The 288,358-nt window shown below is 38.9% G+C and overlaps 1 protein-coding gene and 1 pseudogene across 1 annotated transcript; both read right to left on the minus strand.

Annotated features, from left to right (window-relative positions):
- Nucleotides 1-1,223: 1,223 nt before the first annotated feature.
- On the minus strand, nt 1,224-233,334 carry Myo3a (myosin IIIA). Its single transcript, XM_021155802.2, has 33 exons — nt 233,167-233,334; nt 228,711-228,845; nt 209,212-209,316; nt 208,160-208,259; nt 190,596-190,672; nt 184,217-184,362; nt 181,651-181,716; nt 178,609-178,764; nt 161,079-161,178; nt 150,339-150,455; nt 149,007-149,111; nt 148,828-148,911; nt 141,529-141,731; nt 127,799-127,897; nt 127,352-127,466; nt 115,889-116,015; nt 112,233-112,443; nt 111,352-111,496; nt 95,981-96,134; nt 90,844-90,932; nt 88,895-89,024; nt 87,115-87,194; nt 86,576-86,653; nt 69,334-69,539; nt 50,845-50,956; nt 48,076-48,238; nt 44,384-44,507; nt 36,422-37,313; nt 34,793-34,937; nt 16,300-16,406; nt 15,377-15,417; nt 14,232-14,375; nt 1,224-1,344 (listed from the first exon to the last, which is right to left on the minus strand). Exons 1-33 carry the CDS (start codon nt 233,332-233,334, stop codon nt 1,224-1,226), a joined length of 4,845 nt encoding a protein of 1,614 aa, XP_021011461.2.
- Nucleotides 143,033-147,231, minus strand: LOC147005963 (52 kDa repressor of the inhibitor of the protein kinase pseudogene; annotated as a pseudogene).
- Nucleotides 233,335-288,358: the final 55,024 nt, after the last annotated feature.

The raw sequence follows: 288,358 nt of genomic DNA on the forward strand, positions 1-288,358 counted from the left end.
AGAGACTATGACCACTCCAGGACGCAGAAGTTATCAGTGCCCTCTGCTTTATTTTATTTTATTTTATCTTTTTTTTAAGTAGCAGGAGCCAAACCATGACCTGAACAGAACTTGTTTGCCCATTCAGTTCTCCGTGGAACCCTGTCTGTACCTTGTTTACCCAATCTAGGTGGTGTAGATCTGGAAAGTGTCACTTATGGAAGGTTAACTTGAAGTTTTTTTTTTTTTTTTTTTTTTTTTTTTTTTTTTTTTTTTTTTTTTTTGCAGGGTTGTTCTCCTCCTCCTCCTCTTCCTCCTCCTCCTCTTCCTGGATAGGCTACAGCTAAGTGGTAAGGAACTCCTGCCTCCCACCCACTGCCCCTCTGCTTACTTTTATGTGGCCAACTTCTAAGGAGGGGAGAGCTACTTCAAATCTGCAGAGTAGACCTTACAATCTGATGGCCCTCAGTCAGAGGACCAGTCCATCACAGATTGCCTGGGAAGGGTGTGTGTGAATGGTGAGGTTTGGAAGTTTGTTTGCAGCCCACGTTTCTAGGTAAAGTGTAAGCTAGACTGTGCTTTACCGCAGCTGAGGGATGGAAATCTGTTGATGAAGACAGAGGTCATCTTAACTCCTGCCACAGACCCAGGATGTTTGTCAGACAGAGGCCCTCAAGGCACAAGATAAACAAGTCCATGGAAAACAGGCTTTTCCAGGATGCTTACTTTATTTAGCAGTATAATAATCAAGAAAGGAGGAAACTCACGTTTGATATGAATTCACTTTCAAGGTTCATTCCATTCCCACCTTGCCTTTATTCTGGCATACCCAACCAGGAGTGACCATCATTTGGTCCTGGGAAAGCCATTTCAAGAAAGAAGAAATCTCTTCAATCATTTTCAAATGAGTGGGGTGGGGTGGGGTGGTGGTGACAGTTCTGGCACAGTAAGTACCCTGAATTGCAATCAACTGAAGAAAGGGTTTCATTAGGGGGATAGGAGTGACAGGCAGGTGGGAGAAGTCTGGGCCCAGTGTCTGGAACTATCTGAGGAGGTCGATTCTCTTAACCCCAGGTCAAGATTCTCTTGTGTCAGGGCCTCAAGGCCCTAGCATTTGAGAAGGAACAACGCTGGCAGGCTATCTGCGGGCTCAGCGCCGGTGCGGTCCTGTTTGAGAGGTTATCCTGCTGCTGCTTTGATCCTTGCTTTAAGGTCCAGCACTTTCTGAAGCTCCGTAAGGTGAGCTACAATTGCTGCACCAGGCGCTGCCGCTGGGAGGTTTTGCGCAGGAGCCTCCTGTAGTCATAAGGGTTGGCTGAAATCCTCTCTTCCTCCAGGCTCTCATTTTCTGAGGCGGTCCAACACCTGCAAGTCAAAACAGGTTCTGACCATCAGTGGCAACTGTTCTCAGGCATGCTCCATCCACCCTCCCAGAGCTAGGTAATTTGAACAATCTACCAACCACAGGCATTTAAGAAAGGTACAATCAAAATGACTAACTGACCCAAGGTAGCTGTAACAGCTTTGCAGTTTTGCAAAGTGGAGAAACTAGTGGCTTTTGTGTTCAGATGAGAGCAAACCATTGGCAGGCAGGGATCACAAGACTGGTTTTGTTTGGAATAATAATAATTCACAGTTAATAAAAAGATACTTATCTTCGTGTCTTGTTCAATTTTAAAAAGACTTTCATCAAACAGGAAGATTCAAGGTGCATAAATAAATGTTCACCTTCTGGATTTTTAAACCAGTCAAATGTTTCTTTTAAAACCTGGTTCTGACTCCAGTAGTGACATAGGTACTGCTCGGTCTTTGGCTTCTCAAGGCTTCGGTGTTTTTTTAATGAAACTGCTTTCCTGGACCACTGTAGGAACTCCAGTCAATAGAAAACTTTGGTTTCTGCAGCTTGCTTGAGGAAATGGGGATGCTCCCTAAAACACAGCTCCATGGTTCTTACAGTCATTTAGCACATACAAAGTACTGGTGTGGGTGGGTGACAGAAGAAAAAGTCCTCCATTTCATGGAGTTTTAAGTAGCAAGTGGGAGAAGACCAAGCAAACAAATAAACAACCCCAAGACCAAGACCAAAACCAAAACCAAAACCAAAACCAAAACCCAAAACCCCAAAGCCTTAAAATATCAGGTAATGAGAGAAAACTTAGAGAAAGGTCAGCAGGTCAGTGGGTCAGCAGGGTTACAGGACAATGGTGATGTGTATATAAATGATCAGGACAATGATGGTGTACATTCAAATGATCAGAAAATGGTGTGTATGGTGGTCAACATAGGCCTCTGGTAAAGTAATATTTGAGAAGAGGTTTGAGGGAAGAGGGGGCAGAGAGACACACAGAGACAGAGGCAGAGAGATACACAGAGACAGGGAGACACAGAGAGGCAGAGAGAGACAAAGACAGAGACAGAGAGAGGGAGGCAGAGAGACTAAAACAGAGAGACAGAGGCTGACACACATAGAGAGACAAAGGTAGAGACAGACAAAGAGACACAGAGAGACACAGAGACAGAGGCAGAGATATACACAAAGACAGAGGCAGGGAGAGACAGAGAGAGACACACATATGAGACAAAAACAGAGACAGAGAGGGGTCAGAGAAAGACATACAGAGAGAGATAAAGACAGAGAGGCAAAGAGACAGAGAGAAGAGGGGGAAGAGAGGCACACAGAAAAAGACGGAGAGAGAGACACACAGAGAGAGGCAGAGACACATAGAGACAGAGAGACACACAAAGAGAGGCAGAGAGAGGCAGAAAGAAAACACAAAGGGACAAAGACAGACATAGAGAGAGACAGACAGAGAGACAGAAAGACAGACAGACAGGCACACACCACACACACACACACACATACACACACACACACATCACTGCAATGCTATATTCTTGTAAAGACACAGACTCAGAGAACAATTGAGAGGTTAGGCTTTATCTAGGAGGTTGCACAGGTTATCTGTAGCCTGCTGAGGGTAGTTTGAGTGACAGGAGTGTAGACCTGCAGTGGAAGGCTATGTCTACACTGTGCTACTCCACTCTTCTTAATAAAATGGGAAAGATGATTGTCAGAAAAGCCAGGGCAGTTATATGGTTTGAGGAGAGGATGGAAGTTGAAAGGAATAGCCTTTGAAAGGAGGGTAATAGATTTTTAGGGGAGAGTACCATTGGCAAACATCTACAAGTACTACAAGTACGTGTTTAAGATGTGTGGCTTTTTTTTTTTTTTTTTTAAGTGATGTTAGGCTGAGGCTTCAGCCAAGTACAGCTATAAGGTAGAGATACAGACTGGACACTAGGGCTTGCCAGGTGAATATTACATAGAGAGAAAGGGGCAAAGTCATTGAGAACTTATTCTGATTTAATAATTTTATTTATTTATTCATTTACTTGGTGTATTTTGAAGATGCTATTCAAAGGAAACTTTGTCAAGGTCCTTGAGGGCATCTTGAACTTAGCAGATTCTTTACAGGGAAGTTTTATACAGTACTTCAGTGGGTATCAATAGAATGTTCTCTTTTGAATTACAGACTTGAACTCTCATATAAGAGTAGTTACCCTTGTCAGGCTCATCACACATATCAGTTCTAAATTTACAGACACTACTGCAAGGCTTAGATATTTATATATAACACAAATTGACACAGCTAGTATAATGGTTTGTATATGCTCAGCCCAGGAAGTGGCACTATTAGAAGGTGTGGTCCTGTTGGAGTAGGTGTGTCACTCTGGATGTGAGCTTTAAGATCCTCATCCTAGCTGCCTAAAAGTCAAAATTCTGCTAGCAGCCTTCAGATGAAGATGTAGAACTCTCAGCTCTGCCTGCACCATGCATTCCTGGATGCTGCCATATTCCCACATTGGTGATAATGGACTGAACCTCTGAACCTGTAAGCCAGCCTCAACTAAATGTTGTCCTTTATAAGACTTGCTTTGGTCACGGTGTCTGTTTGCAGAAGTAAAACACTAACTAAGACAGAAGTTGGTACTGGGAGTGGGGTATTGCTGTGATAGGCCTGACCATGCTTTTGTTTGGAGGGGTGTGGATTTTGGGACTTAGGAAAGCAGTGGAATGCTTTAAATTGGACTTACTGGTCTATCCTAGTAGGAATACGGAAGACTTTGTTGCTGAGTATGATTTGAACTGTACAGACCTGATCCAAGAGGTTTCAGTGGAGAAGAATATCGGAATGTGGCTTAGAGACTGGTTTTGTGGACTTTTCGGTGAAGAATGTACCTACATTTTGCTGTTAAAGAGTCTGCTTGAAGCTAAGGTGAAGAGACTCAGATTAATTGCATAGTCAGAAGAAGTCTCAGAAATGCCCATCATAGACTTTATTTTCTGGTTAAGTCTCATGAAGAGGATTTTGAACAAGTATAGCAAGCTTAGAAAGGAAAAATATAAAATATTTGTTTTGAGTATTAATGGGGTGCCAGGAAGTGAAATGGAGGTGAATCCTGTGTTCAAGGAGATAACAAATTAAGGAAGTGGGACTTTGGGGCAAGAGCCTATCCAGCTAAGTTTAGATCCAGGAATGGTGGTACACATCTTTAATCCCAGTAGATAAAGCCAAGCAGATCCCTGAGTTCAAAGCTAGCCTGGGACAGAGCAAGTTCTAGGAGAATAAAAGCTTAAGTCTAGGCTTGGTGGTACACACCTTTAATCCCAGAAGACAGGCATGCTGATCTTTGAGTTCAAAGTCAATCCACAGAGCAAGTTTCAAGACAGCCAAGCTTAAGCTGTGAAGGAGTTGGAAAGCAGAAAGCTGGAGATAATGTAATAGAACAAGGGTGCCATATCCAGCTCCTATAAACAGTAGACTCAGCAGCTTTGGCCATGTGGCTCTGGCTTTAGAGTGAACAATAGAAAGGACTGCTAGGACAATTGATGCTGGTTAGCTGGAACTAAGAAACTAGCAGTGATTACGAAGAGACCAGAATCTCTGAGGTGAAATCTGGGAAGTGTTTTCTGAGAGTGCAAAGAAGCTATGTTCCAGAGATAGCCAAGGTTGTATCTAATGATGTAGCTGAATATGAAATGTCTAAGGTTTTGAAAGCATGAGGGGTCATGAGGAGCAGCTGAGACTTGGCTTTTTTTAAAAATATTTTGTTTATTTACATTTCAAGTGTTATCCCCTTTCTTGGTTTCTCCTTCAAAAAACTCTCCTCCTATCCTCTCCCTCCTCCCCCTACTCACCAACCCACACACTTTAGCTTTCTAACCTTGGCATTCCCCCACACTGGGGCATAGAGCCTTCATAAGACATCATAAGATGTCTGACTAGGCCATCTTCTTCTGCTGCATATGCAGCTGAAGCCATGAGTCCTACCAAGTGTGCTCTTTGGTTGGTGGTTTAGTCCCTGGAAGCTCTGGGGGGTACTGGCTAGTTCATATTGTTGTTCCTTCTATGGGGATGCAAACCCCTTCAGCTCCTTAGGTCCTTTCTCTAACTCCTTCATTTGGGGACTCTATGCTCAGTCCAATGGATGGCTGTGAGCATCCACTTCTGTATTTGTCAGGCACTGGCAGACTCTCAGGAGAGAGCTATATCAGGCTCCTGTCAGCAAGGACTTGTTGGCATAAACAACAGTGTCTGGATTTGGTGATTGTAAATGGGATAGATCCCCAGGTGACTCAGTCTCTAGATGGTCAATTCTTCAGTCTGTACTCCACACTTTGCCTCTGTAATTCCTTCCATGGGTGCTTTGTTCCCCCCTTCTGAGATGGATAGAAGTATCCACACTATGGTCTTACTTCTTGAGTTTCATGTGGTTTGTGAATTGTTTCTTGGGTATTCATAGCTTCTGGGCTTCACTTGAGTGCATATCATGTGTGTTCTTTTGTAACTGGATTACCTCACTCAGGATGATATCCTTCAGATCCATTCATTTGCCTACGAATTTCATAAATTCATTGTTTTTAATAGCTGAGTAGTACTCCATTGTGTAAGTGTACCACATTTTCTGTATCCATTCCTCCATTGAGGGACATCTGGGTACTTTCCAACTTCTGGCTATTATAAATAAGGCTGCTATGAACATAGTGGAGCATGTGTCCTTATTACATGTTGGAGCATCTTCTGGGTATATGCCTAGGAGTGGTATTGCTGGATCTTCTGGTAGTACTATGTCCAATTTTCTGAGGAACTGCCAACGTGATTTCCAGAGTGGTTGTACCAGTGTGCAATCCCACCAGCAATGGCGGAGTGTTCCACTTTCTCCACATTCTCCCCATCATCTGCAGTCACCTGGCTTTTTTTTATCTTAGCCATTCTGACTGGTGTGAGGTAGAATCTCAGGGTTGTTTTGATTTGCATTTCCCTGATGACTAAGGATGTTGAACATTTTTTTAGGTGCTTCTCAGTCATTCAGTATTCCTCAGTTGAGAATTCTCTGTTTAGCTTTGTACCCTACTTTTTAATAGGGTTATTTGTTTCTCTGGAGTCTAATTTTTGAGTTCTTTGTTACATATTAGGCCTCTATCAGATATAGGGTTGGTGAAGATATTTTCCATAACTGTTAGTGGCCTTTTTGTCTTATTGACAGTATCTTTGCTTTACAGAAGCTTTGTCATTTTATGAGGTCCCATTTGTTGATTCCCGATCTTACATCACACTCCATTGCTGCTCTGTTCAGGAATTTTCCCCCTGTGCCCATATGTTTGAGGGTCTTCCCAACTTTCTCTTTTATAAGTTTCAGTGTCTCAGGTTTTATGTGAAGGTCCTTGATCCACTTGGACATGAGCTTTGTACAAGGAGATAAGAATGGTTCAATTTGCCTTCTACATGCTAACCGCCAGTTGAGCCAACACCTTTTTTTGAAAATGCTATCTTCTTTCCACTGGATAGTTATAGCTTCTTTGTCAAAGATCAAGTGACCATAGGTGGGTGGGTTTATTTCTGGGACTTCAATTCTATTCCATTGATCTACCTGTCTGTCATGTACCAGTACCATACAGTTTTTATCACAGTTGCTCTGTAGTCAGGGATGGCGATTCCTCCAGAGGTTCTTTTATCATTGAGAATAGTTTTTGCTTATCCTAGGTCTTTTGTTATTCCAGATGAATTTGCAAATTACCCTTCCTAACTCTGTGAAAAATTGAGTTGGAGTTTTGATGGGGATTGCATTGAATCTGTAGATTGCTTTTGGTAAAATGATCATTTTTACTTTGTTAATCCTGCCAATCCATGAGCATGGGAGATCTTTCTATCTTCTGAGATCTTCTTCAATTTCTTTCTTCAGAGACTTGAAGTTCTTATCATATAGATTTTTCACTTGCTTGGTTAGAGTCACAACAAGGTATTTTATGTTATTTGTGACTATTTTAAAGGTGTTTGTTTCCCCAATTTCTTTCTCAGCCTGTTTATCCTTTGTGTAGAGAAAGGCCACTGATTTGTTTGAGTTAATTTTATATACAGGTACTTCACTGAAGGGTTCTTTTTTTTTCCAGGTTTAGGAGTTCTCTGGTGGAATTTTTGGGGTCACTTATGTATGCTATCATATCATCTGCAAATAGTGATATTTTGACTTCTTCCTTTCCAATGTGTATCTCTTTGATCTCCTTTTGTTGTCTAAATGTTGTGGCTAGGACTTCAAGTATTATATTGAATAGGTAGGGAGAGAGTGGGCAGCCTTGTCTCATCCCTGATTTTAGTGGGATTGCTTCAAGTGTCTCTGTATTTAGTTTGATGTTGGCTACTGGATTTATGTATATTGCTTTTATTATGTTTAGGTATGGGCCTTGAATTCTTGATCTTTCTAAGACTTTGATGATGAACACACTCGGGTGTGGGATTTTGTCAAATGCTTTCTCAGCATCTAATGAGATGATCATGTGGTTTTTTTTCTTTGAGTTTGTTTATACAAGGGATTACATTGATGGATTTTCATATATTGAACAATCCCTGCATCCCTGGGATAAAGCCTTCTTGATCATGATGGTCGGTCATTTTAATGTGTTCTTGGATTCCGTTTGCGAGAATATTATTGAATATTTCTGCATCGACGATATTCAAAAGGAAAATTGGTCTGATGTTCTCTTTCTTTGCTGGGTCTTTGTGTGGTTTAGGTATCAGAGTAATTGTGGCTTCATAGAATGAATTGTGTAGTATTCCTTCTGTTTCTATTTTGTGGAATAGTTTGAGGAGAATTGGTATTAGGTCTTCTTGGAAGGTCTGGTAGAACTCAGCACTAAGCCCATCTGGTCCTGGGTTTTTTTTTTTTTTTTTGGTTGGGAGACTATTAATGACTGTTTCTATTTCTGTAGAGAATTTAGGACTGTTTAGATCATTAATCTGATCCTGATTTAAGTTTGGTACCTGGTATCGGTCTACAAAAATTTCCATTTCATCCAGGTTTTCCAGTTTTGTTGAATTAGGCTTTTGAATTAGGATCTGATGATTTTTCAGATTTCCTCAGATTCTGTTGTTATGTCTCCCTTTGCAGTTCTGATTTTGTTAATTAGGATATTGTCTCTGTGCCCTCTAGTTAGTCTGGTTAAGGGTTTATCTATGTTGTTGATTTTCTCAAAGAACCAGCTCCTTGTTTGGTTGATTCTTTGTATAGTTATTTTTGTTTCCACTTGGTTGATTTCAGCCCTGAGTTTGATTATTTCCTTCCATCTACTCGTCTTGGGTGTATTTGCTTCCATTTGTTCTAGAGCTTTTAGGTGTGCTGTCAAACTGCTAGTGTATGCTATCTCCAGTTTCTTTTTTGAGGCACTCAGAGCTATGAGCTTCCCTCTTAGAACTGCTTTCATTTTGTCCCATAAGTTTGGGTATGTTGTGGCTTCATTTTCTTTGAACTCTAAAAAAATCTTTAATTTCTTTATTTATTTTTTCCTTGACCAACACTCTATATATCATTGAGTAGAGTTTTGTTCAGCTTCTGTGTGTATATGGGCTTTCTATTATGTTGTTATTGAAGATCAGCCTTGGTCTGTGGTGATCTGATAGGATGCATGGGATAATTTCAATACATTTGTATCTGTTGAGCTCTGTTTTGTGACTGATTATATGGTCAATTTTGGAGAAGGTATCATGAGGTGCTGAAAAGAAGGTATATCCTTTTGTTTTAGAATAAAATGTTTAGATATTTGTTAAATCCATTTGTTTCATAACTTCTGTTAGTTTCAATGTGTCTCTGTTTAGTTTCTGTTTCCATGATCTCTCCATTGATGAGAGTGGGGTATTGAAGTCTCCTACTATTACTGTGTGCAGTGCAATGTGTGCTTTGAGCCCTGGGGTCAGCACACTCCCTGGAGGCAAGCTCCCCTCTGGCAAGAAAGGTGCACAGAGGGCTGAGGATCAGCCCCACCTCCTGGGTGCAGATGTAGGCCTGTAGGACCCTGTTCCAGCTGCTCTGCCTCTGGTGTGGCCTGTTGAGTGTCTTCTGTGGATGTCAACTTTTGTGATTCTCCTCTTCTTAACTGTTGTACTCTGATGTTCCCCTATGTTTTATTTCTGGCTCCACTTCCCTTACATCTTCTTGCCTTAATTAAAACCCAGATATTCCCTCAACATTCTACATTGCTCATTATTGTTCAAGAGCACCTCCCTAAATTTAATCTTGGGAGTGACTGAGACCAAACCCTCTACTGCTCTTTATTCAGTGACATTCTTTACCCACTGATTCCTTTCACCAGTTTTTATTTATTCAGAACCCATAAAGACACTAAGCTGTTCAAAATCAAAATCAAGAAAATAATTTCAATGATGATTTCAGAAAATACAAAATACTTTGCAATAAATTTAAGCAAGAAAATGCAAGTTCATAAAGGTATGACCTTTCCACTGTTAAAATGGAAAAATACAAATATATGGAAATATATATAATACTCATCAATTGTAAGAGTTAATTTTATTAAAATGTCCACATCACATAAATCATCCTACAAGATTGACACAGTCACTATCAAAATTCCAACTTTTTAAAAATGTAATAGGAAAAACAAATCCTAACTATCCATTTGGTAGTACAAAAGACCCTAAATAGCAAGTACAAAGAGTAAGACTGTTGATATTACATTATTTGATTTAAAATATTATAAAAAAGTGGTAGCATACACAATCTCTTCAAAACTGGCATAAAAACAGACACAGAGACTGAGAGAAAATGAAACAGAGGCCTTACACATAATTAGATTCATTTTTAGGCCAGTGGATTCATCTAAGATGCCAAGATCTTACAGCAGAGTAAAGATGGTGTCTTTAACAAACAATTTTGGAAAAACTGGACATTCACATACAAAAGAATGATACTCAAGACTTACTTTACAGCACAAATAGAAGTTCATTAGAGAAGATTAAAGATTTAAACTACCACCTAAAATAGCAAATGTGCTTGAAGATAACACAGAGGAAACTGTTTTCAACACTGGTTTGGACAAAGGATGTTTAGATGTCACCACCAAATCAGTGACAATAGTAAATATAGATCAGATTATAACAAAAGAAACAAGGCAAATAGGATAAGAACTTCTATACAGCAAAGAAAAAGAGTCAAAACAGTGAAGAGATGGCCCACTAAAGGGTAAGAAATGATCCTATGGTTAATGGGGACAATATCCAAAATCTAGAAGGAATTCAAACAGCTCACTAAAAACAAATGAATTGGTTTAAACTGGGCAAAGGACCTGAAGAGACGTTTCTCCAAAGAAGGCACACAAATAATCAAAATTCACACACAAAAAATCCAATTCAAGATTAAATGAATATCACATTCTAGGAACAAAAGATGTCAGAATCAGTACAGTACTACTCAGACTAGAAATAAAAAAAGTCAAGTTCCTGACTATTTAAAGTTTGCATAGACAATAAAATGATATAGTCATTAAACAGGACTAGAAAATCTTCAGGTTCAACACCTTAAAAGACTGTGTAACCATTATGTTAGGCTAGAGAGATGGCTCAGTAGGTATGCACATTTGGTATGTAGGCCTGGTGATCTGAGTTCAGATCTCTGACATTTGTTAAAAGCCATCTGTAGTGTTGGATATATGTAATCCTGGCACTCCTACAGCAAGATGGTAGAGAATTGCTCAGAAGTCTGGAGTACATAGCGTAGCAGTGAGAAACAAGAAAACTTGCCTAAAAACAAAAAGTTAGCAGGCAAAAAAATAGCTTCCAAATGTTTCATTCTGACTTCCACATGAATGCCATGGCACATCTGTGCTAATGCTCACATACATATGCTACAGACCCCAAAATAAAAAAATAAAAATAAAAACAAATATAGGCTAAAGGAAGTAGCCAGAGCAATCAGGCCACATGTATATTTCCATTTATATGAAGTGTTGTAACTAAGCAGTTTTAAAAAGGAAATTGATTAGTGGTTGCTAGGGAACAAGGGTGGTAGGGCTGTGATATTGGGAGTCAAAGACATATCTTGAAGTTAGTGGTAGATTTGAAATAATGTAATATATTTTTTCACCTCTTTTTATCCCCCAAGATAGTGTGGCCCTGGCTGTCCTAGAACTCCCTCTGTAGATCAGTCTGTATTAGAATTCACAGAGATCGGCCTTCCTCTGCCTCTTAAGTGCTGGGATTAAAGACTTGAGCCACCACCACCACCACCACCACCACCACCACCACCACCACAGCACTGTTATAATCTGAACATATTAAGCCCACTGAATTGGACATTTCAAAATGGTCAAGTAAAATGGTCAAGTTATGTGAGCTTTATTTTAAAATTAAAAAAATATGGCCAATATTATCAATCATCAAGAATATACAATTTAAAATCACAATGAGATATGACCTCACAGGCGGGCAGTGGTGGCACACGCCTTTAATCCCAGCACTTGGGAGGCAGAGGCAGGCGGATTTCTGAGTTCGAGGCCAGCCTGGTCTACAAAGTGAGTTCCAGGACAGCCAGGGCTATACAGAGAAACCCTGTCTCGAAAAAAAAAAAAAAAAAAAAAAAAAAAAAAAAAAAAAAAAAAGATATGACCTCACACTATTACCTAATGTACAGTATTGGTGAGAATGTAACCATTATAGAGGACAGCAAATACATTATGTACTGTCTGGTTTTGTGTGTCAACTTGACCCAGGTTGGAGTTACCACAGAGAAAGGAGCTTAAGTTGGGGAAGTGCCTCCATGAGACCCAGCTATGGGGCATTTTCTTAATTAGGGATCAAGTGGGGTGGGCCCCTTGTGGGTGATATCATCTCTGGGCTGGTAGCCTTGGGTTCTATAAGAAAGCAAGCTGAACAAGCCAGCGGAAGCAAGCCAGTAAGTAATATCCCTCCATGGCCTTTGCATCAGCTCCTGCTTCTTGACCTGCTTGAGTTCCAGTCCTGATTTCCTTTGGTGCTAAACAGCAATGTGGAAGTGTAAGCTGAATAAACCCTTTCCTCCCCAACTTATTTGTTGGTCATGATGTTTGTTCAGGAATAGAAACCCTAACTAACTAAGACACATTCCTCAAAAACAAAGCAACTACTATTAGTGAAACAACCAATCTCATCGCCAGGTACATAGCCAAAGGAAACAAAATGAATCTTCTGAGAGGTTCCTATAGTCTAATGTCCACTGCAGTGTCATTCACAACACCAAAGACATGCACTTAGGCCACATTTCCATCAATGGATGAATTGATGAAATGGTTGTTATTCCTCATGGGATATCATTCAGCCATAAGAAGTAAAACTTCTTGGCAATGTGGATAGAACTGGAAGACATTATGCTCAGTGAAATGTCAGAGAAGTTCTGAGGACCCCACTCATGTGTAGAACCTAAAAAGTCAAATTCACAGAAAAGTGCACATCAGGGCTTTGAGGCAGGGGTTTTGGGGATGCATTAATTAAAGGCTATAAGAGTTCAGTCAGTAGGAATACATTTAAGAGATCTACTAAATAGTGAGGATAATTCAAAGCAATACATTGATTGTTTGAAAATTTTAAGGCTATGCAATTTTAATCAGTTCTAGCTAGCTATTCATGTATTTCAAAGTACTGTATTTTATATAATAAATGTACACAATTTTAATTTATCAATTTAAAAAGTCCATGAAGAACTATGTTTGTGTGGTATACCCTTACCCAGGCATACTTAAACTTTACTGAGTAGTGTCAACAGTTGGTGTATATATAGTTGCAGCTCTGGCTGTACTCATGTACACATAAAGCTATTCTTTATGAAATAATACAATTAGGCATAAAATTTAGTCTCAAGTTTTGTTAATTGTTCCAAATTGTAATTTAGAGCTATTCTTTGTGTTTGTTTTCTGTTTTAAATCCAGGATCTTATTGATCTTACATACTACTGCTATGAATTACCATCTCTACAGTCTTCCTTAGTTTAGAAAAAGTCCTCACCTCTTGGAGTTATCTTGTTCAGCATTGATATGTGAACCTCATTTCCCTCTGACCTCAAGATTTTTTGATGTGAAGATTATCGCTTTGGTACCTGATATCTACCACTTCCTTAAGCTACCAGTATGATGCTTTGAATAACTTGGCAATATTAAACAGTGGTTAAAGTCATTGACTCTTTGTTTACAATATCCTGTGTTCAAATTTTCCTGCTCCATCAATTATTATGTAGGTGACTATTTATAGTCACTCAACTCTGGAGACATATTTTCCACACTCAAAAGAGGGCAGCCATAGTAACTGTCTCACCAGTTCAATGAGATAAAAGCATAGTGCCTAGAACAAAGCAAGCATTCAACCATTGCCAGCTCTGGCATCCTTATTCTAGTAGACACTAAATACACATCCATGGTTGCTGCAGTGTTTCTGGGATATAAAGGCTTCACAGTAGGTAGGGATCTATCAGCCTGTGGAAGAGAGGAGGGAGGAGGAGAATTGCCATGACTCAGAGGGAGAAGGATCATATTTAAGAGCTGCAAGAGAGAAAGCATCCAACAATGTAGGTAGAAAGGGAATGTGACCCTATGGGGGCGGGGCTTCTCAGAAGGTAACAGGACAGCAAAGATAAAATATAGATTTAGAAGATGTTAAGTCAGGAATACTGGAGGGAACTGTGTACTAGCTGTGTGGGGAGGTTTAGAAGTGCCCAGCCATGGAGCTAATCAAGGCATATCAAAATTAGCTGGTGTTTATGCGTCTTTCATTCACGAATCCAGAGAGCTCTTGGGCAGATGCAGAGCGAGTAAGACCCACCAGAGCTAACGTGGTTTAACTAATTCACCACTACATAAAACAAAATTGCTTAAATTAGAATTTTTGAATTCCCATTCAAATTTTATCAGTAAGTGTGATTCCGACTGTACATATTACCTCTCATTATTCTCAATGCGTTGAGCCTGCGGTTCCTTCTGTGCTTTCCATTCTCTTGCATTAGAGCTATGTGCCTTGGGTCCATAATGAGTAGGCAAAAATTCCTTATAATAGAAATCTTCCAAACCCAATAACTTTCCTTGACTGCAAATGAACACACAAACATGCTACTCAATCAGTCTGATTTCTATTCACTTGACTTACAGGCTAAATGTTTTCTTCTTTTGAAGAATTTTTGTAACTTAAGAGCATCACATACATGCTATATGGGAGAAATCTTGAAATGTAAAAACCAGCACATCCTGTTAATTAAAAGAATCCCCCATCTCTTACATTGATAAATCATTAGTTGCTGGACTGTTTTTTTTTTTTTAAATCAGATTTAAGTTAACATGAACAGGTAATTTCTAGAACTGCCAGGGATAGTGGTGTCCAGTTTGGCCAGTCTACATTCACATTCACACCAGGCTCATAGATAACTGTTGTGAGAAATGGCCTTGATGAGTTACTTCAAAGCATTTTCAAATGGTTCATCTATACCCTCAACTGACTTCTGTGATAGGTACCCCCAGGTAACAGGGAATTCTATTTATGTTAAATAAAAGCACCCTCCTCCATTTCTAACATTGTCTGAAAGTCAGCTGACATGCTTAAATGTCAAAGATTAAAATGTCAAAATATTGAAGTATTGAAAGACTGAAATAATATAGGGAAGGGGAAATCACGTGAGGATAAGTGTGTCATACCTACAAAAACCACAGCCCTTGCTGTCCTAAGAATCCTCAAAAAGTATAAAATGTGACATTTAACATGTATCAAGAGACCATAAAATAAAAAGGGAAAGAACATCTGTGGATATTGAAGTGTTCTGATCACTTATTCACCATTATTAAAAGGGCAGAGAAAAGCAGTCATTCCCAATGATGTAATGCATCCAAATCATATTTGAGTTCTAAGGGAAAGCTTTGTATAGCTCTGGCTCAGTATATTTAATTTATAGGTTCCATGTAGTCCTCACACCTAGCATATACATGTGTTGGAATCATCTATTCTCCAAATATATGTGATTTGTAATTAAATTTGAACATAAAGATTTATAGTTTTATTTGAACAAAATGGTGTTATAATTTAGAAAAGATAATTACCTGTCTTTTCCTGGTCTCCGTTTTTCTTCTTGGGTTGACTTCTAAAGGGAGTAGAAGAATTGAAAAGATATAATATATAGTAATATGAAATCATATTGTATAATATTTATTATCCTTATGGTAGGTGAGGGAGATGTGAACATAACATTAAGAACTGGTTCTAGGATCAGCTATCACAATGGTTATGAATACATCTCACTATTGGCCTGGAATTTGCAGAAGCCCAACCAACATTCACTTCTCTTTCACTGCTTTTATGACACCATACTCATTTAAATGAAGGTCTCTGTCTGGAGGGTTTTCCCACAATGGACTTCCCTTTTTAGGCTGATATTTGTATATAAACTCAGATAAGTGATAAGTTTGAATAGGAATAGCTCCCATAGACTCATGGTTTGAATGCTTGGTCCAAAGGGAGTGGCACTGTTAGGAGATGTAGCCTTGTTGGAGGAAGTATGTTACCATGGGGGCGGGCTTTGTGATCTTCTATGCTCAAGCTATTCCCAGTGTTATCACATTCTCTTTTCTGTTGCCTGCAGATCAAGATGTAGAACTCTCAGCTCCTTCTCCAGCACCATATCTACCTTCATGCTGCCATACTTCCTACCGTGATGATAATGGACTAAACCTCTGAAACTGTAAGCTAACCCCAATTAAATGTTTTCCTTTATAATTGCAGTTTCTTCACAATAATGAAACTAAGAAAAGTGACTACCAGAAAAAAGTTTCTGGGAGAACACAGTGTAGGTCCAGGATTACAAGAGAGGGCAGGACCATGAGGAAGAGGACTAGAGAAAAACAAAGGGGGTATTGAGTGGGATATCTGTGAAGTAGAATCCAAGGAGGGCCTTCATGATGCAAGGCCTTCTTTTGAGACAGCCCAATGCCGGTCTTCAGTTTAATTGTAAGGATGAGCCACTTACATGAAGTAGATAGTAGTATGTGGAGTCTTCAGGGTTATTTAATGTTTTGGGTTTCCGAGGTCGTCTTGGAGGTCTCAGTATTTTTGGTTCTTCCCCTTTAGAGACACCTATGGATAATTATAAAAAGTTCTGAACTCCAGAAACTGTACAGTGTTTTTCTTTGGATAAGTAAGACCTATGGATGTAAACTGTGCTTGTTAGGCATCCACTCACAGTCTTCTTCTTCTTCTTTTTCTTTCTTTCTTTCTTTTTTTTTTTTTTTTTTTTGGTTTTTTTTGAGACAGGTTTCTCTGTGTAGTCCTGGCTGTCCTGGAACTCACTTTGTAGACCAGGATGGCCTTGAACTCAGAAACCCGCCTGCCTCTGCCTCCCAAGTGCTGGGATTAAAGGCGTGCGCCACCACGCCCAGCACACTCACATTATTCTTCTGGTTGTATGTTTTCCTCCAGGTGTCTGGAGGTCTAGGACTTTGGGAGGAAGAGGGGAAGAAAATAAAAGCAAGAAGAGTTTGGTGATGTGAAAAAGGGACACAGATTCACAGGAGGTATGAGACCTGGACCTTTCTTAGAATATGTAGGCCAAATCTACTACATATCTCATTTTCACCTGAATGACAGAAAATATAAAAATTCAATATTAAGTTTTTACATATTTTATAGTATAATATATGTATATGTAATAAATATGTACTATATACACTTGACATTTTTAGAAACAGATAAAGTTGCCTGTCACTAAATTTTAATTTGACTCTAATACGTAAAGTCTGAATTGATGTATCAGAATAATAATGTAACAAAAATAAACTGAAGATGGCAAAGAATCCGAATAACTGCCATGTGAGTGAGGAACAAAGATTCTGAGAATAAAGACGTTCTTGACCTTGCATCTATCAAGTTATCTCTATTCAGTCTCAGTCAGTATTGTAGATTCCATTGAACATGAATACTGGGACTAGTCAGGCACAAAGGAGGAAGGAAACAGGGGAGAAGGGCAGTGGAAGAGAAACAACTAAACAAGTTTTGTTTAGAAATTGCCACAGTGAAGCCTAATGTGTATGGATGAATAGTTAATTTGCATTGAGCTCCTTGTGAGTCACAGGCATTTCTAGCCAGCTACTAGAGCTCTTTGGATTCCTGAAAAAATAATATACGCAGCATTATTTTTAATATACCTTACTAGCTCAGTGACTGTACGTTTCCTGTACCTCCCCATGGCTAGCACACACTCCCCTCTGGTATTCCTGAGTTAACATTTTGTAAATCTATATTTTATCTTTGCTGCCCTGCTTCCTTCTGGGCAGCTCTCTTATGGGACCACTCTCCCTTAGTACCTACATTTCATCTGTCTAATCGTCCTTTCCTACACAGGGTAGTCAGTCCTAAGCCCCTCTCATGGCAGACTCCATTCTTTCTCTCCCCTGTGTTTCTTGCTGGGGGAATCCAAAGAGTCCTGCCTCTTTCACCCTGCCTAGCCATTGGCCGTTGACAACTTTATTTCCCAGTCAGAGCTAACTGGGGACAGGCTTCTTTTAGCCTTTGTGTAGGACATTGTAAACAGTTTTTTTGGGTAACATAATTAGCATGAGAACACAAGTTGCTACACTAATTCTTCCATAGGATCAAGCCAATCCTATTGGAACATGGCTAGGGAGGGGCTTGTGAAGTTCCAACTCTTGACTATGAAGCTATTGACATGTGATGGCTGTTGCGGGAGGATGTTTTCTTCTGGTCGGAGGCCCCTGACATGCTACCCCTGCTCCAGTACCTCATTCCATACAATGAAAGGATTCAGAAGGTATTTAACACAGAGAGACCACATGGAGTTTTTTTTTTTTGGGGGGGGGGAGGGAAAGTGGTGAGAAAAGACGGAGAGTGAGATGATGGGAGGGTGGACTTAGCCAAAATGTATTATGTTCATGTGTGAATATTAAATAAAATATTTCATTTTTAAATTTTGTACTTGTTTATTTGTCTTAGGCATATGAGTGCTTTGTCTGCATATCACATGACTGCCTAGTGCCAGTGGAGGCTAGAAGATGCTGAATCCCCTGGCACTAGGGTTATAAAAGGTTGTGAGCTACCAGGGGGATGATAGGAATATGCTCTACAAGAGCAGGTTGTGCTCTTAACCACGGAGACATTTCTCTAGCCCCCAAAACAATTATTTAGAAAGATAACATACCTCCTGGAAGATCAAGGATGCCCTTCATAGACAGACTGTAGGCCCCTTTCTGTCCTATTATACCTGATCCCTGCATCCTTGAGCATCACCCACCATTTCATGCCTTCCAACCTGAGGACTATATTTCTAAATGTGGAATCCCTTTCTTGTTTATTCTTGAATCCCCAGAACTTCAGGAGACAGTTAAGAAAATCTAACGAAAGTTTTCTGGCTGGGGTTGGAACAACAGGTCAGCAGTTAAGGTTCTAGGCACTCACAACCGGCACCTGTCAACCCCCTTAACTCCTGATGCATAGGATTCTGACCACCTCTGCTGGCTTTCATTGTCTTCTTGATTCCATTGGCAACTACACACACACACACACACACACACACACACACACACACACACACACACACACATTCGGAATACTGCATTGACAAGATCTCAGAGAAAACCTACTGATGATACTGTGACCTCATACTTTGAGCCTCTAGAATGGAAGACAACAGTTATGCTGGTAAAGCCATATTGTCTATGACTTATTGTGGCATCCCTAGAGAATGAACACAGAACCCATGCCTATATTTGTGGTTACTCCCTGGTGTTTGTTGCTATTGTGCTCTCTCTCCCCCTCCCCCTCCCCCCTCCCCCTCCCCCCTCCCCTCCCCCTCCCCCTCTCCCTCCCCCTCCCCCCTCTCCCTCTCCCTCCCTCTGTTTATCTCTCTGTCTCTCTGTCTTTCTCTCTCTCTCTGCTTCTGTCTGTCTCTCTATCTGTCTATCTGTCTCTCTCTGTATGTTGGTAGGCCAGGAGTTCAACAGTGGATGTCTTTCTTGATTGTTCTCCACTTTAGTTATCGAGCCAGGGTTTGCCTATGAGCCAGGAGTCTGACAATTCCTGACAGTCTAGACAGCCAGCCTGCCCCTGAGGTCCCTGTCTCTGCCTCCCTAATGCTTTTCTAGTGGTCATCATGATTGTCTTAATTTTATGTGGGCTCTGAGGATCCAACCTCAGGTTTCTGTGCTTGCAAGGTAAAGCACTTTATTCCCAGAGCTGTCTCCCAACCCTTGCTGCTTCAGACCTTTGTCTATGATGCTTTTGTTCAATAGCAAAAGAGAGCTGTATGTGGTACAGATGCTTACTTAAGTTTCTAATCCTCCTGTTGGACTCCTGACCTTGCGTGGTAGGCATTGTTGGTGAGGGGTTTGCAGTTCTCTGGAAGTTTGCATCCACATTATCTGACAGACGTGGCGTTGTGTGAACAGTAGATGCTCAGTACACTTTTACTAACTAGGTCACTGGCTTGTCATCACATATAAAACAAATATCCAATGCTCCAAAGATAAATGTTAATAAAACAACCAATAAAACTCTGGGAAGAAAATCCACATGAATTCATGAAGCACGTAGGGCTATAAATACCTTAATCAGAATTCAGGAGTCAGAAAGCATACATATTTGCTCACCATAAATAGCTAAGGAACTGGGGGGTGTGAGTGGCTCAGTGTTTGAGAGCCTAGGTTCAATTCCTATCTCAATAAAAGAAAGATAAAAGCCCAACTGTACAGACCAGCAGGAACACAGATAAAAGATTCTGATGAGAAGATCAAGATGAGCAAAGAAATAAAATAAGTCAGCACCGAGGGTGCTTTGGCAAGGGTGGGGGCATGATCATTTTACCCCACATGCATGAGCAAAGCTTACAAAGAAACATAATTCTTATAGACAGGGTGTCAGAACAAGTGTATATTCACAGATCACTGAAGCCAATGCCAACTGTTACACTCCTCAAGGAAAAAGACTCACAATAAGAAAACAAACAAACAAAACATCTCTTCTCTCAGTAATCCTATTACCCCTGCAGTCTATCTCTAACAATTACAATTCTAGTAAATAAAAATAATTTCAAAGATATTTACTTCAATACTTTCCATAGTGGTAAAACTTGAGACCCAGCAAGTAAGAACATATACACATATTTATAAAACATAGGAAAGAATATGTGTTTTATAACAAGGGTTCTCAAGAGGGGAGGGAAGCAGATTGGATTCAGGGAAGGAAGCAGGATAAAAGAAGAAAAGAAAATGCATGCCAAGAACACATTTATAAAAATATTTAAAAATACACATATGGGTATGAATATTGAAATTTCAGAATTTCTAAGTATTTCTATGTTTTGTAGAATTTATATTAGCTTAGTTTTCAGCCTCTTTTCTGCACCAGGACAACCTAAAACAGAGGCTGAGTATTACTCAGGAGTGGCTTCTCACGACAGTGCCCTCTGAGGTGGATAACCAGGACATAAGTGATTGATAGGTCTGATTGTTCTGCCAAATTGCCTTGGACTGTTTTGTTTTCTGGTTTACACAAGCTTCCAACTCCACCCCCTCCTCCTCCTCCTCCTCCTCCTCCTCCTCCTCCTCCTCCTCCTCCTCCTCCTCCTCCTCCTCCTCCTCCTTCTTCTTCTTCTTCTTCTTCTTCTTCTTCTTCTTCTTCTTCTTCTTCTTCTTCTTCTTCTTCTTCTCCTCCTCCTCCTTCTTCTTCTTCTTTTGGGTTTATCAGCACAGAAGAAAGGCACAATTCTATTCTATGCCCTGATGTCCTTCCTCATTTTGCATTTTGTTCCTTTGGGGAGAACACAAACCTTGTCAACTAATCAACCTGTCCCCATAATTACAAAAATGACACAAACATTTATAATCACAGACTTTGCACAGTGTTTCAATGTTGGCACTAGCAGAATTAGGTTTGTGGCGATTTCATGTGATGTGAATGATAAATGTTAGCTTGCAAAGGTTACAGCCAGGAGGTAAAGAATTTATTCATATTGTAGTGCTGGTAATAATTTCCCCAAGTGTTTTAATTTATCAGAAATGTACCTTTTGGATAATAAATAGATGAGCATTTCAATATTTTGCACTCAGAAGAAAGGAGACAAATTTAAAACTCATTGCCTTCAGTTGCTTTAGAAAGTTAAACTCAAGTATTTTTTTTTCATTTCAGTGATAATCACACTATTTTACTTAAGTGATCACACAGACTATGATTTGCAGAAGTGTCAGGTGCCTAAATCAGGTGTCAGTAGCTGTGCATTATGCTACCTTAGCCCTTTTCTTAAGAAACCATTGTTCAGTTTTTGTAAATTTCCATTTCTTTGCAGGCTGTGACCTTCAAGAAATATAAAGACCTTCAGAATTCTTGAGAACTTCTTGGGCACCTTAGAAGCAGAGTCATCCAGGACTAGTGACTGTTTGCATTTCCCCATTCAGCTCCTCTGCCCTCCAGCTAGGCTAGAAAACCTAGAGATCTGAATCCAGGTTCTGAGTGCATAGTTCAGGTCCAAAGCACTCCTCTTTGCCTGGCCTGACCTCCTTCTGTTCCCTTTGGGAGATCTATTCAGTTTTCACTGGGCTTAGTTTAATCTTGCTTTTCTTCTGAGTATTCCTGTTCTCTTGAGCTAACCCAGGTAGCAGGGTTAAGGTAAGGGGCTTGTTTTGGCTGAGTGTCCTTAGCAGCATGGGTGGCTCATGTTGTCTGTTTTAGTGGATGGATCTGTTTCAGTCTTCCAACCTTCTCAACATGGTAGCTACTGCTCCTTTTCCATCTGAGCTACATATCCCAAGGCTTTGGACACCAGGGCTGGTTTACATCCATCACTACCATGGACTTTCAGTGTTTGTTAACTCTCTGCTTTGGGTACTTGTTACTAACACAGAGCTTTGAGATCGTTTAGGTCCCTACCTGGCTTTCTATCTTTTTTTTTTTTTTTTAAAGATATGTTTTCCCATATGTGTTGGAAGGTATTCTGCATGCTATGGGAGGAGGAAAAAGGCACTCATAAATAGAAGTCAGATACATATCCTGTGATCTCCAATAGTGACCTGCCTGAAAAATATACTGTTCTAGTAATGGCACAAATGTTATGGAGTAACCAATCACCTTTTTGATTGGATTTAGTCCCCACTCCATGTGATGGAATCCATACCTGACATTGCTAGTGGCTAGGAACCAGAGACGTCTAAGATAGGTCATGGGCCTAACCATTATTCTGCTAAATGAACACAATAATAAAATAACTCCTAGTGACATATTGGTATACCTATAGATCAGCCAGGGCCTCACTCAAACCTCATCAAAGAAACTTCTTTTTGCAGTAGATGCAAATTAACATAGAGATCTACAACTGGACTTTGGAGCACCCAGTCTTTAATGGAATGCTTTCATCAAACTCTTCCCCTCAAAGAGAAGGCAGAAAGATTGCAAGAGTCAGAGGTGATGGACAACTCCAGGGAAACAATATGCCCCAGAGACAAATAGGACTGATGCACATATGAACTCAGAGGCAGTGTGGCAGCACACACCTCTTGCCTTTTCCTTTTTAACCAACATCAAAGAAAACAAGAAAAAGGTGATCCTGCTAGTAGGAGGAATGCCATAGCTCCCCACTTGGTGAGTCTTGTCTCTTGGACATATCTCTACATATAGAGCCTGTACTTTTGTCATCTCATCTTCATTGGGCTCAAGTCAGACATTTTAGGCTTTAAAGACTAGTCTTATTCTAGCCTACAGGGTTGGCTCTGGCTTTCTTTCTCTCTTTCTCTCTTTCTTTCTTTCTTTCTTTCTTTCTTTCTTTCTTTCTTTCTTTCTTTCTTTCTTTCTTTCTTTCTTTCTTTCTTTCCTTCTCTCTCTCTCTCTCTCCCCTTCCTTCCTTCCTTCCTTCCTTCCTTCCTTCCTTCCTTCCTTCCTTCCTTCCTTCCTTCCTTCCTTCCTTCCTTTCTAGAATTATTTACTTATTTTATGTATCAGCATATACTGTAGCTGTCCTTAGACACACCAGAAGAGGGCATCAGTTCCCATTATAGATGGTTGTGAGCCACCATATGGTTGCTGGGAATTGAACTCAGGACCTCTGGAAGAGCAGCCAGTGCTCTTTAATGCCAAGTCATCTCTCCAGCCCCTAGCTCTGGCTTTTGGCCACAGACACCTTGCACATATGTGTCAGAGGAGAGTAACCCAGCAGAGGCACACAGGGGCATATAGTGGTTCAGATGGTGACAGATAGGACTGCCATTCTAGGCGTGGCATGCCTTAATTGTGAACTGAATACAACATCTTTGTCTTTGTGCTTTGCCTATTTTTCTGAGCATAGACACACATGCTGGTTTCTGTGTTCCTCCACCATAAAGAAAAAAACAGTCTGGAAAATATGTGGATGGTCAGCGAAGCGTAAAATCTATGGAACTTCTTCACCCTCAAATCAGAGATAGTTTTAAGCATCTTGTTGGCTTACAATATATCTTTTAATAAATAGCAGGTTGATTTTAGGTCCACTCTGTCTCCTTATTGTGCAACTGACTTTGTATACTACCTGTTCAGTGATTACATTATTTTATTCATTTTGTTAATCACATGCTTTTTTTCTGTCTGAAATTTATGAATAATCCTTAATGGAACAGTTTCCAATGCTTTATAGTTAATTATGATATTGGTATTAGTTTATGAAATGTACATATTGCTAAAGAATATCATTCAGTTTTTAGTTTACTGAGCTTTCCACTTTATTAATACAGGTTCTGGATTTTATTAAAAAAATGGCTTTGCGTGGTGGCGTACGCCTTTAATCCCAGCACTCGGGAGGCAGAAGCAGGAGGATTTCTGAGTTCGAGGCCAGCCTAGAACTACAAAGTGAGTTCCAGGACAGCAAGGGCTAAACAGAGAAACTCTGTCTCGAAAAACAAAAACAAAAACAAAAACAAACAAACAAACAAACAAACAAAAGGCTTTGTTATTTATCAAGACAGCTTTTTCTTCTGACCTTTTGATATAGTGTTATATCCATATGTATTATTTGGGCAGTCTTTCCTATATACAGTTGCATTCTATCAGCAAGTACTATTTTCAAGAACTTATATCTAAGTCCGTAACTGAGATCATCTGATTCAGCTTTTAAGGAAATGTTGCTTCAAGACCTTTTGTTCTAAGATGTACAGACTTTGGAACATAGATGCTTTTATTTTTCACAGTTTTCTCTCAAGCATAACACACACCATGAATATGCACTATTCTCTGAACATCTCAAGGCATTTGCCTAAATATGCTAAGTTTTTTGAAATTTTTTTGGAGTAATTCTTTGATGGAATTATCATTGTAATGTTTTTCTTGGAAAAGCGTAGTACATCAAGTAATTGCTTGTGCAAAATAAATTGCCTTTACAGAATGTAGATATTCAGTATTTTCACAGTATAATTGGTATAATACTATTCTTATTTCTATTTATTTGTGGATTAAAAACAATTAGGCCTTTATTTTTTTAGTAGCATCGCCTTAGCTTCATTTATATAATCATATTTCTGTCTTGTAGCCCAATAACAGCATCATATTCAATTCCCACAAGGGATGGATCTATCCGTTAGGTGAGTCTTCATGACTTGTGGTTTCAGAGAATGCCTCTCCGGACACATGTGCTTCACTAAATCTAGTTGAGTGGGTAATCAAATCAACTGTACTGCTTGTTTATTTTGAGTGTGGTCTTTATTGACAAGTTTATAACCAGGAATCATTTAAACTATTATTGAATGGTGATTCTTAAAAGAAATTTAGAACATTTATAGAAATAAAAAGTAACACATCATATGTTGTTTTAAAGCTATTTGCCTTATTTTCACAAGAATGGATTCCTGATATGTTGACTGAATTCATCACAATGAAATACTTTAAAACTAAACGCTTCATATGGAAACAATTAAAATTTCTGCAGCCAAAATTTTTCCTTATCACATTGATTTTTATCTCTTCAATACTACAGTGGATGTGGAATTAATACAGAAGGAGAAAGGTAATTACCAATGTGCTTGCAACTGCCCATTAAGTTTTCAGTACAGACGCACACAAAAAGACCAGCTCCTTGGGTATTTTCTCTAGCTCCTACTTTAGGGGCCCTGTATTTCATCCAATCGATGACTGTGAGCATCCACTTCTGTATTTGCCAGGCACTGGCAGAGTCTCACAAGAGACAACCATATCAGGGTCCTTTCAACAAAATCTTGCTAATGTATGCAATAGTGCCTGTGTTTGGTGGCTGATTATGGGATGGATCTCCGGGAGGGTCAGTCTCTGGATGGTCCTTCCTTTCGTCTCAGCTCCAAACATTGTCTCTGTAACTCTTTCCATGGGTGTTGTGTTCCCAAATATAAGAAGGGGCAAAGTGTCCACACTTTGGTCTTCGTTCTTCTTGAGCTTCCTGTGTTTTGCAAATTGTATCTTGGGTATTCTAAGTTTCTGGGCTAATATCAACTTACCAGTGAGTGCATATCATGTGAGTCCTTTTGTGATTGGGTTACCTCACTAAGTATCGTACCCTCCATATCCATCCATTTGCCTAAGAATTCATAAATTCATTATTTTTAATATCTGAGTAGTACTCCATTGTATAAATGCACCACATTTTCTATATCCATTCCTCTGTTGAGGGACATATGGGATCTTTTCAGCTTCTGGCTATTATAAATAAGGCTGCTATGAACAAAGTGGAGCATGTGTCCTCATTACATGTTGGAACATTTTCTGGATATATGCCCAGGTGAGGTATTGCTGGATCCTCCAGTAGTACTATGTCCAATTTTCTGAGGAACCACCAGACTGATTTCCAGAGTGCTTGTACAAGCTTGCAATCCTACCAACAATGGAGGAGTGTTCCTCTTTCTCCACATCCTCGCCAGCAATCGCTGTCACATGAATTTTTGATCTTAGCCATTCTGACTGGTGTGAGGTGGAATCTCAGGGTTGTTTTGATTTGCATTTCCCTGATGATTAAGGATGTTGAACATTTTGTCAGGTGTTTCTCGGCCATTTTGTATTGCTCAGTTGAGAATTATTGTTTAGCTCTGTGCCCCATTTTTTAATGGGGTCCACCTTCTTGAGTTCTTTATATATTGGATATTAGTCCCCTATCTGATTTAGGATTGGTAAAGATCCTTTCCCAATCTGTTGGTGGCCTTTTTGTCTTATTGACGGTGTCTTTTGCCTTGCAGAAGCTTTGCAATTATATGAGGTCACATTTGTCAATTCTTGATCTTACAACACTATCCATTGCTGTTCTGTTCAGGAATTCCCCCTCTGTGCCCATATCTTCGAGGCTTTTCCCAACTTTCTCCTCTATAATTCAGTGTCTCTGGTTTTAGGTGGAGTTCTTTGATCCACTTAGACTTGACCTTATTACAAGGAGAGAAGAAAGGATCAATTTGCATTTTTTTACATGATAACTGCCAGTTGTGCCAGCACCATTTGTTGAAAATGCTGTCTTTCTTCCACTGGATGGTTTTTAGTTCCCTTGTCAAAGATAAGGTTACCACAGGTGTGTGGGTTCATTTCTGGGTCTTCAATTCTATTCCATTGGTTTATTTGTCTGTAGTTATACCAGTATCATACAGATTTTATCACAATTGCTCTGTAGTACAGCTTGATGTCAGGCATGGTGATTCCACCAGAGATTCTTTTATCATTGAGAAGAGTTTTTGCTACCCTAGGTTTTTTGTTATTCCAGATCAATCTGCAAATTGCCCTTTCTAACTCTGTGAAGAATTGAGTTGGAATTTTGATGGGGATTGCATTGAATCTGTAGATTGCTTTCAGCAAGGTAGCCATTTTCACTCTTGATCCTGCCAATCCATGAGCATGGGAGATCTTTCCACCTTCTGAGATCTTCTTTGATTTCTTTCTTCAGAGACTTGAAGTTCTTATCATACAGATCTTTCACTTTCTTAGTTAGAGTCACACCAAGGTATTTTATACTACTTGTGACTATTGAGAAGGGTGTTTGTTCCCTAATTTCTTTCTCAGCCTGTTTATCCTTTGTGTAGAGAAAGGCCACTGATTTGTTTGAGTTAACTTTATATCCAGCTACTGCACTGAAGCTGTTTATCAGGTTAGGGGTTCTCTGGTGGAATTTTTGGGGTCACTTATGTATGCTATCATATCATCTGCAAATAGTGATATTTTGACTTCTTCCTTTCCAATTTCTATCCCTTTGGCCTCCTTTTCTTGTCTAATTGCTCTGGCTAGGACTTCAGATACTTTATTGAATAGGTAGTGAGAAAGTGGGAAACCTTGTCTAGTCCCTGATTTTAGTGGGATTGCTTCAAGTTTCTCTCCATTTAGTTTGTGTTGGCTACTGGTTTGCTGTAGATTGCTTTTATTATGTTTAGGTACGGGCCTTGAATTCCTGATCTCTCCAAGGCTTTTATCATGAATGGGTGTTGGATTTTGTCAAATGCTTTCACAGCATCTAATGAGATGATCATGTCGTTTTTGTCTTTGAGTTTGTTTATATAATGGATTACACTGATAGATTTCTGTATTTTAAACAATCCCCGCATCCCTGGAATGACGCCTACTTGGTTATGATGGATGAATGTTTAGATGTGTACTTCGATTTGGTTTGCAAGAATTTTATTGAGTATATTTGCATCGATATTCATAAGGGAAATTGGTCTCAAGTTCTCTATCTCTGTTGGGTCTTTATGTGGTTTAGGTATAAGAGTAATTGTGGCTTCATAGAATGAATTGGGTAGAGTACCTTCTGTTTCTATTTTGTGATATAGTTTGAGAAGAACTGGAATTAGGTCTCCTTTGAAGGTCTGATAGAACTCTGCACCAAACTCATCTAGTCCTGGGCTTGTTTTGGTTGGGAGACTATTAATGACTGCTTCTATTTCTTTAGGGGATATAGGACTGTTTAGGTCATTAATCTGATCCTGATTTAACTTTGGTACCTGGTATCTGTCTAGGAAGTTGTCCATTTCATCCAGGTTTTTCAGTTTTGTTGAGAATAGCCCTTTTTCGTAGGATCTGATGGTGTTTTGGATTTCCTCAGGTTCTGTTGTTATGTCTCCCCCCCCCCTTTTTTTCCTGGTGCTGGTATTTTATTTCTTTGTGTACATTAGGCCATGAATTCGTATGGAATGGGCTCCAACAGCTCAGGCTCTTTTCTGTTAGTCCTCACAAAGTGTGCTTCTCTGGGTGGCTCAGAATGATGCTTCAGCTGCACCCAGGTGCCCTTCTCTTTGGTTTATCTATCTTGTTGATTTTCTGAAAGAACCCGCTCCTGGTTTGGTTGATTCTTTGACTAATTCTTTTTGTTACTACTTAGTTGATATCAGCCCTGAGTTTGATTATTTCCTGATGTCTACTCCTCTTGGGTGAATTTGCTTCCTTTTGTTCTAGAGCTTTTAGGTGTGCTGTCAAGCTGGTAGTGTATGCTCTCTCTAGTTTCTTTTTGGATGCACTCAGGGCTATGAGTTTTCCTCTTAGGAATGCTTTCATTGTGTCCCATAAGTTTGGGTATGTTGTGGCTTCATTTTCATTAAACTACAAAAAGGCTTTTATCTCTTGCTTCAATACTTCCTTGACCAAGTCATCATTGAGTAGAGTGTTGTTCATTTTCCACATGAATGTTGACTTTCCATTATTCATGTTGTTATTGGAAATCAGCCTTAGTCCATGGTGATCTGATAGGATGTATGGAATAATTTCAATATTTTTGTATCTGTTGAGGCCTGTTTTGTGACCAATTATATGGTCAGTTTTGGAGAAGGTACCATGAGGTGCTGAGAAAAAGGTATATCCTTTTATTTTCGGATAAAATGTCCTGTAGATATCTGTTAAATCCATTTGTTTCATAACTTCTTTTAGTGTCCATGTGTCTCTGTTTACTTTCTGTTTCCATGAACTGTCCATTGGTGAGAGTGGGGTGTTGAAGTCTCCCACTATTATTGTGTGAGGTACAATGTGTGCTTTGAGCTTTACTAAAGTTTCTTGAATGAATGTAGATGCCCTTGCATTTGGAGCATAATTATTTAGAATTGAGAGTTCCTCTTGGCAGATTTTATCTTTGATAAGTATGAAATGCCCCTCCTTTTTTTTTTTATTGTTTCTACTTCCATTTTTAGAACCTGGGTGGTTTTGTTTTATTCCATCACCTGTTTGATAGTGTTTTCCTGTAACTCTCTAAGGGATTTTTGTGTTTCCTCTTTAAAGGTTTCTAGCTGTTTACCTGTGTTTTCCTGTATTTCCTTCTTTAAGTCCTCCATCATCATCATGAGAAGTGACTTTAGATTCATGTCTTGCTTTTCTGATGTGATGGGTTATCCAGGACTTGCCATGGTGGGAGAATTTGGTTCTGATGATGCCAAGTAAGCTTTGTTTCTGTTGCTTCTTTTCTTATGCGTGCCTCCTGACATCTGATTATATCAAGTGCTTGTTGCCCTCAGTATATCTGATTGGAGCCTGCCATTCACCAGTGCTGGTGCTGACCAGAAGGGACTTGTGCCCCATGGTCAGGCCGGTTTTCTGCTTCCTACTGCTGTCTCAGGTCCTGTGCGATTGGATTGGAACCGATGTTGTGTTCCACTCACCAGTGATCCTAAGATTGTGTGGAGAGTCCTCTGGGGACCGTGGGGGTGTTCACTGACTCTGCGCCCTAGGTGATCTGGTGCTGGCACAGACTGGAAGGCGTGTTTATCCTTTGAATAGAGGAAGGTTACTGATGTGGTTGAATTAATTTTATATCCAGCAACTTTGCTGAAGTTATTTATCAGGTTTAGGAGTCCTCTAGTGGAATTTTTGGGGTCACTTATTTATACTCTCATATCATCTGCAAATAGTGATATTTTGACTTCTTCCTTTCCAATTTCCATCCCTTTGACCTCCTTTTGTTGTCTAATTGCTCTGGCTAGGACTTCAAGTAGTATATTGAATAGCTAGGGAGAGAGTGGGAAGCCTTGTCTAGTCCCTGATTTTAGTGGGATTGCTTCAAGTTTCTCTCCATTTAGTTTGATGTTGGCTACTGGATTTCTGTATATTGCTTTTATTATGTTTAGGTATGGGCCTTGAATTCTTGATCTTTCCAAGACTTTTATCATGATCACACCCGGGTGTGGGATTTTGTGAAATGCTTTCTCAGCATCTAATGAGATGATCATGTGGTTTTTGTCTTTGAGTTTGTTTATATAGTGGATTACGATGATGGATTTCTGTATATTGAACCATCCCTGAATCTTTGGGATGAAGCCTACTTGATCATGATGGATGATCATTTTGATGTGTTCTTGGATTTGGTTTGTGAGAATTTTTTGAGTATTTTTGTATCGATATTCAAAAGGGAAATTGAAGTTCTCTTTCTTTGTTGGGTCTTTGTTTGGTTTAGGTATCAGAGTAATTGTGGCTTCATAGAATGAATTGAGTAGAGTAACTTCTCTTTCTATATTGTGGAATAGTTTGAGGAGTATTGGTATTAGGTCTTCTTTGAAGATATGATAGAACCCTGCATCTTTAGCTGCATATGAAACCTAGAGCAATCTACAGCTACTGTACCCTACCCTATTCAGTCCCTCTAGCACAGGACATGAGCCAACCTAATGGACTCTTGCTGAATTTTATTCTTCTCACTGTTAGACGTTCTGACCAAAGCCAGGGGGCAGAAGAATAGTAGGGCCCAAGGCCACTGTATGCATAGCTGTGTTTGTTAAGTGTCACTACAAACAGTGTGGTCTGGTAACTGACAGGAACTTGAAGATTCTGTCCCTTTCTCCCACGTCAGGCAAACAGCTACAGTCATCTTAGTTTTTTGTTTGTTTGTTTGTTTATTTTTTGTTTTTTGCTTTGTTTTTTGTTTTTGTTTTTTTAGCATTTTGATTTTTAATTTTTACTTTAAATTTTATCATTTAAATGCAAATTAGAAAACATCACACATAAAAAATAAATGAACAAAAACCCAAACCCAGACCCAAAGACTATACAACTCAACACTTAGAGTGAGCGTTCTGGTATGTAACTTCCAAATAAATTTTGAAAGCAAAAGGCTTTTTGAAAGCAAAAATGTTGAGCAAGTGTCTCCTCTTATACGTATTTAAAAAGAATTCTTTATAGCTGAGTGTGGTAGTATACATCTTTAATCCTGGCACTTGAGAGACAGAGGCAGGTGGTCTTGAGTTCAAGACTAGCCTGTTCTACAAATGAAATTCCAGGACAGTCAGGGCTTTTTCACAAAGAAATCCTGTCCCAGTAAGTAAGTAAGTAAGTAAGTAAGTAAGTAAGTAAGTAAGTAAGTAAGCAAGTAAATAAATAAATAGTAATAATAATTCTTTGTGTTTACAGGGGCTACTTCAAATAACATTTCTATTTCTGTATATTCATAATGCAATGCTGTGTGTAACAGGAAAAACAATTTACATGACAATCTGCTGTCCTGTGATAAAGTCTGTTTCAGTTAAATATTATCCTTCTTAAGACACTCTCTGTGTATGTTCACTGTGAAATTTGAAATCATTGATTCTATCAATTAGATATTTTATCTGTTTACATTTCAAATGTTATCCCCTTTCCTGGTTTCCCCTCTGCAAACCCCCTAGCCCATCCCTGCCCTGCTTCTATGAGGGTGCTCCCCCACCCACCTATGCACTCCTGCCTCCCTGCCCTAACATTTCCCTACAATGGGGCATGGAGCCTTCATAGGACCAAGGGCCTTCCCTTCCACTGATGCCAGATAAGGCCCCCTCAGCCCCTTCAGTCCTTCCCCTAACTCTTCCATTGGGGTCCTTGTGCTCAGTTTGATGGTTTGCTGCCAGCATCTGCATCTGTATTGGTCAAGATCTGGCAAAGCCTCTCCCAGGAGAAAGTTGTGTCAGGCTCCTGTCAGCAAGCACTTCTTGGCAGCAGCAATATTGTCTGGGTTTGGTTTCTGCATGTGGGATGTATCCACTTGTTTTGTTTTTTATTCAGAGGTTTTGGCAAAGAAATCAAAAGGTATTGAACAAGGTCATATGACTTTTCCTAGCTTTGCTGAGAGCTACATGTTACAGAAATGGAGTCAGGTATCTCTCAAGAGAGCAAAGGTGTTGAAATTGAAGGGAAATAAAAGATTTTTTCTTGGAAGAATCCTGAAGTTTCAGCAGGGCCAGGAGGGGTGGGTAGGGCTCCTGAGGCTTTTAGTAGCAGCACTTCTACCTCTGCCCCACCCCTACCCCACAGCTGCCTGAGGACATAATCCATAGAGAAAAGGCTTCCTGGAACATGGGTAAATGAGGTAATACTTCAGATTTCTGGTTTTCTGATCCTGCTTGGAGGATCTTATTATGGAGGTTGTAGAGGCCAATAGGAGTCATGGGTGTCCTGATAGTAACTCATGGACAAATGACTAGAGACTATGAGCTCTACCTGATCCTTCAGAGACATAGAAGACCCTAAGGACTTTGTACATCCCTAGAGAACTGGAGTCAGATAATTCTAGACATGGGGTGGACTGTGACTGAGGATGCTGCTGCTGAGGATGTGGGCTCAAGATAGCCCTTATACACCACTAATGGGAATATAAACCAGGCCAGCCTATCTGTGGAAATCACTGTGGAGGTTTCTCCTAAAACTGAAAATAGACCTATCATATGATCTAGCTAGGTCACTCCTAGCTGTTTACCCAATGGACCTCAAGTCACCATATCATGGAGATAACTTCATGTCAGTGTTTGTCTCAGTGTTATTCATAACAGCCAAGTTATGAAACCAAGTGAGGCGCCCAACTACAAAGCCGTGGACACAGAGAGTATATCATACATACACAGTGAAATTGTTTTCAGCTCTAAAAAATGAAGTTGTAGCATTTTCAGGAAAATGCATGTGGGTGGACATGGTCATGTTAAGTGAATTAAGTCAGCCCCAGAAAGACACGTTTATATGCTTTCTCTTATTTGTGGTCCTTAGAGTTTGTGCAGTATATGAAATTTTGTGTGAATATATGACATGAAAGGAGAAAAGAAACTGTCTAGGGGAACAAAGGGAGTTAGCTGGAAGGGGAAGGGGTAAGAAAGGGGAGGGCAGAGTTACAGAGGGAATGAAATTCAGCATGCAGCACGTATTTGTATGAACATACTCTTAAATAGCACAGTACCACGAATGATCAATCAACAGCATTGTCTTAGTACCACCATGCCTGGATCTAATTTAGCTGGGTAGGATCTTGCCCCAAGGTCCCACTCCCTTAATCTTTATCTCCTAGAACACAAGATTTTGCTCCATTTCACTTCCTGGTACTCCTTTAATACTCAAACCATATATTTTATATTTTTCCTTTCTAAGCTTGCTATACTTGTTCAAACTTTTCTTCATAAGACTTAACCAGAGAACAAAGTCTCTGCTGGGCTTTTTTGAAACTTCTTTTGTCGATGCAATTAATCCAAGTCTCTTCACCTTAGCCTCAGGCAAACTTTTCAGACAAGGGCAAAAAATAGCCACATTCTTCACCAAAGTACCACAAAACCAGTCTTTATGCCACATTCTGAAATTCTTCTCCTTTGAAATCTCTTGGGCCAGGTCAACACAGTTCAAATTACTCCCAGCAACTAAGTCTTCCATATTCCTACTAGGATGACCCATTAAGCCCCATTTAAAGCATTCCATTGCTTTCCAAATACAAAGTCCCAAAATCCACATTCTGTCAAATAAAAGCATGGTCAGGCCTATCACAGCAATACCCCACTCCTGGTACCAACTTCTGTCTTAGTTAGGGTTTTACTGCTGTGAACAGACACTATGACCAAGGCAAGTCTTATAAAAAAAACAACATTTAATTGGGGCTGGCTTACAGGTTCAGAGGTTCAGTCCATTATCATCAAGGTGGGAGCATGGCAGTATCCAGGCAGGCATGGCACAGGAGGAGCTGAGAGTTCTATGTCTTTATCCAAAGGCTGCTAGTGGAAGACTGACTTCCAGGCAACTAGGGTGAGGATCTTATACCCACACCCACAGTGACACACCCATTCCAACCAGGTCACACCTATTCCAACAAGGCCACACCTTCAGATGGTGCCACTCCATGGTCCAAGGATATACAAACCATCACAAGCATGAAAAATAAAAGAAAACATAATGCTTACAGTTTTATGTCTCTGAACAGAGGTTCACAGGCTCCACACTCTTCCAGATGTGATCTTGAAATAGGGATATTTCATGTTTGCTTTTCATATTAATCTGACATCATAGTTCCCTCTCTGAGCTCCCTCTTGCTCTCTGATGGTATTATAGGTCATATTAAGGTTACGTTGTATAAAAGGGAGAAAATAATGAATTAAAAATACCTAGGAGAGTGGTATTAGAGACAGCAGAAGATAGGTAAAACATTCTGGAAAATTATGTGTCTGCTTGTAAGATATAGAATGAAAGAAAGGCCTCAACTCTCCCGTGAGGCAGACCATTGCCTCAAGTCACAGAACACAAATCGAAGACACCAAGAGTTTGGCATTTCCTTCTCTTTGGGTGTCTCTACCATTATTGATCTTTACCTGAGAGGTATTGGTGAGTAGAAACATGTCTGTTGATTGGTTTATGGCGATAGATACCTAGATAAAATGGCTTCAGTTGCTGGGCCAAAATAATTTCATTCAAGTTTTTCTGCAGAATGAAATACTCTTCAGATAACTTTGATATCTAAAAAAAGGCCATATATCAGATTAAATAAAAAGAATTACAGGGCTCTATGGGCATACAAAATTCACAGTTCTTTACAGACTCCCTAGAACTCTCAAGTTCTTCTCCAGGAGGTACCTGAACCTTTGAATCCAGGTTTAATAAATCCTAACTTTACACCACCTTCCATGCTGAGCTACTTATCCACATCACATTTTTTCCCACTCAACAGTTACAAACCCTTGAATTCCTGGGGCTCCTGAGATCGGGCATTGGCACTTATTGCTGTGGTGGTCTAATTCTAAGGTCCTTATTGGCTTTTGGGTATGTTAAGCCTTCCTTCTTCTTCCATTTTCTTGGGTGACTTCAAGGCTTGGTCCTCTTCCTCTCTTGCCTTGACCCCTCATTTCCAAGATCTACCACATAGTTACTCTGCTTTCTATCCCTTATAACCTGGATGTCCTGATAGGGAGGGTGCAGGGTTCATAATTTTCTGACTCTAGGTATACACTAGTCAGTGCTTCTACATCTATTCATCTGTCTTAGTTGCTGATCAGCGACTTGATCTTTGCTGAGAAAATTTGTGCAACAAAGAAAAGGAAGATTGCATGCATGTAAAACTCCCCTTTCATGCTGCTTAAAACTAGAAGAGGAAGGACTTAGGGACACTAATCAATAGCAGATTGCCATTGATAGCTGAAGGGTAGAGATAGATACTGGGCTTGACCTCAAGGTGGAGACCCAGGGCAGGTGTAATACTCTCTCAGGATTCAGCTCTCACAGGGAACAAAACTTAGATTAGGGAGCAAGGATATTAGATATCCTCCTTTAAACCACCCCACTACAGAATTTCTTTTTTTATTTTACAGACTACTGGCTCTGCTTGTAATTTGTTCAATTGGAAGTCATCTAGTTAACATCTGTCACTTCATACAGAATGAAGTAAAAGTGCTGATACAGAAAGACATTTTCTTGAGGTCAGATACCTAGAAAGAGAGGGCAGGAATAGGCGTTCGCTGCTCCTATGATCTCTCCTAGAATATTCTTGTCAGAGCTCCAGAATTGCTTATTGTCGTGAGACTTTTATGTTCATCAAATACTGGGCCTGCTAAGCCACCTTATCAGATTTTTAACAGATCATTATGCCATACAAAGTAAAATTTGGGGGATGGAGGATACCTATGCTTTCAACCTTTTAAAATGCCTAAAAAAACCCTCACATTTTTAATGATAACAATGATCTCATGGATACATGAAACTTTCTACTATCCAGTGGCCTCTGGGATCTTACTACAGGTGTTTCTATCATAATTTTATTACTAACTCTTATCACAATGTATGGGCATAAAAGTACATGGCTACTAAAATAGCACAGCCATCAATATATGTTATTAAAAATGTCTGATAAGCATAGATACAACAATCCTCCAGTTATTGATTATTTGTTGAAACAGTTATTGGGTAGTTTGAGGAGAGTTTATCAGTGAATAAATTTATTTACATACCTGTCTTGAAAACATTGCTAAATCCCACGCTTCTTTTTTTGAAGCCATTTTTGAGTCTCTCTCATCCACCATCTTGATATGATGGACTCCGTCCTGCTTTGTTGGACAGGAATAAACATTGTGAGTGTTTTTTGCTACTTCTGTGGATGATGAAAGGATCTTTTGATTCTTAAAGGGAGGTGCGAGCCTGTCCTTTCCCAGCTGTTGCTTTTTCTTGGAACTCTGGTATTTGCTATGAAGGAACACAGCAGCCTTGTCTTCTTCCTGGGCCTGAGGCACTGGTCCAGTGTCTTCTTCTCCAAGGAACCCTAGCAAGTGGTAGTCTCTCTCCAGGTTGCCCAGTGGTGCATTCTGGGTAACCACAGATATATTTTTTTCTTTTTCTTTGCCATCTGCATTTTGATAGACTGACTTTTGGCTAAGACTAGGATCCAAAGTTTTTCTCAGGTAAATCTCCTCAGTCAGCCACAGCCCTGGGCAGCTTGTCCTTTCCCATGTCTCCCTTCCTTCTAGACATGTTGCTTTTGATTCTTCAAAGTTGCTTCCCTCTGTGTACCACTGACAGTAACTCTGGATCACAGCATCTCCTTTCTCCTCTTTCCTCATCTTTCTGCTTTCTTCCAGGTCTTGCACATACTTCTGCCTGGGGCTTACTTCTGCCCAAGTGTCCCCCACAATATATAGCTCTTGATTCTGTCCTTCTGCATACACATTGCTCATTTTCTTCTGAGTATGGTATCTTCTGTTGTTACTCTCAACATTGGTGGCTTTTGCCTCTGCTCTGAAGGGAGCTGTCTTCCCAGCAGATGGGCTCTCTTTGTTGTTTGGAGTTGAAATGTTGGATTCATTAGTAGGCACTGCGATTTCTGTTTGTTTCTTCACAAAAGATTCCCTGTGCAAAACATGGAACTGAACATAAGATAGTGCTAAACTAGAGCATATCACTTTTGTTAGTAGTTGTGTGAAATACTGCATTTAAGGAAGGCAAAAGAATGAAAGACAACTCAAAATAAGAACAAGTCAAATCTCATTAATAAAGAATCTCACCAAATGTTCTCTGTACTGATGCCTGGGATGGCTATTTGAATAAAAAAACAGTTTCAACTTAGAATGAGAAACAGGCTATCATGGGAAGAACTATATTTCTATTTGATGAGATACGAAAATTCTACACGTGATCAAGTGAGTCAAACATTCAGAGTAGGTGAAGAGAGGCTCATCAGGCTCCACTCCTGGCTGAGGGGCATCGGCATTGAAGGTGAAAAGAGTCCATTTTCTTCAGGGAAGTGACCCCCGTTAGGTTGCACATTCTCTAGTTGATTCTCCTACCATGCCCACAACAGCATAGATTGGAGTCAATGGGCTAGGAGAGGACACAAAGTTGTGAGGGGATGTGGTAGGAGGTAAAGTGTTTTGTGAAGCCCTGAGAGGAACAGGGGTTGGTATGATCAAAATACATTGTATACATCTAGGAAACCCTCAAAGAATGGAATTTAATCCTTTCAGAATATAACCTTAATGACAAAAAGTACATAATGATAAGATGCAGAAAATACACCTGGTTTTGGAGACAGTATTCAGTGTGTTCATCGGGGTCATATACTGGACTTTATCAAGTGCCACACTTACTGATCACAGGAAATATCTTGAGAAATTAAAGTTAACTCAGTGTCATCTCTCTACTCATGATTGTGTAGTACACAACGATTCTCTGCCATTTGAAGATTTGAAGACAGGGAGGCAAGATCTTCTGTATGCCGTTTTCTTCTTTCTTTTTCAGACAGTATAAATTCCATATAAGAACATCACAGACATGAAAAGGGCATTTTACCATAGAGTTAAAAACTCACCATCTGACATCATAATACTGTCTCCTGTGATTGGTAGCAGGAGGAGGGTAGCATGGGGGGAGGTGGTGTTTGTAGAGGGTAGTTGCTCACAATTTGTACTTGTCTTGTAGTCTTTAGGAGAGTTGTGATCTTTTGGAATCTATATTTGTGAGAAAAGGCTCTTATTTGAGTAAGACTTAAAAAAAATAGATGGGGATTCCACTGTTTGTGGCAGGGTCTTGCGGTGAAGCTCCACTGGTGTTGAACTCAGAGTCTTCCCCCTCAGTATCCTAAATGCAGGGACTACAGGCCACATCCAACATATTTTCCTGGTTTTACTGAATGCTTCTTAGACAGCTGGTGGCATGTTCAGGCTTATATCAGGAACATAACAGAGTACTGGAGGATCAGTCAGCAAATATGATAGAGAATGATAAATCCTCTTAATTTCACTTTAGTAGTTGCATTAGTATTCTGAATGCTTTCATAGCACCCTATTGACAATATTTATATTTGATCAAAATATGACCAAGACAAGACAGAGTTGCTATGTGGAAAGATCCATTGTAAATTTGTTTTGAAACTTTTATCTTACTGATAAGACACAGTTTGCTGTCTGTATACATGGCTAAGATTCCAAGGTTTGCCTCACCACAAAGACACATGAATTCATTCTGTACCCGAGCTAGTCCAGCGCTTGGAGGACCTCAGAGTCACATGCAGGATGCTTCTCAGGAGAACATCTCAGACTTCTCGCCTGGGAAGAACAGCTGAACTCTTCTGACATCTGCTGAGAGGCTAAGAGAGCTTAACCTTTCTAAAAATGGGGGTTTTCTAGGCCACAGATCAGGAGTGTTTGGTAAAGGAAGAAGTAAATCAAGGACTGCAGATGGAGAGGTGGGCTGTGGTGTGTGTGACTGTAAAGTAAAGACATAGTCTGTAAGAGGGCTCCAGAGCTCAGGTCTTGGGATGTGGTGTGTGTGTCAGGCCTCTCCTTTGCTGGATTTCTTTTCTCTTTCCTATTAGGCTCTCTTAGAGTCTACAAGTTGTAATTTCTAGAAGCAATAAAAATTGTATGTAGCATGTATGTGTGCGTGTGGTATATGCAAGTTTTCATGTAGGTGTGTGCATGTGTGTATATACATGAGTATGGAGACCTGAGGTCGATGTTGGCTGTCTTCCTCAATTGTTCTCCATCTTATTTTTTGAGACAAGGACACTCACTGAACCTGGAGCTAACTGATTCAGCAAGTTGACTTGTCAGTCATTTGGCTGCAGGAATCCATCTGTTTTCATTTCTAAGTGCTGGGATTATACAGCTGGGCTGCCACTCCTGGCTTGTATGGAGAGCACTTTACTTTTGCTATCATCTATCTATCTATCTATCTATCTATCTATCTATCTATCTATCTATCTATCATCTATCTATCTATCTATCTATCTATCTATCTATCTATCTATCATCTATCTATCTATCTATCTATCTATCTATCATCTATCTATCTATCTATCTATCTATCTATCTATCTATCTATCTATCATCTATCTATCTATCTATCATCTATCTATCTATCTATCTATCTATCATCTATCTATCTATCATCTATCTATCTATCTATTTATCTATCATCTATCTATCTATCTATCTATCATCTATCTATCTATCTATCTATCTATCTATCTATCATCTATCTATCATCTATCTATCTATCTATCTATCTATCTATCTATCTATCTATCATCTATCTATCTATCTATCTATCTATCTATCTATCATCTATCTATCTATCTATCTATCATCTATCTATCTATCTATCTATCTATCTATCTATCTATCTATCATCTATCTATCATCTATCTATCTATCTATCTATCTATCTATCATCTATCTATCTATCTATCATCTATCTATCTATCTATCATCTATCTATCTATCTATCTATCTATCTATCTATCTATCTATCATCTATCTATCTATCATCTATCTATCTATCTATCTATCTATCTATCTATCTATCATCTATCTATCTATCTATCTATCTATCATCTATCTATCTATCTATCTATCTATCTATCTATCATCTATCTATCTATCTATCTATCATCTATCTATCTATCTATCTATCTATCTATCTATCTATATCTATCTATCATCTATCTATCTATCTATCTATCTATCTATCTATCTATCTATCTATCTATCATCTATCTATCTATCTATCATCTATCTATCTATCTATCTATCTATCATCTATCTATCTATCTATCTATCTATCTATCTATCTATCTATCATCTATCTATCTATCTATCTATCTATCTATCTATCTATCTACCTACCTATCTATCTATCTACTATCTATCTATCATCTATCTATCTATCTATCTATCTATCTATCTATCATCTATCTATCATCTATCTATCTATCTATCTATCTATCTATCTATCTATCATCTATCTATCTATCTATCTATCTATCTATCTATCATCTATCTATCTATCTATCTATCTATCTATCTATCTATCTATCATCTATCTATCTATCATCTATCTATCTATCTATCTATCTATCTATCTATCTATCTATCATCTATCTATCTATCTATCTATCTATCATCTATCTATCTATCTATCTATCTATCTATCATCTATATATCTATCTATCTATCATCTATCTATCTATCTATCTATCTATCTATCTATATCTATCTATCATCTATCTATCTATCTATCTATCTATCTATCTATCTATCTATCTATCTATCATCTATCTATCTATCTATCATCTATCTATCTATCTATCTATCTATCTATCATCTATCTATCTATCTATCTATCATCTATCTATCTATCTATCTATCTATCTATCTATCTACCTACCTATCTATCTATCTACTATCTATCTATCATCTATCTATCTATCTATCTATCTATCTATCTATCTATCATCTATCTATCTATCTATCTATCTATCTATCTATCTATCTATCTACCTATCTATCTATCTATCTACTATCTATCTATCATCTATCTATCTATCTACTATCTATCTATCATCTATCTATCTATCATCTATCTATCTATCTTCTCTCTCTCCATGGATCTATCTAAATCTTTATGTGATTTATAAAAACACATAACTACATATTAATGGGGTACTTTGTGATCAGATTAATCCTACTATTATGGTCAAACACATAAAAGTTTTTTTTTTATGGTAGAAATATTCAATATGCTTGTATGTTTTCAGTGTCTGACTGTGTGACCAATCTGTCCAATGTCAAATATTCTACATTAGGTTGGGCTGGTTTCTTATTAGTCATTCTGTACCTTAAGGGGGACTTGTAGACAGTAAAATTTTAATCATAGCAGCTTTATTATTTGTAATGGCCAGAAACTAGAAACAACTTAGATATTCCTTCACCAAATAATGGATAGAGAAAATGTGGGTACATTTACACAATGGATTATGACTCATCTGTTAAAAAGATAGCATCATGAAATACAGACAAATGGATAGAACTAGAAAAATAAGTCATCCTGAGTGAGGTATTCCAGACCCAAAAAGACAAACATGGTATGTACTCACTTTTAAATGGATACTAGTCACTTAAAGGGTAACTGTGTTAACATCCACAGTACCAGAGAAACTAAGTAAAAAGAAGGGCTCAAGGGTGATAAATGGCTCTCTTTGGGAAGGGGAAAAGGAACAGATATTGCAGGAGGACTGGAGTTGGGTGAGAACAGGAATAGGAGGAGTCAGGTTAGGAGAAGATGGAAGGAGAGAGTACTAGAAAAGCCAACTGGAGAACAACATGATGTACTAACCAGAACCCCGGAGCTCTTGCCTCTAGCTGCATATGTATTGAAAGATGGCCTAGTCGGCCATCAATGGAAAGAGAGGCCCATTGGACTTGCAAACTTTATATGCCCCAATATAGGGGAATGCCAGGGCCAAAAGAATGGGAATGGGTGGGTAGGGAAGTGGGGGGTGCTATGGGGGACTTTTGGGATAGCATTGGAAATGTAATTGAGGAAAATATGTAATAAAAATATTAAAAATTTAAAAAAAAAAGAAAAAAAAAAGAAAAGCCAACTGGAATTGTGAGGCATCTCGGAATGAACTAGAAATCTAGTGCAATGAAAACTTCCAGAAATCGATTAGAGTGGCTCTAGCTAAGACTAGTAGCAGTGGAGTATATGGAGCCTGAACTGACCATATCCTGTAACTAGACAAGACTTCTACTGCAGGTTTAGGGACACCAACCCAGCCACAAAACCTTGGATATACAACTTGTCCTTGCTACAAGATGTGCTGGGGTAAAGGTGGCACAGAAATTGTGGGAGTGGCCAACCAATGACTGTTTCAGCTTGAGACCCATGCTACAAGAGAGTGCACTCTTGACACTACTTAGATCCAGGAACCAGATGCTAGATATCCCAGAGACCTAGGATAGAACTGAACAGAACAGGGGAAAAAGTCAATGAAATGATCCCTAATGGTACTCATAGATTGAAGCCTGCCACAATCGCCATCAGAGGGGCTTCATCCAGCAACTGATGGAAGCAGATGCAGAGACCCACAGACAAGCATTAGGCAGAGCTCAGGGAATCCTTCAGAAGGTGGGGGAGGGAGTGTAGGAACCAGAGGGGTCAAGGACATCAAAGAAAACCCACAGAGTCAAATAACCTAGGCTCTTAAGGACTCACAGAAACTGAACTGACAGTCAGGGAGACTGTGTGGGTTGGACTTAGGCCCTCTACATATGTTATGGTTTTGTAGCTTGGTTTTCTTGTGGGACTCCTGACAGTGGGAGCTGGAACTGTCTCTGGTTCTTCTGCCTGATTTTGGGACCCCTTTTCCTCTTACCAGGTTGCTCCATGAAGTGTTAATATGAGGGAAGGTGCCTGGTCTTAGTGCAACTTGATATTCCATGTTTGGTTGATATTCATGGAATACCGGCATTTTTCTGAAGAGAAAAGGGGAAGGAATGGATGGAGGAAGGAGGGAGAAAAAACTTTTCTGGATGTAATATATGAGAGAAGAATAAATAAAATAAAAATTTCTATCAGTGTTTGTAAACTGAAAATAAATCCTTGGAGTTTTGAGAAGAAAGGTGGAAGCAAATTGGTATATAACTGCAGATTTCTTTGATACATGCAATATCTACACATAGTCATTATTTCTAAAAGTAGTAAATTTATTCCAGCTTTTTTCTGTCTCTTATCTGCCACCTGTTTACATTTTTTTTTTTACATTTTTCTGACTCCTATTATATAGGTCCTACTCCTGAGGCAGACTTGGGGTCTCTCCAGAGTTAGTAGGCCAGTTTCACATCATTTGGACCATCACAGGCAACATCAAAGGTCTCTGAGCACACGGAAACCTAAAATACACGATCCTTCCACAATTCAAATTACCATTGATGTCTGTTGATTAAGGAAATGAGACGGACTTGTACAGTATGGGGAGAGTATGCATGAAGGGAGGGGTGCTAACAAGTATAATGCTGAGGATTGAACTTAGGGCTTTAATTACACCAGGAAAGTGCTTCACGATAGAGCCAGCCAGCTTTACTAGCAATTTATTGGTCACATTCTTTTTCATGATGCTGTGAGTCATTTGAGGATAAGGGCTTTATTTCTTTTATCTCTGTATCTCCACTAACAAACATAAAGCCTGCTGAGTAAATGCATTCTTGTGGCTCTTCAAATAGGGACTTTGAGTCCTGCATGGGAAGGTTTAAGGGAGGAAAGGGCAGGTAGTGATTATAACTTGGAAGCAATGGCATATTGGCTGCTGTGCCATAGGAATGAATGGGAGGGCTCAGGGTCATTTAGATGGGGTTGGAGATGCTATTATGGATACCAAGAGAATTACTGGGAAAGGGACACCCTGACCTTAAAGTAGATCACAGAGAGCTGTTCCCTAAGTGTGATCATGAGCAGAAGATATCCATGAACTCCAAGTGAACAAGGTGACTGTGCGTTTCACTGGTTTGATATATCAGTATCAGGAACCCAGAGAGGAGAAACAAAGACTGGGAACGTTATTCTATGACCACCTTGAACCACCTCGTCTTGCTCTAAGACATCTTGTTGGCAAGATAGTGTCAGAAAGAACATCATTGTACCTTTTGGTTTCAAAATTTTTCTTGTAGTCAAATTCCTGATCCTTAGCCTGAATGCTCCTTCCTGCTGCACTTTTCACATTAGATGTTTCTTTCCCATGTTTTCGCAAGAGATGTCTTCTTGCAGCTGAAACCCATATGGAACAAAAGGATGGTTGTTACAAGCAATAAAAGAACATTAAATGAATGCAAACTAGTAGTTCTAACATCATTGTCATTGAGGAAAATGACAGTAAAGATGGCAAATAGATCAGTTCTTTCTTTTTATTAAAGGATGGGTTTAAGTCTTTTTTAAAAACTTTTTTATTAGATATTTTCTTCATTTACATTTCAAATGTAAATGAAGCCCCAGCCCTGCTCCCCAACCCACCCACTTCCAGTTCCTGGCCCTGGCAATCCCCTGTAGTGGTGCATATGATATTCGCAAGATCAAGGGCCTCTCCTCCCACTGATGGTCTGGGTTTGGTGGTTGTATATGAGATGGATCCCCAGGTGGGGCAGTCTCTGGATGATCCTTTATTCCCTCTTAACTCAGAACTTTGTCTCTGCAACTCCTTCCATGGGTATTTTGCTCCCAATTCTAAGAAGGAACGGAGTATCTACACTTTGGTCTTCCTTCTTCTTTAGTTTCATGTGTTTTACAAATTGTATCTTGGGTATTCTAAGTTTTTGGGTTAATATATGCTTATCAGTGAGTGAATATCATGTGAGTTCTTTTGTGATTAGGTTACCTCACTCAGGATGATATCCTCCAGATCCATCCATTTGCCTAAGAATTTCAAAAATTCATTGCTTTTAATAGCTGAGTAGTACTCCATTGTGTAAATGTATCACATTTTCTGTATCTATTCCTCTGTTGAGGGACATCTGGGTTCTTTCCAGCTTCTGGCTATTATAAATAAAGCTTCTATGAACATAGTGGAGCATGTGTCCTCATTATATGCTGGAGCATCTTCTGGGTATATGTCCAGGAGAGGAATTGGTGGATCTTCCGGTAATACTATGTCCAATTTTCTGAGGAACCACCAGACTGATTTCCAGAGTGGTTGTCCCAGCTTGCAATCCACCAGCAATGTAGGAGTGTTTCTCTTTCTCCACATCCTTATCAGCATCTGCTGTCACCTGAATTTTTGATCTTAGACATTCTGAATGGTGTGAGGTGGAATCTCAGGGTTGTTTTGATTTGCATTTCCCTGATGATTAAGGATGCTGAACATTTTTTCAGGTGTTTCTCGGCCAGTTTGGTATTCTTCAGTTGAGAATTCTTTGTTTAGATCTGTACCCCATTTTTAAATAGGGTTATTTGATTTTCTGGGGTCCATCTTCTTGAGTTCTTTATATATATCAGATATTAGTCCCCTATCTGATTTAGAATAGGTAAAGATCCTTTCCCAATCTGTTGGTGGCCTTTTTGTCTTGACAGTGTCTTTTGCTTTACAGAAGCTTTACAATTTTATGAGGCCCCATTTGTTGATTCTCGATCTTACAGCACAAGCCATTGCTGTTCTGTTCAGCAATTTTCCCCCTGTGGCCATATCTTTGAGGCTTTTCCCCACTTTCTCCTCTATAGGTTCAGTGTCTCTGGTTTTAGGTGGAGTTCCTTGATCCTCTTAGACTTGAGCTTTTTACAAGGAGATAAGAATGCATCAATTCACATTTTTCTACATGATAACTGCCAGTTGTGCCAGCACCATTTGTTGAAAATGCCTTTTTCCCACTGGATGGTTTTAGCTCCTGTGTCAAAGATCAAGTGGCCATTGGTGTGTGGGTTCATTTCTGGGTCTTCAATTCTATTCCGTGATCTACCTGTCTGTTGCTGTCCCAGTACCATGCAGTTTTTTATCACAATTGCTCTGAAGTACAGCTTGATGTCAGGGATGGTGATGCTACCAGAGGTTCTTTTATTGTTAAAATTTTGCCATCCTAGGTTTTTGTTATTCCAGATGAATTTGTAAATTGCCCTTTCTAACTCTGTGAAGAAATGAGTTGGGACTTTGATGGGGATTGCATTGAATCTGTAGATTGCTTTGGGCAAGACTGGTTTCTTTTAGTAAGATTGTTACATTTGCCTTTCACCATCTGGTAATCTCTGGCATTAGTTGTTCCAGCTGTCTCTGGCTGGAGCTTTTTCCTTCTGTGATTCTGTTAGCCTCTGTCAGCAGTCCTGGGAGTCCAACTCTGTCCAGATTCTCATTGGTCAGAGCACTCTCTGCAGGCAAGTGCGCAGAGGTCTGGAGCTCAGCTTTGCCTCCTGGCTGAAGATGAAGGCCGGAAGAGACCCTGTCCCAGAAGCTATGTTGCTTCTGCTGCCAGCGAGTTCTCCTGTGCAGACTGGTCTCTTTGGGACTCGGGATATAAGATGGTGTCCTGACCTTTTAAGTCTTTTTTAAAAATTATTTTTTATATAAAGTATGACCATGAAATCTCCATGGAACTACAGTGGCAAACACTGAGACCATGGGAGGCAGCATGTTCCTTCACTTGATGTCATCTTCTTTTCTGCCATGTTTAGTTCTTTACAGAAAAGTCCCCACTTATCTACACGTATAGTTAGAACATTTTCACCAATTATCCCAGGAGTCATATATACTTTAGAATTCAGTTTTCTTTTTATTTTAGAAAGTTTACATGGAGTACCTATATCCAGTAACATTCCCTTGTCATGAGAGCTTCTCAGAGCAAAACTCTGGTTCATTTCTTCACAACAGTAGACTATTCTTACAACTTGGATGAAGGAATGACTAAATAGCCTCACTTCTTATCAGGATATGAATAACTGACAAGTGAGTTATGAAAATCTTTTCAATCAGAGCTCTGTGCATTTCAGAGTTCAGTAAGAGATCCCAAAGTACCTTAATGTCTTGGGCAGACATTAACAGTTTGAAATTCCAAAAAAGAAATGGTGGCCCATTACTGACTGATAGAACTGAGAAAAGAATATGGGTTGTTTGACAGTTATCTACCATGTCTACCATGTGGATGTTCTTCAGAATGTGGCTGTGTATGATAATGAGCTAAAAGTCAATTTAGTGAGCCTAGGCTAGCATCTAAAACAAAACAAAATAGGTCAGAAATAAATTTCAGAGTGAAAATAAGGTACATTTTTAATTATGGCAATTTGCTGAATTTTTTTTTTTTTAATACTGTGGCAAGTCATCCTAGGCATGACTTAAATTTATGTATACCTTTAAAGGCAAAAATAGCAAAGCTCACAATCTATGAATGTAGTTTAATAAACATTTGTTAAGTATGGTTATGGGTTAATACAGAGAAATGGATACCCTTTAACAAAATAAAGTTTAATTAAATTGTCAAAAAATGATGACAATTGTAACCTTTGGAATAGAGTAGGAAGAATTTTATTGCCTAATGAGTAATGCTATTGTAATGTGATTCTTGAGACCCACAATTAATCCAATTGTTTGCCACATCAAGCAGGATAGGTCAAGTGTGTTTCACTAATGCTTGACAGGAAACTCAAAACCTCAAATTATTTAATTTAAAACAAAATCATTTATTCAAATATTAATAGTGTCAATCAGTGATTGTAACAATCTAATTTATAGTAGCATGGAAATAAAAACAAGTCACATGAGAATTGGAGGGCTGTGCCTAAGACATACTAAATTTGATTTATGACCATACATAAAGACCCAGTTATGGTTTTTACATTGCAAGATCACCTTGGTGATTACCTGACTGTATTATTACAGCACCACTCTTCCTCTTCTGCTGTAGTTCTTGGTATCTTCTTGCACCCAAGAATGCTCTGACACTGGCTTGAATCAAAACAAGCTTGTTGGTGGCTTCCTTTCGCATTAGATTCAACTGTTCCACATGATAATATTTAAGGAACACCTTAAGAGAATTAAAATAAAGTATAGTAAGATGGTGACACACAGAAGTATAATGACTATGTATTATGCTTAAAGAACAGATTGTATGTTGAAACTCTTTGGGTTGTAGAAGACATTATTTGCTTCTTGGGCTTTGCTGTTGCTTAGCAGCAGAAGATGGCCTAGTCAGACATCCATAGGAGGTGAGGCCCTTTGTCCTATGAAGGCTCTATGCCCCAGTATGGGGGAATGCCAGGGCCAGGAATGGGTGGGTTGGTGAGCAGGGGGAGGTGGGGAGGGGAAACCAGGAAAGGGGATAACATTTGAAATGTAAATAAAGAAAATATCCAATAAAAAAAAAGAAAAAAAAAGAAAAAAAAATAGAAGAAAAAACCAAAAAACAAAAAAACCCCTTGTTTTTGAGAATAAAACAAAAGGTAGACCTGGCAAACTCTGGGGTTCTTTGGATCTGATAACAAGAATGGGGCATTCTGAGCTCTTGCTAGCAAATATTTATCATCACATATTCTGAGTGGATCTCATGTTTATACTTAAAACATTTGAAAGACAGTGCTGTTTCCCAAATTAAAAAAAAAAATCACACAAATATATTTGTAAATTAAAGAAAGGGTAGTTTATTTGCAAACTATTCATTCATCAAATGATTTGTAAAACATTAAATTTCATTGTCTGCTGGGGTTACAAAGATGAATATGGCAGGAAATGCCAAGGCATTGTCATTGGGGAAGATAATGCAGAGAGGGAGTCTTAGTGGACTCAACAACTTTTTCAACAGACTAAACATGGGTTGACTTCAGATCATTCTAAACTTGAACTTGGTCAAGGCAGAAGCCTTAAGACCAAAGGTATTTCGCACATCTAGGATTTTTAGGTTCACCTATCCCTTAAGGGAAAATCTTACTTTTTTTTAAATGGATAAATTCATCAACAAAGGTTATCACAAAGAGTTCATTGTGCCCATCAACAAAATTACTTAAAATCAAATGTTACAGCTGAGTCATAAAAGCTGGTAACCTTTAATGTAGAACTCTCTCAGCATGCCATTGAACATTGAGGCCTGGCACCACAAGCAAACAGTATGGCATTATGGATTTTGATTGAATTCAATTTTAATTTCTACAGGATTCTAGATATTAATATATTTAGTCCTTTCTGTTGTTGACAATTCATTTAAAATTCAATGTGTTTAAAAAGGTCATCATTTTTTTGCATAGCATTAGAAATGTTCTTATATTAAACACTTTTATCCATGTTAATGACTTGGAAAGGTGAAGTGGAAAAATACAAATAGCATTAAAATGCTACTTAAATATCATGCAGAATGGGCAGGCGAAGGACCTTTTACAAGTTAAAACTCCATTTGAAGTCATACATGCATTTCTGGCCATAAATGATGAGGTTTTAGCCTGACAATGTTCATCCTTGTAAGCATTTAAAAGAAAATGGACTGAATAAAATATATATCCTCCAAGCACAGTGAATTCTTCTTTATCAAATATCAAAGTGTTACTGATGATCAGAAGAGAATGGAGAATATATGGAGAATACATTCTCAGAACATCACGATATTCTCTCCCCTCTTCCTATGCCCAGGACACAGCACTCAGGTTTCTTTGCAAATGAGGGTGCATTAGTCCTGGTGGGGTGGCTGACAGCAGTTATTCTTTGTTGTTTCCGCATACTGTCTTGGGGATTATCTGATATACTTCCATGATACATTTAGAATGTACTGTCACTTACCCCACCTTAAGATGTTCTAAGTACACATGCTAGGTCCATTGTATCCTTTTTCCATATTCAAGATGATGTTTTTGTTTTTAAAACTTTGTTCTCTGAGGGGTTAGATAAGATCCTCAGGCTCCCACAGTTAATAATAAGTGGACCAGTCCTCAAACATACAGTGAATCTCATGATGATGCTAAATGTTTTACTTGAGATAAATTTCAAGTTTATAATAAATACCAAGTAAGAATTTGAAAAAGAAGAGAGAAACAGGAATCCCATTTTGATCTTTACACTAGATTTTGACTGCTTAGAACTGATAACAGATAAAATGATGGCTGAGCATGTCAGTGCATGTCTTTAATCTCAGGACTAGGGGCAGAAGCAGGTATGCCTCTGTGAGTTCAAGACCAGACAGGACTATAAATTGAGTTCCAGGCCAGTGAGGGATACAGAGTCAGACCCTAGTCCCTTCCACAGAAAAACACATCAGTTTGCCTTCAATACCATTTGAAGTTATGTTATTTACTGCCAGTGTCATTGGGATTTTTCTTTTAAACAAATCATTGAAATACCATACTGTTTGCATCAGGTTTGTCTATGGGCACGTCTGTGGAACAATTTTTTTTTTTTTTTTTGACTTTTAACTGATAGAAAAGGCCTAGCCCACTGTGGGCAGTGTCATTCCTAGGCAGCTGGGCCTGAGCTTTATAAAGATCAAAAGTGTTTTTAACTCCATTAAGGAAGGCTTTATGAATTACAAATATCATCCCCACTTTTACATAGTTTCTAACAAAACTCATAATAGTTTCAAACATAGTAAAGTGTTACAACGCCTATAAATCCAGTCATCATTTCTCTATCAAAATTATATAAAAATATTACTTTCGTTTTTCCAAGAGCCCAGTTATCAAGACCAGCCTTTTCCAAAATGGCAGCACAGGTGTCTGGGCTCACTGGGGGCTCTTCACTCGATTTGTAGCAGAGAATGTAATACCTGAAAATGATAAAAATGTCTGGTTGGTTTGTGCAGTGGTCCAACATCTCAACAGTGGTAGCCACTCAGCAACTCTGTCATGTTGAAGGGCTGAGATTAATGCTTGGCTCCCTTATATATTCCCAGAATGAGAACAAAGTGAGATAGATACAAACCAAGAGTCTTCTGTAGTTTCACTCCTGTGGTTGCTCTCCATTTTGTTCATATACTTCATATATAGGAAACCATTTAATACTCATAAGCACATGAAATGTGTTTATGATTTATGGGTGCAGATAACTAGAAAGTCACATTATAGAGGCTTACAGAACTTAAATCACATTGAGGATGAATATTTAGTAAATGACAGGATTGGGGTTCAAGCTGAGTTTGACTTTAAATCACGGGTATTCACTGTAATGGCTAAACTGGGTTGTCAACTTGACATACCTCAGAGGAGAAAACCTTCTCTTGTTGAAGGCAATTGAAGAAGTGCCTGCATCAAATTTGCATATGTGCTTGTCTGTGGGGCATCTTCTGATTGCTAGTCTATATAAGAAGGGCTAATGTGAGTGGCTAAGCAGTTGTGCCTGGGCTGAATAAGAAACCTAGCTGAATGTGAGCCTAGGGAACACACTATTAAACAGCATTCTTCTGTTGGTTCTCCCTTCAAGCTCTTGCCTTTTGTTCCTCCCTTGACTCACCTCAGTGATGGACTATAACATGTAGGCTAAAATAAGACTTTCTTTCCCAAGTTGTTTTTGTTAGTGTTTTATCACAGCAACAGAAAACAAACTAGAACCTACTAAACACTATCCTGCCATCAGTGAACTGTGCTCAGAAGATTGTGAGCAAAATGATTATGCTATTAAATGGAGCTGCTTTCACTCTTTTTGTTGTTGTTGTCTGTTTTTTGTTTTGTTTTTCTGAGACAGGATTTCTCTGTGTAGCCTTGGCTGTCCTGGAACTCACTTTGTAGACCAGGCTAGCCTTGAACTCAGAAATCTGCCTGCCTCTGCCTCTGCCTCCCAAGTACTGGGATTAAAGGCATGCGCCACCACTGCTAGGCTGAGCTGCTTTCTCTGGATCTGATGATAGGGTTCATTGAAAATAAATAAAAACAGTAAAACTGCTACAGTTTAGAGCTTACATATCTCTCATGGCCCATGTTTTAAAGGCCTGTTCTGTGGAACAGCTTTTGGATGACTATAGGAATCCCGAGATCCATCGGGAGATCGTCAGGTTTCTGGGGATGTATCCTTAAAGAGATTATTGGGACCACCATCCCCTTCCTCTTCCATTTCTCTTTGTTCTCTGACTCCCACTAGACATCTTGTTTTGTTTCAACATGTGACTGTGATTTGCAACTGTAGGCCCAAAGTTGTGGAGCCAGTGAATGGACTAGAAGCCCAAATCAACCTTTTATCTTTATCAATTGGCTATTTCAGGTGGTTCATTAAAATTGGTGGAAATCTGATAAAGATGCCTAGTGACTTGTGCAAAGTAAAATCATATTGGGCACTTCTCTTGTGGGGCAGTGGACTGTACCAGGAAACTTGGTAAGGCAGAGTGTGTCTAAGATCCTGATACTCTGGTACCCACCTGAGATGGTAGATGCCTCACTGCTTGCTCCCTGACAGATTCCTGGCACACATGTTCACACTCCCTGAGTTGGTCACACAGCTCAGAACAGAGTTCTCCATTCTAATGAGGTATCTAGAGACCCCGAGGGTTTAGCCAATAAGCTTCCTTTCCTTGACGTTCCTCCCTGCAAAAGGTATTTAATCTCTGGTCCACCCTGAGAAGTTTGTATGCATTCATTTTCCATGATGAGCAGTCAATAAATGGTATGGATAAACATGGACTGTCTGTACTGCTGAGAACTGCTATGGGGAGGATGGAGAAGGCTTTTGCCTACAGAGTCACAGCCTCTGTCTCCCATAGAAAGTGTCTGTGTTTCCAGACAACTGCCACCAAGCTAAGGACAATCTCTGATGAGCTAAGCCAGAGCTCCCATCTCCCCCGGCCACTGTTCTCAGCTCATCTGCCCACAAAGGTCTCAGCTGTGGACCTCTCTATCCTCATTCCCAACTCCTCTGTGCAGCATCTCAGCAGTGACTGGGTGTTCTTGAGTCAGGGAACTCCAACTTAGGCTGCACCACATCTTAGACTGCATTTTCCCATCCCTGGTGCGGTTGCTCAATGCTTTCCTAAAGCCCAGCACCCGAGGCTGTGCATGGGATAAGCTTAGCCATGCTCCCTGCATTTTGCTATCCTAGCAGCATACCCTACACCCCATCAGTTGAGGGGAACGTAGAACAACAATCCCTTAAGGTGGTTTTCTTGTTGTAAAGCAGAAAAGCTTATCTGTAATCACTGAGGAAAAGGTACAGAGTGTTCCCCATCTGAGGAGGATTAGTCAGTTCCAGAAGGTTATGAAGTCTTACTGTGAGCTTTGGGAGCCCTTTCTAAATTGTTCTCCCTTCTGAACTGTCTAGGCTGAATTGGGTGACAGCTTTCAAAACAGTGACAGAGAAAGGATTTAGCATTTTTTCCCCTGGTACTTCCTGCTATTTAGAACAGAGATTGATTTTTTCTCCCACTATATCCATAGCCTTTACTCTCTTATATTTATCATATAGTAATTTGCTATTCTATAGTATCATGGGGTTTGAAACATAAGTAATTCTTCGCCCCTCCCCCCCACCCCCCTACCCCCGCCCAAGACAGGGTTTCTTTGTCTAGCCTTGGCTGTCCTGGAACTCATTCCATAGACTAGGCTGCCCTGGAACTTTCAAAGATCCAAAGCCTCTGCTTCCTGAGTCCTGGGATTAAAGGCGTGTGCCACCACTGCCCAGCTAACTCTCACTTCTTAATTTCTAAATAAATAATTTACCTGCAACCAACACAAAGTATTTAGGTTTTTCTTGCAGTATATATTATAAAACCATGGATATTTTGATAGCATAAAGCTCACACTTTTTAGCCCAAATGGTTGTCTTATTTCCTCTCTTGTTCCTGCATGAATGCCCACTCTCCCAATCCACCTTAATCCAAATCCACTTAGCTTTTTGGAACACCATTTTTATTGGGATCCCAATAGGTGCCTTTCCATTTCTTTTTCACTCTCTAGTGCCATGAGGTAAGCAGTTTTGTTTGAATGCATAACCTGTTTATACAGTTGTCTTGTATAAAACCCTACTTCCTGTCTTCCCTAATAACTGCATCCTCTGGCAGATTCTGGTTTATGGTTCCTGATCTTGACATTTTAATGTAATAGTCTTTCACCCTGTAGACTCTTGCATTGTGTACACCAGTCTTTTGAACTTGTCATTTACTAAGTTGTATTGCTTGTTAACTTCCTATGTCTTTGGCTCTGGTAATCCAAACCAGATTGCCAATTACTGAAGATAAGACAGTTTTGAAACTGTCCCTACAGCTCTTAGCACAGTGGCTTAGCATACATATATTAGTGATATTACTGTATTAGTAATACTTAAGTAGAATAAGGTAGAAAAGCCCCAAATTAGTAGATACTGATTGTTATGGTTTGTATATGTTTGGCCCAGGTGGTGGGACTATTTGGAGGTATGATCTTGTTGGAGTAGGTGTGGCCTTGTTGGGATACCTGTGTCACTGTGGGCATGGGCTTTAAGACCCTACTCTTAGCTGTCTGTAAGCCAGTATTCTGCTAGTGGCCCTCAGATGAAGATGTAGAACTCTCAGCTTTTCCTGTACCATGCCTGCCCAGATGCTGCCATGTTCCTACCTTGATGATATTGGACTGAACCTCTGAACCTGTAAGCCAGCTCCAATTAAATGTTGTCCTTATAAGCTGAACGGGTTTGCAAGCCCATACGAAGAACAATAACATCAACCAACCAGAGCTCCCAGGGTCTAAACCACCAAGCAAGGAGTACACAGTGAGGGACCCATGGCTCTGGCTGTATATGTAGCAGAGGATGACCTTGTTGGGCATCAAGGGAAGAAGAGCCCTTGGTTCTGTGAAGGCTCCATGCCCCAGAGTAGGGGAATGTGAGGGCAGGAAGATGAGAGTGGGTTGGTTGGTGAGGGAACACTTTCATAGAAGCAGGAGAAGGGGATTGGGAAAGGGGATAACATTTGAAACATAAATAAATAAGATATCCAATAAAAAGTATATTGTTGGGGTTCCTTCTAGTCAGTGCCAGTGCTGGGCCACCTTGGCCCCGAACTCAGAGGACAGTCCCATGGTTCCCAGAGGTCTCTCCACCCCCCTCCCAGGTGCCCTAGTAGGCCCAGGATCTTAAGATCACTGGTGAGTTGAATATAGTATCTGTCCCAACAGAACTGGAAGTGCCTGGGGCTAGCTGGAGCATGGACACAGGAAGGCTGCCTGACCAGTAGCTCAGGTTCCTTTTGGTCAGCACTGGTCTACCTTGGTTTCCAACTTAGCAGACAGCCCATGGTCCCCAGAGAAGGTACCACTTCCAGGCTCTCTAACACAACCAAGATCTTAGGATGTCAGGAGCTTGGTCACACCAGGATCTCAGGGTCTCAGAGGAAGATTTACTCCCAGGAACTCTGACACACCCAGAATATCAGCATCAGCATCACAGGATCCCAGAATCACAGGATCACAAAGAAAGCTGGACTCAGAGAAATTCTGACCCAACTGGGGTTACAGGAAGGATAGGTCCTAATCAGATATATCCAGGGCAGGGAGCAGTTGAGATAATCAGATGGCAGGAGGGAAGCATAAGAACAGAAGCAAGAGAAACCAAGTTTATTTGATATCATCAGAACCTATCTCTCTCACCATAGCAAGTCCTGGATACACCATTACACCAGAAAAGCAAGATATAGATCTAAAGTCACTTCTCATAATGATGACAGTGGACTATAAGACGGACATAAATAACTTCCTTAAAGAAAATCAGGAAAACACATCCAAACAGGTGAAAGAATTGAACAAAACCATTTAGGATCTAAAAATGGAAGCAGAAACAATCAAGAAATCACAAAGGTCTCAACTCTGGAAATAGAAAACCTAGGAAAGAAGTCAGGAACCATAGATGCAAGCGTAACAAAAAGATTACAAGAGATAAAAGAGAGAATCTCAGGTGCAGAAGATACCATAGAAAATATTTACACAACAATCAAAGAAAATGTAAAATGCAAAACGCTGCTAACCCAAAACATTCAGGAAATACAGGGCACAATGAGAAGACCAAACCTACGGATAATAAGAGTAGATGAGAATGAAGATTTTCAACTTAAAGGGCCAGCAAATATCTTCAACAAAATTATAGAAGAAAACTTCCCCAACCTCAAGAAAGAGATGCCCATGAACATATAAGAAGCCTACAGAACTCCAAATAGTTTGGATCAAAAAAGAAATTCCTCCTGTCATGTAATAATCAAAACACCAAATGCACAAAACAAAAAGAATATTAAAAGCAGTAAGGGAAAAAGTTCAAGTAACATATAAAGGCAGACCTACCAGAATTACACCTGACTTCTCCCCAGAGACTATGAAAGCCAGAGGATCCTGGGCAGATCTGATATAGACTCTAAGAGAACACAAATGCCAGCCCAGGCTACTATACCCAGCAAAACTCTCAATTACCATAGATGGAGAAACCAAGGTATTCCATGACAGAACCAAATTCTAACAATATCTTTCCAAAAATCCAGCCCTTCAAAGGATAATAAAGGGAATTCTCCAACACAGGGAGGGAAACTATGCTCTAGAAAAACCAAGAAAGGAATCTTTCAACAAACCTAAAAGAAGATAGCCACATGAACACAATTCCAAGTCTAACAACAAAAATAACAGGAAGCAACAATTACTTTTCCTTAATATCTCTTAATATCAATGGACTCAATTCCCCAATAAAAAGACATAGACTAACAGACAGGCTACATAAAGAGGACCTAATATTTTGCTGCATACAGGAAACCCACCTCAGGGACAAAGACAGACACTACCTCACAGTGAAAGGCTGGAAAATAATTTTCCAAGCAAATGATCCCAATAAACAAGCTGGAACGGCCATTCTAATAGTGAATAAAAACAACTTTCAACCTAAAGTTATCAAAAAAGATAAGGAGGGATACTTCATACTCATCAACATTAAAATTTACCAAGATGAACTCCCAATTCTGAACATCTATGCTCCAAATGCAAGGGCAGCCATATTCATTAAAGAAATATTGTAAAGCTCAAAGCACACATTATATCTCACACAGTAATAGTGGGAGACTTCAACACACCACCCTCATCAATGGACAGATCAGGGGAACACACACACACACACAAATAGAGACACAGTGAAACTAACAGAAATTATGAAACAAATGGATTTCACTGGTATCTATAGAACATTTCATCCTAAAACAAAAGGATATACCTTCTTCTTAGCACCTCATGGTACCTTCTCCAAAACTGACCATATAAACAGTCACAATACAGACCTCAGCAGATACAAAAATATTGAAATAATCCCATGCATCCTAACAGATCACCACGGACTAAGGCTGATTTTCAATAACAAAATAAATAATAGAAAGGCCACATACATGTGGAAGCTGAACAATACTCAATGATAACTTGGTCAAGGAAGAAATGAAGAAGGAATTTAAAGACTTTTTAGAGTTTAATGAAAATAAAGTCACAACATACCCAAACTTTTTTTTTCTTTTTAAATATTTTTTATTAGGTATTTTCCTCATTTACATTTCCAATGCTATCACAAAAGTCCCCCATACCCTAACCCCCCCACTCCCCTACCCACCCACTCCCACTTTTTGGCCCTGGTGTTACATACCCAAACTTATGGGACACAATGAAAGCATTCCTAAGAGGTAAACTCATAACTCTGAGTGCCTCCAAAAACAAACTCGAGATAGCATACAGTAGCAGTTTGACAACAGACCTAAAAGCTCTAGAAAATAAGGAAGCAAATTCACCCAAGAAGAGTAGAAGGCAGGAAATAATCAAACTCAGGGCTGAAATCAAACTAGTAGTAACAAAAAGAACTATACAAAGAATCAATCAAACCAGGAGTTGGTTCTTTGAGAAAATCAAAAAGATATATAAACCCTTAGCCAGACTAACTAGAGGGCACAAGAACAGTCTCCTAATTAACAAAATCAGAAATGCAAAGGGAGACATAACAAGAGAATCTGAGGAAATCCAAAAAAAAAAATCATTAGATGCTACTATAAAAGCCTATACTCAACAAAACTGGGAAACTTGGATGAAATGGACAATTTTCTAGAAAGATACAGGTACCAAAATTAAATCAGGATAAGATTAATGATCTTAACAGTCCCATATCCCCTGAAAAAATAGAAACAGTCATTAATAGTCTGCCAACTAAAAAAAAGCCCAGGACCACATGGGTTTATTGCAGAGTTCTATCATACCTTCAAGGAGGACCTAATTCCAATACTCCTGAAACTATTCCACAAAATAGAAACTGAAGGTACTCTACACAATTGTTTCTTTGAAACCACAATTACTCTGATGCCTAAACCACACAAAGACCTAACAAAGAAAGAGAACTTCAGACCAATTTCCCTTTTGAATATCGATGCAAAAATACTCGATAAAATTCTTGGCAACTGAATGCAAGAACATATCAAAATGATTATCCATCATGATCAAGTAGACTTCATCCCAGGGATGCAGGGATGGTTCAATATATGGGAATCAATCAATGTAACCCAGTATATAAACAAACTCAAAGACAAAAACCACATGATCACCTCATTAAATGCTGAGAAAGCATTTGACAAAGGTCCAACACCCCTTCATGATAAAAGTCTTGAAAAGATCAGGAATTCAAGGCCCATACCTAAACATGATAAAAGCAATCTACAGCAAACCAGTAGCCAACATCAAACTAAATGGAGAGAAACTTGAAGCAATCCCAATAAAATCAGGGAGTAGACAAGTCTGCCCACTCTCTCCCTACCTACTCAATATAATTCTTGAAGTCCTAGCCACAGCATTTAGACAACAAAAGGAGATCAAAGAAATACACATTGGGCTCTTCCGGTCAGAAAAGCACCGGGGCAGCTAGGGCGCAGGGTCGGCTGACACTCGCCAGCTACCCACAACACCCGCCACAGGATCTTAAGACTTCTGGTGAGTGGAACACAGCTTCTGCTCCAATCCAATTGCACGCGGGACCTGAGACTGCATTAGTTAGGGAAGCAGAAACCGGCCTGAGTAGGGCCACAGGCCTCTTCCGGCTGGACCAGCACTGGGGTACCGCCAGCTACCCACGACCCCCGCCACAGGATTTTGAGACTGCTGGTGAGTGGAACACAGCTTCTGCTCCAATCTTTAAACAGTGACAACGATAACAACTAACCCCAGAGATTACCAGATGGCGAAAGGTAAACGTAATAATCTTATTAACAGCCAAGACCACTCACCATCATCAGAACCCAGCACCCCCACTTCGCCCAGTCCAGGGCACCCCAACACACCAGAAAAGCTAGACACGGATCTAAAAGCATATCTCCTGATGATGGTAGAGGACTTCAAGAAGGACTTTAATAACACACTTAAAGAAATACAAAGGAACACTGGTAAACAGGTAGAAGACATTAAAGAGGAAGCACAAAAATCCCTTAAAGAATTGCAGGAGAACACTGCTAAAGAGTTACAAATCCTTAAAGAAAAACAGGATAACATAATCAAACAGGTAGAAGTCCTTAATGAAAAACAGGAAAACACATCCAAACAGATGATGGAAATGAACAAAACCATACTAGACCTAAAAAGGGAAGTAGACACAATAAAGAAAACCCAAAATGAGGCAACACTGGAGATAGAAACCCTAGGAAAGAAATCTGGAACCATAGATACCAGCATCAGCAACAGAATACAAGAGATGGAAGAGAGAATCTCAGGTGCAGAAGATTCCATAGAGAACATCGGCACAACAATCAAGGAAAATGTAAAATGCAAAAAGATCCTAACTCAAAACATCCAAGAAATACAGGACACAATGAGAAGACCAAACCTACGGATAATAGGAGTGGATGAGAATGAAGATTTTCAACTCAAAGGACCAGCAAACATCTTCAACAAAATTATAGAAGAAAACTTCCCAAATCTAAAGAAAGAGATGCCCATGAACATACAAGAAGCCTACAGAACTCCAAATAGACTGGACCAGAAAAGAAATACCTCCCAACACATAATAATCAGAACAACAAATGCTCTAAATAAAGATAGAATACTAAAAGCAGTAAGAGAAAAAGGCCAAGTAACATATAAAGGCAAGCCTATCAGAATTACACCAGATTTTTCACCAGAGACTATAAAAGCCAGAAGATCCTGGACGGATGTTATACAGACACTAAAAGAACACAAATTCCAGCCCAGGCTACTATACCCAGCCAAACTCAATTAACATAGATGGAGAAACCAAAGTATTCCACGACAAAACCAAATTCACACATTATCTCTCCACGAATCCAGCCCTTCAAAGGATAATAACAGAAAAAAACCAATACAAGGACAGGAACCACGCCCTAGAAACAACAAGAAGGTAATCCCTCAACAAACCTAAAAGAAGACAGCCACAAGAACAAAATACCAACTTTAACAACAAAAATAACAGGAAACAACAATTACTTTTCCTTAATATCTCTTAATATCAATGGACTCAACTCCCCGATAAAAAGACATAGACTAACAAACTGGCTACACAAACAAGACCCAACATTTTGCTGCTTACAGGAAACTCATCTCAGAGAAAAGGATAGACACTACCTCAGAATGAAAGGCTGGAAAACAATTTTCCAAGCAAATGGCATGAAGAAACAAGCTGGAGTAGCCATTCTAATATCTGATAAGATTGACTTCCAACCCAAAGTCATTAAAAAAGACAGGGAGGGACACTTCATACTCATCAAAGGTAAAATCCTCCAAGAGGAACTATCAATCCTGAATATCTATGCTCCAAATACAAAGGCAGCCACATTCATTAAAGAAACTTTAGTAAATCTCAAAGCACACATTGCACCTCATACAATAATAGTGGGAGACTTCAACACACCACTTTCACCAATGGACAGATTATGGAAACAGAAACTAAACAGGGACACAGAGAAACTAAGAGAAATTATGAATCAAATGGATCTGGCAGATATCTACAGAACATTCTATCCTAAAACAAAAGGATATACCTTCTTCTCAGCACCTCATGGCACCTTCTCCAAAATTGACCACATAATTGGTCACAAAACAGGCCTCAACAGATACAAAAATATTGAAATTGTCCCATGCATCCTATCAGATCACCATGGACTAAAGCTGATCTTCAATAACAAAATAAATAATAGAAAGCCAACCTTCACGTGGAAACTGAACAACACTCTTCTCAATGATACCTTGGTCAAGGAAGGAATAAAGAAAGAAATTAAGGACTTTTTAGAGTTCAATGAAAATGAAGCCACAACATACCCAAACTTATGGGACGCAATGAAATCATTTCTAAGAGGAAAACTCATAGCTCTGAGTGCCTCCAAAAGGAAACTAGAGAGAGCACACATTAGCAGCTTGACAACATACCTAAAAGCACTAGAACAAAAGGAAGCAAATTCACCCAAGAGGAGTAGACAGCAGGAAATAATCAAACTCAGGGGCGAAATCAACCAAGTGGAAACAAGAAAAACTATTCAAAGAATCAACCAATCAAGGAGCTGGTTCTTTGAGAAAATCAACAAGATAGATAAACCCTTAGCCAGACTCACTAGAGGGCACAGGGAAAGCATCCTAATTAACAAAATCAGAAATGAAAAAGGAGACATAACAACAGATCCTGAAGACATCCAAAACACCATCAGATCCTTCTACCAAAGGCTATACTCAACAAAACTGGAGAACCTGGATGAAATGGAGAAGTTCCTAGACAGATACCAGGTACCAAAGTTGAATCAAGATCAGGTTAATGATCTAAACAGCCCTATATCCCCCAAAGTAATAAAAGCAGTCATTAATAGTCTCCCAACTAAAAAAAGCCCAGGACCAGATGGGTTTAGTGCAGAGTTCTATCAGACCTTCAAAGAAGATCTAATCCCAGTTCTTCACAAACTATTCCACAAAATAGAAACAGAAGGTACTCTACCCAACTCATTCTATGAAGCCACTATTACTCTGATACCTAAACCATGAAAAGACCCAACAAAGATAGAAAACTTCAGACCAATATCCCTTATGAATATTGATGCAAAAATCCTCAATAAAGTTCTTGGTATCCGAATCCAAGAACACATCAAAACAATCATCCATCCTGATCAAGTAGGTTTCATCCCAGGGATGCAGGGATGGTTCAATATACGGAAATCCACCAACGTAATCCAGTATATAAACAAACTCAAAGACAAAAACCACATGGTCATCTCGTTAGATGCGGAAAAAGCATTTGACAAGATCCAACACCCATTCATGATAAAAGTCTTGGAAAGATCAGGAATTCAAGGCCCATACCTAAACATGATAAAAGCAATCTACAGCAAACCAGTAGCCAACATCAAAGTAAATGGTGAGAAGCTTGAAGCAATCCCTCTAAAATCAGGGACTAGACAAGGCTGTCCACTTTCTCCATACCTATTCAACATTGTACTTGAAGTCCTAGCCAGAGCAATTCGACAACAAAAGGAGATCAAAGGGATACAAATTGGAAAAGATGAAGTCAAAATATCACTTTTTGCAGATGATATGATAGTATATATAAGTGACCCTAAAAAATCCACCAGAGAACTCCTAAACCTGATAAACAGCTTCGGTGAAGTAGCTGGATATAAAATTAACTCAAACAAATCAATGGCCTTTCTCTACACAAAGAATAAACAGGCTGAGAAAGAAATTAGGGAAACAACACCCTTCTCAATAGTCACAAATAATATAAAATATCTAGGCGTGACTCTAACTAAGGAAGTGAAAGATCTGTATGATAAGAACTTCAAGTTTCTGAAGAAAGAAATAAAAGAAGATCTCAGAAGATGGAAAGATCTCCCATGCTCATGGATTGGCAGGATCAACATTGTAAAAATGGCTATCTTGCCAAAAGCAATCTACAGATTCAATGCAATCCCCATCAAAATTCCAAATCAATTCTTCAACAAATTAGAAAGTGCAATCTGCAAATTCATCTGGAATAACAAAAAATCTAGGATAGCAAAAACTCTTCTCAAGGATAAAAGAACCTCTGGTGGAATCACCATGCCGGACCTAAAGCTCTACTACAGAGCAATTGTGATAAAAACTGCATGGTACTGGTATAGTGACAGACAAATAGACCAATGGAATAGAATTGAAGACCCAGAAATGAACCCACACACCTACGTTCACTTGATCTTCGACAAGGGAGCTAAAAACATCCAGTGGAAGAAAGACAGCATTTTCAACAAATGGTGCTGGCACAACTGGTTGTTAACATGTAGAAGAATGCGAATCAATCCATTCCTATCTCCTTGTACTAAGGTCAAGTCTAAGTGGATCAAGGAACTTCACATAAAACCAGAGACACTGAAACTTATAGAGGAGAAAGTGGGGAAAAGCCTTGAAGATATGGGCACAGGGGAAAAATTCCTGAATAGAACAGTAATGGCTTGTGCTGTAAGATCGAGAATTGACAAGTGGGACCTCATGAAACTACAAAGCTTCTGCAAGGCTAAAGACACCATCAATAAGACAAAAAAACCACCAACAGATTGGGAAAGGATCTTCACCTATCCTAAATCAGATAAGGGACTAATATCCAATATATATAAAGAACTCAAGAAGGTGGACTCCAGAAAGTCAAATAACCCCATTAAAAAATGGGACTCAGAACTGAACAAAGAATTCTCACCTGAGGAATACCGAATGGCAGAGAAACACCTGAAAAAATGTTCAACATCCTTAATCATCAGGGAAATGCAACTCAAAACAACCCTGAGATTCCACCTCACACCAGTCAGAATGGCTAAGATCAAAAATTCAGGTGACAGCAGATGCTGGCGAGGATGTGGAGAAAGAGGAACACTCCTCCATTGTTGGTGGGATTGCAAGCTTGTACAACCACTCTGGAAATCAGTCTGGCGGTTCCTCAGAAAATTGGACATAGTACTACCGGAGGATCCAGCAATACCTCTCCTGGGCATATATCCAGAAGATGTCCCAACCGGTAAAAAGGACACATGCTCCACTATGTTCATAGCAGCCCTATTTATAATAGCCAGAAGCTGGAAAGAACCCAGATGTCCCTCAACAGAGGAATGGATATAGAAATTATGGTACATTTACACAATGGAGTACTACTCAGCTATTAAAATGAATGAATTTATGAAATTCCTAGCCAAATGGATGGACCTGGAGGGCATCATCTTGAGTGAAGTAACACAATCACAAAAGAACTCACACAATATGTATTCACTGATAAGTGGATATTAGCCCAAAACTTAGGATACCCAAGATATAAGATACAATTTGATAAACGCATGAAACTCAAGAAGAATGAAGACCAAAGTGTGGACACTGTGCACCTTCTTAGAATTGGGAACAAAACACCCAGGGAAGGAGTTACAGAGACAAAGTTCGTAGCTGTGATGAAAGGATGGACCATTTAGAGACTGCCTTATCCAGGGATCCATCCCATAATCAGCTTCTAAACGCTGACACCATTGCATACACTAGCAAGATTTTGCTGAAAGGACCCAAATATAGCTGTCTCTTGTGAGACGATGCTGGGGCCTAGCAAACACAGGAGTGGATGTTCACAGTCAGCTATTGGATGTATCACAGGGCTCCCAATGGAGAAGCTAGAGAAAGTACCCAAGGAGCTAAAGGGATCTGCAACCCTATTGTTGGAACAACATGATGTACTAACCAGAACCCCGGAGCTCTTGTCTCTAGCTGCATATGTATCGAAAGATGGCCTAGTCGGCCATCAATGGAAAGAGAGGCCCATTGGACTTGCAAACTTTATATGCCCCAATATAGGGGAATGCCAGGGCCAAAAGAATGGGAATGGGTGGGTAGGAAGTGGGGGGTGCTATGGGGGACTTGGACTGGAGCAGAAGCTGTGTTCCACTCACCAGCAGTCTCAAAATCCTGTGGCGGGGGTCGTGGGTAGCTGGCGGGTGTCAGGCGACCCTGCGCTCTAGCTACCCCTGTGCTGATCCGGCCGGATCTCCTGTATTTCTTTAAGTTAGTTATTAAATTCCTTCTTGGTGTCCTCTACCATCATTATGAGATATGCTTTTAAATCTGGGTCTAGCTTTTTGGGTGTGTTGGGGTGCCCAGGACCGGCTGAGGTGGGAGTGCTGGGTTCTGATGATGGTGAGGTGGTCTTGGTTTCTGTTAGTAAGATTCTTATGTTAGCCTTTCACCATCTGGTATTCTCTGAAATTTATTGTCATTGTTGTCTCTGGTTAGAGCTTGTTCCTCTCACGATTCTGTTAGCCTCTATCAGCAGACCTGGGAGACTACTTCTCTCCTGAGTTTCAGTGGTGAGAGCACTCTCTGTAGGCAAGCTCTCTTCTTTCAGGGAAGGTGCACAGATATCTGGTGTTCAGGCCTGCCTCCTGGCAGAAGATGAAGGCCCAAAACAGGGCCTGTCCCAGAAGCTGTTAGCTTCTGTAGTCAACACTCTCACCTGAGCAGACTAGTCTCAGAGGGATCCTCTCTTCCACTCTTGATGGTGTCAGAGTGCTTACTCCAGGGAGATCCTTGTAGCATATTAATATTAATATTTAAGAAAGGTTTACTCTTCTCATGGAACACAAAATATGTAACAACATATCAAATTTTTTTTGTATTTTCTGTGATTTTTTTTTTTAGAATTAATTTTTTTATTAGGTATTTTCCTCATTTACATTTTCCCCAATACACTCCCCCCCCCGCCACTCCCCTACCCACCCACTCCCACTTTTTGGCCCTGGCGTTCCCCTGTACTGGGGCATATAAAGTTTGCAAGTCCAATGTGCCTCTCTTTCCAGTGATGGCCGACTAGGCCATCTTTTGATACAAATGCAGCTAGAGTCAAGAGCTCTGGGGTACTGGTTAGTTCATAATGTTGTTCCACCTATAGGGTTGCGGATCCCTTTAGCTCCTTGGGTACTTTTTCTAGTTCCTCCATTGGGGGCCCTGTGATCCATCCAATAGCTGACTGTGAGAATCCACTTCTGTGTTTGCTAGGCTCCGGCATTGTCTCACAAGAGACAGCTATATCTGGGTCCTTTCAGCAACATCTTGCTAGTGTATGCAATGGTGTCAGCATTTGGAAGCTGATTATGGGATGGATTCCTGGATATGGCAGTCTTTAGATGGTCCATCCTTTCGTCACAGCTCCAAACTTTATCTCTGTAACTCTTTCCATGGGTGTTTTGTTCCCAATTCTAAGAAGGGGCACAGTGTCCACACTTTGGTCTTCGTTCTTTTTGAGTTTCATGCGTTTAACAAATTGTATCATATCTTTGGTATCCTAAGTTTTTGGGCTAATATCCACTTATCAGTGAGTACATATTGTGTGAGTTCCTTTGTGATTGTGTTACCTCACTCAGGATGATGCCCTCCAGGTCCATCCATTTGCCTAGGAATTTCATAAATTCATTCCTTTTAATAGCTGAGTAGTACTCCATTGTGTAAATGTACCACATTTTCTGTATCCATTCCTCTGTTGAGGGGCATCTGGGTTCTTTCCAGCTTCTCATATCAAATTTTAATCTTAACCTCAAAACTCCTTTACATCTAATATTTTTAGGTCATGTATGTTCATGGACAGAACTGAGTATTTATCTACTGGTTAAGTAAAATTTCAATATTTTGAAATTTCTTATTTAGATACAAATTTGATGCTGAGCTATGGAAAGTAAAGTCAATTCAATTCTATTTCTGAACTTTGAAATTGAAATCTATACAGGTGATCTTAAACTTCTATGACAACCCTTTAGTATAAAATCCAGAATATAAATGAATATTTTTCAATTTTTTATTAGATACTTTCTTCATTTACATTTCAAATGCTATCCTGAAAGTCCCCTATACCATCACTCTGCCCTGCTCCCATTCCCACCCATTCCCACTTCTTGGCCCTAGCGTTCCCCTGTACTTGGGCATATAAAATTTGCAAGACCAAGGAGCCTCTCTTCCCAATGATGGCCGACTAGGTCATCTTCTGCTACATATGCAGCTAGTGACACAGCTCTGGTTAGTCCATACTGTTGCTCTACCCATAGGACTGCAGACCCCCTCAGCTCCTTGGGTACTTTCTCTAGCTCCTCAATTGGGGGCCCTATGTTCCATCAAATAGATAACTGTGAGCATGCACTTCTGTATTTGCCAGGCACTGGCATAGCCTCACAAGAGACAGCTATATCATGGTCCTTTCAGCAAAATTTTGCTGGCATATGCAATAGTGTCTGCGTTTGGTGGCTGATTATGGGATGGATCCCCAGGTGGGGCAGTCTCTGGATTGTCCATCCTTTTGTCTCAGCTCCACACATTGTCTCTGTAACTGCTTCCATGGTGATTTTGTTCCCTATCATGAAAAAGTGGTAGTGTGTTCTTGATTTCAGGACATTCTAAAACTACTTTTATTTTCCTTTTTGTAGTTTTAAGGAAAAAAGGCTAAGACGAATGGCTGAAAAAAGAAGAGAATCATGATAAAAAATTCTCATTACACTTAATCTTAGATACTGTTATAGGTTGGGTAAGAAGTGTACCCCCAAAGGCACCGGTGTTAACAGGTATTCTGTGCCTGGTGTAGTGGTGCTCCTGAGGGGTAACTGGATCACAAGGATACTAACTTGTCCGTGTGATAGCTGATGGGCTGTTGTTGTTAGGAGTTGGGATCTTACTGGAGGAAGTATCCACTTGAAGGCATAGTGGCACATCCCTGCACCTGAAGGGTATATTATTCTTGTCCCTTTCTTTGATCTTCTTCCTCTCAGTATCCCTCTACTTCCTGGTTGTAAGAATGATAGCAGGTTTCTTCCACCACACCTTCCTAGCATGAAGTTTCTACCTTGCCACAAGTCTTAAAGCAACATAGCTAGCTGACCACAGAGCAAAACCACTGAGCCTGTCAGCCCAGGCAAATGTCTTCTTTATCAATTTGCTTCTTTCCAGTATTTGTCACAGTGATAGACTATCAACAGTTACATAGGCCATGTAAAAGAAAGCATGGTACAACTTTCTTCTTCATCTTTTCCTTTTTGTTCTTCTCCTCCTCTGTCTCCTCCCCTCTTCCTACTTTTTCTACATCTTCTTCTCATTCTCCTCCTCCTCCTCCTTATTATTATTGGTGGAGACATGTAATCAGGATTTGCTGAGCTACTAAAAACAAAGCTTTGTTTTGTTCTTAATATTCCTTTGCATACTTTAAAAAGGAAGATTGGAAAGTTTTAATATATATATATATATATATATACACATATATATATATACACATATATATATATATATATATATATAATAGTTTCTTTGAACATTAAAATGTCCTCAAAATTACAGTATGTTTAAAACTTGAGATTTCTTTAAATATAATGAACAGAAATGACAGGATTGACAAGTATTACAAACATGAGCATTTAAAATATTAAATATTTAAATCACTGAGTCTTAGCATTGACACTAATGTAGTTCTACAAAATACATTTACTATATAAAAATTTAATTTTACAATGATTTTATGTGTTAAGAAGTCTTTGTACTTAATGGATTCTTTCTTAAATTAGAAAAGATTAAATTGACATATACATTTAATTGATTTTCTATATCTGGGAAGTCTCCATAGACATGACATTATTCAATTTGATCATTATAACCATTCTATCAGATGGTCATAGCAGACTTAGGAGATGAAGAAACTGAAATACCATTGAGGCGAGGGGTTCTTAACCCCATACTGCTGGCATTTGGGTGTGGAGATCTTTGTTATGGGAGCTGCCCTCTGAGATGTAGATGACATGATTAGCTACATACATACCCTCTATGTGGGAGTACCCATGTCTAAGGCATGACATTCCAAAATGTCTCCCAATATTGGTAGGTATCTTTTGAGGGGCACCATATCTTCTACTTCAGAACTATTGGTGTGGTCCCATGGCTACACAGCAAGTGGTAGAATTGGGCTGAGAACTCAGATCTCTCAGCTCTTCAGTACAGAGCCTTAGACCCTTAACCCTCCAGCATCGTTCACATGCATCTTCTCTCACTACAGAGGCTTCCCAGAGCACAGCAGACTCTTTCAGGCTCAACTAATAATAGCTACATTGTCTTTTTACTGCACAAATAAAATGCTTCCTCCCTAAGGTGCCTAGACTACTGGCTGTTTTATGTTCTACAATCCTCATGAAGATTTTTAAAAACATAAACAGCAAAATGGAAACTTAAATAATCCACATACCTCTTTATAAAGTTAGCAAAGAGTATCCGATGTGAATAACCAAGTCTTCGAATTCTTGCTGTTTCCAAAATCCCTGTACAACGCAGCTGGAGCAGAACTTTCTCCTTGTCATACTTTCTTGCCTGTCGCTCATTATTTGGTTTGATGCAACGGACAAAATGAGGTTGGCCCACTACCATTTTAGATAATAAATCCATCAAGGAGTACTATAATATACAACAAGAATCCATTTTATGGTATGATATTTAAAATGTTTGAGCTTGTAGGTCTTCATTTTTATTACAAGGTTACAGTTTTAAAATTGAAGGTTACAAGTGGCTAGTCACAGAAAGTGAGAAAAGATCTGATATAATGAAGAACAACTCTCTAAATATTACAGATTCAATGATAAATATGTACAGGCAATATGTACAGGTTGCCTATAAAAAGTTTGCTGACAAACGCTTAAGGTTTACCACTAATTAAGTGATAAATTTATTTACTTTTTTTTTTTTTTTTTTTTTTTTTTTTTTTTGGTTTTTCGAGACAGGGTTTCTCTGTATAGCCCTGGCTGTCCTGGAACTCACTTTGTAGACCAGGCTGGCCTTGAACTCAGAAATCCGCCTGCCTCAGCCTCCCGAGTGCTGGGATTAAAGGCGTGCGCCACCACGCCCGGCCTATTTACTTATTTTTACATACTTTCTAAGTAATTATATCCTATCAAGCAAACAAAGCAAATTACAATATTGAGACACACAAATTGGTTAATTTACTTCATATACTAATTACCTTGTCCTATTCTGTCTTTGTAGAAAGTATAAGAAGCAAACACTTTAACTTCTGTTGGAATCATCTAGTTTAAAATTAGGGCAGGGAAGTTAGTTTCATATATAGGACACATATAAAAATAATCAAAGTGATATCCATTTAACAATTAAACAGTGCTATAGTTTATTATCAAATTGATTTGTGGAGAATATTTTATTAATATAGATATTAAAACTGTATTCTGTACCAATGTTTCACTAAAATAGTAACCAATTATTAGTCAGTCAAGAATAACCTAACAGGAACCTCTGGGTGGCCTGGACAGGAGCTTCCCGTTTCCCTTCTGCACCCAGAGCTGATCCTTGCCACAGAGCTACATAGACAGATACAGCCGGGAGAAAGCTGGTCTCCCAGGAGTGTCTACACACCTGTGAGCACAGGTAAGACTAACACTTCTCTTCAAATTTCTCACCCAAGAGGGACCCTCACAGAGCCATCAGGATGCAGGAACCAAGGATCAGGTGGGGACAGGATCCTTTTGATCTCTGTCTGCACCCCAGAGCTGATCCTATACCATAGCTCTCCATACCTAGATTCCTTCCAGAGAGAACTAGTCTTCCAGGAGTACTGACACACAGGCTTAGAGGACATACAAGCCACAGTCAGAGACAGCAAGACTAGCTAACATCAGAGAAAACCAGATGGCAAAAGGCAAGTGCAAGAGCATAAGCAACAGAAACCAAGGCTAATTGGCATCATCAGATCCCAGTTTTCCCACCACAGTGAACCCAACACAACAGAAAAGCAAGACTCTGATTTAAAATCACACCTCATGATGATAATGATAGAGGAATTTAAGAAGGATATAAACAACTCCCTTAAAGAAATATAAGACAATACAGGTAAATAGGTAGAAGGCCTTAAAGAGGAAACATAAAAATTCCTTAAAGAATTACAGGAAAATATAACCAAACAGGTAAAGGAACTGAATGAAACCATCCAGGATATAAAAATGGAAATAGAAACAATAAAGAAAACACAAAGGGAGTCAACACTGAAGATAGAAAACCTAGGAAAGAGATCAGGAGTTAGAGATGCAGGCATCAACAACAGAATACAATAGATAGAAGAGAGAATCCCAGGTGCAGAAGATACCATAGAAAACATTTACACAACAAACAAAGAAAAAGAAAAATGCAAAAAGCTCCTAACCCAAAACATCCAGGAAATCCAGGATACAATGAGAAGACCAAACCTAAGGATAATAGGTCTAGAAGAAAGTGAAGATTCTCAACTTGTAGGGCCAGTAAATATCTTCAATAAAATTATAAAAGAAAACTTCCCTAATCTAAAGAAAGAGATGTCCATGAACATATAAGAAGACTACAGAACTCCAAATAGACTGGACCAGAAAAGAAATTCCATTACACAATAATAAAAACATCAAATGAACTAAAAAAGAAAGAATATTAAAAGCAGTAAGGGAAAAAGTTCAAGTAACATATAAAGGCAGACCTATCAGAATTACATCTGGCTTCTCCCCAGAGACTATGAAAGTCAGAGAATGCTGGGAAGATCTGATACAGACCCTAAGAGAACACAAATGCCAGCCCAGGCTACTATGCCCAACAAAACTGTCAATTACCATAGACAGAAAACCAAGATATTCCATGGCAAAACCAAATTCACACAAGATATCTCTACAAATTCAGCCCTACAGAGGATAACAGATGGAAAACATGAACACAAGGAGGGAAACTACACTCTAGAAAAAGCAAGAAAGTAATCTTTTAATAAACCCAAAAGAAGTGGACCATACAAACAAAAAAACAAAAATAACATCAAAAATCCACGCCAGCACTGAGGTACCTTGGGCACAGAGTCTGCGGACACCCGCAAGGTCCCCACAGGACCTTCCATGGGATCTTAAGGCCTCTGGTGAGTGGAACAGAGCTTCTGCTCCAATCCAATCACTCGGGACCTGAGACTGCATTAGTTAGGGAAGCAGAAAACCCAGCATGATCAGGGTCACAAGTTCCTTCCGGTCCACGCCAGCACTGGGGTACCTTGGGCACGGAGTCTGCTGACACCCACAAGGTCCCCACAGGACTCATGGGATCTTAAGACCTCTGGTGAGTGGATCACAACTTCAGCTAGGAGGCAGATTCGAACACCAGATATCTGGGCACCTTTCCTGCAAGAAGAGAGCTTGCCTGCAGAGAGTACTCTGAAAACTGAAACTCAGCAGAGAGCTAGTCTCCCAGGTCTGCTGATAGAGGCTAACATAATCACCTGAGGAACAAGCTCTAACCAGAGACAACTATAACAACTAACTCTAGAGATTACCAGATGGCGAAAGGCAAACTTAAGAATCTTACTAACAGAAACCAAGACCACTCACCATCATCAGAACACAGCACTCCCACCCCACCCAGTCCTGGGCACCCCAAAACACCTGGAAGATAGTCCCTGATTTAAAAGCATATCTCATGATGATGGTAGAGGACACCAAGAAGGACTTTAATAACTCACTTAAAGAAATACAGGAGAAAACTGCTAAACTGGTAGAACACTTTAAAGAGGAAGCACAAAATCTCTTAAAGAATTGCAGGAAAACACGACCAAACAGGTGATGGAATTGAATAAAACCATCCAAGACCTAAAAAGGGAAGTAGACACAAAAAAGAAAACCAAAGTGAGGCAACACTGGAGATAGAAAACCAAGGAAAGAAATCTGGAACCATAGATGCAAGTATCAACAACAGAATACAAGAGATGGAAGAGAGAATCTCAGGTGCAGAAGATTCCAAAGAGAACATCGGCACAACAATCAAAGAAAATACAAAATGCAAAAAGATCCTAACTCAAAACATTCAGGAAATACAGGACACAATGAGAAGACCAAACCTACAAATAATAGGAGTAGATGAGAATGACGATTTTCAACTTAAAGGGCCAGCATATATCTTCAACAAAATTATAGAAGAAAACTTCCCAAACCTAAAGAAAGAGATGCCCATGAACATACAAGAAGCCTATAGAACTCCAAATAGACTGGACCAAAAAAGAAATTCTTCCCGAAGCATAATAATCAGAAAAACAAATGCACTAAATAAAGATAGAATATTAAAAGCAGTAAGGGAGAAAGGTCAAGTAACATATAAAGGCAGGCCTATCAGAATTACACCAGACTTTTCACCAGAAACTATGAAAGTCAGCAGATCCTGGACAGATGTTATACAGACACTAAGAGAACACAAATGCCATACCAGGCTTCTATACCCAGCCAAACTCTCAATTACCATAGATGGAGAAACCAAAGTATTCCATGACAAAACCAAATTCACATGTTACCTTTCCACGAATCCAGCCCTTCAAAGGATAATAACAGAAAAAAGCAAACAAACAAACAAACAAACAAAAAAAAACAATACAAGGACGGAAACCACACCCTAGAAAAAGCAAGAAAGTAATCCCTCAACAAACCAAAAAGAAGACAGCCACAAGAACAGAATGACAACTCTAACAACAAAAATAATAGGAAGCAACAGTTACTTTTCCTTAATATATCTTAATATCAATGGACTCAATTCCCCAATAAAAAGACATAGACTAATAGACTGGCTACATAAACAGGACCCAACATTCTGCTGCTTACAGGAAACCAATCTCAGGGGAAAAGACAGACACTATGTCAGAATGAAAGGCTGGAAAACAATTTTCCAAGCAAATGGTATGAAGAAACAAGCTGGAGTAGCCATTCTAATATCGAATAAAATTGCCTTCCAACCCAAAGTTATAAAAAAAGACAAGGAGGGACACTTCATACTCATCAAAGGTAAAATCCGCCAAGAGGAACTCTCAATTCTGAATATCTATGCTCCAAATGCAAGGGCAGCCACATTCATTAAAGAAACTTTAGTAAAGCTGAAAGCACACACTGCACCTCACACAATAATAGCGGGAGACTTCAACACACCACTTTCATCAATGGACATATCATGGAAACAGAAACTAAACAGGGACACAGCGAAACTAACAGAAGTAATGAAACAAATGGACTTAACAGATATCTACAGAACATTTTATCCTAAAACAAAAGGATATACCTTCTTCTCAGCATATCATGGTATCTTCTCCAAAATTTACAATATAATTATTGGTCACAAAACAGGACTCAACAGATACAAAAATATTGAAATTGTCCCATGCATCCTATCAGACCACCATGGAATAAGGCTGATCTTCAATAACAACATAAATAATGGAAAGCCAACATTCAAGTGGAAACTGAACAAAACTGTTCTCAATGATACCTTGGTGAAGGAAGGAATAAAGAAAGAAATTAAAGACTTTTTAGAGTTTATGAAAATGAAGCCACAACATACCCAAACTTATGGGACACAATGAAAGCATTTCTAAGAGGGAAAGTCATAGCCCTGAGTGCCTCCAAAAAGAAACTAGAGAGAGCACACTCTAGCAACTTGACAATACACCTAAAATCTCTAGAACAAAAGGAAGCAAATTCACCCAAGAGGAGTAGACAGCAGGAAATAATCAAACTCAGGGGTGAAATCAACCAAGTAGAAACAAGAAGAACTATTCAATGAATCAACCAAATGAGGAGCTTGTTCTTTGAAAAAATCAACAAGATAGATAAACCCTTAGCCAGACTCACTATAGGGCACAGGGAAAGCATACTAATTAACAAAATCAGAAATGAAAAGGGAGTCATAAACAGCTGATCCTGAAGAAATCCAAAATACCATCAGATCCTTCTACAAAAGGCTATACTCAACAAAACTGGAAAACCTGGATGAAATTGACAAATTTCTATACATATAACAGGTACCAAAATTAAATAAGGATCAAGTTAATGATCTAAACAGTCCCATATCCCCTAAACAAATAGAAGCAGTCATTAATAGTCTCCCAACCAAAAAAAAGCCCAGGACCAGGTGGGTTTAGTGCAGCGTTCTATCAGACCTTCAAAGAAGATCTAACTACAGTTCTGCACAAACTATTCCACAAATTGAAGTAGAAGGTACTCTACCCAACTCATTCTATGAAGCCACAATTACTCTGATACCTAAACTACAGAAAGATCCAACAAAGATAGAGAACTTCAGTCCAAATTCCCTTATGAATATCGGTGCAAAAATACTCAATAAAATTTTTGCTAACCGAATCCAAGAACACATTAAAACTATCATCCATCCTGACCAAGTAGGTTTTATTCTAGCGACGCAGGGATTGTTCAATATACCATCAACGTAATCCATTATATAAACAAACTCAAAGACAAAAACCACATGATCATCTCCTTAGATGCTGAGAAAGCATTTGACAAAATCCAACATTCATTCATGATAAAAGTCTTGGAAAGATCAGGAATTCAAGGCCCATACCTAAACATGATAAAAGCAATCTACAGCAAACCAGTAGCCAACATCACAGTAAATGATGATTACCTGGAAGCAATCCCACTAATATCAGGGACTAGACAATGCTGCCCACTTTCTCCCTACCTATTCAAGATAGTACTTGAAGTCCTAGCCAGAGCAATTAGAAAACAAAAGGAGATCAAGGGGATACAAATTGGAAAGGAAGAAGTCAAAATATCACTTTTTGCAGATGATATGATAGTATACATAAGTGACCCTAAAAATTCCACCAGAGAACTCCTAAACCTGATAAACAGCTTCAGTGAAGTAGCTGGATATAAAATTAAGTCAAACAAGTCAACGGTCTTTCTCTACACAAAGATTAAACAGGCTGAGAAAGAAATAAGGAAACAACACCCTTCACAATAGTCACAAATAATATAAAATATCTTGGCATCACTTTAACTAAGTAAGTGAAAGATCTGTATGATAAGAACTTCAAGTCTCTGAAGAAAGAAATTAAAGAAGATCTCAGAAGATGGAAAGATCTCCCAAGCTCATGGATTGGCAGGATCAACATTGTAAAAATGGCTATCTTGCCAAAAGCAATCTACAGATTCATTGCAATCCCCATCAAATTCCAACTCAATTTTTCAATGAATTAGAAAGGGCAATCTGCAAATTCATATGGAATAACAAAAAACCTAGGATAGCAAAAACTCTCCTCAAGGATAAAAGAACCTCTGGTGGAATCTCCATGCCTGACCTAAAGCTTTACAACAGAGCAATGGTGATTAAAAACTGCATGGCACTGGTATAGTGACAGACAAGTAGACCAATAGAATAGAATAGAATTGAAGACCCAGAAATGAATCCACACACCTATGGTCACTTGATCTTTGACAAGGGAGCTAAAACCATCTATTGGAAAAAAAATAGCATTTTCAACAAATGGTGCTGGCACAACTGGTGGTTATCATGTAGAAGAATGAGAATTGATCCATTCCTATCTCCTTGTACTAAGGTCAAATCTAAGTGGATCAAGGAACTCCACATAAAACCAGAGACACTGAAACTTATAGAGGAGAAAGTGGGGAAAAGCCTCGAAGATATGGGCACATGGGAAAAATTCCTGAATAGAAGAGCAATGGCTTGTGCTGTAAGATCGAGAATTGACAAATGGGACCTCATTAAACTGCAAAGCTTCTGTAAGGCAAAAGACACCGTCAATAAGACAAAAAGGCCACCAACAGATTGGGAAAGGATCTTCACCTATCCTAAATCAGATAGGGGACTAATATCTAATATATATAAAGAAGTCAAGAAGGTGGACTCCTGGAATTCAAATAACCCCATTAAAAAAATGGGGCTCAGAGCTAAACAAAGAATTCTTACCTGAGGAATACCGAATGGCTGAGAAATACCTGAACAAAATGTTCAGCATTCTTAATCATCAGGGAAATGCAAATCAAAACAACCCTGAGATTCTACCTCACACTAGTCAGAATGGCTAAGATCAAAAATTCAGGTGACAGCAGATGCTGGCGAGGATGTGGAGAAAGAGGACCACTCCTCCATTGTTGGTGGGATTGCAAGCTTGTACAACCACTCTGGAAATCAGTCTGGTGGTTCCTCAGAAAACTGGACATTATACTCCTGGGCAATCCCACAATACCTCTCCTGGGCATATATCCAGAAGATGTTTCAACTGGTAAGAAGGACACATGCTCAACTGTATTCATAGAAGCCTTATTTATAATAGCCAGAAGCTGAAAAGAACCCAGATGACCCTCAACAGATGAATGGATACAGAAAATATGGTACATTTACACAATGGAGTCCTACTCAGCTATTAAAAAGAATGAATTTATGAAATTCCTAGCCAAATGGATGGACCTGGAGGGCATCATCTTGAGTGAGGTAACACAATCACAAAGGAACTCACACAATATGTACTCACTGATAAGTGAATATTAGCCCAGAAACTTAGAATACCCAACATAGAAGATACAATTTGCAAAACACATGAAACTCAAGAAGAACGAAGACCAAAGTGTGGACCTTTTGCCCCTTCTTAGAATTGGGAACAAAATACCCATGGAAGGAGTTACAGAGACAAATTATGGAGCTGAGACAAAAGGATGGACCATCTAGAGACTGCCATATCCAGGGATCCATCCCATAATCAGCCTCCAAAAGCTGACACCATTGCATACACTAGCAAGATTTTGCTGAAAGGACCCTTATATAGCTGTCTCTTATGAGACTATGCCAGGGCCTAGCAAACACATAAGTGGTTGCTCACAGTCAGGTATTGGATGGATCACAGGGCCCCTAATGGAGGAGCTAGAGAAAGTACCCAAGGAGCTAAAGGGATCTGTAACCCTATAGGTTAAACAACTAACCAGTACCGCGGAGCTCTTGACTCTAGCTGCATATGTATCAAAATATGGCCTAGTCGGCCATCACTGGAAAGACTGGCCCATTGGACATTCAAACTTTATATGCCCCAGTACAGGGGAATGCTAGGGCCAAAAAGTGGGAGTGGGTGGGTAGGGGAGGGGTGGGGGAGGGTATGGGGGACTTTTGGGATAGCATTGGAAATGTAAATGAGGAAAATACCTAATAAAAATATATATTAAAAAAAAAGAAAAAAAATAACAGGGAGCAACAATCAGTATTCCTTAATATCTCTTAACATCCATGGATTCAATTCCCCAATAAAAAGACACTAACTGACTGGATATGTAAATAGGACCCATCAGTATGCTGTATATAGGAAATGCAACTCATTGTCAAAGACAAACACAACCTCAGAGTAAAGGGCTTGAAAACAATTTTCCAAGCAAGTGGTCCCAAGAAACAAGTGGGAGTAGCAGAACATTCTAATATCGGATAATATCGACTTTCAACCAACAATCATCCAAAAATTTAAGGAAGGACACTTAGTACTCATTATAAGAAAAATCTGACAAGAAGATTTCTCAATTCTGAACGTCTATGTTCTCAATACAAGGGCACCCACATTCATTTAAGAAATTTTACTAAAGCTAAAAGCAACATTGCACCTCACATAATAATTGTGGGGGACTTCAAAATGCCACTCTCATCAATTGACAGAGCAGGGAAACACAAAATCAACAGAGATACAGTGACATAACTAACAGAAGTTATGGACCAAAGGGATTTAACAGATATCTATAGAACATTTCATCCTAAATCAAAGGAATATACCTTCTTCTCTGCACCTCATGATACCTTCTCCTAAACTGACCATATAATCGGTCACAAATCAGACCTCAACAGATATAAGAAGATTGAAATAATCCCATGCCTTCTATCAGATCGCTACAGAATAAGGCTGGTCTCTAATAGCAACAAAAACAACATAATGCCCACATACACATGAAAGGTGAACAACACTCTAATCAATGATAATTTGGTGAAGGAAGAAATATAGAAAGAAATGAAAGACTTTTTAGAATTTAATGAAAATGAAGATATAACATACCCAAACTTATGGGACAAAATGAAAGCATTCCTAAGAGGAAAATTCATAGCTCTGAGTGCCTCAAAAAAGAAACCGGAAAGAGCATACACTAGCAGCTTGACAGCACACCTAAAAGCTCTAGAACAAAAGGAATCAAATACACCCAAGAGGAGTAGATGGCAAGTAATAACAAACTCAGGGCAGAAATCAACCAAGTGGAAACAAAAACAACTATTCAAAGAATCAACCAAACCAGGATCTGGTTCTTTGAGAAAATCAACAAGATAGATAAACTCTTAGCCAGACTCACTAGAGGGCACAGGGACAGCATCCTAATTAACAAAATTAGAAATGAAAAGGGAGATAAAACAACAGAATCCAAAAAATAATCAGATCCTACTACAAAAGCCTATACTCAACACAACTGGAAAATTTTTTAAATGGACAATTTTCTATATTAGATACAAAATCAAAGTTAAATTGGGACCAGATAAATTGTCTAAACAGTCCCATAACCCCTAAAGAAATAGAAGCAGTCATTAAAAGTCTCCCAACCAAAAAAAAAAAAGCCCAGGACCAGATGGTTTGCATGTAGAAATCTATCAGACATTCCAAGAAGGTCTAAAACAAATGCTCTTCAAACTATTCCACAAAATAGAATCAGAAGGAACACTACCCAATTCTTTCTATGAAGCCACAGTTATGTTTATACCTAAACCATACAAAGACCCAACAAAGAAAGAGAACTTCAGACCAATTCGCTTATGACTATTGATTCAAAAATACTCGATAATCCACTTCTGTATTTGCAGGCTCTGGCATAGCCTCACTTGAGACAGCTATATCAGGGTCCTTTCAGCAAAATCTTGCTGGAATATACAATAGTATCTGGGTTTGGTGACTAATTATGGGATGGATTCCCAGTGGGGTAGTCTCTGGATTGTCCATTCTTTCGTCTTAGCTCCAAACTTTGTAACTCCTTCCACGTGTGTTTTGTTCTGTAGTCTAAGGAAGAATGAAGTATCCACACTTTGATCTTTGTTCTTCTTGATTTTCTTGTGTTTTGCAAATTGCATCTTGGGTATTCTAAGTTTCTGGGCTAATATCCACTTATCAGTGAGTGCATATCAAGTGACTTGTGATTGGGTTACCTCACTAAGGATGATATCCTCCAGATACATCTATTTGCTCAAGAATTTCATAAATTCATTGTTTTTTGTCTATTTTATTTTTTAATTAAGTATTTTCTTATTTTACATTTCAAATGCTATCCCAAAAGTCCCCCATACCTCCCCCTCCCACTCTCCTACCCACCCACTCCCACTTCTTGGCCCTGGTGTTCCCTGTGCTGAGGCATATAAAGTTTGCAAGACTAAGGGGCCTCTCTTCCCAATGATGGCCCACTAGGCCATCTTCTGCTACATATGCAGCTAGAGACATGAGCTCTGGGGGTACTGGTTAGTTCATATTGTTGTTCCACCAATAGGGTTGCATACCCCCTCAGCTCCTTGGGTACTTTCTCTAGTTCCTCCATTGGGGGCCCTGTGTTCCATCCAATAGCTGACTGTGAGCATCCACTTCTGTGTTTGCCAGGCACCGGCATAGCCTCACAAGAGACAGCTATATCAGGGACCTTTCAGCAAAATCTTGCTGGTGTATGCAATGGTGTCTGTGTTTGGAGGCTGATTATGGGATGGATTCCCTGGTGCAGCAGTCTCTAGATGGTCCATCCTTTCGTCTCAGCCCCAAACTTTGTCTCTGTCACTCCTTCTATGGGTGTTTTGTACCCAATTCTAAGAAGGGGCAAAGTGACCACACTTTGGTTTTTGTTCTTCTTGAGTTTCATGTATTTTGCAACTTGTATCTTGGGTATTCTAAGTTTCTGGGATAATATCCACTTATCAGTGAGTACATATTGTGTGAGTTCTTTTGTGATTGGGTTACCTCACTCAGGATGATGTCCTCCAGGTCCATCCATTTGCCTAGGAATTTCATAAATTCATTGTTTTTAATAGCTGAGTAGTACTCCATTATGTAAATGTACCACATTTTCTGTATCCATTCCTCTGTTGAGGGTCATCTGGGTTCTTTTCAGCTTCTGGCTATTATAAATAAGGCTGCCACAGTCATCTATAGGATGGAACACAGGGCTCCCAATGGAGGAGCTAGAGAAAATACCCAAGCAGCTGAATGGGTCTACAGCCATATAGGTGGAACCACAATATGAACTAACCAGTACTCCCAGAGCTCGTGTCTCTAGCTGCATATGTAGCAGAAGATGGCCTAGTCTGCCATCATTGGGACGAGAGGCCCCTTTGTCTTGCAAACTTCATATGCCCCAGTAGAGGGGAATGCCAGGGCCAAGAAGTGGGAATGGGTGGGTAGGAGAGCAGGGCCAGGGGAGGGTATAGGGAACTTCTGGGATAGCATTTGCAATGTAAATAAAGAAAATATCTAAAAGAAAAAAAAAGAAAAAAATTACTCAACAAAATTCTTGCCAACCGAATCCAAGAACACATCAAAAAGATTATTCACCACAATCAAGTAGGCTTCATCCTAGGGATGCAGTGATGGCTCAATATTTGGAAATCCATCAATGTAATCCACTACATAAACAACCTCAAAGAAAATAAACCACACACACGATCATTTCCTAAGATGCTGAAAAAGCTTTTGACAAAATTAAACATTCCTTCATGTTAAAAGTCTTGGAAAGATCAGAAACTCAAGGCCCATACCTAAACATAGTGAAAGCAATATACAGAAAATCAGTAGCTAACATCAAACTAAATGGAGAGAAACTTGAAGCAATCCCTCTAAAATCAGAAACTAGACAAGGCTGCCTTCTCTCTTAATATCTATTCAGTATAGTACTTGAAGTTCTCCCTAGAGCAATTAGATAACAAAAGGAGGTTAAATTGATACAAATTGGAAAGGAAGAAGTCAAATTATCAATTCTTGCAGATGATATGGCAGTATACTTAAGTGACCCCAAAATTTCCACCAGAGATCTCTTAAACCTGATAAAAAAACTTCAGCAAATTCTCTGAATATAAAATTAACTCATACAAATCAGTAGCATTTCTCTACTCAAAGGATAAACAGGCTGAGAAAGAAATTAGGGAAATGACACCCTTCACAATAGTCACAAATAATATAAAATACCTGTGTGTGACTCTAACCAAGCAAGTGAAAGATATGTATGACAAGAACTTCAAGGCTCTGGAGAAAGAAATTGAAGAAGACCTTAGAAGATGGAAAGATCTCTTATGCTAATGGATTGGCAGAATTCATATATTAAAAATGGCCATCTTGCCGAAAGCAATCTACAGATTCAATGCAATCCTCATCAAAATTCCAACTCAATTCTTCACAGAGTTAGAAAGGGCGATTTGCAGATTCATCTGGAATAACAAACAAACAAAAAAACTAGTATAGCAAAAACTATTCTCAACAATAGAAGAACCTTTGGTGGAATCACCATCCCTGACTTTAAGCTGTAGTACAGAGCAATAGTGATAAAAATTGCATGGTATTGGTACAAAGACAAGCAGGAAGATCAGTGGAATAGAATTGAAGATCCAGAAATGAACCCACACACATATGGTCACTTTGACAACGGAGTTAAAACCATCCAGTGGAAAGAAGACATCATTTTCAACAAATGGTGCTGGTTCAACTGGTGGTCAGCATGTAGAAAAATGTAAATCAAACTATTCTTATCTCCTTGTACAAAGCTCAAGTCCAAGTAGATCAAGGACCTCCACCTAAACACAGATACACTGAAACTGTAGAAAAGAAACTGGAGAAGAGCCTTGAGCACATGGGTACAGGGGAAAATTTCCTGAACAGAAAACCTTAGCTTATGCTCTAAGATAAAGAATTGACAAATGAGACCTCATAAAACTGCAAAACTTCTGTAAGGCAAAAGACACTGTCAATAAGACAAAAAGACCACCAACAGATTGGGAAAGGATCTTTACCAATCCTAAAACAAATAGTGGACTAATATCCAATATATATAAAGAACTCAAGAAGATGAACTATAGAAAATCAAATAACGCTATTAAAAAGTGGGGTACAGAGCCAAATAAAGAATTCTCATCTGAGGAATACCGAAAGGCTGAGAAGCACCTGAAAAAATGTTCAACATCCTTAATCATCAGGAAAATGCAAATCAAAACAACCCTGAGATTCTACCTCACACCAGCCAGAATTGCTAAGATTCAAAATTCAGGTGACAGGAGATGCTTGTGAGGATTTGAAGAAAGAGGAACACTCCTCCATTGTTGGTGTGATTGCAGGTTGGTTCAAACTTTCTGGAAATCAGTCTGGCTGTTTCTCAGAAAATTGGACATAGTACTACCTGAGAGCCCAGCAATATCACTCCTGGGCATATACCCAGAAGATGCTCCATCATGTGATGAGGACACATGCTCCACTATGTTCATTGCAACCTTATTTATAAAAGGCAGAAGCTGGAAAGACCCCAGATGTCCCTCAACAGAGGAATGGATACAGAAAATGTGGTACATTTACACAATGGAGTACTATTCAGCTATTAAAAACAATGAATTCATGAAATTCTTAGGCAAATGGATGGAACTAGAAAATATCATCCTGACTGAGGTAACCCAATCACAAAAGAATACACATTGTATACACTCACTGATAAGTGGGTATTAGCCCAGAAGCTCAGAATACCCAAGATTCAATTCACTGACCACATGAAACTCAAGAAGAAGGAAGATCAAAGTGTGGATACTTCAGTCTTTCTTAGAAGGGGGAACAAAATGTCCATGAGAGGAGATACAGAGACAAAGTGTGGAGCAGAGACTGAAGGAAAGGCCATCCATTGTCTGACCCATCTGGGGATCCATCCCATATACAGTCTCCAAATCCGATACTATGGTGGATGGCAACAAGTGCTAGCTGACAGGAGCCTGATACAGCTGTCTCTTGAGAGGTTCTGCCAGTTTTTGACAGAAGTGGATACAGAGGTGGATGCTTTCAGCCAACCATTGGACTGAGCACAATGTACCCAATGGAGGAGCTAGAGAAAGGACAGTAGGAGCTGAAGGAGCTTGCAGCCCCATAGGAGGAACAACAGTATGAACCAACCAGTACCTCCAGAGCTCCCTGGGACTAACCCACCAACTAAAGAGTGCACATGGAGGGGCCCATGGCTCTAGCTGCCTATGTTGCAGAGAATGACCTTGTTGGACATCAATGGGAGGAGAGGCCCTTGGTCCTGAGAAGACTTGATGCCTCAGTGTAGAGGAATGCCAGGACAGGGAAGCAGGAGTGGGTGTGTTGGTAAGCAAGGGGAGCGGGGGACTGAATAGGGGGTTTTTGGAGGTAAAACCAAGAAAGGGAATAACATTTGAAATGTAAATAAAGAAAATATCTAATAAAAACTATGGAGACAATGGGAAAAAGAAGAATAACCCATTAGGATTAACAGAGCCCATTAAAAGTAGAACCTCAGCAAAGTAGTCATCTCTAAGACCAGGATCAGGACCAGAACTTCCTGGCAATGCAGAGAATAGATACAGCAGGGAGGACTGGTTTTTAGTGTTAGAAATGCAAACATCTAGAGTTTCAGGGCCAGTGCAACCCAAATACTGAAGTTAGACAACTGAGAAATCTGCTGCATTTAAGTGCTCTGCTATGGACCAGCTCAGATGTCATCCTCCCAAACAGTTTCATCTGCTACTCTGAAGTTCTCTCATTACATTAACTGTGAGTCATCCTTCCTTTAGCCACGCAAACATCGGCCTGGCACTGGGATCCAAATGTGACAATGGCTGCTGGCTTTCTGAGCAATTTAGGCACTTGCATTTTCTTAGGACTAGGCATAGTCACCCTTGTTCCATTCTAGTTGGCAGAATAAAAAAATAGCTCGAGAACATATTACATACTACATGAAATTATCCTCTGTCAGTTTTTACTTCACCCTGATGATTAAAATGATCTCATGACCTGATCTGATTTAACATTCATACAGTGTGTGATGCTAACAACAGTGGTATGATAATGGTGTGGACAACTCACTCAAAAAAATAAACTGGTCTGGCTGTATGTATGTTTAGTGGTTCACATCTGCTGCTTGATGACATAACAGGACGTTTTAGCGGCGGACACAGGCTGTAAGCATGTAAACGTGCCAGGGAATACTCAAGGAGTATTTGAGCCGGCTACAGACTTAGGGTTGTGAGAATACACGTAGTATCATATACACAAGTATTCAGACAGTTCAAAAAGTGCTTCATGACTTCATTATAGGAATTCATTAATTCACTGGACACCAATAGTATGTTTAATCTGATTGCATCCACGACTTTCATATTGAGTGACATTACTAGTGATTTCCTGGTTTTAGGTGGCATTTTCTCTGTCATTCTGGTTGGCTGGTTCAAAAGAGATAAATGAAGCTGGAACTATACTGAGAATGGTTATTTCAGGTGTTTGACCACAGGGAGGAGAGCACTTCCTTCCTCTTCTTTCTCCCTTAAAGTCCAAGAAAGGTCACCTTGCTCATAAGTCATGGTGTGCTACTGTGTCTGGTGATCGCTTCCTTGCCCCAATCCTATAATGGGCTCTCTCCTCCTGCTGAAGGTGTTGGGTTGTGTATGTTAAAGGAAATATTGGCTGGAGAGCCACACTTATACCTGCTTCATCTGTCCATTTCAAAACCATTCAAAGGCATTGAATTAAAAAAAATCCTCCTTTTAAATTTGTTTTTAATTTTTATTCTAGTGGAAATGCATTTGGATGCATAGACATATCTGTCTGTCTGTCTATCTATCTATCTATCTATCTATCTATCTATCTATTTTTTTATTGTTTTTTTTTTTTTTTTTTTTTTTGAGACAGGGTTTCTCTGTGTAGCCCTGGCTGTCCTGGCACTCACTTTGTAGACCAGGCTGGCCTCGAACTCAGAAATCCACCTGCCTCTACCTCCCAAGTGCTGGGATTAAAGGCATACGCCACCACGCCCGGCCTCTGTTTTTTTAAGACACGTATCACTATGTAGCCCTGGCTATCCTAGAGCTCACTATGTAGACCAGGCTGTCTTTGACCTCACAGAGATCTGCCAGCCTCTGTCTTCTTAGTGCTGGTATTAATGACATTCCTGTCTCTGTCTCTGTCTCTGTCTCTGTCTCTGTCTCTGTCTCTGTCTCTGTCTCTCTGTCTCTGTCTCTCTGTCTCTCTGTCTCTCTCTCTCTCTCCCCATCTCTCTCGATTTCTTTGACAGGGTTTTCCTTATGTGGTCATGGCAGTCCTGGACTTGCTGTGTAGACCACGCTGGCTTTGAACTTAACAGACATCTTCCAGCCACTTCTGGGATTAAAGGAGAGTGCCACCATATCCATTTCATAAGGATAAACTTTAATAAAGTTATAAATTCTATTACAATTTTCATGGAGTTCATTACTTCACAGGAGAAATACTGAAATAAACTGATCCACAAATGAAACTATGTGCTAACATATCCTGTATCCATTGCAGCTGATGGGTATAATAAACACTGTCTTTTGCCAGTTACACTTTTTTATGCCTAATTCATTTTGAATGAGCAGTAACCGTAAATATAATGTATCGTAGTTAAACATCTTACTCTAAAATAGGATGAGACCGTTTGCGTTTTCACATTGGTGGTTTCACAGGCATGGCATGTGACATCTCTAGTTTCACCCTAAGGAGACCAAAGAAGACAGTCAGGCCTTACCATCTTCTGCACATTGTGATCTACAAGAACTATGTGGTATTTTCCATCAGTTTTTCTTAGTCTAGGTATTAAATGCACAAATCCACACATGTTATTGCTATTTGTACTTTAAGAATTTCTGGGTTAGCCTCATTTGTGTGTGGACTGTTCTTGTGCAGAACATGAAGGTTTCTGACCTTGGCCACATGCACATTTTTATTTGGCAACTGTATAACATTTGAAGATTTACAAAAAATTAGGAATATACCAGAAAGGCCTGGTATTTTAGCAGTAGTCAGTAAAGCAATCATAATAAACACATCTGCTAATTGAGAAGAAAAAGCAAAGGGACAGAGAGAACAACTTGCTCTCACCAAAGGGCGCAGAAGGGAGCACCAAAGGGCACCAAGGAGGTTCAGATGAGCAGGCTTGGAGGTGCGTCGTCTTACCTTGGTCAGGTTTGTGGATTTTTCTGAATTCCACATCTGATAGTTTATTATATTTTTAGTTTTAGAAAGTGGCAGATTACCTATGGGAATGCAGATATCATTTATTTGTCTTTTTGTATCCTTGGAGGCTGGACAATTGTTTTTACTTATTTAAAGTATTCTGAGCATATTAAGACTCAGAAACTTGGTTACTTATTTATTCAAATAAGGATAAAGGATAGTATGTGAACAATAATAATTTTGTTTGTTTGTTTTTCCAGACAGGCTTTCTTTGTGTAGCTCTGGCTGGCCCGGACCTCACTGTGTAGACAAGGTTGGCTTCAACTTCACAGAGATCTGCCTGCATCTAACTCCAAACACTAAAGGCATGTGCCACCACTGACAGGCTATAATAAATCTTTCCCTGTTTTGGGTTTTGTTTCCTCCTCCTCTCCCTCTTCCTCTTCTCCCTCCTCCCCTTCCTGTTCCTTTTCTTCTTGCTCTTCATCTTTCTTGAAAGAATCCTGCTATATAGTCCAGAATGACCTCATACTCCTGCTTCAGCCTCCTGACTTCTAGCAGCACAAACATGGATCATCACGCTCAGTTACCACAAATACCAAATTCATAAAAAGAAAGAAAACCCCACCTTCCTCACTTGACACCATGGGAAAGGCAGAGGTGACTGACTGCTTTCCTCTCATTTGTGAGACGAGATGGGCAGACTATGGTGAAGAATGATCTCAAGCTGCATGTGAGGTATATGTGTCTGTTTTAAAGAGTTTCTGAGTTTTGTGTTTTTTTTTTTTTTTCCTAATTCAAGCTGAGCTTCACAGTGAGCTGTAAAGTCACATGAAGTGTTTTTTTCAAATCAAATGTGATTAAAGTCAATATGAACTTTCAGTCTTAACATTCAGGTGTGTGCTCTGTACCATTCGAGGTAGTGAAGCAGTGAAAATTGTAGAAACCAGTAAGCCTTGGCCTTGAATTACAGCTATCGTTCTTAGTTGGGGGTGCTATTCTATCATATTCTGCAATTTTAATACTTAAATAAGGCTTACTTATTTAAGCATTTAAATAAAATGTGACCATATGAATGACAAGCACAGGGTCTGGAACAAGACTTTTACATATATATTTGAGGATATGGAAGCAATTCAAAGGAGGGAGAATAATGTTTTCAACAAATGGTGTTTGCACAATCAGAGAAGGGTTATGGGGAGGGGAGGAGAGATCACAGGGGCTGTGTGGGAGATCATTTGTATGATTAATTTGCTCTATTGGTTATGGGGATGTATATATGGAGTCTTTATGTGAAAAAATCCAATTTTATTGGCTAAATATTTCAGTTACACATCATTAAAACCACTAAAACATTTATATTTACATATCACATTTAAACTACAATGTGAAGAACTCAAATCATATATTTTCCCACAACAAATAAAAGTGAGGATGAGTAACGAGAGGAGTAAGAAACAGGATGATATAAACTTAATACATAGAGAGCCCATGAACACCAGGGGCCATCTCGGGCTGCCCATTCCTGAAAACGGCAGACTTTCTTTTGAGTAGAGTGAACTCTTCCATATTTTCTGGTGAGGTTGTCAAACGCTTTTCTTTATAGAAGCCTTGCATCTTTGTATTGCTTTTTATGTCTCTCTTAGATTAGGAATAAGTGAATATTTAGTGAATTGAAAATAAACACAAAATATTGTGGACTATGGTCACAAATAAATCAGGTCAATAGAAACTACTTGATGGGGCTTAGGGAAAGTTTTCCAAACATCAACTGCCTTACCTGTTTTGGTCAGAGGGTGGTTGACAAGTTGCCGAATTACACTGTTTTCTGATGACCTCAAAAGCAGCACAATATCAGTTGGGAAAGTGTCTCTGTTTTTAGCCAAGAACCCACTAGCACTATAGAGGACCTGTTGATACACAGTGTTATGGTGGTTATTATAAACAGTCACTGTCATCCTCAGTGCTTAAATGAAAGGTCAGTCCTTACTGAGCAACAAACACACAAGATGTGTACAATTCCTTACCATTTGGTTAGAGATGTTGTGAATCTGGTATGCTCCTTTTCTTTAATTGGAGGGACGGGAAGCATAGACCCTTCCCCACTTCCCTAAGTCCCCACTTCCCTAAGGACTGGTCCAGATCTACTGACTTCAACATGATAGGTCTTACATAACTTGGAGACTGAATGCTGTAGGGGTATGTTTTTGTCACTTCTAAATAATTTTAAGACTTTAAAAATATGAACACATTCCAAAAATTTCTGATGGATAATAAACATGTGTAGTCATAGATTGAATCATGCTAATCCAGAACTTGTGTTAAAGATATCTTCAGTAGTCTAAACAGAGAACAGGCCATATGAAGCCTGGGTGAGATGACATATGTCTACAAGTCAGGATAAGAGGCTTCCTTAGACAACAATCTGTTCAGTGTACCTTGGACTCACACTTTCAGCATCTAGAACAGCAATAATATGTTTCTCCTTTTGGGGCATTCAGCCAGTACTCTTGTTATAAACCAAATAATACACTTAGTAAAAATGACTGGATAAAATGATCATAGGCAGCTCTTCATTGACAGTCAAAGCAGCCTTTAGTTGGTCAGGCAAACACTAAGAATCAGGGAAGGTTATAATGAGAATGCCTTAAGGGTATGTACAGTTGTTAAAAAATTAAAAAGATAGGTATATGTGTGTTTTGCCTGCATGCAAGTTCATGCACCATTTTGAACAGTGCCCACCAATGCCAGAAGAGGCCATCACATCTTCTGAAACTGGAGTTACAAACAGTTCTCAGTTGCCCTGTAGGTGCTGGAAACCAAACCCTCTGGCCTTCTGGAAAAGCAGCCACTCTTCTTAACCTTTGAGCCATCTCTCCAGCTCCTCAACTTGAGTGATATATTGTTAATGACAAAGGTCATTGGGACATTCCCTGGCCCATGGAAGTGGCCAAATGAACAAAAATATAGGCCTTCTCAATTAGTTTAGTTGTCAGTGATTTCTTCTATCATACATTCTTCCTTGATTTTAGTCTTCATACCTCAACAATTATGGCACAGTTCTGAGTGGATGGCCCATTATTCTCCATGGAGGAGAAACTGTCCCTTGGGTGTAAGACAACATCTCTGAGGTTTGACAGGTGCATGGCTGTATTTCAATAAATGTATGAATGCTTATCTAAACTCCTGACCATCCATTAGTCACCTGCACACATCTGAGGCAACACTACTATCTGACTGTTTCTCTCTCTCTCTCTCTCTCTCTCTCTCTCTCTCTCTCTCTCTCTCTCTCTCCTAGAGCATTGGTTGAAAGAGTGTGGATAAGGAGAGAGAGGGGGAGAGAAAAAGATGAAGAGGGAGGAAGAGGGGGAGGGAGAGTAAAGAAAAAAAAGTAAGAAAGAGAGCAAGAGTGACAGAGAGAAAGAGAGAGAGAGAAGAGGAACAGAGAGGGAGTGACTGTTCTCAGCCCCATTCTTGGGCAAAAGGTAAGAGCCAAGCCTGGAAAATGCCCCAAACTATTGTTTAAAAGAGTAAAATACAGTTAACCACTGCTAGCTAGTCATTGTCATCAGACTGAATGATCAGGAAGACACAGGCCGACAGGAGAACTAGGACCAGATAGAGACAAGATATTTTCACCTCATTAGAACCATCTTTCAATATTTTGGGGCCAGCTCTTCTGATACCATTGGTAGAAAGGCAGAGAGACACAGTTCTTGAAATTCTTACTTTTCCTGCATAGTGGTGAATGCCAAAACTGAGTTCCATTCTTTTGGGTCTCCAGAAGTACTGTGACTTCAGGTTGTCTTCAAATTTTTCTGTGGAAGGAAATTGAACTCCAATGTTAGGCACACAGATTCTCAAGTAAAATTGACGGTCAGAAGTTATTTTTTCCTATACAATGCATGATGAACAGAGACATTTTAATATAGGAAATTAATGAAGTTTTAGAATATTAACGACAAAGCAGAATTCTCAAACAAATGTTTATTACTATATCATGGTTTAGAGCAGGTCTCAAATGTCAGCATGGGCCAGAGTCACCTGGAACATCAGTATAGGTGCAGGGTATTTGGCCTTACTCTGTGAGTGCAACACTTGGTAGGTCTCAGGAGGGAGCCATGAATTCACTAGCTCCAGGTACTGCTGATGTTCTCTCAGTGTGAAGCCACACTGTGATGCCAGGCTCTAACCCTGAAGCCCTAATGGCTTGGCTTTCCTATATATTTGATTTGGTTCATAAATGTAGAGGGTGGTTCTGATGCTTTGAGCAGGAACCTGTTTACTGACTCTGAAGGTCCTTACTCTCAATTGGTTTTTGATCTATCAATAAAGTTGCCAGTAGGCAATAACTGAGCATGGGGCAGGACATGCAGAGTTGTGCAGGCATGAGTTTGAGTATAAGGAGAGACTGGGAGAGAGAGGACAAGGGGGCGCAGTAGTGGAGGAAATAAAGCCAACAAGGCAGGGGTAGCAGGGGAAGATTTAGGAGTGCCCAGTCATTGAGTTAGCCAAGGCATATTGAGAATAACAAGTGTATGTGTGTGTGTGTGTGTGTATGTGTGTGTGTGTGTATGTGTGTGTATATGTATGTGTGTGTATGTGTGTATATGTATGTGTGTGTATGTGTGTGTATGTGTGTATGTGTGTGTGTGTGTATGTGTGTGTGTGTGTGTGTGTTTCTATTCAAGAATCTGAGGCATTTCCTGGGTCGGTGCACTTGTTACCAGCCGTGAATTCAAATCGGTGGAGACAAAACTACATACAATACATAAAGGCACAATAGGTTCATAAAGATAGCCAAATTTCTATGACAATTTTCACACATCCGAGCACTTGCTGTGAAATTATTTTCCCTATGATGCTGAGATTTTTTTCCTTTCTGTCTGGTGTCCAAGGGACAAAACAACCATCATATCAGGAGAAAGCAATTTACCAAAAGTCAGTGAGGGAGAAGTGAATCTACACTTTCTTTAAGTACTCACATATATGTTCTGAATATCCCCACAAGCAGGGAATAGGGCGTTCCACATTAGAATGACCTCCTTTCTTTTCTATTTTAAGTTGGACAGTTTTATTTTAAGTACTTTCTTTCTGAGAGAGTCTCATGTATCCCTTGCTATATAGGCAAGGATAATCTTGAACGTTGGATCCTTTAGCCTTCACCTCCTGACTGCTGGGATTAGAAGCAAGCACCACCAAACCCAGTTTACAAACCATGGGCCACCAAACCTAGAGCTTTGTCGATGCTGGTGTGATATTTAATCTAGATCACCACTTCGATTGGATCTTGAATCAACTATGAGGCCTGTGGGTAAGAATATATCCTAGAAGGATAAATTTAGGCAAGAAAACCCTCCCCTAGTGTGTGCAGGGCTATCTGGCTCTGCCCGGATATAAAAAAGTCTGAAAGAGAAGCAAGCTGTTTGCTCCTTTTCTTTCACCTCTTGCTCTTGAGCCTATCTCTCCATTCCGTGTTGCTGACAACCTCCTCTGGGATATCGGAGCAGCTTCTTTGGCCTTCTCACATGAGCAGGAGGACAGTGGCTCTCTGGAAAACCTCCACGGGCTTTAGTGCTAGATTAGGGCTGCTGAGGTTTTCATCCTTGTGGACTGAGCAGCTACCAGTCCTCAGCTTCTCCAGCATCCAGACAGCCACTGTTCAACTACTCTTGCTATATCATGCCAGCCAATCAAACACTCCTCTTTTGCGATGGACGTTCACCCATAGTTTGTCTTCCTCTAGAGAACTCTTCTGTATACTAAGCAAGTGTACTTTTAACCAGCTGATCTATGTCCCCAGCCCTGGGACAATTTTTCTTTGATTGTGATAGTCTTGCTTTATCGTTAACATCCCAAAATGCATAAGTTAGATATATTGATATAAAATTTTATTTTTTGTGGGAGCTGAGGAAATGGTTCAGTGGATAAAGTACAGAGGAGCTGAGCTCTGCTTCCTAGAGCTCTCTTGTGGGGATGAATACCTGTAACCCCAGCACTGGGAATTGTTGCAGGATTTTCCCTGTCCAATTACAGTAGGGCAGCAGGAGGCCTATGATTGGACAGGGAAAAGGGAGGCAGAGCTAAGAGTCTCAGAGACAGAGCTTCTCAGAGGAAGGAGGATAAAGGAAGATGGAAGCAGATGTGAACCAGCTGGCATTAACCAGTCACAGGTAGTTGTGATATCATAGGGTTAGAATAATTGGGATAAAGCTTTTATCATTATCAATTGGTTCTGAAATTATTGTAGTGGCATCTTGAAAATTGAGAATTTATTGATACATAAATCTGATTGGTTAATTGTAAGGTTCAAGATTTTTGCTTTACTTGGTTACTGGAATGTGGGACTGCTGATGGCAGAGAGGGAACTGGTGATTCTAGGACAATTGAGACAGATGCCTGGGGTGAGGGGGCTAGCTGGAGAGAGTTGCTGGTGGCAGGAGTAGCAGTCTGACCATTTTGAGGACTTGGCAGGTTGAGAAAAGCAGGAGAGTTGGCGGGTTCATTATTTAATATTTCCTGCAACAGGTGGTGACCCAATGTGTTGGGCATGAATCCACTAGAAATTTAAGATTAGTAGCCTGAAAGTTAGAGTTTTATTATTATTTTTTAAGCGAGTAGCTGGGTAGTGCTAGGAGTCACTTGGACTCAGGCGAGGAACCTTGAAACAAAGAAACTGTTGGCAGACTCTGAGGTCCCCTGTTGTGGGAGTGCAGGCTGTTCTGAGTCAGAGAGCTGTAGAATGGAAGTTGCCTACTTCTTGGGACAGAGATTGGGTGAACTGTGAATTTATAAAATTGGGATTATTTGCTTTAGGATAGATTTATAAACAGATTTTGTCCAAATCATATTGGGGAAATTCACCTGCAGTTCGGAACTAGCATAGGGAAAATTAGTCACTGGCTTCAAGTAGAGAGGACTGTGAACAGGTATTAATTAATAATGTCTGTGGCTTCAGACAGAGATCAGAGCAGATAGATGGCATAAAGATATATTGCTCTCATATGTCTTACAGGATACTCAAAGTCTGTCTAATGTGGGCTACACGGGAATTCTGGGTTTAAATCCTGCTGTGACTAGCTGCCTGCTTATAAGCAGGTACAGATAGAAGTGTGAATCAATTGTTTTAAAGATGGTATAAAGATATATTGCTCTAATATGCCTCACAGGACACTCAAATTCTAACGCAGGCTCTACAGGAATTCTGTGTTATTATCCTGCATGACGAAAAAGAAAAGGCCTAAGAATTGGCACATACAGTATTTTAGTTTACTTCATTTGTTTTGAATTGTTTTAATTTTCGAAATGGGTGTGATGTTAAGTTTTGTGGTTATAGTATTCCTCTGGGAGAGAGGTCAAAATAAAGGTTTTTCTGGTTACCAGATCAAGGGTATGCTGATTTGGGAGAAAGATTTTGTCTTTGCATTTTATTACAAAGTGGTAATAGTTGTGCTCTACATTTGAGAGCAAGGTTTTGTTTTTATTAGAACAGAAAGGGGGAAGTGTTGTGGATAGCCCTGGGGTTGCTTGTATTTTGATGCTAATTCCGCTCTTCTGGGAGGGGCTACAAAGGAGGAAATGAGTCACTTACTCAGGTGACTTCTTGTGAACCAATTCTGTAATGAACAAAGGAGCCAATCACTGGGCAAGTAGGCAGAATTTCCATGTTGGACTGCAGAAGAGAGGAAACAGGAGAGAGAGAGGGTCCTTTTGAACGGGAATAGCGTGAGGACAAGATGTAAAAACCAGTGTCTCCAGGTTTCAATGGCAGAGTCATCAGGATTTGCCACCGGAGGATTTAGATTTAATAATGCTTACAAGAATAAGTTTCAGTTGTGACTCCCAGCGATTGAGTTACCATTGTTTCTGAGCTAAGTTTGTGTGGTGTTTTTCTTCTCACAGAGACTTGACTGGGTTCCAGAGAGGTGGTAAGTCGGCAAAGCATGGATTTGTCTGATGTGCACCACAAAGGTCATGGGGGCTCTGAAGCATGGGCTGGCAATAGCAACAACCCACCCGTGGGAACCTAGTGAGCTGTAGCAAGCTGGGGGGGGGGGGAGACTGTGGAATTCTGAGTCAGAGTCTCCACAAGATTAAAAATAGGTTGGCCATTGCTCGCCAGTGCATGGACAGCCAGGTCACTGGGGAAGATGCACAAGCACGGGAATGTGCCTGTTCAATTTAATATTTCCTGCAACAGGGAACAAAGGTGGAAACAGGCAGAACCAGAAGCTTGCTAGTCAGCCAGTATATCTACAACAGTGGGGTCAGGTTCAGTGAAAGATCCTGGCCCCCAAAATGAGGCAGATAGTGGTAGAGAAATTCATCTGAAGTTGACCTCTGGTTTCATTCCCATATTCGCGTGTATACACACACACACACACACACACACACACCCCTACACCTACACATACCTATAAACACACACATATGCACACACTTTCTCTCTCACACACACACAAAAGTAAAATTTTTGTTCATGGCACTGATTTTTATCTTTCTGCTTACTATTTCTCTTAACAGTCCAGAGCTAGCTCCCTATTCTTCCCACCAACTTCTAACTTGGGGTGGGATAATTTTTATGGTTTGTAATGATTTATAATCCAAGATCCAGCATTTGGGTTTCTACCATAAAGGAAGCAGACATCCAATCTCCAATGGTGTTTAATTCATCACTAAGAATTTTACCCTATTATAAACACTGGTCAAGGTATTTGTCCCAAAATCACTTCTTGAAAACCAGTTACCTCAGGCTTTGTGACAGCTGTTTCCTCCCAAATCATTTAAGACAATTAAAAATCATTGCAACTTTTCTGGTTCCTCCAAAGGCCATGCGGCATGCAGTCATTTCAGGCCTAACCCTCACCTATGAGAGTCTGGTCAGTGGCCTTGGGAAATCTGCTTTCCTCATCAAGAAGGGACAATAAGCCCATGGGCTTCTGAAGAAACATGTCCAGGAGGGGCCGGTTGTCTTCGTACTCAATAACTCTAGCATCTACATCTTCATTTAGGTATTCATTCTGTAACAGGTCCAAACAGAAAAAAAAAATCACTTAAAACTGTGGAAAATGTATAGGTGGATAGTAATTACCCAGGTTTCTATTTTATATATATTATAACAAATTGCTATCTGTGTCATTGCCTTACACAGAGTGTATCATTTTGTTTCTCTCTTTGCACAACTTCCAGTTTATGAAAATCAGCACCAATCATAATCAGGAGACTAGTCAAAGGATTGCCAGTCTCTCAAAATTACAGAGGACTATGTTGTTAATGCAACATGGAATGGCTGTGTCCCAGAATTTGCAGAGCATAACTGAAACAGATACTAGGGTTAAGCTTTTCCCATTATATCTGTCAAGAACACTCACATAATGTTCAACTGTGATTTCAGATTATGACATTTCTAGTAGGGTAGATAGCAGTAGGTAATGGGAACAATCTATAGGTTCAGAATCAAGGACACCTAGGTCCACATCTGGGCTCAGTTACAAAATTCATTAGAATTTTCTAACTCTCTAAGTGTTCCCTTCTCATCTATTTAACCAACTCACAAGATAAAAATATATGGTATACTGATAACAATTTGTTTGTGAGTATATAATAATATGTGTGAAATATAATCACATATAATCAGGAGCCATTGACAATGAGCACAGGGCATGTTGTGGTGGCTTGAATATTCTCAGTACAACATATATGTTTAAATTAAGACAGAACTTAAGTCTTAAAAAAGGCAAAACAAAAAACCACTCAAAATAGTTTGCCCAGCATTAACTGAAAACAATTTCTTGAAGTTTTACAGCTCTTATTTTTGAAGGTAACCTTGGGGAAGTCTGTAAACCTGGAATTATTTTACTGGTAGATACACTATGCTGACAGCATACAATTGCTTAAATCACAGTTGCAAAGTTTAAAAGAGTTTCCTTTGCTTTATATAGAAAGTGCATAATGCTATGTTCTTAACTGATGCAATTGTCATTTCTATTTGATGGTGTCAAAATCCATTGCACACTGTTGTGTCAGATCAGATAGTGCAGAAAAGAGTAAGCAGGAAGACAATGGTTTCCTTTAAGTACTTTTGTTATTATATACTCCAGATAATCCACAGAGAAAAAAGATACTATTATTTTAATCAGGGCTTATAAAGCATTAATAGTAAGACAAACACACATAAACTAACACACTATAGGAAAGATTATTGGAAAATGCTCAACTACTTTTAGTTTATATAGACACACAAAACTCATCATTCTTACTTAGTTCTTACTTCTGTCCAGCACATCAAAAACATATTTAAAGAAGATGGTGAGAACAGTGTGAACTGAATTCAGCTGAAGTGCTGAGAATATTGACTCTCCCTACCCCACGCCCCGTACCCCTGCCTGCACTGTTCCTACTGTCTAGATTCCCTTTATAAAGTTGGGAGCTGCTCTGTAAGCTCAGGAACCATAGTGGGAGAGAGGGAAGAAAGACTGTAAAAGTAAGACATCAGGGAGGATGGGAGGGAGACAGTGTCTTCTGGACATGACAGGGTTACTGCACATAAGAATTCTGTGTTTTTCCGAATAAGACTTGCAGGAGATCAAGCCAATTAACATTTTAGCATGGGACAAGTGGGGGCTTATGAGTCTCAACCACCGACTGAAGAGCTATCAACAGCTGATTGCTTCTGAGAGAGAGAGCAAGTCAGTTTTCATAAGGGAGTAGCTCCTGGTAGATCAACTAAGATCCACACTCTCCTATAAGACAGCACAAATTAGAGTTCTTTGGAAACACACACATACACACCCCACAAAGTTGGGAGGAGGTAGAGATATAAGGGTGGAGGAGTTAAGAGGAGGAACAGGGCTTTGAAATAAGAACAAAACTCATAGTATGACATTCTCTAAGAAATAAAAATATTAAAACAGGTGAATATGAAAAGTCATTTCACTACATATTAAAAGACAAGGAAAATCAGAAGGTTTGAAGGTTATTCAAGTCTGTTTCTCACTACATTTTGAGTGTTAGTGGGTGAGAAAGTCCATTTGAGATGCATCTGGGAAGCATGGCCCAAAGGAACCTGAAAACTTAGTGCTTAAGTCATCATCTCCTCCCCAGGGGAGATCCAGGATAATTCCACTGAGACCTCAGATTCACACAGTAGCATGAGAGGATGGCTCCATGTTCTGATAGAGGCATCCTCATGGCTTCTCAGTGCAAATTTAAGCATATCTTCCTTAGCATAGGTTAGTAACATGGTAAAGGTTACTCATTTTCTTTTTGGTCTCACCTCTTCTGACCGAAGATCTCTCAAACTAACTTGGCAAATTCCTTTCCCCAACTGGTCATTCTTTGTGCACTCTACCATACTTTTTTTTTGTTATAGTACTTATAGTGCTGGTATTTATTACTTTCCATGTCTTTCATGTCATGAAAATTCCATGAAAAGGGAAACTTTCTATTATTTTCCTCTGTATCTAGAAGGAGCCTGACATATTACACATCACATGCATGTGCACTCCCATATGAGCTGCACTCATATGTTCTGGTATTAGCATGCAGTGTGACTACATTTAGACAAAGGATTTTAAGGGGGCACTTTGTAAATTAGGTTCCTAAGGGTGGGGCCCTAGACCAGTATGACTGCTGTACTTTTAAGCAAAGTAACAGATATCTTGAGTCACATGCACAGAAGAGACCCCTGTGAGGACACATGGGCATGATATGTATCATGACTCTAGAGATGCCTTGGGAGAAACCAATCCCATCAATTCTTTCACCTCATACCTTCAGCCTCTAGGGCAATGAGAGAATTGACTTCTGCTGGTTCAACAAACTTTCTTAAGGTCCATAGTATTTCATTACAGCAGCCTCAGCAAACTACCATAACGACCTTTCTGGATTCTTCTATCTAGAAGAATTGTTTTTGAAAAAAAAAAAAGTTTTCCACAAGTGACAGCTCATACTGGGGAGGAGGTGGAGTAAGGGGAACACTTACTTATTCATTGCTGGTAGAAGTGTAAGCTCATATAACCACTATGGATATCAGTGTGATGGTTCCTCAGGAAGATGGGAATCAATCTGCCTCAAGATCCAGCTATATAATGCTTGAGCATATACCCAAATGATGCTTCACTCTACTACGAAGATATTCAACCATATTCATTGTTGCTCTATTCATAACATCCACAAATTAGAAAAAAATTTTAGATGTTCCTCAATAGAAGAATTGATAAAGAAAATGTGATACATTTATAAAATGGAGTATATTACTTAGCCATTAAAAATGACATCATAATATTTGCAGGCAAATGGATGGAACCAGAAAAAAAATCATATTGAATGAGGTATTCAAAACCCAGAAAAACAAATATGGTGTGTATCATGTATATGTGTATATTGCCTGTTAAGTCAATGAATGATAACCAAGCTACAATCCATAGAACCACAGATGGTAGATGGAGCATAAGGAACTAGAGAGAACAGATAGCTATCATTTGAAAAGTGAAATAGAATAGATATTTATGGATGTATGGAAGATTGGAATAGGAGGATCAGGTGCACAGAGAGGATACTGGGTGGGAATATGGGGAGTGACAGATAAAATTATGGACCATTGGAATGGTTGTACGGAAATCTCCTGAAATATATGCATATATGAGGATGATTTAAGTAAGATCACCAAATAATGGGGGAAACAGACACAACTGGCTATCTCTTCTCAGTAAATGAAGTGTTCAGAGTTTGGATTATATCTAATTGAGTTGTTGGCCAAAGAAGCCCCATGAAAGTCTCCAAACAAACCAAGCTGTTGCCAAGAGTTGGTCTCCCCAAACAATCAGGAAGGTCCTATTTTTTCATTTTTTTATTAGATATCTTCTTCATTTACATTTCAAATGCTATCCCGGAAGTCCCCTATACCCTCCCCCCACCCTGCTCCCCAACCTACCCACTCCCAGTTCCGGGACTGGCATTTCCCTGTACTGGGGCATATGATCTTCGCAAGACCAAGGGCCTCTCCTCCCATTGATGGCCGAGTAGGCCATCCTCTGCTACATATGCAACTAGAGACACAGTTCTGTGAGGTACTGGTTAGTTCATATTGTTGATCCTCTTATAGGGTTGCTGACCCCTTTAGCTCCTTGGGTACTTTCTCTAGCTTCTTCTTTAGGGGCCCCATGTTCCATCCCAGAGATGACTGTGAGCATCTACTTCTGTATTTGCCAGGCACTGGCGTAGCTTCACAAGAAATAGCTATATCTGGGTCCTGTCAGCAAAATCTTGCTGGCATATACAATAGTATCTAGGTTTAGTGGTTGTATATGGGATGGATCCTCGGGTGGGGCAGTCTCTGGATGGTCCTTTCTTCCCTCTCAGCTCCAAATTTTGTCTCTGTAACTCCTTCCATGGGTATTTTGTTCCCCATTCTAAGAAGGAACAGATTATCCACATTTTGGTACTCCTTCTTCTGGAGTTTCATGTGTTTTACAAATTGTATCTTAGGTAGTCTAAGTTTCTGGGCTAATATCCAGTTATCAGTGAGTGAATATTATGTGTGTTCTTTTGTGATTGGGTTATCTCACTCAGGATGATATCCTCCAGATCCATCCATTTGCCTAAGAATTTCATAAATTCATTGTTTTTAATTGCTGAGGAGTACTCCATTGTGTTAATGTCCCACATTTTCTGTATCCATTCCTCTGTTGAGGGACATCTGGCTTCTTTCCAGCTTCTGGCTATTATAAATAAGGCTGCTATGAACATAGTGGAGCATGTGTCTTTATTACCAGTTGGAACATCTTCTGGGTATATGCCCAGAAGAGGTATTGCTGGATCTTCTGGTAGTACAATGTCCAATTTTCTGAGGAACTGCCAGACTGATTTCCAGAGTGGTTGTACAAGCTTGCAATCCCACCAACAATAGAGGAGTGTTCCTCTTTCTTCACATCCTTACCAGCATCTGCTGTCACCTGAATTTTTGATCTTAGCCAATTTGATTGGTGTGAGGTGGAATCTCAGGGTTGCTTTGGTTTGCATTTCCCTGATTATTACGGATGTTGAACATTTTTTCAGGTGCTTCTCAGCCATTTCGTATTCCTCAGTTGAGAATTCTTTGTTTAGCTCTGTACCCCATTTTTAATAGGGTTATTTGATTTTTTGGAGTCTATCTTCTTGAGTTCTTTATATATATTGGATATTAGTTCCCTATCTGATTTAGGATTGGTAAAGGTCCTTTCCCAATCTGTTGGTGGCCTTTTTGTCTTATTGACGTTGTCTTTTGCCTTACAGAAGCTTTGCAATTTTGTGAGGTCTTATTTGTTGATTGTCGATCTTGCAGCATAAGCCATTGCTGTTCTATTCAGGAATTTTTCCCCTGTGCCCACATCTTTGAGGCTTTCCTCCACTTTCTCCTCTATAAGTTTTAGTGTCTCTGGCTTTATGTGGAGTTCCTTGATCCTCTTAAACTTGAGCTTTGCACATAGAGATAAGAATGGATCAATTCGCATTCTTCTACATGATAACAGCCAGTTGTGCCAGCACCATCTGTTGAAAATGCTTTTTTCCACTGAATGGTTTTAGCTTTGTCAAAGATCAAGTGACCATAGATGTGTGGGTTCATTTCTAGGTCTTCAATTCTATTCTATTGATATAGCTGTCTGTGGCTGTACCAGTACCATGCAGGTTTTTTTTTTTTTTTTTTTTTTTTTTTTTTTTTTTTATCACAATTGCTCTGTAGTGCATCTTGAGGTCAGGCATGGTGATTCCACCAGAGGTTCTTTTATTGTTGAGAATAGTTTTGCTATCCTAGGTTTTTGTTATTCCAGATGAATTTGAAAATTGCCCTTTATAACTCGGTGAAGAATTGAGTTGGAATTTTGATGGGGATTGCATTGAATTTGTAGATTGCTTTTGGTAAGATAACTATTTTGACTATGTTAATCCTACCAATATATGAGCATGGGAGATCTTTCCATCTTCTGAGATCTTCTTCAATTTCTCTCTTCAGAGACCTGAAGTTCTTATCATACAGATCTTTCACTTCCTTAGTTAGAGTCACACACAGGTATTTTATATTACTTGTGATAATTGTGAAGGGTGTTGTTTCCCTAATTTCTTTCTCAGCCTGTTTATCCTTTGTGTAAAGAAAGACCACTGATTTGTTTGAGTTAATATCCAGCTACTTCATACTTTTATATCCAGCTACTTCACTGAAGCTGTTTATCAGGTTTAGGAGTTCATTGGTAGAATTTTTAGGGTCACTTATATATACTGTTATATCATCTGCAAATAGTGATATTTTGACTTCAGGAAGGTCCTATTTCTAAAGACAACACCTACATTACTCCTCTAAAATGGTGATGTCAAGCTGCTGTTTACATAGAGCCTTCACCCTAGTTTCAGGATCTTTGCTACAGTTGCTCTGCATGCTATCAAAAGAAACATGTAAACACTAAGACAACCACAACCCCTTTACCTACAATGGTGTACCGCCTGCAAGATATGCTAGGGCAAGGGTGGCACAAAGTTTGTGGGAGTAACCAACCAAAATCTGATCTGACTATAGGCCAACTTCCCAAGATAGAATCCATACTGGACACTGCTTGGGTGATCAAGAATCTGTAACTCGATAACTCAGGGACCTAAGGCAGATTCAAACAATACTAGGTTAAAAAAAAATCTATAGCAAAGAAATGACTAATGATATTCTGCCACACTCATAGATCAGTGCCTTGTTCACTGGAGAAGCTTCCTCACGCAGCAGATGGGAACAAATATAGAGACCTTCAACCAGACATTGCACAGAGAGTGAGAGACCTTGGAACACTCAGACCTTACTGGAATTTTTCTATCAAATCCTTCCCTTCTGAGCTTAGGTAACTTGTGGATGACATAGCAGCAAGAAAGGATGGAGGACACCAAGGAAACAAGGTCCTCCAAATCAACATTAGCAAGGCTTGTATGAACTCACAGGGACCGATGTGACATGCACAAGGCTTGCAACAGTCTGTACCAGGTCCTCTGTGCTTGTATTATGGCTTCCAGCTTAGTGTTTATATAGGATTCCTGAGTGTGGTAATGACTGGGTCTGTGGCTCTATGTCCTCTCTTGGGCTCTATTCTTTCTGTTGATCTGTCTTGTCCAACCTCAATGTGATAGACTTTTTCTTTATAATTTTCCTATATTTTATTTTGTAATATTTTAAAAAATGAATGAATGAATGGGGGTAAATGTTAACAATGGAACTGTTCATTCTTGCTGGGATAGGGAAAACCAGTGCTTCCCAATGGAATGACACTGGGGTCAATTAGTTTTAGTTTGATAGTATTTTTTTTTTGAGGGGTGTGATTTGTATTTTATGTCTAGGTTTTATAGGTTTTGTTGTATTTGTTTTTTGTTTGCTTTTTTTGAGAAAGAATTTAAAGATGATTAGGAAGAAATTCCAGCAAGTAGGCCCAGCTGGCATGCTGCCACAATGTCTTGACAAGCATTGGCTGAAGCTGCCATGAATTGCTCATAGGAGCATCCCTGAGAGGTAAAAGGGGAAGGTCTGAGATACAGATAGGATAGGAAGCAAAGCTGGATGAGGCTTGAAGGGAGAGTGGACTATAGCAAATAATGGATGGGCCAGCATGCCTGATTTATGCAGTGGTGAGTCTTGATCTTGGATCATGGCTCATGGAAGACCATGATGGAAGACCATGAATGCTGGAATTCTACCAGCATTCTCATGTCCTACTAGAAAACTTACAGCTCTGATGAACTTTTAAGTAAAGTTGCAGTTTACAAAATCAATATTTAAAAATTAATAGCTTTTCTATATAGCAACAACAAACTTGCCAAGAAAGCAATTCCCACTGACAATAGCTTCAAAGAAGTTAAAATATGTAGGAACAAACCCAAAGAATGAGGTAGAGGACTCCTGAAATGAAATCTTTAAGACACTGGGAAAAAACAAGCAGAAGACATTAGACAAAGGAAAACTTCCAATGTTTATGGACTGGGCAAAATCAATAATTCAGAAATGACTGTATAACCAAAAGTAATTTGGATAGCCAGTGAAATACTCATCAAAATTTCAGTGACATTCTTCATAGAGCAGAAAACATATTTTAAAAAATTCATATAAAATGAGAAAAGATTGTAAAACAATTCAAGGCAGGAAAAAGAAAAATATATGCCACAACAAAACAAATAAATACAAACCAAACCAAACCAAAACAAAAACTCTGCTGGAAAAATAACATCTGACCTTAAATTATACTACAAAGCCCCAGGAGCTGAAGACAACACAATACTGACTCAAAACAGATATATCTGTCAACAGAAAGTAATAATGGACCCAGAAAGAAGCATACATAGCCATGTCCTCACAGCCCCTGAGAAAGGTTTCAAATTACACACTAGAAATAAGGTGATTTATGCAATAGGTGGTGCTGTCCCACAGTGGATACCCATCTACAGAGAAATGAAAGTAAATCCATATCTCTTACCCTATACAAAGACGAATTAAAAATGAATTTAAAAAAAGGCTTTAATTTAAAACTTGGAATGTTGAAACCGTTAAAGGGAATCATAGGAAAAATACTTTAACATGCAGGATTTAGCAAAATCCCCTGCAAAGGATTCCAGTAGCTCAGGAAATAATTCCAAGAGTTGACAAATGAGATCACATGAAATTAAAAAATCTTCTCCAAAATGAGCTATGGATGAGCAAGTAAGCAGGAGCTTCCCCAGCTTCAGCTCAGAAAGGAAGGTAATATCCAGATTGTAGAAACAATGGTAAATTTCAAAAGCTCAACCTGCCAATCAGTTAGAGGGTTAACAAACCAGAATGTTTTCAAAACAAGAAACACAATTGTGCAATCAATATTTTTAGAAGTTTTTTTTAAAACACCCATAGCCATTGAAGAAATGCAAATTAAAAGCTACTTTGAGATTCCTTCTGATGCTAGTCAAAATGGCTGTCATCAGGAAAACATAAGACAACAAATGCTGCTAAGGATGTCAGAAAAGAGGAACCTATAGCCACTGTCGGTGGGACGGTAAACTGTTCTGCCTAACTTGGAAATCACTATGGAGGTTTCTGATAAAAGAAAAAGGAAATTATGACTTAGTTATAGCACTCAGTATCAGACTACAGAGATGCTTGCATACACATTTATTGTGAACTGTTCACAATAGCTAGGGAATGAAACTAGCCTAGATGCCCATCAATGAATAATGGACAAAATTATGTTACATGCACACAATAGACTTTTATGTAGCCATAAAAAATGAAGTCATGGAATTTGAAGAAATTGGATAAATTAGGTATGTTAAGCAAAATAATCCTGACTCATAGATACATGTTAAGTACATGAGTTTTAATGTTTACTTTTTATATATACATATGGTTAATTTGAACAAGAAGTATAAGAGGGAAAAAGACGTTTTAAAGAAGGCAGGAGAGGGTTGGAGAAATGGTTCAGTGGTTAAAGGCTCTCACTGCTTTTCCAAAGGTCCTGAGTTCGATTACCAGCACCCACATGGTGCTCACAACTATTTGATACTGCCTTCTGGTGTATAGATGTAAATGTAGGAAAAGTACACATGTACTTAAAGCACACAAATAAGTATATGTTTTAAAAAAGTCAGGAGAACAGATTAGATAATTTGACATGAAAGTGGATAGGGGACTACTTGGAGTGTAAGGTATAAGAGGAAAGAGACAGGGAAGGGGAGATAAAAGTGAGGATGGGGCATTACATGAAAACAATCAAAATTGCAGCAATTGTATGGATCTATGCTAACAGTGCACTTTGTTGTAATTATCTTTATTAAGAACTTTAGAAACTTAAAAGAGATCAAATGACCAAAATAGGTACTAAAAATCCTCATATCACATTGTCTTCTCAGCTTCATCCAGGAAGGAAAACAGATTGGGTATGTGATAAGGATTCTGAGATGAAGGACTGTCTTCCCTCATTGCCCCTGTATACACTTGAGCCTCAGATGCATTGTGTGAGCCAGAGGGAGGCATCAACAGACTTCCATCATGAACTGTTCAGGGACTTCAGAAAGTGATTTGGATATAAGCGTCTATATTACCTAGGTCAGAAGCTAAATGTCTATTTGGATGAGCTATCAAACAATTACTGAACCTTGTTGGAGTATTAAAAAACAAAAATCTATCAAAGGTTTTGGTTTTTTTTTTTTTTTTTTTTTTTTTGGTTTTTTCGAGACAGGGTTTCTCTGTATAGCCCTGGCTGTCCTGGAACTCACTCTGTAGACCAGGCTGGCCTCGAACTCAGAAATCCGCCTGCCTCTGCCTCCCAAGTGCTGGGATTAAAGGCGTGCGCCACCACGCCCGGCTTATCTATCAAAGGTTTTTAAATGTATTTGTCTGTCTTAAAATTTTAATAGAATGACTATGTGGGTGTGGTAGTGAATGCCTTTAATCCCAACACTCAGGAGATAGAAATAGACATGCAGATCGGCATTAGAGACCATCCTGCTCTAAAAAGTAAGTTCCAGTGTTGTGCATGGGCCTGGTGCTGTTCTTGTGAACCAATTGCCTAATGAATAAAGGAGCCAATCACTGGATAAGTAGGAGGGACTTCCGGGTTGGACAGAGGAAGAGAGGAAGCAGGAGAGAGTTGGGTCCCTTTTTTGGATGGGGATAATGTGAGGACAAGATGTAGCTATAAGTGTCTCCCAGTTTCAATGGCAGATCTGTCAGGATTTTCTGTGCCCAACAATTGAGTTACCACTGTTTCTGAACTAAGTTTGTGTGGTGTTTTCCTTCACACGGCAGATCATCTGGGTTCAAGCGAGAATGGTTCGTCTGCAAAGCGTGGGTTTGATGGGGCAAAGAGTTGCTGACACTAGAGTGGGAATGTGCTGGGTCTTCCTTTTTTAGTATTTCCCCGCAGTATTCTGGGACAGCTGTAATACACTGAGAAACCCTGTCTCACAAAACAACAAAAACAATCAACCAACCAGACAAACCCTAAACAAAACAAATAAACCTATAAAATCTTTTTATTAATTGGAAAGCTAAAATGAGAAAAAGTTATTGCCAGTATGCATATAGTTTATAAGGGAAGAAATTAAGGCATTAAAAAAAATCATTCTTCCACAAAACAACCTGGAGTCGTTTATAAAAGGTCTGTTTTGAATTGCCTATATGTTTTTTAAACATTAGATGACTACTGATTTCTTTTATTTATAATATTAAAAATTGAAATGTAGGCATTACATATTACATAACTCTTTGCAAGGGCAACAAATTATGTGTCGATGGCTACATTAGAAATGTACAACACTCCAGGCATTGAACAATGTGAGATAAAATTATCTACATCTCTTTCTGCAGGAATGGCCAGAGCAGACATTTTTCATTTATTGTTTCAATATGTACTTTAGTTTCCTGCCTGTAAAACAACTTGACTTTCAGCTCTCACCCATAGGCGATTATTAAATGATACATTCAATGGCCTATCTCTGTATAGAAACAAATATGAACACATAACCTTAAGATCCAACTTTGGTCCAGTTAATTGCTAGTCAGATGTGTTACTTTAATGCATGAAGAAGGTTTATCCAAAGTATTAAGAGGAATTTATGTATACAGGGTGGGTTTTTAGTGTTCAAAACAATGTCTTGCTAGTACCATACAGCTAAATAGAGTGGCCAGTGGTTCTTAGGAAGAGTGGCATTTATTCCAACTCAAACTATGATTGATGTGTTTTCTCTCAGCTCGAAATGGTAATCTGTATGGAGTCTTCAGACATTGTGTATGTGTTTTATACCACAATAAGCACACAACAGTATAAAATTAAATCAGAGGACAAAACCTACTACAGAGCCAACATGGAGAACCTTTGAAAATGTACATACATTTCTAACACAGCAAATGTGACTACAAATAACTCAAACTTTCTAACACACTTGGATTCCTGTTGGGTTCTTTCTCACATGAAAGAAAACCAACACATACACACACACACACACACACACACACACACACACACACATACACACACACACACCTCAAATACAACCAAAACCTATGAAATTCAGATTATGGGTTCTTGAAGGTCAGTGCCTTCTCACTGAAAATAGATAACCTTTTTGCTGCCCTAGGCTCTCTCAACCAAGAGCCTTTTGGAAAATATGAAAGTCAACAGTGTATCTGTTATACAAATATAACAGGGAAGGCAAGCATGAGTGTTACATCTGTATAACTAATACAACTGAGAAGACCATGTACTTTCAGCTACAGCTCATTAGATGATTTCAGCAATATATTTTAAAAAGACTCTACAACTACACTCTTTGGCTGATGGTCCTGTTTTCAGGGAGAGGATCTAGGTAACTATTGAACTGTTTCACATTGTTGTTTTTAGAGAGTATTGATTTAAACGTTCTTAAAATCAGTGTGTGTGTGTGTGTGTGTGTGTGTGCATGTATGTATATAAATTTGTTCTATAGCCAGGTCTATAGCCAGGGAAGGATAAAGCATTAAATATCATATGAAATACTACATGCTAAAAATTGTCCAGGACAAATTAGAAAAACAGTGTTATCATAGGATATTTTAGATAAGAAAGAGATATGAGTTATGGATACTTGAGATTGACTATTAAGAGATCTGAAGATACTTAATCAACAGAGGCAGGTGGATTTCTGAGTTTGAGGCCAGCCTGATCTACAGAATGAGATCTTAGACAGCCAGGGCTATATAGAGAAACCCTTTCTCAAAAAACCAAAAAAAAAAAAAAAAAAAAAACAAAAAAACTTAATCATTGTTCATAGAAAAGCAGAAACAGGTTATGAAGAGAAAAGAGGCACAGCTACCAGAGAATGGTATGTGTTTTGAAAGTAAGCCAAATAGCTCATTATTTGGGTATCAACTTTCCATTGTGCAATACTCTACTTGAGAGACTATTAATTTAGATACCGTTAGAAATTGGTCACTAAACATGTTTTATTACATTCTATGGTTTGGGAATGTCTACAAATTCCCCCCCCCCCAAAAAAAAGTGCTATTTTGAGAGGTGATGGGAGGTTTGGGAGGTTGGCACCAGCTGGAGACAGTGGGTCAGTAAGGGACATTTCTCTGAAGGTTACAGCAAGTCTGTGGTCCCTCCAGTTTTTTTTTTTTTTTTTTGTCAACCGCAAGCTAAGATACTCCTCTGCTACACACCAGCTGACTAAATACACAGGCAACGAACTAGGCATGGAACTTTGAGCAATCTTAAATAAAACGACTTTCCTTTTAAGTTGTTCTCTTGGGTATTTTGGTCACAGTAATGAATTGTAACTAATACACTATAGCCTATTGATTCTGTATTTATAACAAAAGGATGTTTTACTCCTTAAACAGAGTAGTAGAAATAAAACCCGAGAGTGATACTCAAAGTATCTTTGTAACCAAATTTTCTAAAGTGTTCTATGAAACACTGCAACAAAATTTAAATTGAGTTAACTGATAAAAACTTCCATAGTAAACCATTGTTTAGAGTTCACAGTTATAGAACTGTCCATGGGGGTGGTAGTAATTTAGAGGTAATTCTTTTAAACTTCTGAAAGATATTTAAAGGTTGCTATGGGACAGTTTTCTGTAGCAAGCCCACAGATGTAAGAAGAACATTAGGATAAGGGAGGACACGAATGTTTACCAGTCCACCTGCTCTGCAAACATCAACATTCTATAGGATGTAAATATCAGTAACAGCTGACCCATTTGTACATGGGTCTAGGGCTAGCCACAGTGAAAGCCAGTTTTAACTCTGTGAGCAAGCAAAGACAGTCATCTGAAAGCGCAAGTCAGTAACGTATCAGGTGGGTGATGCCTAAGCATACACTGTTCCCTTACAGTAAAGTCCATAGACAATCAAATCTACTTAATTTCAGTCTCTTGTTTGAATGAGTTCTCTATTGATGCATTAGGGCAAAATGACACTGATTTAATTAATATGCATTAAAAACATGTGATACATCAGCTTTTGAAAGCACCAGAATAAGATTATGAGATGATCTTGATCTTGGACGTAGGAGTTTGTGGTCTAGTGAAGAAGGCCATACTAATAATAAGACTGGGGCCATTTCAGTGTAGTAGGCAAGATAGAAACAGATGCTGTGTACTAAGTATATTGAGGTGGGGAAAGAAGTCAGTGCAATGAAAGGGATGTTAACCATGCTTTCTTGGAGGTTGGCTTCGAGGATGATAGAATGAAGGTCTTTGCCATAGAGACATGCAGAGTAAAGAAAAAACTGAAGGTTTCTATTTGCTCTTACTGTTAAGGTAGTTTAATGATATATCTGAGCATTTGGGGATGCTAATGGAGAGAGGTGGCAAGGGGACCAGAAAAGGGTTAGGAAGAACAGGACACTGAATATACACTAGAACCTGCCATGAGAAGAGAGAACTGAACCAATGGCTTCTCTTAAATGTGTGCCCTTTGCTTTGACTAAGGCATGTCAAGATTGACAAGTTTTCCTTTGTGACGAGTATTTTCAAACTGTAGTTTTGAAATGAAGTCTGAACCTTCTAAATAATAATAATAATAAACTTCATGCATCTCCAATTTACATAATTTAAATTAAAACATCAGTTCTAATCAGCAAACACCAAACAATGTAACATAATTTGAAGGTGACAAATGGCATACGGACTTAGATTTAATAAAACAATTTAAATAGTCTTAATATGACAGTGTGCCAAGTGCAATTCAAGTAACTCTTTGCTTTTTCTAAAGAGAAATATTGTTGAAGCTGAGTCATAAATTATACATTGTACCTGACAAAATTACTGCTTCATGGCATTTGCATCAAGCTCATTATCTTGAATTCTGTTGCAGGATACTAGGATTTGAAAGTTTAATGCACTATAGATGAATATTGACATTTCAAATGGAATGTCAGCAGTGAATTCTAAAAAATACTAGATACTAGTAGGCACAGAAGAAAAGTCTTTGTTTTGAGGGACTCACAGTGGTTAAGTTTTAAAGAGAAGTGCACGGGTTGTGAGTGAAGAACTTAGAACATCACATGTCTAGTCAAATCAAATTCACACTGTATTTTCTGTTTGCATTTTTATTACAAACATGGAGAAAAGTAAACATTTTCCTTGTCTTTGACTGTTAAGGCATGAAGTGTATGACCGAGGTACTGTTTATTCCATGTAATCATGCACTAACACACACACACACACACACACACACACACACACACACACACACCCCTTTAGTCCTTATTTCAACATACCTGCTCCCATGCAAACACGTGCTGATTAAAATAATACTGGATCTGTTCATTTGCAATGTTAATGCACAGCTGCTCAAAGGAATTTTTTTTGAAGTTTTCAAAGCCGAATATATCAAGAATGCCGATGTTTAGCTCCTCATCCCCACTGGAAGAATTAAAGAAGTGTTCCTTGAGCTATTGCTCATTTCTTTAAAAGGCATTAAAAAGCAGAGTGTCTCAGAATCCCCATTGGTGACTGAATTAATTACACATCTTTTTACGAAGAAAACAAAGATGACAGAGTAAACTAATGTTACTATGCACATAGAACAGCATTTTCCTTACTGTAGAACCCACTCCCATCTTTGCATACACCTTAGTAGAAGTGGGGATTCCCTGCAATGAGCTGGAAGCACAAAGCCACAAGCCTATGCCAGTCAACTATCATAGGGCCACCTGGCCAATACCCAAAGCTTTGTGAACACACAGACAATCAAAACTGTATCAGAAAAGCAAACATTCTTTTAAAATTGAAAATGTCTTTCTACCAATGTCTGAATTATTCTCAAAGAACTGTTATCTATTTGCTTATTCATATTTAAATACAGATCAAGTGATGATGTAGAGAAAGATACAAATATGTAGGGATTCATCTTCTTGTTAACTACTGTAAGCCAGCTGAGATGCACACACATGTAGTCTCAGGACTTAGAAGGCTGAAGCAGGAGACAGTCCAAGTCTGGGATGCACTGTGAGATCCTGCTTCAACAAACAAACAAACAAACAAACACTAACACAAGGGGGTAAAATCAAACAAACAAACTTTAAAATACAAAGGGACTCATACAAATCCAAAACAGATACATCACCTAACATTTGTAGAATTTGTGTAAAGCATTTACCTTGGTGATGTGTCATGCTTCAGCAAGCTGTTAATACAATTGACTATCCAGCTAAAGAGACGGCCATATAAAGTTTTGGCCATGGCATCTCGGACATCAGCAGCCTTTTCCACTGTGTTGGGTCGTATAATTGTTTCTCCTCTAGTGACCACACAGTGTGAGGTGAGAGCTTCCTGCAGCTCATCTGCTTGAATGCAAAGCAAAGAAGCGGCTGCAAAATCAGTAGATTATTGTTAGAAGACAGTGAAAACAACTCTATTTTCAGAAAAGAGAAATATCTAAATGGAACGGCAGCACTTGACATTACATAAATATATGACTGTTTCATGGTATACAAAGAAGCCACTGTTGAGTGTCAGCTCTCTCTGCCTCTTCTTGATTGTTCTGTTCTTGCCTCCACTGAGCAAACTGTGGCTGCTGTATGCTACAGCCCAACACAAACCAAACTGTCTGAAAGGAAGAAACAGCTGCACAGGAGTGCCGTTGCTTAGGGGATGTCATCACCAATTTCACCAAATTATGCTAAATATTTTAAAAGCACAGGGGATAAGTTTGGAGTGACTTGGATATGATTATTATGTGATTATTTCTAGAATGTAAACTGTTTAATTGTCCTTTAAATACTTGCCACTTCTGTCCTTGTCAGCCAACGAAAGTCCAAGGAGATAAATGTAATTTCATGGATGCCAGGAGTTTTACATTTTAAAGTAGTCAGTTTGATACAGAGCTCTTTATGCTTAGAGAGAGTGATATTTTGATGCATACATTGCAAATATTTTCTCCCATTTTCATTTTCACAAAATGTTCATTGAGTTTTTAAGTTTTACAGTTAAAAGCAGCCTTTAAAGACCATTCCTCTTTGGTCTTCTGAATATAGTCATTTCACACCTTAGGATTTTGTGTGTTTCACTCTGTACTTTCATGAACGTTCTTGCAGTGAACTTTGTAGCATTTAGAATTCTTTAGAGGGCCAGTTAGAAAGCTTTGTGGGCAAAGGTGTTTAATGTCAAGACTGATGACCTGGGTTTAACCCTGGGATCTGGATGGGAGGAGAGAACCAAGTTGCCCTCTCACCTTTACACATGTCATATAATGCATACATAAATCAATAAATGCAAAACAGATTTTTAAGGATCCATTTTGGTATATGATGTCTGGAGTGGATTTACATCCCCTAGCTGTCTCACTGTTATCCGTTGGTTTTCTCTACAATGCTGTCTCAATTGAATTGTAATGTCATTGTGGTCATTTTAGTTCCATACATTGCTGAATGTTATCTCCTATGGACATGTATGTTTGTTTCCATTCAGATATTGTTCATTTATCTAACATATATTGAGTGTCTGCTACAATCCCAGCATTTTACTTGAGGATATATTGTTATGTATAATGCTTTGGAAACAAAGTTTCAGTCTTAATGGTCTTTATTCAGAAGAAAGGGAAGCCAACCAAGAAATTTAGGTGGGAGGAAAGAAGAAAGAGAAAGAGAAATGGATGGGGAAATACAGAGAAGGAGAAGAAAGAGGATAGAGGGCAATGAAAGAGGACAAGGAGGAGACTGAGAGCCTACAGATGCATTGCCTAGGTGGTTTCTGAATGAGCCAAGTAAAGATAAATTCTTGCTGTGGAGTAAGTGGTGGGAGGTAACTCACTTCAAGCAAGAGGTGACTGGGTTGTGGGTGTAATGGTCACCACAAACATTACAAACAGAAATATATGGCCTAAATTTGGAGATAATTCTTTTAAAATCAAGTTGTAAGCAATTTTAATGCAAATTAATAAACAAGGTTTTTTTCTACAAGTGGCTATTCTGGGAAGTGGTTTGAATAATTTTAATTATATACATATTAATAGTACTCATTGTGAACTATTTGGTTTTCCAAATAATATAAAAATAGGTTTCAATGATCAAAATAATTCTTTAGTTTGTTTCTAAGTATATTCTCTATAGAGCCATTATGTTTGGGGTCTTAAGTGTCTCCCAATGGCCCATATGCTCAAGGCTTGTTCCAGAAAGTGGTACTTTTGAAAGGTGCTGGAACCTTCAGGATGTAAAGGTCCAGTGGGAGAAATTAGCTTATAGCGTTGTGTTCTTGAAGGCATGTTGGATTCCTGCTCTCTTCTTTCCTTATGCTTTCCTGTCACCATGAGGTGAACACTTTGCAACATCCCTGCCCTGATATTTTACATGATATAGGCTTAAAACAACAGGCTAAGTGACTATAAATGAGAAACTCTGAAACCATGAACCAACATATATGTATTCTCTCCCTTTAAAGTGATTTATCTCGGGCCGGGCGTGGTGGCGCACGCCTTTAATCCCAGCACTTGGGAGGCAGAGGCAGGCGGATTTCTGAGTTCGAGGCCAGCCTGGTCTACAAAGTGAGTTCCAGGACAGCCAGAGCTATACAGGGAAACCCTGTCTCGAAAAACCAAAAAAAAAAAAAAAAAAAAAAAAAAAAAAAAAAAAAAAGTGATTTATCTCAAGTATGTGTCTAGTTAATGCAAAAATAACATAAACCAACAGTATGTCTCTCATTCTGCTGGCTACAGATAATACTTCAATTATGACTTGGGTGGTGGTGTTTACAACTGTATTTTATCAATGGCATTACATGGCTATTAATTTATGTCTAGTTAGTTAGTATCTTGTGTGTTAATCAATTATTTTACACATGGAGAATCGGAGGTGTCCACAAGGGTTCCAGGTACATGGCAATCACTATGTTAACCTTAAACATCTGCTCCCTTTATTACAAACCACCTCCAAAGCCACAAAGGATGCAAAAAATAGGGATCTTAGAGACAGGAGATAGGACCGGACCAATTAAATAAGTAAAATGGAAAAAAGTGCCTAAAAAATAGTATCATGATTTTCTAGGATGTAAATGAAATTCACAACAAATAAAGAACTGTGGGAGTGTATGCCAGTATTAAAAAGAAAAGAACAGGATACACTCTAAAGAGGAAAAAGCTATGTCACTGGAGAAAAGTCAGTGGGATGTCTTAAAGTATTAGAAGCACTTTGTCAAACTCTATTGTTGAGAGAACATTTGCTTTGGAGCAGTAATGATGTGCTTCTTCTGTAAGGAAAATGAAAAAATAATTAACCTAGGATAAATGGAATTCACACAGCAAAAACAAAACAAAACACATGTTATTACTTTTTAATTGATACAGGTTCTAAACACTAGAAGACAATTTTAATTTTTATAGGTCAACTATATCTTATCAATATTTTCTGCATTTTCATATTAAAGCCCAATCTATGAAATAGTTATAAAAACTTAATCTCTAGAAATACTGTCCATAGTAATCATTTCACCTGTGTAAAGATTTGTTTTTGTTAGCCTACTTTTTGTTTGTTTGCTTTTGGTTTGTTAGACTGGATTTCTCTGTGTCGTTCTGCCTATCTTATATGCTACATTGGCCTAAAACTCAGAAATCTACCTGTCTCTGCTTCCCAAGAGCCGAGCCTGGGAGTGTGACCCACTACACCTCAGTTGATAGCTGATTTTTACAATTTAGTCTTATACAACTGAAGCTGAGCATGCTTTGTAGACTCTTTATGAGTGTCAGTATTTGAAGTTATCCACATGTAACCCAGCCTAAGATATGAAAGAGTTCAGTTTTAAATGGGAGACAAAACAACTCACAGTTTTCCAGAGCAGTGTGATTGCAGATGTAGCTCTTGTCCATCTGGTATTCAGTTGCCACCGAGGAGAATTCGATGTTTCCAACGTTCAAGATTGCGGCGAGTACACTATATACACTTCCAAGTTGCTAAAATACATCACAGAAATAGTAACATCACATCTTGACTACAACAATGTAGGGACTATGGCTGTGGACAGATGGAGGAAAAGCCTTGGGTTCCAGCCTAAGAAGGTCACTCTGAGCACTCCAATGCCAGACTAAGACCCACGCAGGAAAGGATTTATGTAGGCACAGCCTCATTCATTAGTATAACTTTGGAGATCAGCACTTAAAAATATTTTATAAACATTTATATGAATCAAAGTAGAAATGAACACTCCTCAGAGGAAGTAGAACTATTCATTAGGTTATAGATAATCTACTAATGTGAAGCTTTAGAACTTAGTGTTGTTTTATTACATGTACTTTCCTCATCTAGAAGTAAGGCTGTGTGTGTCGACAGAGGAAAGTACAGAAATGAGGATGAAGAGATCCCAGCACCCAAGTCCAAGGATACATGAAGGTTAAGACTAAGCATGAAAACTATATCCTACAGTTCAGAGTTTATAGTATTTATTACTATTTAACCTAGATATTTAATGTTCAGAAATATGCACATACCCAAGCACACATACACACATGTGTTTTTCTCCAAAGACACTAGGGAAATTTGTCAAAGAGTCTCTGCAAGTTGTGATGATATTCCAGATGCCTTCATGGCACAGGAGACTCAGATGACAGAAAAACATGATCCCAACTTGGCATGCCTTACAGCCGTACTGATGGATCTTGGAGGAGCCTAGCCTTAGGTCCAGGCATGGTTGTGACTGAGAAAGAAGTTGGGTTGTTCACAACTGTCTATCAACTGTCTATCTACCTCTCCATCTCCAGGACTTCCATCAACAAAGTGCCTAAAGTAATTCAAGTTTGGTAGTCAGTGAAATGTTTCTTCTTACATATAAAGTCAAGGAAACTCTTATTGATCTAAAGACTTTCCATGGACTTTGAATGAACCAGGAGTTGTATCCTGTCTCCCAGCTCACAGGATGTACTGTCCTTTTCCACTGAGGAAGGAGAGCATTTTGGAAGAATGGAGAACACCCACAGTTCTATACACCTATGCCAATTCCAGCTCTAGTCTCTCTTTACCTGAGGGATGAACAGCATGCTGTGATATATACACAACATGAAATTCCAGAGTCACAGTCACTTTCCAGCATGCTTCAGCACTAGCCTGAAGACAATATCAAAATAAGAATAAACTCATCAGGCTTAAATTCTGACCCTTCGGGGAAAAGTTTTTTGTTTTGTTTTTAACAAAGAACAAAGAAATGAGATAAAAAGGAGAGTGTATGGATAAAGAGATTTTATGAACATTCAAGAGTGTTAGTGGTTCATGGCTCAATATATTTTATATCCAATTTCATTTCAACTTATTTACTTTTTTTTCTGATACAGTTGATATTAATACTGTGAACATAAAATTATTGCTTGGGACTGGTGAGATGATTTAGTAGGAAAGATGTTTGCTGCCAAGCCTGACAGCTGGAGTTCAATCTCTGAACCCACATGAAGACAACCAGGTCCCAGCTCCCACAAGCAGTCTTCTGACATCCACAAGCATGCTGTGGTGTGCATTCACTCACACATGTGCACGCATATGTGCAAACACACACAAATCTTAAGTGTATTAACAAGCTCAATAAACCCCAAAGTGAAGAAAGCACTTTGATATTTTGTCATAAAGCTTATGGGATAGTTAAACCCAGTAAAATAGTGAAGAGATTTTATTGTACAGATGTCAAATCTTGCCCACCCAAATCTATACAGAATTGTCCATAGAAGTTCTGTTGGAAAGACTGAAGTTAGTAGGAGTAACACCTGAAAGATGTTCAAGTTGTTTTCTTCCAAAAGTGAGTTAGCTCTTCAAAATAGCAGAGCTTCCTGGATGGAGAAGCCATGATACTCATTGCTCTGACTTTTTTTGTGAGAATAAAGGTCCTTTGGGGTTGGTGACACTGGTCCTTTTGGTGACATTCCTTTCTTGTAACTGAAATCTACACTTGACATTTCTTGAAACCCATGCAAAGGAGTGGAAGGAAAGGAAGCCACTGCCTGCACAGTCACTAGGTCACTAGGAACATAGTATCTCAGGAAAAGGGGATCCCCTCCCTGTGGAATGTGACATTACACACTCTAGTCCGGGGAAGAGCAAGGTGGTGATGTTCCCATTGACAAAGGACAGAGGAAATAGGTTGAGAACCTGATATTATGGAAACTTATATTCAGAGCTTGCTTCAGAATGCTGTGAAGATGGGATGCTGTGCTCAGAGTGGGTGGGAATTGTGCTGCTGGGCCCTGTATTGAAACACTTCTTTCAGCTACTGACAAAGAACAGATCCAAGAAAGACAGAAGGAGGAGTGTAGTCAATTCAGGACTGGGATACAGCAAAAACAAACATCCACTAGGTTCATGTATAGTGACTCTGAACCAGGCCAGATGCCCCCATTTAACTCTTGGGGTCAGCCTGAGATGGAGAACTCCAGAGAGGGTCACCTTGAGCCAGAGGAACAACTTTCATAAAACGATCAGCACAGATGATGTTTTGTGACCAGAAATAGATGTACTAGACTCTTCTAACCTAAAGTTCATATTTAGATGTTCAATATACTCTGAATATTTTTAAGTTGGAAAAACACAGTTTGACATGCATAAACAATAATTCACAGGTTGATCTAAGCACAAGGTTGCTTTTATTTCATTGTTACTCAACGTTGTCTGCCATCAAAAGAGATGTAAGTGAACACTGCCTCTTATGAGTACATCTTAGATTAAACAAACCATTTTAAACTTGCTCCTTATTTCTAAGACAGAAACCTTTGGACCTCTGAGGGACTGGTAAGACGTTCGAGAGAGAAGTGATAAAGAAAGGGGTGGTGCCAGACTTGAACTTGAACTTTGTCAGAAGCATCGTAAGTGACTATGTCCAAAAAAGAATTGGCAGAGGGATGGAGTTAGGGTTACACTAGTTGTATTACAGAAGGCAGGGGCAGGGAAGAAGATCTTTGTCTTTTGAGTAAGAATAAGAGCAAACATTTCAAGCCAGTCCTGGTGATGCAGGCTGTAATCCCACCAGTCTGAAGCAGGAGAATCACAAGTTTAAGACCTGTTTGGGCTACAGAGTGACTTTAAGGAGTTCAAGGCCAGCCTGAGTGGCAAGGGTCGGGCATGTATCTCAGTGGCACAGTATCTATAGCGTGAGACTAGAAATTAAATCCTCAGTATAAAGAAAATGGTGAAAAAGATTCAAGTGGCCATTTCTGATAATCTGGACACTGATTAAAGCATTTCTCTTCCTCGGTAGAACAATGTTGAATAACATTGAAATGACTCTAGGTTTGCATTCACTTATTTCAAACCATGCATTCCAAATTTAAACATACTTAGGATTTATTGAACAGGTGAGTATGAAGCTGTATTTGGAAAAGAATGGAATCTCCATGAGGTATCTCTACAGCTTTTCTTCCATATCTTCATATCACCCACATACGGCTGAGCACATAAACTCAAAGGCAGAGTTGCTTTCTCAGACTGAAAGCCATTATGGACATAGTTATTCACTAGTAATAAAAATATCCATTTCCTGAGAGCTCTCAGTTACCTACAGATGTTGATGCTATAGTTTAGACCTTCTTCCCTAAAATTAAGACCAAAAGCAATGATTTCAACATGACTGGACATCTACCATTTAGACTACATGTCATCTATAGGCATAGACCCTTCCACCCTTCACATGGGGTCCACAATGGGTTTATTCATATCATAGCACATAGCATGCAAAGGGTGTTATTAGTCAAGCAAATTCTCCGGTCTCCACACAACAATGCAGTCACTCTGCCCTGTCTACTGCCATCACTACTATTTCTTCTTTCTCCGCCTCCTCCTCTTCCTCCTTTATTTTGAGTGCAAACAGACGAATGAGTTTCATACAGTAGTATTCAAGAATCAGATGCTGTCTCACTGGAAGAAAATTTTTGATGTCTATGACTCAGCTAATAGCAAAGTCTGTAAGTTTCTCCAAAAGTCTCTAAAGAGATATGTAGGTGTAGCCAGGTGAGTAGGAATCTCTTTATCAAAGGTAAATTCCTTCAGGCTCTGCAGATTTTTGTTCCATTTTATAGGCTAGAGGCTATTTTGTGAATTAACAGAGAAAATGGAACTAGCAATCTCCTTTCTGTCATGGAAACCACAGCACCATCAGGCTTCCAAGTAATAGATATAGCTTGCTAGTTACAGAATGGATAGTCTAAGCTGCCAAATGAAAGATCCATGTATAGTCCATTCATCAATGTGGGGAGAGAGAGAGAGAGAGGAAGAAGAAGAAGAAGAAGAAGAGGAGGAGGAGGAGGAGGAGGAAGAGGGGTATGGGTAGGGGTAGGGGTAGGGGTAGGGGAGGGGGAGGGGGTGAGAGGGAGATGAGAGGAGAGGAGAGGAGAGGAGAGGAGAGGAGAGGAGAGGAGAGGAGAGGAGAGGAGAGGAGAGGAGAGGAGAGGAGAGGAGAGGAGAGGAGAGGAGAGAGAGAATGTGTGTCATTAAAAAAATAAGGACAGTGAAGTTGGGGGGTTTCTTTATCTAAAGCAGTTACTCAGCTTTAACTGGCGGCTGTGAGTGAAGTAATTGCCTGATGATAACCTTAGCTTACCACTGAATTTCGACCACAGCTCTCTTGTCCTTATAATTTACTACCTTGTTGCAAAAATAGAGAACTCCTATGGGAGAAGTCATTGTAGTAATGTTACTGCTGGTTCCAAAAGGAGTTAATTCTCCTTGATGGGCTCCTGAAACAAATTTCCAGGTCTCTTCTGGCTCCTCAAATTGTCTTTCACTTAGTTGTCCCTTACAATCAGTCAAAACATTTAGAAAAAAGAGCCACGTATATTCAGAACTTGGACCCCAACCTTATGTTCTAAGGCTATAAGAGTAGCCAGGTGAGTAGGAATCTCTTTATCAAAGGTAAATTCCTTCAGGCTCTGCAGAAAACCCCATTAGAACAGTCTACCTGAAAAACTGAGATGTCTCACAACAATTCATTCATTCATTAGGCAATGACAAATGAGATTGTAATACTTTTCATTGTGTCGGATACTGAATGATTTCTAACTAATGATATTCTATAGTAGTTTTGATTTCTGATGTCTTAAGTCAGAGTGGCTAACATCATATCACTTCCAATTCTTTTAATGATTGCACACAACCCAAAAATTTATTTTGAAGTTGTCTCTCATAAGGTAGTTCTTAATGGAAACTGAATAATACCACTTGAATCGATGTATGCTGTTTTTAACAAACAGGCTTGGGAATCTACCTGTCGCCAGTGTCACAGCAGAAGAAATTCACATTTGGAGGTTGTTCTGAGAAAGGAGGACTTCAGTCTGCCATGCTAGACCTTATTCCCCTGAGTCAGGATCTCTGTCAACCTGGAGCTAGGTTGGTGGCCAGCAAGCCCTCGGCATTGTCCTATTTTGCTACTCACAGTGCTAGAATTGCACACGGCCACACCTAGCATTGTATGTGGGTTCTGGAGACTTGAACTCAGCTCCTCATGCTTGTTCACTTAGTGCTTTTACCTCTTGAGCAATCTCCTCAGCCCTGTTTGATTTCTGAGAGAGGATCTAAGTATGTAGCCTAGGCTGGCCTCAAACTCATGATTCCCCTGCCTCTGCTTCTACTTCTTTAGTGCTAGCTAAGCAACAGTGGATAACATGAGAGATACTCTGTCTCAAACAAGTTAGAAGGGCTAGGACAAACAACATCCAAGATGTGTTCTGTGACTTCTGTGGATGCACTGTGACATGTTCACACCCACACTTATATATACAGGTACAACATCACACAGGCACAGACACACAAGTACACACTCACACACACACACACACCAAAACAAGACCTAAAACCATGTATAAACAAAATTAAAGACACTTGACAAAAAAAGACAAAAGGAAACAATGATAGAACCTATACATGTGGAGAATTTAAAGGAAAATAGACTCTAAATAATGTTAGAGACCAGAAGCTGTCTCCAACAGATATAGTAAGGACGGGTCAGAATAAAGGGGAAAATAGGATAGATTATATCCCCAAAAGAGAAAACACTTTGAAAACCACAGGCATCAAACACCAAAAAGAAGCAAGACAAACTAGAGGGCTTCAAAAGTTCCCTGGTAGGGGACAGAGAATCAGAAGCCACATCCCACAGGAAACATAGATAAAGCAGAAGACAGTAAGAGACCAGCAAGGAAGGCAGTGGGTGGAGAGGGCAATCATGGATTTGGAACAAAGAATAATGCCACATACATAGGAGAAAGACTCAATGAAACCTTTTACTGTCTATGCTAAATTTAAAAATTAAATAAAAAGAAGCAAAAAGCCACACGATCCTGGTGAAAAAGAGACTGGCAGTTCTACATATAGGACAAACTCATAGCTGTCACAAGCCTCAAATCCAATTCTAAGTTTTGATGAGACGGAGAACCTTGGGTCTTGACTCTCTTGTGGGGGCTCACATATCATCATCAGATATTCTGCATATCATATATTTACATACTGATTCGCAGCAGTAGGAAAATGAAGTAGTCATGAGAACGACTTTATCACTGGGGGTGGGGGTGGGGTCATCCTAACATGAGGAACTGTAATAAAGTGTCTCAGAATTAGGAAGGTTGAGAGGGAACAACTGCTCCATCAGAATGTCAGCAGTAAAAGGGATTCCCTGTTGTCATTCTGTAAGACTCAGAGGCCATAGGTGGTGTCCCAGGTCTGACACTGTCTCAAGAGGGAACTATTGCTTAAAGTGGAGCTATCTGGGTGCCTGAGAACAGAAGATAACCACAAGTCAGGAAGACTGAGTTTTAACCAGCTCTGGTCACATGGCAGAGGGCAGTCCTGTGAGCCAGCTGTGGAGAGGAGGGCTGGATGACAAGTCAGAAAGCAGAAAGCAGTTTGGCCCAGGCAGCAACATGCACAGAGAAAGATGCCCTTCCACTTGTGACCAGGAACACAGCTATTCTACAGAGTAACCCTGAAGCCTGATCCCTGAGTCTTGGGTCAGCTGGTGATCTCTCAGAGTCTACAGTCTCTAAAGCTCAGAGCAGAATATCTGATACCTACAGCACTAACTTTAGCACTAAGTTATACTACAGATGGAACGATTAAGAAATAAGTTCAGAATACTTAATCCAACTGATAGTTTCTCCTCAGTAGTCCACTGAATTCTGTCTAAAATAGATGGCATCTTAGGTCGTAAATCAAGTCTTAACAAATATAAAGTTATCAATTAATTCTTTATGCCTTATCACATTACAATGGAAATAAAATTAGGGATAAATAGGAAGAAAAACTATATAAAGGCATAAAAACTGAACAACATATTCTTGAATGACCAGTGAATCACTAAGAATACACCAGGAAAAGAAACTAAAAAAATAGAGTTAAATAAAAATAAAAGTAAAAATTACCAGCACATGTAGGATATGGCTAAGGCAATTCTAAGAGGAAAGCTATAAAAATTAGATAGATCTCAAATAAAAAGCTTAATAGTACATATCATAGTGCTATAAAACAAGAACAAGAGAAAATCCAAAGATGTTAAGAGATAATAGTGATCAAGACAGAAATTTATCCATGGAGATTAAAAGAACAACATATAGAATATATTGAACATATAGAATTTTTTTTTGAAAAAAAGAAAGTACATTTCTAGATAAATTAACCAAAAGAAAGAGATGTTCCAAAGTTAGACAATTAGAAATGAAAAGGGGCAGATTACAATAGATTCCAATGAAATTCAGATAATCAGTAAGTAATACCTTGAAAACTTTTATTAGAAACCATTAGGAAATTCTAAAAGAAATAGATAAAACTCCTAGGCACAATGTGACATACACAAAATTAAATCAAGAAGATATAAACAAAACAAGCAGATCCACAGCAAGTAATGAGATTGAAGAAATATTAAAAACTCTCCCAAAGGAAAACTCTAAGAACACACTGGAAGAATTCATTGCAGAATGTTATCAAACATTTAAAGAAGAGTTAACCCCATTGCTCTTCAAACCATTCCATAACAGAAACACAGGGAACACTGCCAAAGTCATGACACGGAAACAGCATTACATCATCAAAACCAAACTGGAAATGGACATAATATAAACAAATCAAGAAGTGCAATTCAGCACACAAACTTAAGAACTGAAATCACATTATATAGCAACAGATGCAGAAAGGCCCTTGACATAGTCCAACACATAGGCTCCTCCTGAAATAAACAAAACCTCAATGAAACTAGAAGTAGAAGATACATACCTGAGCATCATAAACAATATACATAATAAACCTATAACTAACAAATGAGGAAAATCGAAAGTTTTTTTTTCCTCTAAAATCAGAAATTAAACAAAGATGTCCAGTCTAGTGCTCAAAGTCATAGATAAAGTAACAAAAAGGAAAAGAGATGTAAGTGGGAAAGGAAGAAGTAAAATTACCTCTATTGACTTGATGATTGCATCCTTAAATAGCCTAAAGATCCCACAAAAAGGAAAACAAAAAGCTTAGATCTGATAAGCATGGTCAGTGAAGTAGCAAGATATAAAACTAATACCAAAACTACCACCGTTTCTGTATCCCAAGAACAAATCTTCCCCAAAAGGAAATCAGCAAGTCATTTATAATGACTTCAGTAAAACCAACATAAAATACTTGAGAGTAAGTGCAATAATAAAGGGCCTCTATAATGTAGACTTGAAGACACTGGAGGAATTAAGCAAGATGCTAAAAGATGAACAGTCATCCATGATCATGGATGTGCAGTTTACTGTGAAATGGCCTACTACTAAAAACAATCTACAAATTTAACACAATTCCCATCAAAGTCTCATTGACATTCTTTACAATAATATGAAATATTAATTCTAAAATTCATGTGAAAACACAAATGGTCCCCAACAACAGACACAATAAAAGCACAAAACCCAAGATGGTAAAACCTCAAATTTTAGTATAGAGCCATAGTAACATAACTTGCATGGTAATGTCATAAAAACAAGCAAGTAGGCTAATGGAGAAGATTAAGGTCTCAGAAATAGCCTAGATAGCTTCATACACTTAAAAAAAAAGTTGTTAAAATGCATTCGACAAGAGATGGCTTCTTAAAATGGTGCTGGGAGAACTGTATCCACACATCAATTAATCAAGCCAGACACATGTGTCTTACCAGGTTACAATTGATCAAAGATGTAAGGCCTGCAATTCAGAAACAGCTAGAGGAAAATCATGTCAACTCACAGGCACAGCCAAGCCAGGCACAAAGAAGCCTCTATGAAAATCCACACAGGTTAAAAAAAAAAAAAACATAAATTGACAGGTGGGGTTGTATGACATTGAAAAGTTCTGTACAGGAAAGAAAATGAGGCAGCTTACAAAATGGCAAAACACTGCCAGCTCTATATACAATAGACTAAGGTTAATATCTAAACTCCATAGAACTGTAAAACTTCAACCCCAAACATAAATCAATCAATAAATGGAGTAACAAATTGAATATACAATTTTCAAAAGAAGAAATTAAAATGTATTTGAAAACTATGGGATGGTCATTATGCTGAACAGAATAGACTAGACTCAGAAAGATAAAAACAGTACCTGGTTTCCCTCCAAAATGCTTAGATTAAAATTTATAAAAATGTGAAAAGGCTATATGTGTGCTTATGTGAAACATGAATGTAAAAAGAGAGGTATAATAGGAGAGAGAAGAGATGTAAATGAAAGTAGGGGCGGACTCAAGGAGAGTAAAGGAACAGAAGCCACTGGAAAGGAAGAGGGCGGAAGTGGAGGGATAAAGGAACCAACCCGAGGCAGCAGGAACAGGAGATCAACGAGTGGGCAAGTAAGATGTAATAATACACATGATAGAAATGGTACAATGAAACCCAGTAATCTGTATGACCCCTATAGACATATTTAAAAACTGAAATTAGAAAAATAAAGCTAGAAATACAGGAAAAAATTAGATAGTACAAGAACCAGTAATCAAATCTATGGCTTAAATGCGAGAGTTTATTTCCTAGCAAAATTCAAGTAACTAAAAAAGGACACAAAAATACGAATAGGTACATATTAAAGAAGAATCAGAAACATGATAAAAGACTGATGCTGAGGAGATGATCCAGTTATCTGCTAGAAACATAAGAATCCCAAGTTAAGATCCCCAGAACTCAAAACCCTGGCCACAATTGGGAGTTGGAGGTAGGACTGTAGGCATGCTTTTGTGCACTGTGTAAAGAATTGTCCTTGTGTTATTTAAATGTTGATTTCTCTGTCCTCATGTCTTGTTTCAATCCAGATGCAATAATGTAATGTTTATATCTAGAATCTCCTGTCTCAAGTTTGTGTAAACAATTCTTACCATTTATTCTCTGTCTTGTCAATAAATGCTGATCACCCAGTGACTGGGTAGAAGAGAGATTAGGGTGGAAACTTCCACCAAGTAGCGGGTAGTTCATGTTGTTTTGAGGAAAAGAGAATCTGAGAAGACACCATGAGAAAAAACATCTGAAGCTCAAAGAACCAGGTCAATAATAATATGTAAGTATCATGGAATGGGGATAACAGGAAGCAAGATTAACATGGGGATTATTATTGATTATTTAACTGCCCAATATTGAGGTGTGGTTTGAAATAAATCTTGGTTTCTCTGTGTGGTTATTGGGGACTAGCAAAGGTAAAGAAACACAGCACCTGGATTAAATCACTGGTTACTACTTACATTTATATTAAAATAATTTTATATAGGAGGGTCCTTGAATTTCATCTGCCAGTCAGGCTAGAAAAATTAATAAGCTTCAAGTTCAGTGAGAGACCCTGTCTCAAAGCATAGGTGGAGAGCCACCAAGTAATGACACCTGATCTTGACCCCAGGGCTCTAAATGCATATATACATATACATATACATATACACATACACATACACATACACATACACATACACATACACATACACATACACATACACATACACATACACATACACATACACATACACACACATACATACACATGCATATACACATACATACACATACACATATACACATACACATATACACATACACACACACATATATATATATGTATATATGTATATACATACACACACACACACACACACATATATATATGTATATAATATCTCCATTCCACACATATAGAGAAAAACTCACCCACACCCATCATGGGAGTTACTGCTATTTAAAACTTGAGCAAATTTCCTGACAATATTAACCAGCAAATGTGTTAGGTAATTCTCTTCATTAGTGAAGACTTTTAAAAAGATATTTACAATACAATTTCAAATGTCTTTGGTACTTACCTCCATTGTAAAACCTATGACTTTGAAACATTGTTCAATTAATTCATACTGGGATTTATAGAAACTATTGTTCATCATGTCCTGTACTGTTCTGAGGTTGTCATTTTGTAAGTACCTGAAGAAAGTATGAGAAGAAGGATAAAAATATAATATTACACTGAAAGAGAAACATTATCATCTCAGAACTTGGAAGGCAGAGGCAGGAAGATCTTCATGAGTTCAAGACCAGCCTGATCTAAAGAGCAAGTTCCAGGACAGCCATGGCTACACAGAGAAACCCTGTCTGGAAAATGAAACGAAACGAAACGAAACGAAACGAAACGAAACGAAACGAAACGAAACGAAACGAAACGAAACGAAACCAAACCAAACCAAACCAAACCAAACCAAACCAAACCAAACCAAACCAAACCAAACCAACCCACCAAGTACAGCCAGGTAGCTTACCTGGGTGGCTTGTTTTCAGGCAATTTGTAAAGAGCTAGTTTTTTCTTTTCTGCTAACCCAGCATAAATGTAGTAAAAAATATGGAAATTTTTTTCTCCACTGGAAAAAAAGACATTTTTAGGAAGATAGTTAATAAGAACATTTATCAACTGTTGAAGTGATTCACTCATACTGTTATTAGATCTGTGGTTGCCCACCCGGGCTTCCTTGAGCATCAAGTTCTGGCTTTCTGTTGCTTGTGCCAGTATTTTCAATTATGAGCTCTAAACATCATGACATTCATTAGCGACTTTCCAGGAATTTTTCTAGACACCAGAAATATAAAAGGAATGAAATAGTCAGGAATTTTAAGTTTCTAAGACTCCATATGTCAGTGGAAATGGAAGAGAAAAGAAGAGAAGAAAAGAGAAAAGAAAAGAAAAGAAAGGAAAGGAAAGAAAAAGAGAAGAAAAAAGGAGTAAGATGTATAGAATGCCAGTTATCTCAATGATTCTCTCCAAGTCCTTGGGGAAGGTTTGGTCTTTTCACTTTGCATATTCAGGAAACTGGAACTTAGCACATCCCATCTGAACACAGTCAGTCACAAAGCTGACTTCAGATAAGGTCTATCTGACTGTAATGGCCACATCTTCTTCATCCATCTTTTTATATTATCTTTTCCATATATGTGAGGCATCTCCTAATAATTAAAGTTCCATATCCCCTTGGTTTTTAGTATGAAGACTATTCCCCAGGTGTTGGAGAAAATCAATTAAGGCAACAGGGATGAGTCTCTGGCTTAGAATGTTCTATAGCATACTGTCGAGGAGTTAGGGTCCTATGTCCGCCAACTTCTTCCCTCAGATTCCCCCTTTACAAAATAGAGGAGGAGGCATTTGGCTTCCTATTGTTCTCTTTCCAGTGTCTCCTTTTAGCCATGCTTTAATTTCACTCCTGATAACTCAGGTGACCATCTGGGATTTGCCTCTCTGTGGCATTCTTGTTCCTGTTTTTCCTGCTCAGTCATCCTATTTTAGGATGTTTCTAAATCCCGATTGCACCTCCCATTATCACCAGACCCAACGTGGAAGTCCAGGTAGGGGTGGGAATCTCTTCCAAGAGTTAAATTCATTATAATGATACGGACCCCTGGCAAGCCACACCCATGTCTTCCTATTTTTCTTCTTCCAGTTAGCAAAAAACCCTAACATCTCACAAAGGTCTAGGTGTTCCCACAGACATTGAGTAATTAGATGCTACATCACTGCCTTGGATTCTCGCCTCCATGATGCCATTGACAGTGGCCTGACCTGGTTTTGGGTCCCTTTCTGTCATTGCTCCCCACACAAAAATGCCAAGTCAAATTGTCATGCCTCTTGCTCCCTGCTCATTTCTTTCACCACTACACAGCTTGGGACAATGGGCTTTAGGGGCCACTGAAAGATTTAGAAAATGAATAATTATCAAGTTGATATTTTTACTTGAACAAGAAGTTTTTTTAAAAAAGTTTTTTCACATTAAGTCCATGAGTCCATAAAATGGCATACTTTTTAATGTATAATTCTACAGAAACTATTTTATTAAAAGATCAGAAAGGATGTCAAATCTCTTCTACTTCCTTCTCTAATTATGTAGTATACCTTTTTTTTTGTTTTGTTTTGTTTTGTTTTTCGAGACAGGGTTTCTCTGTATAGCTCTGGCTGTCCTGGAACTCACTTTGTAGACCAGGCTGGCCTCGAACTCAGAAATCCACCTGCCTCTGCCTCCCGAGTGCTGGGATTAAAGGCGTGTGCCACCACTGCCCGACTATGTAGTATACTCTTAATGGAGACAGATTTTTGGATTATATTATTATTGTTGTTATTTATTTATTTACTACTACTACTACTACAATTACTACTATTATTGTCATTTTGAGAAGTCTCCCTATACCACCTAATCTAGCCTTGGATTCATAAGATATCTATGTTAGCCTTTGCAATGATTGAGATTAAAGCATGTACCACTATACCTAGCCTTTTAAATAATTTATTTTTCCATTACATAGCACAGTTCCTCAGAATAAATGTTAATGGAAATGTATCTGTACAGATATGTCAAGGTTTCAAAGGAGTTAGATTTTCCATAGGTACAGGGATTAGCTCAAACAGAGAGAGACTACTGGAAGAGCACAGTTTTGGGATGGGTTTGGTTGAATTGTATGAAAGATATGTGGGTGGTGCGAATTGGAAAAGTTGAGCTTGGGAGCAAGTAAGAAGTGCTGATTTCACAGAATTACATGAAGTCTTGAAGTCAAAGAGAGTGTGAATTGACAGTAGAGAGGAAAGAGAAATGCCTTAAGGATAAATCACAGTAAACATACACATTTTAGGAATAGATGAATGAATTTATAAGAAGAAAATGTATCACACAGGAAGGAGAGGAATCTGGAAGAGTCAGGGAGGGAGATTGTCTTAGTTAGGGTTTTACTGATATGAACAGACACCATGACCAAGATAATGCTTATAAAGAACAATATTTAATTGGGGCTGGCTTACAGGTTCAGAGGTATCCATTATCATCAAGATGGGAACATGGCAGTATCCAGGCAGGAATGGTGCAGGAGAAGCTGAGAGTTCTATATCTTGATCTAAAGGTCTCTAGAAGACTACTGTCTTCCAGGCAGCTAAGAGGAGGGTCTCTAAGCCCACCCCTACAGTGACATACTTTCTTCAACAAGGCCATACCTACTCTAACAAGGTTATACCACCTAATAGTGCCACTCCCTGGGCCAAGCATATTCAAACCACCACAGAGATCAAAGAAGACAGGGTTTCATGGCTGGCTGATGGCCTGAGAGCAGATCATCCTTTATCTTTTTTATTTTTATTTTATTTTTTGGTTTTTTGAGACAGGGTTTCTCTGTATAGCCCTGGCTGTTGTGGAACTCACTTTGTAGACCAGGCTGGCCTCGAACTCAGAAATCCGCCTGCCTCTGCCTCCCTAGTGCTGGGATTAAAGGCGTGCACCACCATGCCCGGCTCTTCTTTACACTTTTAACTTAATTTAAATTTGAATAACAGAATGGAATCTAGGGCCTCATACATGCTTGGTAAGCACTATACTGTGGAGATACAGCTAGCCTCCAGGTCCTTCCTAAAATGCTATGCTGATTTTCATCTTCAGTGCCACCATCTGTTGCTTGTTGCAGGTACCACTGAGACAGAAAAAGTCTATTACAGACAACATCCTGTTGTGTGCATACTGCATGGTATACAGTATACAGTTTGTATACTGTAAAAGGAACCATAAAGACATGAAAGTGGCTTGGGAACCTGGTGGAAGGAGGGACACTGTAGGGATAAGAGAGGATGCAGCTTGTGCATGACCAGAACACATTATACACTGGTATGACATCGTCAAAGAATCAATTTCTTAAAAGTTAGAATAAAACTAACAGCTTAGTTTAGTTCTCATCTATTTAGCACCACCAAATAATAAAAGTGCCTCTAGGATTAGCACGGTATATAATTTATTTGCTTTGTTTTCTAGGCATCACACTGATTGCCCTGCATGTCACCTCTTAAAGCATGCCAACAATGCAATGTATAATTAGTGAAGTGACTCATAAATGTAGACACAGAAACCTAGCAGATTTCTCTACCATTATCAGTTTGCATCAACCAAGATGGTAATTTTATAAGGCCTGGAGTTACTATGGGAAATACACTGACTTTCTGTTGATAAACAACCAGAGAGTTAAAGGAAGAGAGAGAGAGAGAGAGAGAGAGAGAGAGAGAGAGAGAGAGAGAGAGAGAGAGAGAGAGAGAGAGAGAGAGAGAGAGAGAGAGAGAGAGATCCAAAGGATTTTCATCTCAGGTCAGCCACAAACATCGAATAGGCACTGAAAATTGAGTGCCACAAGGCAGGTGTACTGTTGCTAGGTTAGTGCTCCCAGGACCAATGCAGGGTTTCAGTGAGGTACAAAACATGTTTGTCTGACAATGCTTCCACTATTTTTATAAATTCTCTGCTACTTCTTTGGAATTCTACTTTGCCACTTGTATGAAGGCCTTTAGGATGATCTTATATGAGTTCAATGGCCTTGGGTGATGAGGATTTATCACACAGGAAAGGTCCCCAAAACTGAGGCAAAATCCTCGGTAATGTGGTTCAACTATTTTCTGATGCCTCTGAATCTTTGCAGGAGCTACCCTAAGGCAGAAAAGAAAGCTTTGCATATCCAAAGTTTCACAGCATGTCTTCAGAACAGTAGTATTTTCAGTTTTATTTTGTCCACTTAGAACTTCTTCCCCATAGACACCTAGTCTCTTCCATCTTTCTCCATGTGATTTACCCTCTCATTCTCAGGAGCTGAACTCATCTCCTATTCTCCTAAGAGACTAGACTAAGTGGCCAGTGAGTTTGAGCACACAGAATTCTTAGGAAATTATGAACTAGTTTGTTGAATTATATATTAATGAATAAATCCAGGCAGTGGGTTTGCTACCCTCCTTAATGGTTTGTGTTCCTGAATGAAAGAGACACACAGTTGTTATATTTTAATATGCCTTAGTCAGCACAATAACTGGGCCAGTACCTAATCTCCATGTAGTTAATCTACCGCTGGAAATAATCTCAAGTTATTACTTACTAAACTCTATATTCTGTCTTGGCTGCTCTGGACCCAGAGGGCTGCCCAAATGGACTGCACTCTGGGCCCTCTTCTGGCTTATTAACATGGTGGCCATGCCTCTCTGTCTGGTACTCACTCTTCTCAGGCATGGCATCTCTCCTCTCCTCCACACTCTGCCATCATGGTGGAGCTCCTTCCTTCTTCCTCTCTTCCAGTCCCAAGTCCGGGAAATTCCAACTCTCCCCCAACCCCATCTGTCTGTAGGGAAATGGCATGAGAAGACTGCTCCCAGCTTGCTAGCTTCGAGGCAACCTAGAGTCTTTGTCATTTTCAGCAGACTGAGACTGAGGAGGCATACTTTCTCAAGCAGAGAATCCTGGAGTTCTGCCAAGTGAGGTGCAAACCTGAGGAAGTGACCTTCCCGTCCATATTCTCATGAGAAAGTAACTTTGTTTTTAATTATAAGAAGCAGCACGTCTAAGAGTTGTACTGTAGACAGATTCCTCAGTCTGTAAGGAGGTTTGGGTCACTTTGAAGCAAGAAAAACTATGGCTAGGGAAATAGCACCAGGTGTAAACTGGAAACTGGGAAAAATCTTTATACTGCTTTTCATATAAAAGATACTGAAACTTTCAATAAACTATTCATTGGCCGACTTGACTATGTACCTCCTGTGTCCTAGTTAAGGTGGCTCTATTCTTGGGACCCCAACACACCAGATGTTGACAAGTGGTGCCCAAACAAGGGCCCCACTGACGCACTATACATTGACATCTGTCTTCCCAGCTATTGACTATTGGCATTTTATTTACCAATCAGAACCAATTGGGGACAGGTTTCCAGAAGCTACATGCAGACATTCTGTATAATCAGTTTTGGGGACCCAAATTAATATTAGAATACAAGTAGCATTAAGCCAAACCCACTACTCTATTTCTTCCCCCAAATCTAAGTTGGTTTTAAATCTCCGGTGTCCATCACATAGTAGAAATTCAATAAACAATTGTCAAATAGATGACTGACTGACTGAATGAATGGATATGGGGTTTTGAACACACAATGTTCAAATTTCAGCTTTTTGCATTAATTGGTATGTTGTTTCAGTCTGTATCCTTCTGTGTGAAAGAGACAATGCAGCAAGACACAAAGACCATGGGATGCTTAGCACAGTGCCATACTGGTTCATAACAGCAGAGAAAGTGCCTGACAGTTTTTTTTTTTTATGACTCTTAGGGAGCCTTTAAAAGGGCTGAGTGGGGAGAGTAATGCAATCAATGCTTGCTGAACTCCAGTCATTGCAGGAGAAAACTAGCAGATACGGCCATAATTTATATTTATGAGAATTATCTAGCATTGTCTTCAATGTGCTCATTTTCTCTCAAGCAGCCTTATTTTATTTTTTCCCCTTAAAAATTCACTATATTTAACAAAGGGTTTAAGTCACAAGCTATTAGTTCGCTATTGTGACAAAGATGCTCTAAAGATGAATGCAGTCAGACACTGATGTGTTCAGGACAGGGCAGAAGAAAGAGAGAAGGAAAGAATCACTTCTCTTAAAAGAAGAGGGTGAATTTCTTGAATTAAGATACATGTCTGCTCTGGTTCCCTTCTGCTTCTCAGATTAGCTCTCAATCGTTTTTTATGATCCCCCCTTTCTGATTGGCTTTCCAATCTTCTGTTTTATGACCCCCATTCCTCAATGCTCAGCTCTGTAGACGGCATGGCCTGAGCCCCTTGTCCTCTGGCTTGTAGAGAGAGGAGACAAGTGAAGGATTTATGGACTCACATTCTACTTGGTAGAGGGTGCAGTTCTGTGGGGGCTCTGTTCTCAGCTGTGGCTGTCCTTGAGCTCTGACGGATTTTTCCCTTAGCCCAGAAGCCTTGGAGTATGCATGGTATTTTTGCCCTTGCTAATCTGGACTAAAATATTCAGTTTGGGTTAAGCACTCTTTCTTGGTTCTTTGACGAACATTCTGTCTTGTGAATAGGGTTTTCAGTTAAACCCTTTGAACGTGTTCTTTCTTCTTTGTAATCATGATTGATATAATCCACTGAAATTTATAATTTAAAAACAGTACCCATGGAGAGGAAAAATCGGATCAGTGGGTAAGAATGCTTGCTGTGTGAACATGAGAATTTAAATTTGAATCCTCAGAACCCACATATATGAATAATCTTCCCCATGTATGAATGTATGCTCATTCTTATTATAATTCCAACATTTGTGGGACAGGGGCAAAGTGGTTCCCGAAAGCTACCTGACCAGAATCTGATATAATGATTTCCAAAGTGACTGTACAAGTTCTCACTTCTCTCAGCAATGGAGGAATAGTCTCCTTGTTTCATATACTTGCCAGCATGAGCTGTCATTTGTGGTTTTGGTCGTAGCCATTCTGACAGATGTATGGTGGAATCTCTGCATTATTTTGATTTGAATTAACCTGATGGCTAAGGATGCCAAGTATTTCTTTAAGTGCCATTTGAGATTCATCTGTTGAGAATTCTATGTTGAGATCTGTATTCCATATTAAAAATTGGACTATTTGGATTGTTTCTCTCTAGTTTCTTTAGTTCTTTATATATTTTGGAAATTAGCCCTCTGTTAAATGTGGAATCGATAAAGATATTTTCCCATTCTGTAGACTGCTATCACAACACATTTGTTTAGAATATAAAATGTAATTCAAATGAACTAAAATAGAAACAAATATAGGTTTTAACCAGCTTTTGATTCCTGTGCATAAGGTCCTCCTATGGAGTGGGACTCTTTTTGAGGTACTTCTGTAGTGCAGGCCTCGGGTTCAATCAGATAACACTTGGATGGCTCCAGTGGTGCAGTTGTTTTCTGCAGGTACTTAGACAGGAAGCAGTTGGCTACCCCCTTAACAGTCATTCCATTAAGTGCATCTCATTGGGAAAGTTGGTATTGTAGCTCGAAGGTTTGACTGCTGGGCAAAGCTGTTGATGGGTTTTCCTTACTAGAGACTTGCTAGAACCTTTTGGCACAATGAAAGGTAGCCACTGAGGAGGAAGCTAACAGCTCAGTTTCAGTTTGATTTCAAATAAAGTGTATAGTGTATGGAGCAGTATAATCTTATCATTAGTTTTGGTAGACAATTAAGTGGATTGGCAATAGTCTGTATTATTCTGGGGCTTCTGGGGTATTAAGAGTTTTGTTTAATAACGCATCACTTCTGGGAACAACGTATGCAGCCATACAGGTTGTCTCTTTTCAAATTCTAATTCTTAACTTATATCTTTTAAATCAGCTTACAAAGTATTAGTTTTTGATGTAGTTTTTTCATACACAGTTCATTTGGGTTTAGCCTCTCTTCAATAATATACCCCATCTTTCTCCCCGACTTCCATGGAAACCTTTCCATCTCCAGTAATCCTTTTCTCTACTATATATATATATATATATATATATATATATATATATATATATTCCCTGCCTTACTACAGTTTTCTCTTCTAAATGGTGTCAGCCTAACTTCCTGGCCTCTGTAGGCATTCCCCATTTAAATACATAAACCTAAGAATTCTAAGCTAGGATTGATACATGAGAAAGAAGATCTAAGGTTTGTCTCGTGGGGTGTGGGTACCTCCCATTTCTGCCATTTATCGATACATTTCATAATTCTTTTTAATAATTTTATTTTTAGCTGAGTGAAATTCCAGTGTATTTGTCCAAAGATGCTAAGAGGGCTGTAGACCCCGGAGGAAGAGCACTTACTACTATTATGTTGCCCTATAAACACTTGTTTATACCTATGGACCACTCTCACCCTTGATCAGATAAGCTTGCTTCTATTTGCAGTGATGGATTGTTAGTCCAGAGTTTTGCAACTGGTGAATGTGTATAGAACAAATGACTGTTGGATTCTTATACTGCCCATGCTCAGGCAACATACAGAAGCAAAGACACAATGAATGTAAGGATGGGAAGGAATGCTATAAAATGTTTTTGTTCTGGCCATGACCTGACTCCTGTATCCATAAACTCACAGCAGCAGTGGCTACCTGCACAAGATCTTCCCATCAACATCCCATCATGGATAAGAGAGGGGCTCATAAGGCTATAAACAGAGTATGCAGGGGAGGGGCAGTCATACCACTAATTGGTATAGACACTAGTACATTGCCCCCACTTAAGCAAATTGCTCTCATCCATGCTTATACAGACAACTCTAGACACAGTAGTTATCACACATATACACATAAGATGTGAGAATGGGAAGGAGATTGGATAGAAGAAAGACATTAGTGAGAAGAAATGGGATAAGAGAATAATGGGAGGCTTTGATCAAAGAATATACATGTATAAAATTGTAATCAAATTCTTACAAGAGTAAAAGTGACAAATAGGACCATAAAAGTGTATATAAAACTGAAAAAAAACCATTTTATAGAAATTACAAAGTAATTGGTGTCTAATTTTATCTGAGCTATAGTTCAACTCAGTGGCAAATTGGGGCCCTAAAGTTTTTTTTTCTTTTCCTTCTAAGTAATATAGTGAAACTAAAACAGTTTCTTAGAATATTTATAAGACTAAAAAGCTTATTTAACACACTACATGCCTCAAATATATTACCCTAATCATACTGTTTTTTGAACATGTTATACTATTTGAATAATCATTAAGGGATTGTTTTTATGACTACAAACCCAGGATTTCATTGTGTTACTCCAGAAGGTATTGCTCTCATGGTATTCAGTATGAGTGATGCTCTGGCCCATAATTCCATATAAGATGCTGGAAATATGTGCCTTGACATTGTGTAACATGGTGGTCCACTTTGAAATAGCAACAGGTTTCTCTCACATAGTTCTTCACCTAGTTGAAGGAAAGGCTAAAACCATTATGAGTACAGAATAAAGAGTTTCAGGATGTGGTTGTTTCTATACATGAACAAGACTATAGGTTCCTCTGTGGGTAGGTGGCAAACATATGGTGTGCCTACATGATTCTGGGACTTGGGCACTCATCAATAATGTGATATGACATTCATTAAGTATCTTTAATTCACTAGATGCCATTTCTAATCTCTGCAACCACCATAGCCATTACAACTATTATTGGTGTTCAGGCATGCTCAACCTCTTGACATTATGACACAGAATGTCATTTACAAAGCTCATGTCACAAATCAAGTTACAAAATGAAAACTGTAAATCATTTCATAATGTTTTAAATGTATTTATAATTCAGTGATGGGTGACACTTACAGCTGTCCTTGGCTGCACTGACAACATTCTTATTATGTGTGGTCATTATTTTAAATCTACTACAGGAAATATCTTAATGGAGAGGGATGAATTAATGTTTTTTCATGTTAATGATGAAAACATGCAGAGAGGTTAAATAAACTGCTTTGAATCACATACACAGTATATTACAGAGTCAAGATCTTATGAGGCTCTTAAGCTTTAAATATTATACTCTGGGTAGACTAACCCATTCCTAGCCCACCCTTTAAAACCACATTTATCAGGTTTTTGTTAACAAAATCACCTAGAATATACATGGGATCCTTAGCATTGTAAAAGATGTACCAACAAGAGCTTGTGTTCCTACAAAATTAGCTGACATATTACTGTAATGAAGAAGTATATTTAACATGAAATCAACATGAGAGATTCTAACTTTATATTCTCTGTAAAAATAATATCCCTTATCATAGGGGGAGGGGAAGAAGAGATGTGGAATGGGCTGCAATTGGGATATAAAATGAATGAATAATAAAAATGATGAAAATAAGGAGGAAACACAAATGAAAAATATCAGTAATGTATAATCCAATCCTCAGACAATCATCTTGCTAGATGCCAAAAAAAAAAAAAAAAGCCTTTGAGAAAATCCAACACCCCTTCATGGTAAAAAGTCTTGGAGAGATCAGGGATACAAGGTACACACCTAACCATGATAAACACTATATACAGTAAACCTATAGGCAACATCAAATTAAATTGAGAGAAACTTAAAGTAATTCCATTAAAATCAGGGACACAGCAAAACTGTCCACTCTTTCTGTGTCTCATCAATATGATACTTAAAAAAATAGGAAGAGCAATTAAACAACTAAAGGAGATCTAGGGGATTCAAATTGGACAAAAAAAGAAGTCAAAGTATCATTATTAGCAGATGATATGATGGTATATGTAAGTGACCCCCAAAATTCTACCAGAGAATGCCTACAGCTGATAAATGCCTTCAACAAAGTGGCTGAACACAAAGTTAATTCAAAGAAATCAGTACTCTCCTTTATACAAATGATAAACAGGCTGAGCAAGAAATCAGGGAAACAACATCCTTCACAACAGTCACAAATAATATAAAATATCTTCCTGTAATTCTAAGCAAGCAAATGAAAGACCTGTATGTCAAGAAATTCAAGTCTTTAAAGAAAGAAATTGAAGAAGATATCCAAAGATGGAAAGGTCTCCCATGCTCATGGATTAGTAGGATTAACTAATGGCCATTAAAAAAACAAATGGCCATGCAGTCTATATATGCAATACAATTACCATCAAGCTTTCAACTCATTTTTTTTTTTTTACAGATCTTGAGAAAACAATTCTCAATTTCAAATTGAAACAACAACCAGAAAAGAAAAACCCCAGGCTATCTAAAACAATCCTGTACAATAACCATGTGAACTGGAGGTATCACCATAACTGATTTCAAGTTGTACTAGAAAGCAATAGTATAAAAACAACATGGTATACACATAAGAAACAGAGAGATTCATCATTGGAATCAAATTGAAGACCCAGAAATAAATGCACACAACTATGGACACTTGATTTGTGATAAAGACGCCAAAACCATACAATGGAAAAAAGAAAGCATCTCCAACGAACGGTGCTAGTCTAACTGGATGCCTGCATACAGAAGAATGCAAATGGATCCATATTTATCACTGAATAAAACTCAAGTCCAACTGGATCAAAGATCTCAACATAAAATTGATCACACTAAATCTAACAGAAGAGAGAGTGGGGCATTCCCTTGAACATATTGGCATATGAGACAACTTCCTGAAGAGACCACCAATGGCTCAGGCACTAAGATCAACAATTAATAAACATGACCTCATGAAACTGAGAAGCTTCTGTAGGCAAAGGGCACTGTCAATAGGCCATGTTGGCAAGGATGTATAGAATGGGAAGCACTCCTTCATTTCTGGTGGAAGTATAAATAATTAAAAACTCTGGAAATCAATTTGATGGTTTCTTAGGATTTGGGAATAGTTCTACCCCAAGACCCAGCTGTGCCACTCCTAGGCAAATACCCACTATACCACAGGGATACTTTCTCAACTATGTTCATAAATGCTTTATTCATAATAGCCAGGAACTAGAAACAACCTAGATGTCCCTCAACTGAAAAATAGGTAAAGAAAATGTGGTCCATTTATACAATGGAATACTATTCAGGTATTAAAAAAAAATCATGAAATTTTTAGGTGAATTGATGGAATGAGAAAATATCATCCTAAGTGAGGCAACCCAGACCCAGAAAGACAAGCATGGAAGGTTGTCATAAGTGGTTGTTAGCCATAAAGTACAGGTTAACCATGCTATAATCCACAGACCCAAAGAAACTAAGTAATAAAGAGGGCCCAAGTAAGGATTCTTGGATTGTACTCAGAAGGGGAAATAAAATAGACATCAGAGGTGGATGGAGGGAGGGAAGAGGGGGTGAGGAGGGGAACAGGGATGGGGATCAGGTATGGGATGTGGGGAGGGCAGGAGAGGGCTGGGATGAGACCTGGGAGTCCTGGGAGTCTGGGGAGCAGGGGGGGTCTCCTAGGAGTCTATGGGGGTGACCCTATCTGAGACTCCTAGCAGCTGGGTTGTGGAGACTGAAGTGACCACCTCCTGTAGTCAAGTGGTACTTCCAGTGGAGGGAGGGGGGCACCAACCACAAAACCTTTGACCTAAAATTTGTCCTGTCTACCAGATGTGTAGGGATAAACATGGAGGGAATGGCAAACCAATGACTGGCCCAACTTGAAACCCATTCCATAGGCAAGAGTTAGACCCTGACATGATTAATGATACTCTGTTATGCTTGTACACAGGAGCCTAGCATAACAGTCCTCTGAGATCCTTTATTCAGTAACTGATAGAAATGCAGAGACCCACAGCCAAATATTAAGCAGAGCACAGGAGCCCAAGGAGTCAAACACCACAAGAAAGCATACAGAGTTAACTAACCTGGGCCCATGGCAGCTCATAGGGACTGAACTACCAACCAAAGAACCTGCACTGGCTAGACCTAGAACCCCTACATATTGAGCAGATATGCAGCTGTATCTTCATGTGGAGTCCCTAACAATTGGAGCAGGGGCTGTCCTTTCTGACTCTGTTGTCCTCCTTTGGATTCCCCTCCCTTAACTGGCCTCCCTGGTTGGGCCTCAGTGGGAGAGCAGGTACTTAGTTCACCTGAGACTTGATGTCACAGGGTAGGGTGGTACCCTTGGGGCCTTCCCCTTCTCTAATGAGACTGGGGAGGGGAGTTGGGGGAAGGATTTGTGAGGGAGAGAGTGGGAGAAGAGGAGGGAGGAGACTGCAATTGGGATGTAAAGTGAATTAATTAATTAATTAATGAAAATGCAATTAGAATTGAAAAGCAACAACAACAAGCAAATATGAGTGGTATTGATGATCTAAAATCAACTAGTAATAAAAACAGTCACACAGCAGAACATTCCTGAATATTTTATTAAGTCTGTTGTGTATAAATACAGGAAGAAGAAAATAAAAATATCTATGTTTACTCAGAAAAAGAATAATAGCTATATTTAAAGAAGAAGTGGAGTTTTTTTTTAATTAAATTCCTCATCGATTTTTGCCTGGAGAAATGAGGTTTTTCTACTTGCTCTTCCCCACTCTGTTTGTATCTCCTATGTCATAGCATAATTATTATGGCATTTATTAATTTCTCCCTCAAATGCTAATATATGTGATAATAAAGCACAGGTGAGGGAGTCTCTTTACTTCCAAAAATAAATAACTTACATATAATGGGCTACCAATAGAATGAGTAATTTGGTAGAGCTTTTAACTCTATAAGCCTTGCTCTTACATAAATTACTCAGAAACTAAGGTATATCTGACACGCACTTACATGGCTTGGTGAATGACACGGGATTTTTCCAGAAGATATTCAGAAATCTGTGCCCCAACTACAGCTCCAGAAGGGGTAAATTTCATTTCTAAGTATTTTCCAAATCTGCTGGAGTTGTCATTTATAATAGTGCAGGCATTGCCAAAGGCTTCAACCAAATTGTTCATTTGTAAAATCTTCTCTTGCAGGGTTCTGTTATTAGCCTACATAAAGATGTCAAGATACAAAAAGCAGAATAAAATCAATTAGTTGCTAATAAAATGTCTTTTTTGATAGGTACTTTATTTTTTAAACAAAATCCACATTTTATTTAGATTGAAATAAAGTGTACCAAGTTGATTTTATTCACCAAAAATAACAGCAACCTTTTCTGTATTATTTTTAGATAAACCACAAAACATTTATTTCTGTAGGTTTTGCTTATAAATCCAGCCAAGGCAGTAGACATAGTCATGTAAGAAGGAGAAGACAACAGACAAGTCAGCTGCCTATAGGGATAGATGGCCTCTGGGTCTGTCTTCTCCAAGATGCAGAAGTGAATAGCAAACAAGCCTATGAAAATGTGGGCTCACCAAAGGGATGCAAACAGCAACAATCAAATGAGGAGCAACAGGGCCTGGCTATGCTGTTCTTACTTTAAGTTGTTCCTTTGAGGTTCTTTGGCCCCAATCTACACAGAAGGCTGCTCATTGCTTCCTGTGACTGCCCATTACAAGCTAATCTGTTGTTTTTGCTTTTGCAGTACTGAGGCAAGAGCTTAGGGCTTGCACATGCTAGGCAAGAGCGCCACACTAAGCTCCACCCAGTCCTCACTTGTTCTTTGAAACAGGCTCTCACTATGTGGTCCAGGCTGGCCTAAGGCTTGTCATCCCCATTCCTCTGCCTCCCAAGTGCTGCTACCACAGATCTGAAACACCTATAACTCCAAGTCAAAGTCAATGGTGTATTTCATCATGACACATTATAAAATGTATTTCTCTCACAAAATTTATTTTCCAAAGACCTGATAACTTAATAACTGACAACTGGATCGAAAGTGATAATGTCATATCTAAAATGACTTTTTTTTAAAAAAAGATTTATTTATTTTACGTATATGAGTACACTGTTGCTCTTTTCAGACACACCAGAAGAGGGCATTGGATCCAATTAGAGATGGCTGTGAGCCATGGTTGCTGGGAATTGAACTCAGGATCTCTGGAAGAACAGTCAGTGCTCTTAACCACTAAGCCATCTCTCCAGCCCCTAAAATGACTTTTAACTAAACATTTCCAGAGTGCCACCAGCAGAGAGACATTTTGGCACTCCCAATGCCAACGTCTGGAAGAACAGACAGGTATTGAAAGCACGGGAGTTCAAAGAGAGGCCATTTAAATACATGGATTACCAATAGCTAATGGTATGTGAAACTGGAGGTCTATCAGCAAGTCATTAACTGGCCTATTATACCTTACAGCTTTTCTTCCAAACAGTAAAATAAGACAAAAGCCATTTAAAAAATCTTTTAGGTATTTTCAATGGTTTCTGAATTATTTGTAGGAAGCTCTGATTTCTTTGTATAGAGTTTGATGTATGTGTCCACCATTAAATCTAAATCACGTTTTATATCAAAATTTATGTTAAGCAAAGCCAAATTGCTTGACCTCTGGTCTGTCAGAGTGTTCCGCAGGTATGCTTTGAGATGCTTCCGTCCATTTTCATAGCGCTCATTCTCAACTTTCATCACAGGGAGAATACTCAGGACAAATGTGCAAATGCAAAGCATATACATTAGGGAAAAACTTGATCTCAGGAAGATGGAGGGCTTCATAAATGGTGGACGGGAGCTCAATATCTTTCCCTCTGCGTTTCCACTTGATACTCCAACAGTGAAGCTCGGCCTAGAGCATGTCAGGATTGGGTAGGTCACTTCTGTATATAGTGCACTTCAGCATAGTGCTCTTCCGATTTGTTAAATTTGAGCTGCCCCATCACTGATAGGCATTACAGAGCTTTGAGGTGCTGTTCAGAGAAAATATCTTTAAGTTCCTGAATAATGTGCTCGACTGTTGAAACACTGAGAGTGTCTTTCTAGTAACTCATAGAGGTTAGCTGAGATTCCAGGCTACCTTGCTGAGTTCTCTGGACCGTCCCTGGGAGCTTCATTTGAATGTCAAGTTTGGTTGCTAAATTTGTGGCTTCCTCAAACCAAAACTCATGATAAACTTCAATATTTTCCATCACTTCATTAAGTGAATACAGCACTGCAGTCAAGCTGCTGGATGAGTGTCTCCTCCCAAGTGCGGCTCTCACAGATCTCCAGCATCTGCCTCTGCTGAGTTTTAGAGCAGAATAAATTGCTGACCGCCTTGGTCTCAAAGCGCGTCCTTAGGACCTCCTCGCCAGAACTGATGCAGCACTACAGGAGCCCCTGGAAGTTACCTGGAGCAGAGACCCTCAGGGATCCCTTCAGCCTCGTGCCCATCCAAGGGAATGTTCTGCTTTCCCATGAGAATCAGAATCTCAAATAAAGATTTGAGGTACTCTTTGTTCTACTTCTCTTCAAGGGTTAAAGGCAACACATTTTCCATCCTGCTGGTTCCCTGTGTGTGCTTTGGGGTTTTGAGCATTGCTGTTAAGTTTCCTGTTCTTGGTCAGAAGTTTCCTCATTTTTTTTTTTTTTTTCTGTTTCAGAGTCCTGATTTCATCTTCACTCAATTCTTTTATTCGTTTTCTGTGTCTGCTATGTGGATTGTTCAAATGACTGGTAAGATCAAATATTGTTGGTATTGCATTATCTCGAAGAACTGTCTGATAAGGACGGGTTCTACAGATTGTAGAGGTCTCAAAGTGTTTGGCACATAGTCGATAGTTTATTTAGTTTATCAGGTGTTTTATCTTCTAAATCTGCTCTCCTACAACTCTCAACCCACTTCTGGCAGCTGGCTGGGTCCCGCGGAACCTGAAAGGCCAGGTCAGACTGGCTGCTCTTCTTCATGCAGTTGGGGACAGCGCAGAAGTTAGGCAAGGCCGCCTAGCCGCCATCTGGTCCAGTTCTTCCCTCCCAGCCTCGTCAGGGCAGCGTGGCCGCCCCGCAGGGCCGCGGAGGGGAGCTGGGCGGGCCCGCTGGCTCCGGAAGGTCGCGCGGAGGAGGGGCTGGCGCGCGAAGCCCCGGTGGCTGGGGGCAGGAGTGGCCCGCGGCTCCACAGTGCTGTGTGCGGCCCTGAGGATTTAAAGCCACCTCCACTGCTGCTGTTGCACCTCCAGCCCGCCCGGGATGCTGCTGCCTCCTTTCCACAATGCACCTTGGTGCTGGAGGGTGACCTCTCTTCCCTCAGCCCTCCGCCACCCCCCCCCCCCCCGCCCTCTTCGCAGGCGACCTTTCCTGCAGGCGAGCATGCGCCTAATAAGTACTTTATATGCAAACAAAATCATAGGAGCACAAATTTTGCTTCACTGCCAGAGGCTACAGTGGGGTCCATATGCCCCTCCCATACACGTTTCACACACTTTCTCAGGAATACAGGAAAAGACATTTTTCTCTTTTCTTATTCACATACAGTTCTGTGTTTGACATGACTTGAAAACATAATCTACAGACAGTGTGCACAGAGTGTACCGTCTCAGTTTAAACCTAAATATTGACCTGGGACTACATCTGAATCTTTCTTAAAGTCTATTCGACTTTCCTTGTGTTTACAGAAATTTCTAAGCATCAAAGTAAGAGGATAAAGATATTTTGTGAATGCAGATTTGGAGAGAAAAAAAAATCACAGTCAGAGCAGCTCAACAGAGTGTACAGAAAGAATGGAATCCTAGCCAGGACACAACCTCCCCGGCTGCCTATCTACTATGTCACACCATCTCTTAGGGATACATGTTCACATCCTGTCCCCTTCGAGCAGTGATTCTCAACCTTCCTTATGCTGAGATCCTTTAATACAGTTCCTCATGTTGTGGTGACCCACAAATAAAAAACAAAACTATTTTTGTTGCTACTTCATAACTATAATCTTGCTACTGTTATGAATCATTATGTAAATATCTGATATGCAGAATATCTAATATGCAACCCCCAAAGGGGCCACACAACTGATGCTGTATTTGTCTTGATGAATGAAAGAAGCTATCACAGTGAGGCTTAGAAGCTGCACAGAGATTTTCAAGTATAAAGAAACAATATGGATCCTGGGACAAACTTGGCCCTGTGAAACATTTTTTGAGCGACCTCTACCTATGACAGAGCAAGAGAGCATCTTTACTACTCATATTAAATAGCGTTAACCTGCTAAGTGAAGACCGAAGGATTGCAAAGGAAAATTCCATTCACCAGACAATCGATTTTGCATCTGTTAAATCTTTATCAAGGACAAAAGTAAAAAAACAAAACAAGACCAGACAAGGGCAGAATTGACTCTGGACACACACACACACACACACACACACACACACACACACACACACACCATCAGATCACATGTCAAGATCTAGAACAAGGTAAAGATTAGATTAAGCAATTTGCTCCCATCTACAGAGCAGCATCTACAGATTTTCAATCCATTATTGAAAACCTCTATCAGCTTAGAAATCAAGACAGACTAGCAAGGCCTTTGTAGACAACACTGTGTCACCTAATTCCCATTTTATATCTTAGGAGTCTACATCTCACTGCTTCTCTGTTATATTTCATTTCAATGTCCTCCAAGACCTTTAAAATGTTCTTTACTGTAGCAGGAAGTTAATAGGCATGGGGACAGGAAAAGACGACATCAGACCCTTGTGACAGCACAACTCTGAAGGTCCACATGAAGGCAAAGGTCAGAAGAAAGAATACTTATATTCTATACCAGCACATATGGAAGGACGTTCACTTAATGTAACAGGAACAGAATTCTTTCTATGCATAATTTTGAAAATAAGTTGAGCTCAGGTGAGCAGCTGTTTTTGGCTATGCAGCTTCAGTCTATTATAATAGGTTGTTAGCTATGTACCGAACAACAAGTTTTTAGTTTTCTTATGTTACCAGGAATAGAATCCAGAGTTTAAAATATGGCAGGGAAGTACTTTACCACTGAGGGGCAGTCATAGCCCTATACCTTATGTACTTTTTTGAGTTTATTAATAAAGTCACTGTAAATACTTGTATTTAAATACCTGGGTTTTTATTTCCTTGCTAGGCAGCAGCAAGATTCCTGAGTTGCATGGAAAGTGCATCTTCACTGTTGAAGAAGCCAGTCAGCCACTTTTCAAGGTGACTGTGCTGTCTTACCACTGTTGATCTCAGCCACCACTAACTGGTATTATCACTAATAACAGATGAGAGTCCAGCTGTTTCAGATCCTTGTCAACACTTCCTCTTTTCAAAACCTTAGTAAACAATTTCTAGCCACTTTAGTAGGCACACGAAGGGATCTAATTAAAGTCCTAATATGCATTTTCCAGTGATGAATGGTGCAGAGCAGCTTTAGGAATGATGATAGACATTTACACAGCATGTTTTGGAATTGTCCATTCAGTTATTTTCCATTTCTTGTCATTTAATTTCTTAATATAGGGTTTAAGACATTTTCATATTTCTATATTTTTATTAGTTATGTAATTTGTTAACATTTTCTCTTGAACAAGGCTTACATAGGTGTTTGTTTTAACTCTTAACAATACCAAAAGAATAGACACAAAGTCTTCCTTTTCTGAGTTGTGCATTTTGTGTTGTATCGAAGGCATCTTTCATCAGTGTAATACCACCATAACTTTACCTGCTTTGGTTTATACTTTGTGGTTTTCTACTGATACTTAATATCGATTTTGTGTTAGCTTTCTATAATGTGAGATCTAGACTGAGGTTCCCTTGTTTGTGAGGGAACACAAAATTCTTCAACACTATATTTTGAAAATTCATTATATTAATCGACTAACCCTCTTTGACAAAAAAAGGTAGGTGCAGGCTCTAATCTGTTCCACGAGTTTGTCAGTCACCATTCCTTAAAGATATACTTCACTGCTGGATCCTTGTAGTAAGTCAGAAAGAACACAGCCCTCTGAATTTGTACTTTAAAAAACTGTTTGAAAGTATAGTTCTTTTTGCCTTTTCCTGCAGCTTCCCCTTTTCCCCCCAACTCAGCACACTGCTCCTGGAGAAGCAGGGGATGGGGGATGACAGGATACAAATGATCTCACAGGGAAGATGGAAAGGAGGGCCTTTTTTAGAGAGGGGGAAGGTGCTAAACACAGAAGACAGAGGGAGGCTAAGACAACATTAAGAAAGCCTGAAAAAGCCACAAGGAATCAAACTATTGACTACGTGCTTTTAGAAAATTATAATACATATAACTATACAAATATAATTTAAATGAGTTTTACTTTAATAAGTAAGTTATACTTTTCACTTCTGGGATGACGGTGCTTCTTCCATGATCCAAAACCAATGACCAAAAACTCCAGTGCAAGACAGGGGAAGCTCTTTTTTGAGTTGTTCACCAGGGCTGTCCAGGAGATCCCCAAAGCATCCAGCCTCTGGCTGTTACCCTGTCTTCCCCCCAGAGATGGATGGTCTCTATTGCTGAAGACATCATGCACTTGAGAAACAGAGCCCTGAGACCTCTTAACTGAAACTGATTTAAGCACGCCTTCTCTGAGGACTAGCTTTCATGGTATGAGAGGGAACTATGTGAGCTTCCAAAGGAAGGAAACAGCCAACAGTCCTACACAGCCACAATGCCTGTGAATCACAACAATGATCAGCACAGAATGATAGCCGAAGGGTCCAGTAGTGGCATGCATACCTTTAGGCAACCAAAGTCTTCTAATTGGACTTTAGACCCACTCAACAGAAGAGAGAACTATGCCTGCTACTGGAAACCTACTCAGTGCTACTCAGTGCCAATGAAGGCGTTGTAATCGGAAGAGAATCTATAATTGCTAAGTTACTAAACCAGCATAATCTCTAAAATATTATGAAAACTTTTGTCCTTGTACCCACAGATAAGTGTGGTACTCAGGTACTCACCTCTCACCAAGGAAACCCCTCTTTGCACCAGACAGAGATCATGAAAGAAAATCACAGTCAATCAAAACACAGAGTTGTCGAACACAGTCCCAGGGGATAGCTCTACAAAACACTCCCACACTGGAGGCTTAGGGGCTATGCTCTTAACCACTGAGATCACTCCCACTGCTCTTTGATATACTTTAAAACTCAAATGGTAACAGTCATGTTTAATCATTTACATGTACTATAAAGTATGGGAGTTGGTGAATACTAATTAAATAGTTATTTGAAACACACAAATATTTCAATTATGACAGGAAAAAAAATTCTACCTTTCCAAGCACAGTGAGCTGTTGAACCAGAAGATGAGCACTCTCTGTCTTGCCAGCACCACTTTCTCCAGAAATAACGATGCACTGCATGGGAGGGAAAGGAAGCCATGAGAAGACTGCTTCTCTAGGAAACTCAGTGGCTCTCAATGAAGTAAGGGATGTGAGAAAGTCTGCCTTACCTGGTCTGCATTATATGTGACCATAGACTGGTATCCCAAATCAGCCATTGCAAAAATGTGAGGTGGGTTGGCAGTTCTCTTTGCTCCGATATATAACTTAGAAAGCTGCAGTTAAAGTGAATAAATCTTATAGAGCTTTTTTGACTTGGTTCTGTTTTTATAGATTATTTATATAGAGAGATCTAGTATTGAAAGCCAAAGATATAATAAAATCTACCAGAGCAAAACATTATTTGCATATTTTCTTCAGGTATGTATATAATATATGTGCATGCATGTATGTATGTATGTGTGTATGTATATGAATAAAGTATATACAGTTTATATATATATATATGTATATATATATATGTATGTGTGTGTGTGTGTGAACTAGTTCATATGTAGGATATAACATGAAGGTACAGAGTGACAGGGTAGTAGCATTTAAATGACTCTGTATACTATTTCCAATGTAGAGCTTAAGGCTTCAAAATGTGATTATTTGTTTACATGAAAAAAACTTTACAAATAATAAATCAGAAATTATTTTTTGACAACTTCTTGAATATGATAATGTCTGACATGTGACATCTTTTCCCTACCTTTTGATTTAACTTACATAATCTCACTTGATTTGTATGAAGTCGTACCATTAATTGATAGCAGAATTTTACTGAGCCCAACTTTTTTTATAGGCCAGGCCAATTCTTGTAAGCATATTATTTTCCTGTACATTTTAGACTGGCATTTAAATGAGCTATTAGGCATAATATTAAATAATGTTTTAATATTAAAATCAATAAATAGCTAAAAGACAATGGGTCTAATTAAAAATAAAAAACAGTCTTATTTAATTCTATATGTAAAGCTTTAGTGGCTGAGTAATTGCTAATTAAATACTTTTACTCATAAAGCATACATTGTGTGATAGCAATGAACCCAATTAACATGTTAAGAGAAATTTAAGATATCACAATGACAAATTTTACAGCCATTATGTATCCACTATACAGATGGTGTAGTTATATTTTGACTCTCCAATGCTCAGTTCAGAGACAGACATTAAGTATACTTGTTTTTAGGCATCATTTAGGAATAGGCTGTTCTAAGAAAATTGCATGTAATTCACAATATTACATGTATTTTTTTTGGAAAAAGACCACAAATACTATTCACATTGATTTCATATATTTTTCCTACATATCTGTTTGAATGACCTACATGTTTGAATGACCAATTTGTAAGAGTTTTCTCCAAGGGCTGGTATATATTTTTTTGCTGTCTTCATTTAAATTAAAAGTCTGACTACTAGAGTTATTTGTACAAAGGGAATGTAAGCCACACACATACCTTTGTGGAATAAATGCCCAGACTCTGAAAAGGGTTCAGTGCAATGAGAATATCTCCCACATAAATATAGATCTGATCTCTGGAATAACATTTTTCAAGATGTTCAGACACTGTGTTCTGCAGCAAGATAAAAACAATTTCCTTCTCTTAAACAGCATTCATAGCTCAAGTATGGCGGCAAAGGCCTGCAGTTCTAGCATATAGGATGGTGAGACAAGAGGCTCCATGGAAAGGGAGAGAAGAAACAAAGTCATCTGTGTCCAACTACACTGAAGAGAAATTAATATAAACACCTGGAATCTTGACTGAAATTTAGAAAGAGATACTCATAGCAAACAAAATACCATCATGCTTTTAAACCAGTTAACTTCACGGGGTGGGGGTTACATGATTTTGAAGGATAAAGTAGAATATAATTTTTAAATTAATTTTTTTTGAGATAGGGTCTCACAGTACAGTCCTGGTTGGCTTGGAATTTATGATACAAAAAGGCCAGCTTGGAACTCACAGAAATCCTACAACCTCTGGCTCTGGAATGCTAGAATTAAGGATGTGTTACTGCCATGCCCAATGGGAATGCTGATCTTAAGTGTATATTTTGCCCATTATATGTTGTATATTATATCTACATACAGTATGTTAAATTAAGTGTTATATAACCTTCAAGGGAATAGGTCAGTGTAGTAAATGAGATAAAGAGAAATGTAGAAAGGAAAGAGAAGAGTGTGCATGATTTATTCCAATTCAAGGTGATTTAATGGCAGTGTGCCTTCTGTTAGACAGATAGGTATGTGAAATAAAAATTCAGAAAGTAAACTTTCTGGTTGATCACATGACAATATGAATTGATTTTAATAGTGTTGCAATCAGCATGGGATGTCCACAACACAAAATAAAATCAAAAGATATTAAGTAATAAAAGAACAAAAATGGATCCCTTCCAGTCATCGCCAGCACCTGGTCACCTTGGGTGTGGAGTTGGCGGATACCACCAAGGTCCCTAGAGGAATCTGCACACGATCTTAGGAGCACTGGTGAGTGGAACACAACTTCTGTTCCATTCCAATTACGCAGGACCTGAGACAGCATTAAGGAAGCAGAAAACCCGACCTGACCAGAGTCACAAGACCCTTCAGGTCAGCACCAGCACCTGGTTACCTTGGGTGCGGAGTCAGCAGACACCCCCAAGGTCCATAGAGGACAGCTTCTGAGGCAGACCCTGTTTCAGGCTCCAGATATCTGGGCATCTTCCCTGCCAGAGGAGAGGTGTCAGCCCCACCCGGAAGGGCTTTGCTGGAGCACCTGGGGGAGCCATCTTGGTTCCTGGATCCCTCTAAGACTAGTCTGCTCATGTGAGAGTGTGGACTACAAAAGCTAACAGCTTCTGGGACAGGCCCTGTTTCAGGCCTTCATCTTCTGCCAGGAGGCAGATCCGAACACCAGATATCTGTACAACTTCCCTGCAAGAAGAGAGCTTGATTTCAGAGAGTGCTCTGACCACTGAAACTTAGGAGAGAGCAAGTCTCCCAGGTCTGGTGATAGAGGCTAACAGAATCATGAGAGGAACAAGCTCTAACCAGAGACAACTATAACAACTAACTCCAGAGATTACCAGATGGAGAAAGGCAAACATAAGAATCATACTAACAGAAACCAAGAACAATCACCATCACCAGAATGCAGCACTCCCACCTCACTCAGTCTTGGGCACCCCAACACACCCGAAAAGCTAGACCCGGATTTAAAAGCATGTCTCATGATGATGGTAGAGGACATCAGGAAGGACTTTAATAACTCACTTAAAGAAATACAGAAGAACACTGCAAAAGAGTTACAAGTCCTTAAAGAAAAACAAGAAAACACAATCAAACAGGTAGAAGTCCTTAAAGAAAAAGAGGAAAACACATCCAAATGGGTGATGGAAATGAAGAAAACCATACTAGACCCAAAAAGGGAAGTAGACACAATGAAGAAAACCCAAAGTGAGGCAACGCTGGAGATAAAAACCCTAGGAAAGAAATCTGGAACCATAGAAGTGAGCATCAGCAACAGAATACAGGAGATGGAAGAGAGAATCTCAGGTGCAGAAGATTCCATAGAGAACATCAGCACAACAATCAAAGAAAATGAAAAATGCAAAAAAGATCCTGAGTCAAAACATCCAGGAAATCCAGGACACAATGAGAAGACCAAACCTACAGATAATAGGAGTAGATGAGAATGAAGATTTTTAACTCAAAGGACTGGCAAACATCTTCAACAAAATTATAGAAGAAAACTTCTCAAACCTAAAGAAAGAGATGTCCATGAACATACAAGAAGCCTACAGAACTTCAAATAGAATGGATAAAAAAAGAAATTCCTCCTGACACATAATAATCAGAACAACAAATGCACTAAATAAAGGTAGAATATTAAAAGCAGTAAAGGAAAAAGGTCAAGGAACATATAAAGACAGGCCTATCAGAATTACACCAGACTTTTCACCAGAGACTATGAAAGCGAGAAGATCCTGAACAGATGTTATACAGACACTAAGAGTACACAAATGCCAAACCAGGATACTATACCCAGCCAAACTTTCAATTACCATAGATGGAGAAACCAAAGTATTCCACGACAAAACCAAATTCACACATTATCTTTCCACGAATCACACCCTTCAAAGGATAAAAACAGAAAAAAAGCAATACAAGGATGCAAACCACCCCCTAGAAAAAGCGAGAAAGTAATCTTTCAACAAACCTAAAAGAAGACAGCCAGAAGAACAGAATGCCAACTCTAACAACAAAAATAATAGGAAGCAACAATTATTAATCCTTAATATCTCTTAATAACAATGGACTCAATTGCCAAATAAAAAGACATAGACTACAAGCCCCTTCCGGTCTACTCGAGTATCTGGGTGCCTTGCTAGAGGAGTCTCCGGACAACTGCAAGGACCCGCACAGGATTCCGCACGGGATTCTAAGACCTTTGGTGAGTGGAACACATCTTCTGCTCCAATCCAATTGAGCGGGACCTGAGACTGCATTAACTAGGGAAGCAGGCAACCCAGCCTCTGCTGGGGCACAAGTCCCTTCCGGTCCACTCGAGCACTGGGGTGCCTTGCCAGTGGAGTCTGTGGACACCCGCAGGGACCGATGCAGGATTCCCTACGGGATCCTAAGGCTTCTGGTGAGTGGAACACAACTTCTGCCAGGAGGCAGGTTTGAACACCAGATATCTGGGCACCTTCCCTGCAAGAATAGAGCTTGCCTGCAGAGAATACTCTGACCACTGAAACTAAGGAGAGAGCCAGCCTCCCAGGTCTGCTGATAGAGGCTAACAGAGTCACCTGAGGAATAAGCTCTAACCAGAGACAACTACAACACCTGGCTTCAGAGATTACCAGATGGCGAAAGGCAAAGGTAAGAATCCTACTAACAGAAATCAAGACCACTCACCATCATCAGAACGCAGCACTCCCACGCAACCTAGTCCTGGGCACCCCAACACAACCGAAAATCTAGACCCAGATTTAAAAGCATATCTCATGATAATGGTAGAGGACATCAAGAAGGTCTTTCATAACTCCCTTAAAGAAATACAGGAGAGCACTGCTAAAGAGTTACATGTCCTTAAAGACAAAAAGGAAAACACAAGCAAACTGGTAGAAGTCCTTAAAGAAAAACAGGAAAACACAACCAAACTGGTAGAAGTCCTTAAAGAAAAACAGGAAAACACATCCAAACAGGTGATGGAAATGAACAAAACCATACTAGACCTAAAAAGGGAAGTAGACACAATAAAGAAAACCCAAAGTGAGGTAACACTGGAGATAGAAACCCTAGGAAAGAAATCTGGAAGCATAGATGCAAGCATCAGCAACAGAATACAAGAGATGGAAGAGAGAATCTCAGGTGCAGAAGATTTCATAGAGAACATCAGCACAAAAATCAAAGAAAATACAAAATGCAAAAGGATCCTAACTCAAAACATCCAGGAAATACAGGACACAATGAGAAGACCAAACCTAAGGATAATAGGAGTTGATGAGAATGAAGATTTTCAACTTAAAGGGCCAGCAAATATCTTCAACAAAATAATAGAAGAAAACTTCCCAATCCTAAAGAAAGAGATGCCCATGATCATACAAGAAGCCTACAGAACTCCAAATAGACTGGACCAGAAAAGAAATTCCTCCCGACACATAATAATCAGAACAACAAATGCTCTAAATAAAGATAGAATATTAAAAGCAGTAAGGGAGAAAGGTTAAGTAACATATAAAGGCAGGCCTATCAGAATTACACCAGACTTTTCACCGGAGACTATGAAAGCTAGAAGAGCCTGGATAGATGTTATACAGACACTAAGAGAACACAAATGCCAGCCCAGGTTACTATACCCAGCAAAACTCTCAAATACCATATGGAGAAACCAAAGTATTCCATGACAAAACCAAATTCACACATTATCTTTCCACAAATCCAGCCCTTCATCAGATAATAACAGAAAAAAAACAATACATGGACGGAAATCACGCCCTAGAAAAAGCAAGAAAGTAATCCCTCAACGAACCTAAAAGAAGACTGCCACAAGAACAGAATGCCAACTCTAACAACAAAAATAAAAGGAAGCAACAATTACTTTTCCTTAATATCAATGGACTCAACTCCCCAATAAAAAGACATAGACTAACAGACTGGCTACACAAACAGGACCCAACATTCTGCTGCTTACAGGAAACCCATCTAAGGGAAAAAGACAGACTCTACCTCAGAGTGAAAGGCTGGAAAACAATTTTCCAAGAAAATGGTCTGAAGAAACAAGCTGGAGTAGCAATTCTGATATCGAATAAAATCGACTTCCAACCCAAAGTTATTAAAAAAGATAAGGAGGGACACTTCATACTCATCAAAGGTAAAATCCTCCAAGAGGAACTCTCAATTCTGAATATCTATGCCCCAAATGCAAGGGCAGCCACATTCATTAAAGACACGTTAGTAAAGCTCAAAGCACACATTGCACCTCACACAATAATAGTGGGAGACTTCAACACAGCACTTTCATCAATGTACAGATCCTGGAAACAGAAACTAAACAGGGACACAGTGAAACTAACAGAAGTTATGAAACAAATGGACTTAACAGATATCTACAGAACATTTTATCCTAAAACAAAAGGATATACCTTCTTCTCAGCACCTCAAGGGACCTTCTCCAAATTTGACCATATAATTGGTCACAAAACAGGCCTCAACAGATACAAAAATATTGAAATTGTCCCATGCATCCTATCAGACCACCATGGACTAAGGCTGTTCTTCAATAACAACATAAATAATGGAAAGCCAACATTCACGTGGAAACTGAATAACACTCTTCTCAATGATACCTTGGTCAAGGATGGAATAAAGAAAGAAATTTAAGACTTTTTACAGTTTAATGAAAATGAAGCCACAACTTACCCAAACCTATGGGACACAATGAAAGCATTTCTAAGAGGGAAACTCATAGCTCTGAGTGCCTCCAAAAAGAAACTAGAGAGAGAACACACTAGCAGCTTGACAACACATCTAAAAGCTCTAGAAAAAAAAGGAAGCAAATTCACCCAAGAGGAGTAGACGGCAGGAAATAATCAAACTCATGGGTGAAATCAACCAAGTGGAAACAAGAAGAACTATTCAAAGAATTAGCCAAACGAGGAGTTGGTTCTTTGAGAAAAACAACAAGATAGATAAACCCTTAGCTAGAGTCACTAGAGGGCACAGGGACAACATACTAATTAACAAAATCAGAAATGAAAAGGGAGACATAACAACAGATCCTGAAGACATCCAAAACACCATCAGATCCTTCTACAAAAGGCTATACTCAACAAAACTTGAAAACCTGGATGAATTGGACAAATTTCTGGACAGATACCAGGTACCAAAATTAAATATGGATCAAGTAAAGAGCTATACAGTCCCATATCCCCTAAAGAAATAGAAGCAGTCATTAATAGTTTCCCAGCCAAAAAAAAGCCCAGGACCAGATGGGTTTAGTGCAGAGTTCTACCAGACCTTCAAAGAAGATCTAATTCCAGTTCTGCACAAACTATTCCACAAAATAGAAGTAGAAGGAACTCTACCCAACTCATTCTATGAAGCCACAATTACTCTGATACCTAAACCACAGAAAGATCCAACAAAGATAGAGAATTTCAGACCAATTTCCCTTATGAATATTGATGCAAAAATACTCAATAAAATTCTTGCTAATTGAATCCAAGAACACATTAAAGCAATCATCCATCCTGACCAAGTAGGTTTTATTCCAGGGATGCAGGGATGGTTTAATATACGGAAATCCATCAACATAATCCATTATATAAACAAACTCAAAGACAAAAACCACATGATCATCTCGTTAGATGCAGAAAAAACATTCGACAAGATCCAACACCCATTCATGATAACAGTCTTGGAAATGTCAAGAATTCAAAGCCCATACCTAAACATGATTAACGCAATCTACAGCAAACCAGTAGCCAACATCAAAATAAATGGTGAGAAGCTTGAAGCAATCCCACTAAAATCAGGGACTAGACAAGGCTGTCCACTCTCCCCATACCTATTCAACATTATACTTGAAGTCCTAGCCAGAGTAATTAAAAAACAAAAGGATATCAAGGGGGTACAGATTGGAAAAGATGAAGTCAAAATATCACTTTTTGCAGATGATATGATAGTATATATAAGTGACCCTAAAAATTCCACCAGAGAACTCCTAAACCTGATAAACAGCTTCAGTGAAGTAGCTGGATATAAAATTAACTCAAACAAGTCAATGGCCTTTCTCTACACAAAGAATAAACAGGCTGAGAAAGAAATTAGGGAAACAGGAATAGTCACAAACAACATAAAATACCTTGGCGTGACTCTAACTAAGGAAGTGAAAGATCTGTATGATAAGAACTTCAAGTCTTTGAAGAAAGAAATTAAAGATCTCAGAAGATGGAAAGATCTCCCATGCTCATGGATTGGCAAGGTCAACATAGTAAAAATGGCTATCTTGTCAAAAGCAATCTACAGATTCAATGCAATCCCCATCAAAATTCCAACTCAGTTCTTTAACAAATTAGAAAGGGCAATCTGCAAATTCATCTGGAATAAGGAAAAACCTAGGATAGCAAAAACTCTTCTCAATGATTAAAAAAAAAAAAAAAAAAAAAACCTCTGGTAGAATCACCATGCCTGACCTAAAGCTGTACTGCAGAGCAACTGTGATAAAAACTGCATGGTACTGGTATAGTGAGAGACAAGTAGACCAATGGAATAGAATTGAAGACCCAGAAATGAACTCACACACCGATGGTCACTTGATCTTTGAGAAGGGAGCTAAAACCATCCAATGGAAAAAAAGACATTATTTTCAACAAATGGTGCTGGCACAACTGGCAGTTATCATGTAGAAGAATGAGAATTGATTCATTCCTATCTCCTTGTATTAAGGTCAAATCTAAGTGGATCAAGAAACTCCACATAAAACCAGAGAGTGAAACTTATATAGGAGAAAGTGGGAAAAAGCCTCGAAGATGAATATATGGGCACATGGGAAATATTCCTGAATAGAATAGCAATGGCTTGTGCTTTAAGATCAAGAATCGACAAATGGGACCTCATAAAATTGCAAAGCTTCTGTAAGGCAAAAGACACTTTCAATAAGAAAAAAAGTTCACCAAGAGATTGGGAAAGGATCTCTACCTACCCTAAATCAGATAGGGGACTATTATCCAATATATATAAAGAACTCAAGAAGGTAGAGTCCAGAAAATCAAATAACCCTATTAAAAAATGGGGCTCAGAGCTAAACAAAGAATACTTACCTGAGGAATTCTGAATGGCTGAGAAGTACCTGAAAAAATGTTCAACATCCTTAATCATCAGGGAAATGCAAATCAAAACAACCCTGAGATTCCACCTCACACCAGTCAGAATGGCTAAGATCAAAAATTCAGGTGACAGCAGATGCTGGCGAGGATGTGGAGAAAGAGGAACACTCCTCCATTGTTGGTGGGATTGCAAGCTTGTACAACCACTCTGGAAATCAGTCTGGCGGTTCCTCAGAAAATTGGACATAGTACTACCGGAGAATCCAGCAATACCTCTCCTGGGCATATATCCAGAAGATGTCCCAACCGGTAAGAAGGACACATGCTCCACTATGTTCATAGCAGCCCTATTTATAATAGCCAGAAGCTGGAAAGAACCCAGATGCCCCTCAACAGAGGAATGGATACAGAAAATGTTGTACATTTACACCATGGAGTACTACTCAGCTATTAAAAAGAATGAATTTATGAAATTCCTAGGCAAATGGAAGGACCTGTAGGGCATCATCCTCAGTGAGGTAACCTAATCACAAAAGAACTCACATTATATGTACTCACTGATAAGTGGATATTAGCCCAGAAACTTAGAATACTCAAGATAGAAGATACAATTTGCAAAACACATGAAACTCAAGAAGAATGAAGACCAAAGTGTGGACACTTTTCCCCTTCTTAGAATTGGGAACAAAACACCCATGGAAGCAGTTACAGAGACAAAGTTTGGAGCTGTGACGAAAGGATGGACCATCTAGAGACTGCCGTACCCCGGGATCCATCCCATAATCAGCCTCCAAACGCTGACACCATTGCATACTCTAGCAACATTTTGCTGCAAGGACCCTTATATAGCTGTCTCTTGTGAGACTATGCTGGAGCATAGCAAACACAGAAGTGGATGCTCACAGTCAGCTATTGGATGATTCACAGGACCCCCAAATGGAGGAGTTAGAAAAAGTACCCAAGGAGCTAAAGGGGTCTGCAACCCTATAGGTGGAATAATAATATGAACTAACCAGTACCCCCCCAGTGCTCGTGTCTCTAGCTGCATATGTATCAGAAGATGGTCTATTTGGCCATCATTGGAAAGAGAGGCCCATTGGTCTTGCAAACTTTATATGCCTCAGTACAGGAGAATGCCAGGGCCAAAAAGTGGGAGTGCGTGGGTAGGGGAGTGGGGGGAGGGTATGGGGGACTTTTGGGATTTCATTGGAAATGTAAATGAAGAAAATACCTAATTAAAGAAAATAAAAATAAAATTAATAAAAGAACAAAAATCTAAAACCCAGACAACAGATGTGCCATATTAATATGCAAGCCGGTTACAGGATTGGCAAAATATTTCCAGTTCTCAATCTACATCTTCACCACACTAGGAGATTTGATAGGAAATGTCAGAAAGAACAATCTCTGCCTTAACAGATACTATTGGATTTCAAGATCAGTAATGATCGGGGGGCGGGGGGGGAATATTTTAAGAAAGCTGTTTTTATACCCCGAATTTACCTGAATGACTGTGTTAGTCATCTTTGAACAAATGCTTGAGATAAATCAACTTATAAAGAAAAATGAATTGTTTTCTAGGCTTAAAATGATATTTCTTCCCTTGCTTTTGGTTCTAGATGGAGCTGTACATTACAGTGGGAACATGTGCCTCATATCACAGAGAGAAATGGAGGTTGGGGTCAGGGACCTACCTACATTCTCTTTTAAGGACATGCCTCAGATTGAACTAAGACTTCCCACCAGGTTCCATCTCTTAATGCTTCCACTCTCGCCCAACAGTGGCACAGGTTGGACCTCAAAGGGACAGTCCAGATGCAAAGGAAACAGATTGCTTCTGTTCAGAATGTCTTGGGTTTTGTGAAATTTTTGAGTAAAATATTCAGGCATTAATCAGAAGGATTAACAACTAAATTACTGTTGACCAGACCAGACAGAGATCTCTCCTTTACTCAGCGGAGCCATTTATTTCTCTAATGACTAGATTAATCTGGAATACAGACGGAGGAGACGAGAGCCTGTGGTTTACTGGTTTGGACCTGTATCATCTGAGGCAACAATAATGAGAAGTTTCAAGCACAATGACATGTCCTCAGAGTGTGAGCAGGAGCTCTGTGATTTGTGAGGAGAACCATGGATAACAGCCTCATTATGGCATCTCAGAAGCTTCTGTGTCCTGCCACCAAGAGCCAGCAGAGGAAGGAGACGGAGGATATATGTAACATGTAAGAAATAGACTGTCTAATGAGTAAGCCATACCTTTGAGACTCCCAGAAATTACTGAGAAGAAACATTTGTGACCTAACAACTCACATTTTAGAGATCTCACTTCTTTGTCATTTGAGTATTAAAAAATGACAGCAAGCCAGAAAGATGTGGAAATGTGATATTTTAAAGATAGGAGAAATAAGAAGAGATGAATTATGAACTGAACTGACCAAGGTAATCCTACTTTGCTTTAGTTGACTCCATTTGTGTCCTTCACCAAACCTCCTCCAGACCATATGCATGTATGCACACATACACATGTACACAGATATCATGTATGACATTACAAATGATATTTAAAAAACCCCTTTGTATGCATCATTTCTTTAAATAAAAAGAATGCAGAGATGGAATGGAGAGATGGCTCAGAGTTTAGAGCAATTGTTTCTCTTTCAGTGGACCCAGGTTCCATTGCCAGCACCCACATGGTAACTCACAACTATCTATAACTGCAGTTGTAGCTTATCTCATGCCTTCTTCTCTCCTCTGTGGGCACCAGCCATGCACATGGTGCACAGACATAAAGCAGACAAAATACTCACACATATAAAATAAACAATTATAAATCTCTAAAATTACAATGTTTAAATTTAATTAAACTCAAATCTTACCTCATCCAGAACATCTAGGGTTGCCAAATCGTCTACATCCTTCAGACTGGAAATGAGAGATCTATTTAAGTTACCTTTCTTGGTATGAATTCGTTCATGCCTGTGAAGAAAATCCATTTCTGACTTAGAAACTTATTGCTGATCTGTGTGGAAGGTTTAGGTTTTAGGGGACTGGAAAGCTCTTCTGTTCTGTTTATAGTGAATGAAATTTGCTAGAACATAATCATCACATTTTGGATCTTTAGTTTTCTCTTCGGCATTAGGAAAACACCACATAGTAAACTTACAGTGACTCACAAATGATCAAAGGGTTATCATTTCTATATGAACCCTCCTTGAGTAATTTGAAATGGAAAAGGAAGGATTATCACCAAACTCATTAAAAATATGAAGTATCATTGTCATTTCTATATGTGGTTGAAACTATTACAGGATATTGAATTTGGAACTCTGAATTCACTTGGGATCTGATTTTTTTTCCTGAGGTAATGTTAGGCCACTGGCAGTAGAAATACAGTCATTTTCAAATTTTTGCCAGAATACACATTACAAACTTTTAAAATATCAAATGAGTACATAGAAAACTGATTTCAGTTTTGGTTCCAAGTCTCCCAACCCCTAACAAGGAAGCTATCTGAATCTGTTATCTGCTAGCAAAGAAAGAAATAGTTTTCTCCAATGGAATCTCACAGGGTATATTAACCACACATAGGGGTAGGTTCTGTGGTCAGCCATAGATGGCCAACACAAAACAAACTCAATGATATATTTATAGATTCACAAGGTTCTATGCAAGTTGCTAGAGGAAGAAAGGAATCAATAGCTCTACCCATTGGTAATTTACATAGTCCACGACAATGGCCAGCATGTACAACAGTCACTTATATTTCTGTGATAACCAACAGTTATCTAATTGGATGTAAGGAGAAAAATTGTGCATAGTTTTTCTACACATTTTCTGTATTAAGCAGGCATCATCTTTTTATATTCTGTTACACATGAAGAGATTAATTTGTTTTGATATATTTAAAAAATAGAAAAAGAAATCCAATTATCCATTCAACTGAGGACAGTCTCTAGATTTGTCATCTCTTTCTCTAAGTCCATTAACATAAAAACTTGCTGAAGAATGACAAGGAGCAGCTGATAAAGAGCTGCTGAGGCCCAGTTTGCTTTTCTGTGAAGTCATCCTCTGTGATGGTTTTGGTTCTGGCTGTCAAACACCTAGACAAAATGTGGTTATATGATGCTTAATAATCCCAGATGGTACCTCATTTTTCTCTGGAAAAACTTAACATTTTTCTAGCACAAAACTCATGGTCTTCACAATACTGTAGCACTTTTAGTATCATTGCCTATCTCTGGGCACAACATCCTCCAACAGACCAGGTATTTTAAACAATCTGTACTAGCCCCTCTTTGATTTCCTGCTTGGAGTTGTTTCCCATTTATGTGAGGAAATTTCCACTTATCCTTCACACATAAGTGTAGATACACCCACTCCAGGAGTCATTAGAAAACTGGACAGAACACACTAGTCAAGTTCTCCAGTTGGTTAAGTGAATATATGCTCATAGTTTCTACCAGAGACTGAAAACACAGGTTTATTCATATTCCTATCTGTGGATACAAAGATGTGGAAGATAACAGCTTACCTGAATTTTATCATTTCCTTTAACATGATAGTATGCCTGCTGAAATAAACTGAATGTTCTTGTGTTTCAGTAGACAAAAATCCTCTAAATAATAAGGTGTAATGTTGAGTATTTTCTTTTTTTTTTTTAACATTTTTTATTACGTATTTTCCTCAATTACATTTCCAATGCTATCCCAAAAGTCCCCCATACCCCCCCCCTTCCCTACCCACCCATTCCCATTTTTTTGGCCCTGGTGTTCCCCTGTACTGGGGCATATAAAGTTTGCATGTCCAATGGGCCTCTCTTTCCAGTGATGGCCGACTAGGCCATCTTTTGATACATATGCAGCTAGAGTCAAGAGCTCCGGGGTACTGGTTAGTTCATAATGTTGTTCCACCTATAGGGTTGCAGATCCCTTTAGCTCCTTGGGTACTTTCTCTAGCTCCTCCATTGGGAGCCCTGTGATCCATCCAAAAGCTGACTGTGAGCATCCACTTCTGAATTTTCAAAAGTAAATACCTAGTTTTTCATAAGATAGTCCAAATGTCTCAGTTTTCCCACACTATTGAATATCTCCTCAATCATGACTATTTATAGTTCTGGTCAGCTTCATGTCTCTAGTGTCAAGTCATTTTAAATATATATACATTGATCTTTCAGATTTTGCTACATGCCAAGTGCAATATACCAGAACTATGTGAAAAATAAATTATGTATTTTCTAAATGTACATGAGAAATTTTGATCTACAGATTTTGTAACATCACTTTCTTTTGAACTTCCTCTTATCTGTGCTGTTGAACACAAACCCAAGGGTGTAGTTAAAGCTAGTCTACATTTATTGATACCTTGTTATGTTGAAGACACTTCTTCTAAATCCAGGCAAATGAGAATTGTGTGCACTGTCATTACTCTTATTTAATATGGTGTTCAAAGCCTTAACTAAAACAGTAAGACAAAAGTAAGAAAAGCAAGAATAAAAGCGATACATACAAATAAAAGTTCCACTAGACAAAATCAACACATGAAAATCAGTAGCTGTTCTCCATATCAGTAGTAAACTTGGCAAGATAGAAATCAAGAATAAATTCCCATTCATGATAATTCAAAATAGAAAACAACTCATTTTTTAAAAAAATTCATTTTTAGAAACAATTGAAATGCCCAAAGAGAGTTCTAAATGCATATTTCAGGATGGTTTTATATTTTTAATATCTTTTTTTCCTGGTCTTTATTTCATAGAACTGGTTGACATTTTTGTTACTTTGTTGAATGTTTGCTTACTTTTAAGTCTCAGAGGAAGCAAAGTCAAATTCGTTCTATAAGACTTCATCTTCTTGTGAAAAGTACAGCTTGTGAACCAGACCGTATCTCCTATTTACTCAGTAATACAGGAGAGACATAGCTTCACACTATAAATAATTTCTTTTTGTTATCAAAGGTCACCAATACCCTTGGGGCTAGTTATTATAGCTTCAGTTTTATACACTGAAGAAAGCAACAACCCCTGCTGCCCTGAAGTTAAAATTTCATCTTTACTATGTAGTTGTATGCCTGTAAAGGAACAGCTTTGTTTGCTTTGCTTTAGTTAAAAATACTCTTGTAAATAGCAACCCCTATCATCTAAGGTGATCCAGAAGCTGCTGGGATTGAAGAGCAATCCTTGTCAAACAGAAATCTCATCAATGCTTTTGTGTTGATTTCCTATCCATCTTTACATTTCAGTAACAAAGACACCTATTAGAACCAATGGGGATTCAGACTTTCACTGCTGTGCACTGGAAAGCTAGTATTTATTTCCTTGCTTCTTAGCTCCTTTGCCTTATGTGTGCCATCTAGAACTGATGGTGAAAAAGAAGACAGCACCAGCCTAGACAGCTCTCTGGACCATCCTGTCAGCTACAGTAATTGATGCTGCAATTGCCTGGTCACTACTCAAGTTTGAACTGCCCTTTCCATTCACAGAGACCCAATACTTCCTTAAAGATGTATTTTCATCTGGCATGAAGAGATGTGTATATGTTCATTAAACTTGTGGCTATGCCAGAAGGGAGGTGAGGTTGGAAAGCTACATAGGAAAGTCTGAAAACTGGAAACTTAAGCTGATACTTAAAGCTCATACTTCATTGAACAATCACAAACAAGTAGAAATAATTTCATCTTTTTGGTCTAGTTACTGTTTACCTCTTTGCTTCTAATGGAGGAACTTCCTAGACATTGAGCAAAAAGGTCAAGTCTTTTGCTATGTTTGCTTTCTCAGTTCACTGCTGTGACCATCTCCTCTCCTGTGGCATCCATCAGCATCCAGTAATTTAGGACCTCTCATTTGCAAACACTCTCTTCTTGATCCCTCTCCCCTTAGCCCCTCTTCTCATCCCCTCACAGCTATACCTCTAAGCAAGTTCACAGTCCAGTCTCTTCATTTTGCTATTTTCCTTCATTTCTCTCCATTCTGCTAAGGCGACACTTGCCAAAATCATCAGAGAACATGTTGTTTATTTGTCATTCTATGGTACAGGCAACTCTACTCTTCTTGATACACCTATTTACCTGGCTTGTGAGAGACCACATTCCCCTTTGTTTCTCCTCTGAGAGCCACATTTCCCCACTTTCTAGCTCTGGTTCATCTGTCTGTCTCTAAGCATGATCTTCTTCATGAATACCATGGACAGCCTTCACCTTTTATTGTTGGCACCCACTCAGTAAGCTCACTGCATGCCATGTCATTGAACACTTCAACAAACAAATGACTATCAAGCTGTGTCCGACATGAATCTCTCCTGTAGACTCTTATACCAGACTATCTACTCAATGAACACTACCTTGATAATTACCCAGTCTGTTAAATTCAGCACAATTACAGCAGAATATATCACTAATTTCACCTTGTATGAATAAATACAAGGGATATGCTGTCACCCATGTTCTGAGATCACAAACACTAAAGTTTGGGGTGCCTGATGGATATAGGAGAAATATATAAACATTACAAATATAACTTTTTGATATGTAATACAATCGTGTATATGTAACACATTCAGATGGCTCTCTATTGATACAGGTTTTGAATTAATGGATTCAATCAATGTAGATAGAAAATATTTGGAAAAAAAATCTTCCTTCACATAACTTGTATGAATATTTTTCATGTCATCATTTTTTAAAGAATGCATTATAATCTAAAGGTCACTTAAAGTATACAGAAGATTATACTTAAATTATTTACATAAGGGATTTGAGTGTCTGAGGATTTTGTCACCTGTGGGAGCCCTGTAAATATTCCTTGTGAATATAACGTGATACCACATGTATGTGTGCAAATACACACTTGTGCAAACATAAACAGAAATATACACACTTTGTATATATACACATACATACACACATATATCACATGATTTTAACAGATCATGATATTGTCAAATTTATATAAGAATCAACTACAAGTAATGATAACACATTCAAATTTGTTTCTATTACCAGAATTGCCATAGTTAGATATTTATGGATTTCCTTTTCTTTCTTTTTGGTAAGATATTATGAATCTGACTTCAGAGTTTTCACTCAAAAACAAAGCCCACCAGAGTGTGTATGAGTAAGTGTGTGTGTGTATGATCTCTGACTTCAAAATGAGTCAGATTTTTTCCAAACTTGCTAAGTGTAGCACTTTTATTTTCCCTTTTCTTCTATTATTTATTTTCCTCCAATTCCTCTTTCTCCTGTCCTCCTCTGTGTCCTTCCCCTGCTCTTCCATCTCCTCTCCCCTCTTCCTCTCTTTTTCTGCCATTTTGCAGGGATTATGAAAACAAACTAGGAAGCAAATGAGATCAGGACAGCTGAACAGCCAGCAATACAGTTTTACCTTGCTGGCAGAGAGGAAGGAGGGAAATATCATGTTGAATTCTACTCACAATATTCTGCTTTAAACTTGACTGCTGTCCCTAAGAAACATTCCTATCTATGGCTGGTGAGATGGTTCAGAGGATAGAGCCCTTGCTGCACAAGTGTCTCAGGTTTCTTTGGCTCTCAGCCATAGACATTACAACACACCTGGTGCTGCCCTGGGGTAGGACACCTTAATCAGGATCAGGAACCAGAACTTGGATGGGCCAGAGATGTGGGATAGAACCAAACAGGACCAGCAAAAAATAAACATCAGTGAAATGATTCCTAATGATATTACTCTACAATACTCATAGACCAGAGCCCAGCATAATCATCATCAGAGAGGTTTCATCCAGGCAACTGATATAGGAACAGATGCAGAAACCCACAACCAAACATTTGTTTGAGCTAATTAAGGGAAGAGGGGGAAGAAGGATTGAAGGAGCCAGAGAGGTAAAAGGACATCACAAGAATATGGCCCACAGAATCAACTAACCAAGTCTCATAGGGACTTACAGAGACTAAACAGACAGCCATGTATGCGTCTGACCTAGGTTCTCTGCATATATGCTATGGTTGTGTAGCTTGGTATTCTTGTGGGACTCCTTACAGTGGGAGTTGCACTGTCTCTGACTCTTTCTTGCTTTTGGGACTCCTTTTCTCCTACTGGGTTGGCTTGTCCAGTCTTAATAGGAAGGGAGGCACCTAATCTTACTGCAACTTGATATGCCATGTTTGGTTGATATCCATGGGAGGCCTGCCCTTTTCTGAATGGAAAAGGAGGAGGAAGAGATCTGGAGGAGAGGAGAGGTGGTGGTGGGAGACTGGAGGAGAAGAGGGAGGGAAAACTGCAGTCAGGATGTAATATATCAGAGAAGAATAAAAAAAACAAAACTTTTTTTAAAAAGAACATATAAACCTTATGAAGAAATTATACAGAGAAAGAAACAAAATTGAACTAGTTACAGTCTAAAAAGAAATGGAGAAAATCAAATCATGGCAGAAAAGCACTGAAACACTGCATCAAATGTGATTGAGTCTGCACAGAGATAAGGAGAAAACAAACAAAGAAACAAACAAATGTTCAATCAGTTCCAGGAGGCAGAGGAAGACAGATGAGGAGGCCATACCAGATAGCAAGTAAGACTGGTGAGGTAGAATCCACATTGAGGAGCTTGATAAAACTCCTTCATATCTCAAGAATTACTTATAGAATGATAGTTTGGAAACCAGGGGACTCACCATCTCCAGAATAGTGCATGGCATCACGGAGTAGGAGAGAAACAGTTATAATATCCAAGGAAGAGAAATAGTCCCTTGGGAATCTTCCAACTAACTAAACTGAGCTTCATGTTCAAACATTCCGGCCATTTAAAGAGTAAATACAACAGGACACATATAGCTACCCAAGAGAAGGAATAAGGAATTCAGAAAAGGTAAGGGTATATATTTCAAAACAAACAAAACAAGCAACGAAGTGTGGTGACCACTGAATTGATATAAACATAAGAAGGACTATAAACCACTAGGAATTATGGTTACAAAAGAATGCTAAACAGAGACAATGTCCACGGACAGTGTGATGATACAGAGATGAGGATGAATCAGCATAACTAGGCTAACTCGTCCTTTGTAGATAATGAAGAAAAGAATAAATATAACCTAGAGTTGAACCAAATTATGTCATCCACTTAAACTTTGGTAAAACAAAACAAAACAAAACAAAACAAAACAAAACAAAACAAAACAAAACAAAAGAGAAAGGACAGACTCATATAGATTCAAGTCATTACAGTTCCAACCTTATCACAGAAGTAAAAATAGTTACCATGTTATCAATTAACACCTGGGTTGGCATGTTATTCAAATTAACTTTCTAAACAATGACATCCCAATTGGTTCAACTACACTGTGAATAGGTTGCCCACTTTAACTTTAGCTGTCACCACAGTGTTTGTATTTAATAAAATTCTTTCAAAAGTCATAGGAAATGCATGAACATAGATTATTTGATCAGTTACTACCTTACTAAGCAATATAAAACCTAATTACAGTATATCAAAGACAGATTAAAGTTAAGAATACTTTCCAATTCAGAATAAATAATGCAAGGCAGGCCAAAGAAGCTAAAAACCAAACAAAAATATTATATACACCGTGCCATGATTGGCAAGCTCTGCAATGATAAAGAGTACAGAAACTCATTAAAAAAAATCACTCTGAGAGGTCAGACCTAAAGGATGACTTGAGCAAGATTCAGTTTCTCTACTTTCCGAAAGAAGGAGCCACTTGCAAAGCTCATTTCCAGAAATTACAATCTAGGCTTGTATTCTATTCTTTGGCAATTCAAAAGGTACGGTAGACTCAGACAGAGATCTTTAAGGCCATGTAGAATCGGGATCCAGCACCTCTGCTTTGTAGTGTTGTGTGACCGTTCTGCCCCCTGTACTCTCAATTCCCTCCAGCAGTGATTCAACACTTCCCTCCATTTGGAGGCATCAACCTAAGTTACTCTTGGAATTACAGTATTAAAAGGTTTTTATGTTAATACTGATATTTCCTCACCTTGCCTATTCCAAATTGCTTCATAAAGCATTGCTTAGAAGTAGAGATACTCATAGGACATCCCCAAGAGCTTACTCATCTAGCTGCTTAACTCCAAACAACTTTAAGAGAACCCACAACCATACCATACGTTTATATACAAATTGAGAGATTTATAATCCCCAAGTACACAAACACTAGCTGTTGACTCTTCATCTCAGCTTAGTAACTGTCTGCCAGATCCAAAGGCAATCATCCTTTCAACACTCATTATTTACCACCAGCCTTTGTTAATATTATAATTGTCTTTCTCTAAACCTTTTTTCTTTTCTATTTTTGTTCTAAACTAGTTGCCACCTCTAGTCATTATAACAGAGTTGACAGATTCCTATGCCTTTATAAATTCTTATTTATAAAAGCAAATGCTGTAGTGTCTCATTCTTAAACTTGTATTCTATTAAATCTTTGTTCATTTGAGATACTCATAGCTCTAGCCTCATTTTCAAAGCTGTAGAGTTAAAACACACTCTGACTGAAGAGAAATATGTCTCCCTGAGTTCCTTGTTTGATTGTTGTGAGTCTTGCAAGAGGATGGAGATGCCACCCTTGTGACTGAAGATAAGCGTGTCTGTAATGAGAACTGGGCATCTGAAAAGGCCTCACCTACCATGATTTGCAGGGATGCTAGGAGGTCAAGTCTCAGCCAAAGACATTTAAATATAGATGTTAGATGCACATAATAGGGATTGAGTTAGCCTGTTAGAAAAATTGTAATAACTTAAATTCAGGAAGAAACACAAGGAGAAGATGTCATATGGTTAACATGAAAGATGGAAATTACAGCACTGTATGTCTTGGGATAGTCATTATTCACTTTTAGAACCAAAGAAATACTTTCGCCTGGCAGGACACACGATTTGTAAGCTAGAACAGGCCACCACTGCCTTCTGCTGCAAAGGATGCAGGTTCAGCCTTTCTGGCCTTCAGTACTGTCTGCTCTCCAAAGTTCTCAAATCCTATTCCTGAGTTTAAAAGCATACATATATGACTTCCTTTGAGCATATCTTACCCTCATGATTTTGCTCAATCCATATAACATTTATTTTGTGGCAACTCCATTTCATAAGACCAAGCCAGTTTATTTCTTCTATTCAAAGATTTCTTATTCCTTCTAGAAAGGGAAAATTTTGCTTCTTTTGGGCTTCCATAAGACCTAGTTTGTATCTCGTTTATGGAGCTGAAACTTTGCATAATGGTTATTTACATGAATGTCCTATCTTATCTATCTACTAGAGAATACTAACCCCTCCCCCCAAGCAGACTATAAAAAGGTTTATCCAGTCAGATCTTCTCATAAAATCATCCACCACTTCAGTAAATACAGAGACCACAGGATGCCATCACCACCTGTGACTTAAAGAGTACCAAAGGTAATAAATAATGAGTTTGCCTTTTGTTTGAGTGGCAGTCCTTGCCCCCTACACTCAGTCTTGCTTTTAACTGAAAATGTAAACCAGAAGAAAATAACAAGAGGTAACCAAGATAATTCCTGGATTTTCAGTTGTTACAATAGACGTGGAAATGTGACATTGTGAAGAAAAGGGACAAGAAAGTAATCTGGGACAAGGTACAAAGAATCAAGTTTGGAGATCTTGGGCGCAAACTCAGCTGAAGATCTAACACTCCCCAGAGGACTCTCCACACCACAGGCACCCTAATATACCCAGGATCTTAGGATCACTGGTGAGTAGAACACAACATCTGTTCCAAAACAACAAGGAGGGGCCTGTGACAGCAGGAACACAGGAAACCCACCTGACCAGTGACTATGGTTCATTCCAGTCTGCGCCAGCCCCAGGCCACCTTGGGTATGAACTCACTGGATAGTTCCGCAGGACCCAGAGGCCTCTCCACACTGCAGGTACCCTAGCAAACCCAGGATCATAGAAACACTGAGGAAAGTCAGCCTCCAGAGAGGGCTCTGACCCCAGGACACAGGTGAGAGTGCTATCTTGTATCCTGGGTCTCTCAGTGACCATCCAAGCAGGAGAGCCCTTGGGACACAGAAGCAACAGAGCTTCTCCATCAGGGTCTCTTCTGGCCTTCATCTTCAGCCAGGAGGCAGAGCTGAGTGCAAGACCTCTGTGCACCTTCCCTGCAAGAGGAGAGCTTGGCTGCAGAGAGTGCTCTGACCACTGGGACTCAGGAGAGAGTTGAACTCTCAGGAGTGTTGACAGAGGCTAAAAGAATCACAGGAGGAACAAGCTCCAGCCAGAGACAGCTAGAACATCTAACACCAGAGATTACCAAATGGCAAAAGGCAAAGGTAAGAATCTTACTAACAGAAAGCCAGACCACTCGGTATCATCAGAACCCAGTACTCCCACCACAGCAAGTCCTGGATACCCCAACACACCTAAAAAGCAAGATTTAGATTTAAAATCATATCTCATGATGCTGGTAGAGGATTTTAAGAAGGGCATTAAAACTCACTTAAAAAAATATGAGAGAACACTGCTAAACTCATAGAAGTCCCTAAAGAGGAAGCACAACAATCACTTAAAGAATTACAGGAAAACACAACCAAACAGGTGATGGAATTGAACAAAACCATCTAAGAACTAAAAATGGAAGTAGAAACAATGAAGAAAATCCAAAGGGAGACAACTCTGGAGATAGAAATCCTAGGAAAGAAATCAGGAACCATAGATGTGAGCATCAGCAACAGAATACAAAAGATGGAAGAGAGAATCTCAGGTGCAGAAGATTCCATAGAAAACATGGACAAAACAATCAAAGAAAATGCAAAATGCAATACGATCCTAACTCAAAACATTCAGGAAATCCAGGACACAATGAGAAGACCAAACCTAAGGATAATAGGTAAAGATGAGAATGAACATTTTCAACTTAAAGGGCCAGTAAATATCTTCAACGAAATTATAGAAGAAAACTTCCCTAACCTAAAGAAAGAGATGCCCATGAACATACAAGAAGGCTACAGAACTCCAAATAGACCAGAAAAGAAATAATCAGAACAACAAATGCACTAAATCAAGATAGAATATTAAAAGCAGTAAGGCAAAAGGGCCAAGGAACATATAAAGGCAGACCTATTAGAATTATACCAGACTTCGTACCAGGGACTATGAAAGCCAGAAGATTCTGGACAGATGTTATACAGACCCTAAGAGAACACAAATGCCAGCCCAGGCTACTATAAGCAGCAAAAATCACAATTACCATAGATGGAGAAAACAAAGTACTCCATGACAAAACAATATCTTTCCATGAATCCAGCCCTTCAAAGGATAATAAAGAGAAAACTCAAACACAAGGAGGGAAATTATGCCACAGAAAAAGCAAGAAAGTAATCCTTCAACAAACCTAAAAGAAAATAGCCACAAGAACAGAATCCTAACTCTAACAACAAAAATAACAGGAAGCAACAATTACTTTTCCTTAAAATCGCTTAATAGCAATAGATTCAATTCCCCATTTAAAAGACATAGACTAACAGACTGGCTACATAAACAGGACCCAACATTTTGCTGCATACAGGAAACCTACCACAGTTACAAAGACAGAAACTACCTCAGGGTAAAAGGATTGAAAACAATTTCCAAGAAAATGGTCCAAAGAAACTAGCTGGAGTAGCCATTCTAATATCAAATAAAATCAAATTACAACCCAAAGTTATCAAAAAAGAGAAGGGGCACTTCAAAATCATCAAAGGTAAAATCTTACAGGATGAACTCTCAATTCTGAATATCTATGCTTCAAATGGAAGAGCATCTACATTCATTAAGGAAACTATAGTAAAACTCAAAGCACACATTGCACCTCACACAATAATAGTAGGAGACTTAAACACCCGACTCTGATCAATGGACAGATCCTGGAAACAGAAACTAAACAGGGACACAGTGAAACTAACAGAAGTTATGAAACAAATGGATTTAACAGATATCTACAGAACATTTTATCCTAAAACAAAAGGATATACCTTCTTCTCAGAACCTCATGGTACCTTCTGCAAAACTGACCATATAATTGGTCACAAAACAGGCCTCAACAGATACAAAAATACTGAAATTATCACATGCATCCTATCAGATAACCACGGATTAAGGCTAATCTTCAATAACAACATAAATAATAGAAAGTCAACATTCATGTGGAAGCTGAACAACACTCTACTCAATGATACCTTGGTCAAGGAAGAAATAAAGAAAGAAATTAAAGACTTTTTAGACTTTAATGAAAATGAAGCCACAACATACCCAAACTTATGGGACACAATGAAAACATTCCTAAGAGGAAAACTCATAGCTCTGAGTGCCCCCCAAAAGAAACTTGAGAGAACATACACTGGCAGCTTGACAGCACACCTAAAAGCTCTAGAACAAAAGGAAGCAAATTCACCCAAGAGGACTAGAGGGCAGGAAATAATCAAACTCAGGGCTGAAATCAACCAAGTGGAAACAAAAAGAACTATACAAAAAAAAAAAAAAATCGACCAAACCAGGAGCTGTATTTTTGATAAAATCAGCAAGATAGATAAACCCTTAACCAGACTAACTAGAGGGCACAGGGACAGCATCCTAATTAACAAAATGGGAAATGAAATGGATACATAACAACAGAATCTGAGGAAATCCAAAACATCATCAGGTCCCACTACATAAGCTATACTCAACAAAACTGGAAAACCTGGATGAAATGGACAATTTTCTAGACAGATACAGGTACCAAAGTTATATCAGGATCAGATTAATGATATAAACAGTCCTATATCTCCTAAAGAAATAGAAGCAGTCATTAATAGTCTCCCAACCAAAAAAATCCCAGGACCAGATGGGCTCAACACAGAGTTCTATCACACCTTCAAAGAAGACCTAATTCCAATTCTCCTCAAACTATTCCGAAAAACAGAAAGAAAAGGTACTCTACCCAAATCATTCTATGTAGCCACATTTACTCTGATACCTAAACCACATAAAGACCCAACAAAGAAATAGAACTTCAGACCAATATCCCGCATGAATATTGATGCAAAAATACTCAATAAAATTCTCAAACACCAAATCCAAGAACACATCAAAATCATCATCCATCATGATCAAGCAGGCTTTATTGCAGGGATGCAGGAATGGATGGCTTAATATACAGAAATCCATCAAAGTAATCCACTATATAAACATACTGAAAGACAAAAACCAAGTGATTATCTCATCAGATGCTGAGAAGGCATTTGACAATATCCAATACCCATTCATGATAAAAGTCTTAGAAAGATCAGGAATTCAGGCCCATATCTAAACATAATAAAAGCAATATACAGCAAACCAGTAGCCAACATCAAACTAAATGGAGAGAAACTTGAAGCAATCCCACTAAAATCAGGGACTAGACAGAGCTGCCCACTTTTTCACTACCTATTCACTACCTAGTACTTGAAGTCCTAGCCAGAGCAATTAGACAACAAAAGGAGATCAAGGGAATACACATTGGAAAGGAAGAAGTCAAAATATCACTATTTGCAGATCATATGATAGTATATGCAAGTGACTCCAAAATTTTACCAGAGAACTCCTAAACCTGATAAACAGCTTCAGTGTAGTAGCTGGATATGAAATTAACTCAAACAAATCAGTGGCCTTTCCCTACACAAAGGATAAACAGGCTGAGAAAGAAATTAGGGGAACTACACCCTTCTCAATAGTCACAAATAATATAAAATACCTTGGCGTGACTCTAACTAAGGAAGTGAAAGATCTGTATGATAAGAACTTCAAGTCACTAAAGAAAGAAATTAAAGAAGATCTCAGAAGTTGGAAAGATCTCCCATGCTCATGGATTGGTAAGGATTAATATAGTAAAAAATGAGTATCTTGCTGAAAGCAATCTACAGATTCAATGCAATCCCCATCAAAATTCCAACTCAATTCTTCACCGAGTTAGAAAGGGCAATTTTCAGATTCATCTGGAAGAACAAGAAATGTAGGATAGCAAAAACTATTCTCACAATAAAAGAATCTGTGGTGGAATCACCATGCCTCACCTCAATCTGTACTACAGAACAATTGTGATAAAAACTACATGGTACAACCACAGACAGGTAGGTCAATGGAATAAAACTGAAGATCCAGAAATGAACCCACACATCTATGGTCACTTGATCTTTGACAAAGGAGCTAAAAGCATCCAGTGGAAAAAAGACAGCATTTTCAACAATTGGTGCTCGCTCAACTGTTGGTCAGCATGTAGAAGAATTCTAATTCATCCATTCTTATCTCCTTGTACAAAGCTCAAGTCTAAGGAGATCAAAAAAACACCAACAGATTGGGAAAGGATCTTCACCTATCCTAAATCAGATAAGGGACTAATATCCAATATATATAACGAACTCAAGAAGGTGGACTCCAGAAAGTCAAATAACCCCATTAAAAAATGGGGCTCAGAACTGAACAAAGAATTCTCACCTGAGGAATACCGAATGGCAGAGAAGCACCTGAAAAAATGTTCAACATCCTTAATCATCAGGGAAATGCAAATCAAAACAACCCTGAGATTCCACCTCACACCAGTCAGAATGGCTAAGATCAAAAATTCAGGTGACAGCAGATGCTGGCGAGGATGTGGAGAAAGAGGAACACTCCTCCATTGTTGGTGGGATTGCAAGCTTGTACAACCACTCTGGAAATCAGTCTGGCGGTTCCTCAGAAAATTGGACATAGTACTACCGGAGGATCCAGCAATACCTCTCCTGGGCATATATCCAGAAGATGTCCCAACCGGTAAAAAGGACACATGCTCCACTATGTTCATAGCAGCCCTATTTATAATAGCCAGAAGCTGGAAAGAACCCAGATGTCCCTCAACAGAGGAATGGATACAGAAATTATGGTACATTTACACAATGGAGTACTACTCAGCTATTAAAAAGAATGAATTTATGAAATTCCTAGCCAAATGGATGGACCTGGAGGGCATCATCTTGAGTGAAGTAACACAATCACAAAAGAACTCACACAATATGTATTCATTGATAAGTGGATATTAGCCCAAAACTTAGGATACCCAAGATATAAGATACAATTTGATAAATGCATGAAACTCAAGAAGAATGAAGACCAAAGTGTGGACACTGTGCACCTTCTTAGAATTGGGAACAAAACACCCAGGGAAGGAGTTACAGAGACAAAGTTCGTAGCTGTGATGAAAGGATGGACCATTTAGAGACTGCTGTATCCAGGGATCCGTCCCATAATCAGCTTCTAAACGCTGACACCATTGCATACACTAGCAAGATTTTGCTGAAAGGACCCAAATATAGCTGTCTCTTGTGAGACGATGCCGGGGCCTAGCAAACACAGGAGTGGATGTTCACAGTCAGCTATTGGATGTATCACAGGGCTCCCAATGGAGAAGCTAGAGAAAGTACCCAGGGAGCTAAAGGGATCTGCAACCCTATTGTTGGAACAACATGATGTACTAACCAGAACCCTGGAGCTCTTGTCTCTAGCTGCATATGTATCGAAAGATGGCCTAGTCGGCCATCAATGGAAAGAGAGGCCCATTGGACTTGCAAACATTATATGCCCCAATATAGGGGAATGCCAGGGCCAAAAGAATGGGAATGGGTGGGTAGGGAAGTGGGGAGCGCTATGGGGGACTTTTGGGATAGTATTGGAAATGTAATTGAGGAAAATATGTAATAAAAAAAAATAAATAAAAAAAAAAAAAGAAAGTAAATTGGAGTCATCTGTTGTGTCTCCTTAAAGAAGCACTTTATTACTTTCTAGTGATTTTCCTGCTTTCTTAGCTCACTGATGTGTTTTGTAAAATTACAATCCCATTTGTGTTACTTTTTACTCCTTAAAGCCCCAGACCTAATAAAGAGTTGAAAGCTCACACCAGGCACTGTAGCACTAAATTGTAGAACAAGGTTTGAGTTCATCTTTCATTTGTGAATCCTCTGCCTTCAACTGCATCTATGTGTCAAGAGCGACAATTAACATTGTGCCACAAAGACAGGTAATATTTGTGGACTAAACAACTCTAAGTAACTAAACCTTGTACATATTCTTGTTTGCTTCTGTGAAACTTTATATAGAATAATAATTTATACACATCAACATAAATCATCATGAGAATATGGAGGCTACCAAGTAAAATACTGAATTAATTTTGATTATTATATAAATATGAAAAGATATGATAATTATTAATACTACCAAAGGACATATTAACTTAAAAACTGTTATCATTTAAGTGGATGCTGAACTATATCTCCCAAGGATTGTAAACCATACTATAAATAGTATTTTCGGTAGAAGTTCAAGTTTTGTACAATACTTTTGGGACCTAATTAAATATTCTATAGAATAGTCCATAATATATTATACATGTAATATTATATATAATGGCCACCCATCCACTGTTTTCTCTTCTCAGGATATCTTTCTGAGAATGAGAATTTTTAAAATGGCTCAGGGTAGGCCTTGGCCTCTCCTTGGGCACAAGTAAGATGATACCAGGGATTTCTCCCATGCACTTTAATTAGAGCATGGGGTAGAAGGCAAGGCACGAAGAATCAGATGGTCATCTGAGGTTCCAAACCTCAGAGGAGTGATGACAAGCTCCAAGTCAGTTTATGAGTGTTGAGAGGTTGTCAGGTACCCAGTCCACAGGCAACGGAGGAGGCAAGTGAGTGGGCCCCAGTAGGCAAGCAGTTCTTGAGGCATATGTTGGGCTTCAGATTCCTTTGCTACCTTTGCCTTCATCTCAGTTCTTATGAGATACTAAGTTGCTCTCCCATATTAACTGACATGCATTGTTTTGAAGAGCATGTGTTACTCACAACTGATTTTTATCTATGTCCACTAGCTGAGGTGACTGGATATTTATAAACGTTATATTCAGAAGCAAAACTCGAAACTATGCTTCGGATTTTAACTGATTTAGTATGCATGCTAACCCTGTCAAGTTTAACTGTTGGGAAACTGTTTCCCAGGGCTTGGGGAGTCTGTCTCAGAAGGGGCCATGTGCACATGTTCCTTCATTCCTCAGAACAGCTGGATGAGCTCGAGATGATTTGTTGAGTAGAAGTCTTTGCTTATGACAGAAACATCCCATATCCATCCCCATCCCATCAAAGATGCCTAATTTTTCAGGGAACAGTAAATATTAATATCAATAACAACCAACATATATACCAATGTTGTTATAAATTATAATTTCTGTTCTGATAAAGTCATTTTTAAAATGCTGCCAACATTTTCAATAACATAGGGGATGGGACCTGGACTCAAAAAGTGACAGTTTCCCTCCAAGCAAATATCCCATTCAAGTCACACCAAGAATGTGTGAGTTCCTTTCTTCTCAACAACTATTGCATAGTAGAACTTTATGGAATTTTGAGATACTTTGTTTTGGAAACCTGAGATACTGTTTAATTACCTGGCCTTCTCTGTGCTTCCCAGGCATTGATGGATATCAATGAATTCCATTAGTTGTTTTTGTAGTATCACTTCTTTGCCCTCGATCTGAGTAATAAATTTATGCTTCAAAAGATCTGACACTGTTGGACGCTTTTCATAATCTTTGGTCAAGCATCTGCACTGGCAAAAAAAGGAACATGTAATTATTAAATAACTTAGGGTTTTGCAATTATCATTCAGATTCTTTTTTAAAAAATCTACTGTGGCTGGGCATGGTGGCACACGCCTTTAATCCCAGCAGTTGGGAGGCAGAGGCAGGCGGATTTCTGAGTTCGAGGCCAGCCTGGTCTACAGAGTGAGTTCCAGGACAGCCAGGGTGATACAGAGAAACCCTGTCTCGAAAAAACCACCGCCCCCCCAAAAAAACCAACAAAAAACCAAAAAAAAAAAAAAAACTACTGTGACTTGATGTTTCTCACAAATGAATTCAAAGCACATTCCAAAATTATGAAATGGCAACATGGTAAATGATCATGAAAATACCCATATCTGTAAGGGATCATACTGTAGTGATATTACATTTCACCCAATATTACTGTTGGTTATCTCCCAACAAGCACTGTTGCATAGTGATAATTAAACTCTGTCTCTACTTCAAAGTCTCCTTTCCAAGTCACTCAAGACTGGAAGTCTTAATGCTTATTTAAAATTAAAACAAACTCTTTAGTTTCAGTTCACCATGCTCTTAAGACTTTTTAATCAATATTCTTCTTTCTATGCGTTTAATCAATATATTTCCATACATTTCTGTTAGTCTAATAAAAGGTTAATCTGCTGAGGCAGCTTAGATTCTATGCTGGCAGGAATTTCATGAGGCCATGTGACAGATATTCTAATGAATATCACAGCTGTCTAGGGAGAGGATCAGCCATGGCATATTCCATAGGAAGGTTAGGCTAGTGAGTACACTTACCTGGGCTGGTACCACAGCAAAGCATTTGAATAAACATGGGATGTTTATTCAGCTATAGCAGTTGTCTTCAAATATTTGTAAGAAGGATCTGACCATGAGTGCTAGAAGAGCCTTCAGATCTGTGTGAGTTTAATGCTTATCAAGGTAGAATGTACTGCACTGGAAACATACTTCTTATGAGGGTTATGAGCACCCATTGAATGGCTGCACAGGTTCCTAAATCCATTTGACCCTGAGATATAGTGTCTCCATTATGAAAAATTATGTTATTATTTGGAGATAACATAAAAAAAACAAACAGACAGAAACAGGGCCTCATAGCATAGGCCCCAGATCAGTCTAGCTGGCTATAGAGTAAATTTAAGACTAAACTGGGTAATTTAGACAGTCTTAAAAATATATATATAAAGGGCTAGGGAATGTAGTTCAGTAGTGGAATACTTTCTGAAGATATGTGAAGCCCTAAATTCAACCCTAGTGCCTCAAAACAAGAAGAGGAAGAGGAGGAGAAAGAGAAGCAAGAAGAGGAGGAGGAGGAGGAGGAGGAGGAGGAGGAGGAGGAGGAGGAGGAAAAGAACAGCAGCAGCACCTGCCACCTAGTCAGTGCCATTAGTAATCATCATCATTGGACCTCCTGGGATGATAATTTGGCAGTTTCCTTCATTGGGCTTAACCAAAATGTTTTCCTGTGATGCTAAAATATGCTATGGAATGAGATTGGTGCTGTCTAGAAACCAGAACAGGTCCCCTCCAGTTTCATTCAGTTTAACAGAAAGAAGCAATTTCTACATCTAAAGTACACTTGTATCTGCATTAAGAAGCGTGACAAATTACTTTATTCAAGTTAAACTTTGCCCAACAGCCAATGACTATCCTGGCCTTGCTAGGCATGGGAGTGACAGTAACAAGGCAGGTGACAGTGTTCTAGAGTTGCTTATTGTTTAATTAGACAAAAGGACCTCAGAAAAGGTAAGCTCAGTAAGGTTGAAAATGTTGCCAGTGGGAGAGGAACAGAAGAACAGCACACAGGACATGAATATTAACTGCCTAGGGGAAGGTGGGAAGTGAGTCTCAGGAGGAAATTGAGAAATGACTCAGACAAACCAAGATCCACGGAGAACCTGCAAAAAAGGCTCTTGTAAATCCAAGACAGACATTTGGAAAATCCCTGTCATATCGATGATTTCCTCAAGAGACTTGAGAAATGATAGGATGGCATGCACAATAAATGCTTACGGTACCTTGACCATACATAAAACTTCCACGAAGTTATCAATCCCGATTGAGTCCCTACAAACCCTTAAATCTAAGTCTCTGTCTTTAGAAGAACACGTGGGTATCTTGGTAGGAACCTCAGTGAGAGCAATGTGCCCTGTCTGCATTTGCAGAGTGATTTGGCACATCATTACATCCTTCCTTTCTATTTACAACCAGGAGCCTCCCCTTTTCTTCTTTGATTTAGGTAAAGACAGTAAAAATTGTGAAAAAGATTGGAGGACCTGATTTTTCTAAATGGCTGACCCACTTCTAATTAATTGTGGAGAGGCCAGTCACTTCTGTTAAACTGCTGGCAAGTGAAATCATTCTCTGGATTTCAAATGCAAAAGCCTTTGATAAATATGATCCTTAAAGCCACTGACTGTGATGAAATCCCTGTGGCTGTAATGAGAGTCAGTGATGTAGACAAATGAAGGGTTAAATCACTGACTGCATAGGTAATAGATGGGAGCAGGTGGGAGATGCTCTTGGCAACGATGCAAAGGCAGATGGGCAGGTGAGCATGTTCCTGGGTGGATGCTAAAAAGTCCTTGAAAACATGACTACAGACAGGTGAATAAACTTGACTCAGTGGTTATTATTTAAGTAATTTCACTGAACCCTTAGAAGATAATACAGATTTTCTGTTCTTTCCTTTTCTTTTTTTTTTGGGGGGGGGTGAGGTGTGGGTGGGAATGATGGAGACCTCTGGAGTTGCTTACCAGATAGGAAAGAAGAGAAGGATTCAGAAGCCAGTGGTTTCTGTAAACCATTCAAAGTCACAGCAGGCTGGTATTGTTTTTACTTGTATTTCTGACTATTGTTACTCACTTGCTAATGAAGTCATTGAACTCTGCTGACCAAAGCTCAGGCTGCCGGAGTTTAGGGGGTGGATTCCTGGAAAATAAGAATTAAGGTTGGGATGGGAGCTGTGCATTGGTTAGATGGTGAAATAGGAGAAGCAGAGCAAAGCCTTACTGCAGTCCCAGGTTCTGCCTGTATCATCAAGGACTGTCATTTCCCAATTCCAAGAAAGGTAATTAGCTACTCATCACTCTTTATATAAAATGACAGCTTCCTAGTTTCTCTGAAAGCAGTTAAAATGTATAACCCAATTTTGCTGTTATTATTTTTTTCCTCCCTAAGAATCATCTCGGGTTTTATGTGAAATCACTTAGTAGGAAATACCAATGTTTATCAGAAAAGAAATATTGAATATTGGGAAAAAGTACTACAGAATTCCCCCAGGAAGGTACAGGTGCACAGAGGTGCCCTGGAACAGGTAGCAACCCGCAGCAGGAAGGGACAAAAGCTTCCAGAGCTGTTCTTTTGTTCCTAGAAACATGGCAGGAAGCATGCACGCTTATATGTGACAAAAGCAAAGAACCAGAAAATGCCATTAGCTATAGTGCTCTGAATGCCACTTAAAAGATCTTGTTATTAATTCTTTTCGGTTTTTAAGCTGAGCAATTTTTTTTTGTTTTGTTTTTAGAGCATCTGTGCACACAAAAGGGCTGTCACTTGACAGTGAGGCTGATGTGACCGTAATCAAGCACCATTGATCAACCATGATGGCTAAATTTGCTGAAGTGTCACTTTATGTTAATTCTAACAGCTCTTTGTTTTCATTAGGGGGATGGAAATGCTTTGTCCTCAGTCCTGTACTGCTCCTTAAACAGCTTATAATGAAATTAATGTATAGTTGGTACAGACTCATTAAAGCTAAGTGCGGCTATGCATCTAACCGGATCACACCAAAGAGCACCAAAGCACCTTTCAGTCCAGTGAACTAGTCGAAGATTGCTGATTTGAGCATTTGAAAAACTACTGTTATTCAGCCAATAATTTTATTTTGTTTCTTGTCCACTGAAAATGTCCTTTTATGGATTGGACTGCCTTGGGTATAACATAGTTTGCCAATTTCATAATACCCAGAACTGTAGCTATTCAGATCCCCTTTCCACATATTTCTACAACCATTATTTTCAGTGTTTAATTTTAAGGACACACTAGCAGCAGAAACAGTAAAATACAATTAGTATGATGCACTTTGTAGAACTAAGTGTTACCGAGGCACAATAAATCAGGGCTTTCCATCTTTCCTGTTTACCACCTTCATCTTTACCACCAAGTATGAAAACACAGGGTAAATATGATGATTTATACTATGACTAAGGTGACTTAGGCATATATAGTTTTACCTTATATAATAAATGACAATAGTAGTTAGAAAAAATATTTTTTTCTTGAAATGCTTTTGGTATATAGAGGATTTCCTCTTTCCTACACATCTTGTTTCCCCCATAGAAGTGACATGTTTTATAAGACCAAAGATAACACTGGACATTGAAATATAAAGAATGATGTATTATAATTCAGAGATAGCACAGGAAGTTCCAAAGTAATAAACAATGTTTAATGTTTTGTTACTGGAAAAACTTAATTACACATAAAAAGGGATCCCCTTTCAGGAATAAGTATAACATGGTGGTATCATTTCGTCAGGACTACAACACAAAAGTGTCCAACCTCCCCATCCCCAACTCCAGGTATATTTCACATGTTGAAATCACAACCTTTAATTAATAGCGTGTGTAATTATTGACTATCCATGTACTACTATCTCTGGATCCCTGGCAATACAAGCTATGTGTTTTGGTATCAGGACCTTCGAAATCCATGACATCACATAGGCAGTAGAGAGACCTATACATCTGTTGCCAAGACAATGGCCACCATATTCCCAGAATTCATTGGGCTCACCTCCCACCTTTACCTGTGACCATGTCACCATCCATATATATAAGAGGAATGCTCTCTCTCTTCCCCACTTTCTTTTTGCTGCCACCTTGACCCTCCCCCCTCTTTCAATAAACCTTGTAGGGAACTGTTTGAACTGGTGTATCCCTTCTGAAGCTGCACAGTGTTCATGATCATAACAATGTGTGTATCTTCCTTAGAATCCATGGGTCAGGAAAAATTCTTATGGTCTCTAAAAATATCTTATAATTAACATGGATTTTTTTCACATTCGGAGACACCTAGAACTTAGCAATACATATTTAAAAGAGAAATACATATTTAGAAGAGAAATTATCCAGCTGAAGTAGTACAGTTGGCAGGTAAATATTATAGGTAACATGGTCAGATGGCCAGTTGAAGGGTTGGTAAGGCTATACACATCCTTAAGGTGAGTGTAGTAGGGTACATCTATGAGCCCACAAAGGACATGAAGCAGGCAGATCATCTTCAAGGTCATCTTCAGGTACTTAATGATTTCAAGGATAACTTAAGTTACATGGGACTTTAGTCTTAAAACTTTCCAGAACACTTCTGCCTATGATAAGAAGTCAGTCCCTAGAAGGGAAAAATAGGCTGCTGATCTTGGTTGCCTGACCTTGGTATTTTGAAGAGTGCTCTCATGGGATGCAGCTCAGCTAGTGGAGGATCTCCATCACCAAGCTCAATAGCCGTGATACCCAGGGACCACGTGTCACATCTAGCATCGTAAGTGGTATCTAATTGCTGTTCACAAGCAATCACCTAGAAGACAAAAGCAGCAAAATGCTCAGAGAGAAATCTAAGTGTTTAACTTGGTAAAGTTGAGAGCTAAGTAAAGATAAAAGCAGGAATTAGAAGAAAAAAGAATGATACATGTAGTATTATTCTAAGAACAGACAATACCACAGCAGGATTGCAGATAGCTATGAAAACAAATAGTTTAGAAACTATATTGCGAAGAGGGGAAAAAAATGTTGCCCTACTTGGAATGGGATCAAATGCCATTAGGCCATGGTGTGTTCTCTCAGCAGTCATCTAAGCAGAGGTTATACTCAGGAGCTGAGAGCGTATCTCTGAGGACAGATAGTGAAGGAGTCAAGGGAAATAAACTGGAGGGCAGTCTAGTTAAATAGCTTGCAACTTTACTTGCAATTAGAACACAAAAGCACCCTGGGATAAATGAGGAAAACTGGGAAGAGTGCAAATGGCTTAAACCATTAATAATAAAAAAAGTCAACTCAATAAAAATAAGCACCGATGGAAGAAGACAATGACTTCTTTGAGCCACACTAAAATTTAAAACTGCAATCAACTGCCACTAACCAAATATGACAGAGTCAAAGGGACAAGGGGAGGGAAATAGTTTTGTAATATTGTAATATAGTATTATACAGAAAAATCATTGTATTGATTTCCTTTATAGCATTTCTAAATGTGTGAGTGCAAATACAGAAGCCCACAAATGATCACTGATAACAGTGATCACAAAAAGGAAATTCAACTTTACATTGTGAAAACCACTATTATCATTTTTTAATTTGAGATTATAATATAACTAAGCCATTTCCCCTCCCCTTTATTCTCTCCAAAACCACCTCTCATATAATTCACTTTGTTCTTTTTTAAAATTCATGGCCCCCTTTTCCATTAACTATTGTTACAAGCACGTATGTATATACATATGTATATAAAAACAAACTTCTCTGTCTGTAAAATGTTCATTGTATGTTTTCTGGGATCACTGTTTTGTATTGTATAACCAATTGGTGTGTTCTTCATTGAGGAAGACTGTCTCTCCTGCTCTCAGCATTCCTTAGTTGCCTGTAGCTCTTTGTGTAGTTCTCTGTGTGGGCTTACCACCCACTTTGGCATTTCTACTGTTGTTAACCTTGGTCAGCTCATGTTTGGGCAGTCATGCTGGTGAGACTCTATGGGTATAGCTTCTGCAATTACTAGAGACAAAATCTCACAGCAAACTTCCTGATCCTCTATTTCTTACATCTTTCTACCTCTCAATAATCCCGAGCCTTAGGTGAAGAAATGTTTTGTAGATGTATGCAATAGGGCTAGGCTCCAGAACTATGTATTTTGATTGGTTGTGGTTTTCTGTAATGGTCTTTCCTCCAACTGCTGTAAGAAAAATTTTCCTTGATAAGGATTAAGAGCTACACTTATCTATGGGGATAAGTATATATTCAAAATGTAGTTATGGATTATGCTGCTTTAACAAAGTTATGATATCCAATTTTTAGCATTATGCATGTGTGTATGTGTGCACCTATGTGTGTCCATATGCATATGGAATTCAGAAGATAGCTTGCAGGAGTTCTTCCACCGTGTGGGTTCCAGTGTTTGAATGCAGATCATCAGACTTGGTAACAAACACTTTTACCTGCTGAGGCATTTTACTGGCCCCTGACAACCATTATTTACATTTATTTTTTCCACTTTGTGAATGTCAACTCACTAGATGAAAATTAATTATGAGAGTGATGGCAGCTTTAAGTTGTACCATTTAACTACAGTATGGTAGTAGCCTCTGAAGGAAAATTTCATATCTGGTGACTCCAACATACATCAAAAAACCCTGTGTGGACTCACAAGAGTTGAGCTGGCAACTTTCACACAAGCTTTTTAAGCAAAGTTACTTCTTCATGATGAATGAGTCCCTTCAGACCTGTTACTGAAAGCTATAACAGGAAATATCTAAATGTAAACATATCAGTGTATTTAAAAAAGAATAGGCAGATAGATGATAGATGATAATATAGTAATAGATGATATATAGCTATATAAGATGATATATATATATGTGTATATATAATAACAGATGGTACAAAGAAGATAATAGATGATAAATCATAGAAAGGTGGATAAATGGTAGGTACATGATAGATAGACCAAGAGATAGATAGACATAGACAGACAGATAGATGACAGATGAGTGGTAGATGATTGACAGATGAAAGATAAATGACAGATATACTATCCACTATCTATACACACACGAATAATATATCTGTATATTTATTATTGACCTTTAAACATTAATCTGCTTATGCCTTTCTGTTTACTTCTTGTGAACTTGCCCATAAGAGCAAAGACTTATCAGCAGTATTTGTCTGCCTCTGGCTTCCTAGTCCTTGCTCTAAATCCTTTGATGTCTCATAGCTCTGTGGCCTTTTCTTTCTCACTCCTTGTATCTTTATGGCTTTATCCTCTAAGGTTCTAGAAGCAAGCATGAGAGTCCTAGGTTCTACTTAAAAATTTCATATGGAAATTATTAAGGCAGTATTGCTCACAAGCAGAAAAAAGAAAGGTAGAAAAACAAGTATCTCTTGACTGAAGAACAGATACACATAATGTAATATATACACAGAGAGAAATTTTATTTATATGTAGAAGGAGTACTGAACTCTGAAAATAAACCAGGTGAAAAAGGCAGACACAAGGGGAACATGCTCAGATTTTCTTGATTCAAGCTGTTCAGAATAGGCCAACTCATATGTTGAAAACTAGATTAATGCTAGACTAGGGTCAGGGGAGGAAAAAAAAATAGTCACACAGTGAAACATTCTTTTAGGAACATAAGAATGTTTTCACTTAAATTGTGGAGATCATGGTGCAACTCTATTCACTAGCTATCACAGAACTGCATGTCAAATTCTAAGGCCTGTTACCTATATCACTCTAAAGCCATGAGAGCACATTTGTGGAGTGCTTTGGGGGATGCCTTCTAGGAATTTGGCAGAAATTTGGCATTGGGCTAGGACAGGGAAGTAGGCTCAGATAATAATATTTACATTTGGGCTAATACAAAGCTCAAGCTAGACTCAATGGAGTAATGTGTGGCATTCCTTTTATCTTGGTCATCCTGATAAGCCCCTAAAAACAGTGATCATGAGATTTTGTTTATTGACTTGTTTATTCCTTGAACTTTCTACAGACTGCCTGCTGAGCTTGCTTTGCAACACAGTCCAGCTGAAACAGAGGATGGGTTTTGTGGATTTTCCTTTATAAACTGGAGCTGCAGAATTAAACTTTGAGCCTTGATCAGAATCTTGTCTTGGCTTCATCCTTCTCTTGCACTCAGTCCTTTTCATTTCCAGCCCCCCTTTCAAGTAGACCCAGTTCATCCTTGACCACTGGATGGCTACATCTAATTGTCTTTTTCTTTTTAGTCCTGCTCTTTCCCTTGAGACCCTGTTGACTGATTAAGCTGGCTTAGTCACACATTCACATGAACTTCCTGTTTCTGCTGTCTAATGCATCATGGCCTTTATGCAATTTGCATTTGTGTGTGCTAGAAATGGGAAGTCATGGCTTGAATTTTTTCTCTCATTCCTGTCTGATGAACAATTGGTTTTAGATCATAGGGTCTCCCCTCCCCCTTCTCTTATTCCCTAAATGTCTTGCTATATAGCTCAGACCTCAGTCTTTAGCATGAGCATTATAGGCTTTCCAGCATGCTTGGGTAAAGGTGTGTTTCATATCCCTCATTTTTTTCCCTAGTAACATTGTTCCATTGGGTAATGCACATCTTTCTGGATAACACAGTTATCTGGCATCACAACTTGGGACACTTCCCAAGTTTGGGTGAACTTACATACCAATTTGCTCAGAACATTCCTGGTTTGTATGTCCTTGGATCTCTACACACATCTTGTGCATTCTCTAGATTAATATAGTTAAATTGTATGGTTACTTGCTATGGTCACTTGGCCCTTCAATACTGGCCCACTTATTCTAGACTGGAAAGAATGGCTCTATGTAACCAAAGTATACTGTCTTTAAAGTAGAATTAAAATTTAAAATCCTAACCTAAAATTTCATTTTCTAAATGATTAGTTTTAAAGCACTGAAATATTTCTTAATGATGAACATATTATATGTGTTTGCCTATTTCCTTCTAATTCTTAGAAATGTCTCATTAAGTGCTTTGATAGTTGTAGTGCCAAGGCTTGAAATCAGGGCCTCATGCATACTGGGCAAGTCCTCTATATAGAGCAGCATCTCCACCCAACAGAAATGTTATTAGTAGCAACATAGAAGTAGTGGATGTGGAATACCTTTCAGCTAGAAAGCTGGTTATTCAGAGAATATTCGTCAAGATCAGAGAGTACGCAGTGCAGAGAAAAGAGACTAGGTACAAAACAACGACATCAAAAGAGTGACTACCCGTCACATGTAAAGGAGAGCTTCTACTGCAGGCAAACAAATATGTAATAGTGATTTTCTTACTATAAATTAACATCAAACACAAAGCCTCACTATTTCTTATATAACATCTTAATCACCTTATACTGTAATTATAAATATATCAAATAAAGTATAATATTTAGCATAGGATTACATTTTAAACACTTTATTTACATTCATCTGAATATTTTATTACATTTAGAATGTAATAAAAAGGACTTCTAATTTTTGTAAATCTAAAAAAGACCATTGATAGGTCTGAACAAATTCTGAAGAGGCTCTTACCTCAGATTCTCTCAATCAATTTTGTACTGGCTTACATGACTATAATTTCTTTTCTTCTCATATGTCCCTGCTAAAAGCTTTCTAATTCATTGGAGCTTCAAAAACACTTATTAAAATTGTGTCTTTTTCCTACATGTTACATTTTAACTTTTCAAAAGTAAGTAATAACTGAATTACTAGTTAAACAGAAACAGCATACCGGAATTTCATTTAATTGGAAGATTTTGCAATATTAATGTAGCATTTAAACTACTTCTCCTTTGTTCCCCAGAACATCATATATAAATAACAGAGCTTTTCCCAAAGGACCCAGCGTTTTCAAAAATACGTGTTCTTTATTGATCAGCATAATTAAAAAGATTAAAGGAATTAAACAGGGACTTTTGGGAGAAGATTTGATTCTTGAACTTTCAACCATATTGGCAGTTTATCTACAAGTCTCTCAAGATAATAATCAGAAAAAAAAAAAAAACCCTACTAAAGTTACACTTAGGTCCCAGGCTGGAGATTTAACATAAGAACTCAACACAAGGGTGGATGAACTTGAATGTTACCTAACAAGATCAAGGGTTCTTATTAAAATATTTATTATTATTTAAAACAAAATATAGTCAGATGGTGGATATAAGTGGGGGCACAGTGAAACCACTGAACTAGACTCCTCTGTGGATAAAAAGAAAGGTTTATTAGGGATCAAACTGCCAAGGCCATTTCTTGGTATGTGTGTGGGGGGATGGAGGGCAGAGAGAAGAAGAGAGAGAGAAAAGGTAAAGAGAGCAACAGACTGGGAACTGCCAGGGCTATCTCCCAGGACCACAGATAATAGTAGAAATGGTCTGTTTAGGAGGTGGGGCATCTTAATAGTTTTAAGGGGCTATGTTGCAGTGGGAGGTACACCAGTTACCTAGAACTGTCTGGGAACTAGTATGGAGCTTTGATCCAGTAAGAAAATAATGGCTTTTTCTGGGAAACAGAAACCCACTTTACAAGGGAGTCATCTGAAGATGCTGAATGTTTACTGCCTCAGAGTCCTGCTTGAGCTGAGCCCAGACTGCTACTTTTCAGGTTTGGAAACTGACAATAACTACACCTGTAATCTCAGCATTCAGAAGAATTGAAAGAGGAGGAAGCCTTGTATCAAAAAGCCAAACAATAATGGAAATTCAGTAATAATAATAAAACATAAAAATAAAACATGCAAACATCCAGACTACAGATACATGCATGACAACTAAAATAAGTAAATTAAAAAAAATATGAGACTTCAAGTAGCCTCTTTATCTGACTGAATGAGCACATTCATGTTTCATTTCTTTACACATTCCTTCACAGCTAATTTACCCTGAATCCCCCATTATCCTCACTGCCCACATAAAAACCCTACATTAAAACAACACAGGGGACATTTTTCTTATGGTATAGTCCAACACATTTAGGGAGAAAAGTATATGTGAAAAGGAAAGACAGAAAGGGCCTAAAACATTAAACATGCTCCCTCAAAACTCTCTGACCTCAGGAGCCATCCAAAATGGTGTTCCTACGGAGGTGTTCAGGCGGTGCCGGGTGCTGCTGAGCTGTGCAGACACACCTAGAGAGAAGAGACAATATGGTTTCTTGTATTAACTACTCATGTACAGAGATTCTAACTGCTATGCACTTTCTTACACATTCACATGAGCAGTCTTTTCCCTCAGAGCTGCCACTGGGCTGAAACGTCACCTTTAAGGAACCTAAATCAGAATGTCCATATAGCTGAAATACAGACTGACCCTGCTTCTATTTTTCTGTCCAAATTCTATACAACTGTAAGCCCTGTGTGAAGTCTTAAGTTTCTCACAGTGGCTTCTGGTCTGCCCAGTCACACTGGTCCCCCTCTCTTCTCACAGTTTCCATAATAAATGACTCATATAACATCTTTGGAAAGTATTTACTATTTGAATGATGTTTGTTACCCTCTTTCTTTTCCCTGAATAGATTTAGTGAACCAAAGAAAATTTCATATAGTGTTATACAAACAACAGTTGAATTGAAAATATATATGCCTCTGACCCGGGACGCAAATGAGAGCGCCATCTTGTAACCCCGGTCTCTCAGAGACCAGTCCAAGCAGGAGAGTGCTTGGGCCACAGAAGCTACAAAGTTTTTTGGACAGGGTCCCTTCGGGTCTTCATCTTCAACCAGGAGGCAGAGTTGAGTGCAAGAGCTCTGTGCACCTTCTCTGCAAGAGTAGAGGTTGTCTGCAGAGAGTGCTCTGACCACTGGGACCCAGGAGAGAGTTGGACTCCCAAGAATGCTGACAGAGGCTAACAGAATCACAGGAGGAAAAAGCTCCAGCCAGGGACAGCTAGAACATCTAACACCAGAGATTACCAGATGGCGAAAGGCAAGAATCTTACTAACAGAAACCAAGACCACTCGGTATCATCAGAACCCAATACTCCCAAAAGAGCAAGTCCTGGATACTGCAACAAACCTGAAAAGCAAGACTTAGATTTAAAATCATATCTCATGATGCTGGTACAGGATTTTAAGAAAGGCATTAATAACTCACTTAAAGAAGTACAGGAGAACATTGCTAAACACACAGAAGTCCTTAAAGAGGAAGCACAAAAATCCCTTAAAGAATTACAGAAAAACACAACCAAACAGGTGGTGGAATTGAACAAAACCATCTAATAACTAAAAATGGAAGTAGAAACAATGAAGAAAACCCAAAGGGAGACACATCTGGAGATAGAAACCCTAGGAAAGAAACCAGGAACAACAGATGCCAGCATCAGCAACAGAATACAAAAGAAAAACTCAGGTGAAGAAAATTCCATAGAAAACATGGACAAAACAATCAAAGAAAATGCAAAATGCAATAAGATCCTAACTGAAAACATACAGGAAATCCAGGACACAATGAGAAGACCAAACCAAAGGATAATAGGTAAGATGAGAATGAAGATTTTCAACTTAAAGGACCAGTAAATATCTTCAACCAAATTATAGAAGAAAACTTCCCTAACCTAAAGAAAGAGATGCCCATGAACATACAAGAAGCCTACAGAACTCCAAATAGGACGGGGGGAGCTTGCTTGAGGAGTCTGCGGACACCCACAAGGTACCCACAGTACCCTCCACTGGATCTTAAGACCTCTATGAGTGGATCACAACTTCTGCGAGGAGGCAGGTTTGAACACCAGATATCTAGGCACCTTCCCTGGAAGAGGAGAGCTTGCCTGCAGAGAGTAGTCTGAACACTGAAACTCAGGAGAGAGCTAGTCTCCCAGGTCTGCTATAGAGGCTAACAGAGTCACCTGAGGAACAAGCTCTCACCAGGGACAACTACAACAACTAACTCCGGAGATTACCAGATGGCGAAAGGCAAACATAAGAATCTTACTAACAGAAACCAGGACCGCTCACCATCATCAGAAAGCAGCACTCCCACCCAACCCAGTCCTGGGCACCCCAAAACACCCGAAGAGATAGTCCCTGATTTAAAAGCATATCTCATGATGATGGTAGAGGACATCAAGAAGGACTTTAATAACTCACTTAAAGAAATAAAGGAGAACACGCTAAACAGGTAGAAGACCTTAAAGAGGAAGCACAAAAATCCCTTAAAGAATTGCAGAAAAACACAACCAAACAGGTGATAGAATTGAATAAAACCACCCAAGACCTAAAAAGGGAAGTAGACACAATAAAGAAAACCCAAAGTGAGGCAACACTGGAGATAGAAAACCTAAAAAAGAAATCTGGAACCATAGATGCAAGCATCAGCAACAGAATACAAGAGATGGAAGAGAGAATCGCAGGGGCAGAAGATTCCATAGAGAACATCGGCACAACAATCAAAGAAAATACAAAATGCAAAAAGATCCTAACTCAAAACATCAAGGAAATCCAGGACACAATGAGAAGACCAAACCTAAGGATAATAGGAGTAGATGAGAATGAAGATTTTCAACTTAAAGGGCCAGCAAATATCTTCAGCCAAATTATAGAAGAAAACTTCCCAAACCTAAAGAAAGAGATGCCCATGAACATACAAGAAGCCTACAGAACTCCAAATAGACTGGACCAGAAAAGAAATTCCTCCCGACACATAATAATCAGAACAACAAATGCACTAAATAAAGATAGAATATTAAAAGCAGTAAGGGAGAAAGGTCAAGTAACATATAAAGGCAGGCCTATCAGAATTACACCAGGCTTTTCAACAGAGACTATGAAAGCCAGAAGATCCTGGACAGATGTTATACAGACACTAAGGAAACACAAATGCCAGCCCAGGCTATTATACCCGGCCAAACTCTCAATTACCATAGATGGAGAAACCAAAGTATTCCACGACAAAATCAAATTCACACATTATCTTTCCACGAATCCAGCCCTTCAAAGGATAATAACAGAAAAAATGCAATACAAGGACTGAAACTACACCCTAAAAAAAGCAAGAAAGTAATCCCTCAACAAACCAAAAAGAAGACAGCCAAAAGAACAGAATGCCAACTCTAAAAACAAAAATAATAGGAAGCAACAATTACTTTTCCTTAATAACTCTTAATATCAATGGACTCAATTCCCAATATAAAAAGACATAGACTAACAAACTGGCTACACAAACAGGACCCAACATTCTGCTGCTTACAGGAAACCCATCTCAGGGAAAAAGACAGACACTACCTCAGAGTGAAAGACTGGAAAACAATTTTCCAAGCAAATGGTCTGAAGAAACAAGTTGGAGTAGCCATTCTAATATCGAATAAAATCGACTTCCAACCCAAAGTTATCAAAAAAGACAAGGAGGGACACTTTATAATCTTCGAAGGTAAAATCCTCCAAGAGGAACTCTCAATTTTGAATATCTATGCTCCAAATGCAAGAGCAGCCACATTCATTAAAGAAACTTTAGTAAAGCTCAAAGCATATATTGTACCTCACACAATAATAGTGGGAGACTTCAACATACCACTTTCATCAATGGACAGATTGTGGGAACAGAAACTAAAGAGGGACACAGTGAAACCAACAGAAGTGATGAAACAAATGGACTTAACAGATATCTACAGAACATTTTATCCTAAAACAAAAATATATACCCTCTTTTCATCACCTCATGGTACCTTCTCCAAAATTGACCATATAACTGGTCACAAAACAGGCATTAACAGATACAAAAATATTGAAATTGTCCCATGCATCCTATCAGACCACCATGGACTAAGACTGATCTTCAATAACAACATAAATAATGGAAAGCCAACATTCATGTGGAAAATGAACAAAACTCTTCTCAATAATAGCTTGGTCAAGGAAGGAATAAAGAAAGAAATTAAAGACTTTATAGAGTTTAATGAAAATGAAGCCACAACATACCCAAACTTATGGGACATGATGAAAGCATTTCTAAGAGGGAAACTCATAGCTCTGAGTGCCTCCAAAAAGAAACTAGAGAGAGCACACATTAGCAGCTTGACAACACACCTAAAAGCTCTAGAAAAAAGGAAGCAAATTCACCCAAGAGGAGTAGACAGCTGGAAATAATCAAACTCAGGGGGAAATCAACCAAGTGGAAACAAGAAGAACTATTCAAAGAATCAACCAAATGAGGAGCTGGTTCTTTGAGAAAATCAACAAGATAGATAAACCCTTAGTCAGACTCACTAGAGGGCACAGGGAGAGCATTCTAATTAACAAAATCAGAAATGAAAAGGGAGACATAACAACAGATCCTGAGGAAATCCAAAACACCATCAGATCCTTTTACAAAAGGCTATTCTCAACAAAACTGGAGAACCTGGATGGAATGGACAAGTTTCTAGACAGGTACCAGGTACCAAAGTTAAACCAGGAACAAGTTAACGAGCTGAACAGTCCCATATCCCCTAAAGAAATAGAAGCAGTCATTAATAGTCTCCCAACCAAAAAAAAAAGCCCAGGACCAGATGGGTTTAGTGCAGAGTTCTATCAGACCTTCAAAGAAGACCTAATTCCAGTTCTCCACAAAACTATTCCACAAAATAGAAATAGAAGAAACTCTACCCATTTCATTCTATGAAGCCACAATTACTCTGATACCTAAACCGCAGAAAGACCCAACAAAGATAGAGAACTTCAGACCAATTTCCCTTATGAATATCGATGCAAAAATACTCAATAAAATTCTCGCTAACCGAATCCAAGAACACATTAAAACAATCATCCATCCTGACCAAGTAGGTTTTATTCCAGGGATGCCGGGATGTTTTAATATACAGAAATCCATCAACATAATCCATTATATAAATAAACTCAGACAAAAACCACATGATCATCTCGTTAGATGCAGAGAAAGCATTTGACAAAATCCAACACCCATTCATTATAAAAGGCTTGGAAAGATCAGGAATTCAAGGCCCATACCTAAATATGATCAAAGCAATCTACAGCAAACCAGTATCCAACACCACAGTAAATAGTGAGAAGCTTGAAGAAATCCCACTAAAATCAGGGACTAGACAATGCTACCCACTTTCTCCCTACCTATTCAACATTGTACTTGATGTCCTAGCCAGAGCAATGCGACAACAAAAGGAGATCAAGGGGATACAAATTGGAAAGGAAGAAGTCAAAATATCAGTTTTTGCAGATGATATGATAGTATATATAAGTGACCCTAAAAATTCCACCAGAGAACTCCTAATCCTGATAAACAGCTTCAGTGAAGTAGCTGGATATAAAATTAACTCAAACAAGTCAATGACCTTTCTCTACACAAAGAATAAACAGGCTGAGAAAGAAATTAGGGAAAAAACACCCTTCTCAATAGTCACAAATATTATAAAATACCTTGGCGTGACTCTTACTAAGGAAGTGAAAGATCTGTATCATAAGAACTTCAAGTCTCTGAAGAAAGAAATTGAAGAAGATCTCAGAAGATGGAAAGATCTCCCATGCTCATGGATTGGCAGGATCAACATTGTAAAAATGGCTATCTTGCCAAAAGCAATCTACAGATTCAATGCAATTCCCATCAAAATTCCAACTCAAATCTTCAACGAATTAGAAATAGTAATCTGTAAATTCATCTGGAATAACAAAAAACCTAGGATAGCAAAAACTCTTCTCAAGGATAAAAGAACCTCTGGTGGAATCACCATGCCTGACCTAAAGCTTTACTACAGAGCAATTGTGATAAAAACGGCATGGTACTGGTATAGTGACAGACAAGTAGACCAATGGAATAGAATTGAAGACACAGAAATGAACCCACACACCTATGGTCACTTGATCTTCGACAAGGGAGCTAAAACCATCCAGTGGAAAAGAAACAGCATTTTCAACAAATGGTGCTGGCACAACTGGTGGTTATCATGTAGAGGATTGCGAATTGATCCATTCCTATCTCCTTGTACTAAGGTCAAATTTAAGTGGATCAAGGAGCTCCACATATAACTAGAGACACTGAAACTTATAGATGAGAAAGTGGGGAAAAGCCTCAAAGATATTGGCATGGGAGAAAAATTTCTGAATAGAACAGCAATGGCTTGTGCAGTAAGATCGAGAATTGACAAATGGGATCTCATGAAACTGCAAAGCTTCTGTAAGGCAAAAGACACCGTCAATAAGACAAAAAAGCCATCAACAGATTGGGAAAGGATCTTTACCTATCCTAAATCAGATAGGGGACTAATATCCAATATATATATATATATATATAAAGAACTCAAGAAGGTGGACTCCAGAAAATCAAATAACCCCATTAAAAAATGGGGCTCAGAGCTTAACAAAGAATTCTCACCTGAGGAATACCGAATGGCTAAGAAACACCTGAAAAAATGTTCAACATCCTTAATCATCAGAGAAATGCAAATCAAAACAACCCTGAGATTCCATCTCACACCAGTCAGAATGGCTAAGATCAAAAATTCAGGTGACAGCAGATGCTGGCGAGGATGTGGAGAAAGAGGAATACTCCTTCATTTTTGGTGGGATTGCTTGTGCATCACTCTGGAAATCAGTCTGGCGGTTCCTCATAAAATTGGACATAGTAATACTGGAGGATCCCGCAATATCTCTCCTGGGCATATATCCAGAAGATCTTCCAACTGGTCAGGAAGACACATGCTCCACTTTGTTTATAGCAGCCTTATTTATAATAGCCAGAAGCTAGAACGAACCCTGATATCCATCAACAGAGGAATGGATACAGAAAATGTGGTCCATTTACACAATGGAGTACTACTCAGCTATTAAAAAGAATGAGTTTATGAAATTTCTAGGCAAATGGATTGACCTGGAGGGCATTATCCTGAGTGAGGTAACCCAATCACAAAAGAATTCACATAATATGTACTCACTGATAAGTGGATAGTAGCCCAGAAACTTAGAATTCCCCAGATGTAAGATACAATTTGCTAAACACATGAAACTGAAGAAGAACGAAGACCAAAGTATGGACACTTTGCCCCTTCTTAGAACTGGGAACAAAACACCCATGGAAGGAGTTACAGAGACAAAGTTTGGAGCTGAGACAAAAAGGATGGACCATCAAGAGATTGCCATATTTGGGGATCCATCCCATAATCAGCATCCAAACGCAGACACCATTGCATACACTAGCAAGATTTTGCTGCAAGGACCCAGATAGAGCTGTCCCTTGTGAGACTATGCAGGGGCCTAGCAAACACAGAAGTGGATGCTCACAGTCAGCTATTGGATGCATCACAGGGCCCGCAATGAAGGAGCTAAAGGGATCTGCAACCCTATTGGTGGAACAACAATATGAACTAACCAGTACCCCTCAGAGCTCATGTCTCTAGCTGCATATGTATCAGAAGATGGCCTAGTTCGCCATCAGTGGAAGAGAGGCCCATTCGTATTGTAAACTTCATATGCCTCAGTATAGGGGAACACCTGGTCCACGAAGTGGGAGTGGGTGTGTAGGGGCGTATAGTGGAGCGTATGGGGGACTTTTGAGATGGCATTGGAAATATAAATGAGGAAAATACCTAAGGAAAAAAAACAATTAAAAAAAAAAAGAAAAAAAGGAGTTCAAATATTAAGAGGGGAAAAAGGGAACACATGACCAAGTAAAAATCAAGGTTTGTTTCTAGCGTGAAAGTGACATTTTACACTAGTCAGTGTTGTTTTTATCTAGGTATAAAGATTATGCTTCCAGAATTGCTCTTCTTTTCCTCTTTTCTTTTCTTTTCTTTTCTTTTCTTTTCTTTTCTTTTCTTTTCTTTTCTTTTCTTTTCTTTTCTTTTCTTTTCTTTTCTTTTCTTTTCTTTTCCTTTTTCTTTTCTTTTCTTTTCTTTTCTTTTCTTTTCTTTTCTTTTCTTTCCTTTCCTTTCCTTTCCTTTCCTTTCCTTTCCTTTCCTTTCCTTTCCTTTCCTTTCCTTTCCTTTCCTTTCCTTTCCTTTCCTTTCCTTTCCTTTCCTTTCCTTTCCTTTCCTTTCCTTTCCTTTCCTTTCCTTTCCTTTCTCCTCTCCTCTCCTCTCCTCTCCCTCTCCTCTCCTCTCCTCTCCTCTCCTCTCCTCTCCTCTCCTCTCCTCTCCTCTCCTCTCCTCTCCTCTCCTCTCCTCTCCTCTCCTCTCCTCTCCTCTCCTCTCCTCTCCTCTCCTCTCCTCTCCTCTCCTCTCCTCTCCTCTCCTCTCCTCTCCTCTCCTCTCCTCTCCTCTCCTCTCCTCTTCTCTTCTCTTCTCTTCTCTTCTCTTTTTTCTTTTTTCTTCTTTTCTTTTCTTTTTCCTTTCCTTTCCTCTTTTCTTCTTTCTCTCTTTCTCTCTCTTTCTTTCTTTTCTTTCTTTCTTTCTTCCTTTCTTTCTTTCTTTCTTCTCTTTCTTCCTTCCTTCCTTCCTTCCTTCCTTCCTTCCTTCCTTCCTTTTTTCTTTTTGTTAAGTGGTCACATCTGACCTAGTGCTGGAATTTCTAAACAAAGATTGCTTGCACAAAGTTTCCTTCTTCGTGACACAGGGAATGTAAATGAGAAGGACATTAAGGACAGAATCTAGATTGTGGCATGGGACCCTGTTGTATAATTGTTTTTCTTAAAAGAATGTGACTCATGAATAGAGACACTTAAGGTGGCAAAGTAACAAGAAGGTCTTATGACTCCATCCTCCTGAGGTCCTGGGTGTCATTACATTTCTAGTTTATGATCACTTGGATTTAAGGATTTTCTTATACAAACACTTGGCCTCTAAGAGTTTTGATCAAACAGCTTAAATGTGAAGAAAATTCTAAGGAAATTCACTACCTGTAGAAACAAAGGCAGTTCTCTATACGTTTACTTAGAAGTTAAACATATATTAAGAATCACATTTCCAAGAGGCTCTGCCAGAGCCTGACAAATACAGAGGCAGATGCTTGCAGCCAACCATAGGACTGAGCACAGGGTCCCCAGTGAAGGATTTAGAGAAAGGACTGAAAACCATACCAAAAACAAGTAAGCAAACAAACAAACAAACAAAAAACAACAAAGCACAAAACAAAACAAAAGGAATCACATTGACAGCCATTTTAGGTGATGGCATTACAATAATAACTTGACAGAGGTACAACTATTCCTGAATGCTAACAATAGTTTATATACACTCTGGTGTTGATATCCCGTATGAAGACCACTGGCTGGGCTCATGTAACAGACTACAATACCCTTAGAGTCTCATGCATCATTTGGTATGTGCTTAGATCTTTAAGGAAAAAACAAAACATGTTGCACACTACTCCCCCAGGAGCAACCTGTGGTAAAGTAGGAAAACACAAAGACACAAATTAAATGAAGGAAAAAAGAAAGGGGTAGAGAAAGGGGTTCTTGAGAATACTAAGTGATTATAACATTCAAAACAGGCACACATTCAACTCTGAGACCGCAAAACCCAGGGAAGCATTTGCTAAACTCTACATTCAATATCATTCTGCAGTGCCCATGAAACCTCAAGATTGTTTTACCCACAAAGACTCAAACCCACAGATTACTTGTCACTAAGTCTAACTTTCCTGTAAGGGAAATAAAGCTGAGAGGAACTCATCTTTTGAGGAGTAGCTGCATTTCTACTTACCATAAATTCCCATAAGGAAAACAGCTAAGAAGATTAAAACACACAAAATCATGGAAAATTGGCATAAATTACTTTAAAAGACTACAAGGATCCAAAGCAGGAGTTCAGTAGCCCCAGGAAGTAAAAAGATCAGTAAAGGCATTTTGTCCAGAGAATATCAAAAGGAACAAGTCACCAAAGTGAAGAGTTACATAACTCACTCAAAAGGGAGGATGCTGAAGGCTGGAAAATTCCAAGCAGAAGAGTTAAGATAGTGAGGTACTATGGAAAGGAACAGGAGGCCAAAGAGAAATCAGGGCTGAACAGCCAGGGCAACAATCCACTGGAGTCACAGCCACAGGGACATGGCACAGGTTTATGCTAATGATCTTCAGCTTTTTGCTTTGTTGGGGAATTTTCGGGCTATTCTAGGCCCAGCCAACAATCCTTGCTCGCTGTTACTGCTGTACAAGTCTCAAGTCCAGGAAGAGAGATGCACAGGATTGGTGCTCAGGAGTTTCTTTGGTGTTTTAGAGAGATGGTAGAGATATCTAATATGCTATTCCTAAGACAATTTTAAACAGACTTGGTTTGCTACAGCCCATACAGCAAAATTCTAAAAACAATGAACAACAAAGACAAAACTACATGAATGAGAGTCAAATTGAAAATATATATGCAAAACTTTTCACTGTAAAAGGCCATAGAACACATCATCTAATAGTATCATTCTGCATTAAGACAGTATGATGCTTAATACCATGTGTCTAATTGATGGACTTATAGTGCACAAATACTTAGACAAACATTATTGTGGATATTTCTGTGGATGTGCTTTTTTTGATAAATCAGCATTTAACCTCTTGGATTATAAGCAGATAACACTTCTGCAATGTGGGTGAGCCTTAATCAATGAGCCAAAGGTCTTAATAGAATAAAGGTTGTGCTTCCATGCAAAAGGTCACCTTTTGGACTTTGACTACAGGTGTTCCCCATAGCTTAGACTGCAAACTGGGGTCTGGCCAAGAGTTCCCTGTCTTGTGAGCCTACTCTATGAAATACGTTTTTTAGGTGATAGACATTCTAGCTTCTGCTTTAAGAGAATCAGATGCTATGTCTTTGAGAAAACCAGACCATATATCCTGAATCTCTTTCTTGATGGTTTGGAAAGAAACTCTGCTGTGGATCTGGAATTCTCCCCTACCCTCTGAAGCTTCAAGATCTGCTCCACTTATGCCCAAAGCTAAAGATAACTTTTATCTAGTATGTCCCTTTTGAAGTCTTCTGATTTTTTGAGAGGTAAGAAATTTAAGTCTAGAACATTCAGAAGCAAGTCCCCTCCCCCACCACAAACGGGGACACAGCTCAAGGGTAAGTGCTTGTCTGTTATGCATAAGGCCTGAGATCTGATCCTTAGCCCTGAAAAAGAAAATGTGAACTTAAGACAAAGGCAGGAACTTAGATGAGAGATAAATACCAGGCTTTAGAAGAGATTAAGGAGATTTTAAGTTTATATTTTAGGGTGACCCTTGGCAGAAAGAAATAAAGCAAAGCACGCATGCACATTCTCATAGCTGCAAAGCCTAGAAAAGGAGGAGAATCTATTTTTCAGAGTTGCTACATCATTAGACTTAAAGCCCTAGTTTCAATAGGAAAAACACATTTAAAGGTGAACAAAGGACATGGACAATAAATGGCAAAGAAAAAACAATAAGCCCATAAAAAGCATGCCTGAGAAAGAACTATTCAGACATGCTCAAAGAACTAAACCAAGACACGGAAGTACTTGAGTCTAAATGAAATTGTAGAACAATTAAAAACACCCGAGAAGAAACTCTCTGTGATAGCTAATTTTGAGTGTCAAATTATTTGAATGGAGAAATGGCTAGAGCAGTGGTTCTCAATGTGTGGGTTGTGACCCCTTTGGGAGTTGAGAAACCCTTTCTCAGGGGTTGACTATGACCATTGGAAAACACAGATATGTGCATGAGATTCATAACAGTAGCAAGATTACAGTTATGAAGTAGCAACTTAATAATTTTATGGTGATGGTGGGGGGTCACCACAGCATGAGGGACCATATTAAAGGGTCACAGCATTGGGAAGTTTGTGAATCACTGATCCAGAGTGAAGTCTACCCTTGGGTTGTCTGTACGAGTATTTCTGGAAAGGCTTAAATGGAGAGGGAAGTCTCACCTTAAATGTAGGTGTTGGTGAACCATGGGCTGCAGTCCTAGGCTGAGTATAAAGATGACAAGAGACAACAAGCTGAGTGCTAGTTTTATTGCTCTCTGCTTCTTGATCTAAGTTGGATGAGGGTTCCTACCCCTCTACCCTTGACACCAGTTCCTCTTCTATGCTTTTACCACCATGGCTGTACTCTCTTAAAATGTGAGCCTGTTCCTAATACTTCATCACAGCCATGAAAGAAAAGTAACGAAAAACAAAAAGTACAAGTGCACACCTTTAATGGTCTGAGCAAAACAACCAGTGAGTTTGAAGAAAGACAGGCAAAATTTCAATCACACAAACACAGTAAAAGATTGAGGTGAACAGAGCCCAAGAGTTTATGAGACACCATTGAGTAGACACATTCCTATTCATGGTGGGGAGAAAAGAGAGAAAGGGGGAAGATTATTCAAAGCATAACAGCCAAAATTTTTCTGAATTCTACAGAAGGCATTAATGAACATGTATGAAGGTAAATAAACTATAGGTAAGGTGAGATCAAGGACACTGCTTTGTGTTTGAACCTGCACCAAGACAGTCTGATACAGAATCTTGGAAAAGAATCAGACAAGTGATTTCAGATACAGGAACTTACAACAAGATTAGAGTCCATCTCTCAAAAGGAACTTTGAAGCTGGAGGTAATTACTGAAATTTTGAGAATTCTACTATTCAAGAATTCTATATCTGCTAAATTATCCTCCTTAAATAAGGGAGAGATTCAAATATTCCCAGGTCATGGAGAACTGGAAGTGCTTGATACACTAGAGTTTTCGTGGTAGGAAGCTGAAGGAGTTCTGTTTATTGTAAAGACCATGAGGATGACGAGGAGTAGCATGGTCAAATAAAGCACAGACTGAAAGGAGGGTGCTCTCAATCTGTTCTTTGTAGTTGCTGTTGTTAATTTTAGAGACAGGGTCTTACTGTCAAACCTTGGCTAGCCTGAAACTGAGAGAGAGAGAGAGAGAGAGAGAGAGAGAGAGAGAGAGAGAGAGAGAGAGAGAGAGAGAGAGAGAGAGAGAATTGATTCACTTGCCGCTGTTACCAAATGTTCCAAATGCCAGGATTAAAGATGTGAGCCACCACCACATCTGGCCTCACATTTTTATTTTGACCCAGAGTTACTTAAAATTTACCAAAAGAGATACAAAATCTTCATTTCATTTTGTTTTTTAATGTCTGCCTCATTCGGTAGTAAATGACCCCAAACAATGCCTTTTCCATCCCCAAACAGTTTGTGATTAACTACTAACAAGGATACTCTTACTTTAGAATCATCAAAATTTTAATTCATATATTTCTGTTCAAGTTTCAACAATAGTATCAAAGTTCTCCATTACAACAACCTCAAAATGCACTCAAGATAATGTTCTCTCTTTGTCTTGCTCTGTCTCTATGATCTGCAGTCTGACCAACAATGCCTCTATCATTCCTCTAAACCTAGGGATTTTTCAAATGTTAGGCCTGTTAGTTCATAGACTACTCCTTAGTTTGAAGTGGTAGGCATCATCTCATGATCTGAGCTTTGATAGGAATACAACAGGCTGGTCCTGCCAGGTCAACTGATTTTCATTATTCTTGTGACCAGCTATGGTCACTCTGACCACTTGATTGACACTTGTCTGTGGACTTCTCCCTCATGAAGCTTCTCTTTTTCCTTTGTGTCTAACAGACATTTTGTGGATAGGTATTTCAAGTCTATGAGAGAGCTCTATTTCTATTAAACATTTGACCCATTAGCATAGGCATCTATTGGATAAATAAATTATTACTATGGTGACAGATAAATGATGACTTGAAATTCCATATTCCTTCTATCTTTATTTGAGATAAAAGGCATTCTCTCTTCTCATTTATCCATGTGTACATATATGCTAGTATGGATTTATGGACTTCTGTTTTGTTCAATGAATTTCCATGAGCTCATCATAATTATCATCATAAAGTTCAAATGCTTCCAGGTGTGGTGACTGGCCTTGCTCCAGTTGGCACCTGTGCTCCTTTGACGTGTATCTTCATTTACTGAGGAAGTTTTAAATGTTTTGTATGAAGCAGGATCAGGTGAACTTATTCAGTCCTAAAATCGTTCTTCCTCTAAAAACCCTGTTTTCCACCTAGTTGGGAATTGTTATTTTAAAACCAAGATCCACATGAGTGGTGTGCTCTGCATTAGTGGAGGTGGTGAGGGAATATATAGACATACACACATTTCACAACACATTTACTATATTTTAAAGCTGTGTTTCTATTTATTCTTTGAAATCTTCATACATCATATTTTGATCTAATTCATTCCCTTCCTCCAACTATTCTAAGAACCGTTCTCTACCCTGAACACCCAATTTTGCATTCTCTCTCTTAAAAGTAAACAACAGAAAATCTATCTAGTTTGTATTGACTGACTTCTGAGAATGGAGCTTATATTATTATACTGATTTTGATACCAATTCTCTCTAATCCTTTTCTCTATTGGGCAGAAAGAAGTCTAGCTCCCATTGTCCTGACTGAAGCATCTAGTCTCCACCCTCATTCCTGTGTAGATGCTGTCTTCATCTCACTTAGGCCTGGAAACCCACTGGACATCACCACTACTACCACTCATACACACCCTTCTTGTTCCACTTGGGGACCCAACACACCATCCCATGCCACCATGACACCTTCCCAATCTGGACACCTTCCATACCTCTGTCAAGATTTAAATTGTGTGGAACTGCATTCCCTTTTCATTTCTTGACTGTCCCACCTACTAATGACTCTTGTTTTGAATTCTTATGGAGAAAAAAAAATGGTACTTCTAGTTCTATAATTCAAGTTCACCTTTCTCATTTGACCCTAACTAGTGGCTTATTAATGACTAAGTCACAACTTCTCTTTGACCCACATTATGCATTAGGGATTAAAATAAAATGGAGCATGTAGATAATGAGAGATTTAAAACCATAAACACTTCTGTCATAAGAACAATGTCTGAATAAATCACAAGATATGGATTTCATACTCCTATTCTGAAATGCTAAGTGTCCTGTTAGAAATGAAGTTCCCCAGGGAAAAACTCACAGGGAGGAGAGTTGAGGTCTGGCTTTAAGCTGAGTCTCTTTTTCATTTTCTATTCAAGATACAAATTGCTTTTTTTCAACATTAGTTGACCTGCCTAAAGAAGCTGATCTCCTGAGACCTCATTTTATTTATTGACTGACCATGTACCCGTGACTGCTTGTGCAGCTCATTAAAAATATTTACCACCTCACTAGTCTCTTAGCTCTCTAAGTGGCCTGGTGGCTTTCTGCAATAGTGTGTCTCACTTAACAAAACTGCTTTCAGACAGACTATGCTTATTGTTAGTCATCAAGCTAAGTCTTAGTTTTTATGTAATTAGATTTCTTAATATTTAAAGTAACAATGGCTTTGCTATAATAAAGGGCTATGTATTAGAAACATCAAGACACATTGGGAATATTGACTTCATAATATAACAATCATGTAAAAGATATTCTGAGTTTTAAATGGTCTTACATTTTTGTGAAATTCATGCATGATTTCCTCATGCATGATTTCTTCATGCATGATTTCTTCAATTATTATTGTAAAATACATACATACGTAAGTGTATATATGCATATGAATATACAAACACACACGTGTACACACACACTCTACTGAATCTATTTATCTTCGTCACTTGTAAAAGAATGAAAGTAGACCCATATCTATGACATATCACAGAAACCCCAACTCCAGATGGATCAAAGTCTTCAATGTGAAACATGCATGACATACTAAAATTGCTAGAAGAAAATATAGGAAGAACCCTCCAAGATACGGGGCTAGGAAAGGACTTTCTGAATTAGTATTCCATCTGCCCGGGAATTAAGACCAATGATTGACAAGTGGTACTTCTAAAATTCAAAAGCTCCTATATGGCTAAGGGAACAGTCAACCAATTGAAAAGGAAGCCTACAGAAGATTAAAATATAGAATATATAAAGAACTCAAAAGACAAAGAATCAGGAAACCAGATGACACAATTAAAACAGAGGTATGGAACTGAACAGAAAGTTCTCCAAAAAAGAAATAAATCTCCAAAAGAGAAATAAAAATGAATAAAAATGTCTAAAATATGTTCAACATCTTTAGTAATTAAGAAAATGCAAACTGGGACTGGAGAGATGGCTCAGCCATTAAAGGCTAGGCTCACAACCAAAAATATAAGAAAGTGCAAAGTAGAACTACACTGAGATTTCATCTTAGAATGTTTAAGGCCAAGAAAGCAACTTGACAACAAATGCTGTGGATAGAAGAAGATTCACAGCTTGTGAGGTTGTAAAACTAGTATAGCTACTCTGGTTACCAGTGTAGAGAATTCTCAAAAAGCTAAAAAAAACAAAAAACAAAAAACCTACAATATGATCCATCTATACCAGTTCTTGGCATATGTCCAAAGGACGAAGCATCCTATTCTACAGGAAGTTGTACAGTCATGTTGATTTCTACTGTATTTACAGAAGCCAGGAAATGCAAACAACCTAAAAGTTTTTCAATAGATGGATAATGCAAATGTGGCGTCTATACACTATAGAATAATACTCACTTGTAAAGGAAAATGAAACCCTGAAAATTTTAGGTAAATGGATGGAAGTACAACATATAATGAGTGATGTCATCCAGTCCCAGAAAAATAAACATTGCATGCTCTCTTTTCCTGGTGGTGCCTATCCCTGAATACTTAGTTGTGAGCACATGGCCTAGAGTAAGAGCCACTTGCTATCTTCAGTCTGCTCTAACGAGCTCAAAGTACATTTCATGATGCAAGAAATTAAGGGAAAATTTACTCTAAATCATCTGTTCTAAGAAGCAGTCATCACTGAAAATTTGATTTACACATAAAATGAGGGTATTGCTTTGGGGTTAGATGTTGTAGTCTTTGCTCTACTGTATCCTATTTCTTCTGCTCTCAAAGAACATTGCTGCATTCTACCATCCTTGAGTTTTAATTCATAATAAATACCCACTGATCATTTTAATGAACCAAATTCTGTATCTGCTTACCATGGACAAGAAAACTATAAGCATTATATTTCATGTAAATGGTATGAGTTGAGTATTGGACAGCAGGAAACCATTTAATAGACAACTGGCCCTATTTTCTAATGATTGATGAATGTCTGCAAACAAAATAATCTAAAACCAAAGCTCTCATTTTGTTTGTATCCATGTTTTGCAATTTATAAAGATAGCACATATAAGGTTACCTAGGGCTGGGAGGAAAGTTTGATATGGTGTTTGCTTGATATATATAACGTTTAACACTACAAAACAAAACAAACAAATGGCAAAAACAAAGCAATTATCTTACTTATAATCTAGGTATATGATTTTAATTGACATTGGAAAATATCTCTAAAAGTACATTTGTCAACGCCACTGCTTCTCAGATTTTTCTTTGATGTCTGGAGTTGTTCACTGACAGGTGCTTTTAAACACCTTTCACTATAGATGATATCTTTCAGAGCATGGGAGTTACAAGCTCTTAGGTTCAATATCAAGTTGTCCATTGGGTGTGTCTTAGAATGGACACAGCATTATTTTCTAGGTAGAATAATGGAACACAGTAGAGCAGTGGAGTAGTGTTTCATTGTTCTTACTCTTTTGAATTTCTAAGGAAAGTCCTTATTACACTTTCATCCACCTGATCATTCAGTCATATGACTCTGAACTCAATCAGCAACATAGACAGGAAGCACTCAGTTTAAGAATCAGGCATTCAGCTCCTGACCAATATAGACGTGGATGCTCTTATGCTACTCCTTGGGCACTTGCAAGAAAACTTACCAAAATCTACTAGTTTTACTCCACCTTCAGTAGTCAACAGGATGTTATTTCCTTTGACATCACGGTGGATGGTTTTGTTGCTATGCAGATGCTGAAGTCCCTGGAAGATGGAAAATGTATATTGAATCTTAAAAAAAATTACAAATCAACATTTTTTCAGGTGGTGCACTTGTGTAGAATTAATACCAAATGTGTTAAAATCAGCATTCAAAAACCAATGTTTTTAGTTGGTTAGTGAAATCCAAATTTATCATTTCCAAATCGGACTATGTAGAAAGTCACCAAACAAGATCACACTTCTCAGCTTTCTCCCAAAATATCTAAATGGTTGTGTGTGTGTGTGTGTGTGTGTGTGTGTGTGTGTGTGTGTGTTTGTTTTTGTTTTGTTTTGTTTTGGAGACAGGGTTTCTCTGTGTAGCTTTGGCTGTCCTGGAACTCACTCTGTAGACCAGGCTGGCCTCGAACTCAGAAATCTGCCTGCCTCTGCCTCCTGAGTGCTGGGATCAAAGGCGTGCGCCACCATGCCCGGCATATCTAAATGTTTTAATTACATTTATTTATATATAAGTGTGTGTGTGTGTGTGTGTGTGTGTGTGTGTGTGTGCACATGCGTGCATGTGGAAGTCAGATGACAATCCATGGAACTCAATTCTTTTTCACTGTGAGGGTCCCTGGATTGAACTTAGGTCACTGTGTCTGGCAGCAACACAATCACCTGCTGAGCCTTTGCTTGCTCTCCAAAGTCTTAGAAATGGGTTGATTCCAACAAAGGATATTATTCTAGATACATTTATTTAAGATAGTGGCAAATAAAAACATAACTATTAGAAATATTTATTTTCTATCTTTATCTATAATACTTAAAAAAAACTTAAGAGAAGAAATTAGGATCCCGTCAACAAACACCAAGCTGCCTTCTAAAAAATAACCCAAATATAACCCTGTACTAGTCAATACGAATGTAGTTATATTTTTCTAAAAATAAGAGTTCACATTTTTATTTAGACAGAACTACGTCCTAATTATTACACAAAGAGTTCAAATAGCCTTACCATTAGTGCTTCGTGTAAAATATATGCAATTACAGGCTCGCTCATTCTTTCTCCCCTCTTCAGAAATCCTTTCACAAGATCAGTCACTGATCCTCCATTGCACAGCTGGAAATGAGCACGTCAAATGAACATTTAAACAAGCACAAAACTGTGATAGTTCATTTTATGGAGCTGTAGATATTTGCTAATGTAGAAATGTTATCTTCAAAAAGGTCACAGCTGACTGAGAAGAAAGGCCATGGAAGAAGGTATGGCTGGGCATTATCCTACTACATATTTTTCACTAATACTAATACAAATCTACCCTCTTACGAATTTTACTTCACTATAAGAATTAATGATATTTTAGAATACAACATATTTTGATGTAAATTTATTCTGTTGATCTTTCTTAAACAGTAAATCATAAATGCAGCTATCCATTACTAACAGCAGAATTATAAAAACTATGGGGAACTTTTCAGAATAGAAACATCAGAAGTATATTTTGGAATAAAGCTTTAAAAATTTTATGAGAAATAGTGAATGTACGGAATGGTTTTGTTTTGAGTCCAATTTGCTAGCTTATAAGATAACTGCCAAACCACAAAGGCTGAGTTAGGTGAGAGTCCACCTAATTCAGAGAGGAGGTTTCTAAGAACAGACAAGATGGTCTAGTCATGAGTGATTTCTTGTCTTCAAGTCTAGCCATTGCTACCACAAAACAATATTTGACTCATCTCTTCACAGAAATTAATTGTGTGAAAAAAAGACATGCACATTTATGTACTCTTAAAAAGAAAGGATTTTACACACATATGTTTATATATTAATGTATAAGTATGAATATGTGTATAATATATATATATATGTTTATATATATATATACATATATTTATGTACAAGGTACTCAGGTTGTAAAATGTGATTTGTATGTATATTCTCAGGGCTGACGATTGGTATTGGATAATTGACTGGTGTGCTATTTCCTGGAGAAGAGAATTTCTCCCTTCTAAGCAGTCTTTATTTGAGAGCAAGGAGGATGGATGGTAAGACTTAGAGAAAGGAGAGAAAAGAGGGAAATGATGAAATTATAACATCAAAATTAAAAAAAAATCATTTAAAATAAAAGGAATGGATGCTTGGTATACTAAGTAACAATCTTTAAAGAAATCTCTCCACTTTCTTCAACTCTTCACTATCATCGGTGTTCCCATTCTGCCTGAAAATAAATTGAGAGTTTCTGTTTCAGCTTCTGAATAATTGATGAACCTACTCCTTGGGTTATATTTTATATATGCAAGCATATTATCAATGAGAAAAGGAACAAACATGCTTTCAAAAAATTAGGAAACTTCCCTTAATTTTAAAATGATATTTTCTTAAGCGGTAATAGGACAAATGATACATTCTTTCATTATTATTCTTTGCTTGTTTTCTAAATTATTCATAATATCATGTAAATATTTGTTTTAAAGATTTATTTATGTGAGTACACTGTTGCTGTCCTCAGAGACACCAGAAGAAGGCACTAGATCTCTTTACAGATGGTTGTGAGCCACCATTGTGGTTGCTGGGAATTGAACTCAGGACCTCTGGAAGGGCAAACGGTGCTCTTAACCACTGAGCCATCTCTCCAGCCCCTCATGTAAATATTTTATAATAAAAATCATAAATATTTTTCTTTAAAAACAAACATTTGATGTTTTAGAGTTCTTACCCTAAAAGCTTTCCTTAAAATGTTGCCAAAAAATTGTTCTAGCATCTTGTTGTAAGTGGTTTCCTAAATGGCTCTCCTTGTTTTCATGGTCTCACAAATGAAATGAGCAGAGACTTGTGCTTATAGGACTGATAACTAGAACAGGTTTCATTTCACCTAATCTGTAGAGGAGAATCTTCTACTTAAATTTAAGGTTAAGAATTGTGATTCTACAAATTTATTCCCTAATTTAGAATGTAAGACTTAAAAGCTATTCTGGATTCTGATATTCCAGTTAATATAGTTCAAGGGTGTCAATGGATACATACTGCTTTAAATGTGCACTAATGTATAAAAGAAACAAACCCTCTTTTAGGCAAAAGCATACTTGGTAAGTACACTTAAGTAAAGATGGGAGATAACACTCTAGGAAACAATTTGCAATATCATGTTGTCTCTGCTCTTCAGAAGCCGTTTTCTCTGTACACAAAGAAGGAAGAATCTGAACAAGAAAAGAAGAAAGAATATGGTGGAGAAAATTTTTATAGGAGGCACCCTATCTGCAGTGGAGATGAACATACAGCAGTGAACATGAGAAGAGAGGTCAGTGGTTGAATGGTCCTGGACCAGACATAACAAGGATGCTTGGATTCTGCAAGTCCTTGATCTCCTGATGCCACATACTATCATCTCTGCCTTCACCATTGGTGTTAGCTAGGGCTCTTATCTGTGGTCTCCCTTGTTCCAGATCTGTTCTACTGGCCCTCCTTCCTCATCTGCCTTTGTATCACAGCATCACTGCCTGAGACCCTACACTGCCACCATTCTGACCCTCTAACTCATGTATAGGCAGGGAAGAGGAGCAAAAGCAAATGTATCTTAGCATTCTAATTGGAAATATTGAATACATTTTCTCCAACATCTCATCTTTTTTTTTTGAGTTTTACTGGGATGCTGAACAAGTCTGGATTATATAGTACCATACAAGATGCATCCAGCACTTATTGGGTACGGGGCACATTCCTAACACACTGGCATGGATTATCTATAAACCTCACCATTTTTGGAATTAAGCATCACTATCTCCATATTAAAGATGAAGTAATGGAAGCACATTCACAATTGCTTTCTTTCTTCATTCAAAGCTAATATGGAACTTCACTTCCAGCTAATATGGAACTGTGTACAGCCTGGCATTTCAAAGGCTGTGTTTTCTTTTTTATCAGGAAGAAGAACATGATGAAATATGCATGCACCATACAGGGTCAGGCTGCCTCCACTATAGGTTGACAGATTGTATTACAAAATTATTCTGCAAAAAGTGAAAGGAAATGGAGTCCTTTAAAATGCAGGCTAGTCTTTTAAAATACCTAGGTGCTAGAGCTAGTTAACAGAAAGATTTTGAAAACCAAAGCTACAGACTCCATGTTTTCCTCCTTCCTTCCTTCCTTCCTTCCTTCCTTCCTTCCTTCCTTCCTTCCTTCCTTCCTTCCTTCCTTCCTTCCTTCCTTCCTTTCTTCCTTCCTTCCTTCCTTCCTTCCTTCCTTCCTTCCTTCCTTCCTTCCTTCCTCCCTCCCTCCCTCCCTTCCTCCTTCTCCTCCTCTCCTCCTCCTCCTCCTCCCATTCTACCTCTTTTTTCTCTTCTTTGTAATGTGTAGCTCTCTCTGGTTGCGTACTCTGTGGCTAACTTTTGTGAAAGAAATATGAATATTCTTCAATGAAAGTGGAGTCAACCCTACCAAAAGTAAAGAAGAAAGACTATTATGCAGTACTGTTGGAGCACACCTATGACCAAAAGCTATCAGGACCACAAACTTGGAGGCCACTATTGTACCAAGTAGCTTCTCAAGCACATCTGCCTAGAGCTGTGTGCTCAGCCTCAGATCCATGCCACCCAGCTAATGTAAATCTTTTTATCTTTAAAAGCTGCCTGAATTGTTATCAGTTTGGGGTATTAGGTAATGTATCACTATTGGCTTGTGAATGGCAACAAACACACCCCTATAATGTAAAATGTCAGGGCAGAAGCCATCTGAGTAAAGGGCTTTATCATTATGATCTGTATTTTTAGCTTAATCTTTCTGTAAATTCCAAACCACTTGAAATCTCACATTTGTTCATTAAACAAGCAAGTAAGCAAAAACCCAGCAGCTAGCACTAACACAGCGGAGGGCCATACAAACCCAACCCAAGTTCAATAAAAACTAAACCACATTTCACTGTATGCTCAGAAACAATTTACTCTTGGTTCATTTTTTCAACTGGCTCATTATTATTCTTTCGTGGTGTTATGCGTAGATATAATGAATTTTAATCATTTTCACTTCTGTTACCCTCCTTATCCCTTATCCCTCTCGTTGAAACCCTTCTTCCCAACAGATAACTTCCCTTACCTTTCCTGTCTTCTCTCTGTGTATGTCCTACTATATGTAGTTAGAATTATTTGCATGCGTGGATGGTTATTTTCTGAAGCATGAGCAATGGAAGAAAATTACCATCTTTCCCAGCAACCACTGTCAACAGACATTCAGAGTTAAAATTCATATCCAATGTGAAGTGAGGAGCTGGCCCAGGAAATATTCTTGACATGATGCATGCAGATATGAATTCATCATAATAGTAATTAAAGATAAATGTGTTTTTAAGAATCACAATTTATTTCTTCATATTCTGCAAATACTTATTAGCATGTACAAAGAATGGAGACAGGTCTTCAAATAGATGAAAAATGACAAGGACACCAGTGGTTCTCAAATCCCCTCGCATGGATACCTCACAATGCTTAGAGATACCTTTTTGCCTGGGGAATTGCTGCTGGAATCTAACAGAGAGCAATGATGCCAACCATCTAAAAGCTCAGAGAATAGCCCTCCACAATGCAGAATCATTCAGGCCAAAATGCCAGCAGTGCCAAGATTAAAATAAATGACAACAACCTAATTAGAGGAATAACAAACATCAAGTATTGTGAATTGTATGTGGATAGGAGATGCATATGAGAATACCCACGCAGCTCAGAGAGGCTGGTAACATGGGTGAAGTCTGCCATCACAGGCAAAGAGTGATTCCCTCCAGGTTATTTTGTAACATTGTTACTGTGGCTACTGTGTCTCATGAAATTCAATACTGTACTTTGGATGGTGCAGCTTAGTTTTTTTAATCAAATTTTTCTTTATGCCTCCTTTCTCATTAAGCTTTTGTCCAAACTGATAATATTTTGTGACCCTCACAAGATGGAAATTATATCATTTACCTATGATTATACTAAAGCTCACTAAACTTTTAAAGCCAAGTGTGCATATTTGAACTAAACTACGAGAATTTTTAGTGATAAATAAACAAATATGTTCTTCATACTGGTAAATATGAACACTGTCCTTGGCTGTGCCGGAGCCACTAAGCAAGCTTGCAGAGCAAGATCCAGATCCCCACCATGACAGACATGAAAATGTGGTTGTAAGCAATGCTGAAAAGTGAATTGTTCTGTTTACAAAGATAACTGAGCCACGCAAGTATATGAGAAGGAAGATATGACTGGTATTTATGGAAGAATTCCATGAAGTCACCAATGACCCCTCAAATATTTCATTATCTTCTGCTTTAAGGCTTAATGGGGCAACATAAAAATTACAATTCGTTCCAGACAATAAAATAATAGACAAGAGACCACAGTCACAGTCTTTACATATTGAAATTATTAACCACAAACACCCATCATGTCCTAAACTTCATTACCAACTTGAATAGATATAAAACCACACAGAAAACAAATATAGGTGTGTCTATGAGGGTATTTCCAGATAGATTTACCTGAGAGGAGGCTGACCTCAGTGTGGGTGATGTACTGGCTAGTTTTGTGTCAACTTGACACAGCTGGAGTTATCACAGAGGAAGGAGCTTCAGTTGAGGAAATGCCTCCATGAGACCCAACTGTAAGGCATTTTCTCAATTAGTGATCAAGGGGGAAAGGCCCCTTGTGGGTGGTGCCATCTCTGGGCTGGTAGTCTTGGGTTCTATAAGACAGCAGGCTGAGCAAGCCAGGGGAGGCAAGCCAGTAAAGAACATCCCTCCATGGCCTCTGCATCAGCTCCTGCTTTCTGACCTGCTTGAGTTCCAGTCCTGACTTCCTTTGGTGATGAACAGCAGTGTGGAAGTGTAAGCCGAATAAACCCTTTCCTCCCCAACTGCTTCTTGGTCATGATGTTTGTGCAGGAATAGAAACCCTGACTGAGACAGGTGGCATCATCCTTTCTGTAGACGATGATCCTAGACTAAATAAAGAGGGGAAAGAGGAAGCTGCTGGCACCAGCTCATTTTTGCTTCCTGACTGTGGACACAACGTGAGTGGCCACCTCACTTCGAGCCACCATGCTTTCCCATCTTGTCTCCTCAAACTGTGAGCTTAAATAAACCATTCCCTCCTTAAGCTACTTTAGTATTATATTTTGTTACAAGAAAAGTAATAGGTTACTTTCTTATCCAAAGCATAAACACACAAACTGTCTGAAAATATGAACACAGAAGTTTAAAGTGAATAAGCAATCTTTACCCTTCAAATTTACATTTTTGTTTGAATTTTATCTTTTAAATCCCATAAAAGAAAGTGTGGGTTACCTAAGAATTAAAACAGTAATATTTTATACAAGATCTATAATTATTTATTATCTAATTTTTAGGACTTAGCATCTCCTACAAACAATAAAATGCAGTTTGGGGAGTCATATTAGTTAAAACTATATGCAAGAAGCATCGGCACTTGCTTTTTTCCAGATAAAAGTTTAAAAAGATCAAAATCATTATTTGATAAGAATAGAGTTATGAAAGTCAGATTGTTAAATTTTATCTAGAGATAATAGTATGCTTGAAAATACATGAACTTTATTTCCTTCATTTTTAATTTCATTGATATTTTATACTATATTATAATATGGTATAAAAATATTCCATATTTAGAAAGTAGAGATTTGGATATAAAATTCAGTCAATCAGCCAACCACACAACCAATCATAATGAGAACTGCAGAGAGGGCAACACTGAAATCATGCAGAATCTGTCCGCTTGCACCAGATGCAGTGAGCTCATCTAGGATGTCCTGGCAGTCGGCCTCATTCTCAGTCTGGACACAGTGAAATGGTGAAGAGAGAGAAGAGGAAATGCCTGTCTTTGGCTTTAAAGACTCATTCCACATGATGGGGCCCATGCTTGGTGTTGTCAATCAAGGCCCAGAGTCTGTGACTAGACAGGCCCTAACTAAGCCTTAGGGGAGAACCTGCTATTATTCTCTTAGTCAGACAAAGTACACTGACAACTAATGATTTAATGCTACCCACAGATTGATTTATCTCAGCCTTCATCAAAGCTTCCTTCTGAAGTAGATGCTGACTAATAGAGGCCAAACTGGTTAGTGTCAGAGGTCAAGAGGCTGCAGAGTGCACCCAGGACATCTCAGCGCGCACATCATTAGTGCACGAGTTCACTGTGGTCATGTCACCATTGTGGAATCACAGGGGAACTTCTACCTAGACCTTGATGAGGAGGAATACAAGCTCTCCATAATTCCTTCCATCCAGATGTGTCTAACCTCAATGGTGTGTTTTCCATCCAAGAAATTCATTTTCCCAGTAGCTTTAAGCAATGAGGGTTTAACCTGAGGAACACAAAACTTTATTTTTGAATGAACTGTAGAGAGTTACATTAAAACGGAAAACAAATGGAAAGATGTACACACATATGGAAATGACTGTGGGAAAAAAAAATCAGTGTTTTATTGATAATTTTGTGGCTCACTCTCTTAAAGTGTCACCAAACAGAACAGTCATGGCCCAAACTCTGATTTCTCCGTGACAGTTCGTGATGACTCAAATATTGTCCTCTACTAGTCTAAATGCCAACCCTGTAGAGGACACAGGGTAAACTTTAAAGTGAAACATGACAACTCTTAATGAACAAAGAGATGGAAATATATAAAATGAACTGCAGATATTCTTTAGTTAGATGATAGATCATCAAAATAAAATGAACGGCACCCAGAAGAGTGAATGTTGCTAAATTTATCCTAAACAATTTTACATTTCCAAGATGGACTGGAAGAAATTTCATGATAGGAAATTTTAGCTCCCACCCCCAAAAGTATATAGCTTTGCAACATAATCTGAAAATAGATCCTGGAAACACTTTAATCAAACAAAATTGAGGGATAATTTTCCTAAATCATAGTTCCATGAACTGAGAGCATCCTCAGCTCTCTAACACACTGACAGGAGCCAAACCAACCAGGAAAAAAGTGACGTCATTCTGTAAGCAACATTGTAGCACCTTCAAAATGCAGCTTTTTCCAAAAACCAAAAAAAAAAAAAAAACCCAAACAACAACAACAACAACAACAAAAAACAAACAGAAAAAGCAAAGCAAAACAAAACAAAACAAAACAAAACAAAAATAAAACCCCGCAGCTTTTACAGACTCTCTGAATGTATTTCTGTCCCTATTGGGACAGAAAGTGAGACTTTAAAGACAGGATTATTAAGATCTGGAGTTAAAAATTCTTACTTCTCCTGCTTTTTCTTTGCTTTGTTCTCAGTGTCTTCTGAGGTCATCTGTTTAAATAGACCGTGTTCTGCCCTGAATCACAGAAGCACCATTGTTTTCTAGTGCTTAGTTCAGTTTTGTTCTGTTCATTTTAGAAAGGCTCTGCCAACACTCATGCGTGCGTCTTTCTTTAGTCTTGCGTCTACATCAGCGTATGTGGGGAAGAGCTCTCCAAACACGTTCATAGAGACCACAACATTTTACACTGCCATGAGCAATGAATGGGCAAGGGTTCAGTTCCCCCAAACCTCATCAGTTCCCAGCATCATCAGCCTTTGTAAGTTCAGCCATATGAATATTATATCAAATAGCACTTCTTTATGTTTTTAGCTTGACTTTTCCCAAAGCCTAAAAGTGATAAACATTTCTTCTAAATGTTGCTGCGAAGCACTCACTTATATTTAAGTTGGGTGGGTCCTTTTTATTAGGCGAGATTTCTATTATTCTCACTAGCTGAGAGAGCTTGGGACTTAGCATGGACATTGGATTTCAACGGTTTCATGGTTCCTGCTTCCCACCTCCATCCCCAGTTTTAATTTATTAAGTGCAATTATGGCCTGAGAATTTTTGTTTTAGCAAATTTATTTTAAGATTTAAATAAACTAGTATTTTAGAACAAATCCCTGTCAGACAATGCCCGTGCATACAGAATGTCAGGCTTGTTCTTTGTAATGTCTTTGTCTTTGTCAGTCGAAGGCTAGCTTCCAAAAAAGAAGTCAATAAATCCAATTATTTTTAAAATATTTCAAAAGATTCTTGTTTCAAAAAAAAAGTCAGCTTAAAGAATTCATGGATGCAGTTATCTACTAAGCGAAGCATCAATAAAAACCAGAAAAACAGAGAATTACTTAAAGTAACAGGGACATAGCAGCATGCAGACCACATGTGTTTCTCATGTACTCCCAAGTCTGTGCTATTCCTGTCCTTTGTCCCTGTTCACAGGATGGAAGCCCTAATTCTGGTGTGCAGGCTGATCATCATGCTAATTCTCTCCCAGCTTGTTCATTAAGTATAGTATACAAGGTCAGAAGAGAAAAGTTGAGAATAGAGTTTCTTTCCTTAGTCCAGAGTTCTGCTCAAGAAGCAAGAACATGTGATGCGGATCCCTGGTACCACTGGCAGCTCTGAAATAGTGAACCAGAGATTTTGCCGACAGGCTGCCATAACAACAGAGAGCTGCAAATTCCTCTTCAGTGTACCTGATATTATCTGTGAGAGAGTGCGATGTTCAAATGTAAGAAAAAAATTGAAAATAATGGAGATGCTGGTAATTGCAAGATGGTGAGCAGCTCTGTGAGAGCAGCAGGCTAACTATAGACCATGTAGTATAGGAGGCAGCAACAAAGAAACAGCTAAGAACTCTGTAGGGGTCCTTGAAGACTACTCACAGAAAGTGTGCCTGCATTTAGCTGATCAAACTGTGAAGCAATTCTCTGCCCCAGGACATTGCTGAAATCTATAGAGAAATCAGCAGACAGTAGGTGGAGTTCAATAGCTTGGTGTCATACAGAAGCAGACTGGCTTAATAGAAAATCAAAGAAAGACCTAGCCAGGGCCTGGGAGATAGCTCAGTTGGTATGTGCTTGCTTTTCAAGTACAGGGACCTGACTCTGGTTCCCAGAACTAATGTATAGGTAGCCAAGGTAACGCATGTGAGTACTCCCAAAATTGGGGAGGTGGAGCCAGCATGATCCCAGGGGCTTTCTGACCTTAGCCTAGGTGGTGAAAGTCCCTGACTCATGAGAAACCATGTTTCAATGAAAATGGCAGACAGAGCCTAAGGAATAACACCTTATGTCTCTGGCCCCCACAGATCCACACACCTACATGCATGCACCCATTCATATATGTGTACACTCTCCAACCCTAGAAGGTAGAAAGAAATCCCTGTTAGAAAGCACTGTCATTGTTAGATAACTGTGAAAATGCCAAAGCCAGGTCTCTAAAGAGTAATGTAAGGAGAAATCCATTTTAGTAAAATAGTTGTATTTACTTAACAAGTCCAAACTGTAAGTCCTCCAAGAGAACTGGCATTTAGAATTCCTACAAAAAGGACTACCTAAAATGTCCAGTTTTCAGTCACACTATGAGACAAAGGAAGAAATAAGAAAATGCTATTATATAGACATAAAAAAAAAAAGGCAACAAGCACTGTGTGTAAAAGGACACTGACGATGTGCCTGGCAAACAGAGGCAGGTATGAAAAAATGTGTTCAAATTCTAAGGGAAACTATCATTAAAGGAAGAAAGGTTTTCATGTTAATGCCAAACAGGGAATACTAAAACCGAACTAAAATTTTTTATTACAATTACATTATTTTCTTCTTCCCGTTCCTTCCTCCAATGAACCTCTGCCTGTTTGTGCTCTTTCAAATTCATAGTCTCTTAATTGGGGCTGGCTTAGAGTTCAGAGGTTTAGTCCATTATCAGCATGGCAGGAAGGATGGTAACCCATAGGCAGAGACAGTGCTGGAGAGGTAGCTGAGAATTCTACATCAGGATCACCAGGCAACAGGAAGAGAGAATGACACTGAGCCTGGCTTGAGCATCTGAAATCTCAAAACCCACCCCTATGACACACTTCCTCCAAGGTCTCACTCTGACAAGGTCACGCCTTCTAATAGCGCTAATCCCTGTGGGCCTACAGGGGTAATTTTCATTCAAACCACCACATTGCTTGTTTTTATTTTAACCATAATTTATGAATATTTTAGCTGGGTCTTGAATTACAAGATGACATAATTTTTCACTGAGGACATCACAGATGTCATTCCAGAGAATTCTAGGAAGCATCAGACTCCTTTTCTGCTCTGCTCACAATTCTCTTCAGTATCAGTTTTTGGCATTTTGGCTAGGATAAATCTCAGTATAATTCAGGGTAGACAACTGTGTATGTATATATGCATATATTTGTATATTTACACATGTATGTATAATGTATAAGTGCACATTTATAATATGTATATGTATAATGTAAATATTTATATATTTATATATAGAATTTAATACTGGAACTGGCTACTGTTAACGTTATGTTATTGAATTTCTGGGTTTTACTGTCTCACATGAATGAACAACGAATTTCATTCTGGAAGGCAGTTAATTAACTCATAGATTAATTAAAGCCTTCTAGGAAGCTCTTCTCATAGGGCTAGCTTAACCTTCCCTCTAACTTGCAACATTTCTGGGTCCCTAGTAAATGTTTCAGGTATCCTGCGCACCCTGCAGCATTGCAGCAATCCCTCCTCTGCTTTGTTCTCTGCCCAACACCTGCACATTCTGTTCTAGTCCCAAACCTTCCTCAGATGTATGTAATTACATACACACTCTCCCCCTTTCGGAGGAAACTTACTGCATGGCCTCCTCTCTTTCTTCTAACCACGGGCACCCTTCCAGTCTTCTCAGATAGGTGGAATTGCTTTGATCTCAGCATTGGCTGCTTTTCTAATCACAGTGATCAAATATGTGACAGAAACAACTTCGGGGGGGGGTTCATTTAGGCTTATGGCTCAAGAGAGCATGTTCACTCTAGAAAGAAAGGTATGGTGGGTAGCACAGCTTCTCACATGGTACCACAAGAAGTTCATCTGGAGAAGAGGTAGGGATGAGCCATAATTCTGCAGTACCCTGGTTCCCTATCACCACCTGACTTTGTAGCTTGCATCTGCCAGCAAAGATCTATGTATTACAACAGAGGTTCTCAGCCCATTGGAGGGCAAGACATCCATACATCAGATATCTTTCTTATCAGATATATGAACACTATAATTTCATAACAGTAGCAAAATTACAGTTGTGAAGTAACAACAAAAAGAATTTTATAGTTGGGGTCATTACAACATAAGGAACTACCGTAAAGAGTCTCAATACCAGAAAGGTTGAGAACCAGACTTAAAGGTTCAAAACTTCCCTAAATATCACTACCAGGTGGAGACTAGTTTCATTTGGTGAGATTATGGAGGGATATCCAAATCTCAAACATCTCCTAAGTGATGCTTATAGGCCTGCCTCTAAGAATAAAGGTGAGCTTTATAATGCTCAGCACTTTCCCGCTGTTTGAAAGATGCTGTATTTTTGTGCAGTGTTCTATCTGTGTATGTGAGGATTATGTGCTGACAAAAACATTGTTATGGCCAGAAGCAGCAGATATCAGAAGTCAGAGATTTCCACTCATGTCTCTGCCAAGTGGAGAACCTGGAAGAGTGCTTTCTAGCCTCTTATCCTTAGATAAGAGTCATCTGAGTATGCAAGAATAACTTCAACCTGGGCATGGTGGCACATACCTTTAATCCCAGCATTTGGAAGGCAGAGATGGGAAAAGGCCAGCCTGGTCAACATAGTAAGTTCCAGGTGAGCCAGGGCTACATAACAGAGAGAACATCCTGTCTCAAAATAAATAAATAAAATAGCTTCCAAATTTCATTCATGAATTTTCTCCTTCATCGGTACAAGCAGTCCACACTTATAATCAGGAAGACTGGAGGATACTACAGAAAAGAAAGCTCCTGCAACCATATCTCTTTTCTGTCAGCAAGATAAGAAGCCAGTCCCCCTTTGTCTCTCCTTGTCAAAAGCCTTCTCTTTTATTCTCTATTAATATGCCTATTTATACTCTTTGTATCACAAGCAACAATAACTAATTTAGCTTTAAATCACTACAATAATCACCTCTAATATAAGTTCATTTTGATCCCATACTGAGAGCCTGCCACTATGGCTAGTGCAAAGTAAGAGGTGAGTTCAAGAAACAAACTGACCAGATATAAATTCTATAAAGGTTTCTACACGGATGCACATGTGTGCACAGTAACAGGTCAGCTCTTCCTATGGTGTAGACAGGGTCTGCACAAAGTGTGATATATTTCAATAAAATGTATTTATATATTAAATTCTAGATGCCAAATACATGATTAAACAATTATGAAAGCAGACACCACCTAACAGGCATTCCCTAGTGTGTGCTCACGTACTGTGTGACATGTCATGTGAGCATTCTAGTATGAAACCAATGGTTTAAGGGTAACATTGACAACTGATTCATTTGGGATATATTTTGGAAACTCTAACCACTAAATCCAAATAAAAAATAATTCTCTCATTCTAAGATGTTTTAAAAGTCTTGGGGAAATACTTGATAAGTAAAAACCTATAACAAAGGAAAATAATTTAGCAGATGAAATACTTTAATGTACATAAAGAGAACCTATTAATCTATCGATTAGCAACACAGTCCCTACAGCAACATTATATCCTGGCACTCCTATATAAACAACAGTGACTTTGGCAAGCTCTGATGTATATGGTAGGCAAGAAGGACAGTGAGACTTATGTATATTATTTATGCATTTCTGGGACAAACAGCATAAAGGAGGACACTTAGACTGTATGCCCATCTACCCTTTAAACAAAACCATAAATGAAGCGACTCCAGGTAACCGCTATCTATTCTGTTGCAGACACATGAAATAACAGCCTTTTAGATGAGAGCTGGGAACGGTTTTTCTGCTCTGAGAACATGAAAGAAATCATGCTGTCAGTCTGCAGTTCCACTGCAATTGTGAGCACAGAGAAGAAGGAAAAATATTAGGCTACCAGAGAAAGGCAGGAGCCAGTGTCCACACCTGCCCTGCTTCCTGACGCAGCAGAAAGATTGCTCTGGCTTTGCAACCCCTCCTAGGTACATAATACTAATGTGTTAATACTGAACAAATAGAAAACTCTCATTCATTGTGTTGTCTTTATCTTCCTGTTTTTTCTTCTTATGGCCGACCTTATATTACTTTTAGATGTAAGTATAAGAAAATCCAGAATAACCAATAATGCCTGATGTATGATGTATGAAGACCACTTCTGTGACCTACAATGTATATTTGATAGGCTTTGTTACTATTTACTGAATTTTTTGTGCTTTCACACACTACCTGTAATTGACAGTCTTTGATCTCCTGAAAGGGATATAATTTCAAAGAGGAAAATTTCTGTACTTGGAAGGCCATGAAAGAAAGCAGTGTCATTATTACAAATGAACAAATTAGGGACGATTGAGATAAAGACCAGGACACATTTTGTAGCACCGCCATGGAGAGAGCAATTAGTACAGAGATGCATTAGGCCAGTAAGGCTCTTTTAACAGAAGGATGTGCTATTCTGAATTTTGGCTTTATTATGGCTGAAGGCACACTGAGCAAATGGCTTCAGAGTCTGGGTTTCCTCTGTAGTTAAAATGTGGTTGTTCATTCAGCCAAGGAGCAGAAATTACAGGAAAATCTCAGGTCTTTTGTGCTTAGCAGCAGCACAGGATTGGTGGCAATGTTTTAAGTCAATATAGCTCTGTTGTTTTGTTCTCCAGGTTTGGAGGATAAGAATATTCAGAAACCTAACCTGCTTGTATATGCGCATCATTACAAATAATAGACCCTACTGTGACAATACAAACCTCCACAGGTGTTCCATAGACAACAGACAAACTGACTCCCTTGTCTTTTTAAGAACTGGTTTTGTCTAAGTGGAATCAAGAAGCAATGGCTGCTTTCATTAACTTGTGGAAACTTTAGACTGCAAATGTGTTCATTTATAGATTATATTAGATTATAATATATATTACGTAATATATATTATAATATTATATATTATATAATATATATTATAATATTATAGATCAGTCCATGGAAGTGGTTCCTAAAAACAGTCTGGTTCATTGTCATTTTCAGACATTTGTGGGATAACAGAATCGATGAAAATAAAAGAAAGAATGATCAACTTGAAAAGATAATTTAAACACACACACACACACACACACACACAGAGTAAAAAATAGATTTCCCTGGTATGTTATGGGGAATTTCTATTCCAACAATCTCAGTTCTGGATTAAAACTTAAATGAAAAGAGTTAGAAGCCACTACAGGCATTTGCCTAAGCTAGCATGGCCTTCCACCTGGAAGGCTGATGGATCCTGAAGCCTGTCATTCACAGCTCAGATGAACCCCTCCAGCACATACCTTATTTGTAGGGACTCACATTAAAAGCAGAGTGTTATTAGCATGATTCTTTGAATAACATCACCCCTCTTTGCCTAGTCTTTGGATATATTCATGTAAAATAATTTATTTGGGCTTTATTATGATAAGAGGTATAATTAACAGTCATTTGGGGAGCACAAAGAATTTATGCCACAGCTAATTTTGTAAAATGTGCCTCTAGTAGCACCTGCACCATTCACACTTACAAATAAGGTAATTGTATTTCTAGTCACTTCTGAGTATGTGTAATTAGTATAATTGACATATTCAAATTATAATAATTATATCCAGTTTACCAACTTCTCACTTTCTTTATGCCCACCCCAACTTTGTTAGTTCATGTAGATCAGATTCTTGAAATCTATACTATTTTCTTTTTTCATTATTGTAGTAAAATATCCAACAAAAAGCAGCTTAAGGGGGAAGGGACTTATTTGATCTCACAAGCTAGGGGTCCATGGGGCAAGGAAGCCCTTGAGGCAGGTGATCACACTGCATCTTCAGCCAGGAAGCAGAGAGGGATGGATGCTGGTGTTACCCTGGCTGATCTTTTAATTCACTCTGTGACCCAGGACTTGGATAGTGCCAGCCACCTTGAAGGCAGGACTCTCCTTAGTTACTTGTGCCTGGACACTCTCATAGAGACCCACTGCAGTGTTTTTCAAGGGATGCCTAATCCAGTCAGTTGACAATGCAGAGTAGACATCATGCTAGTTTATAAAATGGCATTGTCATCTTCTCTCAAGCCATGTAGGGAAATGTTCAACATTTCCATATAGTGAAGCACATGGACAAAGTTCGCAGAGCACTGCCTCCCCCTGCCCCCCACCCAAGTCCCTATTAATTCATTATGCCAGAATGGCACTTTTTGTCAGTTTAATCCACTAAAACTATTTTGGTCAATCATTTCACCTTTTCTCAAAAGAAAAGAAAACAAAACAAAACCTAACAATAACCTCAACAAAAAGCAAAAAACAAAATCAAAAAAAGCCGACACTTAACTACCATTGACAGTCTACAATTAAATTCAAATAAACCCTAGTTTCAAGACTTTTTTTTAACAAACACCAGTACAATCAGAATAGAAGTTTGACAGGCTAAAAGGCAAGAACTGATCTTATTTTGAAGTCCAGGCAAAACGGCATAAATTGTTTCCTTGTCTATTCAGATCCCTATCAGCCAGAGGACCCACATCTCTATTTCACAGCCAATCTTTTTTTTAAGCTAAACACATATTGAAATTATTTGATGTGTATGCAAAATTGCATTCAAGACTCACACAGCATAACAGCTCAGGTATATAAATGCAAAACTGAAGGAAAGACTCTAAAATTCTTCACTAATGTTAAGAAAATAAGATTTAAGTTCACAATTTCCATTCTATTACTTGGATTTAAATTTACATGAATGAAAGTTTAGCTTTGTTTAGTATGTAATTTAAGATATGACGCTATCTTGTAGTAGAAAAATAAAAAGCAGCTTTGAAATAATAAATTTTCTAAAACTAAGGAGCAGTGATTTAAATTTTATAAATGTCATATAACAAAATATACATCTTCAGAATATGAACTGCTTCTCAAAATATTATTTTATATTTTGAATATAAATTTGAATTTATATTTTGAATATATTATATAATATATAATTGTATATTCTATAATACAATTAAATGTTGCAGGTGAGAGACAGGTTCATTTCCTCTTTCTCATGAATATCTATTTAAATGCTCATAGAGGAATAAAGAAGTCTAAGATAAAGAAAACAGATAATGGGATAGTTATGGCCCAGAGATTCCAAGTCTTACATATGGAATCACATCCCCACGCCAGAACTGATGTAGCTAAGCTGAGAAAGCTACAGACTGGAGAGCTCATGGAAGTTCATTTCGTGCTTGCCAGAACAGATTAACCCCACACAGTACAGAGGAAAGACCCCTGCAGAAGGGAAGAGTCAGAAAACAAAGAGTCATCTGGAAGCATCCAATCATAAGATTGAACACCCTCTCATCCACCATACAAGCTATCAGCATCCAGTAGCCTGCCCGGATGTACATCACACACAGAGGTAAGAGTGTGCCTCTCCTGTTATGTTAGAAACAAGCAGCAGAAATCAATGTCATCATTAGAGTGGTTAACAGGAGTGATGCTCATACTATTATATGATAGGCAGTGTAGGGAAGTAAAGTTGAAAAGAGGAGGCTCTGGTGGTTTGAATATACTTGGCCCATGGGAAGTGGCAGTATCTGGAGCTATGAACTTATTGGAGACGGTGTAGCCTTGTTGGAATAAGTATGTCACTGTGGAGGCAGGACTTTGAGGTCTCATATATATTATTAAGACTAGCCAGTGTGATCCTGGCTGCCTATGGAAGACAATCCTCTTTTGCTGCCTATGGATTAAGATGTAGAACTCTCAGCTCCTTTAGCACCATGTCTGCCTTCATGCTGCCATGTTTCCTGCCATGATGATAATGGACTGAACCTCTGAAACTGTAAGGCAGTCCCAAATAAATATTTTCTTTTATAAGAGTTGCCTTGATCATTGTATCTTTTCACAGCAATAAACCCTAACTAAGAGACCACGGATGCAGGAATAAGCTCCATCCAGGGAACCAGCAGAAGAATATCAGAGACCATATGCAGGCAGATCTCTAGACTTAGGCACACAAGGTCTCAAGGCTAATGGTAGATCTTAATGATATTTACACTGTACCACTAAGACTAGAGAGGCTCAACCAGTTTTCTCAGCACAGCATTACAAAACATCAAGGGTCCAGAACTATACAAGACAAAGTGGTCTCAGTAGGTGGACATTTTGATATTATTTATTACCAGCTCTTTGGATTCCCTGCTTTTGCTGTTGTGTGTTGTTCATGTGCCTGGTTTTCATTTCAGTTTTTGTATTGAAGATAGGGTCTCATTATGCTGCACTGTTTTTCTTCTTTATAAACTTCTAGTCTGTGGTACTTTTTTATTATAGAGGCAGAAAGATCAGCTACCCCAAGAAAACAAATAGATGTTCACAAGAAACAGTCGAATACTCAGCAATTGACACAGAAAAGATTATGCTGTTACTTAGTCAAATAAAGGCTGCGGTCAGAGGATGCTTTTCAGGACTTGTTTCTCTCTCCACCATGTGGGTTCCAGTTACCAAATGCAGGCATCATTAGGCTTGGTGGAAGCACCTTCATTTTCTGAGCCATTCAGCTGGCCAAAAAGCATCATTTAAAAGTCCTTAGAGTTTTTGTTTGAATTAATGATTACCTGAATAATCAAAACTTGAATTGTAGAACTGGCAGTCAGTGACCTTAGGGAGGAGTGGGCTCTCAGTAACCTGACTCAGAAGAGACTGACCTATATAGGAAACCATACTCTATATTCTAAGGAGCAATTCACTGCTGCCCATAGAAATTTATTCAGAAAACCATTTGTGACAATTTTTCTTCTCCATAAAAGTAGATATTTAGTTCTATAACTCATTAGCTTTCAATAAAGATCAAATAAGAGCACAACTATTTTTAAGAAGGTTTCCCAGCACTTGGGAGGCAGAGGCAGGCAGATTTCTGAGTTCAAGGCCAGCCTGGTTTACAAAGTGAATTTCAGGACAGGCAAGGCTACACAGAGAAACTCTGTCTCAAAAAACCAAAAAAAAAAAAAAAGAAGGTTTACTTAGGATTAATATTCTCTTATTCCCTATTCCCAGCAGAGAACTTCAGTTCATGTATTAACTAAATACTTATTTACTTATTTAGCTAGTTAGTTTTGGTTTTTTGAGACAGGGTTTCTCTGTGTAGCCCTTGGTGTTCTGGAACTTACTTTGTAGACAAGGCTGGCCTCGATCTCATAGAATTTCACCTGTCTCTGAATCCCAGGTGGTGGGATTAAAGGTGCATGTCACTCCCACCTGGCCAAATATGTTTAAAAATACATGTTATGATGTAACTTTTCTTTCTGATGACAAAATCGCCTTAATTTCTTTAGTCTTTTATCATGGACTGATTTTCTTTTAACCTTTGGTGGTCTTTGTAGACTTTAAATTTCCTGATTTGTCTAAGAAGTCAATGCCCAAACTGGTTCACTATTATACTGGGGACATCAGCAGCAAGGAATACACTAAACACAGGTTTTGCATGCTGAAGATATGACATAAACAAAAAGTCATTCCAAGATCCCAATACAAATCTCCGTTACCCAGGCAATGCTGAGCGCTCACCTCCAGGACCAGCCATAGCTTATCTCCATTTATCTTGTCCTTCTTAAAGTAAATCCCGTAGAATCTGACCACATTCGGGTGGTCAGAAAGGGTTCTTAAGATGTTATACTCTGCTTCAATCTCTTCGTCGATATCCTAGGTTAGAGCAGGTCATAACAAGACAACCATGAAAAAACAGATAGTATGCCAATAAAATAATATTAGGATATTAATATTATTCTAACTTCATTAAAACAAGGTGATAGTTGTTGCGACTGCATTTTGTAACACGGTATTGAAATCTCTTATTACATCATTTTTTGTACTAATTCAATGCATCTCAGTCTCGTATTAATTTAACCAAATTTTAAAAGGAAGACATAAAAGGCAATCCTTGCATGCAAATGGAGAACTATTCCATGTGATTTTATCTGTACTGTATTAGTGATTTAATTGCAATGCCAAAGACATTGATTTAAAAATAAGACTAAAAAATTAGTTTATTTGGTTCAGAACACGGTATATTTGGAAGTTATCAAAAATCTGTTATACAGGCTCATCAATTTCTACTTAAAACACTGAAACAGTGTTAAATTATATGATATAATACAAGGTTAAGTTTTAACAGCTATGCACCAGGAGCAGACTGAGTAGATATTTGAATAAAAAGCTGGAAAGCCCCTTGGGGATGTTTCTAGAACACCATGTGTATATGGAGCAACTTACAGACAATAAGAGAGCATCTTAGTGGTACTGTTCTAATAAGCATAATTAATGGCTTGTTGTTTCGCTCCAAAATCACAGCAGCATAAAGAAAATGTAAGTTCCAAAAAGTTAGACTCAGAGATTTTCAGGAAAAACATAGGTCTATAAGCCTACCATATTCTGGTATGGTAATACTCGTCTTTCTTTCCTTGCAGAGGATCAAAACTCAACTTTTTGATAAATACACAAAATAATAAGGTGTCTTCATCTTCAAAAATAGATTCTTATATTTATTTTAAAAGTGCATGTCTATTTCAATTTCTTTAGATGGAATTCCTTGGCTATGCTTTATTTTTATTTAACTTGTAACATGATGAATGGAGAATAAATAATTTTTAGGAAACTGCATATGTTCTATGAAAATAAATCCAGCAAAATAACAAATTAATTACTATAGTTGTTAATCTTTCATTAAAACACAGTGGAAAGCTGGAAAGATGGCTCAGTTAATAAAGTACTTTATTCACAAGCCTGGATGTCTGATTCTGATGCTGAGAACTCAGTAAAAATGAAGGGCATGGTTGTGTGCACTTGTAATCTAGCACTGGGGTGTAGAGACAGGGAGTTGGAAACTTGCTGGCCAGCCCATTTTGCCTAACTCTAGACCAATGTGGAAACAGGAAATGGAAAATATGCCTATAAGATTAGAGGTGTTCCTCTGAGCTCTATGCACTTCCTTTATTTCTCTGTCTCCCTCTCTTTGTCTCTGGCTTTGTCTCTGTCTCTCTTTCCCTTTCTTCCCAGCCCTCCTTCCTCTTCTCTCTTAAGCTTATTTAAAGGCCTTGATTTTCGAGTATTGTAAGAGCATCATACACACGTAAGGCTGTGGAAGAGGAAAGATTGTGTATCATAAGTTACTTGTTCTTGCTCATAAGGAAGGGAATGGGAAAGGCATTCATTTGGGGTGTATGTTGTGGTTGGTCTGAAGTGTTTTTCTGTTGTTGTTCCAAATCTTCAACCCTAACACCAAGATATCTGAAGGAAAAAAAAATGTTGAGCCATTGGCAGAGCAAAACTGTGTCTCTTTCCTTCACATGAATGGCAAAAGTCCCAACCAGGAACTGTGTATATGCAAATCAACAGAGCCTGCAATTTACATAGCCTATTCTACCCTTTCACTCTGTCAGATTTCCTACTTTAAAATAAAGCTTTCACAATTGTGTCTGGGTTTGGTGATTGTTTATTGGATGGATTCCCAGGTGGGGCAGTCTTTGGATGGTCATTCCTTCAGTCTCTGCTCAAATTGAGGATGCCAACAAGAGTTTGCTGACAGGAGCCTGATATAGCTGTCTCCTGAGAAGCTCTGTCAGTGCCTGACAAATAAAGAAGTGGATGCTCACAGCCATCCATTGGACAGAGCACAAGGTCCCCAATGAAGGAGCTAAAGAAAGTACCCAAGGAGCTGAAGGGGTTTGCAGCCTCATAGGAGGCACAACAATATGAACTAAGCAGTACCCCCAGAGCTCCCTAGGACTAAACCACCAATCAAAGAAAACACGTGGTGGTACTCATGGCTCTAGCTTCATATGTAGCAGAGGATGGCCTAGTTGGTCCTCAATGGGAAGAGAGACCCTTGGTCCTGTGAAGGTTCTATATCTCAGTATAGGGGAATGCCAGGGTCATGAAGCAGGAATGGGTGGGTTAGCGAACAAGGGGAGGGGGAGAGGGGATAGGGGATAGGGGATTTTTCAGAGGGAAACTAGGAAAGGGGATAACATTTGAAATGTAAATAAAGAAAATGTCTAATAAAAAAGAAAATTAATGTAAAATACCTCATTTTGAATAGTTTAACAAAGAACATAGGACTGCATTGTTCATTTATTCGCTTTGTTTTTGGGGTTTTATGTAGCTCAGGGTAACCAAGAATTCACTGTATAGATAAAAATAAACTTGAATTTCTGATTATTATGAAAAAAATTAAAGCTTCTTTCCCCCAATCATCTGCTTAAAATAGCATAGAATACTGCAGTTATAATGGTTTTAGCACAAATAAATAATTCAAGAATAATCACCCTTAAGATGAATAAAAAATCAGGTAGTTTTAGTAGCCTTTGTTAGTGGACAAGCCATGTCAAGGTCTCAGAACTGCAGTGTCCTTTATCATTTCTACCATGGTGTACTTCCACAATGCATGCAAAGGTCTCTTAACAAACGTGCCCTCAGTAGAACTTGGGGAGTATATGATTCTGACCTCATTTGGCTCACTTGCCTGTTATTTGAAACTTAGTTATTTCTAGGGGGCTGTGATAGTCACAAACTCTTGTTGGGTACAGTTCAGTGTAGAAAACCCCTGCTGGTGACTTGAGAAAACAGCAGGGTTGTACAGGAAGCTCAGTTCTTCAATGAGAAACTTCACCTTAATAAACCAACCAACACCATTTCTACTCTGGAAACATATAGACAAATGTCAAAATTCCCTTCTCTGAATAAAATTCAAAATATTTTTAAATACATATTTTTTAATATTTGGAATTTCACACATAAGTACTGTATAAATACACACATAAGATATATATGTGTATATATATATATATATATATATATATATATATATATATATATACATATATATAATTTCTACCCCTCTCCCTCCCACCTCCACCTTCACCTCATGTATCTGTCCTACTCCCTCTCAAATTAATGAGTTCACACACACACACACACACACACACACACACACACACACACACACACACACACACAGTACATTTAGTGCTATTTCTGTCAATTGCGGACTGACCACTTGGAACTGAACTAACAGGGGGCTCTGATTCCCCTCTCTCAGAGGTCAATAATGACTTGAAGCTCTTCATTCAGAGGTAGAGCCTGTGAGCTTTCCCAGATGCATGCTGGTGTATCAGCTGAGGTCATTGTTCAATTGAACACTTTTTAAAATCCTCTCCAGTTTGGCTTAAGAGGAATACTATTCAAAGCTCAAGTGACTATGGTAAAAATGGCACTCAGGTTACTATAACCAGATTTTCAGGAGAACTTCTAGACCCGAGAGTTTGTTTCAATGACATATTTAAAACAAAACAAAACAAAAAGAATAAAGTGCTATTCAATCAACTCAATTCAATAAAGTGCTTTACTGTGGAGAGCTGCATTTATGTGCTGATACATTTGTTTAGGTACTAATGGTACTTTGTTAGATGTGCAAGACGCATAATAAAGAGGAGGAACAAATAATTTACCTTCTGCTTATTTTTCTGATTGCTTCTTATTTCACAATGATGCTTTCAGACTTTTAAAGTGTTTAATACAGAGAAAAATAAAGTAGAGATTTGAAAAACAAAAGCTAGGTGCTGAGGTGATATCTCAATTGTAAAATTCTTATTTTATAAGCAGGAAATCCAAGTTCATTCCCTGCTACACCTAGTCCCAGGTAAAAAATTCTGAATGTGGTGGTACATGCTTGTAAACCCAGAACTAAGAAAGCTAGGTGGGTTGGCAGAGTCAGGCAAATCCCTGGTAAGCCAGGTGAGCCTAACTAGTGAGTTCCAGGCAGGGAGAAATTTTCCTCCCTAAAAATCAATGTAAATGTAGGTTGAGGAATAACAACTGAAGTGGCCTTCTGGCCTTCATAAGCACCATAGGCACCTACATACACATTTGCCTACACATGCACCTCGACATATGAACAGGCATAGTCATATACACAAACACACAAGTAAATGAACACACTCTTTTAAAAACCCTCAAAGTGACTCACATGGATTGGATCCAAAATTTTGACTGCTGCTTTCTGGCCACTTTTCTTATTCAGGACTTTGAAAACCTTCCCATAAGTTCCTTTGCCGATGGTTTCAGTGATCTCCCATGTATCAGAAGGATCAGGAAAGTTATCAAAGATGATTGTTTTTCCAATTAATGGAAGCATCTCAAAGGTTTCTGTCCCTGGAGAGAAAAGGCACAGTTCCACCTATATTTGATTAGAGGTCCTACATGGCATGCATACGTTGGCAGGAAATTATCCAATGTTTTCACCAATATAATAGAAAGTGTTCAACTAACCAAATATTCCCCAGAGTTAGAAGACATTTAATTTCTTCTTTATGAGCAGATTAAAATTAACAAATTCAATAATTCTTTGTATGTAGGGCTTAATTTCTATGGTTAATATTGTTTCATATTGATTAATTAATGTGGGGAATTGCAGGCTGGTCTCCAGTCGACCTGAGGTCTGAACCCCGATGATCATAATCCATCTACATGACATGGTAGGCATTCCCTCCTGCTCCTGGAACTCCAGCCCCTGCCTAAGATATCACTTCCCATAGCCCCCACAAGAGAAGCATGGTCAGTAGTCACTTAAGAAATGGCCCAAGCTTCTGACCTTCAGGCTAAACTCCTCCCCAGTTACTTAGCAACAGTGAAGACCACAAAAAGGGGTGCTCAGCCCCCACCACACTCTCACTCTTATTCTCTCTTACTCCTTTGTTCCTTTACCTCTCCCTCTCACTCTCCCTCCTCTTCCCTTTCTCTTTGTCTTCTTCTTTCTCCCTCTCCCTCTTCTCTCCCTCTCCCTCCCCCTCCCCCTCCCCTCCCCCTCCTCTCTCTCTCTCTCTCTCTCTCTCTCTCTCTCTCTCTCTCTCTCTCTCCCTACCTTCTCTCTTTTCCCCCTGCATTTCTATAATAAAGCTCTTAAACCATAGAGAGGCTCTGCTCCTTCAAGGCATGCTGCGCACTTGGGTCAGTGTTGGAAACTTCTTCCCCTATACCCTCTCTCCTGCAACCCTGGGGCTTTAGCAAGGTAGCTGGGGGGGGGAGTCCCTGGTTAGGGGTTGCCCCTTTCTCCACCCTCTGCTGCGTGGGTCAGGCATGCAGCATGCTCATGGGGGGAGGGGGGGGCTGAGTGGAAAAGCGACTGGCAGTCTCCCCCACGTCTGCCTGCCCAGAGTACAGGAACTCTGGCCAGACATGGCATATTTTTCCTCCCCACTTTTCCCCAGGGCCCCCAGGCCCCCACCCTTTATTTTGTTCTCAACAAATTAATACATTCCAGGTAAAAATAACAATTTCTCTTTGTATTGATGTTATTTTAACTAACTTCTTCCTCCATGAGAATTATAACAAAGTGAATAGCTTTAGAATAAACTCAGATAAAAATTCTATACTTTACAAATGATATTTTATGTTGATTCTTTCTATAAAACACAGTAATGGGTCCTTCTTTTCTTACTATAAGCTCCAAGGTCCTTTAACAATCAACCCACCACCTCCTTGGTCTCCTCTCTCATTTCCTCTTTCCTACACTAAATACAGCTACTCCTGACTCATCAGTCAGTTTCTTCATAATTTTAACCCTGAATTATCCTAAGGTCTCACACTTCCAAATGGGACCACTATGTATGGCAATAGCACCCTCTATGGCAACAGTACCATGTCTTGCTATCTGACATCATTACTTTCCATAATTTTGGCTCTTGGTACAGTGCCAAATTTTTCCTTTATGTATATAAAAACACATTTTCTCAATGTTAAAATTTGATTTTGAGCTTATATGTGTATACATAAACATCTGCTGATAAATATATTGACTTTCTCTTAGCTGCGATGAACTACCTGACAGAAAAAAACTTAAAGGAGAAAAGACTTATTTTGGTTCATGGTTTCAGAAGTATCAGTCACCCATAATGCCAGGAAGTACCCTGTACAGAAATGCTCATGGAGCCGGGCGTGGTGGCGCACGCCTTTAATCCCAGCACTCGGGAGGCAGAGGCAGGCGGATTTCTGAGTTCGAGGCCAGCCTGGGCTACAGAGTGAGTTCCAGGACAGCCACGACTACACAGAGAAACCCTGTCTCGAAAAGCCAAAAAAAAAAAAAAAAAAAAAAAAAAAAAGAAATGCTCATGGAGAACAGAGAGAAGTGGAATTCAGGAAGAAACTTAAATCAAGGTATATATAACTCCCAAAGATATTTTCCCAGTATCCTACTTTCTCCAAGTAAGCCCAACTCCTACTTTTCACTACCATCACACTGTGAGTCCATCAAGGTATCAGAAATCTACACAATAGGTCAGAAATCATCTCTGGAAAACCACCGTACCCATAGGTGTGCTGATTTAACAATCCTTGAAGCATCTTCATCTGATCAAACTGATGATGATATTAATATTTTGTAACTGGCACACAAAATTCACTTGTTAGACCATGCTAATGACTTTCAACTTCATCCATGTGAGCAATCTGTCTACTTCCTTTACTCTGTCAACCTTCCTTTGGCTCTACTCCCTATTGCTTTCTTCTTTCTCAGACTAGACCCTATGATTTATACGATTACAAATCCTTTCAATGTCCTTATTTTACTTCTTGTATAAACCACAATCCTATAGGGAAAACTAATCAATTTTGGGTAAGTTTGAATCGCTACATCTGTGTATTGAAATGAAAAGTCCCACACAACAATGTTGACCTCAACACACCTACGTGTAGACCACCCATAGTGCCTAACTCTCCTACTATACTGACCTCATTTGCAGAGTCTCCTCTTCCAGGAGTCACTGCTGCATACTACTCTTCCCCATGTCCTCCTCTCAAATTGTTCCATTGCTGTCCACTGCCTCCTGGATCACCTCACAACTTAAATTTATGTGACATCCTTCACATCATTAATTTAAAAATAAATTCCTTAATGTTCTCATTCAAAAATTGCAAACTAATCTACATCAAACCCAGTGCATTCCTTCAGTTTGCCAATGACTGGTTCCTTCTTACCTGTACCTTCCAAATGAACCAGGACTTCTTAGAAAGGCCTCTCAACCTTATACTGCCCCCACTTCCTGTTACTCCTCCATGGAGGACACATGAGCGTCTCTACTTCTAAGCTCTTTTCTCTTGCATCCATATTTTCCAAAACAATGGCTAACATGTGGGAAGTAGCTATCAAGCATTGGCTAACTGAGCAACTGTTTGTTAATCTGTTAATTCTGACAACAAAGACCCCACCTTTCTTATTCAATTTTAAATCAAATAATGCTTACCTCTGTGCTGATCACAAGGTTTATTTTAAAACATAAGGCTGTTGATAAGTGAATAAATAATAGTCCTTAAGAAAACCTTTCTTTTTTGAAAGTGGGAGAGAGAAATCAGAATTATAGAGAACTGAAGGAACATAGAAATCTAAATCAAAGCAAGCACCATATCCTGATTAACTACACTAAGGGAGCAGCCTCTTGTGCTTATGAATAACTGATAAAAATTATATCACTGTATAAAAAGATGATTCTGAATGGTTCTTGGAATACTTAATCTTAATGAAATTTGTGCCTTTGATCCAAGATGCAGAGAGGTGAATCAGTGATAATCATCCTCATTAATGACTTCATAATCAGTGATAAAATAACTACTTCTTACATCTCCATTCTTGAGTCATGTGAACGAGCATCTATGCCATACGTATAATATAAGCATTAGACAAAGAGAGCAATTACACCTTGTTATATGTCTAAACTGGGAGTTTTCAACCAGGAGAAATAATCATTACCTGGAATACTTGCTTCCATATAGTTGAATTATTGAGCATAGGTATCCTTTCTGAGATATTAAGTATTAGAAATTAACTACTGAGTTTTCAGTAGACATGCATAAAATTAAAAAAAAATCTGAACACAATGCATGGGCAATATACTTCAGTGCATTTTGAGATACAAAGACAAGAAACACACAGATAGGTTAAAACACATGACTATCTTATTATGATAGATATGTATAAAATGTTATAGTAGCCCAGCTGACTAAGCAATTACTTATAAAGTGATAAGGAAAGCTACTGGGAATAAACAGAGTTTGAGCTAGACACTAAAAATAAATGGAATTTTGCCCATAACATGACTTATATTTTAACAATGGTCAAACATTTAAAGTCATGTATTTTAAAATAATGACAGAAGCAGGCATTTTTGGAAAACAGAATATAATTAGTCAAATCTTATTTAAAACAAACAGCCCCCCACAAGTAGATAGAGTAAAGCCTTTGGAAATGATTTATTCAAAATCACATAGAAGGAATTTCAATAGTGAGACTAGAGAAACACTCTAGAGACTGAAACAGTGGGATATACATGATATGAAGGGAAAATGAAAAAATGGTGTGGAGCTTTCATTAGTAAGGAGGCAGAGAGAATAATTTGAAAAGAAAGGGAGGGAAGAAAGATAAATAATACTAAGGATATTTTTAAAAGTCATAAGCAATCATATTATATTTACCTAAATTTACTTATATATAATATAATTAATATATAACACATAACATATAACATGCTATGTTATATATAATGCATATAATATAAATTGTGTATCTGTGTGTGTGTGTGTGTGTGTAAGAGGGGGAAGAAGGATTATAAGAGCCAAAGGACTAGGAAGTACTGTTGCAAGATTTTTCTAGATAAGACAGGGGATCTACATCCAAGAAACCTCAACAATATGAATGCCTAATAAATCTTGAACAATGGCAACACCAGCTGACATGCTAACATGGCTGGGGGACGCTCCAGGGTTCCACCTCTAAACGAAGATCTGCATTACTTCAGGGATAAGCCCCTAATTGATTCTCCAATATCAAGTAGTCAGCCTTAAAAATATGTACATATGAGCAATAGTCAACAGACTTAGCAGGTCTTATTTATATTTATTTATATGTATGTTACAATAATAATTAAAGAATAATAGGCCATGAATTTGAAAAGGGGGAGGGTGTTGGGAGGGCCTTGCAGGACAAAGGAAGGGGAAATGAGATAAATATAGTACATATATAAAATTTAAAAACTACAATTTAATAAAAATCCTGTTTACTAACAACTTCATCCTCATTAAGTTGTATACTCCTTATGAGTAGAAGAAATTGTCACATTTAGTAATTAACTCATTACTTAGTGACTAGAGTAGACTACATTCTATATAACAGCAAATGTTTATACATTTAAAAAATTATTTAGCACTCATGGGATGAAAAATAATCTCTAACACATAGACTTAGAAGCATATAATTAAGTTCTTAATTATATGGACATGTGAGCCACAGAATTGTTTGCCCTATATATACTTAGTGTATTTTAATGTTTTTGCCATAATTCTAAAATGATACTTACAAAGTGACACTTTAACAATGAAGATTTAACTTTTTAAAACTGATTTATTATATATTGAACTTTTAGATATTTTTACCATGATAGAAGATCCCAATTCAGTGAGAAAATGTATGCTACTAACTACAGGAGGGCCTTCAATACTCACCTCAGCAACTATTCTCTTGTTTTGATAGTCCCTCAGTTGGCTATTCCCTGGAAAATAACTGAACTTTCCTGCCCAAAGCTGGCTCAGTCTCTCACATCTTTCAGATCTCCCATCAGCCACTGCTCTCCCAATAAACAAGTCCTACCTTGGTCGTTTTGCTTAAAATCTCAGACTACTGTCCTTTTCTAACCCTCCCTTCCTCCTGAACCCCATATCACATACAGCACACTTTCCTAGCCTTGTATCTTATCAGTGTATTTTCTCCCTTACTAGAGTGGAAGCCCCAGGAGCATGTCTTTTATGATTGTTCTTACCCAAGCTGCTGTCTAATTCTAGGTTGTAATTGAGGTTGACTTTAAATTCCCAATTCTCCCACCTCTCCCTCCCAAGAAAATGGATTCAGGTGTGTCACTAAGCTTGTCTATCTCGTTTCCGAATATCTCAAAGACTCTACAACTAAGACTACCATGAAGTAGATACATACTCACAAATACTAAAAGGAAATGTTAAAAAATTAAGTGGAAAATTTTCAAATTATTTCAACAATGAATTCTATCAAATACTTTAAAAAGAAATATGTCTTCTTAGCAAAAATTTCCAGCAACTAAACACATAAGAATCACTTGGAGCTATCTATAATATGATAGATTATATAAAACCTGGCAAATCTACTTAACACAGAAGCAAACATATATTCGGAATATGAAGAAAATGAAATAATTGGAATGAAGGTCTCACAAAAGGGGCTCCAGCTCAAACAGAATCAAGTTGAAGAAAGAATCACTGAATCTGAAGGGAAGACATTTGAAACTATTATCTACGAAGTAAAAATAATGAAGCCCAAGAAAGAGTAGGAGCCCACCCGTCAAACCAATACATATGTTCTAAGAGTCTGAGACATGACAGAATAAGGGAGAGAAAGCTTATCTAAAGAAATCTTGGCTAAAAAGTTCACACATTTAGGAAAGACACAGATCTATGAATCTATGGCCCCAGAGAAGTGGACTGTTACACCAAGCTCGGAGAAACCCCACAAAAACATATTGCAAATAATCTGTCAAGAGACAAACATGGAATCCGGCATGTAGTAAGAGAAAAGAAACTCAGCACATACCAAGGACTCCTTATAAGTTTATAAATAGACTTCTTGACTGAAAAACAATCTTACAAGCAACTAAAATAAAAAATGTCAACTAAGAATTATGTATTGGACAAAACCAATCTTCCAAAATGAGGTAGAAGAGCTAGCTAAATGTCTCAGAAGGTCCAGGAATTGCAGTTGAGCCTGATGACAGGAGTTTGATTCCCAAGGCCCAAGCCCCATATGGTAGAAGGAGAGAACTTCTTCAAGTTGTCCTCTGAACGTCACACACAAGCCTGCAACATGACACACACATATTTATTTGCCCAAGTATATATGTTTACACACAATAGGCAAATAAAATATAGTTAAAATTTTTGAAATGTGGAAGAAATTTGGATCTTCCCAAAACATGCAAAAATATATGGAATGCATTACAATAATACCCTCTGAACAAGATATGCTAGAAAAAGCCTTTAAAATGAAATGAAAAGGTGCCAGACAGTAAATCTGAGAAAATGTAACATTTTCCAGTAAATACAACTGTATGGACAAATATAAAACAACATTATCATTATTTTAGTTTACTACTTCATTTAAATGAAATATATCCATAAAAAGTTACAGGGCTGGCCAGACGGCTCAATGGGTAAAATACTTGCTGCCCAAGCTTGGTGACTTGTGATTGGTTCCCCAAACCACAGTAAGGGTGGAAGGAGAGAAGCCACTCCACAAAATTATCCACATGCCTCCACAAACACACTGTGCAATGGTGTGCCCATGCATGCATAACAATAAATACTACTACTATGACGATGATGACAATGATGACAATGACTACTACAACTACTACTACTACTACTAAAAACATATTTTAAAAGGTATAACTATGATAACAGGTATATAATATACAGATATTCAATTTGTGATACTAATAGCAAAGTTTGGGGGTATCTTAGTTATGGTTTCTATTGCTGATATAAACCACCATGACCAAAAAAGCAAGTTGGAGAGGGAAGGGTTTATTTGGCTGATACTTCCGTGTTACTGTTCATCATTGGAGGAACTCAGGACAGGAACTCAAACAGGATAGAGACATGGAGGCAGGAGCTGATGCAGAGTCCATGGGGAAGGTGCTGCTTATTGGCTTGCTCCTCATGGCTTGCTCATCCTGTTTTCTTATAGAGCTCGGGACCACCAGTCCAGGCATGGCACCACCCACAGTATGCTGGACCATCCCATATCAATCACTAATTAAGAAAATGCCTTACAGGTGAATCTTATAGATGCATTTTCTCAATTGAGATTTCCTCCTTTCAGACAACTCTAGCTTGTGTCAAGTTGACAGAAGACTAGCCAGCACAGTGGGGGAAGAGGTGCAAAAGGGATAGAGATAGTATGTACAGTTAAGTTATCTTTTTTAAAATATTTGAAAAGGTTTTAAAATTTTAAAAGATTTGAAAGAGAGAAAGAAAGCATATATGGAATGGTTTGGAGTGAAGAAAGCAAAGATAGACTTATTGTAATTACATTATATGAACTCAAAATTTTTAAAAAAGTAAAAGAAAATAAGTTGCTACCAATTCAAGGTGAAAACTAGTCTTCACAGGAACTACAAAGAGACCACAAAACCTATGGAAAGGAAAATGTGCAGCCAAAACCTGTCATTGCAAATAATTTTTTCTAACTGAACACAAAATTTGGCAGAAATGGAAGGATGGAGAAGACTATCATGACATACCAAAATCACTTTCTTCAAAAGCAATAGTAAATCTTTCTCCATTGTTAAGAGCAGAGAAAGACAACTTGTCTTAAGCATTGCCATTTTGATTTCAGGCTCCATTTTACTTAAGCTACTCCCCTCTCTAAGCAACAGTAGTGACCCATAACATAGTGCCTGTTCCTAACAACAGAAGACAAATAGATTTGATTAGTTGGGAGAAACACATTGACCATCAGTTAACAGTGCTGGAACACTGGGGAACGTCTCTAATCCCTGAGCTCTGATTGGTAAAAACTATAACTGTAACTTGGCCATGCCTACAATGGTCAGAATGAGTCCTCAAAACCATCACAAGATCACAGGCATAGTAAAGACTTTTTTTTTTTACCAAGAATTAAAGTGAGTTTAGCAACCTCTGAGGAAGAACTTGAAAAATACACTTGAAGAACTTAAAGAATCTCTGAAGAATATACTTGAAGAATGATAATAATCCCACCAGGAAGGTCTAAATTCCCAAAATCAGCAAAGAAATTGTTAAGTTTGTGGTATTTTTAACTCTGCTCACAGGAACCACTGTGATCTTAATGAAATCTCCAAATAAAGAGGGGAGCAGAGTCCCAATTGGCCATCTCTTGTCACCAAATGAAGCATCTGGTACCAGAACTTAGTTAGATCTAATTGAGTTGATCAAAGTGGTAACATAGAAATTCCCAGACAAGCCAGGCAGTTGCAAAGAAAATGGATTGCTCTCTACAAATGGACAGCAATTCCCATTGATGAAGACAAACCCATACAACTTCTTGAAGATGGAGTTGTTGAGCTGGTGTGTACATAGAACCTTCACCCATGTTTTCTAGCTCCTTCAGTAGAGAAGGTACTCTTCAGGCTACCAAAAGAGAAATATAAACACCAATCCAGCTACAAAACCTTTGATCCACAATCTGTCCTTCCTGCAAAATATGTTAGGGCAATAGTGGCATAAAACTTGTGGGAGTAACCTATCAGTGCCTGGTTTGATTTAAGGCCCACTCCACAAGATGGAAGTAATACCTAACACTGCTCAGTTGACCAAGAATCAGAGACCAGATAGCCAAGAGACGAAGAGTAAAATCAAATACTATCTGTTAAGACCAATAAAATGACCCCTAATGACAATCTGCTATACTCATAGATCAGTGCTTGCTCAGCCATCATTCCAGAAGTTTTCTCCTGCAGCAGATGGGAACAAATACAGAGACTCACAACCCAATAATTTGCAGAGAGTGAGAGACCTTGGAACACACATTCCTAAATTGTATGTCTCTATCAATTTTTTTCCTCCAGAGCTAAGGGAACCCTGCTAAAGAGGAGACAGAAAGAGTGTAAGAGCCAGAGGGAATAAAGGACACTAAGGGAATAAGGTCCTCTAAGTCAACATGAGCAAAGCTCACATGAACTCACTCAGACTAACATAGTATTCACAGGGCCTACATGGGTCTGCACCAGGTCCTCTGCATATATATTATAGCTTTGTGAACTCCTGAGTGTGTGAATGAGTAGTTCTTTAATTTTATTGCCTTCTGTTGAGACTCTTCCTTCTTGTTGGTTTTGCCTTGTCCAACATTGATGTGATGGTTTTTGTTTTATCTTAACTGTATTTTATTTAACAATAAAATAAAATTTTTAAAAAGACAGAGATGCAAACTGGTACATATACTATGGAAACCAGGTGGCAGGTACCACAAAATACTAAAAATAAAACTACCATATGTTTCAGCTAAAAAAAATTCTTGGGTGCTGGGCTTTTAGTTCCAACATTCAAAAGGCAGATAGTTCTCTGTGTGTTCAAGGCCAGCTTGAATTACATAGAAATTACATATTTTAGAACAGCCAGAGCTACACAGTGAGACCCTGTGCCTTAGTTAGGGTTTTACTGCTGTGAAGAGACGTCATGCCCAAGGCAACTCTTACAAAGACAGCATTTAGCTGGGGCTGGATTACAGGTTCAGAGGTTCAGTCCATTATCATCAAGGCAGGGGTATGGCAGTGACCAGGCAGGCATGGTGCAGGAGGAGCTGAGAGTCCTACATCTTCATCTGAAGGCTGCTAGGAGAAGACTGGCTTCTAGGCAGCTAGAATGAGGGTCATAAAGCTCACACCCACAGTGACACACCTACTCCAACAAGGCCACACCTCCTTATAGTGCCACTCCCTGGGCCAAGCATATTTAAACCACCACACCTTGTCTAATAAATTAATTAATTCATTAATTAAAATACAAAAACTCCTGAAGGGCATATTCCTAAGGCAAACTACCACAGATATACTTGCATGTCCATGTTTACTCTTACACTATTCACAGTAGTCAAGATAAGGAACTATCTGAGAAAATAGCCTATTAACAGATAAATGGATACACAAAATGTGGTACCTATAAGCATGATATTTTATTCATGTATAACAAAGAATGCAATTATAACATTGGCAGGAAAGTGGGTAGGACCAAAGATCACTGCATGAAGTGAAATAAGGCTGCCTTAAAAATATAAATAGTAGACTGGAGTGATGGTTAAGAGCACTGACTACTCTCTTCCAGTGGTCTTGAATTCAATTCCCAGCAACCACATGGTGGCTCACAACCATCTATAATAGGATCTTCTGCCCTCTTCTGGTGTGTCTGAAGAGAGTGACAGTGTACTCATATACATAAAATAAATCTTTTTTAAAAATATAAATAGCATTCTTTTCTCTCTCTCTTATGTGTGTGTGTGTATGTGTGAGAGCGAGAGAGAGCAAGAGCAAGAGAGAGCGAGAGAGAGCAAGAGAGAGCGAGAGCAAGAGAGAGAGAGAGAGAGAGAGGGAGAGAGAGAGAGATGAAAGTAGAAAAGGGACTAGGAGAGAAGAGAAGAGGGGAAGGGACAAAAGTAAGATACTGGAATATTGGAATATATATAACATGAAAGTTGTAGTAGGGGCTCTTGGAAGAGGAAGATCAATGGCAAGAAGAGGTGGCAGGGCAATCCAAAGGGCTAATAACATAATAAAATATATGTATGGAAAGATCATAATTCAACCCACAGTTTTATACTTTAAATAAGAATAATAAATGTGTACAAAGATAAATAAATACTGAAAACAAAGAAAGGTGATTAGTTCTTAGAAAATGTGTCTGCCTTTTAAAACTGGCAGTTGTCAGAAACCCTCCAAACCCACACAAGTTATCAGGTAACTAAGTTTTAGTATAAAAGTGTTGAGTAGATGATCACTGTAGAATAGAATAATAATGTGCATCTAAACAGCTTTATAAAGAGTGCTTGGTGCCTGGTCATTACATTTGCCTTACTCCCTGTAGGGAGTGCTGGGTCAGAGTTTGGACCACACTACTATTTATGCCAGTGGAGAGCTAGAACTCACAAACCCAAATGTCTGCAGGGATCAATGGGGCACAGTACATCAGGGGAAGCAGGTCTGGATCAATTAAGTGGGTCTTGGTTATATTGTATCTAAGCACTCAGAGTTTAACACATCCAAATTAGGATAACCCTTCCTCGATTTTCAGAAAATGTGGAACCTCTGAAAATGTATGCAAAAGCAGCTAATTTTAAAATGTTGGTAAATTATTTTAATGAACTTGAATGACACCCTCTAAAAAGCATACTCAAAACTTCTTAGATCACAAAACTTCTTAGAAAGGCATTTCATGACCTCCAATTTCAGAAAAGATTGGGGATTAAAGAGTTTCTGAAATCGTAGTGTGGAAGTGATTAAGAGTGTTGCCAAAGCTCGTGTTAGAAATTGCGCATTCCTTGACAGACACCAGTTCAGAAAAGCAATGTTCCCAACTCATGTCCCACAGTGAAAAATTGTCTTTGATGAATTGCTTGAAAGACATTAGGCTTCTGCTTAGTTCCAATGGATAACCATTTCCTATTACCAGGGGAAAGACGTATATGCTAGCTATCACCTTTCAAATTATCAGTTCATCAAGAAGACCTGTGACGAAACTAATTTGTAAAAACTTAAAAACTACATTGCAGAAATAACTAAAATATTTTAAACCAAAACCTACATAACTTATGCAAAAGAACTGTATTCTGAAGTATATTTGAACTTTCCAGTGTTTATCCATTATGACTGTTAGTGTCATCACCTCATGAACTTTCAAATGTTTTTTATGTGACAGATACAAGTTACTTTTCAAAGAATATAGGCACCAAAATATATTAGGCTGCCAAGATATATTTCAAAAAGAAAGCCTGGGTGATGCTACGCACTCGCACACACACACATACACACACCCACACACGAGAGAGAGAGAGAGAGAGAGAGAGAGAGAGAGAGAGAGAGAGAGAGAGAGAGAGAGAGAGAGAGAGAGAGAGAGAAAGAGAGGAGGGGAGGGAGAGGGAGAGGGAGAGGGAGAGGGAGAGGAGGGAGAGGGAGAGGGAGAGGGAGAGAGGGAGAGGAGGGAGAGGGAGAGGGAGAGGGAGAGGGAGAGGGAGAGGGAGAGGGAGAGGGAGAGGGAGAGGGAGAGGGAGAGGGACATCACACAGATGAGCACATTGTCTTTGAAAGCACACACATCCCTGCGTTTCCCCATTTTAAAATAATTATCTTTTAGAGTATAACGAAAGCCCAAAATATGAAAAATTAAAATGGCACAGATAGCATGCACCTTTGCTCATGGATCAAAATTTGGCACTTAGGCCTCTGCAAATCCGGAAAAACTGTCAACTTTACCACCTACCTTTAGTTAAGCTAGAAAACAACGCATAATATTTAAATTCCAAAGCATGTATGTCCCAAACGCAGCTATAGTTCTGAGACAGTAACACAACAGAAAAAAGAAAAACAAATCATAGCATTATAGGAATAAACATTCAAGATCTGAAAAAAGACATCAGAAATTGAACTTTGGAACAATTTAGACAGAAATGTTAACAGTTTCACACAGCTAACAGGGAATGCAAAGCACCTCATGTTTTGTGCTTGGTGTAAAACCCTGAAGCTAATGCATTGATGCGAATTATAAAACCTGAGAGGTTAAGAGCAAATGGAAGATCAGTTACTTCACCAAGAAACTCATGAAAATGCTTAGGATTTTCCAAAAGATAAGTGTGTGCGCACCTGTGTGACATTCACATGTACTTTTAGAGTCACTGCTAGTTAGTTCAAGACGCAGGACCAATTCCAATACTACTTTTAGCTCCCTAATGGGAAATTCAGCAAGGTGCAAAAATAGAAGTCCTGAACTGGGCAGCGGATGAAAATTGAAATGCTCTCTAGCACCTGCTTCTTCTTCTCTACAAACCCTAGTCTGCAGACCCTGCCGCTCCTCAGATCACCATCTCCCCCTCTGAAACAGGGACGCCACGGTCTGCCAGTCCCGGTCTGCCAGTCCCGCCGGGTTCAGCTCAAGTCCCGGCCCCGCTGGGCTCATCCACACTCACTCTGCATATGCGCCAGGCGTCCTAAGGTCTGCAGGCTCCTTCCCCAGGTGGGTGCACTGTGTGGCCACTCCTATTCCTCTACCGGCCCAGTGCTGGGATTTTGCACCGCCCTAGCGCAACCGCCCGGTATCCTACAGAGGGGCGGGGCGGGGCGGGGCCTCCCAGGGCGGACCCAGGTCGCCCAGAGTTGCTGTCCAGTGGTAAGCTAGATGCTCATCCGAACCCAGATGCTCCTGAGTCCTGGCCAAGCCTCCTGGCCCTGCCCAGAAACCACAGGGCTGCACCAGTGCTTGGGACACTCCTCTCCCCCTGTGGCTCACCTAATCCTCAAAAAACTGTCCCCCAACCCGACCACCTGCCCCATGCCCAATACAAGCTCGCATTCCAGGCCTCCACCCCTGGACAAACTTCTCTTTGGCCCTTGAGAAAGTTGGGGCTGGAATCATGGGGCTGGGACTTCTGCACTACAGATAGAGCCTATCATAACCAGACCTCTACCTTCACCTGCCTCCTGGGACAGTCCAGTCCGTTCCCACACTCCTCACAGACTGGGATTCCAGAATGGGTCCATGTTTGCTAAGCTCCCTGGACAGTTCTAATAGGCATTTTGGGTTATCTCTTCTTCCCCTTCATGGTCAAAATGTCCTTAGATTTTGTCACTGATCTAAACGGGCCTACTGTTCATATCAAAAGGAAAAAAAATGCAAAAGAGACCTCCAGAAGGTCATCTAACCCTTATCTCCCTTTAGAAATATAAAAATGAGTATTTGAGTAGACATTCAAAACCCTCCCCATAAGATGGCTTTCTATAGAGTAACTGAACTGTGGATTTTTATTTTGCAGAACATCAAATCAAAGATTAACATAAACAGCTCAAAAAATTTAAGCTATATAATTTTAAGGAAAAAGATCACCATGAATACTTTAACACAAATCTAGTCGTTGTTGGATGTACCGAAAAATCAATGAGGCCAGGTATGAGAGCAACACATGCATCATGGGTTCAAGGCCAGCCTGAGTTATGTAGTGAAACCTTGTTCAGAAACCATAAAAAATGAACGACTATCCAAGTTCCACATTTAGTAAAAAGCAATGATTTCACTACAGGCAAACAATATGTAAACATACATAGAAAACTTGATTTCATTCAGAACTGGGAAATAACCAAATGATAGCAAGAAAAACAGAGGAAAGATGTGGTCATGGGGATTTTAAAAACAGGTCTGTTGGGGAAATAGTTATAAAATATGTTATTGGGAGGTACAAGATCCCTAAGTGAAAAGGTAAGATTTTAAAAATTAATTTAAACAGATCCTTGAACAGTGTGGAAACTTATTAGTAGTGTTGGCAATAGTGGTATGCAGCCTCTTGCACTTTAAAAAATGTGCCTAACGCTCTTACCTTCCCACACTAGCAGCAGGAGGCAGCGGGACATTCTTACTACAGCCCGTTCTGTACCACAGTCACTGTTATGCAGTTTTGACACTATATAGCATCTTTACCTTTGTTTTCTTTTTCTTTTTATTTTTTTTTTTGGTTTTGGGTTTTTTTGTTTGTCTGTTTGGTTGGTTGGTTTTTGTTTTTGTTTTCGAGATAGGGTTTCTCTGTATAGCTCTGGCTGTCCTGGAACTCACTTTGTAGACCAGGCTGGCCTCGAACTCAGAAATCCGCCTGCCTCTGCCTCCCAAGTTCTGGGATTAAAGGCGTGCAACACATTTTCTCATTTTCAACAGGTGCCCTGAATGACCTGAGTGTTTGTATAGTGGGCTTTGATAAATTTCAGCTTTTAAGAATAAATTTGTAGATGCTTTACAGTAGTGAATGACAACACACAGCACAGTCTAAAAAAATTTAAACATCTGTGACACACCCTGTTTAATATTTTTCAATATTCTAGGTCGCACTGCACTTCTGTTAGCTTTTATCAACTTGCTACAAAACTCAAAAAGGTCGTGCATGTGAGTGATTATGGCAGCACACTTCTTACTGTGCTGGGATTGACTAATGTTTAACAGTCAGATAAGTCAGATTTCATCTGAAAATTATCTCTAGAAGATCAGTGGCTCTCATAGTGTGGCCTGGGAGTTACTAGGAAATGGCCAGATATCAAAATTACTTCCATAGAGAAACTCCATTGGCATCCTTCCTAATGATACAGCGAAGCTTTCCAGTGGCTACGTAATAAAGTATGACATCACAATGGATTGGAAGACTGTAGGGAGTGACTATACCACTGTATGAATGGGCATTTATGACATGTCAAGGCCATGTCAAGGACACCAATACTTCAGACTCATGGGAATGGCAAAGCATTCTCCAATATGTACAGATGTTGACAAACAGGTTGAGTTTTAACACTGGTGGGAAAGTGTGATGCTCTGTCGTCCCTGATGACTGCACAATCATGCCCTTGAGAGTGTTCCCTTACAGAGCCTGCTTCTCCACTGAGATTAGCCAACTCAACTTCTCATTCATTCGGTATCATATTGTCATATATATGTATGAGAAACAAGATGGCCAAGATAATATCTAAGGTATCCTGAGCTATGTGGGCAAAATCAGGAAAGAAAACATTCAGCATGTTGAGAATGTGAGAACTCCTCAGCAGTAACGATTTCAGAGATTGTATATGTGAGAGTAAAATACAAACTCTCTTGAGTTGTGAAGAGGTTGCAGTTTCAGAACTACTGTTTATAGAACCATACCCAACATACCTTAGTTGTCCAGTCCCTACTGCATCACTATACTTCAACAGAGTTTTCATTTGTTTCTTCCTTATGAAATATTTATTAATCAGCATTGTTGAGTATAGAACCAATAGGATGGATGGGTCAGGGAGGGGGCAGATAGCAGGTAGATAGATGATAATGGAGAGATGGAGAAATACACAGGCAGGGAGGCAGATGGGGGTAGGTAGATGGTGATGGACAGAGAAAGACAGATACATAGTTACATGAATAATAGATAATAGACAAACAGATAGATGATAGATATATAATTAACGAATATGCCATTACATTATAGGAGGTTCCATGTCTGCTGTTTGCTGACTGGAGGCCTGGGGGGGCAAATGGGGTTATAGTCTAACTCCAAGTTCAAAGGTCTAGGGATAAGGAGAGCCAATGGTATAAATTCTTCAGAACCAGGAGACCTGAAATTTGATGGCAAAAGAGAATGGATGTTTTAAGTCAAAAGAAGACATACAATCTACACTGCATTCTGACCACATTTTTGTTCTACAGAGGTCCTTAATATAATGATGCCTGACTATACTGGCGAGGAAGGAATTTTTTTGTACTTAGACTCTGAGTTAGAAATTAATTCCCAGAAGCCTCCATTCACACACACACACACACACACACACACACACACACACACATAATGTTATTTAAGTTTGCCAGCTATATAAGGACTCCTTCCAGTCAAGTTGTCATAGGAAAGTTCACCATGAACTTTTATTTTAAACCATCAATAGAAAGAGCAACGGTGTTAAGTATGTACACTTAGCTTTGTTTATTTTCAATTGAATATGTGCCTCCACTATGTAGTATCTACCTATGTTAGAGTGAATGAGAACATTTTTAAACTACTGCACCTCAATTTACTTCTCTAGGAAATGGAAAATAATGGGGATAAATTACAGGAATATTGTCTACATAACAGTTATTTCAAGAATTGTATAAAATTATCCCTATAGAGACTTAAAACATTTATGATGTTCAATGCATAATTAGTACATATTAGCTATAATTGTTACTTCTGTTCTGTCTTTATTATAATTATCACTCCCTCACAAAAGGATTTAGAACACATGTCACTGAATTGTTTCTCTGCTTTTCCCTCATATATATATTTATTGTTTTAATCATGAAAACTGATAGCTTTGTGGAGAGTGGATCATTATCACTGAGATTCATTGTCTACATGCTATATAAATTTTGCACATTTTTGAAATTCATTCAGTCTACACTTTTCTCATTGTTACAAGGTAATCCCTTAATCCCTTAACAGACATGACAATATTTAAATGTGGAGATATTGTATGTACTAAATAAGAACATATGGAAGCTCTCAGCCCTTCGTTGTCTTAATTTATGTTAAATATTATCTTGGCTTTTATTCCCTTTCAAAAAATATTCTTTTTCTATTAGATATTTTCTTTATTAAGATTTTAAATGTTATCCTCTTTCCTACTTTCCCCTCTGAAAAATCCCCTTTCCTCTCCCCGGTCCCCCTGTCTTCCAACACACTCACTCCCATTTCCTGGCCCAGACATTTCCCTATACTGGGCATAGAACCTTCACAGGACCAAGGGCCTCTCCTCCCATTGATGACCAACTAGGCCATCCTCTGCTACATATGCAGCTAGAGCCATGAGTCCCTCCCTGTGTTTTCTTTGCTTGGTAGTTTGCTCCCAGGGGGTTCTGGTTAGTTCATATTGTTTTTCCTCCTAGGGGGCTGCAAACCCCTTCAGCTCCTTGGGTACTTTCTCTAGCTCCTTCATTGGGGAACCTGTGCTCTGTCTAATGGAAAATTGTAAACATCCACTTCTGTATTAGTCAGGCACTGGTAGAGGGTCTCGGGAGATAGCTATATCAGAGTCCTGTCAGCAAGCTCTTGTTGGCATCTGCCATAGTGTCTGGTTTTGGTAGTTGTTTATGGGACAGATCCCCAGGTGGGGCAGTTTCTGGATGGTCATTCCTTCAGTCTTTGCTCCACACTTTGTCTCTGTAACACCTTCCATGGGTATTTTGTTCCCCCTTCTAAGAAGGGTCAAAGTGTCCACAATTTGGTCTTCCTTGTTCTGGAGTTTCATGTATTTTGCAAATTGTATCTTGGATATTCTAAGTTTCTGGGCTAATTTCCACTTATCAGTGAGTGCATATCATGTGTGTTCTTTTGTGATTGGGTTACCTCACTTAGGATGATATCCTCCAGATCCATCCATTTGTCTAAGAATTTCAAGAATTCATTGTTTTTAATGTATGAGTAGTACTCCATTGTGTAAATGTACCACATTTTCTGTATCCATTCCTCTGTTGAGGGACATCTGGGTTCTTTCCAGCTTCTTGATATTATAAATAAGGCTGCTATGAACATAATGGAGCATGTGTCCTTATTACAAGTTAGAGCATCTTATGGGTATATGCCCAGAAGTAGTATAGCTAGATCCTCTGGTAGTACAATCTACAATTTTCTGAGGAACTGCCAAACTGATTTCCAGAGTGGCTGTACCAGCTTGCAATCCCACCAACAATGAGGAGAGTTCCTCTTTCTCCACATCCTCGCCAGCATCTGCTGTCACCTGAGTTTTTGATCTTAGCCATTTTATCTGGTGTGAGGTGGGATCTCAGGGTTGTTTTGATTTGCATTTCCCCGATGTCTAAGGATGTTGAACATTTTTTTTTTTAGGTGTTGTTCAGCCATTCAGTATTTCTCAGTTGAGAATTCTTTGTTTATCTCTGTAACCCATTTTTTAAAAAATAGGGCTATTTGTTTCTCTGGAGTCTAACTTCTTAGTTCTTTGTATATTTTGGATATTAGCCCTCTATTGGATTAGGATTCCTAACATGTTTTCCCAATCTGTTAATTGCCTTTGTCTTATTGACAGTGTTCTTTGCCTTACAGAAGCTTTGCAATTTTATGAGGTCCCATTTGTCAATTCTTGATCTTACAGCACAAGCCATTGCTGTTCTGTTAAGGAATATTTCTCCTGTGCCCATATCTTCGAGGCTCTTCCTTACTTTCTCCTCTATAAGATTTAGTGTCTCTGATTTTATGTGGAGTTCTTGATCTACTTTGACTTGAGCTTTGTACAAGGAGATAAGAATGGATAAATTCACATTCTTCTACATGCAAACCTGCCAGTTGAGCCAGCACCATTTGTTGAATGAAAATGCTGTCTTTTTTTTTCACTGTGTGGTTTTAGCTCCTTTGTCAAAGATCAAGTGATCATGGGTCTATGGGTTCATTTCTGGCTCTTCGATTCTGTTCCATTGATCTACCTGTCTGTTACTGTACCAGTACCATACAGTTTTCATCACAATTGCACTGTAGTTCAGCTTGAGGTCATGGATGGTGATTCCCCCAGAGGTTCTCTTATTGTTGGGAATAGTTTTTCCTATCCTAGGTTTTTTGTTATTCCAGATGAACTTGCAAATTGCCCTTTCTAACTCTGTTGAAGAATTGAGTTGGAATTTTGATGGGGATTGCATTGAATCTGTAGATTGCTTTCTGCAGGATAGCAATTTTGACTATATTAATCCTGCCCACCCATGAGAATGGGAGATCTTTCCATCTTCTGAGATCTTCTATTTCTTTCTTCAGTGACTCATATCATATAGATCTTTCACTTCCTCAGTTAGAGTCACAACAAGATATTTTATATTATTTGTGAATATTTTGAAGGGTTTTGTTTCCCTAATTTCTTTCTCAGCTTGTCTATCCTTTGTGTAGAGAAAGGCACTGATTTGTTTGAGTTAATTTTATATTCAGCTACTTCACTGAAGTTGTTTATCAGGTTTAGGAGTTCTCTGGTGGAATTTTGGGGGTCACTTATATATACTATCATATCATCTGCAAATAGTGATATTTTGACTTCTTCCTTTTCAATTTGTATTCCTTTGATCTCCTTTTGCTGTCTAATTGCTCTGGTTAGGACTTCAAGTACTAGATGGAATAGGTAGGGAGAGAATGAGCAGCCTTGTCTAGTCCATGATTTTAGTGGAATTGCTTCAACTTTCTCTCCATTTGGTTTGATGTTGGCTACTGGTTTGCTGTATATTGCTTTTATTATGTTTAGATATGGGCCTTGACTTCCTGATCATTCCAAGACTTTTACCATGAATGGGTGTTGGATTTTGTCAAATGCTTTCTCAGCATCTAATAAGATGATCATGTGGTTTTGTCTTTGTGTTTGTTTATATGGAGGATTGTGTTGATGAATTTCTCTATGTTGAACCACCCCTGCATCCCTGGGATGAAGCCTACTTGGTCATGATAGATGACGATTTTGATGTGTTCTTGGATTTGGTGTTCGAGAATTTTATTGAGTATTTTTGCATCAATATTCAAAAGGGAAATTGAAGTTCTCTTTCTTTGTTGGGTCTTTGTGTGGTTTAGGTATCAGAATATTTGTGGCTTCATAGAGCGAATTGGGTAGAGTGCCTTCTGTTTCTATTTTGTGGATTAGTTGGAGGAATATCAGTATTAGGTCTTTGAAGGTCTGATAGAACTCTGCACTAAACCCATCTGGTCCTGGGCTTTTTTTGGTTGGGAGACTATTAATGACTGTTTCTATTTCTTTAGGTGATATGAGAGTGTTTAAATAGTTAATCTGATCCTGATTTAACTTTGGTATCTGGTATCTGTCTAGAACATTTTCCATTTCATCCAGGTCTTCCAGTTTTGTTGAGTATAGGCCTTTGTAGTAGTATCTAATGATTTTTCTGATTTCCTCAGATTCTGTTGTTATGTCTTCCTTTGCATTTCAGAATTTATTATTTAGGAAACTGTCCCTGTGCCCTCTAGTTAGTCTGGCTAAGGGTTTATCTATCTTGGTCATTTTTCTCAAAGAACCAGCTCCTGGTTTGGTTGATTCTTTGTATAGTTCTTTTTGTTTCCACTTGGTTGATTACAGCCCTGAGTTTGATTATTTCCTGCCTTCTACTCCTCTTGGGGTGAATTTGCTTCCTTTTGTTCTAGAGCTTTTAGGTGTGCTGTCAGATTGCTAGTGTATGCTCCCTCCTGTTTCTTTTTGGGGACACTCATAGCTATGAGTTTTCCTCTTAGGAATGCTTTCATTTTGTCCCATAAGTTTGGATATATTGTGGCTTCATTTTCATTAAACTACAAAAAGGCTTTTATCTCTTGCTTCAATACTTCCTTGACCAAGTCATCATTGAGTAGAGTATTGTTCAGCTTCCATATATATGTATGTTTTCTATTATTTCTATTAATATGTTGTTATTGAAGATGAGCCTTAGACTGTGGTGATCTGATATGATGCATGGGATTATTTCAATATTTTTGTATCTGTTTAGGTCTGTTTTGTGACTGATTATATGGTCAATTTTGGAGAAGGTACCATGAGGTGCTGAGATGAAGGAATATCCTTTTGTTTTAGGATAAAAATGTTCTATAGGTATATGTTAAATCCATTTGTTTCATAACTTCTGTAGTTTCACTGTGTCTCTGTTTAGTTTCTGTTTCCATGATCTGTTTATTGCTGAGAGTGGGGTGGTGAAGTCGCCCACTACTATTGTGTGCTGTGCAATGTGGGCTTTGAGCTTTAGTAAGATTTTACATTTGATGTGTATAAAGTTTCCCTCCTTGTCTTTTTTAGTAACTTTAGGTTGAAAGTTGATTTTATTTGATAGTAGAATGGTTACTCCAGCTTGCTTCTTGGGAACATTTGTTTAGAAATTTTTTTTCCAGACTTTTACTCTGAGGTAGTGTCTGTCTTTGTCCCTGAGGTGGATTTCCTGTATGCAGCAAAATGCTGCATCCTGCTTATTTAATCTGTCTGCTAGTCTATGTCTTTTTGTTGGAGAATTGAGTCCACTGGTATTAAGAGATTTTAAGTACAAGTAATTGTTATTTCCTGTTATTTTTGTTATTAGAGTTGGGATTCTGTTCAAGTGGCTATCTTCTTTTAGGTTTGTTGAAAGATTACTTTCTTGCTTTTTCTCATGTGTAGTTTCCCTCTTTTTGTTGGAGTTTTCCCTTTATTATCCTTTGAAGGTCTGGATTCATGGAAATATATTGATTAAAGTTGGATTTGTCATGAAATACTTTGGTTTTCCATCTATGGTAATTGAGAGTTTTGCTGAGTATAGTAGCCTGGGCTGTCATTTGTGCTCTTTTAGGGTCTGCATGACATCTTTCCAGGATCTTCTGGTTTTCATAGTCTCTGGTAAGAAGTCTGGTCTAATTCTTTTTTTTTTAAGATATTTTCTTCATTTACATTTCAAACGCTATCCTAAAAGTCCCCTATACACTCACCCTTCCCTGCTCCCCTTCCCACCCACTCCCACTTCTTGGCCCTGGCTTTCCCCTGTACTGGGGCATATAAAGTTTGCAAGACCAAGGGGCCTCTCTTCCCAATGAAGGCTGACTGGGCCATCTTCTGCTACATATGCAGCTAGAGACATGAGCTCTGGGGGTACTGGTTAGTTCATATTGTTGTTCTACCTATAGGGTTGCAGACCCCTTCAGCTTCTTGGGTACTTTCTCTGGCTCCTTCATTGGGGACCCTGTGTTCCATCCAATAGATGACTGTGAGCATGCACTTCTGTATTTGCCAGGCACTGGCATAGCCTCACAAGAGACAGCTATATCAGAGTCCTTTCAGCAAAATCTTTCTGGCATATGTAATAGTGTCTGTGTTTGGTGGCTGATTATGGGATGGATCCCCGGGTGGGGCAGTCTCTGGATGGTCCATCCTTTTATCTCAGCTCTGAACTTTTTCTCTGTAACTCCTTCCATGGGTATTTTGTTCCTTATTCTAAGAAGATATGAAGTAGCCACACTTTGGTCTTCCTTCTTCTTGATTTTCTTGTGTTTTGCAAATTGTATCTTGGGTATTCTGTTTCTGGGCTAATATCCACTTAACAGTGAGTGCATATCAAGTGACTTCTTTTATGATTGGGTTACCTCACTCAGGATGATATCCTCCATATACATTCATTTGTCCAAGAATTTCATAATTTTATTGTTTTTAGTAGCTGAGTAGTACTCCATTGTGTAAATATACCACATTTTCTGTATCCATTCCTCTATTGAGGAACATCTGGGTTCTTTCCAGCTTCTGACTACTATAAATAAGGCTGCTATGAACATAGTGAAGCATGTGTCCTTATTCAAGTTGGAACATCTTTTGGGTATTTGCCCAGGAGAGGTATTGCTGGATCTCCCAGTAGTACTAAGTCCAATTTTCTGAGGAACTGCCAGATTGATGTCCAGAGTGGTTGTACCAGCAATGGAGGAGTGTCCCTCTTTCTCCAGCATTTGCTGTCACCTGAGTTTTTGATCTTAGCCATTCTGACTGGTGTGAGGTGGAATCTTAGGGTTGTTTTGATTTGCATTTCCCTGATGATTAAGGATGTTGAATATTTTTTCAGGTGCTTCTCAGCCATTCGGTATTCTTCAGTTGAGAATTCTTTGTTTAGCTCTGTACCCTATTTTTAATGGGATTATTTGAATTTCTGGACTCCAGCTTCTTGAGTTCTTTGTATATATTGGATATTAGTCCCCTATCAGATTTAGGATTGGTAAAAATCCTCTCCCACTCTGTTTTTGGCCTTTTGGTCTTATTGACAGTGTCCTTTGCCCTTTTTTGAACACTATGTTCTTGTATTTTCTGCCTTATTCTATCATTTTATTTTCATTTTTATTTTAAAATTAAGGTTTCTTATGTTCTAGTAACTTATCTGGTGCAGACCCATGCAGATCCCATGCATTCTGTCACAGCCTTTAGGTATTCATATGTCTGTGTATCTTGCTGTGTTTGTAAGTCCTGTTTCCTTGGTGTCTTTCATCCCCTCTGGCTCTTATACTTATTCTGTCTCCTCTCTGCAGTGTTCCCTGATCTCTGACGAGAGGGACATCTGATTTAGGGTTCACTTCTCCAAGGTCTCTTACTCTCTGCATGTTGTATGGCTGTGAGTCTCAGTATTTACTCTTATCTTTTACAGTTTGAAGCTTCTTTGATGGTGGCTGAGCAAGACACTGATCTATGAGTATAGCAGGATGTCATTTGGGGTCATTTTATTGCTACATTCCTTTAGCAGAACAATTTCCCCCTAGGTCCCTGCCCATCTACTCTCAGGTTCATGGCCATCCAAGCAGCTTTGGATGGAAGTGGAGACATACCTCATGCCTAACCTGGAAGTTATGTCCAATTGATAGCAACTTACAAATAAAAGAATTAGTTTTCTCCGAGGGATTCTCACTGGAGAAAACAACTTTTAAGGATTGGCCCAGTGTCCAGCAAGTAGATGGCCTAACAAAATGAATTCAACAGTATCTTTGGAAGTTCTTTGTCTCATAATGTTAAGTTAGGAAATGTTTTTTTAACCTTGCAGGTCTTTTGTGTATATATTATGGCTCCTGATTTTGTTCTTTTATGGGATTCCTGAGTGTGTGGACTTGTTTGTCTCCGAATCTACATGTATTTCTTCTGGAAATTCTTTGGCTCTTTCTTGTTCGGTTATTTTGTCCTATTTTGACTTTTTGGTTTCTTATTTATTGTATTCTATTTTATTATTATTCCTGAGACACCTCTTTGTTTCCTCATGAGATACAAAAGGGGGTAGAACCAGATGAGGGAGGAGGTATGGAAGAACTGGGAAGAGTATGAGAAAAGAGAAACCACAATCAGAATATATTGTATGGAAATGTTTATTTCAATAAGAGAAAAAAAGATTCTATGTTATCACACTAAGTATTGGGTTTTCTTGAATGAGAGTTATGATCTATGATTTCCATCTTTCTAAAGTAGGTGACTAAAGGTATCAGAATGAAGGACACATGTAGCAACAGCTTGGTTCCTTTGAAATGCTAACACTACCCGGGACCCAGTCCTTTCACTGCAGAATGTCTCAAAATCAAATTGTCCCAGAGCAAGCTACAGTGCCACCACCTTGAGGGCTTGGGCTGAGCAGCCACGCTATATTTTCTAAGACTGACTTCATTACAACTAAAAAGCAGCTTAGAGCCTTTCATTCCAAACCTGATTGACTGTCTTAATCATTTGGTCAATTGTACGTGGATAGTAGAACAAATGAAAAGAGTCATTCTTAAGAATCAATTTCTTGCCATGTTTTCCCCTAATTTATTAGTTAGTTCAAGTCTGCTTAAACAGGTTTTTGTAACTATAACATTTTTGAGGTAGAAAAAATAAGATGAAAAAGAGAAGAAAAAAAATCAAGAAAGAAAATAACTCTTCTGTATCCTGACTCAAAGCAAGCTTCCTTCAACACTGTGAAAAGGGAAGAGAGACTGTACAAATGCAGTTTAATGAACATGAAATGGAGTTTTTAGGGCAAACTGTGTTCAGGGTGAGCGTCTGTAAATTAGCAGTTTAATTAGTCTTCCCTCTAATTACAAGAGATAATTAATAGGCCAAGAGTTCAGAACACATTCATCTGTAGAAGTTTATTCTCTTTGACTTAAGCAAACACCAACAATGTTCCTAATGCATGCTCTTTTAGAGAGGTCATGGGCTGAGAAGCAGACACATGTCAACACTTAAAAAACAAACTCATTTCTGATCTGAAGTTCTGCAAATGTTTTTCACCGTGTAATTAATTCATTGGATGCCGAGTGGCATCAAATGATGGGCTCATGTAAGCTGTCTTGATAGTGTTAAATTACACATTTACCTAAAGCAGAGGTAAAGTAACCCCATGGTATATGTTAAAATATTTATGTTGCCAATTAGTGTAATGGGGAAGAGAAGATTCTGTATGAGATAGCTTTGAGATGCAGCAAAACTAACAAAGCAAATGTAACAAACAAAGAATGAATGTCACCTTTGTAAAGAGGTTATGAAATCCAACATAGTCATTTATTTTTGTTTTTTTTGTTTTGTTTTCATGTGATCACAGGAAGAACACAGTGTTTACCCATCCTTAAGAATTGGTTGGATGAGGCTTAGAGTCCTATGCAGAAACACCTTTCTTTTTTAAAAAAAATTATTTTATTTTTAATTCATTTTTTATACTCCATTTTCCATTCCCTGCCCCCCCATGCACCCTCTGACTGCTCCACAACCCACACCTCCTCCCCACCCCACTCTGTCACCACGTGGATGCCCCCAACCCCTACCCCACCTGACCTATAAACTCTCTGGGGCCTCCAGTCTCTTGAGGATTAGGTGCATCATCTCTTAATGAACATAGACCTGGAAGTCCTCTACTGTATGTATGTTGGGGGGCCTCATATCAGCTGGAGTATGCTGTTTGGTGGTCCAGTGTTTAAAAGATTTCAGGGGTCCAGATTAATTAAGACTGCTGGTCCTCCTACAGGGTCATCCTTCTCCTCAGCTTCTTTCAGCCTTCCCTAATTCAACAACAGGGGTCAATTGCTTCTGTTTATTGGTTGGGTACAAATATCTACATCTGGCTCTTTCAGTTGCTTGTTGGGTCTTTTGGAGGGTAGTCATGATAGATCCCTTTTTTTGAGTGCTCCATAGCCTCAGTAATAGTGTCAGGCCTTAGGACCTCCCCTTGAGCTGGATCCCACTTTGGGCCTGTTGCTGGACTTTCTTTTCCTTAGGCTCCTCTCCATTTCCATCCCAGTAATTCTTTCAGACAGGAACAATAATGGGTCAGAGGTGTGACTGTGGCATGGCAACCCCATCCTTCACTTGATGTTCTGTCTTCCTGCTGGAGGTGGGCTCTCTAAGTTCCCAGTTCCCTGCTATCTGGCATTTCATCTAAGGTCCATCCTCTTGAGTCCGCGGAGCCTCTCACCTCCCAGGTCTCTGGTGCATTCTGGGGAGGTCCCCCCAACCTCCTATTTCCTGAGGTTGCCTCTTTACATTTTTTCTTCTGGCCCTCGGGGAGAGGGGAACATGATCTGGTATTGTGTGAGATTAAAGGACTGAAGCCCTGAGGACCAGCAGACACATCTTTCAAGCAAAGCAAATCAGAACAGATAAAGTGAGTGCTATGGTGAAGAGGCAGTGGCAGTTGTTGGTCTGAGAAGAGTAGATAGGTGGGTAGGTGAATGCTTTCCGTGGTGCCAAATAACTGATATCAAATTGTGAGCTTGTGTGCTATAAAGCTTCCAGGTCCCCACAACCTCGAGGAAAAGGGATCACCTTTCTCAGTTTCCGATGATGTCTATCCTCTGATCTTAGTTGATTGTGTGCTGAAGGTAACATTATTATTTCAATGAGTTTATCTGTTGAAGGAAACATAGCATATTAGACTCTGATCTGTGCCACAAGCCTCTTGGTATATTTGCATGAATCATTTAATTTAATACTCACAAGGGTCTTATTAGGGAGAAACTCCCACCTAATAGCCTGATAAACCAAGGCTAATGAAAGTTCCGTAGTTCCACTTGTAAATTGTGGAGCCAGGCAGCTCCTCAAGTGTAACTGAGAGAAAGTGTATTTTTTAGACTGCAGTATGCATGACAGACTTGCTTCATGAAGTCACTCAAAAAAAAAAACCATTTATTTTGCAGACAGATGTACTGGTAATATATGAAAAATGTTAATGTGGCAGACCAATTGCCTCTACCAAAGAATTGTGTTAAAATACGCAGAATATCAAACTTACCATATTAATTATGTTCTAGCTTTCATTTAGTGTTTCTAGGGAAATGTATACTCTTTTAAATTAAATGACCATTACCCTGGTCACCCACAAAAATTTTTACACTGCCTATTGAAATTGTACCTGATAGCCAACACCTCCCTGCCACCTATGTACTCTCTGGGTCTATGAATTTGATCACTCAAGAAACCTCTCACAAGTGGTATCATAAATCCTTTTGTCCATTTTTCATTTATTGTAATGTCCTCAAGGCCCATCCTCGTTGTGTCATTGATTACAATTATCTTCTTCTTTAAGGTTGAATAATATTCTGCTGCATATTTGCATTTTAAATGGAAAACAAAGTCCACATTCTGTTTATACATTTATCCATCAGAGACATTTGTGTTGTTTCCATCTTTTAGATGTTATGGATAATACTACTGTGAACCTGTGTGTAGCGTTATCTCCTAAAGAATCTGCTTTCAGCTATGTGGGGCATGTGCCTGAGGTAGAATTCTTAGGCCAAATGACAGTTCTGTCTTTAATTTCTTAAGGAATCAACATAGAATAGCCCTCCTGGCTGTGCCATCTTACACTGCCTGAAGCAACACACAAGAATTACTGTTTCCCCTCGTTCTCCCCTATAGTTGTTAATATTATTTTTATATTTGCTATATTAATTATTTCTCTCTATGCTGTGAGAAAATACTTGGCAAAAGCAATCTAAGAGAAGGGTTTACTTGGTTTACACTTCTAAACATCATGTTACATGAAGGCAGGGTAGGGATGCAGGAGCATGAGACCACTCACATTGTACCCCCAGACAGGAAGCAGAGAGATGTGAATGCTAGCACCCAGCTTCCTTTCCTCTTTTTTACACAGTTCAGGATCCCAAGCCATGGAAGAGTATGGCCCAGATCTGGTGCCAGTCTTCCAATTTCATTTAGTCTAGACTAGAAAATCCCCCATGGACATGCCCAGGGGGTTATGTCTGTGGTCATTCTGAATCTTATCAAGTTGGCAATCATGATTAGTCAACAAAGTAGCTCTCCTTATGGACCTGAGTGAGAGGATATCTGATGCTTATTAATGGGCAGTTATACATAGAAAAGTCAGAAAATATGTAGATATTCCAAGTAGCTTCTTTATCACTATGTCTGAATTTTTCTGCAATAATATGAGTAATTCAAAATCCTCAAGAAAACAAATATTAATTATTAATACCACTTGAGTAGCTCTTGCTTCATATATTTAACATTCAAACAGCTACATGAGAACCCTTTTATCATCTAGATTATTACAGAGCTATGAAATCCAAATTCAGGTTCTCTGACACCACATGCTAGATTATCCTACAAAGACTGTAAATAGTTGTAAAAACAACAAAGGAAGAAGTGACTGCAGATTACTGGACTAAGGTGCATAGACCCTGATGGAATGTAGGCTGTGGCATTACTTGGTTTGAGTGTCAGGTTTGTGAGGAAACAGAGTTAAAAAAAAATGTTGGTACTATCAGTAAAGGATCAAGAAGTTGCAAAATAGTGAAGTGTTAAAAATTAGATACAAATAGAAGCCAAGTCCTTGAGCTCATGAAATAACCCTGAGTTAAGAACCCATTGCTGGCACACACAGGTGTTATTGCTTGCTCCAACTAAATTTCTCTTCAGAGGCTTGTGTGCTATCAGTCTGGCTGCCAGCCTGTGGCATTACTGGAAGGTAGAACCTCCATGAAGGAAGTTAGGTCACTGGGGTAGGCCTTTGATGGGAACATGGGGACCCTAGATTTTTTTATTGGATGTTTTATTAATTTACATTTCAATGGTATCCCCTTTCCTGGTTTCCCACACTGCCTGAAACCCCCTATCCCATCCCTGCTTCTCCCTGCTTCTATGAGGGTATTCCACCACCCACTGACTCTAGCCTCCCTGCTCTGACATTCCCCCACACTGGGATATCAAGCCTTCCCAGAACCAAGGCCTCTCCTCCCATTGATGCCCAACAAGGCTGTCCTTTGCTACATATGCAACTGGAGCCATGGGTCCCTCCATGTGAACTTTTTGGTTGGTAGTTTAGTCCCTAGGAGCTTTGGGGCATCTGATTGGTTGATATTATTGATCTTCTATGGGGTTGCAGACCCATTCAGCTTCTTTAGTCCTTTTTCTAACTGAGCATGGGGTTCCCAATGCTCCTCTCAGGAGACAACCATATCAGGTTTCTATCAGGAAGCACTTCTTAGCATCCACAATAGTGTCTGGGTTTAGTGACTGTATATAGGGTGGATCCCCAGGTGGGGCAGTCTCTGGATGGCCTTTTCTTTAGTTTCTACTGTACTTTGTCTCTGTCTTTTCTCCAGTGAGTATTTTGTTTCCCCTTCTAAGAAGGACTGAAACATCCATACTTTGGTCTTCCTTCTTCTTGAGCTTCATGTGGTCTGTGAATTGTATTTTGAGTATTCCGAGCTTTTGACCAAATATCTACTTACCAGTGAGTACAAACCATGTGTGTTCTTTTGTTACTGGGTTATCTCACTCAGGATGATATTTTCTAGTTCCATCCATTTGCCTAAGAATTTCATGAATTCATTGTTTTTAATAGCTAGGTAGTACTCCATTGTGTAAATGTACCACATTTTCTATATCCATTCCTCTGTTGAAGGACATCTGGGTTCTTTCCAGCTTCTGACTACTATAAATAAGGCTGCTATGAACATAGTTGAGCATGTGTCCTTGTTATATGTTGGAGCATTTTCTGGGTATATAATCAGGAGTGGTATATCACCAGGAGGAACTGGGATCTCCGGGATCCAGGAACACAGGAAACCCCTTCCTGGCCAGTGGCACGGGTTCCTGCTAATCTGAGCCTATGCCCTGAGCAGACCTTGGGTGCTGGTTCAGTACCCAAGTCCCATAACACCAGAGGAAGCTTGACTCCCAGGAGCTCTAACATTCCCAGGATCAGAGGTGAGGAGGCTACAACATCTGCTCCAACATCCAGAGTATCCCCAAGGATCCAGGGATGCAGGAACCCTGGCCCAGCCAATGGCATGGATTCCTTCTCATCTGAACCTGCAACTGGAGCAGACCTGAGGTGCTGGCTCTGCACCCATGCTTAAAATAACCAGAGAGCCTGACTCCAAGGTGCTCTGAATCACACAGGATCACAAGATCACAAGATCTCAGAGGAAGCTCAACTCTCAAAAGGTCTGACACACCCAGGAGCACTGGAGCTCTGACAGACTCAAGATCACAGCTGAGGCCACCACATCTCTCTCAACACTCAGCATAACTGAGATCCCCACAGGAACCAGGAAAACACAAACCCCAGCCCAACCAGTTTCCTTCTAGTTTGCATCTGTGCCCAGAGCAAACCCAGGGCTCTGCTCCTCATGTAGCCCTGCAACACCCAGAGAAAAATTGACTCCCAGGAACTCTGATACAACAGAATTTCAGGATCCCAGAGGCAGCTTGCCTCCAAAAAGCTCTGGAACATGTGGGATCTAAAGATCACAGGATCCTAGAATCACAGGATCATAGAGAGAACTGGACTCTGTGGAGTTTTAACAGGAGAAACAGGTTCCAGTCAGAGACAGCAAGGGCAGGTAGAATGAGAGATAACCAGTTGGTGAGAAGCAAGTGCAAGAACATAAACAACAGAAACCAAGGCTACTTGGCATTATCAGAACTCAGTTCTCCCACCACAGCAAGTCCGGGATGCCTCATCACACCAGAAAAGTAAGATTTGGATTTAAAATCACTTCTCCTGATGATGATAGAGGACTTTAAGAAGGACATAAATAACTCTGTTAAAGAAATACAGGAGAACAGAGAAAGGTAAACAGATAGAAGCCCTTAAAGAGGAAACACAAAAATCCCTTAAAGAATTACAGGAAAACACAACCAAACACATGAAGGGATTGAACATCCAGAATCTAAAAGTGGAAATAGAAAGTGTCTTAGTCAGGGTTTCTATTCCTGCACAAACATCATGACCAAGAAGCAAGTTGGGGAGGAAAGGGTTTATTCAGCTTACACTTACAAACTGCTATTCATTACCAAAGGAAGTCAGCACTGGAACTCAAGCAGGGCAGGAAACAGGAGCTGATGCAGAGGCCATGGAGGGATGTTCTTTACTGGCTTGCTTCCCCTGGCTTGCTCAGCCTTCTCTCTTATGGAACCCAAGATTGCCAGCCCAGGGATGTTCCCACCCACAAGGGGCCTTTCCCCCTTGATCACTAACTGAGAAAATGCCTTACAGCTGGATCTCATAGATGCATTTCCTCAACTGAAGCTCCTTTCTCTGTGATAACTCCAGCTGTGTCAAGTTGACACAAAACTAGCCAGTACAATTGACCCCTTGTCAACTTGACACATAAACACATCACCAGTAAGCCTCAACCCTTAGTTCTTATTCATCCCCAAGTGCCCAGTACCACCTGGGTAACTCTTACACATTACCAAGTCCAGCCACAGCACAAGGTGCAACCTTGGCTATCTCTGGAACACAGCCTCTGTGCTCTCAAAAAACACTTCCCAGAAGATGTAACCTCAATGATGCTGGTCTCTTCTTAATAACTGCTAATTTCTTAGCTTCAGCTATCCAGTATCAATAGTCCTAGTAATGCAAATGTTTCACTTTAGTAGTTCTGGTATCTTGTTAATCACAGCTGATTCTTCAGCCCCAGATAACCAGAACCACAGAATCTTCACAATCAAAATAGAAATGGCCCTGAAAAGAGTCTTTAATCTTCCCTCTGAAATTTTACAAGCCAGGCCTCCATCTTCTGCACTGTTCTCAACATTATCTCCCAAGCTCCTACACACCATCTGACAGAGCTCTTAACACAAAATGGATCTTCTAGCCCAAAGTTCCAAAGTCCTTCCACAGTACTCCCCAAAACATGGTCAGGTTGTCACAGGAATACCCCACTATGCTGGTACCAATTTGTCTTAGCCAGGGTTTCTATTCCTGCACAAATATCATGACCAAGAAGCAAGTTGGGGAGGAAAGGGTTTATTCACAGCTTACACTTATACACTGCTGTTCATCACCAAAGAAGTCAGCACTGGAACTCAAGCAGGGTAGGAAGCAGGAGCTGATGCAGAGGCCATGGAGAGGTGTTCCTTACTGGCTTGCTTCCCTGGCTTGCTCAGCCTACTCTCTTATAGAACCCAAGACTACCAGCCCAGGGATGGCCCCACCCACAAGGGGCCTTTCCCCCTTGATCACTAATTGAGAAAATGCCTTACAGCTGGATCTCATAGATGCATTTCCTCAACTGAAGCTCCTTTCTCTGTGATAACTCCAGCTGTGTCAAGTTGACACAAAACTAGCCAGTACAGAAAGTATAAAGAAATCACAAAGGGAGACAACCCTAGAGATAGAAAACCTAGGAAAGAGATCAGGAGCCATAGATGCAAGCATAACCAACAGAGTACAAGACATAGAAGAGTTACTGTCAGGCGAGAAGACACCATAGAAAATATGGACACAACAGTCAAAGAAAATGCAAAAAGCTCCTAATCCAAAACATCCAGGAAATCCAGGATACAATGAGAAGATTAAACCTAAGGATACTAGGTTTAGAAGAGAGTGACGATTCCCAACCTAAAGGTCCAGTAAATATTTTCAACAAAATTATAAAAGAAACCTTCCCTAACCTAAAGAAAGAGATGCCCATGTACATAAAAGAAGCCTACAGAACTCCAAATAGACTGAACCAGAAAAGAAATTCCTCCTGTCACATAATAATAAAAGCACCCAATGCACAAAACAAAGAATATTAAAAGTAGTAAGGGAAAAATGTCAAGTAACATATAAAGGCAGACCTATTAGAATTATACCAGACTTCTCACCAGAGACTATAAAAGCCAGAAGATCCTGGGCAGATGTCATACAGACCCTAAAAGAACACAAATGCCAATCCAGGCTACTATACCCAACAAAACTCTCAATTACCATAGATGGAAAACCAAAGTATTCCATGGCAAATCCAAATTTACACAATATCTTTCTACAAATCCAGCCCTAGAAAGGATAATAGATGGAAAACTCCAACACAAGGAGGGAAACTACACCCCAGAAAAAGCAGGAAAGTAATCTTCTTTCAACAAATCCAAAAGAAGATAACCACACAAAAATAATTCCACCTTTAACAACAAAAATAACAGGAAGTAACAACCACTTTTCATTAATATCTCTTAATATCAATGCACTCAATTGTCCAATAAAAAGGCATAGACAACAGACTGGATATGTAAACAGGACCCAGAATTTTGCTGCATACGCACCTCGGCGACAAAGACAGACACTACCTCAGAGTAAAAGGCTGGAAAACAATTTTCCAAGCAAATGGTCCCAAGAAACAAGCTGGAGTAGTCATTCTAAATTCGAATAAAATTGACTTTCAACCAAAAGTAATTTAAAAATATAAGGAAGGACACTTCATACCCATCAAAGGAAAAATTTACCAAGATATACTCTCAATTCTATGTTCCAAATGCAAGGGTACCCACATTTATAAAAGGGACCCTAACTTATTTCTCTTACTTGCTCTCCTTCTACTGCCCTGGATGAATGACTTTAATCCCATGTGTACCCCCTGCAATATTCTTTATCACCTGAGCCCCAATAGCAGAGGAACAAATTGATCAGGGGTTGCAATCTGTAAAATCACAAACCCAAGAAATTTTCCTCAGCAAATGTTGATTTTCATCAGGTATCAGTTCTAGTGACAGAAAGTTGTCTGACACCTGGCCAATACTCTGTCTCTCCCTCTCAATTTTATACCTAAAAAAATGGAGATCACTTATTTTTTTTCAGGAGAAATCAAAATATTTGCATGTTATTTGCACATATATTGACATATTGTATCTGTAGCATTTTATACGTTTCTCTGGAGAAAATGCTTCCTATATTCTGTATGCCTAATTTAACTTTGAAGATAATGAATGATCATTCTCTACATTATATGTAGAACCTAAATGTTTAAAATGAAGATCTATCAGTGAAAATACTAAATTCTCTTTCAGAAATTATTACAGCTATAGAATTAGTGAGGATACTATTGTTTTTAAAAACAAACTTTTGCCAGGTGGAAGTGGTGCACATCTTTAATCCCAGCACTAGGGAGGCAGAAGCTGGCAGCTCTCTGAATACAAGGCCAGCTTGAACTTTAGAACTAGTTCCAGGGCAGTCAGGATTAAGCAAAAACAAAACACCCCCCTCCAAAAAAAAAAAACAGATCTCAAATATCAACAATGACTAAATAAATAAACTTTTAATTGTAGTTGAGGCTCTGATAATGAAACTTTAAAAATCACTTGAAGATCAACATTCTAAGATATAGTAAACAGTAAAAAATGACATGATCATACATCCTAGCCCCATGCATTTGCCATTATTTGATTAACTGATATTGGTAACTTTTAAATACAGATGATCATTTATTCCCTAGACAGAGTTTGTTTCCCTAAACGGTTTGGAACATGAGAACAATTGTACACTGAATTTGGAAATCAGACTGAGTTAGAAGTATAGACAATGAGAAATGTACAGGAAAGAGTATAAAAGTAATTCTTAAATCATCTAACATAAAGAGATATCCTTAATATCTCCTGTAGCTCCTATCCATCTCAGAGTATTTCTTATTCGACACTAAGGCTGGGTCAGTCTGCAGAGACACAGGCAAAAGAAGGGAGTGTCATTTTTAGTAGATAAATTAATGCTAAGTGCAATTCGGCCAGGCAGTGACTTGTTGTTCCACAGAGGAGGGAGGGAAGAAGAGAGGGAAGAAAGGAAGAAGGGCAGGAGGAAGAGAGGGGAGGGGAAGGGGAAGAGATTGTACATGGAGCAGGGAAGTCACCTCTGGACCAAGGAAAGGGTTTATAACAAGAGAAGTGGAAAAATAGTGTAAGTGAGATGTGGAACAAAGCAAGGAAGGGAGGGAGGAAGGGAGGAAGGCAGGGAGAGAGGGAGGGAAGGAGAGAGGAAGGAAGGAAGGAAGGAAGGAAGGAAGGAAGGAAGGAAGGAAGGAAGGGAGGAAGGTGAGATGGATGGGGCTAGGGTGTCGGATCATGACTTGAGGAAGAATGGTGGGGCAGTGGATGAAATAGACCTGATCATAGGTAGAAATGTCTTTCTCCCTCAGTTTTTGGCAGTTCAAGAATGGAAATGGAGGGACTTAATTCATGGACTACACATAGCTAGAAACTGGCAACAGGGACAGCACACAGTCAAGGGCAGAAGCAAGGATAAACTGGTGACGGGTAGGTTATTTCTGCCAACCTAGAGAATCTAGAGGGTTCTTAAGTTTGGGCCATTTGAGATGTTTTGCCTTTGAAGACATTTTCATAGTACCTCAGGCATGTATGTAAATCAGATCTACAAAATTTCACTACAAGTTTTCACTCATAATATAAACCATAAATTGATTTTAAAACATGTGTTTTTATATGTATAATATATCATTCTGCTATTCTGACTTTTTTATTGTTCAAAAAGTTCTTACTGTCACACAATTTTTCACAAGTTCCATTTCATAAACTCCAGTGCAGTGTGTGGGTAATCCCAATTCTCCAGTAGAAAACAATAGTTCCACTAAGTAGTTTAATTTGAAAAATGTATTTCTGAGGTTTGCACATTCATTTATGTGACCCCCATGTGGGGTTGTGGGACATGACTTAAGAAACTGGGCTCTAGAATCCAGTGTGGGGACATTGAAAGACAGATAAACCAACTAAAACATAATCAGGCTTCTTTCCTTTCTTTAATGCAAGAAAAACCTTAGACCAAGGCCATAAACCTAGTGGTGTGCTCTCATAGAGAAAGGGCCAGAGCCTGTTCAAATACTAGCCTGCTCTTTTTCACATGAATTCGTATCCTACAGAATAAGCTTTGATCATGGAACTGCTATTCCCAACTCAAACCAGAGGCTACACAGGGGCAGATCAGACTGAACAGCCAGAGGGAGGCTGACACATAGAATGTATCCTGTTACCTGCTCTTGCCGTCCATCATTCTGTGTGAATTTGGACATCTGTAGTGAAGAAGCTGAAGCTGCTGGCTATAAGAAATACAACATTCAAATAAGACTGCTTAGAGGAACACATGATTATTTCTAATAGAGAACTTGAACTGCCCACACAATGCACTAGAGGTCTGGGCCACTCAACAAGGATGCCTGACAAGATATTGACAGATGAGGCGGAAGCAACACAGCTTCTGGGACAGACCCCCGTTTCAGGCTACAGACATCTGAGCACCTTCCCCACCAGAGGAGAGGTGGCCGCCCAGGAGGGCTCTGACCATCAGAGCAGGTGAGGAAGCCATCTTGTCTCCCGGACCCTCTGAGACCAATCTGCTCAGGTCTGCTCTCGGACTGCAGAGGGTGAGGGAGTGGACTAAAGAAGCGACACAGCTTCTGGGATGGGCAGAAGTGACACAGCTTCTGGGACAGACCCCCGTTTCAGGCTACAGACATCCGGGAACCTACCCCACCAGAGGAGAGGTGGCGGTCCGGGAGGGATCTGACCACCAGAGCAGGTGAGGGAGCCATCTTGTGTCCTGGGTCCCACAGAGACCAGTCTGTGCAGGTGAGCTCACAGATTGCAAAGGCAACACATCTTCTGGGACAGGCCCTGTTTTGGGCCTTCATCTTCAGCCAGGAGGCAGGTCTGAAGGTCACACCTCTGTGCACCTTCCCTGCAAGAGGAGAGCTTGCCTGAGACTCAGGAGAGAACTGGACTCCCAGGACAGCTGACAGAGGCTAACAGAATCACAGGAGGAACAAGCTCCAACCAGAGACAACTATAACAACTAACACCAGAGATTACCAGATGGCGAAAGGCAAACATAAGAATCTTACAAACAGAAACCAAGATGCTCACCATCATCAGAACCCAGTACTACCACCTCAGCCAGTCCTGGATACCCCAACACACTGTAAAACCAAGATTAGGATTCAAAATCATATCTCATGATGCTGGTAGAGGATCTTAAGAAGGGCATTAATAACTCACTTAAAGAAATACATGAGAACACTGCTAAACAGGCAGAAGGCCTTAAAAATCATAGGAAAACCTGCTAAACAGGTAAAAGACATTAAAGAGGAAACACAAAAATCCCTTAAAGAATTACAGGAAAACACAACCAGACAGGTGATGGAATTGAACAAAACCATCCAAGACCAAAAAAGGGAAGTAGAAACAATAAAGACCCAAAGTGAGACAATTATGGAGATAGAAACCCTAGGAAAGAAATCAGGAACCATAGATGTGAGCATCAGCAACAGAATACAAGAGATGGAAGAGAGAATCTCAGGTGCAGAAGATTCCATAGAGAACATGGACACAACAATCAAAGAAAATGCAAAATGCAAAAAGATCCTAAATAAAATCATCCAGGAAATCCAAAACACAATGAGAAGACCAAACCTACGGATAATAGGAGTTGATGAGAATGAAGATTTTCAACTTAAAGGGCCAGTAAATATCTTCAACAAAATTATAGAAGATAAACTTCCCAAACCTAAAGAAAGAGATGTCCATGAACATACAAGAAGCCTACAGAACTCCAAATAGACTGGACCAGAAAAGAAATTTCTCCTGACACATAATAATCAGAACAACAAATGCACTAAATAAAGATAGAATATTAAAAGCAGTGAGGGAGAAAGGTCAAGTAACATATAAAAGCAGGCCTATTAGAATTACACCAGACTTCTCACTAGAGACTATGAAAGCCAGAAAATCCTGGACAGATGTTATGCAGACACTAAGAGAACACAAATGCCAATCCAGGCTACTATACCCAGCAAAACTCTCAATTACCATAGAGGGAGAAACCAAAGTATTCCATGACAAAACCAAATTCACCCATTATCTCTCCATGAATCCAGCCCTTCGAAGGATAATAAAGGGAAAACACCAACAAAAAGATGGAAACTAAACCCTAACAAAAGCAAGAAAGTAATCCTTCAACAAACCTAAAAGAAGACAGCCGCAAAACAGAATCCCAACTTTAACAACAAAAATAACAGGAAGCAAGAATTACTTTTATTTAATTTCTCTTAATATCAATGGACTCAGTTCCCCAATAAAATGACATAGACTAATCGACTGACTACACAAATAGGACAAACATTTTGCTGCTTATAGGGAACCCACCTCAGGGAAAAAGACAGACACTACCTCAGAGTGAAAGGCTGGAAAACAATTTTCCAAGCAAATGGTCTGAAGAAACAAGCTGGAGTAGCTAGTCTAATATCGAATAAAATTGACTTTCAACCCAAAGTTATCAAAAAAGACAAGGAGGGGCACTTCATATTCATCAAAGGTAAAATCTTACAGGATGAACTCTCAATTCTGAATATCTATGCTCCAAATGCAAGAGCAGCCACATTCATTAAAGAAACTTTAGTAAAGCTCAAAGCACACATTGCACCTCACACAATAATATTGGGAGACTTCAACACCACACTCTTACTAATTGACAGATCCTGGAAGCAGAAACTAAACAGAGACACATGGATAATAACAGAAGTTATGAAACAAATGGATTTAACTGATAGCTACAGAACATTTTATCCTAAAACAAAAGGATATACCTTCTTCTTAGCAGCACATGGTACTTCTTCCTAATTGACCATATAATCGGTCACAAATACAGATACAAAAATATTGAAATTATCCCATGCATCCTACTAGATCACAACAGACCAAGGCTGATCTTCAATAACAGCATAATTAATAGAAAGCCAACATTCACGTGGAAACTGAACAACACTCTCTTCAATGATACCTTGGTCAAGGAAGAAAAAAAAAGAAAGAAATTAAAGACTTTTTAGAGTTTAATGAAAAATGAAGCTACAACATACCCAAACTTATGGGACACAATGGGGGCAGTCCTAAGAGGAAAACTTATAGCCGTGAGTGCCTCCAAAAAGGAACTAGAGAGAGCATACACTAGCAGCCTGACAGCACACCTAGAAGATCTAAAACTTAAGGAAGCAAATTCACCCAAGAGGAGTATACAGCAGGAAATAATCAAAGTCAGGGCTGAAATCAACCAATTGGAAACAAAAAGAACTGTTCAAAGAATCAACCATACTAGGAGTTGGTTCTTTGAGAAAATCAACAAGATAAATAAACCCATAGCCAGACTAACTAGAGGGCACAGGGACAGTATTCTAATTAACAAATCAGAAATGAAAAAGGAGACATAACAGCAGAACTTGAGGAAATCCAAAACTTCATCAGATCCTACTACAAAAGGCTATAGACAACAAAAATGGAAAACCTGGATGAAATGGACAACTTCCTAGACAGATACCAAGTACCAAAGTTAAATCCGGAGTAGATTAACAATCTAAACAGTCCCATTTCCCCTAAAAAAATAGAAGCAGTAATCAATAATCTCCCAACCAAAAAAAGCCCAGGAACAGATGGGTTTAGTGCAGAGTTCTATCAGACCCTCAAAGAAGACCTAATTCCAACTCTCCTCAAACTATTCCACAACATAGAAGCAGAAGGTACTCTACCCAATTCATTCTATGAAGCCACAATTACTCTGATACCTAAACCACAGAAAGATCCAACAAAGAATGAGAACTTCAGACCAATTTCCCTTATGAATACTGATGCAAAAATACTCAATAAAGTCCTCGCAAACGGAATCCAAGAACACATCAAAATGATCATCATGAACAAGTAGATTTCATCTCAGGGATGCAAGGATGGTTTAATATATGGAAATCCATCAACGTAATCCACTATATAAACAAACTCAAAGACAAAAACCACATGATCATTTCATTAGATGCTGAGAAAACATTTGACAAAATCCAACACCCATTCATGATAAAAGCCTTGGAAAGATAAGGAATTCAAGACCCATACCTACACATAATAAAAGCAATCTACAGCAAACCAGTAGCCAACATCAAACTAAATGGAGAGAAACTCAAAGCAATCCCACTAATATCAGGAACTAGACAAGGCTGCCCACTTTCTCCCTACCTATTCAATATAGTACTTGAAGTCCTAGCCAGAGCAATTCAACAACAAAAGGAGATCAAGGGGATACACATTGGAAAGGAAGAACTCAAAATATCAGTATTTGCAGATGATATGATAGTATGTATAAGTGACCCTAAAAATTCCACCAGAGAACTCCTGAACCTGATAAACAGCTTCAGTGAAGTAGCTGGATATAAAATTATCTCAAACAAATCAATGGCCTTTCTCTACACAAAAGATAAATGGGCTGAGAAAGAAATTAGGCAAACAATACCCTTCACAATAGTCACAAATAATGTAAAATACCTTGCTGTGACTCTAACTAAGGAAGTGAAAGATCTGTATGATAAGAACTTCAAGTCTCTGAAGAAAGAAATTGACAAAAATCTCAGAAGATGAAAAGCTCTCCCATGCTCATGGATTGGCAGGATTAATATAGTCAAAATGGCTTTCCTGATGAAAGCAATCTACAGATTCAATGCAATCGCCATCAAAATTCCAAGTTAATTCTCCACAGAGTTAGAAAGGGCAATTCGCAAATTCATCTGGAGTAATAAAAACCCTAGGATAGCAAAAACTATTCTCAACAATGAAAGAAACTCTGGGGGAATCACCATGCCTGACAACAAGCTGTACTACAGAGCAATTGTGATAAAAAACAAACAAACAAACAAACAAACAAAGAACAAAACTGCATGGTAGAGGCACAGCGATAGACTGGTAGATCAATGAAATAGAATTAAAGACTCAGAAATGAACCCACACACCTATGGTCACTTGATCTTTGACAAGGGAGCTAAAACCATCTAGTGGAAAAAAGACAGCATTTTCAAAATATGGTGCTGGCACAACTGGTGTAAGCATGTAGAAGAATGAGAATTGATCCATTCTTATCTTCTTGTACAGAGCTCAAATTTAAGTGGATCACTGAACTCCACATAAAACAAGAGACTTTGAAATTTTTAGAGGAGAAAGTGGGGAAAAGCCTCGAAGATATGGGCACTGGGGAAAAATTCCTAAATGGAACAGCAATGGCTTGTGCTCTAAGATCAAGAATCGACAAATGGGACCTCATGAAATTGCAAAGCTTTTGTAAGGCAAAAGACAATGTCAATAAGAGAAAAAGGCCACCAACAGATTGGGAAAGGATTTTTACCAGTCCTAAATCGTATAGGAGACTAATAACCAATATATACAAAGAGCTCAAGAAGCTGGACTCCAGAAATTCAAATAACCCCATTTAAAAATGGGGTACAGAGCTAAACAAAGAATTCTCAACTGAGGAATATTGAATGGCTGAGAAGAACCTAAAAAAATGTTCAACATCCTTAGACATCAGGGAAATGCAAATCAAAACAACCCTGATATCCCACCTCACACCAGTCAGAATGGCTAAGATCAAAAATTCAGGTGACAGCAGATGCTTGTTAGGATGTGGAGAAAGAGGAACACTCCTCCATTGCTGGTGGGATTGCAAGCTTGTATAGCCACTCTGGAAATCAGTATGGAGGTTCCTCAGAAAATTGGACATAGTACTACCAGTAGATCCAGCAATACCTCTCCTGGGCATATACCCAGTAGATGTTCCAACCGGTAATAAGGACACATGCTTCACTATATTCACAGCAGCCTCATTTATAATAGCCAGAAGCTGGAAAGAACCCAGATGTCCCTCAACAGAGGAATGGATACAGAAAATGTGGTACATTTATACAATGGAGTATTACTCAACTATTAAAAACAATGAATTTATGAAATTCTTGGGCAAGTGGATGTATCTGGAGGATATCATCCTGAGTGAGGCAACCCAATAACAAAAGAAGTCACATGATATGTACTCACTGATAAGTGGATATTAGCCCAGAAACTTAGAATACCCAAGATACAATTTGCAAAACAAGAAAATCAAGGAGTAGGAAGACCAAAGTGTGGATATGTCATTCCTCCTTAGAATAGGGAACAAAACACCCATGGAAGGAGTTATAGAAACAAAGTTTGGAGCTAAGACGAAAGGACGGACCATCTAGAGACTGCCCCACCAGGGGATCCATCCCATAATCAGCCACCAATCCCAGACACTATTGCATATATCAGCAAGATTTTGCTGAAAGGACCCTGATATAGCTGTCTCTTGTGAGGCTATGCCAGTGCCTGGCAAATATAGAAGTGGATGCTCATAGTCATCTACTGGATGGAACACAGGACCCCCAACAGAGGACCTAGAGAAAGTACCCAATGAGCTGAAGGGGCCTGCAACCCTATAGGTGGAACAACAATATGAACTAACCAGTACCCCCAGAGCTCGTGTCTCTAGCTACATATGTAGCAGAAGATGACCCATTTGGCTATCATTGGGAAAAGAGGCCCCTTGGTCTTGCAAACTTTATATGCCCAAGTACAGGGGAACGCAGGGGCCAGGAAGCAGGAGTGGGTGTGTCGAGGAGCAGGTCGGGTGGAGGGTATAGGGAACTTTAGGGATTTCATTTGAAATGTAAATAAAGAAAATGTCTAATAAAAAAGATATTGACAGAATATGCTTTTGTCTGGGTTTGCATATTATTTCTTTCACGTGTGTGATTTTGAGCCGTTTTCCTGAATTTTAAACACTGTAAATTCTAAATATTTCAGGGAATAATTTAAAGCAACTTGACACTTTGATCCAGGACATCACAGTCCATTCTTTTCCTCTCTAAAAAATTATACTAGCAACCATATAATATCAACATGCTTGGCCCATTAGTAGAAGTAATTGAGAATCTGAGAAAGATAAAATGACTGGTCATTGTGTCAAATGCATGCTCCAAGCAATTTACCTGGGCCTTTCTCCACATATCCTTTCTAGTTTCCTCTTCAATTTTTATTGAATAGTTTTTCTTAAAATATCTAATTGTCTCATCAATATTGTTGTCTGTTAGCGAGCATACACCTATTTATTCTACATATATGTTACCTTTATGTCATAAACACCATGGTGGAGTCTATGTGTAATTAAAAGTGTATGAAATGATGTCTACCTTAGAGTGCTTAGAGTACATATCTGTCAGATTTAATATCATGTCAGAAAAAGCTAATAGCTGTTGTTTGCTGTTAGCTAAGTGGATTCTTACAGTTTCTTATATTGTTTCTTCTGGTAATCCCTATGGGGAGCTCTTTTTAGAGCTAGCATTCAAATGTTGTTTGGAGTCTAAATCTTTTAGTCTTTTTAATACAGAATTGGTTATTTAAAAACTTGTATGCATCCAGGACTCAGGGTTCACTTTGTAAACAAGGATACTAAAGCCAAGTTCTTTACCTGTAAACCTACACCTAACTTTTTGTTTTATAAGGAACTTGTAATAGCCTATATAAAACCATTCTCTAGGTCAAACTATAAATGTGCCAGCATGTAAGCTCTGGTTTTCTTCTCGGTTGTAGTGATAAAAGATTGACCAAAAGCAATGTGGAAAGGAAGGGTTTATTTGAATTACTTGTCCCGATCACTGTCCAGCACTGAGGGCAGGAAATAAAGGAGGGGCAGAAGCAGGAGGCACAGAGGAAAAGCTGTTTATTGAATGCTGTTTTTATTTTTAATTAACCCAGGATGCCTGCCCAGGAAATTACCACCCAGAGTGGTTTGGGTCCTGCCTCAGTAATAATTCATCAAGAAACTGCCCTGTAGATTGACTCACGTGCTAGTCTAATGGAGGTGATTCTTTAGTTGAGGTTTCCTTTCTCCAGATGACTCAGTTTATGTCAAGTTTACAAAAACTAACCAGAAAAAATGTATTTATATAATTATTTTTAATATTTGATATCTAAAATATTTCCTTCTGTATATCTCAAAATTTTGAGAAGTCCCTATATCCCTCGATCACACCATCACATTATGGTCAGAAGAAATCCCCTGGCAACAACAGACCTTTAAGGCAACAAATCTGAGTACCTGAGATAGCAATATTATTAAGCTTGATAGTGATTTGTGTGGACCTATTTGCGGGCATTATTGAAGATAGCTCCCGACAGGAATTGGCCTTCTCTTTGGAGGTGATAGTAACATCAGTACTGTTTTTGCCTTTGTTTGGCTGTTTGAGTCTGCTTGGTGCATGCAGCATTAAAGAAAGCCTGGGACTGGAGTAGTGGATTATATCACAGTTCAGTTCTTCAGGTATCATCATTTTCAGGGTTGATTGGCATATACTCCCCTTGGCACCATATCTGGTACTTGTTTGACAAAATGACTGCTGCTCCCCTACTTTCTGTCTCTCAAGTACTACTTCCATTCTTCCTCTGGCTTTAGAGTTAAATTGTCCACTTGGGTTGTTTGTAAATGGTCTGGCTATATAGCCCAGGCTAGCTCCAAAATCACATCCCTCTTTCATTCTGACAAATATTAGTTTTCAGGCAGGTGCTACCTCTTTGGCTTCTCCCCGGATTTTTAACAAATCGGATTTACTAATGTAGCAAATTTCTTTGTCAACCAGGTCTTCTGAAAGTGAGGTGGAAGCAGGGTGGGTATTGGAGGATGTTTTAAAAGGGAAGGAAATATCCTGGAAGACTTTCTGTGTAAAGTATAATGACTCTTAAAGCCCTTCTTTCCCAATCCTTCTCCAGAATTTTGAGGACTTCTCCATGAACTGCATGTTTCCACTATTTGATGCAGACTCAGTTCAAAGTCAAAATGAAAAAGAAGGAAAACAAATGGAAGCAGGCTGTGATTTCAGGTCTTACCTTTGGTCCAGTACATTGGTAAATGCCAACTTGGCTGACACCAGAAGTTCAAAATCTTTAAGGAAAGTAGAGATTGACCAGACCAAGTGGGAGATTAACTAAGGCTCAAATACATATACTGCAGTTTAGGTACTCTGAAAATGGGGCTGCTCCTAACTGTTAATTATATTAAGATTAGAAAACCCATGAGATACAAAAGTAAGTTATGGTAGGAAGAGCTGTATGATGTCTGTTTAGTTCCATTTTAAGGGAAAACTCTGAGGGTGACTCTGAGGGAGATTAGCTGTACTGGTAATGAGGGTAAGCGAGAAAGCATTTGAAGATGGTTCTTGAAACTACTGATCATTACTCCTTCCAGTGGCTATTGTATAATATATGGTAAATATCAAATGGATGTGTTCACACCCTTATCTGTTTGTCAGTGTTACTGATTGGAGGAATGCAAAGGAAAAAAAGTAAGAGTCTATGCCCTTGTCCTATGTGGGTTTTTCTTGTATAGAGGTCCTAACTTTGACACTAATAAATGACAATGTCATTTAAGTTTGTGCCTAAGAACCACATGATAGGTGTCAGAAGCCATCTAAGGTATGGCAAGCAAGTGAGATTTCTGGAAATGGCCCACCATTTTGTATGGCTTCCATGGGTGAACTATGCGATGCAGGGTCCTCGGAGACTTCATCCCAGGATTACTTCTTGCTGCTGATATGCCTTTCCTGCCACTATTACATAGTCTAGTGATTCCTGGTCATCAGCCTACTCTATTGTACAGATCTCCTGAAGAATCAATATGAAGGTATATAGTAATGCTGTGTAGATGAGTTGATGATTTCACAATTCATGATAATCATTCTATAAAATTCCTAAAATGGTACACATTATCTTAAGCCCCTTATAGAATAAAACCTGCAAATAGAACTCTGTAAACCTTCATGTGTAACTGGCTAATTGCACTATGGAAAACAAAACAAAACAAAACAAAAAAAAAATAAGACAAAACAACTCCAGGCTTGAACCTTCTAGGAGTGGACAATTTATTGTAGGTACAAGGGCAGAAAAAAAAAAAAAAAGATTGACTAGTTTATCTACACAAGACTTCAAAATAATAAGACACAAGGCAGATGATTTGTCTCTTGGCAAAACCATGCTAACTTAGGACATAAAAACTATTGCTTTAAACTTGTAATAAACTTGTGGGTCCACAAAATATATAATGAATGTTTAGTCAGGTGCCAATCTTAACAGAAATATATGTAAACAATTCTGTTGTATGTCTTTAAGCCAATCAACCAATGACATGAACTATTGCTTTAAATTTATTATGAAGTTAAGAAATGTAAGAGTGCTTAGAAAACTATGTGCTCAATTATCATCAGAAGGTATAAAATCTAAGAACAACAATAAAGTGGTGGTGTAGCTCTTTTCTGCTTTATCCAGTATGCATGTGTGCTGAGTCTCTCTCCTGGCTAATGAGAGGCCTGAGTCAAAAAGTAAAGACCCCAAGTAACTACTTTTCTTTCCTAATTCCCTTATCGCTATCAGCAGGAGTTAATCACCAGAAGCCATTATCTTTGATCCTACAATAGTAAGACAGAGTTAATGACCAGAGGTCATCAGCCTCTGATCCACCTATCTGTGCCCCACCTCAGTACTTGAATGTCAGTGCAAGACCTATAGCTAAAGTTACAGAGAGAGAGAGAGAGAGAGAGAGAGAGAGAGAGAGAGAGAGAGAGAGAGAGAGAGAGAGATTGAACTCTCAAAAGAACCCCATAAGATTAAATCTATGTTGAGCTAGATTCATATTGATCTTGAGGCACATGTGACCCTGAGCTGAAGTTGGAAATGCCTACTAGGATATCTGCTCCTTCTAGTCACTAGGTTTGGGCTACCTATGAAGAGAATATGATCAGGGATTTGTTAGCTATTACAATATAACCTGGTTATTTATAAAATGAAGTTTATTTCTATTTCAAGGTAAAAATCTGGATAAGAGCTTTTGCTGGTGAGCTGATTTTTGTTTGCTTATTTGTTTATCATTTACCACAAGTTTTTGTTCAGTTACTCTTTATTGATTTGCTTGTTTTTCTCTCATACATTACATCCTGATTACCATTTTCCTTCTCCCTCCACTCCTCCTAGACCCCTTCCTCAACCTCCCTTTTCCCAAGATCCACTCCTCTGTTTTTCTTCCAAAAGGAGCAGGCTTCCCAGAGATAGCAATTGAACATGGCTTAGTACGTTACATTACTCTTGCCTGAGGCTTTCTAGGATCACCATATACCAATGCTTCCCAGGCATTCCACATCTTGAGGCAATATTTAAACCTTAGGTGAATTTTGCAGTTTGCAACAGTTGAGCCTGGATTTAAACTAAATGTCAACTTGTTCAACCATTGTGTCAAAGTCACCTCTCAATGTCAGGGTTAATAGACCATTTACCCATACATCTCCTGTTTAAATTCATTTTCCCACATTACTATAACTTTTAACTTTCTGTCATTGTTTGTCATGCTTGGAAGCTGTACCACACAATCAGTCTTTAGTTCCCTAGTAGCCTAGGGTATTTCTACTTCCAGTGCTTCTGCCTGTTCTCACTGCCTGTCAAGTGATCATCTTGACCGTTGACTTCTAGCTTGTAGCCAGAAAATCTAGCTTATGTTGAGCTAGCTCAGAGTCTGGGTGTGCAACCTTTTTGGAAACAAAAAGTGGAAGCCAGTCATGTGTGTCAGCTCTTCTGCTGGGAGAAACATCAGGAAATTATGACATAGACCTCTGGAAGTACACCATTATGACATGGACCTCTGGAAGTACACCAGCCACTATAACCCAGCAACCTGTGGTGGAAAGACCTTAGGGTAATATTCACCTTTCCTCATGTATCTAGGTTTGTATCTATCTATGGTTGTATCAATAAATTCCAGAAATGGAGTTTACATCAGTTAGGTCATATTTAATGAAAAGGGATCAATAATTGACATGGACTGCTGAAAATCCAATATAGTTATCACCTTTATCTTATCAGGTATTTGTATGAATTATATGCCTACTTGATGATTTTTTTCTCAAAATAGCCAAGCAATAAGATGCACACATATTAAAGGAGAAATAATGACAAAATTGAAGTTAGAGGAGCAATATCAGAGTTGCAATGTAGGTAATTCAGTCAAACAAGTTGGGATTCTTGTCTTGTTCATCATATCGTTTTTAGCTCTTGGTTTATTTGATCACATAAGACCTGCAGACTGCATTTCTTGGTTATAGGGGGTGTTCTGCACTAGGGAAGGAACCTCTTTCCCCATCCTTTGTCAGCTTGGCATTGTTTTGTCTTCTAGTACTACCTCAGTTCTCATGTGTAACTTAGATCACAGGTTAATTCTCACGGTTATTTGCATGCTTCAAACAAACATAGATAGTATCAGCCTGGGCTAGACAGGAGACTCTGTCATGAAAATTTAAAGAAAAAGAAAATTTATACTACCTTAGCGCTAACCTCTGTACATATTTTCATTTAGTTAAGTTCCACATTAAACCAGATGTGAGATTTTACATTAAAACATTCAGAGTGATCACCTTTAGTGAGGACTCTGACCAGGAAAATGGTATCCTTACTACAAAAGTCCTCAGATGCCTCCAAATATTATGATTTTTTTGAGTGAATTCTGAAGCCTGTAGAAGCAGGTCCATGTAGATTTCCCAAAGTAATTTCTATTGACACGAATCTAGAGGCTGCAGGCATTTAAGAGCTAGAACAGGGATCTCCCATGGTTACTCTCTGGTAAAATCATACAAAAGTTTCATCTGTGATAATCACATGCAGAAATGGGGTGCCCTAAATCAGACCTGACAATACTGACAGAACACAGCACATCCAGAGAAGGGTCAAGGCAACCCTGCCAGCATTTCCCTGAGGAGTAAGCCTATTTTCCTGACATTCTTTCTATACCATGCTTCCCAGAAATGTATAGGGAGGGAGCTGCTGAGATAGAAAGCTCTTGCTTTTCCTGAGACTGCAATTCAGCTCTCTGAAGCACATTTGGAGAATTGCAGGATGCCTCCAATAAGCCTCTTCATGCCTTGCTGAGGACTGTACTAAGAGAATACTTCCCCAAGGGAAAAAGAACTCGTGATAAACTTGACCCAAAAACAATGCCTTAGTCATCAGAGTACAGAGCAGAACTTGTCACTCAAGTCCTGGGACCTTGACTGCAACCAAGGGCGTCTGAGAAGGCTGAAAAGGACAAAAACCAAATAGCTGTCACACCAGTGTCTTCTAGTGGGCAAGCTCAGATCTGACGCTTTTTGATAATGTTTACACAAAGAGGATACCCTGCCTGTACTGTAGGCTAAAACAGAGGCTTAATGCCTCAAAGGTACCTAACTATCCGAGGTGGTCCAGGGATGAGATGGGAAATACACTGGTGCCATGAGGAATACAAAAGCCTCAGAAACAATATGACTGGAAAAGGGTGATCTAAAGGATTAAATAAACATTCTTTCCTAGGGAAAATATGCTTGCGTATGATTTCTAATTTAAAAATTTGAACAAGTTAAAATTTTTATTTTTCTTAATTAAATAGTTTAACACATTATATTCAAAGGCTTACATCTAGGAGTCACTGTGTTGCTCTATAAGATCTACCTTCTAAATTTCTAAATGGGAACCAGAAAGAAATTGATTTTCTTTATATTTTGATAGTTTCACTTGTAGCCTTGGATGATATCAAATGTGAAGTGTAGCTGATATTAACCTTGAACTTCTGATCCTCCTGCCTCAACTTCCCAAGTGATTAAAGGTGTATAACCATGCCTACCACGGAACTAAGTGAATTGATTAGTGCTTAGCTCCTGTCTTAGTCAAGGTTTCTATTCCTGCACAAACATCATGACTAAGAAGCAAGTTGGGGAGGAAAGGATTTATTCAGCTTATACTTTCCACATTGCTGTTGATCACCAAAAGATGTCAGGACTGGAACTCAAGCAGGTCAGGAAGCAGGAGCTGATGCAGAGGCTATGGAGGGATGTTCTTTACTGGCTTGCCTCCCCTGGCTTGCTGAGCCTGCTCTTTTATAAGAGTCTCTTAAGACTACCAGCCCAGAGATGGCACCACCCACAAGGGGACCTCCCCCCTTGATCACTAATTGAGAAAATGCCTTACAGCTGGATCTCATGGATGCATTTCCCCAACTGAAGCTCCTTTCTCTGTGATAACTCCAGCCTGTGTCAAGTTGACACAAAACTAGCCAGTACAGTTCCTAACCATATACCTATCTTGTTATAACCAGATCACTTTATGTTTCAGGAAAGCCTAGATTAGAGACAATCTAACCAGGATAGCTTTCTGGATCTTGGGTTTCAGGGTACAACATAAAAAAAATTCAATGCAAGAGCAGCATAAAAATAAAAGGAGGTGTTCATAGGAGTAAAAGAATGAGGCTGGAGGGGACACTGAGGCAAATCATCAGCTCAAGGCACCCGTACTGAGTAGAAATGCAGTAATAAAAATAAAGATGGTCTTGGAAAAAACAGGTCATGAGCTGAAGAATCTATGAGCTTGAGATATTCCAAAATCCCTCCTAGGAATACTCCTGGCTCACATTATCAGACATGCTCAGGACATTTAAAGGGCATAAGACAAAATCAACAGACTTAGAACTCGGAATGATATAACAGATTGCTGCAGAACTTGGCACTTTGAACAACAGAAATTTATTTTCTTACAATTCTACAGTGTAAAAAAATCAAGATCAAGGAAGGTTTGTTCCTCCCAAGGCTCCTCTCTTCAGTGAGATGATGTCTGGTTTCTCTTTGTGTCTCTACAAAGTCTTCCCCTTCTGTGTCTGTGACTTTGCCTCTTCTAATGGACATAGCAGTATACTAGACAGAGGAGTACAAATGTGATCTCAGTTTGACTTAATCAGCAGATTCCCTCATATTCTGAAGAGCTTGGAGTTAGGACTCCAATATAGAAACTTACTAGTATGGACACCCCCCCCACACACACACACACACATGGAGAGAGAGAGAGAGAGAGAGAGAGAGAGAGAGAGAGAGAGAGAGAGAGAGGAGAAAGAGGAGAGATCCTGTTAATATGTATATTATTTGCAGTTAGTCTCATGAATTAATAGTTACTGAGTGGTCCCTCTTACATTATGCTCTGTACTGGAGAGACACTGACATAGAGAAAGATACTGGATGGTGCTTACATTTGGCAGTGGATCATGCAGAGACTGAGCAGCATAATTTGCCATCAGCTTCAACACATTTCTGAGAAAGAATTGTGCCATAGACACTCTATCCACTCTTTTCCCATAGGAATTCATTTTTGTGTTTTAATTTTAATTTTAATTTATGTGTATGAGTGTTTTATTTAAACATATGTCTATGCGTCACCTGTGTAAAGTGCCCAAGGAGGGCAGAAGAGAGCATTGGATCCCTTGTAAATGGAGCTGCATATGATTGTCATTTACTCTGTAGGTGCTGGGAATGGAACTTGAGTCCTCTGGACGAGCAGTCTCTGCTTTTAATCATTGAGCCATTTCTCTAGCCTAGAGGAGTTCTTTTTGAGAAAAACAAGGAGAAGGGTTGGGAAATATGTTTTCAGGATAAATAAGAGTAGGAAATAGAGGAAAAAGTGTTGGGGCAGAAGGAACAGCTAAGTTCAATGTGGCCAATGTCAATTGAACAAAGGTTGAGGCACACAGTCAGGCTACTGTGTTATCCCAAAACAGTCATGAGCTAGAATAAACCCTTAGAACTCTCTCCAACCTCCTCACTTAATAAGAGGGCTAGACCTTCATATCTACTACATCCAACACCAACAACAAATGAAGACCATTTCCTAGGCTAACCCATGACCTTAAACAATGCATTTCTCTTCCACAATATTCTAGCATCTCGAAAAGAGGGTCCTCCAATCCAAAGGCTTGGTTTAGGTGACTACTAAAGAATTCACTGTAGTTACCTCTATACATTGGCCAAAATATAAAGAAAACAATTTATGACCAATAAGATCAAGTCAAATAAGAAACATTCATCTAAAACAAAATCAACAATAAAATACCTTTGTCTGCCCTTGATAAAGGAAGATGAAGCTTGAGCAGCACAAGGCTGCACTGTTACTTCAGAACAATGTGTCATGTAGAGTAGTAAGAGAATTTTAGCAATGACCCATGGGACCCAATGGTCCTGAAAGTGTCAATTAACTGCAATAAGCAAAACTCCTAAACTTGTACTTGCTTCTTTTTCATGACCTCTTTCTAGGAAGTAATAAACTCTTAAAAAACTGGTCCATATAAGGTCAGATATCCCTAACCTTTCTAGTGTAGCTAGATACATTAAAAAATCTTGTCTTGCCCTTTTTTGCTGTCAGTTGTTTCAATCAAGAGTGAAGTTAATATTTTTTTCCTGGAAGATATTTTAACATAAAAATTTCTATGTGAAATGTTTAATTTTTTCTGTTTCAACAAATTTCTCTTCAATGTTTTCCCTTCACTGAGCACTATAGGCAATGCTGAAACCCATGAAGGCAAAATTTCAAAAGAAATATGCCTTGACTTTGTGTAACTACTTAGAGAAGAAGCAGGTAAAGAGAAAGTTAAAAAGTAGACTTTAAAAACAAACAAAATTCTTTGGCTCTTGTTAAAAATGCAGGATGCTGATGGAAATAGCTTGGCTATAGATTAGGTTGGCTGCTTTGCTGACTGGGATCCTCTGAAAAGTGGCTGCCATAGTTAGGCTTCTATTGCTATGAAGGGATATCATGACCAAGGCAACTTTTATAAGGAAAACATTCAATTGGGCCTGTCTTACAGTTTCAGTCATCCTGATGGGAAGAATGATAGATGTGGTGCTGGAGAAGAAGCTGAGAGCTCTACATCGCGATATCCATGCAACAGAAGGAGAATGTGTGTCACACTGAGTGTAGCTTGATCATCGTAGACCTCAAAGCCCACCCTACAGTGACATACTTCTTCCAACAAGGCCACACCTCCTAATAGTGCCAATCCCTATAGGCCATACCTATTCAAACCACAGTAACCTTGAAGTTCTGACTTGAAAATCCTTTCATACATTTGTGAAATAAATGGAGAGTGGCCTTTGACCAAGAGAACATGTGTAAAGCATGTGGAGTAAGAAAGAACATAGATTTCTTTTTATTTTATTTTATTTTATTTTATTTTATTTTATTTTATTTTATTTATCTTTATCTTCAGAAGCAGGGTTTGTTGTTTATTTCAGGCTGACCTGGAACTCCGGGTCCTGTGGCTCTAGTCACCTGGGTGCTAGGATCATGGACAGATTTGTACCATTAAACCTGGCAGGAAAATGGCCTCTCCAAGGGACTAAGTTGTAGTGAAGAAAGGAATGATGGGGAGTGGTATCCTGGAGGTATTCTTCAGCAGGAGTCAAATAACTCAATGAGTTTTGGATGTCTTTTTGTGGTTTAAATGGTGGCCCGTTTCTGCTCACGGCTTGGACCATTGGGCAAGTTGATACTCGGGAAGTTTTGACTGTTCTTTCCCCACACTGATTCTGGGTGGGCATTGGGCTGTGAGAAGCCGCAATGTGTCATGTGGAGTAGTAAGAGAATTTTAGCAATGACCCATGGGACCCAATGGTCCTGAAAGTGTCAATTAACTGCAATAAGCAAAACTCCTGAACTTGTACTTGCTTCTTTTACATGACCTCTTTCTAGGAAGTAATAAACTCTTAAAAAACTGGTCCATATAAGGTCAGATATCCCTAACCTTTCTAGTGTAGCTAGATACATTAAAAAATCTTGTCTTGCCCTTTTTTCCTCTCAGTTGTTTCAATCAAGAGTGAAGTTAATATATCCAGGAGGGTGGTGAAGCTCAGTCAGAAGTCCCCGCGGAATGCTGGAGTTGGCTTGGAGGTCCCGGACCTTCACGGAGGCCAAGAATGGCAGGTTCTCAGATTATTGGGTTCCACAGATACCAATGGATGTTGTGGAAGAGCTGAGAATGGAGTGCACCCCCCCACCCCCCAAGGCTGGATTTAGCCCGGGGCCAAAAGGGAAAAGAGGAGAGCCAGCTGGGTCCCACTGGGACAGGAGAGTCCTTGGTTTGCTCGGGCAGCGAGGCTTGACTTGGTGGAGTCCATAGCTGAGAGTGCAAATATGTCTCCTGTAGGAGATTAGACGAGGCTCTTTAGAGGATGACCTGCTCCATTGTTCCCCAAGGCAAATTCTGATGAGAAGAGACAGTCTATGGTTTTAAAGCATTTATTGTCATGACAGAGAGTTGTGATGAGTGAAACCGTACCCCACGTTCTCAGGGCAGGCCAGAGGTTAAATACCTTTTGCAGGGAGGAGTGTCTGGGAAGGAGAGCTTAATTGGCTAAGCCCTCATAAATGGCGATCTGTCTTCAGGCTATGTGATGTATGGTCACATCTTCTACTTGTGAAGGGACTTGATGCGTTGCTCTTACATGACTG

This window comes from Mus caroli, unplaced genomic scaffold, assembly GCF_978045245.1.
Source record: "Mus caroli unplaced genomic scaffold, Mus_caroli_1 scaffold_2, whole genome shotgun sequence".
NCBI lineage: Eukaryota > Metazoa > Chordata > Mammalia > Rodentia > Muridae > Mus > Mus caroli.

What these genes read in the sequence shown, in the direction of transcription:
- Myo3a (XM_021155802.2), bottom strand. Translation starts at nt 233,334, where the DNA reads ATGCTTCCATTAATTGGAAAAACAATCATCTTTGATAACTTTCCTGAT. An exon ending in TCACACTGCTCTGGAAAACT is followed by an intron (nt 112,444 to 115,888) that starts GTGAGTTGTTTT and finishes CTGATTTTGCAG; the next exon opens with CCGCTTCTTTGCTTTGCATT. An exon ending in GGGCTCTTGGAAAAACGAAA is followed by an intron (nt 48,239 to 50,844) that starts GTAATATTTTTA and finishes AATTCTCTTAAG; the next exon opens with GTGTTCCTTAAATATTATCA.